Here is a 288,358-nt window from a genome sequence, read left to right on the forward strand (position 1 = left end):
ATGTTTTCTGATTTGTGGATACTAATCCATGATGGGGGAGGAGGCATGGGATGAATGGAGAGGAACTTCGGATTGGGCAAAGAGGAGGGAGGAGTAGAGAAGGGGAGTGGGTGTAGGAAAGAGGGTGGAATGGGATGGACATCGTTCCCCTAGACACATGTATGAGTGCAGGAATTGTGTCACTCTATTTGTGTACAGCCAGAGAAGTGAAAAATTGTGCCCCACTTGTGTACAGTGAATCAAAGCACATTCTGCTGTCATATATAATTAACAAGAACAAATTAAAAATATTCTAAGTAAACAGAAGTCAAAATTTTAAATCAGTCACATTAATTTTACCATTTTTTTGTTATTGCATATACTTGAGTTAAGTTCACATATAAAAATGTTTCACCCATAGAGCTAATTTTACTGATAAAATGAGACTGTTCATATTTCATAGCTCATACATCCAGAGCAGAGGACACATGAACCAAACTGACTGTAGTGGTTTTGTTTCTGTTTTTAAATGCCCACAATCTGCCCTCACTCTCTACCTTCCTTCTTAGTGGCGAGTGAGGAAGGAAAGGAAGGAGAGAGGCTTGGATGGCCTGACTCTCTCCTGTGGACATCATCAGTCTCATCTAAGAGGTCAGGGGCTAACTGAGGCAGTGACGTGGGCAGGAAAGACTAGATCGGGCTCTTCAGTCCGTGGTGTTTCTGGAACCAGAAGCCTGTTTTTCAAAGTGTAGGCTGCTGGACTGACGGCAACCTGCCTGTACGTGCTACACTCTCACTGGGCTCCCGTGCATTGGGCACTGTACCTGTGACCCCATCGGGCCTTGAGAATGCTTTGGGAAGCGTGGGCTGTCTGGAGCTCACTGCATGTGTCTGTCCTCATCAAGCACGAGCTCCCTTCTCCAGAGCACTTCACCTGCAAAACACAAGTTCAAGGATGAAACTACTAAGAATGTCAAGAAGGCTACAGCAGGCAATGAACCAGGCCTGAGCCCCCGTGGGTGTGGGAGCCAAGCAGAAACATCCCTGGGAGTCCACTGCCGAGAGCCCTGGGGTTGCTCCTCCTCCTCTGTCCACTTTCAATGAGGAAAGTGGTTGTAAGTTGCAGGAAGGAGAGAAGGGTCAGAGGACCTATATCCCTTGTCTTTTGAGATTTCCCAGAAGCAGACATTTCATTTTAATATTCCAATTGCTTATTTCATTTTAATATTCCCACTGATAGTTCCAGTTGCTTTTGATAAAAACCTTGTCTGATTACCTTCCAAGATGAGTTGCAAGATTTTAAGTTCTATTACGATCCAAATGTTTCCATTCATAAGCAGGAGATAGTCTGTCCTTTCTCCAGCATCATTCAGAGATCTCCTTTAAGTAATCAAACCATCCCTCTGTTCCCTTGAAGGCAGATCTCTTACCTCTATTCTGTAGAACAGATAGAACTTTAAAAGGATGAGAAACCAAAGATCCCACCATGGCAAACGGCTTCCTCTCAAGTCCTGGCCCCTGTTCTCTCTCTGTCCTGGCTCTCTTAATTCAGCTTTACTTTTGGAGGTTACTTTCTTGAAAACAGAGATAGAAAGACAGAATCCATATACTATTGTGAAAAGTGCGACTTTCTAAAATAACTAGCATATCTGAGCTCTAAGATCTGTTTATTTCAAAGAATACTGTGTGGCTTCAGAAAGTTATTTTAATCTTAGGATATAAATTTCTTCATTTTAACTTGAAGCACTATCCATTAAAACTATTCATTTTTAATGTGTGGTCTCTGGCCTTGTTGTTCAGAGACCTGGTAATATCAAATCACATTTAATTTTAAAATTTTATTATTCACATTAGTTATACAGGAAAATATCACTAGAAATACTAAGGAGTGGCCACTGCTCCTAGGGGAGCAGGTATAGAGAGAGATGGGTACACATGTCAGTATTCAGACCTTGCACATATCATCTCAAGTCATGGCAACTCAGTCTACTGGATTCTCCCCTTTATTTAATACAGTCTTGAGTGTCTTGCCTCGGGACACCCCAATGTCAGGGACCTGGGTTGGGTTGCAAACCCGTGCTCTGCATTTCTCCTGATCTCAACCTCTGGCCTTCTCTATAGGAGACCAGAAACAAGAAAGCTCGGGGTCTTCTTGTTTTGTCTCAGTTGGAAGGTTCATGTTGGGCTACTCAAATTTTTTGCTGCTCTATATACATACATGTCCATAATGACATGGAAGTGCATTGAGTATTGATTTTTGTGTGACCAATACTTTTTAGCAAGTAAACAAATTTGCAAATATAGAGTATGTGATTTATAAGGATTAACTACATTGATTTTTAAAACAAATATGGGGCAATTTACATAATCACAGTATTATATCACATGCCAATAACAATAAACATCACCATCTGAATTTCAGTTCCAATGCCAGGATATTTTTAACTTCTTGAAAAAGTGTAGTTGATTATAAGGTGTCAGCTCATGGGCTCTTTCAACCTTTCTCTCTGGTCTTCTTAATGTATGCTTGTGTGTGCCCGTGTGTCTAAAATGTGCCAGGAATACATTTCTCAGCACCCAGGTGCCTTCTGGAGTTGAATGTCAGACAGACTAGAATGCATCTGTTTGGTGCATGCTGTTGTCATGGCTGGGTCGTCCCCAGTGGTGACTTCCATGGAGGGAAGGTATGTGGAACCGACAGTGGCCCATAGGAGTCCTAAACTGGTGCTAAGGGGGACAAGGTGGAACAAGAAATGCTCCCATGCAGGATGAGTAGGAGTTAACTGAGGACAACGTTTGGGAGAAAGAAGGCTCTGAGCAGTGGAATCCAGATGCACAGACCTTCTGGTGATGTGAGCCTCACCTGAGAAGGAGGGAAACGAGGCCGAGGGTCAGGTTGTGCAGAGCCATGGAGAGACAGGGTGTGTTCTCAGCAGAGGACAGCAGGGTTTTTGAAAAGGTCTATCAGTATACTGTGTGAATAAGTGACCAAAGGGAGCAGGAATGGGTGTGGACAAATCACTGGGCAGGTGGTGGTGGTGGATTCAATCAAGAACAGACTGGAGCAGATGGAGATCAAGCAGACCTGGTACATATAACTGAAGTGTACGTAATTTTATTATATTCTCATTTGCATGAGTCTTAAGGATGTTCCAAACGAGGAAATCCTTGTAGATGAGAACTTACATATGTTAGATTAAAAATTCTTTTTTATTTTAAAGCAATGGAGAGATAACCAAAGATATGAATGATGGTGGTTATTGCCATCAGGCACAATCTCCTTAATGTCAGAGCATATATTTGGCCAGATGTGGTATTGACCCATTAAGGGGGAAGGGTCTATAGAAGTAATGTAATATAGCTGATCCCAAGCAAGGTCAATTTTTAAATTTCTAAAATGAGAATTTTATGTGTGTCACATATGTATGTGTTTTAATGTTCCATCTCTTATATGCCATCTATCAGAATTGAAGTGAGAGACAGTCAATTATTAATAACATGCCATACCAGGGAGACAAGGAATTGGCACTTTAGGTGTTGGTAGGCATTATGATTTCTCACTGTTGAAGAATGGCTTTTAAATGGTAACAATTTTAGTGTTAGGTTTCTCTCCAGCTGGTTCAGCATTATTTTCCTTCAGGTATCCTCAGTCTGCTTGGCATGAGACCACCATGGGACCCTCCACAGTTGTCAGACATTAATGCTTCCTGTGTTTCCTCAGCAGGAGCCTCACCCACCTGGAGAGGACCATGGCAGCCACGTGGCTTCCCCGACTGTGCAGGCCCGTGCTTTCCCTTCAAGGCCTGAACACAGCCCCTGATTCTCACAGGGTGGCTCAGCTAATTGTTATTTACAGGCTGGATTTTTTTTCAAACCACCATAGCATCATTTTCTGTTGAGAATGGACATTCAGGAGGATGTCTCCTCCACCGTGAAGACAAAGTGTACTTCAGCCCAGCACATCTAGCAGATATCCTCTTCCCAGGCACAGAAAAAACATGGCAAGTTACCGGATCCAGCTGGTTCCTAAATCATTGTGAAATTCTCCTTGTCTGCTCCCCAAAGATGTAAATTGGTCCATAAAGAGAACAGCAGGTAACATAACTATAAATAAAGGCCACAGAAAAATGCATATTGCAGGAAGATAAAAAAGACTGTTTTTTGAACAAAGTAGGCAAATGAAGACCCCTTTATGAATTTGCTATTAGATAGATGGTTTAATATTCAATCTGTCAGGAAGTATTTATCTTTTTTCTTCTTTTACTCTCAATCCTACATGGTTTTGTTTTCTAACTTGCTTGATCCTTATTTTGACTTTGCCAAAGAGTCTGCAGTGATGGACTAGGTGGATACCTATGCTAGGCAGAGATTTTTTTAACTGATTCCTGAAGTTCTGGTTTCTGGTTCAACATGCGAAGACCCTAGAAATCATCACTCCTGACCTCACAACTAGACAGAAGTCAAAACAGACTAAGAATCAACAAACAACTCTTCTTAGATTCCTTATATAGTTGATTCACAGAACAAATGCCTTTGTGGATGGTACCTGGCCTCATAGCCTACAGGGAGCCCCAAAACCTGGTGAGCAGTCCATCTGGAATTCCTGTGCACTGGACCCGAGAAGGCTCTTTCCTCAGAACACCACAGTTTCCCTTTATTCCTAGGGGACCCACCAGACTCTCCCCAAGAAGAGCTAAGAAAAATCTCCTCTGCTTCCAGCAGGGTCAGGTGCACGGGTGTGAGGTAGGAGGGTGCAGAAGTAGTAATTTTGAAATAATGCAAGAGTTCTCCATTCTCCTTAAAAATTCTGTATTGAAGGGATTGTTCAAGAGACCAACAGAGTTGACAAAAGCCATCTGGCAAATGGAGAGCACCAGCTCTTCTAGCCCCAAGTTCAGTAAAGACTGGGACCCAATGGTCAGGCCCTTCTCCTTCCCCACTCTCTCCTGCACAAGAACAGGGGATTACAGGTAGTGGCACTGTAACCTTCAGGGACAATAAGGTAAGCAGAAATGTCATTAGAGAAAATTTTAGCCCCTAACATAATAATGACAACAAATAGTAGGCACAGCCTGACTCATCACAATATAAAGGCTGTGAAACTAGGTCTGCTTACTCAGCCCATCGTCCTGGCTTTAGAAAAACGCAGAGCTCCATCTTAAGGGACAAGGCTACCTCAGAAACCACATTGGATATGGCAAAGACATTGGAATTACCAAAAACCAGATTAATATGTGAGAACGCTAATGAGGAGGGCAGAGATGAGCATGGCAGCACAGGGGCCGGACCGCTAAGGGAAAATCTAAAGGAAGGGCCAGGTATCCGACACCGTAACAGAAATGGGGAACATGTGCAACGGATCCTCAGTAGGCTGGACATGACCCAGCATCAGTGAACTTGAAGACCTGGGGACAGAAACTTGTAAACTGGAGATGCACAGGGGAAAAATGAAAAGGGAGAGGATATCCTAGAACCACAGGGCGATCATAAAAGCAGTTTCTTTCTTAGTTGTACTCCTGAGTGTCATCCATGTGGAGCCCAGGCAGGATGGCGCTAGGACCCCTTCCAGTGGCTGCTGCCCTGCCGCTTCCTACTGCTGCCCACGATTTTTCATATCATTGCTTTTTGTGAAGGTGTTCACGTCGTGTGTTGAAGGAGATGACAAATGCAATAATCCTTGTAATAAAGGAGGCCATGTTATGAGTATCTGAATTTATCGTCTATATCTTAAATGTTTTATTTCAAACAACTGTTTCATATTTCTAGTATTAGATAATTGCTTTATTTAATATTTTATGAGGCTAGCTGATGGCTCTGAAAGTGAACTGATCTCTCTAAAGTTTCAAAACAGCATTAACCTGATTGTTTCCCCGCCCAGCATTGAAGATTCATTCTCCATTTGTTCTCTTTTTGTGAAAAAAAAAATCCTCTTAGAAATTTTTTTCCTTCTGTTTTCTGAATTATGTGTATTTCTTCTGGGGACAACTTTGCTTATTGGTTTTCTCATCAATTATTTGTCATCCATTCACCTTAAACATCTGTTGATCTCTGATTTACCGTGCATATTCATGAACAAGACAGGACAAGTGACCAGGAGATGGTATGCAGGAGCAGGACTGGTGGGGCAGGGCTTGCACCTTGTAGCCTGCAGCACAAGCACCTCCTCATCACAAGATGGTTTGTTGGGTTTCTGTATAGAGGGGGGCTCCAGCGTATCCCCTGGGATAAAAAGGTAGGAATTGGAAGTGCAGTGAGAAGTCCCACCCTGGCTTTGTGTGGCGTCCCCCCATTTATACCCACCTGGCTATATTTATTCCCGAGCTCTACAGGTGGCCAGGCTCTCTGGGAAAACAACTCCCCATTTGCCTGTTCCCTTCTTTGTTCATATTCTACATTATTTTTGTTATTTCTGTATTTTTACCTCTTACCCCCACTCCTACATTGTCCATCTGACTTTCCAGAAATGGGTGCAAACCTCACATTTTTGCATGCCCCTCATCTCTTCTTACTTAGCCTTTGCATCCTTGGCCTTCTCTTGGGGCTTTAGCAGGTGAGGGAGAAGGGCTTGCTCAGTCTATCCTGTGTCCCATCACAAAGTGGAGCTCAGATGTCACTGAAATGTAGCTGAAATGTACCAAATGTAGCTGAAAGCTAGCAGTACAATTTAGTTTATAAAATATCTCTACTTTCACAACATAATTTCTTTTTCTTATAAACAGATAATTTTTTTGCTCATTTTTATATAAAGGAATTAACAGGTTAATGAATGGATGAAATGTAAGAAAGGACTCAAATCCATAATTTCTAATTCTGAATTCTGTGCTTTTTTTTCCTATTTTATGATGCTTAATTTTCCAATCAAAACAAAGAGATTAAAAAAATGTATGCTATTATTTCCTTGAACCCCTAGAAGGGATAATAAACAATGGTTGGTTGGATGAAATTAAATTCAAATCTTTATTATCGATTCTTCATGACTAAGTAATCAGAGAATAACTCATGAAGATTGCTATACTAGAAGATGTTGGACTGTAAGGATTTTTCAGTGCAGGTCTGTTAAGGAGGAGAAGGGGAGAAAAAGAGAAGTCAACAAATTAGGGGAAACTCCTAGATGGACACTTAGCATCACCCACTGTGGGGAGTTTTGCAGGATCTTGTAAATCTGGTACCATAATGTGGTGTGCATTTATTCTGTTCTCCCAGATAGTATAAGGCAACTCCACACATTCTCTCAAAGTTGATCTTCAGGGGAATAACAGAAGCCTAAAAAATACTTCGGCTTGGGGATGTATGAAGATCATTAGTTGATCGATGGACCTGAAATTAATCATTCACTTTTGAAATAAGAGGAACAGAAATAGGGGATAGATAAGACATTTGAACATTTATAGGGCAAATTTTCACAATGTACTGAGAATAGATAATAGATACAGAGAGAACGTAAATATCAAAATTTGACAAGTATATCTGTCAGCTATTTAAAAGGTATTACAGAAAAATATGGAGAAAATAAATCGCTATAGAGCCAGTTTTAATGAAATAGAAAAAAAAGGCTCTGGACTTAGCATCCAAAGGCACATATTTGATTTCCTGGGTTCCTGTTAGCTAAATTATTTGATTCTAAATAAATCACTTATCTTCTCTGAGTTTGATACCCACTGTGTAGTAAAACAGAAGCTATAGTGCCCTCTTATTATGATTGTGCATGGAAGAATTTTTTAAAACATTTAGCATGCTATGTTCCATTTGCACAAGCAGACTGTAAGTAAAGCTATCCTACCTATTCTATACTGACTACATGCCTGACTTCACAACTATTGGCTTGTAATCAAACCATAAAACTGTTGACCCAACTATTTGGATTCTGCTGGCATTGTTTAGTTATGATAACAGGAATTTATGATTAGCACCTGGTTTCCTTGGAGCCTTGGAGTGGGAAGAATTCAGTAATTAGGACTCTTGGCACAGAATGTATCTATGTGATCCGTTCACCATGGAGATCCTTAGCACAAGTCTACTGTGGGTATCCTGGTACTAAGGTCTTCTGCAGAGGCTTTGGGGACAGATGGAAGTGTCTCTGTGTAACCTGGCCCAGTTGTGAAAGCACCAGCTGCCCCTGCAGTCTCTGGAAACTTCTTGAAGCATAGCTCTGTTTTGGTGCTGTTCACTGCTTTTTGTCTCTACTATAGGAGATCTGGGAGTGCAAATCAGAGTCTTGTGTCCTTTGGGCACTCCCAGCATTTAAACTGGTTAGTGTGTAATTAACACAGCACCTGATAGGTTTTTGATTTTAAAAATGGTATGTTGGTCATATTTACAGTATAATTTTCAGTGTCTTTTTGAGTGTACATGGAGATTGCATATTAAGCAGGAAAAAAGCAGAATATTTCTAATAAAATATGTAAAGAAAAAAATTCTTAAATGAAATAGTGTATTTTGCAACAATTTCCAGTGTTCTTTAATTTATGATCTTGTTTGAAGTGTTTCATGAAGTAATAAATTAAATTAATAGACTCTGATCATATTAAAGGACACAAAGTGATCTCGTTATCCTATCACAGGTGACTGGTGCCCCATAGCATCAAGGCATGTGTAGGTTTCTGGGGCACTAATCATAACTGGTCAGTTGGTGTCCCTGTTACTGTGGAGCCTATTTTAGCAAATGAGACTGACATTGAACAAATAAAAAATAAACTTATTAAAATGAAGTAAGTTAATTAGTGTTCTGAAAGGAAATAATGATGGACAGGAGGATGAAAGAGTGTTTTACTGTCCACATGAAAAGTGAGAAGAGTTGGCAAAGAAAAGTGGGAGGAGCACATTCTAGGCAGGAAAATTAGCATATGCAAAAATCATGTTAAAAATCTGTGATCTGGAAGAGTGTAGAACGTCCTAGAACTGCTACAAGTCCCATGTGGGAGGTGGTCAGTGGGCAAGCAGAGGGATGGGCCAGGGGGTGCAGGATTCAAGATAATTTTAAATGAAAAGGATATACAGAAATAGATTCTAAACTGAATGGTGAAAATATACGATGCATCCTTTTAAAAATTCATTTTTGCTTTTATAAATAAAGTGGATGGTGGATTTGGTTGTGTGAAACAGAAAGCTAGGACATAAGTAGGAGACTCTTTCAAATAATGCAGAGGACTAATACAGTGGCTGGGATCCCAATGGGATCAATGTGGACGAAAATATGCAAGTGCATTTGAAGAGTATTTTGTAGGTTAAATACTGAAAATTTGGAATTGGTTTTGATAAGGGAGACGACAGAGTGTAAGTCATGAGTGAAATGCAGGAGAGAAATAAAAGATTAAATCATGCAAATTTGAGGTTCCTGGCATGCTGCCTTATAGAGAAGTCAAATATTTAGCTCATGCACACGTTGAGCTCTCAAAGAACAGTAGATAGTAAATATGGGCAAAATTTCTTAGCCAGAAACTATTGAATGAAAAATGGATGTAGTGTATAAAAAAGGCACTTTTCACAACCTTTGAATGTTAATAGAGAAAACTTTTGGGAAAATGAGGGGTTCTGTCATGTGGAGCTCTGTGGTCTTCAGAAAATATGAAGCTCTTCACTGCCAACCTGGGCAGTGTGCACAAATTTAAATTGAGCCAGATCCTCCAACACAAACCTACCAACACTTCTCACTAAGATAGAATGGGAAAGCTTTATCCTGAGTGGTGTCACAGGCAGATAAGGAAGGTGTGAGAAGTGGTAGAGACCCCACATACATTTCTCTTGGTACATCTAGTTCTTTAAGACAGACCCACCACTTCCTCTTGCCCTCCACTAAAAGAAGGGATTAAAACTCAAGACAGTCATTCTGCTCCAGAACCATTCATTTGTGGCTTATTTTCTTGTGCAGTTATTTATTTATTTTTAATCATTAAGTTTTGATATAAAATCAGAATCAAAAAGACATTATAAAAACTTTTCTTAACAGGAAAATGAATACCTAAGTAGACAAAAATGTAAGAGCTCACCGGGGAGAAAGCACATTTCCACTGGTAATTTCAAAATTTAAACATTATCAAGGAAGCTACTGGAGTAAATGGAAGTCTCTTATTTTTAAAATATCTGTATTTTTCTCACCCTTCCCAACTCATGAACATTAACAAGAAGACCAAATATAACCCCTTGTATTTCTATACTTTACATCATGCTAATTTTAGAATAGTTATATTTCTAGCACCAGTGACTGATAGTGAATTCAGAACAAATATAAATTGCTAGTCTTCCTAACATTTGGGGAAGTAACCCCAGCACTCCACCATCACTCCTGCACATTCTCTGGTGGAAACAACTACGTGAGTGTTGAAGGAAACAGGTCCTATTGCTGATGGAAGCAGCTGTTGTGCAGTTATCTGACCTTCGACTTTCTGATACTTTGGTTCCAGTACTTCTTGGTCTTAGCTGTGTTTGTGGATCCACCTGGCCACCTGGGTTGCACCCTCACACTTAGGTCCTGGGCAGAGCTGTGCCACCCTGTCCCTCTGGTCTGGCTCTGTCTGCTGCCTGGTCACATGTGGCCTTCCTTCCCTTCTTCACGTCACTCCCACCTAGAGCAGGGTTGGACTCCCACAGTGCTGAGACAGGCTCAGCCAAGTGAGGGTGGACAGGGCTACTGCTCAGGGAAACCCCTCGGGCTTCTACTTGTGCTTCCCACATGGGAAACCTTCCCTTTCAAGCCCGACTTCACGCACATGCTCACATAGTTCAAGTCATAACATTCCCTACTCCTGACTTTTTGTTTTCTCAGTTTCTGAAACTAGCATAAGGATGCTATAATGCACCATATGCATATCATTACCCTCGCTGTAGGTGTCTATTGATAGCATGCATTCTTCCACGATTCTAGAATGGAATAGAAATATTGTGGTTAGCATTATAATCTACTTGTAACCGAATATTGTAAAAAGATTTTACACTATTCATCTGCAGATTAATGTTTCCTGTGTTTGAAAAGGCATGTTACCCAGCAGCAGATGAAGGGTATAAAATGTTTAATTAAAGTCAGTCAGACTCACTGGCAGAAAATGACCTCACCTTCAACTCAACAGGGTGACCCAGAGCAGCTATTGTTTCATCTTAAAGGAATTCCATGAAGAATAGTATTTCTCAGTTCAACTCAGAAAGCGTTTATCGAGTGCTTATTACATGGACGTTTGTTTGTTTGTTTGTTTGCTCTGCCTGGGGAGTTTTCAGCACGGTAACACAGAATTACGTCTACCAGAGACTCAGGAGCAGGTGGCCAGACAGAGCATGCACAGCTGGGGTGGACGTCACTGCGGGAAGTGCCTCAGGTCCAGAGTGGTACTGAGGGTGGGACGGGTGGGTTGTGAGCACCTGTGCACTCAGGTGATCCAACGTAGATGGGATGTGAGGAAGGACTTCCACCTCATAGTGGACGCAGCTGAGCAAGGCAGTCTGCTTGGTTTGGGCGTGTCGGTGTTGAGTGCTCGGCTGGTCTTGGATCACTCCCAAACCTCTTCCTCTTCCTTCCTCTTCCTAAGGAATGACAACTCTGCTGAGGAATCTTCCCAATCAGAAAGCTCACCCATCCCCGGACGCCTCTCTCATTGAGGATTGTTCCTCTGCCACGCTTCTGTCACCACGCTCTGTCAAGTTTATCTTCGTGTTTCTCCACGTGTCCCTTTCTTTCCAACCTCTCCCTCCGACGGGTCTGATTCCTCCTGCCTGTGACTTAAAGCAGCCTCTTCAGCAACCTCTATTTCTAGCGTGATTATCTTTTACATTTGAGCCAGATGAGCCTTGAATTGCAACTCTAACTGTGCCATTGTCCTGCTTAAATCCTCAAATTTACATGTAAGGCTCCGTTTCAAGAGCAGAAGTCTGCTAGACAAAGCCCGATGTGATTTGGCCCAGCTGCTCAACTGCAGGGCTTTCGGGGTTTGGTTTGGTGTTTGCTCTCTGGAGTTCAGCGCTGCTCAGCTCTCAGACCCTTCTCTTGCTCTTTTCCTGTCTTTCTCTTATATGCACCTACACACAAACACACGTGCCCTTTGTATTTGTGAGACTCTTTATTCGGACACAATTATTTCCCCCATTGCACTCAGCTGACTCTCTTAACATTTTAAGACTGATTTTTTTCTTCTTGACAGCACCATCTATGGCTGGTGGGAACACTTATTTGACCTCCAAAATCCATGTCCAACTTACACGCTCCTCTTATTATGATTGTTTCTTTGTTTTTCACTGGGCTGCTAGGATCCACTTGAGAGCAGTGTCCTATCCAGATCTATTTTTGATCCATAGTGTTTCATGCAGTATCTGCACAAAGTAAATACAAAGCTTCTTACAGACTGGTAAGAGAATAAAAAAACAAAGGTGGACATCTATTGCTTTGTTGGCCCCAGATTCTTCCCTGGGGATTCAACCTCACCTGAGGCATACGGTCTTGGTGGAGCTGCCAGTCACAGCCCTTCATTGTCCTGGTAGAGCTCTGTGTGTGCAATCTGGGCCACTTCACACAGGAGTTGTCCAGTGGACGCTGCATAACCACGCCTCAGGATGTGGTGGAGAATGTTTTGATGTAATCATTACATTAATACTTGAGTGATGTGGTGTCATGAGGGAGTCTCAGAGGAACACAGCTAGCTACCCAGAGTGGGAGCTGCCTGCCCGCTGCCCCCTGCCCCAGCGCCATTCACCACTTCGTCATAGTGGCCGTGCCTCAGTTCATAACTGAGTCTTTCCCACTGCTTCAGACCTGACCCCCTGTGGGCCTGAGCTGACGCGCCCTTCTGTCCTCCAGGTCACCCTGGTGATGTGAGAGGAGGTCTCCTGGGGAGCTTCCCAGAGATTTCATGCCCTTTAAAGGAGGATGTGGGAAGAAAAAGTCCTGTATCACAGGGTGTATGATTTCCCCTCTCTATGTTCCTCCTAGAGAGGTGGCAGTCACCCTGAGAGGAGGTCTGTGTCCTTACACTAGGCCACATAGTCAGAATGGCACAGGGAAGAGTCACGAAGTCACACCATTGATGCTTCCGGTAGGTTGTTGAACCAGCCACCCTGGGCCACCAACCCTAGGGTGAGCGATGTCGGGGAGTCGCCTGCTGCTCACCATGGACAAGATCGGCTTTGATGCAGTTTGCAGCCATAGTGTTTCAATTGCTGTTCATGGTATGAAATTACTTAAAGTAGGGAAGTTGAAACATTTAATTGGGGATTTAACTTTTTTCATTGACAGCTGGAATCACAAATCAAACTATCCAAATATTTTGGTAGTCTTACATTTTCTCAACATCCAAACTAATTAGAAGTTAAATAAAAATGGAACTAATAATAAGTATGAAAGGGCAGAATGTGAAGTACAGAGAGCTGAACTGAGGAGCCAGCGATGAATGTGTATTGCACTAAGAATGGATAGAAGATTCAACTAAATACTTGCTTATAAACTAAACTTCTCACAGAATATCCACTTTGAGTATACTGTATACTCTATAATCTCTCTAAAATACGTGTTCTTAAAAAGAGATATCATAAACACTCAAAAGCAGTAGGACTAAGGAAATATAATTTTCTAAAGACCAATTACTGATTTGTCATTTATTATAAAATAAATAAAAATATGTAATAAATACGATGATGTAATAAATATTTCCAAATAATAAACATTTCCATTCATCTCTTTTTATTATATCACATTATTTGGCATGACATTGTGAATTATTATGATGAACTGAAAAGCTGAGTCTTTACTCACCAAAACACAAGAGTTCATTTTGGAAGAAATAATCATTTCGTTAGTTATTTATTTGGTGACTTTTTTCTTTTAAAGAATGCAATCAGTGCAATGAACTTCCTCTTAGAAGTGCCTGCATAGTGTCTCAGAGATTTTGATAAGTTGTTGTGTGGTTCTCATTTACCACTAAGTATTTTTTAATTTTATTCCTGATTTCTTCTACTATCCACTCATCATTCAATAGCATACTACTTAGTCTCCAGGTGGTACAATGGCTTCTACTTTTTATTTTGTCATTGATTTCTAATTGTATTCCATTATGATCTGATAGAACACAAGGTATTATATTTGTTTTATTGTATTTGCTAAGACTTACTTGATGGTCTAAGATATGGTCCTTGATGGATGAAATATTCTATATATACCTGTTAAGTTTAAATTATTAATTGTGTTTATTAGTTCTATAGTTTTTGTTTGGAGGCTCTATCTAGTGATGAGAGAATTACACCTCAAGCCCTAGAAAAAGAAGAACAAATCAACACTAGAAGCAGTAGAAGACAGGAAATAATTAAAATCAGAGCTAAAATCAATGAAATTGAAAACACAAAATCAATTCAAAGACTAGAAAAAGAAAAAGTTGGTTATTTGAAAAAAATAAATAAAATTGATTAACAGTCAAGCTAACAAAGAAAAAGAGAGAAAAACTTAAATCACTAAAATTTGTAATGAAAAAGGAACTATTATCACAGACACTATTGAAATATAGACAATAATCAGAAATTACTTTGAAAATCTAAAACTCCAATAAAATAGAAAATCATGTAGATATTAACAGATTTCTAGAGACATATGAGATATACAAATTGAAACAGGGGGACACAGAAAATTTAAAAAGATCAACACTAAGGAATGAAATTGAAGACAAAATAAAAAGCCTACCAACAAAGAAAAGCCCAGGACGAGATGGATTCTCAGCTGAGTTCTAGAGACTTTCAAAGAAGAATTTACTCGAATTTACTCTAATACTCCTCAAATTATTCTATGAAATAGAAAAGGAAGGAACCTTCCTTTTCATTCTCTGAAGTATCACCTGATACCAAAACTAGACAAAGACACATCAAGGAAAGAAAATTCTAGACCAACATCTTTAATGAACATAGATGGAAAATTGCATACAAAAACATGTTAAAACGACAGTGCACCATAATCAAGTGGGGTTTATTCCAGGGGTGAAAATTTGGTTCGAAATACAGAAATCAATAACTGTAATTCATCCCATCAATAGATTTAAAGACAAGGACCACATGATTACTCATTAGATGCAAAAAAAAAAAGCATTCAACAAAACACATCACCCATTCATGCTCAAAACACTAGAAAACTAGGGATATTAAGAATATTAAGGATATTTAGCTTTATATGCTAAATTCAAGGCCAACATCATTCTAAATAGACAAAAATTGAAAGCATTTCCTCTAAAAATTGGAACAAGACAGGCAGGGATTCCCTCTTTCACCACTTCTATTCAACATAGTCTTTGAAACCCTAGCCACAGAAATGAGAAGAAATTAAAGGGATACGAATAGGAAAAGAAAAGCTCAAACTATCCCTATTTGCCAACAAAATGACTCTATATTTAGAATACCCCCAAAACTCCACTAAAGTTTGAACTAATAAACGAATTCAGCAAAGTAGCAGGATATAAAATTAACACTCATAAATCATTTGTGTTCCTGTATATCAATGGTGAATCTGCTGAAATCAGAAACACTATCCCATTCACAATAACATAAATAAATAAATAAATTAATTAATTAATTAAATAAAGTTCATTATGGGCGATATTGTAGAAGACTGAAGGAGGAAGACAGGGCCCTGTACCCATATAAATAAATCAAGCAATTAAAATTATCCCAGATAATGAGCGTGATCAGACTCCAGTTTTAATACATTAGACTCAGCCCTGAGCTCACCTTCACTTGCACACAGCCAGGAGGGGGTTATTTTTTCAATATAACTCAAATTTCGATTAATTAATTAATGAAGCTGCAGAATTCTAGTTTATATTTCTCCAGTCTTGAAGTGACCTTTAGGACAAGATTCCTGCTTAGCCTATCCCATGCTTTCCCCCCAAAATCAGCCCAGTTAGTCAACAATTAGCAGTTCACTTGAGATTAGTCACTGATACACATGAAAGTAATTACTGAAGGAATGCATTTCAGTCAAAAAATTAGGAGTTCAATTATGAACATACTGGGATTGATATAGTTGTGAAACACAAGAAGAAAAACATTACAGCTAAACGTATAGAGAAAGTTCTCTGAACCCTGTTGCCCAGTTCTTAATTCCGCAAGTTTCTAGTTCCATTTTCCTTCAGCCCCACAATAAAATGTATTTAAGTAAAGTTTAGACCTTGCTTTCAAGATCATTGTTTTAAAATTGTTGAATCATAATCAATTGGAATCTAATCTTAAAATTTAACCATGCACATTTCTTCAGACAATTTCAATTGGTATGTCTAATACCTGGTAAATATTGGTGAATGAATGGAATTTAAAGCTTGAATGAATGAAAGAATAAATAAATGTATGAAATGAAATAATATCACTGACATACACATGCTCATAGTGGATGCTAAATATGTACACGTGTATGTGCTGAGTTATGTTTACGTACATATTTTAGTACGTATTAATAAATAAGAAATGAAGGTTCCTCTTTCCTTTTAAATATGTTATGAGTTGAACTATAGAATCTTCCCTCAGGACCAAGAGTTAGTATCACTACCTTATTTACATCCAGAGAAAGAATGGCAAGGGTTGATAGCCTGAAGATATCAGCAACCCTAATGGCAAATTGCACAAGGTAAGCTCCTAACTCAATTAATCTTTTTCAGCCACCATAATTGATGAGTTCATGCATAAATTATACTGCTTTTTCTTTTGAAGTCATCTTGCCAACACTAAAGGCCATGGAATGAGAGAAGTGTGAGGGGCTTCTCTAAGTTCCAGTGCTTCTGAGCTGATTTCCTTCCTCTCTAGGTAGACCTGTCCTTCCTTGGAACTTCTTGTTAGTTGCACTGTGACCCTGGGTGTCTGACCTCGGCTGCTCTAATAGTTGTTAATGGAAACTTCCCCTCATGCAAAGACAAAATGGATTTTTGGCAGCTGTGAGAGATTATGAAGAGTAAGACTGATCTGAGTTGGAATAAGAAGAAAAGAAGCCTCTGTACCTTCAACCACTCAGCTGGTTTTCATTATTCCTCAAACCCACATTTATTACACAGAGGGTAGCCAAGAGACAGACAGCAATAGGCCCCTGAACTCAGAAGGAGAAGGCTAGTACTTGATAAATTCTACTTTTCATCCTGACTTGAGTTCCAATGACTCTTAAATCTGTTAGAATTAAATGGCGTCTATCTGGAAGTCAACCCAGGAAAAACCCTGCTTTTGACTTTATCAGATTGCTTGTCTCTTATTTCTGTCCTGAGTATAATGAAACCTTAGTCCTTCCAACTCATTAAAAGAAATGAGTGGTTCTGTAAACCCCTAAAGTTATATAAATAAAACTCATCTAAAATTATTTTTATGATATGCTTTATATATTTATGTTTAATATGGTCCTGTCTGATATCCTGAGAATGTACAGTGTGTCTAAACAAAGAGAGAGGCTACACGCACCATGCTGGCATGCACAGCTTTGTGAGTCAGTTTTCGTAAGTGGGGACTCTCGTGCTAGAATTTCTAGGATCGTTTGTTTTATTTGCAGTGCCTTTGTTTGTTTTAAATGTTTAAACTATGTTTTAATGCTAGTGAGAGAAATCAAATGCTGGTTCTTGTGATATAAGCTTTTTCTAAAAGCACTAATGTGACTATAAGTCCATTATGGACAATATTTTAGAGGACTGAAGGAAGAGGACAGGGGCCTTTTTCCTCATATAAAAAAAATCAAGCAATTAAAATTTCCCAAATAATGATAATAGATATGCACACTCTAATACCATGTTGAGTTTAGCAATTTCACATGAAGATTAAATCATACAAATATACCCACAGTCAGGGTGTATTTGAGACTAGAGTCTAATATAACTATAGTGATAGGTGTCTTCACATGAGTTATTTGGGTTCAGAGAAAGAGTGGGAGTTTCAGACATGACATACTTGGAGAAACTTCTGTTTACTTTGAGAGATCAGCAAGAGAAAAGAAAGGACACAGAGTAGGAGAAGGCTATTTATGTAGAAAGCCATTTAATTCAATCCAGTTCAGTGGATTTTAAATACACATCTTTTTAAACATTGTGTGCCAGGCACTTTATTGCATAAATATTGAGGCAGATAATAGGACATGACCCCTGTCTTCAAGGAGCTGATAAAGTATGGAAAAGGTAGAAGTACACAGATGGTTTTGCACCACTGAGAATTCAGAAGTGAGTCAGTGGTTAAACTTCTAGAACTGACCGTTTATTTTGTTAAAACATGGGCAGCTGTTCCCTTGACCTGAAGGTAAGATGCGTGGGTGTAGAGAATGGTCCTTTCATCATCACTGCTCCCCATTATTGCTACCAACTCGGACTTGTTTATTTTCTCGAGAATTGTATTTGCATAGGGAAGTCAAGGCAGGACCATGTATACTATTCCCCCTGCCTCCTGTTTTTACAAAAAAAAAAAAAAATGTAGCATACTGTACACTTCTTCTGCATTTTGGTTGCTTGAATTTACAAAAGATGCTAAAGATGTTCCCAAACCAAGCATAGAGAGCTTCTGGGTTTTTCTTTGTGCCTGGAGTTTTTCCAGCTCCACCTCATGGCACTGTGTGGCTACGTCATGGTGTGTTCCATCACTACTGAGGTTCGCTTAGGGCAAATGTGCTGGGAGGCATGGACTCACGACCCCTCCTCGCACACACCTGGCATGATGACATATTTGAAAACAGCAAAGCAAATGTCATACATAGTGCAAATGTTAATAGATTTGTCCACTGATATTTTGTTTTTCTCCTCAGCTCATATCAGACTGTGCTTCCCAGACCCTCGAGTGAGCTCTAGAGCCTTCTTGCTTTCTCCTGAGGAAAAGGAGCAATACCCTGAGCTATTGCTTCTCACACAGACAAAAACTTCCAGATTGCCTTACATGGAGGTTTACCAAAGCACATGCCTACAGAAACAGTCTTGCCAATACTGTCCATTGATTTTCTCGTTGCTTTTGCCAATCAGGTAGATATTTTTAAAATGGGATCAGTGGAGTTTTAATTTTTACTTTACTCATGATGAACAAAATTAAATATTTGTTCGGGAATTTAAAGCCATTCATGTCCTTTTATGTGAACTGTCTCTTCTTTCATCCATTCAACAGCTTCTTTTAACACCTTGTAACAGCCATAATTCTAGGCGGTATGGAAACTGGACATAAACTGAACAAATAAAAATTATCCATAATGAAATTTGCCATTTTTGAAGGTACAGAATAAAAAGACGCTGATTAACCACACGCGAGTATCTGAGGCAGGATTAGTGTCATGGGGAATAATGAATTAGGACAGAGCTGGGTGGCTAAGAAGGATGAAGGTGGTTTGCAGTTATAAAATTAGAATCAGGGAGCATGGGACAGAAGTGAAAGGTGAGCCATGTGGGTATTGGAAACAGCAAATACAAAGATCTTGTTGCAGAGTACACTTGCTAAAGAAGCAACAAAGAACAGTATGTCAGAGAAAAAATAAATGAAATTCAAAAGGGCTGGGCATGTAGCTCAATAGTAAAGCCCCCTGGGTTCAATCCCCAGTACCAAAAACAAAATAAAATAATGAATAATAAGATAAAACTTAAAAAAGGGAACAAAATAGAAGTGAGAAGAAAGATAAAAAGCGGTTTTGAATATTGCAAAACCTTTAGGCTTCAGTGCTTAGGATTTTACAGAGATGATTAATGGGAAGACTAGCATGAGGTGATTTGTGTTTTAAAAGGAGCCTCCTCACCACTATGTTCATGTTCTTTGAATAATTGTTGCTGTGACTTTATAGAAAATATTTCTTGCAAACTTTTAACATGTATGTGTATTTTAGGAAAGTCTACTTTATACCACATGAGTGGCATGTGTTTTTCCCACTATTATTCTTTCTGGATTTTCTTAGTATTTCTATGTTGTTTGTGTCATTGTGGTGCACGAGTTATTTTGTAATGCAATAAATATAAAAATTATCTTTTCTGATTTCTAGATTTTAGTTAGAAATATATTCTGCTCTCCAAAGTTACAAAATAGTCTCCCCTTGATTCGTTCTTGTATTTCCTTTTTGAGATATAAATCTTTGATTCTTTTCAAATTCATCCTTGGAAGGTATGGATCAAAGTACTTTTTGTTTTTTTAACAGATGGTTTTCCAATTATCCTATCACAATTTTTATGGAACAGGTAAATGCTTTTCTCACGTATTTTGAAGATTCCTTTCATCGTGGGCCAAAGTCCCCGAACTTTTTATTCTGTTCCATTGGTTTGTCTGCTTACTCCCGCTGTCACTTAAGGTCATCTCAATGAGTAAACTTTACAGCGTGTTCTAGCAGCTGGTAGGTCACTCCTCTTGGATTGTTTCTTAAGTTTTAATTTTTCTATATAAACATTAGAATTACTTTAGTTACAGAAAAATCACATGTTGATGAATTTATTAGAATCATACTGAATTTATAATGTACATCAGGAAGATTTATGCCATTCTGATAGTGAATATTCTATCCAAAATTAGAGTCATTGTCTGTCTACGTCTGCTTTTGGGAAGTCCAAATAGTTTCCAAGTTTTTGTTATAAATTTTCCCCTTCTGGTTAAATTTTATGTAGATGTTATTTATTGTGTGGCATTTATAAATAAGTTCTCTATTTCATTATATCTTTTAATTCATGGTTGCTTCAATATATAAAGCTTGTTAATTTATAACAAGTGTGCAAAATCATTTTTTATTGTTTTCAATTTTGACATTTTATTATTATTTATTATTTTGGGATTTTCCACAGATATGAAGCTACATCCTCTAAAAATACTGACAGTGTATCTCTTCTTTTCCCACTTTATGATGGTCATTTTATTGCCCTGTCTAATTTCCTTGATTGGATCACAGCACCGTGTTTAGTAAATAGAAGATGATCATGGTCTTATACCTTGTATTTTTAAAAAATGTGTCTATTAGTCCCCTTGAGGCTAATGCTAGTGTTTAGTTTTTTATGTGAGAATACATTTCAGTTCTCCCAGAAATACATATAAGAGTAGAAATATTCATTATTCCATTAGCTGTAATTTTTTGAGGAACATGAAACTGTCTTCTTGCCTTAGAATCTGCTTTGCCTGGTATCATTGGACTCCCTGGTCCCCTTGTGGAATCTTTCTCCAACTTGTACTTTCACCCTATCTGTGTCTTTGAACCTAAAATGCATCTCATTTAGGCAGCATATATTTGGGTCGTATTTTTAAATCATTTCATCATTTCTGCTTTTGAATGGAATGTTTAATCTCCTTTATTTAATAAATTAATGATAGCTTTGGATTAATATCCAAAGTCACGTGTAGTGAGTGATTTAACCACCTGTTTTCTGCATTTCTACTTTTTATTCATCTATTCTTTCATTACTGCCACTTTTTGTGAGAATAGATAACAGATGATTCTCTACTTTAATTGCCTTTTTGTTTCTCCCACTCTGCTTTTTAAATTACTGTTTGGTGGTTCACCTGGAGATTATAATGGCATCTTAGATAAATCTAGTTCTACACTAAATACTACACAAAACATTGCCCATTATGTATGTGTGGGTGGGTGGGTGTGTGTCTCCAATCCTTCTGTCATATTTGCCACATTGTTACACAAAATAAATTTTTATGTTACATAAGTGAAAAAATTATGGATATTGTCTCTGATGAAAACCAGTCTTACTGGGTTGATAGAGAAAGACTTTAACTCAGGTATTTAAGTATTTTCTAAGAAATAAAGGAAAGGAAATCATGCCTAAAGATCTACAGGAAGGTATGAGAGCAGTATTTCATCATATAGAGACTATTAATAAAGATTTAGGAATGATAATCAAAATGAAATAGTCTCTGATGTTGAAAAGCATAACTCAAAGTGAAAAATTCATTAGTGTGGATCAAAAACAGATTTTAAGAAACAAAAGAAGCCATAAAAAATGTGAAGACAAGTCAATAAAGAATATCCAGGGACTGGGATTGTACTCAGCGGTAGAGCGCTTGCCTAGCACACGCGGGGCCCTGGGTTCGATCCTCAGCACCACATAAAAATAAATAAATAAAACAAAGGTGTTGTGTCCGACTACAACTAAAAAATAAATATTAAAAAAAGAATATCCAATCTGAGGAACAAAAAGAAAAAAGAAAAACAAACACAACGTCAGAGCCTGATGGGACATGGTCAGATATGTCACTGTACATGAAATGGGGGTGGCAGGAGACAATAAAACAATAGGCCAAAATTTTTCAAAAAAAGATAAAAATTTTCAAGAATTTGCTGAGAATTATTGATATATACATCAGAAATGCTCAAGAATGATAAAAAATTTCATTCACAATTACAAAATAACAAAACTTTTGAAGGACAGATAAAATAAGAATGTTGAAATCATCAATAGAAAAAAATCATTATATACAAAAGAACCTTAACAAGATTAACAGCTCATTTTAAATAATAAACCATTGGGACAGAAAGCAGTGGAAAGATATGTTCAAAGTACTGAAAAAGAAAGCCTATTAACCAACAATCCTGTATTCAATGAAACTAAACTTCAAAATGATGGTGAAATGAAGACATAAACAAAAACTGAGACATCTATGTTTAGCAGATATTCTCTGCAAAAAAAACTAAAGTAAAGGCTGTCTGTATTTTTGATATGAAGAGATAATAACACAAATCCAAATTGAAACATAAATAAGGTTGGTAAAATGAATAGTTAAATATAAAAGACAGTATTAATGTACATTTTCTATCACTACTATTTTTCACCTGTATTATTTAAAAGAAAACTGCACAAAGCAATAATTAGAAATCTGCTGATGGACACAATGTGGAAGGGCCATGGAAGACTCCCCTTCTAGGTGACTGGTGTTCTTATTGGCATTGTTGCAGGCCTGCGTTTCCCTAGATAACAGATAGTTTGCTGGGGAATGTAACGTATCTGTCCACTTAAGCCAGGCAGGCTGCAGGTAAATTGCTTCTTGGAAAAGAAAGCATGTGGGGGTCAGCTCTGTGGGCCCATTTTATAGAATTATTCCTTAACCTCATGTTCGCACTCCTCATGTCTGTCTGTCCTGTATCAATAAGATCTGTTGTTACTTTGGTTCGATTTTGTTCCGTTCTCACTATATTTTTGGTAATTTTCTTGGGTTAAATCTGTGACCTGTGTGTATTTTGCCACATGTGGTGAGTTTGCTTAGGGCCTCTTAAAGATGGAACAGATATTTCCTCATGTGCCTTAGACCAGTGGATCTCCAACCTTTGTGGAGAGAGCTTGGTGGGCCTGTGGCCTGGACTCAGGACACAACTCTGCCTAGGACTTGACTTCCTGCTTCCCTGAGCTACCATCAGGCAGAGGTAAAAGCTTAGGGCCCTTTTACCATTCCTCTCATCATGCCTGAAGCCCTTGCAGATTCTTAGGAATATATTGAGCTTTTCAAAACCACCTACTGTCAATTTTTTTCCTCTCTCTTTTTTTTTTTAAACCAATGTTCTTAGGAAAAAAAGGCTTTTTTTTTTTTTTTTTCCCCAATGGAAAACCTCTGAATCCAAAAAATAAAGACAAGCAGGTTTCCGGTGGAGCTTCCAGAGAGGTCGAACAATGTCAGTTTTCTGCATTCTGCATTTGTGGGATGTTTGTCCTGCACTGACTCTGGGCAGCAATGGGGCTGCGGTCTTTCTCCTCCCTGAGGCCAGAGAACCATGGAGAGAGGATGGGCACGGTACAGGGGAAAGGCTCTCAAGTTCAGCCTTGCCAAAGGTCATCTGCTGTTCCTTTTTTTATGAATTTTTCTAGATGGTTGGAAACCCTTTCTTTCATTAATTGAGTCATGCTTTTTCATATTTTTTCTAATTTCCAACAAAACTGTTTTTTTTTTTCCTATCCACAATTTTTTTTTCTTTAGTTACCAGATGGACTCATTCCATTCTTTGATGTATATGTTTCTGATACTTTGGAAATATTGTGATTTTGTTTCCTGTTTGCTTTTTAAATTGTGACTATATCATGCCCTTGGTTCAATATTTATTAGTCTGCTGCATTCTTTCTTCCTTTAATCTTTTTCCCCATTACCACATTTTAGGCAAAGGTAATAAATATACTTCACATTTTCATCACAGAACGAGATATAATAATATGTATTATTATTTATCTAACTTATTCCTTTTCCACACATAATCTTTGTTATTGGTGTGTTACACTATTATTATAGATTGATTTTGCATTGTCTTCTGTGACTCATCCCGGTAATTATAGTCTTGATTCTATTATTAATTTTATTCAAAACTCACAACCAGCATTTTCCTTTAATTTCCCATCATTCTTTTGAAAGCTGCATTTTCCTATACTCTTTCCCTTCAATTGAAGGAAACAGTTCCTGACATCCTGCGTGTCCAAAATTGCTTTTAGATTTGATACTTAAAGCATTTGTCTTGATTAAATTTGGTCTCATATTTGATCTCTTTGAATAATTTAAACATGTTTATTAATTGTTTTCAGGAATTTTATATTGCTGCAGAGAAATTTGAGATCATCATCACTTCACTTTATTTTCCTATTAGTAAGTTATTTTTAGACTGCCTAACCAGAGAGCCATTTCTTTATCTTGATATTCTGTGACTTTGTTAATGTTCTTCCTAATGTAGGCAATAATGGAATGATTTTTATGGTATATACCCATTTTGGGTATAGACTCATTCTTTTACTTTGGGAATATTTTCCATGATTACACAATCACATATTTGTTCTGCAACATTATTTTGATTTTCCTTTTAAACATTTCAATTGTATATATGCTGGAACATCTTTGGTTGCCTTTAATATATTTTTTTATGTTTGATTTCATTTATTTTTCTTAATTTTATTTTCTGTCTTCTTTGTTTTCTACATTGTCTCTTCATTTTGTATCACTTCCAATTTCATTTATTTCATTTAAACAAGTCTGAGTTTATCTGCATCATGTTTCGTCACATTGTCTAATCTCTTCATTATTTCCTTGAATGTTTCTATTTTTGTTCTATAATTTTCCTCCTACTCTATTTTAATGCATTTAATTTTTTCATTAGTGTTTTTTATTTTATCATAATTTTTTCTTGTTTCCTTTTTTGCTATGCTTTTAAAAAACAATTCTTATTAAAAGCATGTTTCAGAATCTTTGGACCAACTATTTTAAGTTATTCCTACTGTGGGGGAGTGTTCATGCTAGTGTTTTAAGATGATCCTGTTTGTTCTTAGCTATAACAAAGTCAGGCTCCTTTCTGCTAAGAGTGCTGTGGGAATGATTGTCTTTTTGCTTTGTTCCATTTTTCATTTGTTCAGTTTACTGTGTGCATTTTGTTTTTATTTGTCTGTTTTGTTTTCTCTCACTGGTACCTCTGATGCTCCTGTTTCTCTGAAACTTAGACCAGGGTTTCCTGTCCTAACCCGTTTGTCTCAGCTTCCTGCCTTTTGCTTCTCAGGCTACCCAAGCAATTTCAAATACATCTTTCACACTGACCACCGCCTCTGTTAGGACCGGTTTTCCTCCACTTACATTTCTCCCTGGATGATGTGTGCATGAGTGTACTTGCTGTTATAGCAGATTTTCTAGTTTGCTAAAAATAGGTAGAGTATTTGTCTTCCACTCCTATCTGGATTGTTTCTGTGAAGAGAGATGAAGCTCCTTCGTGTAACAGACCTTTTATAGCTTGAGTCTCCAGTTGGCATCTGCTTCAACGCTTTATGAACATAGAGGAAGCTGGCGCTCCAGGGCTTGCAGTTCTGTTTTCCTTGAATAAACAAAAATCAGGGATTCTTTCTCAGAGGTTCACGTACAACACTCGTAGTATTTCAAGAGAGCCAGCAACAGTATTTCAAGGCATGAGGTCTTCATTTATTTCAATGCTAACTACATATCATTTTCAAAACACTGGCCTTGCCTACCAAACCTGGGGACTCCATCACCAGCTTACAGTTCATTTGAAATCATAACATGATTAAAATAATGATGAGTAAGTTTAATTTTAAAAACTATGTCTAGAAATAAAAATCAGATTGAGTGGGGACCTGATCAACCAGTTCATACTCTTTCCTGGTCACCTCGTGCTACACTCTAGATCACCACCTCCACGGATGACAACAGAATCCATCTAATTAACATGGATTGCCAAATGATCTCATAAAGGTCATGAGCCTGTTGATCCATTAATTAATTCATTAGCTGTTTGTTATTTATCATGTATTATTTGTAATTACCTAATTGTGTACTTCCCATTGTATACTGCCAATTAAGATTCTCGTGATTCTGCCCTTGAACATAAAATTTCTTGGAAAGGGATATACTTGAGAAATAATTGAAAATATAAAATGCATTAATAAAATAAAAGTTTCATGACAGTATATAAACTTTTCTTCTTTTAAACTTTTTTTAAGAGGGGAGAGAGAGAGAGAGAGAGAGAGAGAGAGAGAGAGAGAGAGAGAGAGAGAGAGAATTTTTAATATTTATTTTTTAGTTCTCGGCGGACACAACATCTTTGTTGGTATGTGGTGCTGAGGATCGAACCTGGGCCACATGCATGCCAGGCGAGCGCGCTACCGCTTGAGCCACATCCCCAGCCCTCTTCTTTTAAACTTTGTTCTTATATATAAAGGAAAGGATAAAATTTCAATTTTATGTTTAAAGACTATTTTCTTTTTTGGAATAACAGTTATAGAGTACTGAAGTATTCAAAAATAAGTTAATCAAAGTAACTAGTAATTTTACCAACCAGAAGATTTGATAATGGATAGTTTCATATTATTTTTGTGATTTTGTAACTCCTTCAATATTTCCTATACAATGTATTTATAAGTTCAATAACATGGCTAATTTTTCCAAATACTATTTTAGGAAACTTTTATATTTGGGTTAAATTTATAGGTATATTATTCAAACAAATGCCAACTTAATATAAATTCAATTCATTATTATTTAATTGTAGTTCAGTCTGCAAAATCTGTTTTTTTTAAATTAGGAAAATATCTACCAAAATATCAAAAATGTGTTGTTTTAAAATCACATTTATTCTACTGTCAAAAACTCACTTTTAAATTAAATTCATTATGTTAGTGATATGCTTTATGACAATAAAAATGACTACAGTTTGTTGACTGTTTTAGCTTGAGCCAAGCATTATACAAAACAGTAAGTACAAATTTTTCTCATTTAAATTCCTGATGAAGACCCAGATAGAGTGGTGCATGCCTGTGATCCAGCAGCTCAGGAGGCAGAGGCAGGAGATCACAAGTTCAAAGCCAGCCTCAGCAACTTAGTGAGGACCTAAGCAACTTAGTGAGATCCTGTCTCTAAATTTAAAAAAAGGAAAAAAAATTAAAAAAAAAAAAAGGCTGGAGATATGGCTCAGTGAGTAAGCACCACTGAGTTCAATCCCTGGCACCACCAACAACAAAAAATCTGATGAAGTAGGAAATGCTATGTAACCCATTCATAGGAGAGAACATGGTATTATTAGGTGCCCAGGTGGCATAATTTAGAAATAGGTGGAGTCAACACTTCAACCTGTGTCGGATCCACAACCTGCACACGTACAGTCACTATACCTAGCTTCCCACGTGAATTAGCCCCGTTTAGCACCTCTGAAAGGACATCCCACTTGATCATTGAATACTGGGGACGGAGGGTGGCTATGCCAAGTACAACACTCCGCCATCTCCCCTGGTGTCCTGCCTTAGAACACACCCATGCCCAAACATGCCCCTCCTTCTGTGGGACAGTGGAAATACCAGTGTTTCTCATCATTGGCTCTTGGTGGTGTTGTTTTTTTCACCCTGGTGTAGCTGTGTAAAGAGCTTCGACTTTTGTCTCTGCAACAAGTTTGAGAGTCTCTTAAGTATGAGTTAAACAGCTTAGTGGCTCAATCCAAGTATTCTGAATTGTTTAGTGAAGAGGCACTTCAAGTTAAAGTCAAAGCAGAATCAGATTCTCTTTAAGCATATCTCTCTTTCCATATCACGACCTGGAAGATAAAATCAGATTTCTCATTAGCATATTTTTTCCCAACATCTGAAAGAGAAGTTAGGATCAAATAAATGCAAAATAACTGTATCTTTCATATGGAAAAGGAACCTGTTTTAAAGACAAGAGGCTACAAATACCATATTTATTTTTTTCATTTTGAACTAAAATGTATTTAATATATAAAGATAAGGCATATTTATAATAATATTCTATAATCCAATGGAAGTCATTTTCAACAATATTCTTTAAGACTGTTCCCATAATAGTGTATACTTGTTTTACTTTTTACTCATTCTACATTCTCCACACCCTAGTCCCTGAAGAAGAAAAAAACTATTTGTATAAATATAATAATAAAAAATCACCCAAAGAGCTATTGTACTTTACATAATTGTGAGCAGTATTTCCTTCTAGAAATCCTTACTCAGCCCTTAGATGATGTCAGATGCCATATTTCGCACTGGAGATATCACAGTGAACATGAGACAGCAGAGCCCTGCTCCCATGGAGCCTGCATCTGCCTCAGGACATCCACCAACTATCACAAGTGGTTTATGAATCAGTTCTCATGTGGCCTAGGAAGGAGTGGTCACAATAAGCAATCTTGGGGGGAAATTGACTTCCAAGTAAGCAGGGAAAGAGTCATCTGTGCAGGGTTCTGCAGGGAAGGGCTGGAGGGGGTTGGCAGGGACAGGGACCCGGACCCAAGAAGGAGTGAGTGGCAGCAGGCTGCTGCTGGACACAGATCCAGAGGCTACTGCACAGCGTTTGGGGAGCGTTAGAGAGGGGCCACACGCTTCAGGCTAGATGTTGGACCACGTTCTTAGAGAATCAAGAAGCCGTTGAAAGACTTCAAGTGATGTGTGCAGGAGGGTGGAAGGGCAGCTGTGGTCAGAAGTGCATTTCATAATCACCTGCTCTGTGAAGGAGGAATAGCAGCAGGACAAGAGTGGACGTGGGGGCGCCTGCAGTGCTCCTGGTGAAGGATGGAGTGTTGGTTTCTGGAGGGAGTGGACAGATAGACACACTCAAGGAGGGTTAGCAGGCCTGCTGTAGTATCAGGGGTCAGAGTGGTGAGGAAGGGGAGGCTGGAGAACAGCCCTGGACCACTGTGGCTGAAGGTCATGGGAACAGCATGACCTTCCCGAATGACCACTGTCTTCTGTTCTCCTTTGAGTAGCATCTGAACCTTAACTGCAGCGGAGCTCTCTGGATCTGGGCTTTGCTTTTGTGTTTTCCTAGGAGAGAAGTAACAAGCCTCTGATTTTTCAGAAGCCAGGCTTACAACAGCAGGCATTTTGTCCAAGAAGGGAAAGAGAATTGTTTGAAGTAAAGGGAAAGACTGTATGGTTACACTCCATGTGACAGGACGGAGGGCAGATGGCCTTTAGGACAGCTAGACACCTGGGTTCTGCTCCCAGGAGCGTCCTAGGAAAGCAGCTGCCCCACCTCCAATGAAGCAATGCCTTAACCTTGAAGAGTAACCAGTCAAAAAGCTTCAGGTGGGTAATCCTGGCAAAGAGGAGCTAGGTGCCAGGGACAGCAGAATCTACCTCCAGACAGCCACGGATTTTGGAAAGTCAGCAGTTACAAGGTGTCCACAATGGAATGAAGTCCCCCGGCCTTCCCCCAACCTAAGGTTCTCACGTCTTTGCAAGAGAGGGCCAAGGGCTCTGTCCTCCACAGTGGCTTAAAATCCATTCCCCACCAGACATGGTAAGTGTATACTCAGCCAGATTTGATTCGATGTTAAAAAAAAATCTGCAATTCAAATGTCATGCAACAAGTATTTATTGGCTACCACAGAGGGGCAGTTAATGAGTCTGTTTCTACTTAGTAATGAGTTCTTTTGTAATTGGGCTTACTAGGAAGTCAGTTTCCAGCGACATGTGGAGTATAAAATCCATTCCCCTGTGACACTGTGAGGTCTGAGCAGCTGACACATGACAAAACACAAAGCTCCACTGGCATTTGTTGATAAACCAAATCAATGATGAAAAGTTTTCAGGAACAGAGCGCAAGTCTTAATTTCAGGAGACAGTGCATTGAGCAAATAGAAAAAGTTGCTATGAACATACAGCTACCTGGGAAAAGATAGACTGCAAAGAGTACTGGAGAAAAACGTCTTACAGTATTCTTTAGGAAATTATTGTTCTTTAGAATTTGAACAAATGTGTTTTAAGATACTGTGAAATTACTCTCAGTAAGTTAAAACAAATGTCGCTTAGAAATTTACCTGACTTCAGTAATTTAAGGAAACTTGGCCTGAACCCCTCAAGTCACAGACTAGGCATGGCTAAAACTCCTCCCCTCATTATTTGTGATCCCTGGCTTCACTTCTCTGGCTCTGCTCTGTGTCTCCATGAGTTATTCAGAGATCAAATAAGGACCCACTTGGAAGCCAAACTTTTGATCTTCCTCACTTTCTTAAGGAGTCTAATCTCACCACACCTGTCATGTGTGTATAATTTCTATGAAAATATGAAGGACTTGGAAGGAAATTGCACTTAGAACTCAGGCCTATCGATCACTTTCAGTGCTTATACTTGAACTTCAACACCCATCTCAGTAGTCCAGCTTCCCATGTGCAACTTCCCCAGATAAGGAGATCAGCCAGGGAAGTGGGGTACACTCTCTCCTGTCCATCATCATTGCTCAAGGTAATGGAATTTGAAGGGCTGTTTTGTTTTGGTCATCTCCTATTAGAATTCAGGCAAATAAAAATATGTCTTCTATCAGTAGTAATTGTATTGAAACAAGCAAGTGTGTCAATGGGTAAGTATGTAACAGACTGCAGCAAGGCCATTAAGATAGGCAGAAACAGCAGGAGAAAGAAAAGTTGAGAGCAGTTCAGAAGAGACTTTCAGCTAAATTACACCATTGGTTTCAGTACTCACTAGGAAAGAAAAGTTCACCAAAACATTCTGCATAATAGTTAAATTTTATTGCACCCATTCAAGATATCCATTTAGCCTTTTAAATTATTGGTGTTCTATATATTTCATAATATCATAGAATAATATTTAATAAAATTTAAAGCACAAGTTATTTTAATGAATAAACATTTATCTGTTTATCAAAGTAAGTTTTTTTGCAGAAAATTTTTTCAAAGAAGAACAAATTATGTACTGTCTTGCATGTATTCAAAAACTCTCGTTATCTTGATGTTTTCGAGTTCCACTTGTATTTTCTACGTGTTTTTGTCCATAAGTGTATTCTGGTTCTGTTTTGAATGCTGTGCTTATACTGTTCAAGAATGTGGAAGACGTCTAGCATTCTGTAATACACGCTGAGCATTTAATTTTATTAATTATTTAGGACCATAAAGACACAGTGACGATGAACATTCCACCATGAGAACATAGCACTTCAAAGGATGGGTGAGCTTCAGATGCGCCATTGACACTATTTCTATTTTCCCATTCACACTTGTTGTGAGACCCAGCTGTGAACAAGTCCTTGCGGTCAACACTGTGTCCTCAAGGCGGGCCTGTACAAGTGGATGCCAGGCTCAGAATCAATGGAATTTTAAGAGCCTTGAATTGCACTTCAGATACCCGCGCTGAATTTATTGTAATAATTTCCATTACAGCTGCATTCACTTTTAATGGCGTGTAGTTACTCCACCCCAGAATTCCAGCATGTTTCCATTCCATACTTGCCTTGTGACATTCAAGCTAATAATTTATGTGCGTTTTGATTTTACCTTTATTTGTTTGTTAGCAAAAAAGAAAGAAAGAAAAAAAAAGAGGCTCCCTGTTTATTTGCATCGCTTCCAGCTCCCACTTCCACCAGCTGCACCTGCCTGTGCTCTGTCCTAGACAGGCCACCTTCTATTGCTGTGGAGGCTCATCCGAGGGCTTGAGGAAGTAGGTTAGAGTACTAAGTGCCAGCACCCTCTCCTATGAAAAGTTTAAAAATCAGTAGTGGCTTTAAGCCTTATTTTATTTTATCCTCATTTGTTAACTTTTGTAAATATTTTTTTCTTCTCAGATGCATTCATTTGAGAGCATTAATAATTTCTTAAGATTGAACTTCCTTGGATTCCCAGCATACACACTTCTTGTTTGTTCTATTGGACTGAATCCCCTTCTGAGTTACAAGTGAGTGTTTTATCAAACCAATTTATACCAATACGTAAATAAGGACTTATATTTCTTGTTCTGCATCAAAGCTTTGCTTCAGAGTGTGCTAACATGGTCAAGAGGAGCTAGCAAGATTAAAATGCCTGTGTTAGGGAACTGTTTAGTGGAAAAAATACTGCTGGATCTGAACTGCTCCAATGAGTTTCCTTAGCATAGGATCTAAGAATTAGTAAAATTATTTTATGTCATTTGTTCCTTTTTAATTTTGCCTGAATTGATACAGATGTTTATTCAAGACATGTTTATTGAATATTGTTTGCTAAATCTCCATTCTTAAGTAGGAAAAATTCCATCTTGTATTTTCTCCTTAATTATCACATTGCCCCTATAACCTGTTTACCTTAAGAAAACATTCTTGTGCTGATTATCCTTAAGAATAGAACCCCCTCCCCCCCCCCCCGCCATGGTGGGGCCGGCCTCTCGCCCCAGTAGGCCCCCTCAGGAGAGCCCCCTCATCCTGCCTCATAGTCTTGCTCCTTTCCCTGGTGAGCGTGAGCACAGGAAGATCAGTCACCTCCTATTCTTTGCCTCATACACTTCTGCTTAATTTTAGTCTCTTTGACTCTTGAAAGAATTTAAAGACATTAGATTGCACCATTCCTGACAATTCAGGATGCAAGAAAGTGTGTATTGGGGAGAGAGGCTTCTCTTTATTTAGGAGATACATGTCTTATTTTAATATGATTTTGAAAAGAAACAGAGAGTTAAATACAATACCAAAGTCATCATTTATGTCTGACATTTCTATAGATGCATGTGTGTGTGTGTAGGTGTGTGTGTGTGTGAACATTTTTACGAGTTTTCCAAGCTGTTGTGGAAGGCAAGAGAGAGGTAAGGGACAGGGAGCGGGCAGTGTGTGGGACTGGGGCCTGGGCTCTTCCCTGGGTGTGGGAGCTCCAAGGGTCTCACTGCTACGCTCATTCCTCAAGTTCTTCTCCTGAAATTTCTTATACTTTACATTCAGAGAAACCAATAAAAATAGTGGGTTTCTTTCAAGAACATTCCATTTTCTTCTGCAGGGGTTCCCATCTGGAAAATCAGAAGAGATTAAATGTTCTTTCTTTGAATTTAAAATCAACCACCTGCAAGGGTGTTGTGGTTTATTAACTTAACAACTTTAACTTGGAATGGAAATCAGGGTTGGTGCTACTTAAAACCATAACATGTCATTTAATATTAACATCCTAGATGAAAGAAGGAACAAGGCTTGTCATCAGAGCAAATGCCCGTTTATTGAGGAACAGCTCTGCATATTTATAGAGCCAGGGGTGGTTTAACAGTTGGCATGGGGTGCTTTTTGATTGGAGCGTAAGGATCAGGTGAACCAGCAGGGCTAGTCTGATTGGTGGGTAGGATCAGGTGAGTCAGCAGGGCTCTGATTGGTGGTTAAGGATCATGTGAGCCAGCAGGGCTCTGATTGGTGGGTAAGGATCATGTGAGCCAGCAGGGCTCACCATTGGACGGCTCTTCTTGGGGGATGGGGAAGTTAGTCTTTGCAGCTGGGGTGACTCCCAACACTAGTTATAAATCTGAAAATATAAATCTAGAAATGGCATTTAAAAAATCTATCAGGAAATCATTTCAAGTGGAAAATTAAAGTTCCAAAATTATTACTTGTTACTAGGATCCTGAATCTTGATTTCTCCCTAAAAGTTTTTCCTTTGATACAGTTATTTGGCATCATGAAATAAGCTTTTTTTAAATTGATTCTTCAAGATTTCATCATAAATGACAATATTTTCTTTTATTATTAGACATTTGAAATCCAATTATTATCTAAACCTAAATTTTAAAGATGGGTTTTCTTCACACTGAAATTATTTTGCCTTGGAATCATGACTCTGGGATTGTTTCATGATAACTTGGAATCAGGGAGTCCGTTTTTCTACGTGTCAGGACTTACTCTTCATATGTGGCCTTATTCATATATATTTTCCATTTTTTTACTTTATGTTGTGAATATTCAAAAAATTTAATTTTATAAACTCACAAAGCAGCAATATATATGTATATATATGCTAGTTCATGAATTCCTAAACATTTCTTATTATTTATTAGTTGGGTCACATTTAGATAACCATAGAACACAGTGGAATTGTCTTACATGGGTCACGGTGTAACTCACATGGAGTTCATCTTGTAGGGGCTCCTTCTCATTGGGTGGGTAAAGGACATATAGCCAAGACTCTGTGGCTGATTTGTGGGTCCCCAGAACCTAATCAGGACCACCTTTTCACAGGCTTCTCCTGTGTCATTCGGGAACCTCTCAGATGTCTCTTTACAGAGAGGTGCAGGTCGACTTGAGCACAGTGCTGTGATCATCTGAAGGACTTTCAGCCATCAGAATTGTTCTCTCCCCGTTCCTGCTAGATCAGTTCTAGAGTGCTAGAGAGATGTGGATATAAACAGTTTTTCAGTAAAACACACACACAAAATGAAGTTTTGTTGTTATTGTTGTTTCCATTGAGTGTTCTGGAGCGACAGGGGTGAGGACTGACTCACTGTGCTCTTCAAGGCTGATAGATTTGAGATAGGAAGGAAGAGGACCTTTTTATTGGAAAGCCAAAAAGTATAACTGCAGATATTTTCTCTTTTTCACTCCTAGAATACCATGCTTAAAGTAATGTCTGACGTAATGGTATCTTTTTAAAAATATTTGCTGAAAAATAAAGGAACGAATCAAAGAAGTCAAGGCAACTTGTGATCCTACTGTATTGATTTGAAATTAAGGTGACCTTGGTTGAAGTTAATATATATCCTTATTTTATAAACCAACAAGTAAATTTTTAAAATCTGTCTATTAAATTAGATATCATATTTTGTCCTAATTCAGAAATTCTATGCTTTATATATCAATATATGCAGTGTAGTATACTATACAATACATATGTACATGCACATTCACATGCAGAGTTCTGAACATTTACTTATTCATGTTGTCATCAACTCTCTCTTGTTTACATACAAAAGAACTGATATTTTCCATATTTTCATCTGTTGTTTCCATCTCTCTTTTCTTGAACATCATTTCAATGTTCCATATTCTAATCCCAATAGTTGTGTCTGGAGTCTGTTTATCTGTCATTGTTCTTGTTGCTGTCTCTTTATTTCCATTCACTCCTTGCCCCTTGGCCTATCTAGATATTGTTGGTTGTATCCCAGATGCTGTATATAGAAGTGGAGGCTCCTGAAAATGACAATGAACATAAGATTCTAAATACATTTTTTTGAAACCTGTAAAAAAAAAAAGAAAGAAATTATAGATAAAATATCTTGAACATGTGCAAGACACTTCACAGTTCTCACAGGAAGTGGTATTCTGAAGGCTCTCTTCTCTGAACCATGCACGTCTCTGGTTTCTCCCATGGTGCCGTCCTCGGCACCTGCAGTCCCCTGGAGACTGCTGTCCTGTTATCTCCATTAATTTCTTCCAAGTCTCTGACACTCAGTCTGCAATTTGATAATAATCCAATCCTGTCACATTCTGGTTTCTTCTTGGGAGTTGTTATCAGAAGCTTTTCAAACCAAAGCATGGCTTCGCAGTCCGGGGCATGCCTTAAGTAACTGTTTATGTCATGCGGAGGGCTTGCCCTCACTGCGTAACGCCTCCAGGAAAACCTCCAAATTGCTCCATGAGGTTATCTTTTAAGGGATGGAGTTCATGAGACCTCAGGCAATGCCAGCTACTCAGAACTCTGCCAGGCCAACAGCAATTTTCAGATGCAGGCCATTCTGAATAAAGTATGAAACCAGGTGTGTCTGAGAGTCAGTGAAGTACAGCAGTAGGCCTTTGGCACTCGCTGCTTCATGTAGAAAGCAGTGACTTGTACGGTCATCAGCCGTGAGTGACACTGCCAGACACCCAGGGCACTGTTCACAGGAGGAGCAGAAGAGACCTGCCCTCTGTTAGCACTTGGGTGGCACTCCAGAGGCCCGTGGGGAGCAGAGTGCGGGCTCTGAAGGAGACGGAAGTCTGCGATTCCCGTGGTGGCCCTAACCCAGGGGTTTCATGCTTTGTTTGAGTGACAGTTAAGCTCTGGGGTCTTTCAGGGAAGGACACGTTGGAGGATTAGACCATTTTATTAAACTCAGTTAATTTTTATTGTAACTCCATATTTGTTTACCATAGCCGTGTGGCATCAAGTTTTGATAAATTGCATTTCTTTGGTAATAATTTACTATATTTTCTACCACACTTAAGATGATTTATATCTTATTTCCTTCGCCAGACAGGAACTAGATATCTGTTTTCAGATCATTTTGTTTCACTATTAACAATATGTGAAGTAGTGATATGAGAAATTTGAGGAAAATTCATTTTGTTGGATCTTGAAATGTTGTAACTCTTAACTAGATTGTGTAGCATATTATAAAAATCATAGGCACCCTAAGTAATTCCTGTGAAGAAACACTGTTTTGATGAACTTCTTCCCACGGGGAGGCAATGGCAGCCTCATGGGCGAGTCACAAGGTAACTGCAGCATGAGTCAGAGGTGAGTCCCTGGGAGTTGAACATAGAACCTGCTCCCATCCCAAGGACAAGAGCCAGTGTATCTGGAAGGAGGACAAGACTGACGCCTAAAAGCACATCTGGTCAGGGTCCGTTTATAGTCGACTCTTTCCCTCTGCTTTGGTGGCTGTTTGTTGTTGTTGTTTATTTGTTCTGTTTTTCATCCGACCTAGAAATCACCCATGAACTAAGGAGGTGTTTCACTTGGGATCATCGAGGCTTGTTGAGTTCAACTGAAAGAAACCCAAATTAAATTAGTGTAAGCGTCAAAAGACCATTGAAAGCCCACAGTAGGCAACGGGATGATCTTGCGCAGCTTTGAGATCTAGGGAGAGAGAAATTTCTGCCAGCTTCTCTCTTGGTCTGTCCCTCTCTTACCCCTTCTTCTCTCTCCCCTCCCCTCCTCTCCCCTCCCCTCCTCTCCCCTCCCCTCCTCTCCCCTCCCCTCCTCCCCTGCTCTCCCTTCCCCTCCTGCCCTTCCCTCCCTTCTCCCCTCCCTCCTCCCCTCCCCTCCCTTCTCCCCTCCCCTCCTCCCCCTCCCCTTCCCTTCCCTCCCCTTCTCTCCCCTCCCCTCCTCCCCTTCCCTCCCTTCTCCTCTCCCCTCCTCTCCCCTCCCCTCCTCCCCTTCCTTCCTTCTCCCCTTCACTCCTCTTCTTTCCTCTCCTCTCCTCCTTGGCCTTTCTTCCTTCTTCCCCATCTCTCCCTCTTCTTCCTCTCCTTCCTCTCCCTTCTCCTGTCTTCATCTGCCTTTGACTTTGCCAAGATGAGCTTTTCCTCTTTGGGCCAAGTAGGGGACGGGTGGGTCACCCTGACTGTGACTCCTGAAGAAGGGCCCTTTCCCCTGGGAAATGGTACTCAGTCGTCAGGGTCCAGGTACAGGCCTTCCTTTACGAAGCCCTGTGCAGGGGATCCTAGGTGTCACACACCCTCCTGGTGGTCGGGCTCAGTGATCTAGGGGCGTGGGGAGACAAGCATGTGGAGCAGCCCAAAGCAGCAGCCATCTTGGCACGGAGGGGGCATCTGCAGGACGTACTGAGGACAACAATGGAGTCAACTGCCAAAAATAAGAAGTACGTCCACCGGGTTTAGCTGGCATAATCCCACGAAGCATGTTGAGATGCCAAAGGCAAGTTTCAGTTCCCCTCTCCTTTCTCTCCTGGACCTTGTCTGAATTCTTCGGCTCAATGTGGAGCGGGTGGTGCATGCTGTGGTATTGGGGCACTCTATCCCTGAGCTACATCCCTGGAGCTTTTTAAGATTTTTTTTTTAATTTTGAGACGGGGTCTTGCCAAGTTGATGAGGGTCTTAGCTCAGGCTGGCCTTGAACTTGTCATCCTACTGCGTCACACTCACCAGGGACTGGGCTTACAGGCGTATGCGACCAAGCCTGCTCCTGAGCTTCTTTTCGTGGAGTTCCTCACTTGCAGGACACATTCTCCACTACTTTACCTGGCCCCTTCTGCCCGGCTTTCTCTACACTGAGCACTGTGTGTCCGCGGTGTTCCTCGGCATTTCTTCCTATATTCTCTGCCGTATTCCTTAGTGGAAATACCTTGCCTGGTGTTCTAGATGAAAACAAAGACTATCACCCTGAGAAAACATGGCACTGTGGGCAGGATTGCACTGCCTACATTGGCTAATAATAGAACCTCTGAGTTTCCCCGCAGTGTTCTCTAACTCCCATGCTAGCAGTTAAATGCAAATCTGCTTGTTCACACAGTGTAGGAGGTCAGCACATTTAGACCTAGCATGATCTTCCATGCTCCTTTAACTTTTTTAGGTTTTTGTTTTCTCATTAATTCAGTCTTTTCTTTTATCTCCTTAATTCAAACTCTCTCCACCTTCTTAAAAGCACAGCTTACTATATTAAATTATATTCATGGCTACAATTTTATTTAGTTCTCAGGTCACAAAGTGGAATACATTTTTTATTTCATAAATGTCTTTCTCAAAAGATTATTTTTTAGTGTAAAGTGTGCATACTACAAAATTTTTGGAAAAGCAAGTATCATATTATAGTGGAAATCGTGCTGTACAGACACCAAAATTACAGAACTATTATTTATTAGTATCCCATCAAATTAAGAAATCCTAACACTGGAGACATGGCAGGAAATAAAGGAAGAAAATGAGCAGATTCAATTTAAAAAATTAAGAATAACATGACATTTGCTAGGAAAAGAGGTTATTTCCCTGATAATGATAAGGATTCAATAGTGTAATTATAAACACATGCATGCAGTGATGTTAAAAATCATGGAAAATGATCTGAAGAATTTGAATAAAAGGAGGAAGAACTCTGGAAGCCTTGAAGGTTTAGTTTAAGGATATTAATAATGATGCTTGTGGACATTTGACTTCCTTTAGAGAAGAGGGATTATAAGTTTCATCCATTCAGTACTTTCCTCAACACCTTTGCCACATGCCCAGCACCATCTTAGGCTACAAACAGGAGCAGAGGGCATCGGGATTCCATTATAACAGCCTAAGCCCCATCATCAGGGAGATGTCTCTTAGTCTAACAAATAAACACGCACTTGCAATGGTGAACAGGTGTTGAAGTCGCACAAGGCACACACCAGCTGAGAACTGAGGAGGTTGTTGGTGTTGGGGAAAGAGAAGAGGAATTAGGCCAGATGGCGTCCTAATCATTTAATCACCAACTTCAAACATGCTCCTTTCTTTTGAGCCAAGCGTCCACTTCTATGGCTGGTCAAGAGTTGATTTTTCTTTACTACTGTTAGGTTTGCAGATGTCCTCCTACATAGTCAAGTGGAGGTGTGGGTGTCCTGGCAGGAAACATCTTAGCCTTGCTCTTGGAACAGGTGCTCTGAGCCTTCAGTAATAGTTAAGTGAGATTGACAGGAGAAACATTGTTCCCAGGCCCTTTGATGTATAAGAATGTGGTGCACAGAAAAATACAAATAACACACACTCACTCTCTCTCTCTCTCTCTCTCTCTCTCTCTCTCTCTCTCTCTCTCTCTCTCTCTCTCTTCTCTCTCTCTCTCTCTCTCTCCTTTTCCATGAACAGAAGTTGCATTTACTTCTTGATCTCTCTCTCTCTCTCTCTCTCTTTCTCTCTCTCTCTCTCTCTCTCTCTCTCCCCTTTTCCATGAACAGAAGTTGCATTTACTTCTTGAATTAGATACAAAGAAAATGTAGTGACATGGTTTAAAATTGGTCTTTTCTTTTCTTTCTTTCTTTTCTTTTTTTTTTTTTTTTTTAGTATTTAGTTTCTTTGGTACTGGAAATTAAACCCAGGGTCCCTTTATCTCCCTCTCCAGTCCTTTTATCTTTCTTATTTTAAGATAGGATCTTGGTAAACTGCCCAGGATTATCTTGAACTTCTTGTGATCCTCCTGCCTCAGCCTCCCAAGTAGCTGGGTGTGCAGGGGTGTACCACCACACTCAACTTGTTTCTGATTTTCATGTGGAAAGAAAGATGAACACAAGTATTTCTTCCCCATTTTCTTTCTTAAAAGCACCAAAAAAGAAAATAGTAACTATCAAATACATGGAAACATATCCAATGAAGAGACAATTCAAAGAGAACACGTTTATGTCAGTACATCTTCTTAAGCACAAGGAGGTCTCAAATGTTCTATCAAATAAATTCATTGTTTGAAACCATAACCTAGACAGAGGTGTCGGTTGTGGAAGTGTCCCTGGGTGTCACAACATGGAACAGCAGGTGTGAAGAGACTACGACTGTGGGGAAGTCAGGCCAGCGGAAACCAGGTGGGCTGGGGGAAATATTAGAGGGGACCACGTTCTGAGCCACTGATGATGGACAGTTGAAGGGAGCAGATACTTCTGTGTCACCCATGCCCATCCATCCCACTCACAGGCACACTTACACACACACCCAATCCTGGGCTTTACTGACTTGTAAAATAGACTCCAAGGAAGGGGATCCTGGTGACGCAGCTCACTGGAATGACGCAGGGGAGAGAAGACTGCAAACAGCAGACACCGAAGTACTCATGTGACGGGTATCTGACAAAGGGCCCTGAACTAGCTAGGATACATAAATAACTGATAACTCAACAACAGGAATAAAGCTGCCTCGTGACAAAACCAGTTTCAGACTCTTCACAAAGGACGTTGTTTCACATAGAACACTAAGTACATAGAAAGGTGTTTAATTTCATTAGTCATCAGAGAACTTAGAATTATAGGAAAATCCTTTACAACTCCTCAGACTGACTGTGATGAAAAGACTGGCCAGGTTGTGTATCACCAGTCTGGGAGTGAGGGAACAAACATCTCGGGAAGCTCAAAACCATAGTCATTCTGAAACTTTCTCTGCAGACATAAACATGTCAATCCCCAATTATCAACTAATTTCAATCATATTGAGGAACATTTTACTGGTGCATGTAATTATACATAACAGTGGGATGTGCTGTTCCATATTCTCACATGCAGACAATGTACTCAGGTCAGTTTCATTCCCAGGACCTCCATGTTCCCTCCCGCTGGTCGGTGGGGTTTACCTACATCTGTGTATGCACAAAGGTGTTTGAGGATAAATGTGATTTTACATTCCTTCAGAAGGTTTGCTCCAATACTGACCATATGTGGCATTGCTGGGCTTCTCCTTACTTACCAAAGAGAAACAAAAACGTGTCTGAAAGTGATTTGCACAAGGATATTCATGAATGCTGTATTCTTAATAACCAAACCCAGAACCACATCCTGCACCTTCATTTTGTTATATTCATATGATGGACTATTACTCATCAATAAAAAAGTAATGGGATCCTCAAATGTGGATCAACATATATTAGTGAGTAAAAGAAGACACAACACACAAGGGAATATCTATTGTTGATTACATTTATATACGTTTGTAGGAAAGGCAAAAATAATTTATGATGAGGAAAATGAGAAGTGGCTTCCACAGGGTTAAGGTGAGGGTGCTCATCAACTGAGTCAATTAATGAATAAATTTCTGGAATGTTGGGATGGATTTATTCTTGATAATAATTTGTGTTTCGCAGGTGTAGACACTTGTCAAAATGAATTTAAAGGTAAACTTAGATTTGTGCATGGGACTGCACAAGTAAATTTTATTTTGAAACAATGTATTTAATTCTAATTTAATCATATTATATGTGAAATTGATTACTTTTACAATTTACTTCAAAATATTATAAGATGAACCAATAGTTGGATAAGAGGGTTTAGAATTGGATAAAGTGTTCACAAGCAAATATAGTACAATGTTAACTGACAGTTTAAGAGGTGGGATATTGGTATTTTAAGTGCAATTCTTTTAATTTTTTTCTATTTGAAAACATTCATGGTAGAATATTCAAAATGTGAGACAAAGCACAAATTTTAATATATCCAATAATTATCCATTTCATTAAACATTGCTTGCAGATCCAAGAGAGGATGATAAAGGACCAAATGATATCTATTTTGTAAGGCAGAAATAAAATTTCTATTATTTTTAGAAAGATGATTATATCCTTGGAAGAATCAAACAGGATGTAGAGATAATTTATGAGAATTGATACATGAATTTAATAAAGTTGCTTTATCCAGTAAAACTACAAAATTCAATAAGATTTTTATAAATCACTGTAGAAAATGACAAAGAAAATATATAATACCTAGAGAAAATGTATCAAAATGATACAGTCTTCCATAAAACATTACTCATAGAAATTAAATACTTAACATAAAAGTAGGTCTGGTTTTTTTTTGAAATGGAAATGAAAGGAATTAACTCACCCAAGTTAATCTATAGATTCAGAGTAATCTCAATCAAAATCACAGCATATTTATTACTGAAAATCAATGAGCTGACCGTAAAATAATAATTTTAAGTAAAATAATTTTAAATAATAATTTTAAATAAAAAATAATATGGAAATGCCAAAGACTAGGGTTTTCTACAGCAATTTTCCCGATAAAAAAAAACTGGAAAACTTCAAACTACTATATATTAAGATTAATTTTAAAGGTGTAATAATTAAATCATTAAAATAAAGCACAATGTTGACCTTTTGATCAATGGTCAAGAACAGAATATAACTTTCATAAACATTCCTACTTGTATGGGACTCGTGATAATGTTGCGATCATAAGAAAGTGGATCAAAAATAGTCTTTTCAACAAAGCTGCAAGCTTCTACGAGAAAAAATAAATCTTGAAGTCTATATTGCAACATAAACACTCCAAAAAAGTCAGATGGATTGTACCTCTAAATAAAAAAGGTGAAACAATGTCTATTGATTAAAAACCATTTCTTTGGCTTTAGGGATTATGAACCTTTTTAAACAGAATAACCCCCCCCCCCAAAAAAAAACCCCACTATTAGCAATTATAACAAAATGATTGATACATCTATTTGATAATACTAAGAATTTGTGTTTCTCAAAAGAGACCTTTAAGAAGTTAAGATTCAGAGTCATGGACATAACTGGTGATAGTTATAATCAGAAAAAATCCTCTTAACTAAAATTATGTAATTAATTCTTACACTGAGAGAGAAAGAGAGAGAGAGAGAAGGAAAATTATGGGAAAAAAAAAACAAAATACTCATCTGTCCTTAATTAATTTGAATGTGTGGAAGAAATGGATGGTTTTCTCAAAAACATAAGGGATAATTTTATCTTACCACACAATATAAACTTGCATTTTAGTCTCTGAAAATTGTGAAATAGAGAAAATCAATTGAGAAAATTGGTGGCAGAAAACAGCGGTTGGTTTTTCTACTTTCTGGGTCACCTAAGCAAGCGTTTGGCTCCAGTTAACTTACTCATGAGCCTTTCTTCAGCTTTCATTACACAAAATACTCCCTAAGGAGTTAGGGAGGTGATCAGCACATTTACAGGCCCTTCCCTTCCCAGTAGAGCACTCCAGCAGGGCTGACCCCTCCAGCCAGCTCCCTGCTGAGGGCGGGTGGACAGGAGCAAGTGAGAGGGAGATGTGCAGTTCCCTTGAGGTGAGAGTGAGGGGGCAGCATGGGCTTTGGTGGCTGGGAGACAGGGTGTGTGAGAGGAGGCAGACAAAGACTCACAGAGACAGTGCTCTGTGGCCAGGTGGGCTCAGCCTGGAGCCCGGGAGCCATGCTGAAGGGACAGTTGATGTCATTATGCAGAAAATGACATTAATACGCAGCTTTACATTCAGAGAAGACACTTTTGGTTTCAGTGTAATTTAGTAGGAGAGTCTGTACATCTCCAGTTTCTTTACCTAATAATGAAAAAGAAAATATACCCTCCCTCAGCAAATGCCTCCTGTTCAGATCTATGCCTGGTCATGTGAGGATTTTTAAATTGACCCAGTTTGTATTCACTTCCACCATTTTAATGGTTTCCAAGGAAAGAAGACAGTGTGTGTGCTATTTGGATTCAGACATATTTGTATTCCATGTATTAGCTGACAGTTTATTTTTAACTTTCCATATTTTGAAAACAATTGAGTTAATTATAATAAAATCACTACTGCTGAAAAATAAAGTTGTACCTTAAAATAAAGTTGTAATTTCTGTATGCAAAATTTCAAAAAACATAACATAGTTCATGCACATGTAATCCTAGGACTTCTGTGTCACACATCTTCACAGTTCCAATCCCTAGTGCATTGTCTGATGGAAAGTAGGCTTTCAACAGATGTCTAGTGAGTAAATAAAGATGTATGGTAGCATCATTTTGAAAAAGTTTGGAGAACTCTTTATATCACTATGTATGCTCTTTAAATTGATTTTTGTTTGTTTTTGTACCAGGGATTGAACCCAGTAGTACTTAATGACTGAGCCACATCCCCATCCCTTTTTATTTTTTATTTTGAGACAGGGTCTTGCTAAGTTGCTGAGGCTAGGTTTGAACTCATAATTCTCATGCCTCAGCCTCCTGAGCTGCTGGGATTATCGGTGTGTATAATTAATTCTTATAGAGTGAGAAGTTCTGAAGCGTCTCAGCTAGATGTAATTCCAATAATGTGCCTCACTTATATTCAGTCAATTCTAAATGTAGAGAAACTCACATAACTGGTTTTACAAAAGATATTTCCAATGAAGGGAATCTAGGGGATTATGCAAACAAGATTTTCCACTACATTGAGTCAGGAGAAGCTTAAAATTAAACTTTCTGTCCAAGAAGAGTAATGTCACTGAGGACTTGGCTTTGCAAATCCATTAAGTCACCTTAGAAAAGGCACAGCTTCTGGGGATTCCAGAACTGTGCTCAGCAATCTGTACCATGGATGATACTACAGCACTGTTTACACCAAGTTGTTCTCCTCCACTCCCAGGAATATGCTCGAAAGAATTTATTATAAAACTGAATACTGTCTTCACTGGAACACGAGCCCTTGCACCAGCTCCCGCGGAGTGTGTTCTCCTCAATTCTTCACGGAAGTTAATTCTTTAGCATACTGTTACCATATTGGGATTAAGAAAAATGAGAACTGAAATGGTGGGGTTTCTTAGCAACAATTATAGTGTCTTTGATTATAGAAAATTGCAATTTGTGCCATTCTTCTTTGTTTTTTAATGATGAGAAGAAGTACGGTTCCTGGGTTACAGGAAGTTAGCATGCTATGTGACATTTTAAATCATGTCACTTGAATTATGAGCATTCCGTTCCATGAAACAGAACTGACTGTTCTAGCTATATATTCTGCAGAGATTCTATGTAAATGATTTGACGGATCATGTAAGATGAACCCGTAATAACACTGATGATATTTGAAATTGATTCTAAAATATTGTAAGTTGGTAAATGTTTTAAATTCTCACCAGTGATATTTGCCTCTGTCTGTGTGAAACATCTTTCATGTACTGTATTATATGTATGTAGCTTATTGTAAAAGTTACTTTATGTGGTTAAATTCTTAAAGCTTCAATTAATGATCATTTTTTTTAAAGTGAAAATTTATTTTCTGAAAGTTCTATTTCTGGCTTTTCAGCGTCATATCCGTATGACCTAAATTTCAGGCCACTATGTTTATTTGGCAAAAAACGAACTTGTTATTCGTCGTGTACTCATAATAGAGGTTCACAATTTCATTAAGTTCAACTTATCATGAGATATTTTTGTTCAGGACCTTGGTAAAGTTTATATATTTGCTGCAAAGAAAAAGTCAATCTTTTCATTTAGGTCCAGGTCACCCTCTCCCCACAACAAGACCATCGGCAGGAAAAATATGCTATAATGACAAAGATCACACCTTGCATACAGTAAGAATGAATGGAAAACGAAACTATGTTTGATTGTGACTAAAGACTTACATAGATTAAAAAAACTGCAGGTTAATGAAACAATTATTCAGCAATTTAAAGAACATTTCTTATTTCTTAGTATTTTCAGTTAAAGTGCACATGTATTCTCTAGTTATTTAATGTTATCCAAGGAACGCAACTAACTGCCAAAATCTCTTATACTGGGCCAAAGATAAGAAATACAGACGTATGTGGTATGCCTACCTATTATATTCCTTATTAAATCCCTCCTTCATTGCTAATGCTAATGTCAATCATATGAAGACTTAAACGGAAATATGTGTTTATACCTAAAAAATCTATTTATACTTCATATAAATTACATACTATTACAAACCAAGGGAAGTCAATGTAGCTGAGGTAATCTATGAAGCCTTCTTGGAAGAAATAGAGTGACCACAATGAAGAAAAGCCTAGTATTTATAGATATGTACATATAATTTATTCTTCATAGTGACTAAATGATACTATTACCCCTGTTGTATAGGTAGGGACAGGAGTCACAGAGAGATTAAGAAATTTCCCCAAATTACACAGTTGGTAACTGTTGGACCTGAAATATTAGACCCAATCTCTAGAGTTCTAACTCCTACCATATCACCTCTCGTATAGGGAAGTTTTGAGTAAGAAAAGCTATAAGCTTTATATTGCAATCCACCACAGTGCAGTCCAGGAGACGAAGCCTTTCAGCAATCTACTTTTCCTAATGAACGGCTGGGCTGTGTGTGTGTGTGTGGGTGCTGGGTTTAGAAACTATACCCAAGACTTAAGGATAATAGTGTCCTTTTATAGAGATTATCACAAAATATTTTGTTGAGTTTTTATTGGCTAATATAAAATAGTATCATGGAATTCCTCTTATTATTATATAATTATTTAAATAAAGCTGTTTCTTTACAAGAAGCCTGGTTGCATTCATAAAGTTGAGAATTTATTTATTATATTTTACTCCAAGTGGAAGAATCTGTTTTCAAAATTACATTGCATCAATACAAACTGTTTCCTTCATTCTAATACAAAATATTGTTTTATAAAAATTGTTCTGATAGAAATAATACTTTTGCTACTATAAACTCTAAAATATTTTTATTAATACTTTAAATTTTTAAATTTTGCAATATTAAAATTTTGCAAAACAGGGAAGTACAGATGAAAAATGTGAAAACTTCTTTTTTTAACCAGTCAGGTAATAAATATTGGTAAGTGCCAAAAGTGCATTTCTCATCTTTATCATTTAAAAAAATTAATCTGTCAAAGTAGCTTTCTGGCAAAGAAATCTGAGGGATAATACTATGACAAATGAAAACATGGGCATATGATTTAAATGCTAGAGTGACGGGCGTAGCAGAATAGCAGCCACCCTTCCTGGGTATCTGCTTCTCAGCGTCCGTCATCTTGGTAGCTGAGTCTCGTCGTTTGCTAAGTGCCCTCTTCTGAATCAAACACCACAGTAACACATCAATAAATAATGCAGGTCCTCCTCCTTTCTTTCTCCCTCAAACCATGGTGCTACCAGACGAGTATGGAGCAGTCTGTAGTAAAGGGTTGGATTTCACAAGTTGCTCCCTTTGCTGAGTAGCCCTTCCTCTGCCCTCACAGGTCAGCAAGTCACCTGAGCTTGGAAAGCCTTCAATTTTCCTATACGTAAAGTAGGGCTGTAAATGTAGGTTTCAGGACTTTTGAGGCATTAAATTTAATATTTGTAAAGATTGTATCAACTATTTATTTTTAATATGTAACAACTTGTGATCATGATTGCAGCCTGAATATAAAATCTAACAGCAAATGTACCAGGGTGAAAAATGCAGCAATGAGAGTCCAGAAATACGACTCAGATAAAGGAGGACTGATGAATCTTACAGTTTATAATGTAACCTCATTTATAATGTAACCTCATGATGAAAGTAACTTAATTTAAATGCATTGTGGCCACTGGGGACAAGAAAAATAAATCCATCCTCCTCAGCCCAACCGTTGATTCTCACTCCTTCAGTCTCACCGCGTCCCTCCTGGACCAGCCGACAGGTGTCCAGCAGCAGTTCAGACCACTTCGCAGAGTCACCCTCTTGATCACATATAGGGCCCTGGGAGCTTCCAAAATGTTAACCCAGGGTTAGAGCAGGTGGCTTCAAAGCATCGAGTGCAGGAGTAGGGGGACACTAGTGTCTAAAGGAGTCACCAGCCTCCAAGTGTCCACGGTGGGAAACTGGCCTTAGAACACGTCTGTGGCCCTGCAAAGTATGATTTCATGAACAAACAATCTAAACAGGACTTTTGGAACTTACAGGAGAAGCTAATAATGGTCTTTACTATTGAATTTCAAACCCGGTATGAAATTCTCAGATCTCAGCACATCCCATGCCCAACCCTGGCTGATTAGGGAGCCTTGGTTGTTATTTTATTTCTTGGACAATTCTCTACTGTCCTGTCTTAACAGAACTAACTACTTCAGCAGAGGGTCCAGTGTTTTTCTTCCACATATTTTTTTCTATAGAACTAATGACCTCATTTTGACAACACAGCCTTAAGGTTTAAACTTCCATATTTTCTGAACAGTTTTAACCAGAATGGATGTCCTTCTGCATACAAAGAACAAGTGGAGGTCACCAGTTAATTGGGAAATCACTTAAAATTGATTCCTTGGTAATTGAAAAAGACAGTACAAATGAGGGTGATTCCAGATGTGGTCTAATGTTCTGATCCTGCAATTTATTTCACCTCAAAATTAAGAAAGACTCAGAATGGGGAGCAGAGTCATAGGAAGACCTTGAGTATGGAATCGTTGTTCCTAGTGATGTATTCATGTCCATGACCTTGGTACCAAAGACCAGGGCAAGTTATCCTTGGTCTCCTTCACTATTATGGGTATATGGTTTCAGAAACCTGTCCTTTTCCCTCTCTAGCATGAAAAAATTAGACTTAACTCTAGATTATTTTCTGTATTTTCATTTCTTTATGAAAAATTTTTGGTTTAATATTTCATTAACTTTTTTCACACCAGTGTAACTTGGTCTTAAACATAATATATCATCTCTACTTCTTTTTCTTAGCAAAGAGATTTTGATATAATCACCTAACTGTGAAATGTCCTTATATCACTCAGGCCACTGGAAATATCCTTGATAGAAATGCATAAAACCAGCCTAAGCAATTTAGTGAGGCACTAAGCAACTCAGCGAGACTCTTGTCTCTAAATAAAAATACAAAAAAACCTACTTTCATAGTTATACTTGTTTATGTTAAGAAAACATTCCTGAATCACCAGCCAGTTTACGAAGTTTAAAGTAAAATGAAAAAGAAAATTATCAGTTGTAAATATGTATTTGTAAAGTCACTTCTTTAACATAAGAGGAAAGAATACATTTTTGGAGGACTTTTTAAAGTAGTGACAATTAGCCAAGGATTTTTTTTAATTTTATTTTTTAATTTGTTCTAATTAGTTATACACAACAATAGAATGCATTTTGACACATTGTACACAAATGGAGCACAACTTCTCCTTCCTCTGGTACAACATTGTTTAGTTACATGGTAGTGTAATCATACATGTATATGGGGCAATAATATCCATCTCATTCCACCATCTTTTCCATCCCTTCACCCCTCCCCTCTCTTCACTCCCCTCTACACTATCCATATTTCCTTGATTCTTCTCCACAGCCCCCCATTATGGATTACCATCCTGTTATTAGAGAAAACATTCAGCCTTTGGTTTTATAAGACTGACTTATTTTGGTTATTATCTTATTTTCCACTCCATCCATTTACCTGCAAATTCCATAATTTCACTTTTCTTTAAGGCTGAGTAATATTCCATTTTGTATATGTACTAATCTTTCTTTATCCATCCATCTATGGTTAGTTATCCATCTACTTAGGTTAGTTCCATAGTTGAGCTATTGTGAATTGAGCTGCTATTCTGAATTGATGTGGTTGAATCACTGTACTATGCTGATTTTAAGTCCTTTGGGTATAGACCAAGGGGTGGAATAGCTGGGTCAACTGGTGATTGGAATTTCCATATTGCTTTCAGAATGGTTGCACCAATCTTCAGTGCCGCCAGCAATGTATAGATGTGCATTTCCCCCCCACATTCTCACTGACACTTACTGTTGCTTGTATTCTTGATAATTGCCATTCTGAATGGAGTGAGATTAAATCTTAGAGTAGTTTTGATTTGTGTTTCTCTAATTGCTAGAGATGACGAACATTTTTTTTATATGTTAATCAATTGTATTTTTCCTTCTGTGAAGTGTCTGTTCAGTTCCTGTGCCCGTTTATTGATTGAGATATTTGTTCTTACTGTGTTAAGTTTTGTTTTCTTTTGTTTAGTTTAGTTTTGTTTTGTTTGGTACTGGGCATTGAACTCAGGGGCACAGAACTGCTGAGCCATCCTATTTTTTATTTTATTTAGAGACAGGGTCTCCCTTAGTGGCTTTTGCTGAGACTGGCTTTGAACTCACGATCATCTTGCCTCAGCCTGCCAAGCCGCTGGCATTGGTGTTAAGTGTTTTGAGTTCTTTATATATCCTGGAGATGAGTGCTCTATCTTAGGTTCATGTGGTAAAGATTTTCTCCCATTCAGTAGGCTGTCTCTTCTTGTTATTGAGTGTTTCCTTTGCTGAGAAGAAGCTTTTTAGTTTGAATCCATCCCATTTATTGATTCTTGATTTTACTTCTTGGACTTTAGGAGTCTGGTTAAGGAAGTAATTTTTAAAACTTTTTTTTTGTTCTTGAATCACCAGTTTTTTAAAAAAAAAAAATTGAAATGCATAATGCATTTCAATTCATTGTACACAAATGGAGTGCAACATTTCAATTCTCCAGTTCTACGCATTTAGAGATGCACCATTTGTGCCATCCTACATGTAACTAGGGTAATGATGTCCATCTCATTCCATCATCTTTCCTGTCCTTATAATCCCTCCCCACCCTCCCTTTGCCCAATCCAAAATTCCTCCATTCTTCTCGTGCTGCCCCAATCCATTATAAATCAGCATCCACTAATCAGAGAAAACATCAGCCTTTAGTATTTTGGGATTGTCCCTTTAATGAACCCCACTTGATAAGGGTGCAGTATCTCTTTACTATGTTTTTGCATGTGATTTGCCAGAATTTTATTGAGAATTTTTGTATCATTCTTCATCATGGACATTGATCTCTTTTCTTTCCTTGATGTATCTTTGTCTGGTATTGGTATCAGGGTGATGCTAGCCTCATAGAATGAGTTTGGAAGGGTTATCTACTTTTCTATTTCATAGAATAATTTGAGGAGTACTGGTGTTAGTTCTTTGAAGGTCTTGGAGAACTCAGCTGGGAATCCGTCTGGTCCTGGGCTTTTCTTTGTTACTAGGCCTTTGATGGTGTCTCCTGTTTCATGACTTGAAATTGATGTGTTTAAATGGTGTGTCCTCCTGATTCAGTGTGGGTAGGTCATATGTCTCTAGAAATTTGTTAATGTCTTTGAGATTTTCTGTTTTATTGGAGTATAAATTCTCAGAATAGTTTCTAATTATCTTCCATATTCCAGTAGTGACCGCCGTGATATTTGCTTTTTCATCATGAATTTTAGAAATTTGTGTTTTCTCTCTCTTTCTCTTCATTAGTGTAACTAGGCATTTATAAAGTTTATTTGTTTTTTGCAAAAACTAACTTCTTGTTTTGTCAATTTTTTAAATTCCTTCCTGTGTTTAAATTCCATTGATTTCAGCTCTGATTTTAATTATTTCCTATCTTCTACTGCTTTTGGTGTTGATTTGTTTTTCTTTTTCTAGGGCTTTAGGTCACTCATTTTTTGAGTTTTTATTCTTTTAATGAATGAGCTCAATGCAATTAATTTTCCTCTTAACACTGCCTTTGGTGTTCTCATTTACCTCTAAGTATTTTTTATTTCCTCCCTGATTTATTTTGCTTTCAATCCATCATTCAGCAGCATATTATTTATTCTCCATGTGTTGAAGTAGCTTCTATTTTTTATTTTATCATTGATTTCTAGTTTCATTTCTTTATGATCTGATAAAATGCAGGGTAGTATTTCTATTTTTTTGTATTTGCTATAGTTACTTTGTGGCATATCACACAGTTTATTTTAGAGAAGGATATATGTGCTGCTGAGGAGAAAGTGTATTCACTGGGTGATGGATGAAATATGTTCATTTAGTCTAAATTATTGATTGTGTTATTTAATTCTGTAGTTTCTTATTTAGTTTTTATTTGGAAGATCTATCCAGTGGTGAGAGAGGTGTGTTAAAGTCACCCAGTTTTATTGTGTTGATTCTTGAAATTGATAAGAGTTTGTTTAAATACGTAGATAGATGCTCCATTGTTTGGGGGATATGTATTTATAAGTGTTATGTCCTGTTGATATATGATTCCCTTAAGCTGTATGAATGTCCTTCTTTATTCCTCCCGACTAACGTTGGGTTGAACTCCACTTTATCTGATATGAGGAGGGACACCCCTGCTTGTTGACACACTCCATGTGCATGACATGGTTTTCCCCAACCTTTCACCTTCAGCCTGTGGTCATCTTTTCCAGGGAGGTGACTCTCTTGAAGACAGCATATGGTTGGGTCTTTTTTTTAATCCAAACTGCCTTCCGGTCTATGACTTTTGATTGATGAGGTTAGGCCATTAACATTCAGTGTTATTGTTGAGATATGAGTCCTATTCTTGGTCATTTTGTTATATTTTTGCATTTTAGTTTGACTTAGTTTCTCCTTTCATTGAATTTCCCTTTAGGTTAGTTCCTCCTTTGCTGGTTGTCATTTTTTTCCCTATTTTCTCCTCATGGAATATTTTGCAGAAAATGTTCTATAGTGCAGGCTTTCTAGCTGTGAGTTCTGTTAACTTTTGCTTATCATTGAAGGTTTTTATTTCGTCTTCAAGTCTGAAGCTTAGTTTTTCTGAGTGTAGAATTCTCGGTTGGCATCCATCTTCTTTCAGAGCTTGGTGTCTGTTGTTCCAGGATCTCCTGGCTTTGAGGGCTTGGGTTGAGAAATCAGCTGAGATCTGAATTGGTTTCCTCCATATGTAATTTGACTTTTTTCTCTTGCAGCCTTTAATATCTATCCTTATTCTGTATGTTAGTCATTCTCATTATAATGTACCTTTGTGAGGTTCTGCTGAAGTTTTGTATATTTGGGGTCCCATAAGCCTCTTGTAGTTGATTTTTCATTTCCTTATTTAGGTTTAGGAAATTTTGTGATAATATGTCATTGAAAAGATTGTGCATTCCCTTGGATTGTATTTCCATGTTTTTGTCTATTCTGATAAATCTTAAATTTCATTTTTTCATGTTATCCCATATTTCTTAGAAGTTCTGTTCATGGTTTCTTACCATCTTCTATTTTGTCTTCATTGTCTGATGTTTTGTCCTTCAAGTGGTCTGCTCTGTTGGTGATACTTTCTATTGAATTTTTTAATTTTAATTTGATTTACTGTTTCCTTCATTTTAAGGATTTTTGCTTGATTTCTTTTTATAATCTCTGTCTCTTTATTGAAGTGATCTTTCACTTTCTGTATTTTTCTCTCCAACACCATCCTTTATTTCAAAGATCTGTCTATATGCCTTCTAAACTCCTTCTCTGACATTTCTTCTACTATGTTGTCTATGGATTCTATTGTTGAAACATCTTGGTTTGCTTGAGGTACTTTGTTCCCTTGTTTTTTCGTGTTGTTTTTGCGTCTTCCCATCTAGTGGTAAGGATCTAGGCATCACAGTTTCTAACTTGTAGTCTTACAGTGTCCCGAGGGCTTTCAGTATGTCACCTTTAAGGGGGGTGACCAATAATAACACTAACAAATTCAAACAATATACAACCTGAAACAAATAGCTCCTATTAAGGTGTCTACAGTTTTGTCACAATAAACAGAAGTGATCTGTTCATTTGTTGTCTACAATATAAACAGTAACTTTGCTAAAAGGGTTTACCATTTCAAATGATGGACAAAGAGGGAACAGAAGTAGGGTAAGATGTTTATGAGGGAGAAGGCGAAAAGATAGAGGTAAATAACTTGTAGTAAGAGTGAAGGAGGAATTAATAGAAGTTAGCTGTTAGCATGAGAAAAGTGAGAAAAAGGATCCAAGGAGACAGGTAGGTGAAAGAAAAATACATTCAGATTTTTAAAAAACCAAAAATGCAAGAATACACAACAAAACTGTAGTATACTATTCAGACATCCCATCCCTTAATAAAATTTTTGGATTCAAAGATGGTAGAGACGTGAGAGAGAGAGAGAGAGAGAGAGAGAGAGAGAGAGAGAGAAATTAAGGAAAGTCTCAATGGAAGATTGAACAGTTGCCCTCTTGGCTTTCAAAAACGTTCTCAGCTTCCCCTCTCTGCAGACAGGTGGGTTGTCTGAAGTTTGATGATAGCTCCAGTGAGGTGGGTGCCAGACAGGTGGGGTAAGCAGCCGCTGGCGAATGCTCTCATACCCTCTTCCAGTCGTCCAGTTCATTGTAGCTGGCCCTTTCTGTCCCCGGGCACTTGAGGACTCCCTAAGATGGGGAGAGCCCAGTTTTCTCCAGTTTCTCCACCTGTGCTCCCCTGGGAAACTGCCTCTCATTTCTGCTTTCCACAGGCTTGCTGGACCCAGACTGGCCAACGCCAACCCAGCTGCCATCTGACACTGGGCTTCAGCTACCCAGACCCTGCCTTGCTGTAGTCCCAAGATCTCAATGCCATTCCAACTTGAGGAGAGACCACCAGGGATGGGCTCACACAAAGGAGTAACCCTGCAAAGAGGCAGCCAGGTGGTGGCCACTAGCACACGCAGCAGGAAAACCTCAGGTGTAACCAGACCTGCAGGTACCCCAATAATATATCTCCAGAACCTGGCCTGTGTCCCCAGACTGAGGCAGCTGTGCCCCAAGATGGTGGGAGTGGCAGCGGCAAACCTGCAGGTCCCTGGGCCTTGGACTCCGAGGCCCTGGCCAGTGTCCCAAGATGGTGGCGGCTGTGTGTCACGAAACTTACAGGTATTCTGCCAATGGACTTCCAAGTAGCAATGGGTAGCGGGCACCCTGCAGGCCATCTGTTGGCAAATGGAGGGCAATCAGCAGGTGGACATCCAGTGGCCAGCATGGGCAGGCAAAAGGCGGGCAAACAGACCACTGGTGGGCGGTGTGTGGTGAGTGATTCGTGTTAGTGCAGAAGTCCTGTGTCTGAGTCTAGCACAGCTTCAAGGCAAAGCACTGTGTTGAAATGATTCACACAAAAATATCCCACCTTCATCTCACATCTGTGCTTTCAATCAGGAGAGACTTCCTGGCCTTCAGGGTGTTCTGGGTGGCACAGAAACCTGCACAGCAGCCAAGGAGGAATCCTAGAAAGGAACTCACAGAGTGGCGGGCTCCAGAGGAAAAAACCGGTCAGAATGTGGCCATGGGTATTTTTTAATGATGGGCAGATACTGCCAGTTACCATCCCATAGCCATTTTCCCTTTGGGAGAAAAAAAAAATTTAAGTTGTCTTCTTATTGTTTTTATTTTTAAATTTTATTTTTAATATATTTATGTTGCTGCATTATGATCATACATACTAGTGGGGTTTGTGCTTCTCTTCTCCTACTTGCACACAGGTCACCCACACAATCGGGTCCGTTTTGTTCCCTAGCGCCTCCCCCTCCCTCCCTGCCTGGTCCCTTCCTGCCCCACGGCTCCCCCTGGAGGAGGGAGTTGTAGCTGCACTTGCAGTCCCACAGCACACAGGGGGTAGGGTTTCAGGGCAGCCGTGGGCTGACTGGCAGGCAGTGGATGCACACTGGAGTGGCCTGGGTGGAGGGGGTTCTCTCAGGGAAAACCTGTCACCCCTCTTCCTCCTCTGTGCTGGTCAACCTGGGGCCACTCCTGATGGTCCTGGCTAATGTGACTTTCTTAATCATTGTTAAGAAAGGACACCTCCTACTGTCCATTTAAACAAACCTCTCAGTGTTGAAAAGGTGAGCATCCTTGGGCCACCACGGGATGGCTGGGCAGGACGACTCTCATTAGAAGACCCTCAGGCCCACCGTGACTCCATGGGGCAGAGCCCTTTCCCCCTGGACTTTCACGTTGCACAAAAATGGATTCATATCTTGATCTAGGATCTACAAATGAACATATGGCCTAAGACCAACGTGAGCACACTGCAGGTGAATGTTTTAAGACCTCCTTACACACCAGAGCCACCTTCTCTGGGAGGAAAGGGCAGAAGTGGAATAGGAACTGAGATTGTCCAAACAGTTTCCAGCATCATCAGATATTCTTAAGGCCTGGTAAGCTCACATTTTAAATGCATTCGAATGACCTTTATTTAGGGAAACGATGTTGTTTCATTAACATGTTTATTTTTCTATTGGAGGCAAATGAGAAAGGACAGCTCACAAGTGGCCCCTGTTTCACACTGCGCTTCTCCTGCCATTCTTTACCTGTACCACCCACCTCAGAGTTAGACCTCTATTTTAAAACCTTTAGTCCATACCAAGAAACCACTGTGTATGTAGTCCTCTAACAGAGAATAAGTGCATGACGGAGAAAGACCTACAGCTTCATCTTTTTGTGAACTCTATACCTTGACATCAAAAGTGATCTCAAGATTTTTTTAAAACATACAAGGGAATTTCAATGAATAACAGTTATGGTTGTGGATATTGATATTTTGCTACAGTACTACATAGTGTTATTATTATTTTCAGTAACATAATAGCAAGCTTGTGGTTCAAGGTAAACACTCCTTAGTCCAGATTCTATCAACTGTATAAAACTACAAGTGTCAATAATTCATGTATTTTGTGTGAGTTTTATCATCAGTGGGTGTTTCTTCTAACTCGGTCTCTAAGCGTGACTCTCTGTCAGAGTCAAACCATGATGTCCCCTCCCTGAATTGCCCACAGACAGGAGAACAGTAGAGAGGAAGTCAGAGGCACAGCTATTCCTGCTTATTCCTGCTTATTCCCTGCATATTGTCTACATTTCTAGGTGTTGCTGACTGACTGTGAGAGAACTGTTCTTGAGGATCTACAGCCATTGACAGTTTTTTTGTTTGTTTGCTTGCATGTTTTGTTTTTGTTTTTAAGAAAATGTAGTCAGTATAATCCACTAGACAGCAAAATCCATCACAGGCACCTATAGGGTCAGCTTCAGCTCACAGATGTGCTGGTGGCCATGAATCACGGAGTTAGTGTGGACACCCAACACCCACAGTCCCTTAGCACCTCTTTACTCGTGATCCTGGAGTTGTGTCGAGTGGACTTTGTTTGTCATCTCCTCCAACCACTCCCCACTGAGCGTGCTTTATGACCTCTCTGCACACCTACTGGACACTATATTTGAGGCCTTCCTTCCAAGGCTTATTTCTAACCTCATGATGTGTCCTTCCACCTATTTTCAAATCAATCTCTGCTCCAGGAAATTTGTCCACTCACTTTTGGGGGGCAGGCATTCCATGTTAATCCTTTATTCAAGTTATTTCCCCACTTCAAAGAGCAATGTGTTTTGCTATTAATCTAGGCTCAATCTATTCGTTAAGAGCTTCCTTCTTTAGACCATTTTTATTTTACTCAACAACTGCAGATATTATTATTTGTGCCACTCATTCTTTCATTCATTACAGACTAGGCCTTCTTTCAGCTTCTGGGGAACAAGAACACTTATTCACCTTTTCTTCAGGGAACTTTCTTTCTAGTGCTGAGCCAAAAAGTCTTACCTAAAGAGTTTGTCATCAGATTTTATAAAATGTCCACAAATGTAGATGAAATGTGTCCAGTATATGATCACAGAAAGCAATAACATGTATTGGAGTTATGCATCGTCGTGGGGCTCATTCTGCAAATTCCATACTTGTGATTCAGTCTAGTTTGGTCCCAGGCCCCATTCCCTCCACTCTTTCCTCCCCCCTTTCTCCTTCCTCTGTTAATATTCCTTTCATTTGCTTATTTGTTTTTGACTTGGGCTTTATACATATACATAAGCTTCACTGTGGCACACCTACACTTGCACATGGTGGGATTTTTGTTAACTTTTATGCATTTACTCCCTAGTTTCTCCTTCATCTTGAACTCCTATTCCATTGATCTTCCCTATATCTTTTTGATATCGCATCCTCTTCCTCCGTTTCTCCCCTTATTTTAGTCTAGTTTCTACATAGAACCCTTGATTTTGTGTTTCTGGCTTATTTCACTTAGCATGATGTACTCCAGTTATCTCTATACCAGGAAATGCCATGATTTCTTTTTTTTATGGCTGAGTAAAACTCCATTGTGTATATATATATATATATATACTACATTTCCTTAATCCATTCATGTATTGACAGGCACATGGGCAGGTTCCACAACTTGTCCATTGTGAATTGTGCTGCTGTAAATACTGATGTAGCTATTTCACTATAGCATGCTTATTTTAGTTCTTTTGGATAGATACCAAGAAGTGGGCTATATGGGTTCCAATGTGGGTCATAGTGGAGTATAGGGTGGCTCCATTCCTAGTGTTTTGAGGAGTCTCCATACTGCTTTCCAAAGTGGTTATATTAATTTGTAGTCTTACCAACAATGTATGAGTGTACCTATTTCCCCACATCCTCCCCAGCACTTATATGACTTATATTCTTGATAATTACTATTAGAGTGAGATGAAATCTTAGTGTAGGTTTGATTTGCATTTCCCTGATTGATGGAGCTGTTGAATATTTTTCATATGCTTTTTGGCCATTCATCTTTCTTCTTTGGAGAAATGTCAGTTTAGTTCTTTTCTCCACTTACTCATTGGTTCATTTGTTTTTCGACTTCTTTATATATTCTGGATATTAATTCTCTGTAAAAAGAGTACTTGGAAAATTTTTTTCTTCCATTCAGTAGACTGAGTCTTCACACTCAAGACTCTGTCTTCCTTTTCTGTACAGAATCTTTTTAATCGGATGTCCTCTCCTTTACCAAGTCTTGGCCTTACTTCTTGAGCTTTTGAGGTCTTGTTAAGGAAGTCAGTGTCTGCACCAGTAAGTTGGAGTATTGACCCTGTGTGTGTTTCTATAAGTTGCAACATCTATGAACTAATTCCTAATAAGTGTTTGATCCACTTTGATTTTACTTTTGTGTAGGGCGAGTGATAGGGACCTAGTTTCATTATTCAGTAAATGGTATTCAGTTTTCTCAGCACCATTTGTTATAAAAGGCTATCTTTTTCCTAAAATATGATTTTGGCACTTTTTTTTCAAATATCAGATGACCACAACTATGTGCATTTGTCTATGTGTTTTTTATTTTGTTACGTTGGTCTTCATGTCTGTTTCGATGCCAACACCATGCTATTCTTGATACAATAGCTCTGTAGTAAAATTTGAGATCAGGTATTATGGTGCCTCCAGCATTGCCTTCTTGCTCAATATTGCTTTGGCTATTCAAGATCTTTTAGTCTATTTTAATTCTAATTTGTTATATATGATAGCAGAATGCATTAGAATTCACATTACACATATAGAGCACACTTTTTCATATCTCTGGTTGTATGTAAAGTATATTCACACCATTCATGTCTTCATACATGTACTTAGGGTAATGATGTCCCTCTCATTCTCCCATTTTTTCTACCCCCCATGTACCCTCCCTACCCTCCCACCTCTTTGCCCTATCTAGACTTTATCTAATCCCCCCATTGACTCCCTCCCAATTCCACTATGAATCAGCCTCCTTATATCAGAGAAAATATTCAGCATTTGGTTTTTTGGGATTGGCTAACTTCACTTAGCATTATATTCTCCAACTCCATCCATTTACCTGCAAATCACATGATTTTATTCTCTTTTATTGCTGAGTAATATTCCAATGTATGTGTATGCATATGTGTGTGTATGTATGTCTATACATATATACATACGTACATGTATCCCATTTTCTTTATCCATTAATCTACTGAAGGGCATCTAGGTTCCACAGTTTAGTTATTGTGAATTATGTTGCTATAAACATTGATGTGGCTGTGTCCCTCTAGTATGCTGTTTTTAAGTCTTTGGGGTATAGACCGAGGAGTGGGAAACCTGAGTCAAATAGTGGTTCCATTTCACATTTTCCAAAGAATCTCCATACTTCTTTCCATATTGGCTGTACCATTCTGCAGTCCCACCAGCAATGTACGAGTGTGCCTTTTCCCCTACATCCTCGCCAACACTTATTGTTGTTTCTGTTCTTAATAGCTGCCATTCTGAAATCTTAGAGTAGTTTTGATTTGCATTTCTCTAATTGCTATAGATGTTGAACATTTTTTTTTATATAATTACAATTATATTAGACAAAGGTGTCAAAAATCACCCTGGAGAAAAGACAGCCTCTTCAATAAATGGTGCTGAGAAACCTGGAAATCCATATGCAACAAAATGAAATTAAACCCCTATTTCTCTCCGTGCACAATACTCAACTCAAAGTGGATCAAAGACCTAGGAATTAAAGGAGAGACTCTCTATCTAATAATAGAAAAAGTAGGCCCAAATCTTCATCATGTCAGATTAGGCCCCAACTTCCTTAATAAGACTCCTATAGCACAAGAATTAAAATTAAGAATCAATAAATGGGATGGATCCAAACTAAATAGCTTCTCCTCAGCAAAAGAAATGATCAGTGAGGTGAATAGAGAGCCTACATCTTGGGAGCAAATTTTTACCATTCGCATGCTGCAGTCTGGCTGGGCACAAAATAATGGAGCCACCACAAAAGCCTTGTAGATTCCAACAGCAACTCTATTCCCGAACTCTCACGGGCACTCTACACGCACGTTCTGGGAAAATACACACCCTCCCCGGGCTCTGCATACCAAATACCCTCTAAATCGCACAAGAACTCCACGGGAACTCAAGGAGCCGGGCACCTGAGGCACCAGGATACGCCCTATTCCCAGCAGGATCCACCCTAAACCCGGAGCCGCCCTAATCCCTGAGCAAGGTCACCTTTCATGCAATGTCACTGCAAATGACCTGGGTCCAAGGCAAGCTCATTTCCACACTGGAGAGTCCTCCCTCTAAGCAACATTGGGTAGGCTGACAAGGAAATTGCCATGCGTCATTCCTACTTGGCTATGGCTCTCAGCATTTGCACATCAGATAGAGCACTAATCTCTAGGGTATATAAAGAACTCAAAAAGCTGAACACTAAAAGAACAAATAGCTCAATCAATAAATGGGCCAAGGACCTGAACAAGACACCTCTCAGAGGATGATACAGATCTTTTACTCTTATAATTTTTGAATTTTAGAATTGTTTTTTCCCTAGTTCAGTGAAGAATCAATCTTTCTTTCTTTCTTTCCTTCCTTCCTTCCTTCCTTCCTTCCTTCCTTCCTTCCTTCCTTCCTTCCTTCCTTCCTTCCTTTCTTTCTTTCTTTCTTTTTTTCTTTACTATTAAACCTGCACAGAACTTTTTGGGGGGTTGCATTTAAGCTATGTAGTACTTTGGGTACTATGACAACTTTGACAATATTAATTCTGCCCATCCGAGAACACGGAACATCATTCCACCTTCTAAGTTCTTTTTCAGTTCTTTAATGTCTTCCTTCAGTGTTCTATGATCTTCATTGTAGAGATCTTTTACCTCCTTTTCTGAGCAGAATCACTTTTGGAGCATAAGAATGTGATTGACTTATGAATGATGATCTTATATCCTGCTACTTTGCTGAATTCATTTATCGGCTCTATACATCTTCTAGTGGAGTTTTTTGTGTCTTCTAGATGTAGGATCATGTCATCAGCAAACAGATTGTTTGACTTCTTCTATTCCTTTTTCTTTTATCCCTTTAATTTTCTTCCTTTGCCTGAGTGCTGTAGCTAGAGTTTCAATAACTTTATTGAGTAGAAGTGGGGAGAGTGGACAGCCTTGTCTTGTTCCTGATTTTAGAGGAAACGGTTTCAGATTTTCTTCATTCAGTTTGATGTTGGCTTCGGTTTGTCATATATAGCTTTTGTAATGCTGAGTTTCACCAGCATTTTAACATGACTGGTGGATGGGTTTTATCAAAGACCTTTTCTGCACTATTGAGATGATGATATGATTCTTTCCCTCAATTCTATGTGGTGGTGAATTGCATTTATTGACTTATGTATGTTGAAACAACCTTACATTCCTGGAATCAAACCCATTTGATCCTTGGGTATTATCTTCTTGATGTTTTTAGAATGCATTTTGAAAATATTTTATTAAGAATTTTTACATCTATGTTTATCAGGGATATTGATCTATGGTTTTCTTTCCTAGATATTTCATTGTCTGGTTTTGGTGTCAGGTTTAGACAGGCTACATAGAAAATACTTGAAATTGTTCTCTCCCTTGTAGTTTCATGGACTAATTTGAGAGACTCTTGTTAATTCTTCTTTAAAGGTCTGGTAGAACACAGCTGAGAATCCATCTGGTACTGGGCTTTTTTGTTGTTGGAAGGATTTTAATTACTGCTTCAATTTCATTACCTAATATTTGTCTGTTTAGATTTTCTATGTCTTCCTGGTTCAATTTGGGCAGGTCATGTGTGTCTGGAAATTTATTAGTATCTTCTAAATTTTCCAGTTTATTGGAGTGTATATTCTTAAAAATGATTTCTAGTGGTCCTCTTGATTTCAGATGTATCTGTGATAATACTCTTTTTTATATCTAATTTTGTTTAATTGGGTCTTTTCTTTCTTTTGGTTACATTGGCTAAGCATTTATCATTGCTATTTATCTTTAAAGAATCAACTCTTTTTTTGCTTTGAACTTTTGTGTGTGTTTTTAAAAAATTCTCAATTTAATTAATTTCAGTTCTGATCTTAATTATTTCCTATTTTCTACTGATTTTGGAATTAGTTTGTTCTTTCTCTTCTAAGGTCTTGAGGTGGAGCGTAGCTTTTTAAAAAAATTTCTCTAATTTTTGTAATGTAGGCACTCAGGGCTATAAATGTTCCTCTTAAAATTACTTTCATCCTGTCCCAGAGACTTTGATAGGTTGCATCTCTGTTCTCATTTGTTTCTAAGAATTTCTTAATGTCTTTTCTGATTTCTTCTATGATTCATTTTTATTTTTAAAAAGTGTTATTCAATCTCCATGTGTTTCTGTGGTTTCTGTTGTTTTTCTTGCTATCAATTTCTAGTGTATTTTCATTATGATCTGATAGGATGCACAGAATTATATTAATTATTTTGTATTTTCTAAGACTTATATTGTGATCTGTTTTGGAAAATATTTAATGAGCTGATGAGAAGAATATAAATTCAGCTGTTTGGGGTGAAATATTCTGTAGAAATATATTAGGTCTATTTCATTTATAGTATTACCTAGGTCAGAAATATTTTTAGTTATTGTGTATTTTGATGACCTGTCTATTGCTGATAAGGGTATGTTGAATTACCCCATGTTATTATATTGGGGTCAATCTGGTATTTATTGTTAAGAAGTATTTTTTAATATAATTAGGTGCATTGACATTTGACCACATATATTTACTATCACTATATCTTCTTATTGTCTTGTTCCCTTTGTCAGCATGTAGTGGCCTTCCTTGTCTCTTCTAATTAATTTTTGCTTGAAATCTGCTTTGTCCCATATAAGAATAGCTACCCTGTTTGTTTTTGGACTCCATTTGTATAGAATATTTTCCATTCCTTTACTTTCAGCTTGTGGATGTCTGCCTACAAAATGAGTCTGTTGCAAGCAGCCTATAGTTAGACTTGTTTTCTAATCCATTTTGCTAAAATAAGGCAGAAACTTTTATGGACTAACAATTTCTTTAAATGAAGACAAGGAATTATTATTGGAAATAAGATGTTCTTTTAGTTTTAAAGGTCAGAGATACTTCATTTAAATTGTTAAAATGGAAACTCAGGGCTAAGAAATAATTGAGAATCACCTTTTTAGAGGATGCAGGATCTGGGATATTTAACTGTTTTTGGGTGCATATGTCTCTGTGTTTTCTGTTCCATTGGTTTTCAGTTCTATTTTTGTGTCAATACCATGTCACTTTTGTTACTGTACTCTGAAGTATAATTTAATATCTGGTGCTATGATGCTTCCTGCTTCACTTTTCTCACTAAGGATTGTTTTGGTTATTCTGGGATTTTATTTTCCAAATGAACTTCATGACTGTTTTTTTAAAAAAAAATTGTTTGAAGAATATCACTCACTGTAGTTTTAATGGGAATTGCATTCAATCTATGTAGTGCTTTTGGTAGTATGGCCTTTTTGACAATATTAATTCTGCATATCCAAGAACATGGAAGGTCGTTCATTTTCTAAGGTCTTCTTCAATTTCTTTCTTTAGTGTTCTGTGGTTTTCACTGGAGAGGTCCTTTACTCTTTCATTAGATTGATTCCCAAGTATTTTTATTTTTTTTAGGCTATTGTGAATTGGATAGTTTTTCTGATTTATCTTTCAGCTGATTCATCCTTGGCCTATAGGAACATAATTAATTTATGGGTATTAATTTTATATTCTGCTGCTTTGCTGAATTTTATGAATCCAAAGCTTTGTGGTGAAGGTTTTTGGGTCTTCTACATATCGAACCATGTTGTGGGCAAATAGGAATAGTTTGAGCTTTTCTTTTCCTATTCATATCCCTTAATTTCTTTCGTCTAATTACTCTGGTTAGGGTTTCAAGGATTATGTTGAATAGAAGTAGTGAAAGAGGGCATCCCTGTTTTGTTCCAGTTTTTAGAGGGAATGCTTCCAATTTTCACCAGGCACTTTTGTACATTCCTTGTAGGAGAACAAATTGGCATATTTCCTCTTGAAAAGTGTCTGGCATGTTCTATTAAGCTAAACATAGTCATAGCATAAAAAAGAAACCCCACCAATGAACAAATGGTAACAGAAATACATACACATAAGAAAGCCAGACACATATGGAAAAATATATCTCAAGTAGTAATTTGATAGCTGAAACTAGTAGCTTTCCAGATAGTAACTCTAACAGAATGGGAAACAGGGAATATTTGCAAAATATTAATACTACACAGGGATGAATATGAACTTATAACAACTACATTTCATGGTGTAGATGAACATCATTAGTCATAAAATTTGAGAGAAAGAAGTCAGGCACTGAAGAATTCATATGGATGGTTGCAGTTATATCAATTCCAAAGCAAGCACATTACCTACTAGAAGCCATGATGGCAGTCAGCTTTGAAGGAATGAGCCTGTGGTTGGGAGGCAGCACAAGTGAAGCTTATGCTATGCCATCAGTATTTTGCTTTTTGACCTGGTTTTGGTTGTAAAAGTGCTAACTTTGTGATAATTCACTGAGCTGTGCATTAATAATTTGTGTACTGTTCTCTGTATGATTAACACTGCACCAATAAGTGGTAAGAAACAAACATGCAAGCACTATAATTTTGATTGATCTCATTGTAAACTCAAGTCTCTGAACTTTATGTAGGCTGTTAATTCTGCCAGTCAGACTTTGTTTCCCCTTTGATTAGGGTGAGAGAAACATGGTTTTCATTCTGATTTTGCATCTTGAAATGTCTTAATTCTGGTAAAGTAAAACAACAACGTGTTTTCTTGAAAATATGGAGTTTGGCATGAAGGATACACTAAGAGGCAAATCTTTAGAATTCACAGTATTGGGTTTGCAATAGGATTTCATTTGGGGACAAACTGAATTATTAAAAAGCCATTTTTCAATGGTATTGACAGGATTTAACATACCTTGTGGCCTCATCTTAAAGTATTTTGGGATAAAATTCTTAATGTTCTATGCAAACTCAACTTCAATGTAAGTCCTTCTCTTCATCCTTTCTCCTCTTTTGGGGTAATCCCAGGATTTATGCAAGTTTCTTTGTTTATCTTCAGATTAGTTTGCAGAGACCCAATAGTTTATTAGAATTTCTGAAACAGAGTCTCTAAGTTACCCTCAGGTTGACCAATTTTATGTGTCCTCTTATTCATTCATTTCCACATGTTAAACTTGGTTCTTCCATTTAATGAAAGTCGGCTTTTTCACCATAATTTTTTGAGAGATCCCTGACAGGAGTTGTCTATGACACTATTTTGGTTATATAATCAGTACTAGATCTTTTTTTTCTGACCAGATATCTGAGTTTTTATTTTTAAAGATCATATACAAAAACAATTTAAGTTAGATTTGTAAAGAAAAAAAAGGAAAAGAAAGAAAAGAAAAAGGCTGGCAGAATTCAAGGCAGTGCCTATTGTTGGATCCTGGAACTGAAAGAGAGGGCACTGGTGGGAAAATAGAGTGAATCCTGTGCTTCGGTTGCTTGAATTGCACCAGCACTGATCCTTACTTTGGACAAATGTGCCGTGGTTGGGTAAGACACCAGCACTGGGAAAGCCTGGGTGAAGGGTGTTTGGGGGTACAAGAATACTCTGTGTCAGAGGCAAATGGGGCTCTGAAGCACCAAGCCTCAGTCCTGTGTCCTGACAGAAGAAAATTTAGACTCAGACACAAAAAAAAGACAAGCAAGAAAATTTTATTAAAATGGAAAGTAAGGCTCAAGTACAAAGCGTTCTCACAGGAGGAAGACTATGGGACCTCTCTGTGCCCAACACTACAAAGGAAACCTAATACTAATTCCAAATCTGTTACCACTTTATGCTTGCCGTGAGAACGGGGGCCCATCTTCTGTAGTCCTCACCAGTCTGATGTTTGACTCCCCCCTCAGGTTGGGTGTGGGGGTTTTAACCCCACAGGGTCCTTTCCAGAATTGTCATGGGGACCATAGCTTTCAAGGGGGGGGGGTCATCTACAAGTGAGTCCTCTGTTAAAGCAGGTGCCGGAGTCAGTGCCCAGGTAGACCTCATCTTAGTGCACCTGTGCTACTGAAAGGCTTTCCTTCTGAACTACATTGAGAATCAATCCAGTGGCCATAAACCCTATTCCTCAATGATCCCAAGGGACCCTGTCAGGAGTTATCCCCATTGAACTTTCCTTCTTAATATATTTCTTAATTGACTCCCCTTCTTTCCATCTGTTTATTCTCAGAGTTAGCACACCTGTTGTTTTCCTAGGAGTTTCTCCATTATTCATGAGTCTTAAAGGCAATTTAAAGAAACCCTGTGACCCTGCTAGTTATCAGTTCGCATGATACTGGTCATTACTAACTACTGTCTAACACTGTGTTATTTAAATAAATCAATTCCAAAATAGAGAGTTAAAAATGTGGTGAATCAAGCTTCCTGTACTTTTCCAAGACAACTCTTAAGGAGGCTTTTTAAACTAAACAGAAACAAAACTAGAAAGAAAAATGTTACTAGCAGAAGTAGAATGATTTTTGTCTGTATGTTTGCTTTTTCTCTATTTTTCCCTTGTTCTACAATAAGCATGCAACATTTATTAAATAAAAGCACAAGCATTAGCATGTGTAAATGCATAAACACATACATCTGAAAATTCTTGTAGCTTGTGAGATTTCTCACTGAATTAATATTTCTGAGCCAGTGCTTTGTTTTCAGAACAGAGGAAATTGGCACAGTGTTCTTTAGCTCTTCCTGGCTCAAACTGCCAGCCACTTACTCCAGGCTGAGTTTCTGACTCTTTCTCAACCAAGTGTTTCTATGGCTGATAAACATCCAGTTTTAACAATCCACAGACGCCTATGATAGTGATGGTACACACAGAGAATGCCGAGAGTTGGGTTTTATTAGGACAAGCACTGATTTTTTTATTTGTTTTAATTAGTTACACATGACAGTACAATGACCTTGACATATCATACATTTGAATCAGATGGGATATAATTGGTCATTATTCTGAGTGTACAGGTTGCAGAATCACATCGGTCATGCAGTCACATATATGCACACAGCAATAATAATGTCTGTTTCATTCTACTGTCCTTCCTTTCTCCCCATCCAAGGATTGATTTTTAAGCTATAAATATAAACATAAACTTAATGAAGTAGAATCTCATATTAACCTATTAACAATAGCCATTCTCTAAAGAAGACTCTTAAAATTGGAGAGTTTAGCTACCTGTGGCTTTCTCTATCAGGAATGTAAGCCCACAAAATGACCCACAGCCTTAGGCTCACAAACCTCATCCACCTCATCAGTGTAATTAAGAAATGAAATATTTAAATGTAAGCCTTTAAAATTTTGTTGCTGAGAATAATGATGGCGATTATGTAGAGTCTCTGGAAACATTCCGCTATTGGAAGCTAGTTTTTACCAAGAATATGCAAGAGTTTATTCTGAGATGCAAGAATTTGTGTTTCTTTGAGGAGTAGATTATTCAAGCAAGCTTTTCAAAGTCAGTTCAGAAATTCTGCAGAGGAATATATGCATTTATTATTCTCTTACAGAAAAAGATTCTTAGAAAATAGCTGAGGAATCTATATTCTTAAGTCTGCGACTCAAGGCCAACTTTCAAAAAATATAACAATCCTGCTCTTGATGCGCATCAAGGGAAGCGGCCTACTCTCCACCCTGCAGGAAGCCATTTCTTCTTGGGGAGAGTACTCCCTGGGCCGGGCCATGCGCTTGGACAAAGCCCCTTGCGTGTTTTCACTTTCTGCCTTCTAAAACTTTGCTTCTCTGCCTGAAGGATGGCGCTGGGGGGGATTCAGTTACGTGTGGCTGCCAGGCACATCAGCACCATGCCCGTCACCCGGGACCTCTGATGAAGATCAGTCCTCCAGGGGAGAGTTCTCCTCATTTGATTTTGCTTCGTGTCCACACAGATCTGCAGGCTTTTGTTTCTGGCATTTCTGGCAATCCCTCTCCAAAGATAAGTTCCTTTTAAGTCATGGAAATGAAGAAATTCAAACTTTGTTTTGGAAATTAGATTAGGAAAGAAGAAACAACTAGAATCTAATTTGCCCTTTGTTTTAATAGCTAGTGTAGAGCAGGAGCGTGCCCTCCTTTGAAGTAGGTAGGCTGAGCAAATTGAAGGTTGGATCCTGAAGGCGGAGGGTCGACCTCCTTCTCTGGCTGGGCTCAGAGCTGTCTGCGGGCCCCAGAGCACTCTGCTTGGTTGGTCTCCTTTACTCACCATGTCGAGAGACCCATCGTCTCTGAGGGGACGCGTAACCTATGCCACAGCTAGCAGAACACAACCTTGCAAAGCTGAAGTGCTGCATGTGGTTTTATGGTCATGTCTAATAAAGATTTGATTTTCCAGCAGAAACTTTTGATCAAGTCTTTACTTGGAGTGACCCACTGCACTCTACCAAAGGACATATCTGCTCAGATTACTCCTTTCCCACCTTGATAGAGCTGGGAAGGCCAGTTTAGCTCTTGCCATTTGATCTACAGTTTTTCTGTACAGAGTTCTTGAAATTCTCCAACAAACTATGTGAATGCCCCAGATTTTGAAGCAAATGGATTAAGTAAAATAATAAATGTAAAAACATACTGTTAACAGAAGGTTCCCATCTATTACAATAGCCTATTACATAAAATCAAGTTTATTGGATCAAATAGGAACAAATCAAAGAAGAACCAGCAAGCTTGACCAGGCTGGTGTTAGAGGAGGTCAGTGTCAATGTCATAAGAGCATGGCTTCAATCGCTGTCACTGAAGATAGTCACACAATCGAAGAGGGCCGAGTTTATAAGGTAGTTTGGAAGGTAACCAAAGAGTGATATTTTCAAAGCTGTTCTCAGGTTAGTGGACAGCTTCACAATGTATCCTACCAAAGGCACATTTAGCTGCTCTATAAAGAAACAGCACTCAGATGTCACACAAGTGAAACCTCAGGTACCATGTGTTGGACGGACACACCTTGTAGCTCAGAGGCTGTGACTGATGGATGTTCTATCAAGTGTCTGATGTGGTACGTCAAAGCCTTTGGGGTCTCTTGTCTCCAGGGACCTTTCTTTTCTTTTTTCTCTCCTTCAGTGTAAATGTATTCAATGACCTTCCTTTTGGATTGCTAGCCATTCTATATCTTTTTGAGTTACTAATTTCAGACCTTATGTACTTGATTCCTAGAATGCCCATTCAACATTTTTATAGTTTTTTAAAAATATTTTCTGTTGAGACTTTGTTTTTCCTTTTATTTTGTCCATTTCTTCTCCTTATTTCCTAGGTGTGTAAGTCATGACACATTTTGAAGTCCTACTGTCCGTTTCTTCTTCTATTTTCCTGCGCATTTCCTGTATTTCCCACATATATTAGTTCTAGTGAATTTTTAAACCCCAATATTTAGATCAGTTGTAGATCCAAAGTTAGAGATTAGAATGTTACCATATTCTGTATGAATAAAGAATATTAGTTGCAAATAAAGAAACTTGTGCTCAAAGAATCATTAAATTGATGTCTGTCCCCAGTCCTCCAGTCACTGAAAGTGGACTTCTCTTAACATTCTGATGTGTGTGTGTGTGTGTGTGTAACTTGCAGCTGGAATAAACATTTTTTTGTTGTTCAGGAAAAACTCAAGGATCTGAACAGTAACTCATTTTCAACATCTGAATTCTATGCTTCAGATTTCCAGTGCTCACATTCATAAATACATGCAAATGAAATATTTCCCTTTAAAAAAATGTGCCCTTCTACCCTAAACATAAGTGTTTTACATGATCATTTCCTTATACCTACCAAGCATTCCTGTTAAGGCATATTGATATTGATAAATCGACATTTCCATGAATTTTCTTTCTAAGTCTGATTCTCTTCCTGATTTTCCTATTTTAGCATCTTCTCAAATTCCCATGTGCAGTATTTTTTAATGAATTTTAACATTTCCTTTGAAGGAAACCCTACCACCACTGAGTCTTACTGATTTCACAACATCAATGTCTGCACCTTCTTTGTATTTTACTTAACACTGACTACACTTTAAATTAGACAACTGGCATAGTCACCTTACTCTTACTGCCTCTGTTTTTTACTTTCTTTTAATTAAAACTATCTATTTCTGAGAAACAAGTCTTTCTGAAATATAACTCTGATCATGCCATCTCATTATTCACAAATGATTCACATTTTCCGTATTTTTGTGAAGTCCAAACTCTTAAGAAAGCTGTGATTTACAAGGCATCTTCCTGGTTCCCAGCTCTGTTACATATTCCCAACACCCTCAGAAGGCATAGTTATGGATCATTTATTGACTCACAACTTGCCCAGAGTCACAGGGTCCAGAAACTCTACTACTCAGCCTCGTGTTTCAGACCGCAAATGTCTGTTTTTATTTTCCTTTTCATGGTCACTATTCTTCTGACACATTCTTCTTTGCTTTGCCCTCATGAGATCATAACAAATTAGATAATATCGCTTACATTCTACAGATGAAATAGAGAACTCAGCAGTTAATATGTGTTCCAACATAACAAAGAAAACTGGCAAGACTAGCATTTACAGCCTTCTGGCCTTTTCCTATACAAATGGAGCTTATTAAGAAATACTGCAGGTAAAATATTTTTTTAAATTAGTTGTAATAAATCCCTAAACTTTGTTAACACAGTGAAAGGGATTTTGACACTGATGATCCATGCTTTTAGAAGTAAACATAAATGCAAATTTAGAGCAGATACCAAAATTACTATGCATTTGGAATCAGTTTTCCAAAGATATTAAGCCTTGCAGATTATTAAAATTTTGAATTATGAAGACTAACCTATTAATTACATTCAACATAATTTAATTTATCTTAAGTGAGTAAAATGGTCCCTTAAATAAAAAATGGGCTATTTTGAATTTGCCTGTAAAAATTCTCTCTCTTTAGAAAGTCTTCTAATGCTTTCATTTCAGCCAGAGATAATGAGAACATTTTTTTTCTTTAAAATCTGAGTTGAATAAAATTAATAACAGGTATTTCAATGTATTTAATAGCAAATTTCTTTATTATATTAATATTTTCAATATTTCATTGTAATTAGTATCATATTACACTTGAGATTATTAAGTACATAATGTTAGGACCTGTAATGGTCTGGGGAATGGTGACTGGTGCTAGGCAGAAGCTAGAATGGACCTGTATTAAACAAGGATTCTATGGTAAGTTTTCATTAAGGACAGAGGTATCAATCTTTTAAAAGTGTATTTAAAATATTTCCCATCTCACGTTGTGTTCTGAACACAAACAAAGCAGAAAATCATTGCACTACAGACATGTATCATTAGTTTAAAAGAGTGTGGTCTTGCACATGACGAAATGGAACTAGAAATTAATAACAGAGCTGGAAACTACCCAAAGTATTTGGAGATTAAACAATATGATTACCAATAAGTCATCGATTAAAGACAATGTCTCAAGAGAAATGAAATAAGTATTTTGAACCAAGTGAAAGGGAAAATACAGTGTAAAAATACTGTGGGATACAACAACACCAATGATTAGAAGTGAATTTATATAATCAATGCAGATAATAATTAAAAAAACCCTAAGATCTGAAAATCTAACCTTCCCCTAAGAAACCATAAAAGAAGTTAAAGCAAGTGGAAGACACAGTAAAAAATTAAACCTCACATCATTGAAATTAAAAAGAGAAAATGAATAGAGAAATTCAATAAAGTCAAAAGGTAGGAATAGAAAAATTGACATTCACACACACACAATAGGAGCGTAGACACCGATCTTAAATTTTTTTACTCAAAATGGATACTAGGCCCATTGTAAAACACAAAACCATGAAACCTCTAAAAACAGGAGAGAGTCAAGGTGATCTTGGATTTGGTGATGAATTTCTGGAGAATATTTAAAAGCCCTGCCTATGGGTAAAATTAATAAATTGGACATTATTAAATTTTAACTTTTTTTCTTCTGTAAAAGACACTGTTTATGAAATAAAAAAATAAGCCACAGTCTGGGAGAAAATATGTGCAATATGTGTATCTTATAAAATCTGTATCTAAAATACACAAGGACCTCAGCACAACAATGAAAACAATAAACGATTTTAAAATGTGCAAACAAACAAACAATTAAAAGGTGCAAAAGAGCCAGGCCCAATGGCACACTCCTCTAATCCCAGCAGCTCAGGAGGCTGACACAGGAGGCCGTGAGTTCAAAGCCAGCCTCAGCAATGGCAAGACACTAAGGAACTCAGTGAGACCCTGTCCCTAAATAAAATACAAAACAGGACTGAGGATGTGGCTCCGGGGTCAAGTGCTCCTGAGTTCAATTCATACCGACACTTTTCTGAAGAAGATAGATGGGGAAGCAAACTTTAGGAAAATCTGCCCAACATCACTTGGTTTTAAACTGCTGAAAATTGAAGCAGGAGCTACACTGCATGGCCATTAGCACTGCTTGAACCTCAGCATGGACACCACCCTGGGATGGGCAGGGGAGCTGCAGGAGCTCTTCTTGTTAGGGAAGGCCCAAGGGCACAGCCACTCCAGGAGACATTTTGTCCACTCTATCCCTATAGCAGGTGTCACGAGCACCACATGGGGCAGCTCTAACTGCTGCCCACAGGACAGCACATGTGTTCCAGGCCTACGGATTCTCCCCCACCCCACAGTACTGTGTGTTAGATCCACAAATCAGCGAAAGCATCCGACCTTTGGATTTTTGGCATTGCCTTATTTTGCTTAGCATAATCCAGCTCTATGCATTTACCAGCAAAAGTCATAAAGTCACTTTTAACATTTTAATTAAAAATAATAGCAATAGAGAACAAAACTGTGTTGTGAAATAGTGTAGTGCATTTTGGAAACGAGAACCTGTGAAATGTTAGGGCAAGTGTACCTGAGCATACAGTAAAATATTGGAAGTTTTGTGAGCCATGCAATGGAACTTTATCTTATCAATTTTAATGCAGAATTGAATTTTAAGGAAATCAGATAGACAACTTTACCAACGATATGTAGAGTTAATTTAGGGAGATTCATGGCCTCAGTATAAGATAATGTTAATTGAGATCAGTTTGGTCGCAAGTTGAACAAACCAAATTTGAATAATTTAAGCAAAAAATTCTTGCCCTTATAACCATCCTTTATGGAAAGTCGTATTAAGACAGGGTCATAGGAGAGCGAACTGAGAGACTGTAATGCATCTCTGTTGCTATTCTCTGCATGCAGGTTTCAGTTCCTCTCATTGCACACCATCTTTGCTAAAAGGTAGGAATCGAGGTGAACAACAGTGTCTAAACCAGTATCTCCATAGCTCAGCCATCAGGAGAGAGCTCAAGTTAAGTTGGAAAGTCAAAAGGAAAGAATTTGACCTGGTTCTATGGCCACCCTGCAAGGGACTCATTGTGGTGGTCAAGGATGTAACACGTGTGGTGGGTTTGGACTGGGTCAGTTTTTATTTTCTCATCCAATTACCGTGGCCAAACAAGCTTACACAGACAGCAGCCACCAAAGGAACCTCAAGGTGTAGTGGTTAAGAGGAGAGATGGGAGCACAGCTCCCAGAGATGGGAGTGGTCGCTGTGCTGTGCCATGAACAAGGCACTAGATCGGATGAAAGCCCAATCACACAACAGTTTCAACAGCAGTAAATGCCATCACTGTCCGGAGGACGTGCTGAGAACCTCAACAGTGGCCACAGTCGATGTGGGAAAGTGTTAAAAAGCAAAATCAATGAGACAGGAAAGATAATAGGATGTGAGAGGTGCTCAGAAATGAAGTTCAGGAAATAGCTTTTGTTTCCAGCTGGGGTGACAGATTAATGGCAATGTCATTCAGACTACAGAAACAAATGTACAAGATCCTGCTTTGGGTAGAATTGGAGCATTCCAGGACTAGATATGTATCCAGAAGGAATTCTGGCAATGTGAAATAGGAGACATGCACTCTGTCCCTTTATGTTTTTGGGGTCTCACATAGAGAACAACATGAATTTTCTAGGTGGGCAGACTTTATTTTCCATTGTTTTACTACATGAAAGCTTTCTCTCTCTCTCTCTCTCTCTCTCTCTCTCTCTCTCTCTCTTCCTAATTGTTTTATTCTGCTTTGAGAAGAATATATATAAAGTACCCATCAAAGTCTCCAACATGGCCTTAGAGGTACAAGTACAATAGAGACAAACGGAACTGTGAAATCATTGGCCCCAAGAATAGAGAAAAGGACACAGGGTGAAGTTCAGTACTTTGCTTTCTATTTTGAGGACACTGGGTTTTTTTATGTATTTGTTTTCATTCTAAATATAATGAAAATCTTTAACGAAGATCAGAAAATGGCCAGGCAGGTGCTGCCCGCTCAGCAGACAGGGAGGCCGAGGGAGGAAGACTGTAACATCCAGGACAATCGGGCAAGTTAGCCGACCTTGACTCAAAACAAGGATGTAGCTCACATTAATGACAACGCCATTTACTACACGAAAGCATCTCTCTCTTAAAAAAACAAAGTGGAGTGTCTAAAGTGTCTCTAAAGGTAGAGTGTCTCTGAGTTTGATCCGCAGGATGGATGGATGGATGGATGGATGGATGGATATATAGATAATAGAAATGGTAAGAGGTAATAAAAACATAGGACAGAGATTGAGAACCTTTTTTCTATTAAAAGCCAGACAGGAAATAGTTTTTACAAACCATTCAGTCTCTGTCATAGCCACTCAGCTCTGCTCACAGAAGGAAAACAGCCACACGCAACACATAAATGGGCATGAGTGTGTTCCCCAAACACTGTATTTACAAGTACTCGAGGCTGAGGACCACAGGTTGCCCACACCCAATAAAAGGTGAAGATAAAGGGTGGCATGTGGTCTTATATTTCTTGTAGATAAACACAGAAACGTGGAGTTCAGCAAGCTGCCAAAGAACATGGCACTATTTAAATATTGTCGTAGACATCATGTAACATCCTGTCTGATGAACTGAGAATGTGCCGAATACTTTTCCTTAATCCCTACAATATCACTGTTCAAAACTACAGATAAATACTGTACTATCTTGTTTAAAGAATAGAACACGAGTTTCTGAATGTTAAGTTAATCATGGAAAGTAAAATATCAGATCTCTTGTAACATTCTGTGTACTTTTCCGACATTCGTGCCTGAGGATATGAAAACCATGGGAATTGAACACTTCATTTGGTATTTGTCTAAAAGTTATTTTAAGCCTAGCTTTTATTATTTCTTTCAGGAATATAATATTTCTTTCAGGAAGGATCTTTGTCACACAAGTCTTTTAACAATTCTGTAACTGATGTTCCATCAGAGTTTCCCTTATGCATCTCAGAAGTGCCAGGAGTTTGGGGTGGAAATACTAAATCACATCCCTGACATTCCTAGTACAGGCTGAGCGGAAGGCCTTGCTCCACTGGACATTGGCAAAACATGTGTAGAAAAATGAGTTCTTAGATGTTCCATTCCAGATGAAGCTGTATCAAAACTCTACACTTGCAAAGCTTCAGGGAGCAGCCAAAATCAGAGCGAGCCCACCTTGCAGAAAGAGAAGTGAAATGAAAACTACCACAGCAGCTCCTGGCCCTGGTATTGGCCTCACAATAGTTTCAGCAGCTCTTGCTCAGCATTTGGAATATTCCATAACATGATTCTCTCTTTCTTTCTCTCTTCCTTCATGGCTTGGTTCTTGTCTTCTGGTAATTCCCCTGCACCTCTTCTCTTCATGCACAGATTGTGCAAGACAGCTGACCCACACATACTCTAAGACCTCGAGTGAATTTCTTATAACCTGTGAATTGAGTTCCCATCTCTCTATGGGACCAGTGAATTATGATCTGAAGAGTTTTAGAGAGTCATTGAGAATACTGTATTATAAAATATGAAAGTCACAAGGACGATCACTGTCACTGTGCTGGTTCCCCAAGGCTTTTGTTTGTTCAGAGAATCTCCTCCAAGCCCTGCTTTCTGTCTTTTCATGGTGTCCCTTTATATAAAAAACTGGAAGTCAGGATATTTTACTTGGTCCGGTGACGTCATTAGGGTTGTCCACCAGCATTGGTTAGTTTGCCAGGAGTTTCCCCTCATGCTGAGAGATCAGTTGTGTCCCCTGCCCTGGACAGCTGTGTGTAATAACAAGATTCCTTGCTTACATTAAGGAAACTCACCACGCTGTCTACCTGTGTCTGCTGTCATTACTGCTAGTGTCATGGCAATGGTTAATGCAGATGTGATGCTGTAAATGTCCCCAAATACTTGCACATCAGCCCATGAGCAGGTATTAGGCCTTTCATACAGCTGTGGCATCCCGGGCTTGGCATCTTTGCTGGACACCCTGAAACCCTGCTGGGTGACATGAGAAACTAGTGGGCAAGCTGATAGAAAGAGATGCATTGAGTTAATGGTGGGGCAGTTTCTAAAGAGCACAGGAAGTGCTTGGGAACTTTGATCTTCTGCCCCACAGGTAGAGTCTGGAAATTCCCATCCCCATTCTCAGAGAGAAACAGCCAGACAGAGTGGACTTCAGAACAGGAAGTCATGAGGGAAGAGAGAGATGTCACATAATGATAAGCAGATAATTTTTCCAAAAGAGCCTTTTGGAAAAATACCTTCAACAAGTATTCAGATAACCCCACAACATCAAAATACATGCGGTAAAACTGAAGGACTGCCCGGAGAAGCCGAGAAACCCACTATTACATTTGGGGACTTCAAGACAGCTTCGTCAGTACCTGCAAGAATCAGATGGGCCACAGTTTAATCCAGAGGCAACATCAACTGGATCCTATATTTAAAGAATACCTCTCTGAACAACAGCAATATATATATACATATGTTTTCACATGGACCATTCATCAAAACACCTCATTCTGGACTAACAAACGCAAGAGTACAGCAATCTCGATGAGGAGGCCTGCAGACCACAATGAGATTGAACTGGCTATTGACAACAGATTACAAATATCTAGAAATTAGACATCTTCTTTCTAAGTAATGTGTGAATCAAGAAAAAAGTTCAAAAGGAATTAAAAGTATTTTTAACAGAATGAACATGAAATACGTCTTCTAACTCAGGGGAAAACAGCAATACAATGCTAAAGGGAGATTACTGAATACATACATGAGAAATGAAGAGAGTGTCAAAATCTCTTCCCTGCAGGAATCTAGAGAAAAAGGAAAATGTAGGCCTAAAATAAGCAGAAGGAAACAATAAAATTAGAGCAGTAATTGAGGACATTGAAAACAGGAAACCAGAGAAAATCAAGGTAAGTAAAAGATCAGTAAAACTGACCAATTTCTATACAGATAAACAAAGGGGAAAAATAAAAATAAAATATAAACAAAAGTAACATCAGAATTAAAAGAGGACAATAACTACTGATTTCATAAACCTCTAGAGGATAATAAAAGAATATACAAAGCACCCCATGCCTAGAAACTAAATAGGTAAAATGAACTAATTTTGTAGAACATGATCTATCAAAACTCTAACAAGAAGTAGATGCTGAGTATTGTAGTCTCTTTTAAAGACCATCAATGTAATTTCCTTCCAAAGTTGAAAACACCAAGCCCAACTAGTGAATTCTGATCAACACTTAAGGAAGAAATTACACCAATTCCATACAGTCACTTCCAGAAAATAGACACAAAGGAAATACTGCCTAACTCACTCTACAAGGTCAATAGTTCCCCAATGCCAAAAGATAATGCAAAGATAATGCAAAAACAAAAAACATAGATAAATGTGTCTTGGAAACATAGGTGTAGATATCCTTAACAGAATATTGGCAAAGTGACTTCAATAATGTATAAATCAGTGAAATTTATCCCTGGCATGTTAAACCTAGTCCAGCATTTAAGTCAGTTAATGAGATCCATTGTGTCAAGAGGCTATAGAATAAACCACATGATCACAACGAAAGATGCAAAAATACCAACACCTCGTCATGATACAAACTCTCAGGAAAACTGGGTGTCCAGGGGAACTTCCTCACTGAGCAAGGGACATCTGAGAAGGCCCAGCAGGAGCGGGAGCAGCATCATGCCTGGTGGGGGAGCAAGGGAAGAATTCCCATGACACCGCCCTCGCTGTCACTCAACATCAGGAGGGAGGGCCTCGCCAAAGCAGCCATGGTGAGAAGGAACTGGAGTATTGAGGTGCAGAGGAAGGAGTAGGACGCCTCTCTCCGCAGAGGCCGTGACTGTTAGTGCAAGATCCCCCAAAACAACTGGCCAGAAAACTCTGGTAACTAGTGAGCTATTTAGCAAGGTTGAGGGCTGCAGGCTGAACACATACAGGAGTCAATTGCTTTCTCAAATGCCACAAATAAATAATGTAAATATGAAATTAAAGATAGCACGATTGACATTGATACCAAAGCCAATGAAAAAATTAGGTGTAAATTTGACAAAGATGTACAATATCTCCATGAGTAAAATTACAAAAGTGTGGTGAAAGAAATCAAAGATTCTAAACAAATGGAGAAGTCGTCAATGTTTGTGGACAGGAAGGCTCATTTTTTAGCTGTCAGCTCTTCTCAGTTTATCTATAGATTCAACAAAATCCCAATCAGAATTCAAGTAAGTAATTCTGCGGATATGGTCAAATGGATTCTAGCATTCCTGTTAAAAGGGAAAGACCCAGAATAGTCACCAGGTTCTAAAGAAGAGCAAAGACCGTGGCCCACTTCATCAGACACTCTTAAGCTATGTACTTAAGATATTGGGATATTGGTGAAGAAAAAAATAAAACAATGAAAATGAAAGTCTTAAGCCAAAGTCTAAGTGACTGTGGAACTGTCAAGGAGTTTTAGAGACACACATCAGGGGTGTGACTCACAGAGGAACAAAATGGTGCATTCGATTTTATTAAAATCTAGAATTCATGTTCTTAAAAGACTCTGCTAAGAGAATGAGTAGCTGGGAGAAAATATTTGCAAAACATGTGTGTGGTAAAGGCCCTGTATCCAAACTAACCAGCACTTTTGAGTTCCACATTTACTGAAGATATCTTAACTTTGTCTTCTATAAGAGATCAACAGAAATATTTCTTTTAGCACTCTCTGTGTAAAATCAATTGTTTCATTCATTTTTCATGGTGTTTTTATAACATCCCTGAGAAAACATTCATAGGGGTTGTTTAAAGTGTTTAGCTGCAGCCACATAAACCCACCTAATCAAGTTTTTCTGTCATTAGTATTTTGCATAAAATATGGAGAATGTATGCTTGATAGAGACACAGACTTTCCTTGCTTTGTTCACTGCTGTTCTCTCAGTATACAGAGCATGAGCTAACAGTATTTGTTGAATAAATATCCATTAATAGATTCTATGTTTTTATGTTTCCTCTTTCTGTAAACTCTATATTTTTGAGCAACTCCCAAACAAACACAGTCCTGTAGAAAGGTCAATTTTGTATTCTCATTGAAGCTTTAATTTCTTATGCAGACTAAAAATTGAAGCCATTTCTCTTTAGCACTTGTCAATTGAAAAGACCAAATCAAAACGGAGCTGACATATTTGTTAACAGATCACAAGGCAAACTGGAATTAATCAAACCCTTCCAAAATCGTATTGATTTACACTTTAACACATGTTCAGTCTTACTTTGGTTGAAAAGTGTCAAAAGAGAATCTACTTGAAAAAAATCAAAGATCAGGATTTTATAATTCCACATACAACAAAACACATGTGCTGGCTAAAAGGTTCCATTTTATGTCCTCACTTTGACCCAGGATCATGCTGAAAGTGATAGAAAGAAGCAGGTCAATCAGTGTCTCCTTTGATAGTTACCTACTGGGTTCTCTAATTTTGCTAAATCACTTTGAGAGAAAAATATTTGCAAACACAAATTACTGACTGTGAAAGTTGCTTTCTTTTGCCTTTTACAAAATTGGCATCAAGCTCAATAGGTTGAAGATTGGTAAGGGGATACCAGATAGTGGAGAAGCCAGAGGAGCTCTAGAAGGTGAGACTAGACTCCACCGTAATTACTTCCCAAGTGCTCATAATACTTCCAAGTGCTGTACAAAGTCCCTTAGCAGAGGATCCTCAGAGCTCAGTAAGTTCAACAGAGCAGATTTCATTTACCCCATGTGACAAATGTGGAGACTTGGGAATGTTCACTGATGGGCCTAACATGGTCGTGGAAAGTGGCTAGGCCAGCATTAGAACCCATCTCTTGATTTCTAAGAATGAGAATATTCACCACTGAAGCTCATTAAACCTGAAATTTTATATTATTATTATTTTATGTAAAATCATCTTATTTAAGATGAACACCCTTATTCCTTCTCAAGCAGAATTCACTGAAATGGCCATATGTATTTGGATAACGGTAACAATAAGACTAATAGTAATAAGATTAGCATTTATGAGACCAGGGGCAGGATTAAGCATTTGATGAGATTATGTTCTGTAATTTTCTCAATATCCTCCTTAAGTTATCCCTATTTCACTGATGAAGAGAGTGGAACTCAGGGATTATAAGTGACATTAAGGAAGGTCCAGAGAGCTTTATCAAGTGGACCTGGGATTTGAAGTCAGACCAAGGCTAAGTCTTAGCTGCCAATTCATTCCATCTTCGGAATTTCACTTTTAACTCCCTAACTCCTTCTGGTCATAACTTCATATCTGTGACATGCTTGTGATTTCAAGTCATATTTACTAAGAACTTTCAGTTTTGAAGAAGAAAAATGTACATAATGTAATTCGCAAACTGCAAATATGAAACCAATGTCAGGTACTATAGGAGCTAAAATGCAGCTTTTGAGATATTTGCTGTTAATTCGTTTGTTTCCCGGCTTGCTCTGAAGGTGGTTGCTCTACCAAACTGGTAAGCCGGAAGAGACGCAGGGGCTCTGTGAATTCCAGGGTTTCTGTCCCCAGCCAGCCATCTTGAGTGTGGCTGACCACTGGGGGGAACAGAGGTTGTGAGGTCATGAGGTGAATCCATCATCACCAACTGAAGGAACCCTAGTAACAGGTGCTGTAGTGACAGTGGGATGTTAGCTTTAGATTTCTCTATGAAAGATAGCACATTATCCATTGTTTGATATCTTCCTTTGTTCTTATTGAATACCCTAAATTTTAGGAATTAGGCATAGTGTTCTGTGAAGTGTGAAAATCTTCATCAGGGTCTTTTTCCCACAAATCCCATTAAAAGGACCTACAGATTCAAGTTAAATATGGTTAACTGTCATCAGCTTCTAACTGTAGAACTAGAGTCCTCGGTAAAATTAGACAGTGGAACAAATCACACGAGGCACTTGCTCTCTGGCTCTGAATCTACGTTGACAGGGTGACTTACATTTGTTTTATGCTTTGAGAAAAATGCTGCCCTATTTGCATTTGTTTCTATTTTCTCTTCTCCGGCTTGAATTCAAAAGCGTACCTTGCAATAATATGACAAAAATGAAAACTGATATCATAAAATCACTCTTTTTTTTTTCATAAAAATGTTGACTACAGCTGACACTGAGGATCTAAAACAAACAACACGTGAAGGCCAGTCCACATAGAGCTACTCGTCTTATCTTTTTGTCATCATATATTAACCCATTTTGTTTTCTCTTTTTTCCCCCAAGTTTGATATTTGTTACCTGTGGCTACACACATGTTGGTGATCAGCTAATTTGTGCCTTATGTTGTACATAGAATTTAGCGGCTGTCAGTAATTACTGTGGTAGCCAAACTAGAGATTTTTCACTTCTCTCCGAAAAACTAACCATGTGTTCTTCTTTAAAGCAATGTGGTTTCATTTTATGAATTTTCTGCAAGAAAAATAAAAAGAAACTCAGAGCTGTGAAATTTAGTGTTATATTCATGAAAAATTATCTGATGGCAAGTTAAATCTTAAAGAGAAAGAATAGGATTCTTAAAAGCTTGGTTTCAGCAGTAGATATGTGTGCAGAGAAGAGCATTTTAGTGTCTGAAGGGCTCATCTCCTTGTCCTATTTAACAACTGCACATTCATTTTGGCTGAAAGGAATGCCATCTAAGACTCCCCTTGGTTTCTTACTTCCAATTTTTACTTATAGGTACAATTAGTATTTTCAGGCTCATTTAAAATTTAAAAATCTATAAAGAGAGCTCATAGAAGCTCGTTCTTTCCATTGAACACATGAATATTTCCAACACACAGTAAAAAATAAATATTATCCTGATGATCAATTGAATGAAGATATTTTCAAGAAAATATACATCCATTTCTCAACGCCAATATGCTTGCTTTCATACACATTAACTAATTTAATTATTTGATATAAATTAACGAAGTGCAATGTTTTTTCTCTGAACTATGTGGAGGCAAATTTCTGCCTGTGTGGAATGGAGAGTGTAATGTACATAAAGGACATTTCATTAAAATGATTTTCATTTGAGTGATTTATAGTCACATGTCAATATTTTGGATTATCTCTTATTACTAAATTCAAAATCCTACATCTTCTAACTTCCTTTCGAATTGAATTCTTAATTTCCTCCTCTAATTCTATTTCTTCTTTTCCTTTCCATTTCTGGCCTCCATCTAAGGCAACCTATATTTCCAATGTAGACAAAACTTCAGTGTTCTGCAATTAGAGATATTGATATTGTCTTATGCCACGTGCCCTCAATATTCATAGAGATTTTGTCCTCTAGTGATAGTATTTGCATCTTCTGTCAGGTTGAGGAGAGGCTAAGCTGCTATGACAAAGAAAGTGCAGAACACTGTGCTCAGATCTGGGAGGAAGGACCTTCCTGTGTAACAGGCAGTCTGGGCAGTCCCTCCACTGGAATGGTTCTGCAATCGCCACCACCAGATTCCCAATCTGCTCTGGCCACTGCTGCTCCCTGGCAGGGAGGGGAACAGAGCAGCCCAGGAGGAGCAGCTATGTCTTAGAGCGATGCCACCAAAGTTACTCCCAAGCTTCCTGACATTGTCAACCTGGTCATGCACACACACCTGCCTGGAAGCCAGGGTGGGAAGTGTAGCCGGCACTGGGTCACCACAGCCCATCAGAGAGAAGGGTTTATGCTACAGCTAAGTCTGTACCCACTAAGAACAACCATCATGTTCTTCAGAGTTAGGAGAAATGAACACTTAATTGTTTAAAACGCCCCACTACTCAATTTGGTACTATGTAATATGTAGGAAGAATATCAGTAAGTAAAATCACTTTCCTTTAGAATTGTTTCCATGGTGAGAAGAAGAAATTAAAGCCTAACCCCGCTCCTTGTTTCTGTTAAAATACAAGCCGTCTGGTGTGCTCCAAAGTGAGAATGGTATTATTGCAACATCAGTTTTTAATAGGTTTCCCAATGAAATAGCTTTTAATTCACAGGCAGCCTGGAAAGAATTAAGACCCACTAGTTTTAAGTTCTGAACGCCAATCAACTAGAGATGTAAGATCTATCATCAAATTTCACTTGGAGAAATACAGCATTTAAACATGGCTTTATTGATACCATGAAAATTATATTATCAATAATCTTGCAATCTTGAGCAAGGGTTCTAACAAACTTAAAACTGATATCCACATAAAACAAAAATTGCCACAGATTAACCACTGGCTAATTTTTCCACAAAAGGAGATGAAATACATAAAAACCACACACAAAAAAAAAATTCTTGCCTTTTTAAAGTGTTATCATAACCTTTTGAATTTTTTGCTCATAATTATATCTTAATTATGTGCTAGACTTTTTCCCAAATGTACTCATATATCAAATGTAAATGTTTAAATACTTTATGACATAAATTCACTGTTACATTCGCATTACATTTTCATTCACTTAGTTGTTTTTAATCCATCACTAATACCAGCATTCACACACACAGAAAATGTAGGGCTGCATAACTGTGTTAATGGAGTTTATACCTGTTCACTTGCAACATGGTGAGGGGTTGTAAAGTTTGTAATTGGCTCTAATAATGATGAAGAGAGAGGCAGAACACTTCAGTAAAAATATTTTTTCCACCAGGTGGAGTGACACTTGCCTTAATCCCAGCTACCCAGGAGTCTGAGGCAGGAGGATCACAAGTTTGAGGCCAGTCTGAACAATTGGAAACTGTTTTAAAGTAAAATTAAAAATTAACTGTGAATGTAGCTGAGTGACAGAGTGCCCTTTTCTTTGGTTCCCAGGATGTGTGGGGGGGATCCCCAAATACCTGTCTTTCTGAAATTCTGAAGTGCCATATATGTCTCAAATTCACAAATAATGACCAAAATAGAACAAAACAAAAAAGAGTCCTCTCTGATAAGCAAATGCTCAGTTACCTTTGATCTGGGCAGGCAGCACAGCAAACTGTCATTCTTCTAAGAAACCTTCTGTCGCTCTCTTGAGGGCAGACTCGGGGTTCCCTCTGCACCTCTCCTGCAGTCTCTGTGTGGTCTCCTCACTGCCGCCGCTGGTGTCTGTGGCCTCCTGTGTCCTCCAGCGGCTGTGGGCAGGGTGAGCTTACTGACAGCAGCTCCTCCACAGCACTGGCCGGGCACCTGGGGAGCACTTAATAACATGCTGGACTTCAGGGCATGGACGGAAGCGGTCACCTACGGACACGCAAATGAAGATGTGAGGCTCAAGACCCCTCTCTGGGGACTTTTTTGTGACTCTAGGAACATATTTAATCATGAGAATAATAATGCTGACAACTTTCTGTGCATTTCCTCTTGGCTGGCACTGTTTTAAAGGATTTTATAAGTAGCAGCTTATTGACTCAGTCCTTTGAGTTGATGAACTATCACATGAGTCGTGCATGTGGCTGGAGCTATGGGGCATGAAGCAGCTGGCTTTCCACTCCTGGTAAGAACAGACTCGGGGCCTCTGCCTCACTGCTCCTGGCCACCAGTTCAGAGTGTAGTCTCACTCGAGCAGACTAGTCCTTCTCTTGCTCTCTCTTTTCCCCAAGATGTATAAGGACAAAGAGTTTTTGATTGATTACCAACTGAATTTCAGGAAAATATCTGAGAGAGGCACATGATACAAATCTATTTCCAAGGTTACAGTTTTTTCACCAAAATTGGCGTGTGTTCCTGTCTCATCAAGGGACATTCTACATGACAGGTGGGTTTTGTCATAGATTTTAAATATACTACATAATAGCATTATATAAAATATATAATTATATATGTGTACATAGAGTTAACAAATATGATTTCATAGTCGACTTTATTTTAATATTCCAAACCAAGAATTTCTAAGAGAAAATTCATTTCAAGTTCCAACAATCTGGCCATAGATTGTTAGAATTTTTTTGTAAGAACCCTCCAATGCACAACTGAGTCCAGCCAAGTCATGACCTGGGGTTACACCCTTTTGCCCATTTATTGGTATCATCTAATTCTGCAAGTAATTTTACCTTCATCTGAAAGGAACACTTATGCAGATCTGGAGAGAAATACAGAACCGGGCCTGGTAGGGCTATGCGTGGGAGCAGCCCACATTTTTGAGAGGCCTGTTCAGTGAGCATGCAGTGCAATTGCGGCTACTTAGAATTATGCAGGGCATGATCTACCTGGGAGGGGTCTTGCACCTGACTGGCCCTTATCTGTACTTTGATGGTGAAGGTCAAGTGAGTCTAGATTGCAGATGGTATGAAACCCCAGGGCTGGATGCCCGTTGCTTGCTTTATTGCTGCATCAGACAATGCTTCTTTTCACCTGGGTTGCTTTTCTGAGTAAACTCAAGTTCAGGTGCAGGGCAGCAAAATTGCCAATTCATCCAGGAATCACCATGAGACAATGTCCTCAGTGATTACAGAATTCAGTGCTTCAGTCCTGATGGGGGAGCCGGGGCAGGGAGCTGCCGTATCCCTTCAGAATAGAAGGAGCGCAAGAGTAAGGCAGTGCAGTGAGGGCAGAGGGCATGTCCACGTTTCAGATCATTTCCTCTGACACTGGAGAGAGGGAGGCCAAGGAGAGGGAGACCCAGAGGCTGAAGAGAGGGAGACCCTAATTGCCAATGAGGCTTCAATGCATTTGTCTGAGAGAAGGACATAATCATCAGAATAAGGATGTTGGGCAACTGAAAATGATTTCCAAACATCTGAACCATAAGTCTTTGGAAAACACTGAGCAGCTAAATTTAAGAAAGAGTACCAAATTGAGACTTTGATTTAATGACTCTTTGGGGGAGAACTTAAGACAAAACATGTTGCATTTTGAATGGAAAATTAAAATTAGAGATTGGAAATAGAGATGGAAAGAAATTCCCCATGCTCCAGGTGGAGTCTGGGGAGGGTGGATAAATGGCAAACTTGAGTTTGGAAAGGAACGAGGGCTGCTCAGGGAGGCAGGCCCCGGGGACACCTTCCCTGTGCAGTGCAGTGCAGTGCCACAGCCAAGGCTAGGGGCCACCTGCAAAGAGAGCATGTGGGCACTTCATCCTCCGTCCCAGATCCCCTGGGAGAATTCTACCCAAACAGCAAAGGCAGCATCTATTAGTGTGGCAGGAGCACCACGAAGCCACCAAGGCCGGGGAAGACCCTGACAACCCCGATTAAAGCATTTCTTTTTATTCCTGGAGTGGAAGTGAAAGGTCTGGTCCCTGTGTTCAGTCACTCCCACCATCACTACGGCCTTCCCGGGAGGTAAAGTTGACAGGCAGGAAAGATGTTCATGTTACGTCAAGCGTACGAGCAAAGTTCTGTCATGGAAGATTTCTAAGAATGTGAACTCATATTTCAGTTAACTTCACGCTAATTTTTGATTTCATGTGAAGATTCATGTCTCTGCTCAGATTCTTTTTTTTTTTTTCTATGTAGGGAGCCGAAACTACCAAAAGGAGGGAGCTACTTGGAGGGGGTGACAGAGACCAATGGAGTATCCAAGTCAAGTTCTTGGATGAAGGCGGGTCGTACACATAGAAGAGAATCTACGATATTTACGAGAGAGATCCAACGTACTCATGTAGAACCCTGCTGGGGGGTATTGAGCATCTGACCTGACGTGGGTGCGAGCCCTCTTAACACCATGTGCCTTCATACAGGACTCCAGAACAATTCGTAGCTTTCCATTAGGGACTGTTCCTTCCAGTAAAATGAACTAGAGATAGACCCTTAAAAAGTCTAAAACCAAACTTAATGACATCTTCCAGAGAATCAGGGGTTGGAGGTTGAGTCTCATCAATAAAGGAGTCTTAGAAGACAGTCCTTCCACAGAGGTATCATCTTAACACAGTACACATGAAGACTTCAATACATCAAGGTTACCTGTTAGTAACTGCACAGAGTTAGAGACAAAAAGTCAGAAGTTTGCAGTAGGAAGTGCCACAAAATTGAAACTAATAATCAAAGAAGGAAACTTTTGTGAAACTGATAATAAAATATAATACTTCCACCACAATACTAAGAATTGTACAAAAATCTCCTTCATTACACAGATATCCAAGTGATACGAACAACCAAAATAAGAAAAAAAAGGATTCATGTGGACCTGAGAAGATTTCTTTCTCTTTCCAATATTGATAAATTTGTGAATACTACAGTTTCCATTTTCTATTATGCCAGATCACCTATTATATGAATGCATAATTTAAAACTAAGTCAGAATGTGCCTACTTTATTTTTTGTAGCTAAAGTCAGTCTTTGATGAATTTTAACTAGAGCAGTAAAGCAGTTTAGTCCTTATTTAAATCTCTATGAGCCAACTCTTAGAAAACTACTTCCAATTAACCCTAAGCCTTCTTTTAAAAGCCTGTTTGTTGGTAGACAGAAGGAAGGCTGAAATCCATGTATGACAGAACTGTAAATATTTCTATTCAGAAAATGAAATCAAGGCTCAACTCTTTTTGAGGAGAACAAGCCAACTTTGAGAGAAGTTGGAATTTTGCACGGCCTACTTATCACTGGTTCCCTAAATGACCGGGGTTGAACAGAAACAGCCTTTTCATGTGGCTTCTCTGATTAAAGCAAGGTCTCCTGGTTGGCAATGTATCATCTGCAATTTCAAAGTTTAAGTGGAAGCTGGGCTTGCTTTTCCTTGAAAAGATCCCCTTCCTCTTTATGCACGGTCTATCTGGGTAGCTGGCACACAGATATAAAATGCTGGGCAGTAATCAGGAGCACGCTGGTGCTCATGGCAGGCATCAGGAGAGTGACTGCCAGGTCTTTGAACTACAAAAATAAATAGAGAATAGAAGTGCATTGTATCGGCCAAGCCCCAGGCTCAGTCATCTGTCTTGGAGCATGCTCTGGTGAGAGTGTTTAACTTGGACCTCCTCCATCACATGTGGTAGCTGCGAGAGGGAAAGGGAGAGGAAGAGAACAATGTTAGGTGGTATATTTAATAGCATGTTGGCTTAACAATTCTCAGGAAACCGGTCCTTCTATTTCTCTCTTAGCAGCCAGAGTTTACCCCCTTTGTCGAAGTTTTGAATGAGCGGATGTGTGCTTCAGAAAATGTGGTTCTGCCCGTCCACACTCTCCCATTGTTTTCTATTAGATTCCAACAGCAAGCACACAGATTCCCCAGAACACGGCCGCTCGCTCACGTGACAGTGTCGTTGTGTATTTGGTTTCACCAGCAGCCTTGATGCCCCGGAGCTCACGGCCCTCTTTCTCTCTCAACCTGAGCTTGGAATTTGTGGTAACTGGCTGTTTGTTGTTTTTGGCTAAACTGTCCTCTGGTCTCTCCTTTCAAGGCCCATATACCGCAAACTATGACAACCGTAGGCTCCCTCTGCCCTCCCTAAGTTTTCTTCTGTAGGAAAGGAAAGCCCTGGCTCAGCCACACAGTGCCCATAATAGAAACTTGATTAAAAAGAATACCTGTGGCCGCAGAGGAGTGGGTGCTGTTAAAGGCCGGCACGTCCTCAGCTGCTGCACATTAGGAGAAATTGTGCTTGTTTTCACAGCTGAATTATCTTGCTTTCTATATTATGAGGGAAGTATTCAGAAAATCAAATACAAGCTTTCCAAAGGATAAGTCAGGAAAAAATAAATAAAATTTTTAAAAAGCCGAGCTTTTCAGGGAAGTTTCCGTCGCTAGCTCTCCCCCTAGATCATGCAACACCCATTTTGTGGGCCTCATGAAGAGCAAGAGCTAAATATGTCAAGGCTTTCTGCAGAAACGCATTCATTCACTGTTGCCAAAGGAGGGGAAGCTGTCGGATTTGCCCAGACAGATGGGAAGATAAATTTGTGAGCAGAAAATCATACAAAAATACCAAGTTTAAAGGACCATGTGTCAGAGGTAAGAGATTTTTAATGTTACATTCCTTTTGCTTTTTTCCCTGCTATTCCTTTTCCTCCAGATGAACAATCATGTGAAATAGATGAGGTGTGTTGTACCTAGCAGACATTTTGGGGGAAGATAGTTGACCCTGATTACATTTGCCACAATTTGCACAAGACATAACATTTCAGGGCATCCTGAGCCTTTCTTTAATAAATTCTTTGGGAAAACACACATTACAAACTTCATTCTATCTGTTTTAAAATCAATGTGTTGCCAGACTGATCACCATCAAAATATGAATCATTTATTAATTCATTCAGTCAACAGAAATGCTCTACTGAGTCCCAGGTTCTTTCCCTAGGCCTCACACAAGTAGGGATCACAAAATAATGTTCCAGAAATCTTGAAATTATACTTGGATTAGATTGTGAGAAGTCCTGATTATAGTAAGCAACTAGAAATCATTTCATTAATATACACTGCAATTAAGTTTACCAAAAATGGAATCATGGCTTTAAATTTTACTCTATAATTAAATGAGTGAATAAGGAAGAGCCATCATAATAACCTGAAGAAAGTTTGGATTGTTAATAAAAATACAATTGAAGAAAATCAAGTGTCAACATTTTTTAATTCAATCGAGATTATATATTTTTGTGGTTTCCTCAATTTTTAAATTCAAAATTTTGTTCAGAAACTTAATCCATCAACATAATAATCACTAAAAATTCTTGATGTACATACCTGCTAGTAGGAGCCTTATTCAAAACATCATTATTCAAAGTCTAATTCTCCATAGGAACAATTAAATATATGGGGAATTACATTTTGGAATATCAAAATGGCTTATTGTACTATTAAATAACTAAAACCTTGAATGTAAGTATGCATTTCTCATGAGAGTTATTCAATAACCCATGAGGTTGATATTTTAACAGTGGGCTTAACTTTTAAGCATTTTTGCTTGTTGCTAAAAGTCAACCTTAGTAGAACCACAGATTATGTTAGCATTTTAAAAGTATAATAAGTCAAAGATTGCACAAAAGAAACCTGCAGCACCATTTACCATTATGAGGCTGTCCTCTTTGCACCTTGAAGATGCTATCATGGCTCAGAAGAGCTACAGTTGTACTGTAGTGTGCACAAGATCACCCAAGCAAAGGAGGCACACTCAGAGCTCCTGCTGAATAGAGGGACTTTTTAAATATTCATATTGAACTTTCAGATCATATTACTGTAAAACAGAGTGTACAATTTGCTATTATAATGCATGCTTTTCATAAATTCCTATCATTAATTTTGGTTTCTAACATGCAGAGTGAAGTTCTCTTACTTTACACATTCAGCATTTTCTTCTAATCTGCACACTAGATTCAGAACTCAGTTTTCCCTTCTCCCAAAGGGTGTAGACCCCTTGCCATCATCGTTGAAACTGTGCTGGATAAGAGAATGTCAATGGGTGTAACAAAGGTGACATCGTGCCCGCATATCGGTCTTCCAAAATGAGGAGATAGTACCTTAGGATCCTAATGGACATTCCCAAAGCAAAAATGATTCCAGAAACATTTATTTGAGAGGCTTAACAGACTGATTAAATTGTCCAGGGACACACACTAGATCAACGTCCTCAGAAGTCTCATATTTCCCCCCTTTATAATGTGCTTAGACTTCAACTGCTAGAGTTAAAGCTTCCACATGCCCATTGAGAATGTGGGGGGACTCTGCTGGATCGCAGTCACTCAGACCTACTTCAACTCGTTCCCCTTAAAGAAGGGAGAAAGTTCAGAAGGTTGATTCTCCAAATCAATGAAACAATGTTTTCTACTCTTAAATTTTCTTTTTAATTTTCTCCATTGCAGAAATTGAACAACTGGTCAATGGCTTACTTTAAAAAAATATGATAGGACTTATTCTGGTCTAAAGATTCTGCAAGTGAATGATTTGGAGTTTTGAGCAGAAACAGTGTCTTATTAGACAAGGCATTCTGGCCTAAGGAAAGATTGCTGAAATTTCAATAGACAAAAGAGATCCCTGGGCATTCTCTCTGTGCAGAGCTGGGCTGGCCCCTTTGATTGATTTTCTATAGACTGAGTAATTTTACAATCTTCTTTTGACAGAGGTCAACTTCCATATTAACTTCTAATGGGGGTGCAGTTTCTGCCTTGTAGACAAACAACCCTAAGCACATGGTTTATTGCTTATGGTTTAATGTTCAGTATATTAAAACTGAACATTAACCAGCATTGTTTTGGACCAACCATCTTCCCTTATGAATACTTTGTTCATCATATATTCTTTGAATTAGTTTTAATAACGGTCACTAATTAACTAATGCATTAAGTACAATCTTTGAGAGATATCCGTTCACTTTATATTTTTCTCAGAGTTACAATTTCATCATTTTCAAAAATTATATTTCAATACTGGTAAGAAGATGAAAAATTACTTAGTTGTGAGAATCCTCAAGAGCTCAAAGGAGAAAATTACATTTCTAATCTATTGTGCTAGTAATGCACTCTCCCAGATTTTTACAATATTAAAAGTTGATTTCGTTGTCCATAGGCACAGTAATCAATTGCAGAATCTTTTATTTATCTTATAAAATTAAACTAAGTATTAAATATTTACTGACCATCATTCTTGGGGATGTTACTCCTTTAACAACCCATGCATTGTTGAGATAATATTATGAGATTGCTCTGGGACTCAAATCTGCCAAAAATTGGTTCCAGTTGGATTTAAAATGTGTAATTTTATTTTAAAGACACACACACACACACACACACACACACACACACACACACACACACTCACAGAGTTGTTTTGGATGTAAGGTGTCTCCCAAAAGCTCACGTGTGAGACAAAGCAAGAAGTTTCAGAGGAGAAATGATTGAGCTGTGAGTTTAACCTAATCCTTGAATGAATCCCCTAATACAGATTAGCTAAGTGGTAACTGAAGGCAGGTGGGGTGTGGCTGGAGGAGGTGAGAGTTGTGGGGAGTGGCTTGGGGTATAACTGAAGGCAGGTGGGGTGTGGCTGGAGGAGGTGAGAGTTGTGGGGAGTGGCTTGGGGTATAACTGAAGGCAGGTGGGGTGTGGCTGGAGGAGGTGAGAGTTGGGGGCTGACTGGGGTGTAACTGAAGGCAGGTGGGGTGTGGCTGGAGGAGGTGAGAGTTGGGGACTGACTGGGGTATAACTGAAGGCAGGTGGGGTGTGGCTGGAGGAGGTGAGAGTTGGGGGCTGACTGGGGTGTAACTGAAGGCAGGTGGGGTGTGGCTGGAGGAGGTGAGAGTTGGGGGCTGACTGGGGTGTAACTGAAGGCAGGTGGGGTGTGGCTGGAGGAGGTGAGAGTTGGGGGCTGACTGGGGTGTAACTGAAGGCAGGTGGGGTGTGGCTGGAGGAGGTGGGTGTTGGGGGCTGACTGGGGTATAACTGAGGCAGGTGGGGTGTGGCTGGAGGAGGTGAGAGTTGGGGACTGGCTTGGGGTATAACTGAGGCAGGTGGGGTGTGGCTGGAGGAGGTGAGAGTTGGGGACTGGCTTGGGGTATAACTGAGGCAGGTGGGGTGTGGCTGCAGGAGGTGGGAGCTGGGGGCTAGCCTGGGGAATTTGTATCTGCCAAGTGCAGTCTCTGTTTCTGTCTGCTTCCTTCTCTTCAGCCATGATGTTAGCCTCACCTCCGCCCCAAGGAATGGAAACTGCGAGCCCCTGAGTGAAACTTTTCTCCTCCACAATTGTGCTGGTCAGGTAATGTAGCCACAGCAGCGAAAACCTGGCTAAGACACACACAGAGGCATATTGGATCTTGGTTGTAAGGATGGTTTTCTTTTTTGCTTGGACATAACGAGGAGACAGAATGGCAGGGAATGAGCTGGGATCAGTCCCTTCCTGCTGCTGCGTGAACATCTGGCTTCTGGTGGCCTCCCTTCATCTCACTCCTCCATGAGGCCCAGGAGAGGAAGACTTTCCTCACTGCTCAGGGCCTGTTATCTGCCTAGTATCAAGTGTTGACACCTGTGGCAATGTGACCTGGTCTAGTGACAATACTGGCCTGAGTGTCCCTCTGTAGTGTTATAGATAAAGCTTAGGTGTTCATGTTCACCAGTAAGCGGACAGGTGCGGGACTTCTGTGTGTGTGATGAAAAATGATTCAATCAGAAACAAGGGGCCCTTGAGCGAATCACTGTCCACGCAGAGTACTTCATGAAATGAGAAACTGACGTGCAGGAGGCCTGGGCACACGCAGCCTGCAGGCTTGCACACACCCAGGACCACCAGTGTTCCACGGCAGGTACCAGGACAGGGCAGGGCAAGTTCCTAGGTTTCTGTCTGTGTTTTATGGCTCGCGCGCGTGTGTGTGTGTGTGTGTGTGTGTGTGTGTGTGTGAGAGAGAGAGAGAGAGAGAGAGAGAGAATACTCATCTCCTAGTGATTCTGTGAAGCTATTGTGTTCAGCATAAAAACTTTTTTGAGACATGAAGGGAAAAAAATGCCAAACCTGAGATGAAACCTCAGCTGTAGGAACTGAAATCACAACTGGTTCTGAATCACAAATCGGGCCTTCAAAAATATTCCACAAACTGAACCAGTTTAAACTAGTAGCCTCCAGTTCCTGGCATACATGAATCACGTAGCTCTAAGTCCCATAAAACAAGGAGGGAGTTTAGGTTTCAAAAGAGTGACATGCTGAGTGACATGTTTCTCTCTCATGATGTGAGCTTCATTGTCAGGCCTTTCCTTCTAGTTACGTGATGCTGAAAAGGTAAATGCCTGGCGTAGTGTGCAGAGCAGTGGTGTGCAGAAATGTGAGGTGTGTGTTTCCTTTCTTCTCCTTTCTGATAAAGCTTATCTGACAACTACAGGAGTTCCTTATACATTTTCCAGATTTCATTTTCAATATTATTATCGTTACATTTTCAAGCCTAATTCTGTGTAACAATTTTATAAAGAATGGGGGTTCATTCAACTCTCTTTTCCATTTCCCTGCTAAGTCTAATTCTAGCAATCCCATAAGAACATATTCAGTCTTCCCTTTCAAGGGCCTTATTCCCACGGTAAAGATTACCTGTCCTGGAGTTGCTTTTGAACCATTAAATATAACTGATTTGCCTGAAGGGACCATACATCTCTGCCCATCTGTGCCGTGAATGCAAGGGTTGTTTATGTAAATGGTGTGCATATGGACAACTCACAGTACACCCTTCCCCCACACCAATAAAACTCAGAAGGTTGCATGCAGCAAATCCTTAAGCTGAGTGAACACCCAGCCAGTCTCAAACCACTGGATCCTCATGGCTTCTGCTCCAATGCGTACATGAGACTGTCCCCCCAACACAGCCCTGGTTTTCTGTGAACTTCTGTCTGTCGTGATCCCCAGTGAGGTAGGAGCACAGTCTGAGCTACCTAACCTCCAACATGTAATCTGGTACTCATTTGTAAATCCCTGGGCACTTAATATCTAGGGAACAATAAAACATAGGCCTTTCACATCGCCCCCTATTAAATATTCCCTTTAATCATTTTGACACCTTATATACATTTCTCCTGTGTAATGAATTTTAATTGATTTTCTCAGTCTTAGAGCACATTCATATTTTGCATCTAGAGAACAATAAAAAGGATAAATTATTTACAAAAATCCACAGAGTCATTCAATTATTTTAAACCTGGGACCACATGCTCTCATTCTTAATTAGTTACTGAAGAAAAATGCATTTCTACCTAGCCAATCTGTGTTATCCAAAAAGGAGATAAAACTAATTTTTAATCTCACTCTAGTACCTTGCTAAGAAAAATGAAACATTGTAATGAAATTTATGGAATAATATTTAGTGTTATTTTGGTTATTTTCTTAAATGAGCCTTGATATCATACATATTATAGTTTTTCTACAATGTCAATTATGCCTATATAAATGGGATGGATTTTATCAATTGCTTTGTCCTGCAGACAGTGAAAGGAAAGAAAAAATCATGCATGTGTTATTAGAATAACTAGATTCTTATGGTTTTATTATGTGTTTATTTTATTTCCCTTTTTTTGTTAGACTAGTCCCAGTGCATTTACCGGATAATTTAAAGTGCTCTTAAGGAAGGATCCAAGGAGGTATGACTTTGAGAAGGTCATCAGATGCTGAAGTGCTGTCCTTGGTCTTCCTGCTGCAGACTCACTCACCACACCCAAACCACACGCCCTGCTAGAGGACAGGCCATCAGCTCCTCTTGGCTCCCTGGGCTGCGCTTAAACCTCTCTCTGCTGCTCATATGGAAATGTCAGCCCCTGAGGTCCGGGTCCCTTCCAGTCTCTCCACACTAGGCTGCTACCTTCTGGACCCAGGACCAGTCCTAGCTGCAGGGCTCCTCCCCTACAGACAAACCTGCCAAGAATGCAGCTGCACTTCTCAGTTTTCCTGTAGGAAGTAGATTGGGGGTTAGCTCTTCTGCCAGGGGCTTCAGTTCTGGGCTGTGACGGCCACGCTAACCCGAGGTCCAGTTCCTCCCTTGTAAACTGAGGCCCAATCCCTGGGATGCTGGGTGAGCACATCCTGTGCTCACCTCAGAATCTGCAGGAGGACCAAGCCTCTGCGCTTTCTGAGCCTCAGGTAATGCTGATGCAGACGTACTTGCAAGGCCACAATCTGAAGATACCGCCAGAGATATTATTCGTCCCTTTCACAGATCGGGGAGCTGCAGAGCCAGCATTTTTCCCGACTGGTAATAAACACAGAAAATCTGACTCCAACATTTATACTTTCAGAGACTTACCTGAACTGATGGAATTTTCTTTCCTCGAGTTTCACACTTCTATTTAAAACTATAGCTTTTTCCAAAGGAAGCAGCCTTCTGAGCATTCATGCATTGTTACCTGCCTGAATCAATATATTCGCTTAGAATTGTGACTGAATCAAAATTTGATAGACTGAACTGGTCAATTGTTGAGCAGCGTAAAGGTTTGTTGAAATTATGGCCAAGGTGGCAAGAGGGAAGGGGTATGGACAGTTGGGACTGAACTCAATGCCATAATTTTGATGAACATGAATTAAGCAGCACAGGTGTACATGTGCCCCCCCCCCACAATGGAAAGAAAGCATGAGGTTGCCACAGGGAGAATGAGTTCAAAAATATTAATTACCTACCACTCAGGAAACTTTACAAATCACATTTCTTCTTATTCCCCAAGTTTTATTGACTAGCGGACACATTTTGCCATTCCAGCACTATGAACTATAGAGTTCTGCTCTCTGGATCCCCCAACAGTTCATATTCCTTCAGATCTTTGAAAGGATAAACTCAAGAGTATTTTAACCACAAAGATGAATATTTTCAGTAAAGCTTATCTTAAAATATAAAAACAATCATAATTTTAGGAATGAAAAATGCACTTATTCAGGTCCAGGCTTAGTTTTCTGTTGTTGGTTTAGGGGTAAACAAGCTAAGGGAACCAGTCCTCCATGCCTGCTTATGGAAGGCAGGGGCCACAGGATTCTCCTGAGTGTGTAATGACCTTTTCTGAGGCAAAAGAAATTGATTTGGTCATAATCAGTCACATACAGTATATCATTGTATTTTCTTTTGTATTTCTGAACTTAAAGTGAACTTAATTTTATGATACAATTATACTTCAATGAGGAACAATTATGGAAATATAAAATGCCAACCATTTACACCTTAACACACACACACACACACACACACACACACACACATTTGCAAAGATATAACAAAGGATCATTTTTATTTTATAAAGTGAGTTGTTGGCAGTTTGAGTTTAATAATTATTTTTGCACTAATAAAATAAGCACTTCTTAAAGTCATTTTAACTTTTCTTAAAAAATACATGGGTACATTCTATAAAACAGTTTTCTATATAATGTTGCTTCTCTTGACTACTAGCACTTGTAATACTTTTATTGATTTAACACAAATTTAGTCTGAGTACAACTTGATCCATTTTTCTCTAAACCTTGAGTACATAATCTGAGACCATGAATTGGGTTTAGCAAGAACATTTGGAGAAATTAAAAAGCACACTTCTTCTCTCTTACTTGCTTGTGCTGCCAAAATATGTGATTGCTTGGCCAACTGTTTGCAAAATGGATTTATCCATTTGTGATGTCATTCTTGAGGCCACTGAAGTACATGCAGTTCTTACTCTGAGCCTTGTGCAGGAAAATGTCAATATGGATACATTAATTTGTTGATCATTTGGTAGTATCATTTTTAATTGAGTAATAATTGATTTCAAATTGCAACTTGCTAGGACACATTACATTTTAGACTTTTTAGTTTTATCCTATTTATTCTCTGTCATTGCTCTTGGTTTTATGGGTTTTTTCTGAGTTACTTGGGGGGAGGAGTCTTTTCCCTTTCTTGCTTTCTTCTGGCACTCTTCCATTCCTATTTAAAACTTTGTAGCTGTGGCCCCCAGAGTGGTCTCAGACTGTGTACATTGCCTTCCAGATGATAATCTGGTTAAAAGTTAAAGTGGTTTTATGTATGGTGAGATTCTAACAATGTTTATAATCATGCATTTTATTGTATTGTAAATGTTCTCTTAGCATTTTGCAATTTTTTAAGATTAGACATTCTCTGCATAAAATTGGATTAGATTTAAATGTAAACTGTATTCTATCAGATCAAAGAAAGGAATGGAATACATGATAAGGTTTCCATCTGGAGAAAGCTGAGCAGGGACTGCAAGTGATTTGTGAGCAGTCTGTGCGCCACCAGACAGGCACTTCCAGAGGCTGCGTCCCCACACCCCATGCTCCTGGGTCCCTGCTCTCCGCACAGCTCCTCCAGGCTCTCAGCAATTTGAGGGCACTTTCTTGTGAGTCAGCATTTGACTTAATCTGGTTAAGCTCATATACCCATTCCAGGGTCAAACTTTCTTTATGACAAAGGGCGGTATCTTAGCCCCTCCTCAGAAACCCCCTCCTCGCCTGGCTCACTGCTCCCCAGATCCCATTGTTGTGAGTCAAGTTAGCTGTTGTATTTGTTATTTCTGTGTTTGAGCTTTAACTTTCCTGACCATGGCATTCAACAGCACACTTCATATCCCTCTGCAGAAATTGCTTCAGTTCCCGCTGCTCAGGGTCTGCATGACATCATCACGACTCTGAGGACAACATTCAAACCTGGGCCGGGTAGAATATCATTTTTCTTTCCTTGAGGAATTTATCGTTTTCCCTAGAGATACCAATTGTCTTTTTTTGTTTGCCTCATTTTCCACACATTGATTCTAATTTTCTCTGAGTTTTCCTCCAGAAATAAAACATTTTTCTAAATACCAATGTGCTACAGAAGTCATGGCTTAGCAATCCATCTCCCTGTGACCTCCAACACTCTGAGTTAAATTCCTTACTCTCTATATCTTCCTTCATAATCGTAAGTCTCCTCCTTCCCTCTCTCTTGCTTGTTCAAGTGCTATAGCTTTTACTAGCTAATTATTTAAGTTACCTTTAAGTCTATCCACCAGTAGCATCTAGACTAAATGCATTGAGGTAAATAATTTTTCAAAATTTTTCATGTTGTAACATCCATAATCTCATTTTGGTTCTTTTAGATGCAGAGTACTAGGTTGGCTAAAGGTCCTTCCCTTGTTTTAGGGCATGCCTGTGTTGTTCTCCAAGTTTGAATATCATTTGTGTTTCTTCATACAAATCCTTCTTAGCTTTCTTCTCTGAAAATCTCCTGGTGGTTCCATTCCAAGGTTTCTGAGGAATCTCCATACTGCTTTTCATAATGGTTGCACCAATTTGCATTATCACCAGCAATGTATGAGTGTGCCTTTTTGCCCATATCCTCGCCAACTTAGCATAGTTATTGAATTTACACTCATATAAACTAAAAGGAAGTTCATGAAAGTATATTTTTATAAATTGTTATGCTAGGGGTTGAATCGGATTCTATGTATATAGAAAGAAAATTGTAAAGACAGACTTCATAGATAGGACTCTGATAATTGCCAACATTTATTCACTAAGATGATATTGTTTATTTTTGAGAAATCTTTGGAACTGTTCATGAATATAAGTATAAAAACTGTAGCAAAAGGGGATGAAGGGAGAAAAGGGAGGCTGAGGAAGGTAGAGGGTGGGTGGACACTGTCAGTGCCCCACATGCACATGTACGGAGGAAATGCCACAGTGAAACCCACTAACTCACACAATTAATACGTGCCAATAAAAGTTAACAAGGCAACAATGAAATATTCATTATAATTCTACAGCAAGGAAAGAAAAAAAAAGTAAGAAAATGTAAGGATGCCCAGGAAATATGTTATGTGTTTAGGTAACCTATTTCTACAGATTGAAGTTATATTACTGTGGAATTTCTTAAATGCAGATTTGCGCTTCAACTCCATTTATAAATCTTATTATTTTCTAAATATAGACACTAGCCTGACTGATGTTTTTCAATCGTAGGGTTAATCAGCAAGAGTATATTTTCCCAAAAAGTAGTAAAAATAATTTTCAGATATTTGGGTAATAAAGAAATCAATAAAAACAAATTTTGTTAACTGAGCAATAATCTATAATAAGTATTTTGAAGTAAAAATGAAAATCTAAATATAGTACATTAAATACAAATATTTTGGGGTCTTGATATTAAAAATGCAAAAATGAAGATACAAAGAACACAAAAGATTCTTGCACATTAATACTCCACATTTATTTGCACAAAGAAATGTGTGTGTTTTGCTATTTAAATCTCAGCTTCTCTTATTTTTCTATCTTTTATATATTTTACATTGATAGTGTTTTGAAATGACCTCAACAACAAGAATATAACCAGGATAATTTCAGTTTCCATAAATGTGAGCATCAAAATAACAAAATTTCATATGAGCATCCACATTTACACAAATTGCGTCACCCGACATATTTCATCCAATATGCTTTGCTTGGTTTATGGTCTCTAGGAGTTTATGCACAGATATTGTCAATTTGGGTTACAAAATTGAGTTTAAGTACTCTAAACATAAATTATAAGACTCAAATTCCTTCATGAAGAGTCTCCATGTCATGTTTGTATAGAGGTCATGAAACTTTCAGCCTATTAAAACTTTTTAAATGTATGTAATGAAGACTGAAGATAAAAAGTTATTCAGTCTCTATTAAAATATGTCTTTAATTAACAGAATTGTTTTAATTACACCAATGTCATGGGATAGTTTATTGGAGAATAGATACAATTTAAAGCACATGCTAAAGTAACTAATGCCTAAGTGTAGGCTAGCTGCTATTGCATATCTGATATCAGTGAATCATTTATTTCTACCTCTAAAAACAAACTTTCAACCTGTGGCCATTTTCTCATTTTCCATAAAACACAACTGTCCAAAGTTGTATGCAATTTGAGTTTCCAAGAAAGATCTTTGTAGAGAGGGAGGATGGACAGGCATAATGGTCTCACAGCCCATGGTGCTGGTTTCATATAAATATTACCTTGTACATGTATTTACCAAAATGGTAGCATGTGCTGGAGGTGCTGATAAGGGACCACATGAAATCGGGGTAACCATGGTCTACGTTTCACGGTTCGTGTCTGCCTCCCGCTGATTCAGTGGACTGTGCTCCAGTTTGTTTTCTGCCAGCCTTTCCTCTTAATCCATAGTATGGCAATATGTAATTTTGCATTACTGTTGTCTCCTGAGCAGCTTGTATTTTAGATCAAAGGAAAAAAAATCTACTCAAAATGTGTTACCAAATACGTGCTTTAATAGCAAAAGAAGGAGTGGTGAAGCCTTCACAGAAAAGCTCAAATTCTCCTTTTATGTGAAGAAGGATTTCGGCTGAATCTTACAGAATAACTATTAAATGTTGAAAATGCAATTTTCCTACAAGTTCCAATTGCTAAATAGTATGCTGTATTAGCAATTTTCAAGACTAAACTGAGTAAATACCTGTAGATTTGTACAAAAACTAATAGAGCTTTTAAACAACCCTCAAGTATTCTATTTCTATCTATTCATTAAAGTTATTTTTAGCAATAATGTAAGAAATAGATGCATAGTTTATTATTGTGTTAGTGAAATGTACTTTTTATTATACCAATATACTATCTGTAACACAAATAAAAGAATGGCATCACTGACTGAAAGATAAAATAGAACATAAATTCAGAAAGTTTCTTGCATTTTTTACTTCGATGTTTCTACTTATGGTCTTGTTGATTTGATCAAAATATGGAATATCTACATCTATTAAAATTTATGGAATCATTTAACTTTGCCCTAACACAAATACAGATTCTATTTGCTTTCTTCATTGGATGCCCCATAAACCGTTGCTGTCTATTGAAATGAGACTAGACGAAGAACAGTTAACATGTGCCTGCTGTCCTTGCCTATCCTGGGTACCTACGTTTTTTAGCTTTTGTTCTTTATTTGGTATATCATTTTAAACTTTCCAATTTAAACTACCTAAAATAATTTCTGGCTACAATAAGGCTCTACTCTAACCATAGGTTATATGCAAAATATTGAACAACTCTGTGACCTGGGAGCAGAGCACTCTGTCCAGATGGAGACAAACTAGTTCTACAACCACTAAGGCATTTTCAGTGTGAGGTTGCTGAGAATCAGACTTAACTCATGAGATTGAACAACTGTGAAAGAGATGAAGACATTGACGTTTTATCAGAAAGAAACTGAGAAAACAAAAAAACCCTATTTTATTTGTACATTTTGATATTTACTTTTGCAAAGTGGATCTCTTCATATTTTCAGCATCTACTAGGATGCGACTCAAAGTCCCTTTTAAGCTTCTTAGAATCTTCCTGATGTGAGTCAAGCAGCCTACAGAAGGAAGAGAGCTAAGGCTGCCACCAGAGCAGACCCCTGCCGGTTCCCCACCCTGCCATCTGCAGAGACCCACACCCACCGAGCAGCCTTGCAGCCAGGGGTGCTGGCCCAGCCCCTGCGGGGCCTGCCATGCTCCAGTGCCTGAGTCAGACTTTCCCTCTCTGGGCTCTAATTCCTTCAATGTTGCCTCAAGTATGTTTCCAATATCTGTCTGGATAGAAAAGTGCTGAAAGTTGCAGCAGTTTGATTCTGACGTTTGTCACACAGGGAGTGGAAACGGCTGAGGTGGCTGCAGCTCCCTGGGGAAGCCTGGCCCAGCTCCTTCCTGGACCTCCACCTGGACACTGCCATCTCCGGAGGCCCAGGCCCTGGAGGCCAGCGCCGCCGCAGCCAGCAGCCGGGACCTGGGCCTGGGCCTGGGCCTGGCTGAGCAGCAGAGACCTCCCCCATCCAGGAGCCCGCCTGTGCCCTGTGAAGTCCCCTAGTGGGTCAGGGCAGGCGGCCTGTGCCTGTGAAATCCCCTAGTGGGTCAGGGCAGGCGGCCTGTGCCCTGTGAAGTCCCCTAGTGGGACAGGACGGGCGGCCTGTGCCCTGTGAAGTCCCCTAGTGGGTCAGGGCAGGCGGCCTGTGCCCTGTGAAGTCCCGTAGTGGGACAGGACGGGCGGCAGGTGCCCTCTGAAGTCCCGTAGTGGGACAGGACAGGCGGCTTAGAGGCCGGCTTGCTCCCCGGAGGGAGCCCAAGTGGCTGACCAGCGGGAAACAGAAATCACCTCTCTTATCAGGTTCCCTCCATTGTCACACAAACCCTTCTTAGCGGGTTTGGCATTAAACTGCAGCCCATCAAGTGGAGTGTGCAGGGAAATCTCCTGTGGACTGTTATCCATGCAGCAAGAGGGGCGTCACATCTCTGCAGTAACTATCAGTCCAACACAGCCTTTATTCAAATACCCTCATTGCTCAGGAGAGTGGCTGGGCCAGCAACCCAGCTCCTTGGAAGGTGAAGGCAGGAGGATCTTATGTTCAAGGCCAGCCTGGTCAACGCAGCACGGCTCTGACTCAAAACAACCAACTAAACCATTTTATTTTTATTTGTGTATGACAGCAGAATGCATTACAATTCTTCCAACTAAACTATATATTCACGAACACATATATGTGTATATATAAAATAATATCCGGTAATCACAACAATAGCAATGCTTTTATTAAAATGTAATGCATTTCAAAGTTAAATGTTTAAATTACCAGAATGATTTTGGAAACTTGTATAACATTGAATCAGAGAAATAGATTTTAATAATTTCTGCCAATTGGATGAAGTCTGAAATGAGAGAGTGATATTAGGATGATAGTTCCTTAATTTGAAAAAAAAAAAAACCCACAAAATTTTCCAAAGCATGAAACTAATTTTAAATAAAATTCTAGGAAATTATACAAATATCTGAACTTTCTATAACATCACTTAGTTTATCTGATTAAATCTAGATAATTGAGATTTCCTAAGAACAATGAATCATGAGAGTAAATACATCACTGGTGATTATCTAGGGTTTGGATGTGAGGTGTCCCACAGAAGGTCACGTGTGAGGCGATGCAGGAATGTCTGGAGAACAATGGAGTCATAGTCTTAACCTAATCAGTGAATTGCTCCTTGGTGGGATTAACTGAGTGGTGCCTGGGGGCAGATGGGGTGTGGCTGGAGGAGATGGGCACTGGGCATGGCGTGGGGTAGATATTTGCATCTGGCAAGTGGAGACCACTCTCTTTGCTTCCTGGTCCTCCTGGGAGCCACTTCCCTCCACCACACTCTTCTGCCGTGACATTCTGCCTCACCTTGAGCCCCGAGGAATGGAGCCAGCTGTCTATGAACTGAGACCTCTGAAACTGTGAGCCCTTAAGTAAGCTTTTTCTCCTCCATAATTGTCCTGGTCAGGCCTTTTAGTCATAGCAACAAAAGAGCCGACTAAAACAACCTCCATGCACTCCTGCAAAGTTTCTACTCATTGACCACAAAAACGAAACTACCATGTGTCCTAGTAGTAGCTGTTGAGAATAAAAATAAGGCTTACCACTAAGCCAAATGAGGTGTAGAATTTTACAGATCAAAATTCTCTAAAGACCATCATGGGACCTGGAAACTTCTATTCTCAAGAAACCATAACCACCTTCTACTTAGGAGTGAGATCCGGCAAACTTGTCTTTTGTGCCTGGCTTATTTCCCTTGACATGATGATCTCCAGTTCCATCCATTTTGTTGAAAATGACAGGATTTCATTCTTTTCTGTATTTTTTATTTGTTTTAATTAGTTACACATGACAGTACAATGATCTTGACATATCATACATTTGAATCAGATGGAGTATAATTTCTCATTTTTCTGAGTGTGTAGGTTGCAGAATCACATTGGTCATAAAGTCACATATATACCCACAGCAATAATAATGCCTGTTTTATTCTGCTGTCCTTCCTTTCCCCTTCCCCTCCCCTCCCCTCCCCTCCCATCACTCCTCTCTACCCAATCTGATGTGACACACTTCTTTTTTTTTTTCTTTTTCCTCACATCATCATACCTGTATTCTGTATAACAATGTAGCTCATTAGCACTCCAGGGCACATGCATACCCCCCACCCCTCTCCTCTAACCCCCCCACCCCTCCCCCAGCTCTGTCCATCCTCAGCACGTGGACACTCTGGTTGTCTCCTCCTCTGGCTTTCATCAACCCCGTGGCAGCAAACAGGAGTGCTGAGACTCCTCCTCACCTGGATTCTGTCCCCTTTACGTCCCAAGCTGCCCCATTAATATGTACAGTTTTATGCCTCATGTTTAAAGGTAAATTTAATTAACAAAAGTTAATGATTATTAGAGCTGATGTGGTCATTTTAAACTAACCTGCCTAAATCTTAGAGATTTCTCAGGCTGCGGAAACTTGAACGATGTTTCCAGCTTGATGCTGAAGGCTTGCCATGATTTCTCCCCTCAGAAATTGCATTTCTCAGACCTGTTCCTCTGCTATCCATTTTACTCCAGTCTGGAATGTATTTTGTATTTCCCACTTAGTATTTGTTTACTGTGTATCTTCCATACATATGCCACCTTCAATTCCAAATGCCACCTTTCATATTAATCTCTAGCCAATCTCTCAAAGGAACAACTCTGAATTAGAAAAATAATGGTTTTAGTTCATGTTTCATAACTCTTACAGTGTTTTAATTGAAACTATAAATACATTTCTTTCTAAATAGACTAAACGTCTGAGGTCCATGATTATCTTTTTATAAAACATTATAATATTTTTATTAGCAATCACATATTCAATACCACACAACATACACATTGTCTTTGCTGCATCCTCATGATTCTGAGCCACCAGAATTCTGTCATCATCTAAAACCAAACCCCGTAGCTGTTAACACTCTCTGTTATTCCTTTTCCAATACTCCTACTCTTAGGAAACCGCCAGTCTACTTTCCATCTCTTTAGGTTTGCCTATTCTGCTCATTTTTTCAGTAAATGGAATCATACTTTGAATGGTCTCTTGTGACTGGCTTCTTTGTTTCAGCATGATATTTTCAAGGTTTATTCACTTTTTAGTTTTCAATTCCTTGTTGTTGTTTTTCTATTGTGGTCCGTTGTGTGGATATACAGCATTTTATTTTTGCATTCTTCAGTTGCTGCACACTTGGTTCATTTATTCTTTTGGAGTTCTATTACAAATAATGTTGCTATGAACATCTGTGTGCATGCTTTTCTACGGATACGTATTTCCTGTTCTCTTCATTGTGCACCTAACCGAGGAATTGCTGTATCACATTGTAACTCTAGGTGTGCACCTTGCAGGAAATGCCAGTCCAAAATGGTTGTACCAATTTGCATTCCCAATACTAATGTGGGAAGGCGCCCAATTCTCCACATATATTCCCTAACACATATTTCTTTATTCTAACCACTCTAGTAGTGTACATTGTCACATTATGATTTTGATTTACATTTCCCTGATAGCTATTAACATTGAGCATTTGTCCAGGTGTTAATTAACAATTTGTATATCTTCTGTGAAGAAATATCTTTGTAAATATTCTGCCTATCTTTGTTAGTTTTCTTATTTTAGAATCATGTTCTTTATATGTTCTTAGTTTAAGATTCTTATCAGATACATGACATAAATACTTTCTTACATTCTATGCACTCTGATAGCACTGTCAAGTTGATATCCTTGATAGCAAAAAAGCTTCTAATTTTGGTGAAGTTTAATCTTTCCTTGATTTTAATTAATTAATTTGTTTGCTTATTTGTTTTGCGCACTTGTACTTTTACTTTGGTGTGTAAGAAGGCATCATCTAACCCCTAAGTTATAAAGATGTATGTCTATATTTTCTTCTAATAGTTCTAGAACTTTAGCTCTCACATTTGAATCCTTAATACATTTTGAGTTAGTATTATAGATGGTATGAGAAAAGGTTTCAAATTTACTCTTCTGCATGTATATACATAATTCTCTTAGTTATAAAAACCAATATAGTCTTGTACTGTCATAAGGATAGACATCCAGATTGGTAGAATGAAGCTGATAATCCAGAAATCAGTCTTTCCATTTGTAATCAAATGATTTTCAACAAGGATGCAAATATTGATGTGGGAAAGAATGAACAGTGTTTGCAACATGTGGTGCTAGGACTGCTGATACTACACAAAAACTATTGATTTCATTAATATTTCTATTGTTTACTTTCCACTTCATTAATTCCACTTTAATAATATTGCTCTTCTTCTATTTGCTTGTTTTAGGTTAATTTGCTTTTATTTTTTCTGATACCTTAAGGTAGAAAGTCATATTATATTGGAGATATTTCTTTTTTCATATAGACAATGACAGTTACTAATTTTTGTTAATGCAGTGCTTTAATAGCATCTGTATTCTGCGATTTATGTCCATTATCTAAAAGTAATTTTTAATTTTTTTTGCATATTTTTCACTAATTTTTTTAGGGGTTACTTATTTTCAACCTATTTGTAAATTTCTTGGATTTCTTTCTGTTATAATTTTCATTTCAATGTGTTCTAGTCAAAATCTTTGTATCAGTTCAGTACTTTAAATTTTATTGAAACTTCTTTTATGACCTCATATAGACTATCCTAAAGAATATTCCATGTTGAGGAAAATTTGTACTCTACTCTTGTTGGGTAGAAACTTATATAGATTTCTCTTACGTCTATTTGGCTTATGTGTTTTTCAAGCCTTCTACCTCTGAGTTTTTACTAGTTTTTATTTCCCTTATTTAGAATGAAGCATTTAACTCTATAACTCTTATTTGGATTTTCTTTACTTCCTTGAATTTTATTGGTATTTGTGTTATATAGTAGGCTCTAATGATAAGTCCATATAAATTTATATTTGTTGTATTTTCCTGAAATATTATTGTATTTATTATAGTAAAATTTCCTTTTATCACTGAAAATATTTTGGTTTAAAGCTTATTTTACTGATAGCTTTACATGGAATATTTATTTATTTATTTAGGTACTAGAGATTGAACTCAGGGGCACTCAACCACTGAGCCACATCCCCAGCCCTATTTTGTATTTAGTTTAGAGTCGGGATCTCATGAGTTGCTTAGTGCCTCGCTTTTGCTGAGGCTGGCTTTGAACTCATGATCTTTCTGCCTCAGACTCTGGAGACACTGGGATTACAGGAGTGCGCCACTGCACCCGACCAGTATAACTTATTTTTGTTTAGTATTTGTACATTATATCTTTTCTCATCATTTTAGTTTCATATTTTGAATCTAAATGTGGGTAATTTTGTTGTGAATTTCTAGTCTGTGAAGAGTCAAAACCATCAGGCATTGTTCGAGTTACTAGTAATAAAAATGTACGTCTTTTAAAGAAGATGACAAAAGAAATGAAGAAAATAATATACTTGTTGAATTTTCACAATAATATCATTCACAATTTTTTCATTCTCATTTTTACGTGTTTGACATAGCATCTGGTCTAATTCCTTACTCAAATACAGTGTTGCCCCCACCCATATTTTGTGTGCTTGCATTGAAAGACACATACATATTTCTATATATTTATTTTTGTATACTATAGGCTCAACAATACAATTATATTTGTTTGTTTTCTATTATCACAATCCTCTCTCTAACAATCTAATTATATACATGTTAGTCTATAAATAAATTAAAATAACTAAGGAGAGTAAGTGTGCATTTATAATGTATAACCATATCATTCTCTCAATTGGCACTCTTTCAATACTTGTGTAAATACAAATTATTTTCTGTGGCTTTTGGCCATGAAAAGGTTTTAATATTTCTTATAATATAGGTTGGCTGGCAACAAAGTTTTTATCTGGGAATGTCTAGTTTTTCATTTTTAGTGATAGCTCTATTGGACACATGGTTCTTGGTTGACAGCTTTCTTAATTTCTTTAAATATGCTATCCCACTCTCTCGTGGCTTCCATGAACTCAGGTGACAAATCAGTTGTTAATTCTGTAGTGATTTCTAGTCTGTGATGAGCCATTTTCCTCTTACCATTCAAAGATTTTCTCTTTGTTCTTTCTTTCACCATCTTACTATGCTGTTTCTGAGACACACTGGCCTTAATACTGTTGGAGTTCCTTAGTTGGTGTCTTAATAACACTTGAGATGTTTTCCACCCATTGTTGTCCAGCTAGTTCTCTGTCCCTTTCTGTCTCTCCTCTACTCTGGTGCTCCAATGTGTGTGTTGATGGTCCACTGTCATTTGAAGCTTTGTTCATTTTTTCTCTTTATTCTTCATATTTCACAGTCTTTATGGACCTAACTCTAAGCTCATTAGTTATTTCTCTGCCAGTTCAAGCCTATCATGCATCCCTCTATTGAAAATTTTATTATAATTATTATAATATTCAATTTCAGAATTTCTATTTCATTATTTTTTAATAATCCATGTCTCTTTTTATATGAATTAAATATCAATTTTGTGATATTTGCTGTGACATTGACATCAAAGCTTCCTTTTACTTCTTTCCACATGTTTCTTTTATTTCTTTGAACATATATTTATAAAGCTTGATTTACTAGTTCTCCTGTGAATTCCAAATTTTTGGCCCTCTAAAAGGAAATTTTTGTTGCTCACATTCTTCACCATATGTCTCAGACTTTTTTTTCTTCATATTTTATAATTTTTGAAAATTATTAATAATAAGCAAGTTTTAAAAACTGACCTTCCTTCTCCAGGGCTCATCATCATTGTTCATTTGCTTGCTTGCTTATTTCTGCACAGACTCTGCTAACACACTTTAGTGACATCCATTTCACTGTTGTGTGGTATCTCTGATGTCACTCTTCAGTATCCTTAGGTCACTTACTTCTCTTGGGATTTCTGCTTTCACTGGTATCAATTTAACAGTTAGGCTATGCAAACTGTGAGCTGATTGTTCTAATATTTTTGATTCTGCTACAACATAAAATTACTCTTCTCTAATCCAACTAAGTCTGGGACCCTTTGAGGAGTGGACTTGAGGTCAGTCTTCAGGTTCGATCTGACTCCAGGAAGGCGCTTCTTGATTCTCTCTTTCTAGGTTCTCTCTGTTGGCCTGGCAGGCGTGGGATTTAGTCTGTTGCTTTCGTAATGCTCTCAGCCTCCTGTCAATTGCTTGCCACCCCGTCTCCATTGTTTTGGGAATCACCTGAGGCTTTAGTTTCTCCACAATCTGTTCTAAACACATTCATTTCCTTTGGGGAGAGAGTTAGCCGACTTTGTTCTTATGGTCTGTTCTTAGCCTTTGGGAGAGTCACTCTTTTGATCTGGGAGCAAGGACAGCGGTCTGATTCTCCCAGAGAGTCCCCTACTCTGTAGGCAGTTGCCTTTGCTTTTCCCACCTTGCCACTCCTTGCTGAGAACCTGTGCCCTACAACTACTGGGCAGGAATGGCCAGGGTCCAGAATCCTCCACCTTCTTCTCCTGGATAAACCTTGTGGGTGTGGGCTGAGTCCATGGAAGGACAGACAGGAGGAGGAAGCTCCTTACCATTCAGTTGCAGTCACCTAGTAATCTGGGCTCTGCTTGGAGCTAGGGAATGAACAAGTGCTGGTGGCCCACTCCAGCACTTGGCCAGTTGCTGTAGGCAGAAGCAGCCCCATATTCTTGCTCACGCCCCAGTGGAGATGCTGTGGGACCTAGCTGGAGAGCCGGATAAGAGAAAGTAGATCGTGGCTCAGGTGTGAACAACTGTCATTGTTCTATCCAAAATGTGGTTGACTTTCTTTAATAAATATTTCCTTGGTCTCTAAATGTCCTTAGTGCATTATTCATAGAACTTATGTTTTCTTTCATTTTTTTTTAACCAGTTTTGTCATTTTATTGAGTAGTTCGTTTGTGGATTTCCTCATGCCTGCCTTCTGGACATGGTTCTACATGCGTATCTTTTAATCCTAAAGTGTCCCCGCATAACTAGTACTCACAAAATGGACAGCTTTTACAAGTATTTCTTAAAAACTCCCCACAAGAAACCAATGTAAAGCCAATGTCAGAAAATGTTGGTTGCCGATGTGTTTAGGTTCGATTTTTCATAGTTCACATTTAGTCCTCCTCTATGGACGTCTGGGTAATCCACTTTTAAAACAGCACATCTGTCCCTTAAACTCATTTATGTTGTTCGGATGATAGTCAATAGGGTATTTTTACAAATTGGACGCATCATCTCAACCACCCCATGTTCTAAAATTCTCCTGATTTATTATTCTGTCCAATGTGTTCAGGCTACTGGTAAGGAATTTGTTACTGTGTATAGGTCGTGATAGCATTAGCTACTTTAATAGAGAAAACCCCAAATCTTAATGACTTCTATGTTAAGTCATTTATATGTTTTCTCATTTTTATAAATGTCAAACTTGTGAATTTGAAGACCTCCTTTTCCTAAAGTATTTTAGGTGTTCAACTTTAAAAAAAATTCAAAAAAAAATTACCATCAGAGGTGAAATGATGTAAGAGTGAGTTTGCAGCTTTCTTGACCCAGATTTGGGAGTTGTGCCTGTGTCCTTCCCATGTAAATTTTTTTACGAAATTTATATACGAAAATATATACAGGTTATGTTGTTAAATGAAGAGCAGTAAAGTGCTGAACCAGGTAGACTTATGAATGTCATTAGTATAATAAAGAAGACAAAGATATATATGAATAAATTTCCTTGCATTTACATGTATCAGTGATATTAGCAATAAGGTTTTTAAATACATAGTAACATATGACAATTTTAAATACAAAAATATTTTAAATCAGTAGAAAGTCTGTATTTTGAAATTTTTGTGGTTGTGACAACTTACTAGTCCTATGAAGGACTAAATATTGGAAATAATTAAGAAAGGATAAAATCAAAACATAAGATTTTTGATACTTTTTTTTTTCATTTACAATATGTTAGAGAAAGGAGGGTCTTGGACAGTATGACCAAGATTTCTAGAATCTACTCCAGGAAAGACTAAAGCATTGGATTATAGACCATTTTAAAAATGGTTAAATAGGCCATAATCAAAATTAAAATACAGACCTAGACCCAGGAACATAGCCTCGATCCATATCATACTAATACAACAAGAGATACTTGGAATACAGAAAGGAACAAGAAGAAAAATAGGTTAAAGGAATGCACATAAGTTCACAGTAGAATAAGCTAAATACCTTTTAAATATATGGAAAAATGTGTTCCATCTTACCATTAATAAGATTAATAAATTAGATCCACGGAGAATTGTAATTCCTCCACTATCAGATGGGCAAACAACTCAAAAGCTTCCTAATAGGTTCTTTTAGGAGCTGTTGGAAAATGGACATCTAAATACACTGCAGATGGGAAGGCAGTGTTACACAGGCACTATGGAGGAGCTTGTTAACATGTAAGAGTAAGAAGTTTCTAAGTTTTTATCCGAAAATATATACAGGTTATGTTGTTAAATGAAGAACAGTAAAGTGCTGAACCAGGTAGACTTATGAATGTCGTTTGTATAGTAAAGAAGACAAAACTATACATGTATAAATTTCCTTGCATTTATCTAAAAATTACTTTATTAGCATGCAAAATCTCAGAAACACAGTTTATCCTTGGAAAATGGGAAGATAGGTTATGAATGAGAACAAGACGTGTTAGTATTAAATGTGATTTTATTTTTTTGATTGTTGGCCATATAAATTTATTATTTATTTATAAAAGTATAATAGCATTCTGTTTTCTGATAATAAGTTCTGAAAAGATAATAATGGCTTTGGTTTAAGTTTTATAAAAAAATAGATGTTACCATACTTTGTTGATGTAATAAATTATTGACATAATATATTAAAGGGTCTATGAAAAATAATTTTATACACTATCAAAAATAAATGCAAATACCTTTGGACCAGGAAGTTTTACATCTTTGAATTTATCTTATAAATGGACTGGCTCATGTGCAAAACCATTTGTGTATAGGGACAAAATATAGAAAGCAACGTAAATGTTCTTTGATTGGAGCCAGTATAATTGGTGCATTCTTAAGTAGAATTTCATGTAACCACTAAAATAATGTTTCTCTGCATGATTTCCAGCACATGTATTCAAGAGAAAACAAGTACGATATAGAGTAGTTTGTGAAGTTTACTAACATTTGTGTAAAATTATAGATACAAGGGAACAAGAGAAAGCCAGGAATGAGAGACCAGTAAGTGAGAAATGAAAGAGGGAGCGGAGGCAGAGACCCACAGGAGAGTTGACTGTCAGAGCTGACAAAGGCCTTCTCTCTGTAGGAGAGAGAGGCTAAGCAGGCCTGGGTTCCGGGAGTTTTATGGGACAGGCTCAGGAATCAGAGGGGAGGTCCTAATGCAGGTGCTTAGGGGTTGGGTGGATGTGAGGGAGTGGTGAGTCTTTCTCAGAAAGGACCTTGAGGGGAAAGGGAAACTTTTTCCTTAAAAATGGCAGCTGTCACTTAAGATGGCCACCCAGATGCGAAGCAAGGAACTTACACAAATAGATCTATGTGCATAGATCATCTCTAGAAAAATCCATGAAAGGACTGCCACAGTCCAGGTGTCTCTCCTCTCTGAAACTTGTGTGAGACTGAATCCCCAAAGCACGACATGAGTGGTATTTGGGGACAGGGCTTTGAAGAGAAGCAGGAGATAATTAGAGTCGGATGAGCTCATGAAGGTGGGGCTCCTGACAATCGTGGTTTTATGAGAAAAGGAGGAAACTCCAGTGAGCCAGCCGGCTTCACCTTGCCAGGGCAGAGAGTGCTCCAGGTGGTGTGGTTACCTTTTTCTAGATTTTAGAAATCTGCCACCCTCTCCTGATGAGGTGAGATGTTCATTGTTGGCTTATTCAGATGTTTGTATGTAAAGAGACCTTCCTTCTATACCTAATTTGTTCCGTGTTTTTGTCGTGAAGTAATTGTGAATTTTATCCCATGTACCTTCTGCAACTGTTGAGATGATGATGTAGGATTTTGTCCTTCATGCTGTTGATGTGGCATATCGTGTTTATTGATGTGCATATGTGGAATAATCTTGTATCCCTTGGATTTAGTCTCAATATATAGGAAAGTATGATTTTTTTTAAAGTTGCACAGTGATTAAGCAGCACTCACATGATGAACAATGTGCTCAAGTACCCATCCATGGGACAGCCATAAAGAAATGAATGAAATGATGTGTGCTTAATTTTGATTTATATCATATTTGGCCATTATGTATTTTATCAGTTGAAATTATTGTATTACAGAACATATGTACCCAGATGAATTTTCATTGATTTGAGGTAAAATATAAATATCAATGCTTTATGACATACTTAAATAAAAAGCCAAAAAAAGCCCTGCCTAAGAATCCAGATAATTCACAATTGTACCCAAGTGTTGTAATGTTGTTTTTCTTCTCCAAAGCTTTCTGAGCAACCTGAACTTCAGTCTATGGAGCAGAAACTAACTGCCCAAAGAGAAGCCCAGGATACTCATACTCAATGATTTCCATAAAATAAACAAATTGTATGTATAAATCTAACTCTTCTGCTCACTATTGTTTTGTAGTAAATTACCCTTATACCACAGCCTTTTAAAACAGCTCTGATAACTGGATAAATATTGGATCTCTGGAAGTGTGATCTGATTAAAAAATACTTTTTTCTTCTACATATATCTGGAAAAGATATAAAAACTAAACTAAATTGAGTTTTTCATCAGACAGGAAGTTAGGAACTCAAAGCTGTTGTAAAAGAATATTGAACCTTATTTGAAGTTAAAAAAAATTTAATTGACACAGATTACTTGATGTTACTATTGTAGTCTTTCTGTACCCACTCAAAACTGCTCTGAAAGTTAACCAAATCTGATGGATAATATCGTTAATATTTTGTTAACTGTATAAGGATAAATTTGAAAAAAAGAATCTACATTTGAGGTCATGTTTTTCAACTTAGCAATTTTATTTCCTGGAATGTCTAAAAAGCCAGCAATTACAATGGGGAAATCCACATATATAATACATTCATCACAGCATTGTTAAAATTTCAAAACTAAATTCCACCAAATGTTGGAGTGTTGGTTATGCTCAAAGATATACCAAAAGGTTTTCTTGATTTAATATTGTCCAACTGGTTTTACCAGGAAACATGTTAATCAAAAAGCAGAGAATGGGATGAAGAGTCCCACTTTTTAACATTTTAAACTGATAGAACACCTTAAAATGATGAAGCTATCCAGAAGTTAAAAAAGGGATAGGAATTACAGATTTGGTTTTAGCAATTGAATCATTTTAATTAGTTGAGATAGTGCAATATTAGGGAAGGCATAAAATAGATCTTTCTCAAAAAAATATCTATTTAAAAAAAACAGATACCTGTTTAGTTATTGCAGTTACACACACACACATACACACACACACACACACACACACACACACACACACAACAAAGCGGATTTTCCTGCAAGGAAAAGAAGCTGACAAAGGTGGTTCCTGGCCCTGGGTGCCCCGGGAGCATGGCAGCGCTGGAGCCCTGGAGTCACCGTGTCCACTTGGTGGCATGACGTTATCTTAATGTGTTCTGCACTTGGTGATTAAATCCGGGCGGCCGCTGCCCTCGAGCTAGCCTGTCTTAATCATTAGATGGCGTTCAGCCTTAATGAAAACGTCTCCCCAGTAGACAGAGGAGCATAAACAATTTATCATGGTTCCCTCTGGTCAAACATAAACATTCTCTGAATTGGACATGGGGTTTTGCCACGGCTTAGTGGAATTTACTATACGGCAAAAGTTGTGCAATTTTAAAGTGGTCTAATTTGTTTTGTGGCACAGTAGAAGTATTTATTTTGGATGGAGAGTGTGTTCAGGAAAAGATAAAAAAGGCTGACCGAGGGGAATTGGATGTTTGCAGCTTCGTCCAGCCCATCTTTATTGTGAAGTATTAACTTAGACTCTTCTCTTTGTTTTAGAGTTTTATTTAAATGATAGAAAGGGGAAAAAACTTTAAAGTAAACTGATTTTATTCCTAAATATATAGGAATAAAATTAAAAAGAATCCATTAACCCCTGGAATGTTCAGTTCAATTTCTACCTTAGTTTGGTGCTCATACTTCCAGGTACCTTTCTTATTAATATGTGTTCCTATGTTCCCTGTTGTTATTTAGAAGAAAATAGAATAGACATCTACATATTCTTAATCTTATCTTTTTATTTTAATTTGTTCTTTTTAGTCATACATTACATTAGAATCCATATTGATATACAAATATGGACGACATCATGTAATCTCGGAATATATACATGATGTTGAGATCCTCTGTGGAGTATTCATATATGTACTTAGGAAAGTTATGCCAGATTCATTCCACTCCACTGTCTTTTCTATTCCTATCCTGACTCCATTCCCTTCACTCTCCTTTGTCTAACCCATTGAACTTCTACTTTTTCCTCCTTCCCCTTTTGGGAGTTAATATTCACATATCAGAACAGGCTTATTTCACTTAGCATGATAGTCCCCAGATCCATCCATTTACCAGAAAATGTCATAAAGTTATTCTTCTTTATGGCTGAGCAGTATTCCATTGTGTATACGTACCACAATTTCTTTATCTGTTCATCTGTTGATGGGCAGCTAGGTTGGTTCCATAGCTTAGCTGTTGTGACTTGTACTGCTATAAACGTCACGTCGATGTGGCTGGGGTCATTTCACAACATCCAGTGTATTCCCCTCTTACTTCTTCATGGTTGTCACTGTGTTCACTTCTATGGCTTTGCCAGGTTTTAGCTAGTCACTAAGAGATGGAAAAGTGAGTGTGTCCACTGCTGTTTGCTTCCCAGCAACCCTGCTGTATACATCTGTCCCATGAGGAAGTTTCTGCAAAATAACATCCTGTGCACAATTAAAGCACGGACAGATATTCCCCAGAAAAGCTGTTGCTGAATTTTGTTCTCATCAGTAGCATGAGTGGTTGCTCCTCCCCTCCTCCTCAAATAATGTTGGAAAATTTAAATGAGTTTTCTGACTGATGGATGAAAATGATATCAGTGAATTTGATAATTCTATAATCCTGGAAAAGAAGTACGTCAATGATATCATCATGATAATAAAATAATAATACTCCAGATGATATTTAATTTTAATCACCCAAATTTATATATGTACATATATAAACAATCTGTATAGTTAGATATTGTTTCTATTCTAGCAACAAATATTAGTAAAACTAGCCATTTTCAAGCATAACATAAAATTTTGGTGACTATCAGATGATTTGAAGTAATGATAAAATGAGAAAACAATTAAAAGAGTATTTAAGTCTGAACTATTTACATATTTTAATTTGAATTTCTCGGTGGACATGTTCGGTCATATTGAATACTTGTGACTGAAGACTCCTCCAAGGACAGGCATAGGTTGAAATAACGTGGATCATCCTGCCCTTGTTGTTTTCTGCAGTATAGACAGGCGCAAGTAAAAATTGGTGGCACCACGACATACACAGGGCCTGCAGTGACTTGTTTTTCAACTAAATTCAGTTATTATTTTCCTCAATTTTGAATTCTTTGGCTTCAATTTAACCAACACCCCATCTCTCAAGCCAATATTATATTCTGGCAGGCATTAAAATCTGTGAATGGAATGGTAAACAAACTTTAATTATCTATTTATTTACCAAGCATTTTCCTTCTTTTTTCTGTCTTCAACCGTATTTTATTCCAAAACAGAATAATAACACGAGTTTTATTTCAAAATTCCCATCTGGAGAAATTTCTAACAAAAATCAAATCTTTTGTTCAAATTTAGTTATACTTGAAAAATAAGTCCATGTTTAAGAGTAATGCAGCTGAAATGGTTATTGAAATTATGGAAAATGATTTTGCATAACAAATAGAGACTAGGGAAGCAATATTTTAATGAATTTAAGTGCAAAATAAACAGAAACAGGCACAGTTTATTTCCCTGTTTTTCCAATATTGTTTTGTTTTAAATCAAGAGAGCAGTATTCAGCAAAATATGTTTTAGTTTCTGTTGAATGTGGAAAATCAGGGCCCTTATTCTGTGCATCTTTCAGCATTCTCCAGAACAAGTCTGTCCTGTGCTTTGCTTTCTAAAGGAAGCGACTCTGTGCTTCACTCCCTCCCTCCCTTCTTCCAGTCCCAAGGATTACCTATCTGGCAGATTGGAGTTTCCCTCTCTCTTTCTCTCTAACACACACACACACACACACACACACACACACACACACACACACACAGACTGTGGGGCAGACACTCCCTGGAAAGTAGCCCCAAGCAGTTTTATCTTAAGCATCATATCATTAATCATTAGGCTAAAACAACCTGGGTCATCAAAAATAAGTAATATGAAAGTATTGTATGCTTTTAGAAAGCTCTTAAAAGTACAGTTTCTGGCTTGTATTTCCTATCTTGCTAAAAATATTGTTGGAAGCTGCATTTGTATTTTTTTTTGATTCTCAAGATTTTCTGCTTTCTAAAATCTTGATTTGTTTTGTTCTTTGCTTTTATTAGGTGGGAACTGGGTTTGAATTACTCCCTTTATACTTTTCACAGCTCCGGACTGACTGGAGCGTTGGAGAATGGCCGTAGGGAACAGTGCGCACACTGTCTGTTTCTTCGGATGCTCTCAGGGACTCACCCTGCTTGGGGAAGGGAAGGCCAGGCTACTCTTCTGCTCCCAAATAGGACAGATTACTGACAGGGGACAGAGCAGCAGAAAAGCCATTCTTTTCTCAAAAATTGTCTATGCCATTAACACTTCCTTGGATAATAATGTAAAATTACCTGTAGTAGGATCAACATAACCGTGGCCTTTTGAATTCAACACAAAGTGATACTGTTGCAGTGGGCAAAAGGTGAGACTTAGGCAGTCCAGGGGGAGGAACAAAGAATGTCCACACCATGCTTCTGCCCTTTTCAATGCTTTATTCACTCAAATCACTCAGTACAATTCCCCTCTAGAGGTTCTTAATCAATAAAATGACGATGCTAATGCTAGGTACTGCAATAGACATAATCAATCCACAGCAAACAATTCTAGATTAATTCTCAGCACTGCAGACGCACTCAGTCACGACAGGCTAAGGACAGACATTCCCTCTGCAGGCTAAGCTCAAGTGCCAGATCAGAAGTCTCAGCCTTGGGCTCTGCGTCCAGCAGATGCCCACTCACTCAGACCGTGGTGACCAGGTCAGGAACCAAGGCAGGCTTCTCCAGGGTGGAGCTGACGGCTGGCTGAGGAGAGGTCACAGGGAGAAGTTTCGGCTCTCACCAGGGTCAAGATGTGGCTGTGGAGTTTTGAGAGCCGTGAGAACAAAACAGAGGACCAGGCAGATGGGAAGAGTTGGATGCCAGTCCAGGTCCTCACCAGGCTCTCAGGCTTGTGTGCATCAGTGTGGGCTGGCTGAATGTCTGTTCATCTGCTCCATCATTTATACTAACTTCGGGGGCTTCTGACCACCCTTTCAGTCCCGATCAGCTGCCACTGGGTATCTCAGTGATGTCATTTGCCCTGGGGTTAAAGCATCTGGTCTGGTGGTCCCCACTGATTGTCTTACCTTTCCCCCTTATTGGGGTGAGGGCCACAGGACAGAGACTTCACTCTGAGCTTGTCAGGGTGGGGACAAGTGACCATAGGTGCCTGAGGGCCACCCTGGAGGGCTCCATAGGTGTGCCTGGTGAGACTGCAGGTGTCAAACTGGAGATTTAAAATGGAATTGCCTAGGCTCAGGCCTGAGGCCATCCTTACAGTTACTAAAATTCTGAGGCCTTTCACTAATGTAGCACATGGAGTAAATAGTTGTTCTTTCAATATTTCTGGACTTTTAACTATAAGCAAAAATTTTAATCATAATTTGGCATGCAACAAAATAATATTTTCTGATAAAAAATTTCGATTAACATCTGGCCTTTAAAAAAAATCAGTTTTCTTCCAGTTTGTTTTCTACATGTCAACAGAAAGGATAAAGGAAAAAAATGAGAAGAAAGCATTTTGCCTTTAATTCAATGAAGGATGATAACAATTAGAGCCCAAATCCTGGGATGATATAATAACTGATAAAACCTACGAATAGATTCTAATTTAAGTCTCTTCCACTATTCCATTTTAAGAGGCCATTTGCTTTTAATCCAGCCAGCGCTGCCCATGGTCCACTGTGCACTCAGAGCCCAGCCAGGCGTTCAATCTGAGCACACACTTGCTTCTGCCTGTGGGCCTTCCAACGTAAGCACAGCTGCGTCTTCATATCTGAGCAGCCTCCCTCCCTGAAATGCACAGCGGTCAGAAGCATCCAATTTTTCCAAGGTAAAGCTTGAAAGATTGGCCTTCTGAGAAGCCACAGGAATTGCTTCTCCAGTCTCAGAGGAATCACCAGCCCTGTGTTCCGTATCAGGAAGGACTTCATCTCTGACGACTTATCAAAAGCCTTCCACCAAGACAGATGAATGGAGCGGGGCTGATCGCAGGCTTCGCCATGGGCTGCTCAGCTGGGTACAAAGGGTACACCTTCCTGGGAAGAGTCCAGCACTAAATCTCACAGTCAGGGCACCCAGGGCTCCTCTCCACCAAGATGTGAAATTCAGAATGCTAGGTGACCTCCTATACAATTGCCAGGGCCATAAAGAAAACCATGAGTGCTTAGAAGTTATTAAGAGCATTATATTCTAACAGAGCTGTATTTTATCAAGATCCATTAAACCATTGGTTTAAACTACACATTATTCTAACTAGAAATCATGGAGTTGTACTAATAAGATTCTTGCTGGGAAGGAACCACGGATGGGACCCAGAGGGGCTTATCCACGGAGCGCTTCACAGCCTTGTTCATTTTTTTGACACAGGGTCTCACTATGGCCTCAGTAAATTGCTGGAGTTAGCTTTGAACTTGCCATCTGCCTGCTTTAGTCTCCAGAGCTGCTGGGATTACAGGTGTGCATCATCATGCCCAGCTTAAAGAAGATTCTGTTAAGGACATTACTCTGGTCTTTCAGTGCCCAAAGAAGGATACATATTTTAACAAATATCATTTTTCATTTTCCCCCTCTATTATTTCTCAAATCCTCCTATCTTTAGCATTCTAAGAGTAAACAATGTATACTCCCATTTGAAAAAAATCACTGTGTATACATATTTAAAAACATGTGTATATAAGTATTCTTATATATCATGTTCACATATTATAAACATATGCCATATAGAGACATATATATATTATAATCTGTGTCTGTCTCCATTTTTACAGTGCCACTGGTCCATAACCCCAGTGCTGCACCCCTCCTGCTTTGGCTGGTTTCAGTTAGATAACTAGGAGACGTTATTCTCTGAAAGGTTTTGATTTCACCAACTAGTGAATTAAAAACTCACCCAAGCTCCTCTTTTCCCTTTTCATTTTACTACCTGCTCTTCTCCAACTGCCTCGGCAGGTAGAGTCTCGGGAACCCCCCCCCATTCACCAAGTAGCAATCTAATCACAAATACACACTGTCGGAAAATGTTACTACCTGTCTTTGCTAGTAGTGACATTTTTATAGCCCTTAATATTATTGTGTGACTATAAATGACTGTTTAAAAATCGACTTTGAGGTCGTGGGGAGATTTTATTGTATCTTTTTTTCTTTTTTTTAACGGCAGATGCTCTTCCCCTCAAGTCAGGGGGAAAAATCCCTGGCTTGTAACTGAAGCATTTGGGCAAGGTTCTTTATGGCATTTTAAAAACTACGTTTGCTTGAGAAAATAGCATCATGTGACAGGACCGTAGCAATCATAACACCTCAGGTTCCAGAAAACACTCTGGGTGGTTCAGATGACTCCAAATCCTTCAGAGAACTTTCCTGCAGGAGAAATTCCCCGCAGTGCACTAATTTCTATGTAGAGCTCACAGAAACCCTGTCTCTAAAGCAACTGGCTTGCACTTTATTAGCCTGCAAGGCAGAATAACAGACACATGCCCTGACATTTCACAAAGCCATCTTTCATGATTTTCTTTTTAGCCCTTTCACTGTGTAAGAGTAAAAGAAATTGAAGTTAAAGTGTAAAAGACAGGGTATTGTAAAGTTTCTAAGCTGCAAAGCCTGAGTTAAAATGTAAAGGACCAGGTATTGTTAAGTTCCTATGCTACACCCAAAACCTGAAATTCCTGTAGCTGTTAGGACAATTCCCGGGACTGCCCAGTAGATATTCCCCCTGACCATTTAGTTATTAAATAACCCGGACCCTGTGCAGCTTGGCACGTAGGCATTCAGGGCCCAAACCAATCAGTTTGAATGTATCCCCCTCTTTAGGAGTGACCTATCACCCCCACCTGACCTGTTCCCGCCAATGAATGGACTAATCGTGTTTGAGAGTTGTTGTTCAATTTTCCCGCGCCTCATGATGATTTGCTCTGATGTATGTAAAGCCCCGCCCTCCCCAAAAAGTGTACTTAAGCACTGCTCAACCCCTGCCCAGGGCTCTGGGCTGCTCTCCCTTCTTGAGTGAGCCTGGAGCTCCAGCACGCTGGATTGGATCCTCAATAGATCCCCTTTTGCTGTTACATGAGTTGGTCTCTTGGTGGTCTCTTCCTCCGACGTTCGCCAGACCCTTACAAATGTAAGTCTTGTTTTTGTAGAAAAACACTGGTACCAAAGATGACGATTTCAATTATTTCTAAAGAATCATTTACTTCTTCTTAATATCTAGTCTTAAAAAATGTCATGATATAATTTTAACAATTGTTAAAGGTATTTTTTCCTTTCTATCTGAGTCTACAAAATGTTGTTGGAGTGTTCATTCCTTTTTGTATCTACTACCCAAGGCCCTAAGTGAAAATTAATTCTGGTTTCTTCACATTATTCGTTATGGAGAAGGGACACGTTAGACTTGGCAATGTTTTCTAAGATTCTATATGGTAACATTAATATCTGACATTTATCGTGAATGTATTTCTGAAAAATAAGATGTGTACTCATGTTCCACTTTTCTTTGACATGGATTGCCGGGTATGAAGAGAAGGGCTGCCCTGGGTGGTTGTGACTGTTCAGCTCCGGAGATGATCAAGTGACATGACACACCCTCCCGCCTCTTTCCGGCCTGCAGATGGATTTTAAGGCTGGCACCACGGCTCCTCCATGGAGCACTGTCCTCCCTCAGATATGTCGGCTTAGGGTGCACAAACAATCCAAAGGAGGTTTACTAAAGAGGGAAAGTAAATTCAGAACCTGGGCACAGGTAAGTTTACCAGGGACTCCCTATCTGAAGGGAGCTGAGCTCTTAGCCACAGACCCACTTGTCTCTCTGGCTTCTGTGGGCTCCCAGGCGGGGACTTGCTCCCCCCGCCTGTCGGGTGGTGTTGAGACAGCTAGGCCACCTCCAGGCCGCAGTCCCAGGAGACTCCACCGCATGCTGCCTTGTCTCCTCTAGCTCTTGGTTGCTCTGCTGTGGGGAAAGTAAAGACACAGTGTCCCCCGTAGGAAGCCACTCCTCTCCCTTCAGACTCACTTGCAATAACTTCCCAGACGTTGTCCTTGTTGGCATTGAAGGAGTCTCTTTTAGAATAATGACTCTCCATCCCCAGTAATTTGTCTTTATCCTGTTTCCTTTCTTTAAATAAGAAGAAAACAATTACCAGGAATATGTGAGGAGGTTCTGGGGTCAGAGGCAAATACTTGCCTGGTTTCAGTGGCTCTCAAACACACCAGAAGCAGTGGCATTATTTCCTGGAAACTTGTTAGAAATGCAAATCCTTGGCCCTGCCTGGGATCTGATCGTAAACTCAGAGAGTGTCCTCAGCAGCCCGGTGTGAACGGCGACCTCCAGGGAGCCTCGTACCTGCTCAAATTTAAGTCATTCTGCTGTACTATAAGTCAGTCATGGTGCACTTTATACCAATATGCATTTGAATTTTTGCTAGATTTTCCACTGGATCATTGCATTGGTCTGAATGTCCACGTCCCTCAGATTCCCACACTGGAAGCTAATAATGAGTGTCAGAGTATTTGGGGGGAAGCAATTGTGTCTTGAAGGCTCCATCTTCATAAATGGGGCTGTTGTCCATATAAAGGACATTGAAGGGACCCTAGCCCCTTGTGCCGTGAGTGGGTGCAGCCACCTTTGAATCACAGAAGGACTTCACCAGGCACCCCTGGGCCATATGGATCAGGGTGTCCCAGTCTCCAGAGCAGCAAGCAATACAGTTCTGATGTTCTAAGTTCCCCGGGTGAAAATAAGTTTGTTATAATAGTACAAATAGACTAAGACAGCCATTATTCTGCTACCTAAGTCTGAAGTAGGTTCTCCAACAGAACGCTTATGTGGTATTATGGACTGGAACCAAACCAACCCTGCCCCACTTCTAGCCGTGCAGCTGCAGAGGGAAGGTGTCCTCGTACCCTTCTGAGAGGTACCTGCATAGGGCCACGCTGCACCAGGTTTCTTATAGTTTTGAAACCGGTGCCCTGGGTGGAACTTCTAGGAAACCAAAATGTCAAGTCTGAAATGTGCCTCAGGTCGGCTCAACTGCATAATTAGCATAAAAACCAAAACGATAAAAGCATGTTTTTTTTCCAATCACTAATATCTAGTATTCGGGTCTATTTTAAATAAGGGGAAGAAGCCACTTTTGAGCTTTATTTATGATATCAGGTAAGAAATAATTCACCCTGACCGTCTGTTCACTATCTCAACTGTAAGCATTTCCCTCACTGACTTTTTTAATTTAAAAAAATTGCACAAAAATGTGGCATTATTCTGTAGCAAACTTGTTTCTTTACTTTGCCGGTACGTATAGGTCCACATTTAAAACTGCTGTAGTAGAGGAGACTTTTTCAGATGATATCAAGTAGATTTTTAAAAGACAAGTAGCATATTTCCCCTAGATTGTGATAATGTCAAATGTTCTGGTTAAATTAATTTTACTCATGCTAATTAATATCCTAGGGACGTAGACCTACAGAACCTAATATATATTTAGGTTACAACTGCTTTTTCAATTCGATTGATGTGTTTTCGGTGAATGTCCAGGCTCCCCAGACCATGTGGCTTATTCATGCCTTTTGCCACTAGGGGCTGAACCTAGGGGTGTTTTCCCACTGAGACACATCCCCAGCCCTTTTATTTCTTACTTTGAGACAGAGTCTCCCTAAATTGTTCCGACTGACCTTGAACTTGAGATCCTCTTGCCTCAGCCTTCTGAATTGCTAGGACTATAAGCATGTGCCACCGGGACTTAGTGTCTTATGTTTTCTGTAAACCTCCATTCTTTACTTTAAATGCTTTATTTGTTTTATCATAATTTTTGGTTTAATATGCATGAACAATATTTCTTGGACATGTACTTCAAATCCATTCTTCTTATATACATGAGATAATATTAATTATCTAATAATAAAAGGAGTTGACTAAGTTTAAAACCAAATACATTAGCCAAAATTTTATTTAGATTCAAATAAATCAAAAGAAGCATTTCAAATAAAATCCCAAGTAACACTGAAGTAGTAATTGTACCTGGAAATATTTGTTCCCCAGCCATGAAGACTACTGGGAGGAACATCAGGAACTGCACACCAAATGGCATTATGTACAAATGTCTTAATTTTCTACACAAGGAAAGTTCACCGTCCAGTTGCATAAATGAAGACTATCTAAAAGGAAAGTGTGTCAAAGAAATTGGCCTGGTCCTTGAATCACAGATCTTAGGTAATAAATGGAAATTTTAGGATTATTCATGCATCAACTAATTCCAACATAAGATTCTAAATATTAATTCATTTAGCAAACATTTATTGAAATTCTACAAAATATATGGTTTTCTACCTGCTACAGTGAGAAAGATGGAAATTGGGTATCTGCTTTGAAGATGTTATGGTTTAATTGGTGCACAGAAGTGTGTCGGTGTGGTTGTGACCATCATTTCTTGCCTTTACTGCAGAGAATATTCCAGAAAACATGTCAATTTTGCTTCCACAATGACATAGACAAGACAATACATCAATCTCCTACTATTATGGATAGAATTGTGTCCTAAAATTTATATGTAAAAGTCCTAACTCCTACATGTGACCTCATTTGGAAACAGATGCTGCCCATATGAAGGTTAACATGAATTCATACTGGAGAAGGGTGGTGTGTGTCTTAGATGATTTGGGCTGCGACAGCAACACATTCTAGACAAGGTAACTTACAACTACCAACATATATTGCTCAGAGCACCAGAGGCTGGAAAGTCTATTATCAATGCACCAGCTGACTTGATTTCTGATTTGGGTTCTTCATAGAGGTCTTCATAGGGCAGAAGCCTCTCATAAAAGGGGACTAATCCCATTCATGAGTATAACAAGCTCCTACAGGTCCAGCCTCCTAATGCCATCATATTGGGGATTAAGTTCTCACATATGGATTTTAACGGAACACCAACATTCAGACCAGAGAAGACCTTTAATAAGATATGACTGCTCTCATTATTAAAAAGCACAATTTAGCTGGGTGTGGTGGTGCATGCCTGTAATCCTAGCAGCTCAGGAAGCTGAGGCCCTGGGATCACAAGTTCAAAACCAGCCTCAACATCTTAGTGAGACCCTGTCTCAAAGTAAAAATGTTTAAAAAAGGCTGGGGATGTGGCTTAGTAGCGAAGTGCCCTTGAGTCCAATCCTAGCACACACACACACACACACACACACACACACACACACACACACAAAATGCAAAATTTAGAAACAGGGAAGCACACAAAGACAGTGCCATGTGGAAATGTACACAGATTGGGGGGTGCATCTGCAAGCCAAGGAGACCGAAGGCTGCCAGAAACCACCTTCAGCTGGGAGGAGGCAGGGCCCGCTTCTTTCTCACAGTTCTCAGAATGAAATAGTTCTGCCAACGCCATCATCTAGGGTTCTTGGTGTCAGTTATCCAAATTATGCAAATGCATTATCCAAACATGGTGAGTGTTTCCCAAAGCTGTCAGGTTTCCACACACATAAAAAAAATTGGACACAATTTACATGTATGTAAGAATGTGCGTCTGTTTGTCCATGCCTTAATTTCTAATTTTTCTCCAGAGATGGAGAATGTGTTTCAGGAATTTGGGGTTTATCTCCTTTGGGGGATTGCCATTAATTAGTTCTAGGCACATTTGTTGTCAACATTTTTCTGAACTTGGATAGGTAAAATGGGAAATAGTAATGGGAAAAGCAAGTTATCATTTTAATTAATACTTTGGAAACTTCAAAGTGTAGCATGTGCATACTCACATGTCTGCAAAGGCCTGCTTCCATAGGGAGATTCACGTACTTTGGAAAGCTGAGAACTGTGCACTCCAGACCCAGCCTGAAGGGCTTCCAGGCAGAATTCAGGTGGGCACACTTTTACATCACCTCCCCAGTAACACAGCACATTCCGTCACACTAGAAGGGCACATCTGTAAATGACAGCTTACTTAAGATGTCATGCCCATCTTGGTTAGGAGTAGGTGGAGTAGGCCATAAGTTTGGAATAACTGCATGAATTTGGTATAATAAGCTTATAGTTTTACTGAATATATGCCATCTGTATCAGTGAACTCTCCAATATGAAGAAAAAAATTCTAACAAATAAATGAAAAAATAGTAGGCCAAACTAAAGTGATACATTTGCTATTCTACTTGGTGTAATGCTACCAGAGACAATAAAATAATGGAATCAAGATTTCATGGAATTCTGCATTGAATTATTAGTTCGCTACTCCTTTATCTGAAACTGAAATGGAGTTTTAGTATACCGTATTTTCCTTTTCTCAAGAAGGATTTTCATTACATTGCACAATTTTACATGGTGGTTGCTAAAACTCAAGAACAAGGCAACAAATAATGGCAAAACACTTTCCAATTAACAATGCTAGAGTCACTGTAAGTGTGAAAAGACTTTTCCGTGTAACCAACTCCTAAGAGACCACAGAGGCTGAAATATAAAATGATTTCCAAACATTTAAAGAAAAAAAATGAAAGGATAGTTTCTTCTCATAAAACTGAGTTGGATGAAGCTCTTTTGGCAAATTCTTGGTCTGACATTGCATCTTAGAAGGAATGATCATACAGGGCAACTTTTATTCTCTTTCAGGGAGAAAACTGTACTAAGTTCTCTAAAATGTTGATTCCCTCCTTCATGACTGTTCTTACTGATAAAGACACTCTTCTAAGTGTTCAGGGAATGTTTAATGTGCTTTTTCAGTTGGTACTGTATACGTAGGAAACAATCCAAAAGAGCTGACTTTGAAATTTTCGTCTTCTTTCTGGGGCAATGAATACCAGCCGCAGTTGTCATTTGTTCTGGTGGAAAACACAGCATTAGCTTGCATGGCAGCAGATCTAATGACTCTACTTTCTCATGGAAAAAGAAACCCAACTTTGGGAAAAACTTCATGTTCTTAACAATAATTTAAATCACAGCTTTAAAAATTCTACCACACATTCTCTGAATTCAGTATTTCACTTAGAATATCTCAGGGGGACTTATTTATTTTTTTAAAATGATAATGTAGTACATATGTAACTCCTACACTGATCATTCCTAGCCACAAGTATCTGATAGGTTCATTAAATAGTATCAAAATAGCGCTATCTACATTATAATGATACAACTTTTAACCTACTCCTTGTTGCTGATATGAATATTAATTAATTGAAATATTTTGGTTCTAAAATTATGGCAGTCTTGAAGATGCTGTGTCTCACTGTGCCAGAGTTTTACTTGGAGATCTATTTAATACAGCACTTCAATTAGCATTTGTCTGTACAAAGCATATCTGGGAAACTGCTCTAATGAATAGTCTAAAACTTTCCATTTTCATGCATAATCATATGGAAATTTTATAAATAGATTTTATTAACTGAAATCCTGAGACATGTGCATATGCACATTCATATGTACACATTTCCACACTCAAAATACCACACATGAAAACTATTGTACAAGTCAAGTTCCAGATTTAAAAGTTATTATTAGATGTCAAGAATCGTGGGGCGTCAGAGATCTCATGCTAATTGCAAGTGAATTAGTTTCAGGGATGCTGGTAGAAAGCTCCCTAAGACTCCCGGGTGGAGACAAAAGAAATGCACTGTGACAGGGTTCAGTACTGAACCTGTGGAATGTCTGCTACGGTGACGGGTGTAGGTAGAAACGGTGACAATCTGGGTGGGCGGTGTACCTTTGAGCAACAGTTGTTTCCTTTCAACTGTCCCAGAACTGGCCCTGGCTCTGAGTGTCTAAGTAAGTGGACTGGATGGTTTCAAAGGCAGCCGACGTTTGTCTCCATAGTTACTGATTCCAAAAGGGAGTCTGTTCAGCCTGTCCGTCTGCAGTTTTCAAAGTGACAATGAAACACCTATGTCATTGGCAGCAAACCCAGAGTCACCGAGGTATAACAAGGGTTGTCAAGGGAACCGCCTGAGCTTTGAAGGGAACTTTGAGAATGACCTCGAATTCTGTGCACAGACAAAGTGACCGCGTCTGAGGTGATTCCAAGGCAGGATAGCCTCACGGGTCCATCAGTGACCCAAACTCAGCACTGATGAAATCCAGGGCCCCCGAGAGCCAGAAACTTTGCTCTAGTTGGCAAAGAAGAAGATTATTGCCATGTTTTCGTATAGTGGCAAGGTGCTCCTGGGCTTAGACGGGTTATATTTTTGAATCTTTTGTTTCCCAAGCTTCTCAGGCTTTGCTAGTTTCTGAGTGCACATAGTTCTGCTCCATGATGGGAATGTCAGACAGCAGAGAACAAGGCTCTCCTGCTCTCAGCGTTGACTGGAACCTAGGTGCAGTCAAAAGGAGCTTTCAAAAGGAGTAGAGGCGGGAGTCCTGGCAGGAAGACGGTAAGCTCAAACCCTAAGGAATCCCTCTAGGTGGGGAGATTGTCACCCTTTTCTCCAGACTGGAGTCAGGAAGACTGTCAGTGACAGAGACTCGTGACTCCAAGGTGTTAAAAGTTCACTCCTCACTGAATGGATCCTCCTTCGTTCATTGGTCAGCCACTCTGGATGAGCAAGAGGAGGGCAATAATGAACCACGCCCCTCTCCAATGCCCAAAGGCTCCAATGGGTGCTAATACTTTTTGGCCAGATAGTTGCCCAACGAAATGACTGAATTTTATAGAAAAGCCTGTGTATCTGCTTACGTAATCCCCAGAAACTTTCTTAGTGAACAGACACCTAGAGTTTATCAGTGTTTATCTGTCATCTTTTCTGACAGGGTTGTTGCAACATCTTGTAACCAACCATTTATGACTGTGGCTTCTGACTTGCCAAGAATATTCAGAAGACGATTGACAACATCAAGTCCCGACTGACTGCTTCGGGCATCGTGTCATGTGTGTACACTTTCAGGTAGAAGCAGCACCCTCCCATCCTGTCACACTGACTGGGGGCAAAGGGCTGGGGACACCTCTTTGGTTTTCTAGTTCACTCAGGCAGGGAACTGCATTGAAGGGAAAGAACCTGGAGCTAAGGTGCCCCATTCATGCCTGTCCTTTGTTCTGGAGGGACACTTAATCCAAGGTTGTTCCTTTTATAGATATTCCTGAAAAGATAATCCAGAGCAAAGTACTGTCCGTGCCTCTTGTCACAAGATGTGCAGAGATGGGAGCACCCTTCAAAGGTTCCCAGCATGGGCGCCTGGATCCCTGATGAGTCCAGCATCTGGGATCAGGACGATGATTCTGGCCGTCCTGCTTGTGCCCCTTAACTGCATGAATTCAGTCCTCACAAACTTGACCGTGAACTCCTCGCCCCTCAGGAGGCGACCCACATACAAGTTGACCCAGGAAGAAACTACTTGAAGTAGATGTAACCAGATGAGTTGAAGTATCTCTTTAGGCTTTATTCTTTAAAAATCTCCTATTATTTTTTGTTTTTTAAAAATTTTCCATTGATACCCAACTCTTTACCGGCATGTCAGTTCTTTATGAATAAATTTCATTGTATTTTATTTTCCAATTGGCCTCATGTATTTTATTTAGCTTCATATTTATCTGCCTCCTCTGGATCAGACACAGGAAAGACTCTGCATCTTGCATGCTCCATTTCTGTCCTACACCGCTTGATTCAGGGCGAGGCCCTCAGGACACACTTGGTAAATGTTATTTTCAACTCACTCCAGTTCAGCTTATGGTCTTCTGATGGAAGGAAGAAGCAAATGGTTTATTTTAAGAATACTTTAAAATTTTATTGTTTTTCTCATTTATCTTTGTGTGTGCATACTCTCAGTTGATCATTTCCCCATGACATAAAACTAAACTCTTCAGAAAAATACATGCTTTTTAAATATCAATTTTAATTTTCTTAGCATCTCTGTTTATAATGAATAAAGCATTTTCTTATTGTTCACAGATGTTAAACTCAGATTTCCATATTTGCGTTTGGTTGCACAACATCTTCTGAGAAAATACTGTAAAATGAAAAGTGAGAAAATTTTTTTTTCTATTTTGAATAGTCTTTTCTTATATAATAAGTGTTTTGAATAATCATTTGCTATGAATCACTTTGGCTAACATCTTCCATACTTATAATGTCTAATTCAGCAACTTGGTATTAAAAAAAATCTTTAAACGATCACCTTCTTTACACATTTAAATATCATGATGCTGTGTCCTCATCCTGCTCGTTGGGAAATTATTCTATATGTAATTTTTTTTTCATGGAAGGTAAAATCAGAAGTATTTTTTGTTGCAAGGTTGTTTTCCATTCACCCACCCAACCCAGTATTTGGGTGATTAACATGTAATTGATAAATAATAGATTACAGGAGTTCAAGAGTGAGCTGAGCTAAGTGCACCATGACTTTTTAAAGTTTAGTCTGGTGAAAGAGTTACCCTTCAGCCAAATAATCCAACAAGCTAAATACAATATTATTATAATAGTTGCCACAAAAGGAAGATCCATGGTACTATGAAGGTGCAGAAGAGAGAGGTGTCAGGAAAGATTTTTCCCAAGAAATAATGGCTGGCTATTAAAAAAAAAGAAGAAGAAGTTAACCATGTGAAAGAAGGAAAGAGAAACATTGTGCACAGGGTAAACAGACTGCAAAATGTAGTTGAAAGGAGAACCATGAGTATAAGAATCCCTGATCATCGTGTGAGACACGGCTGCAGGAGGTGGAGACGACTTGGCCCAAGGTCAAGCTGGAGAACGGGAACCCAGTCCTTCCTCCTCCACATCATTGCACTATGCATAAAACCCAGGCCATCTGGGGCAGGGACTCCGTGAGAGTCATGCCCTGAGACTGTCACCCATGGATGATGTCTCTGGTTCCTTTGGGAATTCTACGAATCCATCAGCCTGAATCATCAGGTGCTGGTCTGGGGATGGAGCTCCTGGATTAGAAGACGTGGCTCTCTTGGAAAAGCCACTCATTCATCACGATAGTTCACCTTCCAGCATTCACTTCTAAAGTGCTTCTCTAAACACTGAACTCCTATGATGGCAAAAAATGGGCCCTCCCATGCCTAATAAGCTCCCTGACTTTTAAAAGACTTTCCTTGTGCTATGAGAGTTCAGATCTCCAGCAGTGGTGAACAGTCTCCCTGGCCATCGCCTCCTGAGCACCAGGAGGACTCCAAGGTGGCATCTTTGTTATGACAGTCGGCCTCGCACTCCGCTTGGTGTCACCAACAGGTTCTTGTATTGGTCTGTCTTGGCAGGAAGCAGTCTGAGCCAGGACTTCTGGTCAGGTTAAGGGATTTATAGACCCCCTACTCTCCCATTCTAACTTACACTCAATGGAGAACTCGTCCCATGTTCTTTGGGGTACATACAATTAGAAAGTATTTAAAATGTCCATTCTAGAAGGAACTAGCATGAATTCTGGAAATCCAGAGGCTAACAGATTGGTAGGATTTAGGGATGATACTGGCTTGGTTTAGGGGGACTGCAGTTGATATTGTAAGAAATAGAGAGGTTCAAAGCATTAAGTGACCATTAAGATAAATAGCATGGGTCCAACAGGACAGATAAGCAAAAATAGACTACCCAAAACTGGTCCTTGATTTCTAACATACGTAATCCTGTTTTTCTGGGAGGCTCTCCCCCCTCCCACAGTATAAGTCACTTAACAGTGTCACTTTTGAAACACTGACTGTGCGATAGGGGTGATATCCCAGGTGGTCCCCTGGTCTACTGTCTGCTTCGGATCAGGCCTGTGTTTTTTTAGGAACTTAATGGCCAGACAACTTAATATCCTTACGGTCTTCTAGATGAATTTGTCATAATAAGACTTTTCTAAGTCTTTGGCATGAAGTGCAAGTCACGTTCAAGCAACCCGCTTTCACAAGACCTAGCATTTCAGAGGTTTCGACTTCATAAAATCAAATGTGTGGTCAGTCCTGAGGGCTACTGAGTCGACAAGCTATTCAACAACACACAGAGTGATTTCTCCAAGGTCACCTGGCAGATTCAAAATGATTGGCCCCCAAGGTGTCCTTGACTCTGGGCTCTTCTCTGTCTCTGCCTCAGCCCCACAGCGTCCTTTGGGTCTAGAGGTATGGACATCTTGGCTCTCAAGGTCTATGAGAGATTCTCCTGGTTTTATCATTTACTTAGCTTATGGAGTAAACATGCTTCTTCACAGAGTAGTGGGATCAGAGATGGGGAAAGAGTTACTACAGACTCCCTCTCTGTCCTTCTTGAATACTTCAGCACCTGTGAATCGAAGGGTAAGTTGCTGCTAGGGTGATAATCAGAGGTAATACCCTGTTCAACCAGCTCTCAACATTTTCAAGTCCTGAGGGAATTGCCTGCCCCTCAGTATTGCAGATCAGCATGATCAGCCTCCTTGAATACCAGATAATTAGACAGCTTTGTTTTGGGTTTTGTACTCTGGTTATCATTTCTGGGACAGGAAGAAAATTACTTGTACGGCGATGTAATATGTTATCAATAAAATATTTGACTTTTCAAGAATATTACTTTATACTTCTTCATTTTGACCCTGGTCTAAACATTCTCCCTATACATTTAATGTACTAGATATGAATCCTTATCATTAAATGGGTCCTTGTAAATGTGTAATATCTATATTAACTCACGAATTATTAAGTAGGAACATCCTATTTCTATATTAAGATTTGCTCACATTATTGTATCTGCATCTAGATTTATTCTACTAATGGTTGTATCAAATTTTTTACTGTGTATTCACAACATTTGATTTATCTATCCTTTTTTTAAAAATTTCAGTACAGGAGATTGAACCCAGGGTTACTCTACCATTAAGCTATATTCCTAGCCCTTTTTATTACCGCAGTCCAGCTGTAGCAAAATAACCAGGGGGTGACGAGGAACTTGTGTAGATTGATACAGCAGGAGTGGGAGCCGTTTATTGTAGGACAGGAGGGGTATATATACATCCCACACAGCTTATCTTAATTAACATAAACTAGATACAGCAGTCAACCCATAAGGAATCTCCACACTTAATGGCTCACTGGCGTTACTTCACAAACCACTCCCTCTGGCAAAATGCCAGGCGCCATCTTGACTTGTTTACAGACCCTAACATTTTATTTTTTTTATTTTGAAACAGGTTCTTACTAAATTTCCAAGACTGATCTTGAGCTTGTGATCCTCCTGCCTCAGCCTCCCCAGTAGCTGGGATTACAGGTGTTCCCCACTGTGCCCAGCTTCTCTCTCTATTAGATTTAACATTCCTACCATACAGTATGCTGAACCCAACACATGGATATTCATCCCCTGATGGAATGATGTGTGAGTTGTCCTGGGTTATGTACATGAAAGGAGTGCTAGGTTGCTGTGCTGGTCATATGGGGTGTGTGTGTGTGTGTGTGTGTGTGTGTGTGTGTGTGTGTGTGTGTGATGTGTGTACATATGTGTGTCAACAGAGGTTGGATTTTCCAAGTTCTGTAAGATTGCTCTCTAGGAAGTCTGTTGTCCCAAGAAATGTAAATACAGCAGAAATTTTGTTTTTTCCACAACTCTTGACAATGCTCAATCTTAATTTTTATAGACTTGGAGGATGATTGAAATATCCCATTGTTTATGATTCCCAGTGCATTTGTACATCTCTCATATATTTGTTACCCTTTTTGGATATTGTCTTATATAAATTATTTGTTCATCTTTTGCCTGTATTTCCAAGGATTGCTTATTTCTTTTGATTACAATAATTTCTTATAAAACATATTAGCTGTCCTCAGATTTGAAGAGTTGTAAGAACTATCTTTTAATCTGTCTGGTGAATCTTAATATATAAATATGCACATTAAAGAATTGTACTTGTTTACATTAATTTTTAAATTTTGAGGTAATTGTAAACTTAGATGTAGAATTAAGGAGCTGTACAGAGTGATATGCTTTCCTCTACAGGTAACATCTTACAAAAATATGCTGCAAAATCACCAGCAAGTTATTGACATGGCAACAGTAAGATGTATAATAATCCCATAATCAGATGAATGCCTGTGATTGTCCTACAGAGCCACACTCATCCCTGCTCTCTCAGATCCTCAACACTGGGCTGTTTTCTTTCCTATAATGTTGTCATTTGGGGTATGTTATATAAATGCAAACCTAACAGTGCATAACCTTGTAGGGATTCTATGTAATGATCAGGAAATTCATGCAAGTTTTTGCAAGTATCAATAGTTTGCTTGCATTTATTGCTGAGTTGTATTCCATGGTATGGAGTACGGTGATTTATTTTGCCTTTACCCACTGAAGGACAACCAAAGTCATTCCTGTTGGGTAATTATAAGTTGTGATGAGCATTCATGCCCAAGTTTTTATATAAACATTAATTTTTATTTCTTTAGGACAAATGATCTAAAATGTAGTTGTTGATACATTAGATACAAGTTTAGTTTTATAAGAAACTAGCTAAATGCTTTCCAGGGTGACTTTCATTTTACATTCTATCTTCAATGTAGATACATCTTGTCTACATTCCTGACATTGTATGGTATTGGCATTGTTTCTTACTTTTAATTTTAGCTATTTTTGTAGGTAAGCAGCAATATCTCACCATGCCTTCTGCATTTCCCAAATGGCTAATTATGTGGAAGATTTTTTCATGTACTTTTTAACACTTGTATATCCTACTTGGTGAAATATATGAACCTTTTGCCCATTTTGTAAATGCATTAGTTGCTATATTTACTCTTGGAATTTGAAAGCATTTTGTATATTCTTCATATATGTCAATTGTCCAAGATGAGGCTTGCAATACTTTCTCACCATCAGTAGCCTGTCTTGTCATGCTCTTTAACAAGGTCCTTGATAAAGCAAAAAATTTTTTATCTTTTTCTATTTTTATTTTATGGATTATGTTATTTGCCTGGGAATAGAGCAAAAGATCACTAGTTTTTACTAGTTTTCATTTTAGCATCTTACATTTAGATCTGGATCCACTTAAGTTACTTTTACATAAAGGCAATGTTTTCAGCCAGGATTTCTTTTTCCCCCCATGGATGCCCAACTTTCCGAGCACTCCTTAAGCTGAAGAGGCTCTCCTTCCTCCTCTGGACTGCTCTTGCTCCTTTACCAAACGCCAGCAGGCTCATTCGCGTGCGTCTGCTCTTGGATTCCCTATTCTGCTTTGATGACCTTCATGTCCATCCTTCGACCTCTGCATCTCGTTGGCTGTGCGGAGGTAGCTGGCCTTGCTATCAGGTAGGGCGAATCTCTCCATTTTATTTTTTAAGAGTTTGAAGTATTCTATGATTTCCACATTTCCATACAAATTTTAAGAGTAACCTTGCCTATGTCAACAAAAAAGCCTGCTGGAATTTGGAAGGACTCACAGTCAGTCTTTATTAAACCAATTTAGGATAAGAGACCCCTGAACTGGTTGAGTCTTTCAGTATCTTTCTCTGGTTAGTTTTTCTTGATTTATTTTATCACCATGCTTTATGATTTTATCATATATACTCTGTAGGTGTTAAATGTATAACTAAATATGTCACATTCTTTGGAGTCATTATGGAAGACATTTTTATTTTGGGTTTCCACGTTATCGTTGTTTGCATGTAGAAATGTGGGTTATATGTTTTGGTATCCTACAAAATTGTTAAACTGCTTGATTGGTTACAGGAGATATTTCTATATATTCTTGGGTGCATACAGAACCCTCTATAATTGTGGACTACTTCATATCATGTTTCCAGTCTGTTTTCTTTATTTTTCCCCTACCTTTTTGCAGCAGCTAGAACTTCTAATGCTATATTGGTTAAGAGTGGTGAGAGCAGCTGTCCTTACCTTATTCAAGATCTTGATCTCTCACCATATAACTCTGGCTACCAGGACTTTTACACTCTGTCAACTTTAGCTGGTGACTCTTATTCTCAGTGGGGTAAGTTTTCAACATTGATAAGTATTGGATTATGTCAAATATTCATTCAAGTAATATAATGAGATCAGTTTTGTTCATTAGCCTATTGATTACTTTTATTAATTTTTTCAAAGATTTGCAGACTTGGGAAAAACCCCACTGAATCATAGCCTGTAGCTATTTTTACACAATACCAAGATTTCTTGCTTATGTGCTGTCATGTGCTTTTGTTACTAAGTTCATTAGCTGCATTGGTCTGTAGTTGTTTGTGTTTTTCTTGATCCTATTTTGTATGGCTTTTGTATCTGACCTCAAAAACTGAGTTGGGGAGTACTCCCTCTTCTGTTTTTTCTGGAAGATATTTTATAAAAATGTTTTTAATTCTCTTTTTAAATATTTGACTATGCCATTTTTTTTAAAAAAAAAAAAGATAATCGATTCCATCTTTTCTTTTCCATCTTTTTAATCTTCTTATACACTTTTACAGATTTTATTTCAGAAATCTTTTTCAATGGGTGTTTCAAAAGGAGATTCTTAAAAGCTTTATTTTAACATTTAGGCTTTTAACACACTATCATTCCTAGTCTGTGTGTTGTATTAGAAAACACTTTACTTCTATGTTTTCTTCAGAGTGAGGCATTTTACCCAATCCCTCTTAAGTGTTCTATCCCTTCATCAATAATGTGTCTTTCCATATTGGAATTGTTCTGTCCCCACATAAATCTGGGTCTGTTAGTTGATCTAGCTTTCTATTTATATAGCTGAGTTTTCTGTAAAATACATTTCCTTCTTCATAAATAATAGGCCAATTCCCCCTCTGTCTTTTTTTCTTTTAATATCAAGAATTGAATCCAGAGGCCCTTAACCACTGAGCCACATCCCAGCCTTTATATATATATATATACACACACATACAGAGAGAGAGAGAAAGGGTCTTGCTGAGTTGCTTAGAGCCTCATTAAGTTGCTGAGGCTGGTTTTGAATTCCTGATCCTCCTGCCTCAGCCTCTGGAGCAGCTGGGATTACAGGGGTGGGCCCCCTCGCCTGGCCTCTATGCCCTTTTTGAACTGTGTTTTAAGTAAATATTGAAAGTTATTCTTTTATTTAAATTTGAAATTTCATGTCTTTCTGAAATTCTCAAATGAAAATTTTGTTGGTTCTGTATTTAATAGATAGTTTAACTCTGTAATAATTGAAATATTTATAATATCGCCCCATCCATTAATGTTTTGTGTGTTTCTGATCATTCAAATCTTCAATTTCCTTTCAGAAAGTTTTAAAATTATCTGAAAAAAATCTCCTGTAATCAAGATTTGCCTCTTTTCTCATATTTATTTATCAATAAATAATTAATTTGTTTAGCCTATTTAAAAAATGCAAGTAAGCAAATGTTGATTGTTTTCTTATGAGGGTTATTGATCCAACCTTTAAGACTATCAATGATTCCTTTTACATTTAGTATAAGCTGAAATGGGTAATACTTGCTTATTATTTTAGAAGTATTTTCTAGAAGGAAGGTGATTTTATGGGAAGTGATCAAGGGTGGAGAGGATGGGGATTTATTTCATGCAGAGATCCCTGTGGACAGGTCATTTCCTATGAGCCACAGGTGTATACCATGGGAGCCACCTGTGCGTGCCTGGGGCCTTCACCTCTGTTCCACGTTAAGCACCAGCCTGAGCGTCTCCATGTTATGTGCTGACTGGGACAGCTTTGGTTTGGTCTAGGATCCATTTCTTCTCCCATATTTGCTGTGTGAACACATAAAGTATTGTTTATCAACTCAGTTAAGGATTAAGTTGTGGAAAGAAATGTGAAGTTGAGCTTGCGACAGGCAGTTTGTGGCCAGTGCTAAGGCGGCCCTCACTGAGATTCAGGTTCGCTGCAGCAGGCAGGCCAGCCTGCAAGGTGCCCTCACCCGACCTTCTTTACCCTTGGTGTGCCTCTTGAATGTGTGCTCCCTTGTTACATCAGTCCCCTGCAGCTCTCTGGACATCCAAGCTACCTTCTCTTCCATAACATAACTGCTCATTGTCTCTTTCCACTTCCTGTCTGCATCCTAAGGCCCTCTCTCAGGGAGGCTTCCTCCCTTTGTTACCTAGGTGATCATCGACCGCGCCCCCCCATCCTGCTTACAGACCCTGTGCTCCTTGATGCCTTGGTCTGTGGTTCATTACCGTGGAGCACACGCGGCCTCCCTCAGCAGATGCCACATGAAGGCAGAGGTGCCATTTCCTCCCCTCCCTACATTTGCAACACACAGAATGGTTCAGAGTACCTAAGAGACACTCAATAAATGATAGCCACTTTTCAATAGCATCAAAATATTTATTTATACAATTTTTTATATTCATGCTAATGTGCAATAAATTTGGTATAAATGAATATTTTTGAAACTTTAATGAGACTATTTATAATGATAAATGTCAAGAAGAGATAAATTGAAGTTCGTGTTGCACCTAGGTTTTTATTTTTCCAAGTATATCTTTATGTGTAGCTATGGTTCATTCTAGAAATAGGTGCTTGTTTTTAGTTTTACTTCCCATTAGATGATGTAGTATAATTATGTCCCTTTAAGCACACAGGTGAGTACTGAAAAAATAAATTTCTTCTGCAAGAATTCCTGTCTTCCTCTTAGTTAGTTTTATTTCACCCCAAAATAAGAACCATAATTTTGGGGGAAAAATTCTAGGATACTTCTGCAAAAAAAATATATGAAGTGAGAAGTGTAATAGCTAATAAGCAAATATGACTGTGTTTCTAGAAGACACATTTTCTTATTATAATAAGTTTAAAATTAAGGCCAATTATTTTTTTTTTGATAAATGTAGTTTGGTGATTTGGGGGAACCTGAGGGTAAATATATTGTTGGTTTCTCTCTATCCAAGAGAACTTTTCTCTTTACAGACACACATCAGTCAGTTCAGGGCACTTTCCCTGCCATCACCACATACCTGCAGGTAGCCTAAGCCTTGGCCTGTTGCCTGTGCTGATGGGGGTGGCCAAGCCTCCCTTTCCTTTACTCATCATCCGCCTTCTATGCAGATATAATTTTTAGATTCTGCTTGTGTATGCATTGGGGTCAGATTTGTCTGAGTATTTTTCTCTTTTTCTATAGTTGTGCTCATATTTTATCTTTCTAAGGTTTAGTCTTGTTGTACCTTTCATAAGAGCTTATTAAAAGTAGCAGTCAGAAACTCCTTTAAAGAGGATCCAAATTCCGCTATGTTTTGTCACCTTGAGGATTGGAATAGGCTCCAATTTGATTTCAGTGTGGTTGGTTGTAGTCATTAATTGCTAAGCTTTTTTCTTTGCTCTCAACCATCCTTCTACAGAAGGATTTCCTGGGGCTGGAAGTTGGTAAGCTGCAACCTGCTGTCACTGAGATTCCTATCAGGCTGCACTGAGAGAATGAGCAGAGAGTGGCTTGGAGGGGACAAGGCAGTGTCCCCTTCTCAGGGCCCGCTTTGGCTTGCTGTCCCACGGGATGGCGGAGCTTTGCTTCTCCCAGGTAGCAATGGGGGTTCAGTTCAGCTGCTGTGACCTGGAGTTTTCCCAGGACTTTCCCTGTGACCTCAATGACAGAGGCAGCAGTCACGCAGCATCCGTTCCATCAGAGTTCCAGCTCTTGGAGCGCCTCTTCCAAGCTCCGATGCAGACCAGCCACCAAACAGCATCCCTGGAAGGAATTTAGCTCAGCAAGACCAAGGACCTGCTTCAAGAGTTAGCATTTCTGGTGGGTCGAGGTGGTGCATGCATATAATCCAATGGCTCTGGAGGCTGAGGCACAAGGATCTGAGGTTCAAAGCCAGCCACAGCAATTTAGTGAGGTTTTCAGCTACTTAGTGAGACCCAGCCTCAGAATAAACAAATAAAGAGGTTTGGGGGTGCGGCTTGGTGGTTAAGTGCTGCTGGTTCAATTCCTGACACCAAAACAAAAAGGAGGAGTTCTGACTCTCAGCATCCTCCCTTTGTTCTTCAGACTCTAGGGATGGTATCTGCTTCCCACAGTGGCTTTCAACATGATAGCTTAGTTTCTCTTTCATTACGTTCTAATATTCCAATGACCAGTTCCCCATTTCTTACATTAAGTTATGTTTTTTAAAGAGAATTGTGTGGTTTGTATCTCTTAACCAGACTATGAAAGATACAAGGGCAGTTTTGTGTCTCCCCTTCCACCTCCTTTAGGAGTTTTTTAATATCTCTTTTAATATTAGCAAATATCAAGAATTTTTAAAGACAAGGACAGATTAAAAAACAGAAGAAAGTTATTGTTTCATTTTCTACTCCATGGGATTATATGTGAACTTCATTGGGTTTTAGTCTAGAGAGGTTATATTTATTTAAAAGTTATAGGCTCTTATAAGTATCTCCTTTACCATTTATTGAGTTTGTTCTAAATTGATAATAATCACAAATAATGAAATCCATATATTTTCATAGTAGATATTAGAATTTATTATTTTGTTCTATTTTACAATAGAAACATTTCCCCATGGTTTTCTTCTTCTACAACTATGTCAAATTAGAACTAGTATCTCATTTGTGAATATCCACTCTGGAGGAAGAAGATGGAAAGAAAATTAGGTGGGGTATGTGTGTGTAAGCGTCCCAGATAAGTTGCCTTTGGAACAAACTGGTTTTAATAAAGAAATGAGTTCTGAAATTAGGTTATGCTTTGTTTTAGATCAAACTTCATGAGAATACATTTTCCAGTGTTGACCCAAAGGGCTTAATTAAAGTCAGAAACACGCAAACAAAGAAAAAAATTTGTTTGACACAACATTCTGTAATCAAGTGATTAACATCTTTAAAGGAATCTGAAAGCTTACTCTAGGCCAGCACAAAAGAGTGAAGTTCAAAATGTCCCCAGCTTTTCTCCACTAGTGCTCAGCCTTCTGTTGTTTCAAAAGTAGCAACTCAATTTCAGTACTACTTCTTAGGGTTAATGCACTAGTTATTTCCAGCAAGTAGCCACTTACAGGATGACCTCCAGGTAGCGATGATAGTTTATCTGCTTATAAAGAAAATGTCTAATATGTTAAAAAAATCATATAATCGCAAAATGTTTTCATTTATGAAATGATTCTCTTCACCAATTTATTTAGGATTGCTCTTCACCAATTCTGGTGGAAAGATACTTGTGTTTAGGAAAACTTCCCTCAATAAAAAGCTATAAATTGGATTACTCTGTGAATTAACTGTATTTTTCTAAGTGACACTTCAATAAGCACCGATTAGGAAAAATAAAAATATGTCCACCTTTTAAGAACTTTTTATTTAATTTCCAGGAAGTAAACATATGTAGTCTGCATTGACCCAGTATCTAAAATACACAGCAAAGAACTCAGTAGGAAATATGATTCCTTCAGGATAAGAAGCAGACACATGGCTTTGTCAATTCATTTACTGGATGATGGTCAGAACAAGTGAGTTTTCACTGCGATGGGGTCAAGTGGGCACGAGTACATAGTCTTTGGACCAGAGTTTTCTTCCTTCCATGTTATATTCCCTAATTTTATTTATTTAGGACATATTTCAATTAATAGAGTAGAAATCAGATAAAAACAGAATTTGTAAAGCATATTGGGAAACAAGGGAAGTCTTCTGAAATCATGTTGTAACATGCTATTTAAACATCCCACGAAGGATACAGCAATTGAAGTTATCAGAGGAGGTGTTGGTTAGGATTGTACGTACAATAGGCCACACTGGAATTACTGATGCTCTAGGAGCAGGAGAAATGGCGCTGGAGAAGAATGGAGATGAGTATGATGTGGAGCACAAGACCTCAGGGAACACTAGCATCTGCAAGGTGACCTGGGAAGTCAATGAGAGATGATGGGCAGGGACACTGACGGAGGTGGGCGGAGACAGACGATGCTAACTGGTAAGAGAGTTGTAGGAAGGAACTGCAGAGTGTTAAGGGACAAACAGGCAGATTTCCAAGAAAATCCAGAATTATTTATTTAATAATTTAAAGCTTTCTCAGCATCCTTTGCTGAAATCATGTGAGAAGTTGTACAGTATGTGATACAATTAAATAAACAGAACAAGTTAAGAGAATTGAGAATTAAACACTTTTAGAAAATGAAAATAGATCTCAAACAAAAAACATGTGTAGATAATGCAAGAACATTGTGTTCCGAATGACCTAAAGGAGCATATTGAATGTCTGCCTTAAGATTTTCCCTTAGAACAAACACACCCTCCACTGAAGATTGAGACCCAGGGCAGTCCTGAACAGAATGCAGTTACAGTGGTCTCGGTCCCTGGCAGACTGTTCCGGTCCCCTCTGCTCACTGTCTGAACTGCTGGAATCTGGAAGCATTAGGAGGACAGATACAGGGACCCACACGGAGGGTGGTGCTCACAATGTCTGATCTGCACTATCCCAGAGCACTGCAATCCTGGGTGATTGCAAAATTCTCTTGTGTTTTCATCTTGGAATTGGTTATAGAGACGGTGGATAAAAGCATTAAGAGAACTCTGATTTTTATCTCCCTAAAGAAATGTTAAACAGATTTGGTAGAAAAACACACTAAAACTAATGCTTGCTAATATGGCTATAAAGCTGTGCCTGGGATCCAACCCCATGCTGAAATTAAACAATTGTATTTGCTGGCTAACCTCATTTTAAATAATAGTTTTTCTTCCCTAAGGGAGGCATATATGAAATGTAATCATCTTTTCATTTTGAGGTTGCAGGTTTTATGTCTTAGGAATCCCTAGTATAATATTTTAGAATCTGTATCCAAGAGAGCTAGTTGAAATCTTCTGATTCATGATACCTTCCCCTCTCTTCTTGACTTCCTATCAATGTAGTTCAAATGTAGTTTTAGTAACGATTCCCTTTTGCCATTCATTGAAAGGAATTTCTGCTCTAAAGTGAGTAGTAACTTTAAAAAGAACATCAAATTGTTCATCTATTTTATGACAACCCAAATTTAAATTTTGGATACTCTTTCCAAACATTCTATTTAGGGATGTTTTGCCGTCACATTTCTGTGCTTCTTTGTGGTACTGCTTGAGCCACATGAGCTTTGCTTTACAGCTTTTACCACGCGAGTGTTTTTTCTTGACTTGTTTTTCACGGCCACTGGAATAATTTAAACACCATGGGCTGTGAGCTATTCCTGTTTGTGTCTTCAGGAGCTCTCCCAAGCCCCTGTAGACATGGAAGGAAAAGTAAGTGTAGAAATAAGTTGTGGTTGGAGATACAGCTCTCATTTTAAAAAGAAATCATTGTAAATAACATTTGCTTTTGGCAAAATGTAGTTCTAGTAATGTATACAGTTTTACATAGCCCATCAAAGACTAAAACCAAATGCACGCAAAGTGACTAGCATTTTCCTTAGAGAAGTTCAACTGTTCCATTCACATTCTTGCTGGAGAAGCTGTTCCTTAGTTGGAAAGACTGTACTTGTTAATTACAAAAACACTCCTTGGAAGGCTACGAGGACAGCAATGTTACAATCAACTCCATCATCAGATAAACTTCAGAAACCTCGGCAGTAAACCAGATGGGGAATGGACCAACAAATCAAGACTTGCCCATCAAGCGGAGAGCCCCACGGCTCAGGCCCACAGCATCCAAATGCAGATCTCTTGGGATGGGTGAATGGCATCCAAGTTCTGGCCGGCTCAGATTCCCCACGGGTGGGAAAGGTGAGAGCTCTCTTCCTCCGGGTGGTAGGGAAATGGGAGAAGGTGCTCTGCAGTGCTGCCTCACGCCCATCTATGTCTTTGTTCAGTACAGGGAGCGTGCTTTCTTCACAATGACCAGTCCCTGTCCTACTGGGCCTAACATGTAAAAAATAAATAAACAGCAATTCCATTTTTCCTTCTTGTTTTACCACATAGAAACTGGGAAATCCACTAAAAAAAAATATTGTTTTTTGTTAACCTTGAAATACCACTACCCTATCTACATTTTGTATAGTTGAATTTTTGGACCTTACTTATGAGGTTATGACAAAGTTTCATGGTTTATATGATTTAAAATAAATTCCAAGCATACCATGCTTATTTCATGGTAAACTACATTTTCATTTACAATTCTGTCTTTGTAAATTACAAAAATTTCATATCATATTCAATGTCTTAAAAGTAAACCATGCTATGATTGAAATAACCTTTAACAAATTGAAAATTAAACAAGTGTTTCCACCAGAAACAAGTGTTGGTCAGCTCGAGTGTACCCAAATATAATTTTGGTTTCCTGAAACAAATATTTAATTAAAAAATATTTTTCAGAGTGTATGTGGTAATATAGTAATTAACATATGACATCTCTTTCATAACAAAGACTTCTTTTTCAATATATATTATATTACTAAAAGAGAAAAAATAAGAAAACATAATTTGAGAACTTTTAAAAATAAATTTCAGGGGTATTAAATCCATGTATCAGCACTGAAGACCGAAATCCTTACTCTTAATTCTATCCCTGAAGATATTTTAACGGATAACACACTAACTGGCACCTAAGAATTATACACCTGGATTTTTTCCCCTAAATTAACAAAAAGCTTTCCTTTACTCATTTATTACACATTAGCCCACATTTAAAAGTAGTTGTTCCAAGTCTTGACTACACTCAGACTTCTAGTATATCTAAGATAACACTAATTGGTATGATAGAACAACATTATGACATTATCCAAGTACTGGATGGGAAATGTATTGTATAGGTTTGCAGCATAACTTCTCTTAAGATGTCAAATGGATTTCATGCCTCTTTTCTTTATTTTATGTAATGTGAATTTGAAATAATTCACTATTTTAGAAACTCTTTTAAATAAATTGACAAGTTTTGTTTGAGATTTCATTTTATATATGCAATAAAAGTAAAGCACAAGAGAAAAACCTAACCTAGGAGTATGTTCTGTTTATGCCAGTCCAAAAGATTCCTTCATAAGCAAGGGACCCGTGTAGAATTAGCTACTGACTAAGCAGAAACTTCAACAGAGGGCACATCTTTAAGGTATTTAGGGGAATGCATTTTGACTGGATTTGGAATGTTTTTCTGGGCAGTCATTACAGGTAAGCACGTCAAAGCCCTCTTTCTTGTGGAAGTTAATTTATATTTCTCTTCAAAAAACATCTTTATAGTTGAACACAACTTTATGGAAGCTCATGGCTATTGTTTAGTCATTTATCTTTCCATAGAAAATGCCTTGCTTCAGCAGCATTGCATTTTTTTTTAAAGAGTTGTGTTCCTTTCCAATAAGATTCAGTGACTTAAAAACATCATGAGTTCTCTCTCAAATCGGAGACGTCTTGAATCGAGCCTCTTGGTCTTCCACACATCTTTTAGTCTGCTTTCTGGGTCCTCCTATTTGGTCCAACACTAAATGCTCAATTAACTCTAAATGTTGTCACACCCTTGCCTTTCCCGCATCCCCCAACTCTCACCCCTCTCCCATGCTCTGAGTGGTAACTCCTTTCTGATGCTCTTGCATCTAATCCCGTGATTGACATCTACCTGACATGTTTCCATTTACCACCCTCCAGATTCACTGCTTTCATTTCAGAAAAACACACCAGAACCCCTCACAGCATTCGTGCACTTACTCTGGTTATAAAAAAGAGGGAGGAGGGTGTTGTTTTAATCATCTTATTCACGGCTGCAACTAAAAGGTCCAAGTTCGTTTGGGAATTACAGTTTCAGAGGCCCCGGTCCCCGGACAGCTGGCTCCACTCCTCGGGGCTCAAGGTGAAGTGGAACATCAGGGCAGAAGAGTGTGGTGGAGGGAAGTGGCTCAGAGGAGGACCAGGAAGCAGAGAGAGATTCCACGAGCCAAATACTAAGTACATACCCCAAAGGCTCACCCCCAGGGACCCACCTCCTCAGCCACAGCCCACCACCCAGTTACCACTCAGTCAGTCCCTATCAGGGGATTCATTCCCGGACTGAGTTACGAACCCCCGTCATTTCTCCTCTGAACCTTCTTTCACTGCCTCACGCAGGACAGTTTGGAGGACACGTCACACCCAAACGGTAACACGCATCTTCCGACAGGTGTTTCTCACTGCACACATGCAATCCACCAGAAAATGCTCAGTTCTACCTTCAATACGTCTCTAGAATCTGACCTCTTTCTGCCCGCCCAACATGAGTGACAGATAGGTAGAGCCATTGCAGGAACCAGGAGGAGGAAGGCTTGCCTCCTGTGGCAGGAGCCTCCAGGATCTGCCTCGGGGACAGTGAGACCCTCCCCAGGTCAGGTGATATCCAGTGGGGAGACAGACTCTGCACAGGGCCTCTCCTCTCCCTGTGGGGAGCTCTGACATAGGCATGATGGGGGTTCTTATATAGAATAATGAGTGACAAGACACAGAACGCCCCTTTAAATCTTCTCTGAATTATCCAAATTTTAATTGCTAAGACTGTGTGTATTTAAGGATTCCTCAGAGCCTGGCCCACCAGTGCTGCGTGGCAGGATGCTGACTGTGTGGCAGGGTCCCGCCGCATTCTGCTATTGGGAAAATTCAGCTCATTTTCACCACTGGTAGAAATGCCAGGGCCACCACCAATCTGTGAAAATTCCACAAGACAAAGCAGTACAAAAACACAGAAATAAGTCATGCGACTGTTCTGCAAAGGGGTTACTGGTTTGCAGAGTTACTCAAGTGCCTTCATTTGCATCACTACTTTGAAGTTTAGCCTAAAATTATACAGTGTGTGGGTTGTCTGTTATTTGTTCTGTAAGTTTTATTTTTGCAAAAATTATTGTAACAAAAACCTGATGGACTTAGACTTCTGAGAATGAACTCTCAACAGAGCAGCTGGCCATTTTCGTCTTGTATGGAAGTCTAACTTGTTTCCTCGGCTGTTTCCTCTGACAGCAGACATGCCTGCCCAGCTACAATGTCATTCCAGGAGAAAAACCCAACTCCATCTAAAATGGGAGAACATTATAAAAAATTTGTTTGAGCGTTAAGCATTTTCTAAATTTGAATTTCAAGTGTTAAAATGTACAGATAGAGACAAAAACAGAATCATAATCACTTGTGTGAGTTTTTAAAAAATATTCCATGGAAATCCCCTTATGTGCATGATTTTATCCTTACTTTCCTCCTTTAATTGTGAAGTAATAAATTATTTAGAAAAGGCAAACGAAGTATTTGTTAAATAAACGAAGAATTTATTTTATTGTTTTCCCCAGTTGCAGATATGAGCAATGTACATTGCAATTATAGTATCAAAACATTTTTACAGTCAAGGTTCTTCTAGTTGTCTGCTATACAATGCATTGCTTTGTCGGTGACATGTAGAATTTTATTTTTTCTGTAAATGATTCCTAAGTATACTTAGTATTTTTACTCTTGAGTTTAATATCATTGGTGGAGCCTGGAAGAGAGAGAGAGTGAAGAAGAAGATGAGTTTCTTAAGTTTATCTCTCTGAACTTCCTTTTTTTTGTACTGCCAACATTTTGATTAACTCATTTATAATTACATAAAGACTCCTTTGAGCTATCTATATACTTCAAGGCTATTCTTTCTTTGTGGGTAAAAATTTTAGCAAGTATACCCTAAAGAGAAGACACAAATGCAGGATTCAGAAAACATGGGTTCCAGAAAATCAGGATTTTAATTTAGGGATAGAAGCTTCCCTAAGGACCCAGGGTTACTCCCCAATCCCACTTCCCAATCAAGGAAGAACATTCTTTCTGTTGTCTTTCCTTCCCCATCTACACCCCAGACTGATGGATTCCCTCTGTAGGCAGTTCCCCCTCCCAGGAGAAAAATTAAGTTCAGCATATGTACCTCCAGCAGTGTCCCAGTGACATATTTGTCTTATCATAAAATTTTCAATGGCTTATTTCCATTCCAAGTTGGGCAATTCAGATGTTTGGGTTTCTAGAAAAGCAGTTTTCCTTATTAATGACTTCAGTTTCTTTTGTTAACTAGATACTTTGTCATTTGTAAAATGGTATCTTGGAAACTACTGCAGGGAGAGAATGGTTTACTCTTCATATATACAAGGCATAAATCAGAACTAATGATTGTTTTAAACCACTTAAGGAAATGTATCACAGAAAGAAGAAAAAAAATGCCCAGTTTCAAATGTTGTACAGTTAAAAAATGTGCTCTTGGCTTGCACTGGGGTGGTGGGCTAGGAAAGTTTAGAAACACTTCTGATTAAGTCCAGTGCAAGGATGATTGTCTTCTGACAGCCCCCCCTAAAGCGGAGACTGGGACAATGCACAGTGGGCCTCTGCCAAGCTGCGGGGTCATCCTCCAGGGCTCTGCCCGCTTCCAGGGCACTTGGTTTTCCTGGCACTGAGCGAAGGGTGGAAGACGTCTTGGTATTTAATACCCTTCCACGTGGCCTTTCAGATGCTGTGCCTCATCCCAGTGGTGTCAAATAATCTTCCCAAACCTATTTTCTAGATAATTTAAGAGACTGGCTCAAGATTCAGTTCTCGTCTTCTCCAAGCTCCCCTTCAGTGTGGCCATACAGGGTCCACCCTGACCAAGGGCAGCCTTCCTACAGGGCTCCCTCTTAGACTCCAGGCCTGGAGGAGCCCATGCCCCCTGGGTCAGGAATTTCTCTTATGCACGTTGCCCACCTGTCCCCTTGGCCTGTGCCAGTCGCCCTCCCCTTTCTTCCATACGTGGTCAATATCTCCGTATTTCTGGTTGTCTTTGGTAATGGGTCCAATTGTGTATATTTAAGAATCATCCCTTTTAGCCCTTAGTAGCATGCCATAAGTTCTCTTGGGCCCTCTGAACCTTTTCTCTTGTCTTCTTGCTTGTGAGGACAGGAAGTTGTGAGCCTCGGCAGACGGTGTCCTCTGCCACCTACACTGGCTGTTTCCACCACCGAGTCTCTGCTGCCTGCAGACACATCACCTGCATTCCACTTCACTTCTCCTCCCATATTGAAAACAAACACCAGCACTGTGTCCCCCCACTGAGAGGCCAAGCTCTAGCAGGTGGGACATTTTCAATGTGTTCACAGGAGAATTTGAAGTCCTGCCCCATGGTGAGTGCAGTGGAGATGTGCTCAGGGAGGACAGATTTGCTTTGTCCTCTTTGACCTTCCTTCCATACATGCATGTTGGAGGGGAGAAGGTCTGGACTGAAGAAGGCTATGAAAAGTCAAATAGTCAAGTGCATCCTGGAAAACTCTTGCATTTCCTTGGTTCTTAGGACTATCCACCAAAGCTCAAAGCAGAGGAGTAAAAGGGTCAATAACAATTTGATCTTGTAATGGAATCTGGCCCACTGAAAAATAATATTTTAAATAATACTGTCCCAGCGATGTCGAATAATCGTTCCAAACCTATTTTCCTGGGTGATCCCATGCATCCAGTAGGAAATGCAGTTTCTAGCTTATTTGCAAAAACTTGAGAATAGTTTACAAAGCAAACCAACAGAAATCTTAGGCAGAGATCTAGACAATATACTTCACAAAAGTTAACTAAGAGTACTAAAAAAGCAATAGACTAAGTGAAACTCAAAGTTGTAGAACAATAGCATTCTTTATTTTTTAAAACAATTAATCTCTCTTAGCTTTGAAATTGTTTAGAAATCATATTGAGAGAAAATATGTGGTCCTTGGAAAGATTGGCCCTGATCTAATCCAATGCGAGTTTTCTTCCAATCTATGTTCATTATTTTGGTTAAAATTATTTTAAAAACTCAATTTATTATTCAAAGTAAAAAATAATCCCTAATGCAGATTTAATCATTTTATGAGTTAAAGATCATGTGCAGTGGGACTAAGACTGTTGAGGAAGGCCGTCTATTCAAGTGGCCCTGTTGAAGTCCTGCCAGCCAGCCCACTAGCTTGCTTTATCAGGACGTAAGGGTTTTGTGTTAGGTTCTGAAATCGGAGCCTGACATAAGTGTTCTGTGTCAGACCAGTTAATATATAGCCTGCTGTATGCACTTCATAGCAGCCTGGCTTCTCAGAATGCCAAGAGTACTGGGTCTATCCTACAGCGTATTAAATGTTAATATTATGGCCAAAATTGGTAGTTAAATCTAGTTCTGATCTGTAGTTTCTTGGCTGAAACATGAAAGTAGCAGACTGCATTGTCTCAGAGAGCATTTTAAGGGTTTTTTCTTTTCTTTCCACTCCCCCTCCCCGAATGGTCATTGCATTTGGAAAGGGCTTATTCTTCCAGTGCATTTAAGATCCATGTAATATCGCCCTCTGCTTAAAAAAAAAAAAATAATTATCGGTATTTTGTCTAATGAGCCAATTGTTTATGGTTGGTGATTTTATAAAACTACTGTGTGATCTTTATTTACTGGTTTGAAACACACTGTGTGGGTGGGCAACATAATACTTGAGGCCGCTGCTGTGCCAGCTGGCCACCTCGGGGTCTCCTGGTGGGTGTTCAGCTTCCTTCAGTTGCCACATGACAAGAAACAGGCCTTTGACCCTTGCAGCACTTTGCTTGTAAAAGCGAGCCAGGCTGTAAAAACCAGGGTGATTTCATCAAGGGTAGGAACTCCAGGGATGCGTTCCATGCTGTGGGTGACTTACCCAGCACAGTCAGCAGGGCCCTGCCTTGACAGAGTCGGAGGCTTGGAGAAACGCTGGAAAATACCGGAAGCCGGTCACGGCTATTAGAAGTTTTCTTTAGACATTACAGCTAGAAAGTTATCATCATCCATTTGCCATCATTAGTCTCCTTCAGATTTAAAAGAGAACTTCATTACTAAGCTCATCTCAGAGTCTGGAGTTATGAGAATACACAGGATTCCTGCATGAAGGTGTAGCTTACTGAGTGTCCAGGGCCAGGTCAAACTCTTACAGTCCCGGTCTGGGCTTTATTCTCTGATTTTCTGCACCATATTTCCAAGCAATGACAGTCTGTGCCTCCTGAACATTGAAGTGGGATTGTGCTGTTGGAAGACTGAGGCTCTAAGAACTGATTCTTCTGTTTTCACGGGACTGCACCCGCAGGTTCATAAAGGGAAGAAGAAAAGCAGTTAGGGAGAGAAGATGACGATACTGGATTATTCATTGGGGATTAATAGCCATATTATAAAATTGTACATATCTCCCCAAAACACCAGGAAAAGGGAAATACACTACTGACTTTCTGGGAAATTAAAAACATATATAAGAAATTCTTTTTTGCCTCAAAGATCTGTCTAGAGACTTTAAAATACCATTTTGGTTTACATGTGGGATCTCATGCTGACAAAATGGGACACACTTTCATGAGAGAAGAGTCTACGTGGGCGCCTAGCACTGAGCTGAATCTCCCCAGAGGGCAGGCTGTGCTTGTCAGGGTTGAGTATCTATGGTTTTATTTGATGGCTAGAAATTAAATTTTCCACATTTTTTATATCAGTTCAAGAAATTTAAAAGAAAATTTTGAAGTTTCAGCTTTTTAAAAATGTAACTTCCTAGAATAGTGAGGGTCTCTTTATTGGCAAACCAACAAAACCCCAAGCAATAAACATTTGCTTGATTTTGCCATATTAGAACACTGGCATATTTCCAGGTGTTTTTTCCAAGAATCATTTCCTCATTACACTCTGAAGGTTAAATTCATGACACCCCTACATTTAGCTCATAGTCAATTTTCAGGAAGCTTATTGAGTCTGGGTGACTTTGTGACTTAGGCTAATCATCATAGACTTAGTAGACCTGTTAGATTTAAAAGATACATTGAGAATCTCATCAAAGGATAACAGGTTTTTGTTGTACTAAAAGGGTCAAGTTTCTAAACTGCAAAGCCTGGGTTAAATTCCTGTAGCTATTAGGACAATACCCGAACTGCCCAGTAAATATTCCTCCTGATCTTCTGGTTGTTTAATAACTTAGGACCCTGTGTAGCCTGGCAAGTAGGCATTCAAGGCCCAAAAACAATCAGTTTAAATGTAACCCCCTCCTTAGGAATGACCTATCACTCCAGCCAGCCCTGTTCCCGCCAATGAATGTACCAATCAAGTCTAAGAATTGTTGTTTGATTTTCCCGCGGTGTATGGTGATTTGTTAAAGGAGACTATGATGTGTATAAAGCCCCCGCCCTCCCCCAAAAGTGTACTTAAGCATTGTTCAACCCCTGCTCTGGGCTCTGGGCTGCTCTCTTCCTGAGTGAGCCTGGAGCCTCAGCGCACTGAATCAGGATCCTCAATAAAAATCCCCTTATGCTTATTGCATGAAGCCAGTCTCTTGTGGTCTCTTCCTCCGACGTTTCGCCGGTCCCTTACAGTACCAAATAACAACACCAATAAATCTATAAACTTTTTATATTCTTGAATCAATACATTGTCTTTGCTTGTTTGTTTGATTTGGCTTCAGTTCGCTATATACAATATGAAAAGCACTAAGGGAAGTCAGTGGTCTTTTGCTTTATTTCCTAAACTAATCACACTTTATTCACATCATGCATGACAGGCCACTCCTTATATTTCCAGTAAAACTTAGGAACAAGACTGTTTTAAATGCCTTCCACATCAATCTGTAATCTGTGCCTGCTTGACCCATTTTGGTTGTTCTGTATGTCACCACTCCTGGTCCCCTTCAGAGCTCCAGTAAGATTGAGAGGCTCCCTGCCTGATGTAGATCATGCCCAGGTGAGTGAGAAGGTGCTCACCTAAGCAGGCCAGCCAGTATTCTGAATACCTTGTACCTGACCCTGTGATAGGCTAAGGGGACTTGCACCCATAGTATAAAATTGCATATATCTTCCTAAAACATCACCTTTATTCTCATATTAGGTCATTTTTTTTTTCTGTAAAATAAATGTTGCCATATTTTTGTTTTGAATGTTATTTATGGGTTTCTTTAAGGAGAGAGCCATATTACTGATGAAAGGAATAAAAAAAAAAAACTCAAAGGCATAATGTACTCACGAGGCATTTACTGCTAATGAATCAGAGAAATTGTGATTCAACCTAGAGGAGTTAGGCACTAAGGAATCAAACTGTCAGGTAAACTTCAAATGATAACTCAGGAGCTTGTTGAAATCCTTGCCCATCTACAGATGTGAATGAGAGAAGGGACCTTTGGGGAAGACAGTCTTGGACCAAAGCCAGGGTGGGGCCCAGACAGGTAAAAGCCATAATAGTTTAAAGTGACCAGTCAGATAAGTGGTCATAAAGTGACCAGTCAAGCAAGTCTGCGCTGCACTCAGAGTTGAGGGTCTAGGGAAAAAGAGCTGACCCCAGAGCTGTCCCTTGGGGAGAAAAAGGTCTGTAAGGGGAAAGGAAAGCACTAAACAGACAAGCAGAAAATCTAAAACCAAACCCCAAGAAACAACGACGAAATGGAGTTTTAGAAACAGCCAAATGCAATGATGTTTAGACACTGGAAGGGGCTAGGGAGAAAGCAAAAGCACCATAGAGAAAACTTTTCTATCTCCAGTCACTTAAATTCCTTCCCTGGAAACTCGCTTGTCATTACCAAAGCCGCGTAGACACCACGGAGCAACCAGTGGCAGACGGCAGCTGAGCTGATGATTTTATATTAAAAAACACTCATTCTCTTCTTATTTAGGACTAGTCAAGAACTTTTAAAACATCTTGCCTAATAAAAGGAGTGTCACCACTCTCAGTGACTATCATGGCCATACCTGGAACAGCAGCGATAGACACTTGTCATAGAAGATGAAGGTCTGATGAGAAACAGGACATTTACAGGGTCCCGAGGAAGTTCCCCCCAGTACACCTACTGACTATGAAGAAGGACAGGCACATCGCAGGAACCTCATCACCAGGGGATTAATGTAACATCACTAGTAAGGAGACACGTGAGCACCACATACCCCTGAGGTATGCTTCAGGGGAAATCACAACCGATTCTATGATTTTCCATCAGAATGCACCATCTGAATACCTCCATGAGGAAACAGCAGAACACGGAAGCATTCTGTAACCTTTGTAAATGTCAAGGGCATAAGAGACAAAGACCAAAGACCTGTTCAAACTAAAGAGAACCAACAGTGAAATGCAGTGCATAATACTAAACCAGGTGGGATACCGGAGGAGGCAAGGGGCATCTATGGATACACTGTCACAATTCAAAGATGAGCTACAGGTTGAGTGACTTTCTTGGATTCTGTGGTGATTTTTTGACATCTACTACTGAACTGTGGTTAAGCAAGAGAATTCTTGTTTTTAAGAAAAATTATTGACGAGAGAGAAGGCCATCATGTTGCAACTTATTTTCAAATGATTCAGAAAATTTCATATATATGCACATATACATGTATACAAAAGGAGATACCTATGTGTGTATGTATACATATATACATACAATGTTCTGTAGCATTTATAAATAAATACACACACACACACATAAATTGTGTTTGTATATATATGGCAATCTTATATTTGGCAAATCTGGGAGGTAAAATGTGTAAAGTACTTTTTCTAGTGTTTCTCTGGTGTATAATTATTTCAAACTATGTTAAGAAAATAAAATCAAAGTCTCAAAAAACCTTTGCTAGTCTGAAGACTTCAGTGAATTCTGAGAGCTGCATACTCCAGATCCCTTACAGCCATGGCAACCTGCCCTGAGTGGCTGATTTGTTCCCAACCAATCGTAGCACTTGCGTCAGTCATACCTCACATCATTTTGTCAGTGACACATGCTTTTGTTTCTACAAGATTTCATTCCCGTTATTGGTTTTATTAGAAACTCCTTAGGCGCAAAATAGTTTGGCCTCATCCAGAAGAGCACACTTACCAAACATCTTCTGAGCCCCTTCATCTGGAGTCTCACAATGTGCACTGTGCCAACCGAGCAGAAACGAAGACAGGAGTTCTGCTGTGTCTGTGAATAATGTGTCTCTCAAGGATGTCACAGGAAACAAAGTTTTCTTCAATTTTAACAAAATTTAATAATACTTCAAAGAACTTCCACTGAAGTCAAGTGGTTTGTAACAAAATGCTGGGACTCCAGGTGAACATCACTGGACCCATCCTCTGGCCATGTCTGATTACCAGGAGGTGGATAACAAGTCAGCACTCAACAAATCAGCTGGCGAAGGAGCAGGCAGATCTTTAGAGAAATTCAGCTCAGCTTACCCTGGAAGCTCTGGAGCTGAAGTTTCTTTTAGAGTCAAGGGCTGAGACTGCCCCAGGATAAGCCTAATAAAGTCGGGAGAAACAGACAGTGTGAGGCATCCAGTGGAGACTCAGGAAGGAGAGGGGCTCGGTGCTCCCCTGAGACCAAGGCCAGGGAGCACATGCAGAGCAGGTGCCCGGCATCCTAAACGTCGAATCCTAGTTCCATGTCACCAAAGGCACACACCTTGCTGTGAAGTTCTTCCTGTCTCCTTGAACATGCTATGTTTGGGTGACCTTGGGGTTTTGTTTAGAAACAACAAACACTTAACTAATATCTCCTACTCCTGTTGCTCAAAGCCAATTCCTGAAGGAGTAAGCAACTCAAGAACAAGTTAAGATAAAGTCAGACAAAATGAGAGTAGGTTCCCAAGACTTTTGCATGTATATAAATAACATTAATTAGAATATAAAGCAAAGGGTTAGAATATTTCGGTTCTAGTCCTAATAGCTAATAGCTTTCAATTATATAAAAACAAAAACACAAATGCTTATCTCTTCTATAAATTGAAGAAAATTTTTGTTCATATTACTAAGATATGGGAACCAATTGTAAAATAAAATTGACACTGTTTTGAATTGCATGTCATGTTCTAGAGCTAATATGTAATTGCTAACAGTAGAGTCAAATTTTATATGTGACTGAAGGTTAAACTTAGGGAAAAATTCTCAAACTATCACATTTGTACCAAAGTTAAAAAATGGAAGCCTGATGGAACAGAAGGTCAAAGTCATCCAGAGTATAGTAAGATAAGACTGGTGTAGAATGTGATCCCGTCTCCTTTTCACCTACAGAGTAGCCCAAATGCCAGTGTTGACTTTCTCTAACCTGTTGGAGCATGTGAAGGATAATGAAACTACATTATTACTTTCTCATCTTTGACTCCTCCAAAAATATTGGTAGAATTTGGAAAAATAAAAACAATATCTTCTTAGTACAACTCCAGCAATCTAGAATTGATAAATATTGTAACTCTGATTGTTTATCTTTAAGAGTCTCAGATTAAATCATAATTCTGCAACTTGAATGTCTGAATGGAGTTGGAAGGTCACTGGCTCAAAGAAAGCCATGTGTGTGTTTTCTGAGGATTAAATGACTTTTTATGTAATTCAGAAAATAAACATGCAATATGTGGAGTTCTTTCTACCTGGAATCCTAAGTCTTCAAGTCACTCTTCTCTGGAGTATCAGTGTCTATATCATAGCATGTGACTGTTGCATAATTTATTGTGTTATTGAAGGATGAGTTTTTGACAAGTAACATAAGTCCATCTTTAGCCAGAGCACATGGAACGGACATGCACACATCTGTATGGACAGTGATGCACATTTACATGCATAGCTTCCTGCAGTTACTGTGCTTGGAGTATCACTGTTTTGCTGATAGAAGGTGACTGTTATGGATTGAATCATGAAAGTCCCCCAAAAGTCACATGCCAAAGGCTTGGTCCCAAGCTTGTGCTGCTGCTAGGCTCCTTTAGGGGGTGAGGCCTAGTGGGAAGAAGCTAGGGGCGTGCCCTTCCCCTGGAGAGGACAGTAGAGACCCTGCCCTCCCTTGCTTTCAGGCTAGCTTGAGGGAGGCCCATGCTGTCTGCCACGATGTGCTGCAGAAACCTTTTTCCTTTAAGTTTATTCATCTCTGGAAAAAAAAAGAAAGAAAGAAACTCTAGCAGAGCTGCTGAAAGCCTCTTCTCAGATCCACAGTTGAAAACCTTGGGAAGGCCAGGGATGGGCCTGCCTTAGCTGAACCTTTATGGTTCGGTCCATGATTTTTTAACTCAGAAACTTAGATTTTTGAATTCATAGGGAGGGTTGCTGTTTTCAGGTAAAAGAAGAAGGAGGGATGATATTTGCTGAGAAAGATACAGATGCCTGATTAAGAGTGACACCTGAAATATTTAACAGCTGGCAATTTGTGGGTGCCAATCAATCAGAACAGAAGCCCATTGAAAACCTACTGGAGCAAATTCTAGAAGCTTCCTGCTGTGCATGCTCACTTATTGCAGGCTACCCCCTCCCTTCTTCATATTTTATTAAAATCTCAACTTCTCACCAAGTTCCTCTTTGACCACCCTTATCTCCATAGTAACATGCTCTTAATTATCTTATTAAAAATATTACTATATGTTTGCCCCAAGAATGCAATCTCCATGGGAGCAAAGATGCTGTTTATAAAGCTGCATCTCAAGACTCTACAATACCCATTTTAGACATTCAAGAAGTACTAAATGAGTGAATTGTGTCCTTTGTTTAGAATATCGTTGACATTGTCTTCTATTATTACTGGTGGAGTCTCACAAGAAGATGGCACCATGCACATGGCTTTGTTCATGAAGTATTGGGTGTTAGGAAGACAGCTGAATTCCACAGAAAGCTGAAAATAAGGGTATCACATACTAAGCCCTTTACTTCATGTGGGGAAATTTATTTTGGTAAGTTATAAAAACGTGTTCAATGGGATCATATTTTAAGTTTAGATACACACATAAGTATTTTTTAAATATTTTCACTCAAATTGGTCTTTCAGTCTGGATACTAGAACTATAGTCCATTAAACAGGAATCTTCATTGTACATAGGACAAAACCATCTTCATATTTGTCTTTGGATCTCTTTTAAAAGTTCTTGTGGTGGAAACTACTGGGGCAAATTTGAATGTTTTCGAGGTATCTGCAGTTCCTTGGACAGAATGGTCGGTGGGAAACCCGGTTCCTGGGGGCTATTGTGTACTGGCCCTGCTGTCTCTCTAGCATTCCATAGCTCGCTTCAGGGACCATGGGTGCCAGCCTGTCCCACTTCAAGCCAACATGGCACACGGCGGGGAAATGAATTGGTTGGTAGTTTTTACTAACTCCTTCTCTAATCTCTTTTATTCTGGAGGGCTCTTTTAGTCTTTGAGGGAGAAAATTTTAAATAAACTTTTTAGAAAGTAATTTGTAGGGCGGAGAAAAACTATAATTCTGAAATTGTTCATATTTCTGTGCTACACCATCCAAGGAGATCCATGACCAATGTCTAGTTGGCAGCAATTGATGTCTGTAAATACCAAGGCTCAGAACTTATTTGGTCTCTTTTCAGAATATTTTAGTCTCCTTTGGAATTAAAGAAAATTCTAACACTAATTTGGAAATGTACAAGAATGACTAGGAGAATTCTAAAACAATAGTTAAAGGGAAAAATCTTAAAAGGGGGTGATAAAATAATAGATTGTAAGAGATATTAAATGTTACAAGGCTAAAACAATTAAAATTATTTGGTTATGGTATAGAAATAGAAAGAGTGATGGAACAGAAACCAAAAGTTGGTCCAAATAAAAGGGTAAGATAAATAAAATAATATGTGCTAAAAGAGGTACAGTAATGACATGGGATAGGAATAACTATGAAAATCATAGGAAATAAATGAACTTGGCCAGTCAACACATTCCTGACATAAGAATTTTTTAAATATTGAAATTTTAAGTGTAAGTAAAGACTATATAGCAGGAAATAGTGTAAATTTACATCCTTTTATCACCACAGAAAGGAGGACCTTGCTAAAGTCGATGCCCAGAAATTAAAAGAAAAACAGAAAAGATTGATAAGTGATTAAATAAATATTTTAATTTTTTTCATGCATGATCTTAAGCTTATTAAAAAAAGAAAGAAAAAACCTGAAAAAATTCAAACCCAAGGCTGAGGAAAACTAATTCATCATACCATGAACTTAATATAAAATGAGCAAAAGCTTGACTAAACCTCCCCCTAGAAAAGGAAAAGGAAATACTGGCTTTGGAATTAATGAATAGAGCCGTCCTCATGAAATTTTTAAAAATGGTGAATTAATACCATAGTGAGAAAATTCTGCATATCAATTTTTCAAAACAAACTTAATACTGTGTTTTGGGGGTAGGTAAACAAACACTGTGAGATCTAATTTTTGGACACATCAATAGTGTGTTTTTCTTAGAAGGTATTTTGAAAATATCAAACTTATAAAGGTATATACATTTTGGCCAAGACATATGAATTGTAGAATGTATTTTATAAAAGTACTTGTGTGCACAATTATACATACATGTGAATGTGAGAGTATTTATTATAGCATTGATCGATTACCAAAGTGCAGAGCACCCAAAACAAAATTGGTATCAACTGACACCTGCTATTTTAAAATATAAAGTATTAATTGACTTTGCTGTGTTATCATCATTATTACTAGCAGTCCTGGGCATGGAACTCAGTGTCACTCATGCCAGGGCAGTGCTCTACCACTGAGCTACAGCCCCAGCCCACCTTTGCTAATTTTGACCATGAGTTCTGTAGTTATTTTGTAGATACCTTGGAGCTCTTTTGTAGATGTCTGTGCCTAGAGTCAATGTACCCTTATCTTCCTAATCCTGATGCTTTTAATTTTATTTTTTATACTCCTTTAGTTTTCTTTTAATATTACTCTGTTTCATTTATTTTATTTTTTGGCTAAAACTTCTAAGCAATGTTAAATAAAAGCAGGCAGTGCAGCTAATCATGGTTTTCTCTCAAATTAAAGGGAGAATAATTAATTTTGTTTGATATCCCCTATTGGATTAAAGCTATCCTTAGGCATCATGAGGAATGCCTACTATATTCATAATTTACTGACAGTTTGCTCTGTATGGAGGTCAAATTGCTTCTATTAAAATGATATAATACCTGGGGTTTGATCTTTATTTTGTTAAGGTGATAGAACACATGATACATTTTCAAATGTTAAAGCAGTTTTGTATTGCTGTGATAAACCCCATTTCCACATGATAGATTTATTCCATTTTATGTCTTGCTGAATTTGATTTATTAAAATGTTTGGTTGAGAATATTTTGTGTATATGCTCATTAGAGCTATTTTTCTATTCCATGATTTTCATTTTTAAGTGTTTATCAGGATTTGACATTAGAATTTTATTCAACTCATAAGTATATGTTACAAAGTGTTATTATTTATATGCTTGATAAAATTCACTAGTAGATCATATAGGTCAAAATATCTCTTTAAAAAAGTTGTTTTTCTTTTTTTTTAGCATTTGTAATTTCTTCCATGGATACTGGGCTGTCTAGGTTTTTTATTTTACCTTGTGTCTGTTTAATGAGTTGAATTATGTTTACCACAGAATTTCCCATATTTCACTTAAGTTGTCAAATTCATTGGCATACAATTCTTCATGAAGTTTCCTCACTGTCTCAATGTCTGCAGTGTCCATGGTGGTAACCCTTTGTGTTTTTCTTATAATTCAATTTGTATTCATTCTCTTACTCACTATCATTCCTGACAATGATTCCTATTTTGAAAAAAATTTTTGAGAAACCAATCCTTGACTTTGTTAATTTTCTCTCTTGTTTGTTTTTATTTCATTGACATCTCTTCATTTCTTCCTTGTTTTCATTCTTCTCAATTACATTATGTGGAAAACATATTTTTTTTCTTGTTTCCTAAACAGAAATCTTAGAAATATGACTTTAAACTATTTTCTTTTCTAAAATTTTCTACTGGCTTCCTAGGCCCACCAGGACAACGTGCTGTAGACAGGTGGCTGCAGCAGCAGAACAACATGGCCACACAGTTCCCGAGGCTGCAAGTCCCCCAGCAGGTCCTGGCAGCTCCCAGGGGATCCCTTCCCTGACTCTGGATCCTTCCAGGCCTGTCCACCTTCTAGTTCCCGTCACCGCCTCTGCCTTCACAGGCTACTTCTCCCTGTGCCTCTCTGCATTTCCTGTAAGGGCTCCACTCACACCGAATTACAGGCCACCCTTCACCTGGGAGGCTAAGCAGCTCTTTAAGAAGAGCAAATTTTCATCTTGTAGGAGTAAATATTTGTTAATTAAAGAAGAAATGTTTAAAAATGACGTGCCCCTCCCCCACCCTGGGGAGGGCGGGAAGAGAAAGTAATGTAGTACTCACAAAGAGATAACGGATTTCGGTTTAGAATTTATAAACAAAATGTGGCACTATTGATTGCATGAGGGACACTCTCTGTGTTTTTGAATAGTGGTTCCTGACATTCAGACATCACAATAGGATACCTAGACAGTGATGCTACCATAGTCACTTTACAGATGAGGGAATTAAAAATCAGTAATGTGGATAATCTTGCTAAAATTTAGTCCAGCAACTTATGACTCAGATATCTTCATTGCAGTTTAAGCAGTGAAAGCGTTTGCTGTTATTTGCATTAATTAGTCATGCAAATTATAAATTCAATAATTCAATTGATTAGGTAAATGAGTTAAAATAAGACTTCCCATCAATTTTATTTTATTTTGCTAGTCAACACATCTCTTTTAAAGGAAGAAAAATTATGAGTCCAAAGTTTGGTTATCTCCAAGGAATGAAATTCTGAGTGATTCAGTTTTTGTTTTAAAATATTGAATACCCTCTCCTAATATTTCTTAAAATGAAAATGTCTTATGTATGCTTTTAAAGAAAATGTAAAATAAGAATTGACATTTCTAGTATCAGCAGATTAGAGACTGTCAATTCTGGATGTCATTAAGTTTTTCTACACATAGATTTCATTGGTCACAACATATTTCACAACTAACTTTGCGATCATATCATATAATTGGGTTTTGCTGTCCATATATTCATGTCCAAGTAATTGAATGATCTTCTGTGATCAGAGCATGTAAATCAATAACTCAATAACAAATACTTATGCCATTATTATGTTGAAATCATGGTTGGAATTATGTGTCCAAAATCGTAAGTTAATTACAGACCATTTCCTATATTAAGGTTGCATTGATTGGAGATCCAAAAACTATTTGAGATGAAAGCTCAATAGAAAATGGATTTCAAAAACTTGAATTCAACAACAACATCAATAAGAAAAAAAGAGAATTTGAGATATTTAAGACTGTGGAAATTCTTTGCAGTGTATAAACCAACTTGATACTGATGAAAACCAAAATAGGATTTCATTTCATAACTGCAGACATACATCTTTGTTACTGGAAAGTGGTGTTGGATGAAAGATTAAGTAGGTATATATTCCCTTGGGATCTTGTCACAAAGCTGGTATTTCTTTCTAGACCCCCCACACTATGTAAAGATACAGATTTAATAAACAAACCATTTCTGATCTCAGCAAGGAACTTAGCAGGGATTTTGAAAGTCAAACACACGGGAGCCATGCTCGACTGTGGTGGTAAAAGTAACATCTGCCTGAGAGTCTGAAATAACAGCCTTTTCAAATCATTTTTAAAGCCACAGTAGGAGATGTGACAGCCATAAGCCATATCTCACCCAGACCAAAGGCAGGAAAGCTGGGCAAAGTCAACTGCACTCAGAGACCCAAGTAATTCCTACCATTACAGGGAAATAAATTTACTTAAAGATCCTGTTTATCTCTTTCTCACTAAGCTTTTTTTTTGGGGGGGGGGTATCCTTTCTAGTCTTTATTAATGAATGTAAACCTTCTTTAAAGGAACAAAGCATTGTATATCACTACTGATAAAACATTGACTTCACACCATTCAATTTCATTAATGATTCATTTCAAAGTCAGATTTCATTTCTAATTCAGTACTTACATTTAGGATCTATGGAATTTCAAGTAACATGTCCTAATTAGTGCTGACCAGAATAATAAGGACCTAAACAAGACTGTCACGATGGAATAACCAACACAAATCTGAAAACCAAGGAGAAACTAGAGCCCAAAGCACATAAATTCTTTGAGATCCATTTAAACGGGCCGCATCTTCTCTGCACAGCAAAGAAAGGCTTCTGAAGATCACATGCATTTATTTCTACCTGATTGCTCGTGTTGCATGTCTCACTGGATCAATATGTTGTAAAAAAGCTAAGGACAGGAATTAGACCCACAAGAAGAGAATAGGAGTAGGCAGCCTCCTTTAGGTGTCACTAGTCATCCCTCCTGTTTCCGCACATGGGTCAGGTGCTCAGATCTCCATAAAGTATGCAGGGCGCCACTTTGTAGTAGCGACATCACTGGAGATCAGTGAAGGAGGAAGACGTTCAGCCGTGGAAAGGGCAGCAGAGGAGACAGTGCCCTCCCCGGACGAGTAAACTGGAGTCCATGTCCACGTTCCCTTTATGTTACTTCCTCTTTGGATACTTAAAAATAACTCAGGCCCTCCCTATGGGATCTCATTAACACTCTGTAATAAAAACCACTATGTGATGACATTCAGCAAATAGCAAAACTTGTTTCTTGTGAAAAAACACGATGGGATCACAGTGAGAACACAATTAAAATCATGTTTGACCATTTTCTGATAAATGACAATTTCTCTGAAAATTCTTTATGCAATGATCAACAAATCTGAGAAAAATAAAAAGTTAAGCAACAATAATAGCACAACTAAATTCCACCAAAAACAGTAAAGAATTTTTACAAGAAATTATCTTGTTATATTTTCTCTGTTAACTGCATAATCACAGCAGATCTAAATCTTCCACCTATCTAAATACAATGCCCTTAGTTAATTTGTATTTATTGAGTTTTGATTTGGTGCAAGCTACTTTCTGAATATTATGGTGGTTTATTAAAAATTGTTACTTTGGACTGAAGGTCAACCTAGGCTCAGCAACAGAAACAGTAAGAGATGGTTAGAATCCTTATGAGCCCACAGGCAGTCACATTTTTGCCATGTCATGATTTATGCACTAAAAGTAAAATATCTCAATTTATTTTAATATAGAATATTTTGATATGAGAATTTCTAAAAGATTGACACAAGATCAATGCAAATGTATCTTATAATTTATTATCTTATGCATAGTTTTTATGACTAGATAGATAAATGGACTAGATCAATTAATTGGTTGACATTAGGTAATAAATCTAGGTAATAAATTTGTCTTAGGGAAAAATCAACTGAAATTAACAACAAAAACAACAAACAACTACAAAGAATACTATAAAATTTCTGCTCCTATGAACTCTTAAGTCAGGAAACCTGGCTTTGTCGTCATGCTTAAACCTCCTTTTAAAGATTGCAATATTTTATAAGCCATGGTTGTTTTAAAAATTGCCAATTAGATAAAAATATAAAGAACATCTGGAATTTGCAAATCATGATTTGGTGATTATACTCTGGTCACTTCAAAAATCAGTTAAGAACTCACACAGAAAATTTATTTCAAAGATTTTTTTCTCTTGAATAGAAAACATTAACATAAAACAAGAGTTATTCTTCTTCCTAGAACTATGAAAACTTTTAAAGTTGTTTGAAGCCTATCAAACTGTCTGAGAATGCAGAAGCTGTAACATGATATTGGGCAACTTACAACCATGGCCAGTGATGTAAGATTTGCATCAGATGTCTCTGCATTTATATAGAATGCAAACAGACACATACCCTCCTCTCATTCCTCTTTTCCTCACCTGTACCTGGAAGGTCTACAGGTCTGGAGGATGGGTTGGTTTCTAACACAAGCAGACCTATCTCTGGATTCATTGTTATTTCCATTCCATTACACAGTTCTCCAACAATGTGTTTGTGTTATGAAATGCCAAGAAGAGTATCAACAGATTCAGAATCAGTAACTGAGAAAAAAAAATGAAAGATGTAAGAAGTACTCCTGAACAACTTCTAAGTAACTACTAGCATCGTCACCTGTACAACAGACATCTATAAAAACTCACAAAGAACAGTACTTGGCACCAATTCAATGAACAATCCTTTTAAGACAGCGAGTAGGTATCTTTTTTTTTGTTGCTATGTTGAGTGTTATGTTCTTATTTTACCTTACATTTTAATTTTGATTTTAAACTTCCTTTGAAAATTGCCACTTACAGTTGCTTCTTAGGATATGTAGCTCTTCATATAATCATTTCCATGTGAAAATATGTATAAAACTAAAAGACCTGAAATTTATGAACTTTTCTTTTCCACTAGAGTTTGTTGAAAAATCATAATTGGAGACTGAATAGCCAACCATAGTAGGCAATACACACACACCCAAAACTTTCAACATGGTCCACAGCAAAAACATTGATTTGTGATCTCATCTACCACATGACACATCATGACAAGCTCTTACAATTCACTTGGAAAACTAGAGAGGTCTCTGTTTAATGTTTTCAAATATTCAAATGATATGTCTTAGATTTTAGTCACATAAAGGCACACATAACCACGTCTTTTAATAAAATATTTAACTTGTACTCATAGTTTATCTAGAGTGTTTTAAACATAAAACGCAATCTTGAACATCTTATTGTCTTTTGCCCCTCTTTTTTTATTATTGATTTTTTAAAAAAATAAATGACAGCAGAATGCATTACAATTCTTATTACACATATACAGCACAAATTTTCATACATATCCAGCAGAGTGCATTACATATACAGCATACATATATAGCATACATATACAGCAGAATGCATTACAATTCTTATTACACATATACAGCACAACATAAAGTATGTTGACACCAATTTGTGTCTTCATAGATGTACTTTGGATAATGATGTCTGTCACGATAATTCCACCACCCTTGCTAAACCCCTGCACCCTACTTTTCCTTCCCACTCCTCTGCCATATCTAGAGTATGTCTATTTGTGCTCCCCCTCCCTACCCACTATGAGTCAGCCTCCTAGTATCAGAGAAAACATTTGGCATTTGTTTTTGGGGGGGATTGGCTAATTTCATTTAGCATTATCTTCTCCAATGCCATCTATTTACCTGCAAATGCCATGATTTTATTCTCTTTTATTGCTGAGTAAAATTCCATTGTGTGTATATGCCACATTTTTCTTATCCATTCATCCACTAAAGGGCATCTAGGTTGGCTCTACTGTTTAGCTATTGTGAATTGTACTGTTATAAACATTGATGTGGTTGTGTCCCTGTAGTATGTTTTTTAAAGTCCTTTGGGTATAGACTGAGGAGAGAGATAGCTGGGTCAAATGGTGGTTCCATTCCCAGATTTCCAAGGAATCTCCATACTGCTTTCCATAATGGCTATACAAATTTGCATTCCCACCAGGAATGTATGAGTGTACCTTTTTCCCCACATCCTCTCCAACACTTATTGTTGATTGTCTTCATAATAGTTGGCATTCTAACTGGAGTGAGATGATAGAGTAGTTTTGATTTGCATTTTTCTAGTTGCTAGAGATGATGAGCATTTTTTCATATATTTGTTGATTGATTGTATATCCTCTTCTGAGAAGTGTCTGTTCAGGTCCCTGGCTCATTTATTGATTGGGTTATTTGTTTTTTTGGTGTTTAATTTTTTGAGTTCTTTATATACCCTAGAGATTAGTGCTCTATCTGATTGTGAGGGGTAAAGATTTGCTCCCAAGATGTAGGCTCTCTATTCACCTCACAGATTGTTTCTTTTGCTGGGAATAAATTTTCAGTTTGACTCCATCCCATTTATTGATTCTTGGTTTTATTTCTTGCGCTATGAGTCTTATTAAGGAAGCTGGGCCTAATTCCACATGATGGAGATTAGGGCCTAATTTTTCTTCTATTAGACACAGGGTCTCTGGTTTAATTCCTAGGTCCTTGATCCATGTTGAGTTGAGTTTTGTGCATGGTGAGAGATAGGGGTTTAATTTTTGTTGCATATGGATTTCCAGTTTTCCCAGCACCATTTGTTGAAGGTGCTATCTTTTCTCCAGTAGTTGTTTTTGGCACCTTTATCTAATATAATTGTAGTTTTGTGGGTTTGTCTCTGTGTCCTCTATTCTGTACCATTGGTCTACCAGTCTGTTTTGGTGCCCATACCATGCTGTTTTTGTTACTATTGCTTATTTTCAAAACACCATTTTATAACTCATGCTAGACCTTGCCTTGAAATATACTTGGAAATGACATAAAAATAAAGAAGGCACTATTTATTTCCAATACAGTAATAGTAACTTTGTCTAAACACATTAAGGATGCAGGAAAACCTGGGAAATTCTTAACATGAGCACATAACTGCCAAGTGAACAAAATGCTTGGTATTTTAAATTAAATTGAATTTTTACCAATAACATATGAAAAATATGAAACTCTTATGTAATTCTCATAACTCTGATATAGAACTCCATATGGAATAATTTTCAGACACTTAAATAAGAAGGTGAAAACACAGTTAATAGAAAGGTATTTTTTAAATTAATTTTTTAATTTTTGCTGATAAAGTAGTAAAATTATAATATGTAGAAATTATAAAATGAATTGATTAAGAAAATTTAATATTTGTCAATAATCCCTAAAATTACAGATGTCTTTTGGTATCATATTGATATATTTGTTGCCAAGCTTTTTTCCTTTTAATAAATTCCTCATTCTACACCTGAGTCTTTTTAATCCGTGTTCACTGAGGGACATTTATAATAGTCTCACTCTTTCTTGACTTGGTCACCATGAGATAGAAAGGACAAGTGAACCACAGATGGATGGGGGCGAGGTTGGAAGGAAAGCAGGCTGGGAACCCATGGGTTAGTGCATTTGGAATCAGAAAGGGGATTTGGGAACCAGATTATCCATCTGAACCTGTAAGTAGTCACAACTTGGGAATGCAGAAGCCAAAGGGAATGGCCCCTGCCTTCCCGTGATGCACTAAGGGTGAGCTGGACTTTCAAAGGCGATGCAGAGCAGGTCCCTAGGACGAGGAGAGGAAAAAACTTGCACTTCGCTGCCTCAACTTTCCTCCCCAATCCATTGCTCATCCCCACTCTCCTCTTCAAACATTTGTAGCTCTATTAAAATCACCTCCATTCAGAGAAGAGTAATAACCAAAAATGAAAAAAAATAAAGATTTCATGAGGTGTAAAGAGCAAAAGGAGGTGGGATAAAACACAACAAACAAAAGCAACACAGCAGGTGGCACATTGCAACTGGAAAAATTGTGCTTGGAAGTTTTCAGAAGAAGCATAATGACAGAGCTGTACATGCATCATTTAAAAAAGAAGTCAAAAATGACACATGATTAATAAAAGAAGGGATAATTACTCTTACCAAAGGGGAATAGAAAGTGAGTGAACAGAGGTTGGAGACAATGTGTGGTAAAATTAAATCATTTCAGAAATTAATGCCACAATAGAGGAGAAAATAGAGTAGATTCTGCTGAAATGTGAACCAGGGACTAGGGGAGAGAAGCCATGCCACGTTAAATATAATAGGAAATAAAAAGAAATGCCCAAGATGAGGGAAGTAAGTGTCAGGGGAGTTTCAGTCTACACAATTGGAATTTCTTCATCAAAGATCAGAGTTAAGGAAAATTCTTGAAAGCATGATTTTCTTAAAGAATGGGGGACAGTGTACAATGGACTCGGAAAACTCACTGTTGTTTCAGGCCACACCTGCACTTGGTGGACACTGTGGACCTCAGGCCAACAGCAAGACCTCCAGGCAATCCAAAGAGGAGTCTAGGAGCAGGAAATGGGCTGACTTACAGACGCCCCCAGCATCTTTCCCAGACGGGAAACAGTGGGACTATGCTCCTAAAGTTACAGCAACAAGAAAGGTGATCTAAGGATCCCAAGTTCTCATGAAACAAACCCAGAGACAAGTTAGTCTTGAAAAAAATATTAAATAAGCAAAGTTTTAGGCAGAAATACTCAGCCAATGGAGAGATGAATTGAAGGGAAGACCTCAGGAATGGAGAAGCGGATTTTAAAATAAAGTGGTGAGCACTGAATCCCACTAATTAAACCAAGAATAAACAATGGAGGAATTATAAAAAGAACCTGGACATGTTACAAACCCAACAAGGTAAATTTAGAAGACAGACCAAGAAAGTAGGTTGAAATACAGCCTTCAGGTTTCCTTCTTTTGCACAGTGAAAAGTTATTATTTATTACCTAACATGAATAAATTTGGAAATATAAATTTTAAGCATGTTATTTATAATTTTGAAGAATAGGAAATGTATTCTGTATTCCTTCTAAAGCCAAATGCTAAAAAATTTAGATAAACAGCCCTTGTAGACAGAAAGCAAATAAATATCAATAATAAAACATGAAATGCAACATAAATTAGAAATAATACTATATATAATATTACTTTTTAAAAGAAAACTTTACATCTCTCAAAATTTATAGGTGGAAAGATGTGTGATAAATGTGAAATAGTTAAAATGCTAATTGTATCAGGTTGGTGTATAGTGGGCATTGAATGTAAAAGTTTTAAAACTTTTTGTATATTTGAAAGTTTTCAAGGTAGAATGCTAACAAACTCTACTTCACCAATTAACCAGAAATAAAATGTAGCTGGATGAAGTGTGTAGATGTTGGAGGAAAATATAGATGTCTAGAGGAAACAATGAAGGATTGTTAAATAATATTTGTCATGCATGGCTTGAAGAATTGCTATTTCAATTAAGAAAAAATAGCTTATATATTATCTAATTTTTCAAAAGGGAACTATCAAAACATGACAAACTACTAATACTATAATTATATAATTTTATCTTATTAATCAATGAGGAAAAAAGACTAACAACTCAGTCACATCATCAAAAGTTACAAACAATTAATTTAGGAGTACCTAAAATGTATAGAAACAGAGAAATGCTCAATCTCACTTAAAAGTAGAGAATCACAAATTAAATCCAATTGGAGGCTGTATTTTCCCTCCCTGTTGAGTAAAGGTAGAAAGTGTGCTGCTGCCTCTTTTGGACCACAGCAGGAGCCACAGACACCCTCACTGGTTGACAGAGTGTGAATGGTTGCGTAGACTTTGGCAGGAAATTTGTCAGGATGTGTTAAACATAAACTTCTATAAGCTCTTTCACCCAGAAATCCCACTTTTAGAAGTTGACACTAGAAAAATATTACACAGATTTCCAAAGATAGGCAAAGACATCTATCATAGCACTGTTTACAATAGCCCAGTCTTAGAATAACTTAATTTTCCATCAATAGGAAATATGTTAAATATCTTATATCTAAACACATTACAGTGAGAAAATGACCCAAGCCTAATGTGGTAATATCTGTAAGTGATATTATAAAGGAAAAATAAAGCACTGAACAGAACAATGATAATGAAAAAATTATGACTCTATTTTTGGGAGATGGAAGCAGTTAGATTCTAGAATATTCATAAAATATTCATGGGGAAATGCAAAAGTAACATTATGAATGTTTTAGGCATATGAGAGGCATGAAATTTTACTTGATTTTTTACCATGTGCACTTGAGTTGGATAATGTAATGTAATTTTATAGAGCTCAGATACTTTTGTTAAACAGTTGATTATGGTCAGTAGCATTTGTCAATATTAAATGATTTGTGCACACAGGGTTTTGAAATCATTAAAATGATGATAATTGTGCCAGAGGATGAGAGAGTGTGTAGGAATCAGCAGCAGTTCTGGAAGTGGGAATGCAGAAACGAAACCGGGTTTTAAAAAATGACAACCAAGACAAGTTGTGTGAGGATGTCAATATGGTGCCGATGCAAGTAATATGATGCTCTTGCTGGTGCAGACAGTAAGGCAACTGTCTCAATTTGTGATTCTCTTGCGATGGGTGTATTTTCAGATAGTCAATTTTAATCATATCTGAGGCCGGCACAGTGTGGTCTGATTTTGAGTATTTGATTATAGAGATCAAACATTTTTAGCCCAAAGTCTTCCGACCTGATATGCTGGCTAATAGGAAACCCTGGACGGCATAGTGTTCATTCCAACTCTGAAAGCAGTTAATCATTTACCTAATTTTATTGTAAGGGTCATGTTGCTCCCAACTAAGGTCTTCTCATTGGCTCCGTGACTTACCCATACCCACCACGGTAAATATGACCATCTGGCAAGTCTAATAAGTGTTGAGAATAAGTGTGAAAAGTATATTTTTAAGTCTTATTCATTCATGCATTCATCCTTCCACCCATTCCATCCATGGACCCTGTATCATTAAATGACATCCCTAGTCCCTTTTATTTTTTGAGACAGGAGATTGTTACATTGCTAAGGCTGGCCTTGAACGTGTGATTCTCTTGCATCAGTCTTTAAAGTCTCTGAGATCACAGACGTGTGCTCACCTGGTGTGAGCTTCCACATGAGAGAGAAATCGCTCAGTCAGTTATGATCTGGATCTGGAAGGTCCTGGAAGGCTCATGAACTGAAGGCACGGTCCCAATGTAGCAAGACTCAGGGGAGGGGCTCCTAGGCAATGATCTGACTTATATGGGAAATTTTAAAAAGCTTAACTTAAAAAAGAATAGAAGGGTCATTACCAGGGTCTGGTCAGGAGGATCAGGGAAAAAGGGGAGATGGTGATCGGAGTACACTTACACGTGCAGTGTGAATAAGTTGTGGAGACCTAATGTGCAACATAGAGACTGCTACATAGTTAATTATAATGTATTTTTGAAATTTGCCGAGAGAAAGTCTTAAGTATACACATTGCACACACAAAAATACAACTCGCAATATATCACTTAGCTTGATTGCGGCAATCCTTCTCAGTGTATATGTAGATTGATGCATTTCATTTTATACTTTGTATATAATTTTTATTTGCCAAGTGTACTTCAATAAGGCTGAAAAAAAATGGATATACACCTGAGAGGTAAACCAATTAATTATTAGGCCAAGGAGGATGGATACTAGGGATTCAGGTTTAATTCTTATAATAGAATAACATGTTGGCATGATATTGGCATGATAGCAAAATATCACCTATATTTTTATCCAAGAAATAATGGAATATCCTCTAATAAAGTGTATATCATTTCTGACACTGAATTTAATTCAGGATATTTTGTGTGAGGTGGATGGGACCACTCTGAGTAATGTCTCTGTTAAGAGGCACAGGTTTTATTGAAGTGTTTGGTGTTTTCATGAACAGCTGATCATTTGCTGTTCTAGAAGGCAGCTGCCCTTCCCCTGTAGGGTAAAACTTTACTCTGCCTGGCTAAATTCCTTAGCATGCAGTAAATAATCCTACTTGTATGATTTATTATTTATAGCCTCTATCTCCACAGGAATTTCACATCTATCCAGAATACTTTGGATGCATCTTGTTTACATCATGATATCTGCATTCATTAATTTTTATAATTTCAGGTATAGACGACTCATATTTAGTACAATGCTACCTCTCATGGATTTGGTCTAGTTTTCTATATATTTGCATGCTAGATTAATCGATTATCTTCAATTGTTTACCAAATACCATGGTAGAATCCCTAACAGCCTTTGCGTCTCCAGAGGTGGCCAATCTTCTGGATGTCACAGGCATCTCTGGTGCACAGAAGCCCAGTCTCCTCAGACTGCACAATGGGCAGCCCGTTGGAGGAAGGCCTAGGAGAAGTGCTCACAGGGTGGTGGTGGTGGGTTTTTTTCTTTTTCTTTTTCTTTTTTTCCAAGGTCTCTGCAAGATTTCTTCCAGTGACGGACTGACCAGGAAATCAGCAGTTGGCGTTATTTCATAATGGCACCTCATTTGGATTGCCTTTTAACAAACCATTAGTGTAAATTACCTTCCGCGAGCTCCACAGCTTACTGATGATGGGATGCAGTGGACTGTGAAGCAAGAATTGCTAGTGGTCTCTTTTTCCTAATAGAACTTTTTGTTACTGTTTTCATTTCAACAGCATCTTGGAAAATAGTCCATTTAAACAAGCAGTAAATAATGCAAGATGAATGACATTTCAGCATGCAAAACACAGCTATGCAGCAGAAGAATTTAGACAATGCCATGTGCTCTAATTTAAACAGGCTGGATTTTGTTGAGGAGCCCTGACATAAAGCAAATACTGGAGACGGGGAGCAGAAGGCTGGCGAGGGGGAGGCACCTCTTCCCTTTAACGGCAATGATAAATAAGAAAAGTGTGAGAATACCTGTGGGCAGTCCTTTTCGCCAATGACGGACAGAGTTAAACATCTGCCTTGAACTATTACAACCAACTGTGACGGTCCAAGAGACAGCTGGAACAGCTCCATGACCCTTGTAAGAATTGTGGCAAAGAAAGACTGCTTAAAGAAGATGCCAGGCTATTTTTCATAGAATTTAGAGAAAATGGCCAGCATTTTTATATTATTGGAATTAATAATCTCAAATAAACAAAATAAAGGACAAATAAAAGATCTGAGGAAATTTAAAGAAAAATGTGCCACAATCATCCTCATAATTGAGCTGACGAGATAGCAATTGCTCAGAGGAGATAAGGAACTGGCAGTTCAGGCAAATCTACAGAAGCAGTGAGTAATACAATTTGTTTGTTAAATTTGCAAACCCAAAACTGCTATATTATCTGTAATCCATGTTACATTAAACTCAGAGACACCATCAATGACTTAATATCCAAGACTCTGATGAGGACCAAGGTTCAAACTTACAATGACAACTGAGCAGGGTGCCAAAGGCCTATGATTCCAGCAACCAGGGAAGCTTGGGCAGGAGAATTGCCAGTTTGAGGCCAACCTTAGCAATTTAGCAGGGCCCTTAGCATCTTAGCAAGACCCTGTCTCAGAATTTTAAAAAGGGCAAGTAACATAGTGCAGTAGTAAAGCACAGTGCCCTGGTTCAATCTCCAGTAGCAAACAAAGAACTTACAATGAAAAACTCAAGTTTATGTAGGTAGGAAACTACCCTGTCCAGTTGTAGTCATTAGCTACATGTGCCTACCAAGCTTTTGGAATGTGGCTAGTACAAATTGAGATGTGCTATTGTGAAAAGTTTATACTAAATTTCAAAGAATGAAAATGTTTTCAATTATTTGCAATTTATTTTATATTGAATTACACAAATTAAGATGGAGTAATTACGATTAATTTTTCTCTTTTTCCTTCTATTCCATATGGTGTCTAGAAAATTTTAAATCCCACATTTAATTTACCTAATATTTCTATTAACAGTGCTGGACTAGAAAATTCTTTATGTGACTGGTAGACACCCTTCTTATAGAAGCTAAGTTTTTTAATGGTTTTTATTGGGAAATGGGAGTTACATAATTCAAATATTAACTAGGTTCAGGTTAATTGAATGTCTCTTCCACTACTAGGGACGTGCTTGACATATTGACCAAGGGTGTGAGCTTGCTGGTTAGGTGACTCTTTCTAGGAATGCTGAATATACACTGCCAGGTTTTATCCCAATAACCATGCTCTCTCTGCTTCTGAGTCCATCACTTTCTTCTGCTGATTCTTTTTTTCCTTCAATATCTCTGTCACGGTATCTGGTGCCCATGGGTACAGATAGTGACTTTCAGGCAGGTAACTAAAGAAAGGAAGAGGCCTGTCTGGAGACCACCATGACTAGAGTGTTTGTAGCACTAGGATTAGAATGGCAACCACCAAGAATGCAAAAACAGTAAATGCTGGTGAGGATGCGGGGAGAAGGAACTCTTACTCATTGTTGGTGGGAATGTAAATTAGGACAGTCACTGTGGAAAACAGTTTGGACATTCCTTAAAAGACTAGGAATGGAACCACCATTTGATCCAGGCTTATCACTCTCTGATACATACCTGAAAGAATTAAAGTCATCATACTGTGGTAACACACACACACCACCCATGTGGATAGCAGCACACTTCACGTTAGCCAACTGGAAGCAGCTTCCAACAGATGAATGGATAAAGAAAATGTACTACATATACACAATGCAGTTTTACTCAATCACAAAGAAGAACAAAATTATGTTATTTGCAGGGAAAAAACCTTCTAGAACTGGAGAACATCATGTTGTGTGAAAAAATATCAAATTTAGACAGTCAAGGGTCTTGCGTAAATCAACTTTGTGTTACTGTGACCAAGCTACGTGGCAGGAACATCTTAGAGAAGGAAAGGTTTATGTTGACTCGAGGTTTCAGATGTCTGTTTGTGGCCTGGTGAAACTCCACGCTCTGTTCCTGTGGCAGAGCAGAATGTCCTGGAGGAAGGGGAGGCAGAGGAAACCTGGGATCATGGTCATGAGGAAGGCAGAGAGAAGAGACAGTGAGCCCAAGCACATGGGGAGAGACAGAGGACAAGTTCCTTCCTGGGCACGTGCTCAGGGACCTCCTTCCTCCAACCAGAACCACCTCCCAGTAGCTCATGCTCCTTCATGTCACAGTCATTGTCTAGGAGTCCCTGCCCTGAGTCTTGCTGCTTTGGGACCATGCTTTCAGGGACATTCCAGATCCAAACCAAACAGGTGGCATGTTTTCTCTCATATGTGAAAGCTAGAGAAAAAAGGGGGAAAAAAAGGAAAAATAGGGATCTCACAAATGGACAAGTAAGGTGGAGAAAAGGAATCAGAGGAAGAGAGGAGAGGAGGTGTGGGGAGCTACGGGGAATGAAGTTGACCAAACCTTGTGATTTTTCATGTATAAATATGTCACAATTTAAGCTACTGTTCTGTATGATCATTATGCACTAAAAGTTTCTGGGGAAAAAAACCACTGGTGCCACTGTATAGCTGCTGGACCTGTTGAATAAATAGAAAGTGGACGATGTGTGAGTATTGACAAAGCACTGACAGTTCTCTAATAGAAGAAAATATGTATTAGTTAATTCTCCAAGACCTCTCCTACTCATGGGATCCATTCTTTGCCCTTCTCTAAGTGCACACTAGAAGGCTGACCTATACAGATTCCAACACTTCATCCAAATAGGTGGTACTGGAAAAGGAAGGCTGATGGAGAGAGGTCTTGGTTGAAGTATTTATCTCTAGCATTCATAATCCTCCTCTCTCCAAGGAAGAAGGCTCTAACAACGCCCATGGTCCTCACTGGACAGCCTGCTCGGATTACTACAACTTTGAAGTAGAATGAACGTGCACAGCAATCTACCTGGCAAACCGCTGGCTAAGGTTCCAAATGGATCAATTAAATACTTTTATTTCTTTTCACATTTCACTTTCAATGGTATCCTTACTTGGTGACAAATTATATGGTCACCCTTATCATCTCATTATAGTCAGACTTTCTACAACTCCATGTTTGGTTGGTTTAGAGCTTGCTGTACTGGGGATTGAACCCAGGGGTGCTCTACAACTGAGCTGAATCTTCACACTTTTTATGTTTTTATTGTGAGACAGAGTCTCCTTAACTTGCTTAAGCTGGCCTTGAACATGTGATCCTCCTACCTTAGCCTCCCAAGTAGCTGGGATTACAGGTGTGCACCACTGTACACTAGATATGAGCTTGGAACTTTTAACATATTGAGGTGTGCTCTTTTAGAATCTACTTTGAGATGTTATTGTGTTTTAGAGGCTCAGAATATTATACAAGGTTAGGAATTGAAAAGTATATTTGCATTTATTCAAGCTCAGAAACATCCTAAAATTTCCATATTCAATTATGAATTATTGAAAAGGTTCATAGGGCTGGGGACGTTGCTCAAGCGGTAGCGCGCTCGCCTGGCATGCGCAGGGCACTGGGTCCGATTCTCAGCACCACATTAAAAAAAAAAAAAGATGTGTTCACCAAAAACTAAAAAATAAATATTAAAAATCTCTCTCTCTCTCTCTCTCTCTCTCTCTCTCTCTCTCTCTCTCTCTCTCTCAAAAAAGATTCATAAACACCATTTCTATTTTTCTACTGTCACTCTTCTATCGAGATCCAATAATAATTAAAACAGTCAATTTTTATTTTAGTCTTCTAGCACAATCACACTTCCCATAACTCTCTAGAATAAACCTTAGAATTAGTTACTAAATTCATTCTAACAATTTGGTGGTGACCAAAGTAACTTATGTCATAAATCCTGGACTTTCTCAATGTGTCTTTGAAAAAGTTGAATACATTTTAGTTTTCAAAGTATTCATTAATATCAAATGAAAAGCAATACTTTCACTCTCCTGTTTATTAGCTTTGTAAACTTATACAATTTATCTAAATGTTCTTGCCTCAATTCCTTCCCTTTTAAAGTGTAATCATAACACTTGCCTCAGAGTTGTTCCAAAAATAAGGAAAGTCAGTGTTTTCAAATCATGTAGAATAGCACTTGGTACATAATAAATTTTATATATATATATATATATATATATATATATATATGCTAATCTTTGGGAAATTTCCTCCAAAATACTTTTTGTTGTTCAAAAAACTGCTTCATTCAACATCTGAGGAATCTGATTCTTCAAAAGTTTTTCCTGCACCAGTTCATCCAACAACTCCACCAAAACCCATTGCATTAAAAAGAGATCTATTTTCTTTTTCAAGAAACAATTTAATCTGTACTAACCCAATGGAGACAAGAAGTGTATATTAAATTACTTAAAAATTATACATAATAAAGGTTTGGTTTTGTTTTCAGGAAAAGAGCTTCCAATATTTGTTTCAATTTTTGTTCATTTACTTAAGTAGTTAATTTTTAAAGGAGACAAAAAAATTTCCAAAGTAAGGCAAAAAAAAAAAAAAAAGATGACACCTTCTATAGCTAAGATTATGTGGGTCTTAAATAAAAATCTTGAAAAGCAAAGCAACTTTGAGGATCTGAACCATTTTTAATTACCCATAAAATCAAACTTTAGATTTATTTTCCTTTTTTGGAAAGTGAAAAGCTAAGACAGAATTTCATATGCTTGAGGGTAAATCTTTCCACAGGTTCTGCATTCTGAAACAATTCTTGCTCATAACTTACCTTCACACATGAACCTTCATTACCAACCTAGACAAAATCAATTCCGTTCCTTGGCTGATACTCTAGTATAAGTTAGTTATGAATTCACTTCACAATTCCTACAGAGTAATTGTTATATCACTTAAACATTCTTCTATGCAAACCACTAAAGGTTTTAGATGCTGTGCTAATTTAAATTAAAATTTGAAGTATAAAAATCCTAAAGTCATGGAGTCAAAGCCAAGTTTACTTCCCCCCCATTTGATAGTAGATGAACTTGCTGTTGTTCTGGAGACAGATTCTCAATTAGGTCGCGCCAGAGTGGCTTGAATGGGCGCCATTGATTTCATCCTGTCAAGAATCTTGGATGAAAATCAATTGTGACTTTGATTTCAGATCAACAAGTCGAGCAATTACTCAACAGACAGTGTGTAATCCAGGTATTTTAATTCACTTTGTGATTGTTTTTCAAAGAATCCCCGAAAATAGCAGTTCCCATCTTTCTTTAGCATGAATTTATCCACTTTCTGCATTCCATTTATGAAAATTAACAAGAAGTGCCTTTTTACATATCTGTACATCTAGACCCCACCATTCTGGAATGTCCTCTGGACATCATTAAAACCAGATGTTTCCAAATGTCATCAGGCATGTAGCGAAATGATTTAAAAATGAGAATTTTTTTCCAGACTGTTTCTGTTCAGACAAGAATGCCAGGTTCCGTTGGTTTTGGAGTACACTTTTATTTCTAATAGCATGAAGTTGGTTCATGATTCAAAATATAGATTTTTTTCTTCAGTCTCAAGCATAGTACAACATTGCCTAAAATTGTTTTAAAAAGTAGCACAGGTTTTATCTAATACATGTTATGACTACATAAAATATTATTTGGTGTTTGATTTTTGTTTATATGAATTAGAATTTCATCTTGATTTATACATCCAAGGATTTGACCAAGAAAAAAAATGGCATATGGTAACTCCTAGGAATGAAGACCTGTTCCTTTCCCTGCCTGTTATGTCATAGAGATAATGTAGCTTGACCACTGTCATGTGTCTGAAAGGAACTTGGTAAGACTACTCTCTACTTACGTGTTAAACCTTATCTTACTCAGTGGAATTTTATAGATTTCCTCTGTTGGCCTAGCAAAGGAAGCAACTAGTTTTGAGTTCTTTTCTCATTGTTTTGCATGTACTCTCAGGTGATTACTGGGTTTCTTTTGTAAAATGTTTTCCTTAGTGTGCTCTGGTTGTACTTAATCGTGGGGTTCATTTTGACATAATCGTACACACAGAAAATATTCTTAGCTTGACTTCAGTGTCAGGTACTTCTCTCTCCCTCCTGTTCTCCCTCCCCTGTTTCCCTTTCTCTACTCTTCTGATCTCCCTTCTATTTTTATGGGTTCCCCCACCCCTGTATTCCCCCCCCCATTATTTTGGTCTAGCTTCCACATATGGGAGAAAGCATTTGACCCGTGACTTTCTGGGTCTGGCTTATTTCAGTAGCATGATGTTCTCCAGTTCCATCATTTACCAGCAAATGCCATGATTTTATTCTTCCTTACGGCTGAGTAAAACTTCATTGTTGTAAATATGCCACGTTTTCTTTTTCAAACCACATGTAGCTATGGATCACTAGAATAGAACGATGTATAAAATAGAGGAATAAAAGATTGCAAAATGTTTGGAAATGACTAACAGTCTTAGGTGCCATTCATTCTTTTTATAGCAAATTCAAGATGACTTATTCTAAATGTTTGACTATTTCTACCCCTTACAGGAAAAAATAAACACTATCCTTTCAAGGTGTAAGGATATCAATCTAAATAAACAATGAAAAATAAAATTAATTATTACTCCAAAATAATTAGCCTGCATTTATTATTTGTAATGTATTGAATTATTAAAACACTTATTATTTCACATTTCTTTTTTAATCTATAAGTAGTTCCATTGAGGGAAAAAAATCCTAAATTACTATTCTTGGTTTTTCAAAGTTCAGTTTTAATAATATTAATAAAGGAAAAAAATAGCTGAAAAGTTCAGATTGGAATATTTATTTGAAATATCTTGAGAATTACCTTAAAACCCAAGCAACCCATTATCACTATAGAAAACAGATAAATATATATATATTATTCAAATGAAATTATAAAAAATGTTTTATTTTACAACCCAGAAATTATCATTTTCTAATTGATTATCTATAGATATATCTATCATTTATAAATGTAGATATGTATGAAAGCCATGTAAATTTTCATTTTAAAAATTTGATATCTGATTTTTTTTTGGTTGATATATTGAACACAAATACAAATAAATCATTTTCTGTATGCATTTAAGGAAACTACATGCAGTTCAGGTAAAAATGAATAGTTCTGAAAACTGCTTCAAGATTATCATTGCAGTGATGATTTTATTTTATTTAGATTCCCCTATATGATTATTTTTATATTCTAAGAATAAAAGCTCACGTGAATGGAGTTTGTATTTGGAAAATGAGATAGGTAAAACTGTTTGTTTTGCCTCTTCTACTAAAATATTTTATAAATTTTGTACACTCAGTAAATATCTCATACTTCTGTAGTACATTTTTTAGTTTCTGTTTGTACAACTTCTAAATTAGTCATTATATGCAAAATGTAATAAGCAACTATTGTTTTGAGAAGACTATATGGAAGAATGGTAATCTTCCCATGCTCCTCAGTGACTGGAGTGTGCTTATCCAATGTACAATGACTCAAAGGATGACATCACCAGCAGTAACTACACCAATAGGATCCTATTCAAAATTTACTAGACACACTGAAAATTAAGACTTTTTAATATGAAAGAGTATATATTCTCATCCTGAGTTTCAAACAGAGTGAAATCAAACTACAATACAAATTCACTTTTAAAAGGTAGGTTTTTAACTTGACATAAAGATGAAAGAAGACAATCAATGGCGTATCGTGCTTTTCAGAAGAAGGTTGTTGACTTATTTTTGGGCAGCCTGCCCAAGGAGGGATTTTTACCATACTATTTTCCATAATTGGACAAACAGTGCACTTTCTATACAGTTCACATAAATAACTGAACACTATCCAACAGAGAAGGGCACTGTTAAACAATTGTCTTGGTCCGTTACTGAGGCTGATCAGAAAGCCGCCCACTGGGTGTATATAACAACAGAAATTTCTGGCTCAGTGGAGGGAAGAAATCCAGGATCAAGGTGCCTTCAGTTTCCGGGTCCGGTGAGGGGTCTGGTGTCTCCTTCTAAGAAGGCACTGTGTTGTAGGTCCTGCAGGGGGACAGACCTTGCATCCTTCCTAGGTGGAAAGAATGGAAGGCTCCATCCAGCTTTTATAAGGTCACAAGGATGAGTCCCTTATGACTTCATTATTTACTTATTAACAGGCCACCTCTTAACACCAGGACACTGGTCCCCAAGGTTCCCCACGTGGATTTTGAAGGGGACACATTTAAACCATAACAACCATTGCTTACATTTGTCAGACCCTGTTGACAGAAAAAAAAAATTGAATTTTTGGTCATCAGACTTATGCACCAGATTAAGTATGAGAGTGTAGACACATTTGCAAACAGGCTGCAACCATTACCCATGAAAACCACTGGAAAACGGGCTGTTTTTCTCTTGGAATAGACACCTATGTGGAGAACTTTCAGGCAGTCCCATTTAGAAAAATCAAGCAGACTTTCTAATCCTCATGATGATGGTGAGGGCCCACAGCAGGCTGGACTAGAAGGTCAGATTGCCCACCGGGACAGTGGTTGAAGAACGGAATGAGTAGTTAGTCTTCAGGTTGACAGTGTCCTCTGGAGTGTTGAGGCTTCCGTGGTAAAAGAGCAATGCTCAGAAATGGTGGAGAGGGAGCTAATGGTTCTCCAAAAGAAAAGGCATGAAGAACGCTATCATCCTTCTCAACCGATGGTTTAGGGTATAATGTGATTCTTTATTATTTAAGGGAAAAGACACAAATTATTGTTTTTCCTCCCATTTCCTCTAATTTTAACATTTCAGTGTGAAATTATTAGAGTTTTCAACAGCATCTCCATCATCCTGGGAAAGTGGAAAAAAGTAGTATGCATTTGGAGGAAAGAACTTCCAATACAGTTGAACAGACTTTTCATGATGAAGTCAAATATTTTCTCGAGAGGAAAATCATCTGCTTTTTCCTTTCTATTTCCCAGCACTGGTGGATTGTTTACAGCATAAGCTGATTTGGCACATGTCTCTTTTGAGGGAGTATTGAGTGGACTTATTTTGATATTGACTACAACATTGCTTCATTTTACATGCTTGAATTATATAATTCCTGGCAGAGAAATAACACATTAGGCTTTCACATTTGCTTTACTTAAGACTCAGTATCAGAAGTGGGTTAGTATCTCCTGGATAACTAAGAATAAAAGGTTTTCCTATGTTTAATTAAAACCTGTCAAACACGTCTCAAAGAAGAATGTAATTTTCTATGGAACTGGCAAATTAATATGCTGGTTTATGTTTTAAAATCTAGGGAATGTATTAGTTGCAGAACTTTGCATGTTTATGTAAATAATCTCTTTTTAACATATTTCAGAAAATTTGGAAGAAATAATTTGTTTTTTAAAAAATATAATAGAATTTTTAAGTTACAGACTGCAGTAGATTGGAATGCCTGTTTTATTTTTGCTAATGGCATTAGTTAAATACACAGTGCTGCTTATTTCATGTCGTTAGGTATCTTTTGGTAGGCTGTATAATATAAAAATGTTCAGTTGAGTTCTTTGATTACATTGTGATTTGGAAGAACATAATAGAGGATATTTTAGTAAAACATTTAAAGAAAAGTGTCTCTTGTTCAAACATTGCAAATACAATTTCATTGATGTTGGCCCTGATTTTAATTATTTTCTGTTTTCTACTGCTTTTGGTGTTGATTTGTTCTTTTTTTTCTAGGGTGTTGGGATGTAATGTTAAATTATTTATTTGAAGACTTTCTATTCTTTTAATGAAATATGATGTCTAAATTTTGTAATAGGTTAGAAAAGATAGTAAGGATTATAAATTTTGAATCAGTAAATTACTGACTTGGTTATAAATTATTGACTGCTGATATAGCTGCAATTAATTTTTAATGACTTTTAATCAAAAGTTTAGAAAATCATGTGCTAAGACATTTTATGTGGATAGATCTTAGAATTCAAATCTACTCCAGTGGGGATTTATTATAAACTTAAGGTACAGGATTGATTGGAAACATTTAAATCACTGTATTTTTAGTATTTGTGGTAAAAGCTGCAAGTGCCTTATTAAGGTAAGCGTGGAAATTTGCTGGCTCAGGTATGTGAGCGCTCAGGTGCACTGGGGATTGAATCCGGCAGTGCTCAATCACTGAGCTACAGACCCTTTTTATTTTGAACAGGGTCTCACTAAGCTGCCCAATCTGCACTTTTTTTCTTTTTGTATTGGGGATTGAACCAGGGCCCCTTAACCACTGAGCCACATTCCCAGCCCTTTTTAGTGTTCACCCACCTTTAATTGTGGGACAGGCGTCAGCCTCCTAGGATGCAGAGATGAACAGGTGTGTGTAACCACACTTGGCTCCAGTTTGTACTTGAACTTGCGATCCTCCTGCTTCAGCCTCCTCAGTAGCAGGACCCACAGTTCAGCTGGCCTGGGTCTGACCTGTCGCGTCCTTTGACATTACGTGTGGTGTATGTGTGCTTCATTAGAGTTGCTCACATTCCTTTGAGACCACAGGACTCTGTAGGCCAGCCCTCTTCCATATGTTTTTTTTTCACTTTCTGATGCCTTCTTCTCGTGATTTGTGAAGTTGGCAGAGGCCTTGTGTACTGTTCATAACTGTTTAGAAATGTATTGATAGGTACACAGGGTGCTTAGCTCTCTATCTTTTCACACAATTTTCTCTCATCACTCGTGTTAATTTTAATGCTATGAAGATGAGCGATGTCAGTTAATCTAGGGCCTGGATGAAATTTTCCAAACATACAGATAGAGCTCTTCGTTGGCCATCTGAATTTATTTTAGTATATTTTAGATAAATATGCAAAGGAATAAAGAAACTACCATATTCCATGGAAGCGAAGGTGTTCAGATTGAAGAAAGAAAGAAGCGCTGTCAAAAATGAACCGTATCTTGCCCATTTGAACCCATGAGGTTTTTGTGAAGTTCCTTGGGCAGAGAGACAAGGCAAGAGGGGGGTGAGGAGGCCAGCATGGGTGGGCCCACTGTTTCTGCTGCCAGTGCTAATGACCAGTCCCAGACCACTGAGTCACGCTGATGAATGTGATTTTCAAAAAAATATTTTAACAACGGGTAAAGGGTAAAGTTCATCTCTGCAATGGGCTGTCTTAAGAAGTACATTATGAATTAATCGATTCGCTGATAATTTTGTTCGACGTGTCAAAGCTGTTTTCTTGGCAGAACGAGCAGTAATATGTTCAACCAAGTTCTGATCCGTTTATTTTACCTGAGTTTGAGAACACAATGTAAACAGATGCTGGTCCTGGTTAGTCTGATCCCCTGGTAACTTTGAAACTGAGATAAATATGCAGGCGCTGATTAGTTAGTTGTGAGCGATTCACAATCTCCACTCGGATGCTGATAAACTCGGGGAAACAAATATGAACAGATTCGGAATTTTAAATGATGGAGAGAAAGAAGACAAAGGTGGATGTGCAGCTGTACTTTGGGAAAACAGGAAACATCAACAGTGTCCTTTATAGCATTGCCACCAAGGGGAAGAGAAGCCGCACCACCCAGCACGGCGCGCCTTGCTCCTGCCCTGGTCTGGTCTTCTTAATCTCGTCTCTCTTCTTTGTTTCCCACGGCTTCTTTGTTTTTAGAGTAGTAACAGTTAATTATCAAATATTTTCAGGCATTTTTTAGTTTCTTAGCAGCGTATTCCCCTCTCGTGGTGGAGAAGAGGCTACTGAGGCATGATCAAAAAAATTCAGAAAGTGTGAATGAGAGAAAGCAAAAAAAAGTTTTGAAAAATGGTGCCACACTATGTGTTGACTCTTTTACAAGGATGTTTACCAGAGATTCCCCTAGAGGATCCTGCTAGCCTAGAGGAAGCCTTACTAAATTCTTGCAATAAAGAGTGTCATGTTCTAACTTGCATCAGGCTGGGGACTGTTCATTCATGGAGGCTGCTCACCTCCTTCTTTCCTCCCCCTCCTCCTTTTCCTTCTCTTTTTCCCCCCTCTTCCTCCACCCCCTCCTCTGGAGTATGGATGCTGGGAATTGAACCCAGTGACACTCTACCCCTGAGTTATGTCCCCAGCCCTTTTTTATTTATTTATTTATTTTGAGAGAGTTTCACTAAATTGCTAAATCTGGGCTCAAACTTACAATCCTCCTTCCTCAGCCTCCTGGGTAGCCCAGATGACAGGTGTGCGCCATTCCTGGTCTTGTTCCTACTTCTAAATTGTGGAAGATATTGAGTGACACAATTCTTAATTCCAACACACATGTATTAAATGAAAACAACATGCCCCATACATGTTGCTGTGGATACTGCAGTGTGGTAGTGAATTAAATCAATCCTTCCCTCAGAATACAATCTCATTCTGGAGACATAAAAATATTTTTTTTTAAAAAATGTGATATTATATTCAGAAGTATTATCTCTCATGAAGAAAAATTTAAAAGCAACAAAGACAGAACGTGATTACTCCAATGCATAGAGAAAGCAGGGTCAACTCACTGAAGAGGTGATACTTGAGTGTAGATATTAACCAAATGGAATCCATCAGGACCTGTAAGAGTATGATGGCCAGACTCTGCCCTAGAGGTCACAATACCAAGGTGACTGTCTTGGTGAAGGCCTCTGAGAAGGCGAAGGGCCTAAGTGATCCGTCTTGATGAAATCCAAGGAATCTCTGACAGCATTAGCAAGCTCCTCAGGAGACTGACCTTCACCTGCTCCAGCCTCTAGACAATCAGTCTCCTAGAATTGGTCCATGTTCGCATCACTGCATGCGCAGAGGTCTTCCAGCAGCACTGAAGAGAGGTTTGCTCAGTAAGAAGCTTGTGAACATGGACAGCAAGTCCCTAGTGCGTTGTTCACTCCCTGGATTCCCCTGCGTATCCACTGAATCCATGCCTGGCAAATATCTGCTCCCACTGGTTATTGGCATGTTGCTATGGACAGAGTAGGACAGTGTTTCTCTGATATTAGCGTCTGACCTTAGCTGAGACACAGATTCTGATTCAGTAGGTGTAAAATGGGACTCAAGACTCTACATTTCCAACGACCCACCAGATGACAGCCATGCTGAGAGTCCAGGGACCACTCTTCTCGTACCAGGATTCTAGGAGGCACGGAGCAGAGGGGATGGAGAGTTCAGAAATGAAGAGTCAGGTGTGTGACAGGAACCACTCCCATAACCAGTTCTGGACAAATCCAATAGGAGAGTGGAGCCCAGAGCTAGAAAAGGTGAGACCAATACTAGCTTTCAGGGGCCACCCAGGGAGAGATGTAGAAGGTAGATAGAGGAAGAGTTCTCCCTCCAGGCAAGCCAGCAAGGACGGCCTAAATCACTGGGATCTGTAGGATCTAAGGGAAATCAACATTCTAATACCCTGACTCTGTGGTGTAAAAGAAAAAAAACCTATAACGAGACAGAAAAAAGCATACATTAACATAACTGGCAAAAGTGCATGTGCAGGGCTGGGATGTGGCTCGAGCGGTAGCGCACTCACCTGGCATGCGTGCAGCCCGGGTTCGATCCTCAGCACCACATACCAATAAAGATGTTGTGTCTGCCGAAAACTAAAAAATAAATATTAAAAAAAAATTCTCCCTCTCTCTCTCTCTCTCTCTCTCTCTCTCTCTCTCTCTCTCTCTCTCTTAAAAAAAGTGCGTGTGCAAAACTCTATATTCAAAATGAGTGTGGACTGCTTTTGGACTTCTTTATTGATGGAGAGTAATGCCTCTGCCGGACCAAGAGTCTACAAGGACCGTCAGAGCATGTTGATCAGATGAAGATTTAAAAAAAACTCTACCACAGGAGTTTTGATTTGGGTTTTCAATATTCCAGTAGTGATAGGATTGTGTTGCCTACAACTCATCTCTGATTTGTAGAGAACTCAGAGATCACTTCAAAGGGAATGGAATACAGAGCCACTGCTGCCTCTCTTAAGTCTCTGAGTGTCAACTGTCTTGGTCATTCCATCTGAGATGGGGTAGTTCTGGTCCCTGAGCTGGGTGTGTGTGTGTGTGTGTGTGTGTGTGTGTGTGTGTGGAGGGCACTTTCTGTTCTACTTACATGGCTTTTTAATCATAATTGTGGAAACAATCTGAGAGTTCTGTCTACAAAAACATATGTCCATCCAGTGGTCGCTCAGGAACTAGAAATTCGCCAGTCGCCATGGCTGCAGCCTCCTCTACACCTGACCACCACATGATCCTGCTCTAACGAGGAGGAGCTGTCTGATGGTGTCTTGGCTCCCCGGCCTCAGTGTCACTTGAGACTGTGTCTTAAAACGTGTGCCTTTTAGGTCAGGGCGAAAACACCCAGGTAAACGTGGAGAGCCATTTGGAGAAAGGACCGGGCAAATGTTCACGTCATATTCCTGTGGTGGCCTCCAGAGCTCTTCCCACGCTCATGGCCCCTTCAACCAAAGGCTGCAAGATGTGAGCTGCTGGGCAGGTCTGCCGAGTGGGTGAGGGTGGTGACGGTCCTCTCCCGCGGCTGATCTCTCTCTTCTGCTGTCCACACGTTAATCACTTTGGTAAGTAGTCAGCAACAACAGCACTGACTGTCACACAGAGCTTTACCAATATTGTGAGTGTGGTCAGAAATCCTAGGAGATCAAGGGTCCCTAATCCCCATGCTTAACATGACATCCATGAAACCTTGCCTCTTGTCATTGACTGCTGCCTTGTGGGTCCTAATTTTTCAAAATCATAATCTTTTTATTGATAAAAGGAAATCCAGATCAATTATAGTGACTGCTGCCATGAATTTGGGTCTGCAGTGGACAGCTGCCACTGAGCTTCTCAGTCGCCTCCTGACCACTTCCTGCACATCTTAGGGAAGGGAAGCATAAACAGCTGTTCGTTACCTAGCCTTATGTAATTAATCCATCCCAAAATGCTTCTGAACCTTCCGTCATCTTCCTCCATGTTTGCCAAGCTGTTTCTGGGTAGGTATCTTGTCAGCTCAGAGTTGTCTATGAAGTGAAAGAAGTATGTCCTTGTGTGAATCAGGAGTAAATCCAGGCATCCTGGGCCTGATGGTGTATACTGATCATGGAGGGTTCCACCAAGTCAGTGAACTCTCCCCTCTCAGACCAGACCAGAACGTCTGTCTGTACCCAGCTGGGTGACATTTCACAGCCATGTAAGCCTTCCCAGTTTCCGCCAGTACCTGTGAGGAGGGGACAACAACTCGTGCATAGATAATCACTTCTTACCCCAAATAGGGTAACTCTTCCTTTCTTAGCTCATGAAGAAAGGAGGAGAGAGAGAAGGATAGATCCTCATGATGGCAGATATCATCTCGCCATAGATCTGCTAAGGATGAATCTTTTGTATAATATTTTAGACATTTTCTCCACTAGCAAAGGACAAGGAGAATCTTGGCATAAAGATGTTTAAACTCTTCCATTCACATGGAGCTTCCTAGTTCTCAGGATCTCTGTCATTACATGGCCCCTCAATTAAAATGCTCATAATACTAACTCTCTTCCAGGTGTTGGAGGCAATAGGTGAGGTAGAACTTTCTGAAGGATTGATATGGAGTAAACAGTCTTCAGATGTTAGTTATTACCAATCACTAACAGCGCTGTTATTCTCTAAACTCTTTCAAATGAAACACGAACGAGCCTTCCCTTGGCTTGCAGATGGCTGTTTAACGAGCATTGTTCTTTTGTCCTCAAGCATATTATAAAGCCTTGAGTACAGAGGCCAGAGTTTATACCCCAGTTTCCATCATAGCTAAGTGAGAAGAAAGTGCTGAAAAATCACCAATCGGCTGCATAAAGGTCAGTCCTGAGAAGTGGCCAGGGAACCGTTCACAGAGGTGAGGTGGATGAGCTAGTTACATACAATCACTGAACGACCAGAGTAGAAAGTGACAGGTCCTTACAAGGAAATCAACCAACGCGTTCCAGTTTTGGTTTTAACATCATAGTTGACCTTTTAATAGAGTCAAAGGGTAACAAACATGTTTAATGCCCCTGGCTTTAAAAAAAAATGCAAAATATTTGATCCCTTCTGAGTAGCAATCCATTAATTTCTTTTTCCTGTGACATATTTTATAAGAAATCAAAATGTGAAGACGGACCATTGAGAAGACTGACCAGAAGCAAGTTAGGGAAAATGAGCCAGGGAAGGAGGGCTGAGTTATCCATGCAGATTTTAGACCTCGCACCACCTGCTCCAGCTAAAGCGTGGAGGATGCGATTCACCTGCTTTGAAGTATCCCAAAGGCATCATGGCTGCAGTCCAAACGTGCTTGGATTTCTGTTATTGTAAACTTTGTTTCCCAAAATCAACAAAGACAAGGAAATGACGTTTCAAAAAGATATGAATATTTTAAAATCACAAAGGTGAATGCATTGTGACCCTGGGTATGTGAGCAAATCTAACAAATAACCACATTTATAGGTCTATTTTATCATGGAGTCTTCAGACATATTGGCAAAAACGTGATTTGCTAAAAGAAGAAACTAGACATTTTTTCTACAAAACATTTCAATTATTAAATTAAATATTTAAAAATCCAGTATAGAAGAGTACATTTGTACTTACCTACCACATATTGACAATTTATTATGTTCCCAGAGTTTAACAAATGTTTATACTTTGAGTTATTTAATTTATGACATAGGTACTATCATCCTTATTTCAAAGACAGGGAGTAAGGTTCAGAGAGGTTGAATGATGTCTGTTCATTTCTCCAGATGTCATTTGCTAGTACCTGGATTTAACCCAAAATTTGTCTGAAGTCAAGCAATAGACTATTAATCTTCAAGATGCACAAAATTCCAGACACATCAGTAATGGTCCCTGTGAATTTAAGCAGTTTATTGAATGCCATTTTTAAAAATTCGTTTGTTGCCTTGGTTTGTTGATTTTTGTACCTGATCCTATGAAGACAATATGACCAGGCTGAGACTCTGGAGCCACAGGACCCTTGTATCTGTTTCACTACACATGCTCTTCCCTGGAATCTTGAAATCCTCTATGCCTCAGTTTCCTCATTGCTAAGATGAAGATAATAATTCACTGGGTTATAAGATTCTATGGGGATTACACATTTTAATATTTTCAAAATAATTTTTTAGGAAAAAATGAAGCTTTTCTAAAAGGGACCTGGGAATCATTTAGAGATAGGTGCATCCATTCCTAGTTGATGTCTCATGTCATTAAGATGTACCCTAACCCTCTCTTCCCTTTTTTTGTTTTTACAAAGTTCATTCTTGAAGCATAAGAACTCTAGAAGCATAAGCTCTTGCTTTTGAAAAAAAAAACGCAAGTAATAGTGCCTATTTTCATTTGTTTCACAGTATTATGGAGAGAAAAAAATGCATCAGTGGCTGAAAATGTGCCACTCTCCCATATAATGGAAAAGCTCTTATGAACTTAAGATAAGTTTACATGGTTGCTTACACAATGGCAAGCACCATAAATTTGATCAGGCATGCATTTACAGATGTGTATGCAGGTACTAAATTAAGAATGCTCAATATTGCTCTTGGGGGAAAAAAGATGTTTTGCAAACTTATAAAATGAGGGGCCTTTGAGTAAGTCAAGCTGAGTAACATACAAATTCATTTCTGGCTTTGGACAATAAATTTTAAAACTAAATTATACCTGTAAAATTTCTGATACAAATCCAGAACTGAAGATAGTAAAAGGTGGAGACATTTCTGTATAAGTCATCGAATGCTTCCATTTTCTTTCTCAAAAGTTCTTAGGATCTTTTATTGCTTACACATATTCAAGATCTTATTTACACATGTGAGTTGTGTAGACTCCTCTGCCCACACATCATTTCATCCACCTCCTGGGTTGTGGGAAAGGGGCACATGGCACAGAGTGGAAAATGATTTCCTTAACAAGAACCATAGGCTGTTTAACGGCAGGCACGTAGGCACCAGCTCACTGTCTGTGGTGGTTCACATAAACCAGGGTGCAAGCAGATAATATATGTTTGTATTTCCCCAAAGGAAATCATTTTAATTCATGACCATCTGTCTGAAAGGTAAGAACACTTCCATTTTAGACATATACACTTAATCTGTGTTTGTTTTCAAATTTATGAGTGTATAGGTACAGTCTAATCAACCTGAAATCCAGAATGCTAGGCATGGTCAGAGATGGGAGAGCAGAGTGGGGAGAGTTAAACTGGAGACGGCCTAATTCGGGACTTCCTCTACCTGGTCCTGGGTGTCTGTGACCACCAACAGAGTTTCCTCCGCTGGAGCAGTCTGGCCTCGCTGTGTCTGGTGTGCATTTAGCTGACCTGCGAGTTCTGGTAAAGAGATTGATCTGCTCACCGGCAGGGAGACTGCCAGATTCAACATACGATGGTTTAAGTACACAGCACCCCCATGTCGCCAGCGGTAGGCTATTTGATTTCTTTTCCTTTTAGTCTTTTTTTTTTTTTTGAGGAGTTTCCAAGAATATTGATTACCCACATTGAAAATTTGTTCTCCTCACTGAGAATTTTATTGCTTCCCACATACTAGTGTTTATGTAGGTTCGATGGAGATTTTTCTAATAAATAAGTACAGTGGAGCTGAAGGTTTAAATGACAGCAAATAGCTCAATCAGCTGTAGTTTTCAATTGTGGGCATGCTTGCTTAATAAAAATAAGCCTAAGCCTAATACTCTATTTATTTATGTACTTTGGAAGAGGTCTAGGCAGAGTGAGGAAATGAACATCGTGGGACACATAGTATGTGGCAGACAGTGTTTGTCTGACTTTCCAAATTCACTTTTAAATTCATTTGCTCTACAATCTTATCAGATGAAAAAACATTGTGAGGGTTTGGGCGTTTTTTACTAATGATCTGAATGTTGTCAAAATCCATGTGCATATTTTTTGCTTTGTCTGTTTTTTTTGGTGGTAAGTATTTTATTTGTAAAGCATTTCAGATTCACAGACCCTGGGTAAAGACAATGGAGTGATCCCCTGCAGCCCACACCCTGGTCTCCTGCTCACATGTGGTTGCGTAGTAACAGCTCAGGAATCAACACTGTCATGTCGTTACTAATTAAACTCCATACTTCATTCGGATTCCTTAGTGTTTACCTAGTATCTTTTTTGGTTTCAGAATCTTCTGGAAGACACAATACATTTAGCCACTAGCTCTCTTAGGCTGCCCTGGGCTGAGCATTTCCGTGACTCTGGGTTCCTGATGGCCTGATAGTTTGGAGCAAGCTCAATCACTGGAGATTTTTGATGCTTTCCTCATGATTAGATTGAGGTTTGGGATTTGGGGACAGAGGCCTCCAGGATAAAGTGCCTTCTTCAGTGCATCATGTCAAGTGCACCCAGTATCCACAGGACTTGCCATGCCTGGTGGCCTCATGGTCAGCTGGCTGAGGCAGGGTCCACAGTTACTACTCTTTACTGCTCTTTTTGTGCTGTTCTCAGGAGGAGAAATTCATCGCACAGCCCACATTTAAGGAACGGGATTTGGGGCGGGGGTGCGCACCGTCTTTTACCTCTTACAGAGTGTGATGTTAATTTTGTGGGTCAGCTGGGCTGAGCCACGACGACCAGATACTTGGACCCTGGATTCAAGCTGCAATTTGTCCCTGGGACTCCAGTCTGCCAGGCTGTGGTGCAGGGTTTGGATTTGCCAAGCCTCCAAAATCACAGGAGCTGGCTGCTCAAAATCCCCCCACCTCATCTTTGTCTCTGTCTCCTACATACCCCACACATCTCTGACTAATGAAAAGGTGCTTCACTGACTAATGATAGAGGGCACTTTTTACGTAAGTTGTGTGAAATTCTTCAAAGAAAATTTGTCGCCTCCATTATTATTAACTCATGCAAACGTGTCTAGGTCGTTTGGACTCTGGGTGTTCATCTTATATTTTCAGTTACGACCTAAAGGTGATTTATTTTCTTGTTCAGGTTGTTCCAGCTTTGGCCATCAGGAGCTCAAGTGTCTTCTTCAGTTGTTTCCAGTATCACTTTAACACACACCTGTGTGTGTGTGTGTGTGTGTGTGTGTGTGTGCGCGTGTGTGCTTCCTTACTCTCTATTACTCAGATTCATTTATATATTCCTTGCCCAGATACCAGAATCACATTTAAAACCAACACACTGACTAGACTCTGAGAGAGGAAAAGGATCTTACATTTTTTGCTAGCCTAAAACATGTGGAATTTGAATCCTTATTAATGGCTGAGGGAGCCCCAAAGTGTACTCGGAACCGTCCCTTAATCCTGAGTGCAGTTGTTTGTGAGTGGATTCCAGGGGACAGTGCACTAGGTACGAAGGATGATGCAAAGGATGGGTGTAAGACTTCTGTCATATACTTTACAATTCCACACGGAAAGCCAAGAAGACTGGCTCGTATTTACTAGTCAAAGTTTCACCAAGTTATGCTCCCTGAAGTTGGTCCCCACCTATTCCTGAGTACCACGCAACCGTAGGATCAACAGCCCTGGAAATCCTGCTGGGTACTGGAGTTGGGCCTGGCCCATGGCTTGGACATTTCAGACACTCACATGACAGCAGTCATCACTGGAATGGACCGATCTGATCTCCGGGCAGCAGTGTCCACACTGAGGGAGTGGAACAAGCTCGGGCAGCGTCATCTGAGAAAGAAAGTGAAAGGCATAGGGCACAGTGGACAGCCTCGGGTTTGGAAGGCGGTGTCAGAAGGCCGAGATGAAACACAAGGTCACCCCAGTAGTGCAGAGTGGGAGGGGACTGCGCAGGCTGAGCTCCGCTGCAGCTGGATGCGAGATTTGGATCCAGAGTGACCTTCAGGGTGGGGACAACCGTCCAGCAATGCCATGTGGGGGCTGGAGACCTGAGGCTGTCGGACCTCTGCTTCCCTAGGAGCCGAGGGAGATGGCAGGTGAGAGCCCCAGGGACAAAGGGCAGCTGCCTCCCCAGGGTGGGCTGCGGCGTGACAACTGGTATGGGCCTCCATTGCCCAGCCTCCATCCCTTGTCCTCGGATTTCGGTTATTGATTGAACCTCAGAAGGCTGGCTTTTGTGGAAGGCGGAGGAGCAGTGAGGACCCCGTGAACCAGGTGAGCCTGCAGTTTCTTTCCAAAGCAGTGCCACTTCTGAGAGTTAAAGGAGCACTCCCTGTTGGTAGCTTTAGGCAGAGACAGCCAAAGTGACAGGGAGGTTGTCCCTCTATGTTTAGATGACTTTTGGAAAATCAGAGGAAGATAAACGATAGCTCTTTTCAGTTCTTCTAAAAGAACAAGGGATAGGAAGAGAATCTCCACCTGGATCAGCCTCCAGCCTCTGCACTCCTGGACCACAAGGAAGCACCTGGTGAAGACACGTGGAGACCAGTAAAGTCAGGGCCTTGACCTTGCCGCCGGCAAGCAGAGGACATCAGTACCATGCACCAGGGCTGTCAGGACCACTGCCACACCTGCAGTCCTACAATAAACGGTTCCCGCGCCTGCTGTGTCGATCTTCACAAGTTCCTCCTCACTCGCGCCCCCACCCCGCCCCCCGTTATTTTACTGCAGCCAGACTGTGTGTGGGGGGGTCCTTATTAATGGCTGAGGGAACCCAACAGTGTGCTCAAAACCATCCCTTAATCATGAGTGCCAAACACTTTGAGGCCAGAAACCATCTGATGAAGAATTTCCCCAAAGTCTGCATCATTTCAAACCCCAGGTCCTTCCAACCAACTACCCAGGAAAGAAAGAATGGGTGGGTGTTAACTGAACTGAGATATGTGTGATTTGGCACCGTGATTCAACAGGAGACGCAGAAGGTCCTTGACTTCCTCTTCAAGGACACCGTGGATACAGCTGGTATGTAACATGTGCTTAGTATGAATGCATGAGTATGTGCACACATAACTGTCATATCTGTAGGCGTGTGACTCGAGCTGTGTATCCATTTTAAACACTTTTCTCCCCAGTTTATTTCACTTAGAGACTCAAACAGTTCAGGCACACAAATATAACTTGCTAAGAATCAAGCTCTACATTTACTTTTACAAAGAGAATAATATCAAGTTACCTTTAGCATAAATCATAAATGAGGCTTTGGAATTATCTCATAATGAAATCAGCTTTTATATTTCTGAATTCCCAACAAATAATTTTTAAAACACATTACTAATACCAAAGATTTTTCGATATTTCTACAAGAATTTAATGTAATGTGTATATTATGAAAATTTTTAAATTGCTCTTATAAATAAAGAAATAAGAAACACTGCACCAGTGCCATTTTCCCAAAGGTTAGAATTGTCTTCTGGGCCCATACCCAAATCTACAGGCTCACAAGATCTCTTTGTAAGACTCTACATCAATCCAGCTTGACAGGATACCAGTGAGAAAAATAACACAGCTAAGTAAAGCTGATGAGAAATTAACTTCTTACAACCAACCCAGACAGGCTTCAGGATCTAAAAATAATTTATTTTCTATTATTGCTTAGAATTATTATAGTGACTAAATTCAGTCCAAAGACTCTGCAAAAGAGGTAAATATTGCCTTTCCCACTTTGGTTCGGAAGACAGTGGTCCTCAAGCCTGGGGGCAAACTGCAATCCTCTGGGAAAGGTTGAGAGTGGCTCCAGTCCTGGGCAGGCCCTGGCCAGAACGTCCAGAGTCTTCTGGAGCGGGGGTCTGCGCTGACTTTTTTCTGTTTTTGTTTGGTCTGGTTTTTTGAGACTCTTAGGGCTGAGGGCACTGAAGTGGTGAGGGTAAGAGCTGATGCTCTGTGCAAGTGCTTCTCATTCTTACAAGCTCAGTTCACTTCCTCCCGGGAAGCCTTGTCTGCCATCTGTACACACCAGCTCCCAGCACTCGATATGGATGACCTTAATGATGTGTTTAATTGCCTGTCTCTAGCTTAACTGGCAGTGTATTTCTTGAAGGCAAGAGACTTTGTTCTTCTTCTCTCTGAATCTACTGCCTGTGGAACGTGACACAAACTCACCCCCTATTTGGAAGAAATGCCTGCAGGAGAGAACGGCATGCAGTTGTGCGTCCGTCCCTCCCTTCAGAGCTGATGCTGGTCACTGGTGATAATCCAGGAGTATTTATTCCACAATGGCTTCCTGACCAATGTAATGCGACCAGAAAACGGAACACAATGGGGAATAAATAATGAATAAAAGAAATGGGATTCATTAGGAGAAACCTACTTAGCAAATGAGATCTTTAAACTACTTGTTCTCAGCAGTTATTCTGTAACGACTTTTCATAGTTTAAAAGATAGAATTTCTCTGTACCAATGATGATACTATTTCTACTCTTAGACAAAAAAAAAATACAGTGGGCAAGATCTCCCTGAATAAAATATGAAACTGTGTGTCAGGTGTTGGAAAGTGGAGCCCCATGAGGTGAGATGATGGTATAGAGAGTAGATATATCTGTTTCCTCGTGATTCTGGATCAACACAATGAGAACTTTTAATTTCTAAAAATAGAATGAGAAAATTACTAAATATAACTTCTATCACTCTTTTCCCTTCTGCTTATCCCCATATATTTCCCTGGGGAATGATCGTCTACAAGTGCCTGTCTTCTTGGTGAATGAGAAAAAGAGTGGAAAGGGGTATTCTCATATTTGTTTAAACCTAAGCTCTGAAAATTATTGCTGGAATCAGTTTTAAAAAAAAATCCCATTAAATCTTGGAACACTGAGATGGTCAACCTGCCTCTAGCTGCCCTGTTAACAGCTTTAAGCTCAACACATTCAAATGCTCAGTTTATTCTTTCCTTTATTACCTCTTTTCTTAGATGAACATAAATATAAGAGAGGAAGGCTAGCAGCACACATTTTGCTTCAGAACAAAGGCAACCCTTGACCAAAAGGAATTGCATTTCATTTAGGAATCTGCATTACTTACCTTGGCTTTACTACAACTAAGTCAATATTGAACATGTTATTTGTCTTTAAATTTGAGAGAAAATGTAATGTTTGCTTATTGAATGTATCAACAAGTGTGGGAATATTATTCAGTAAACATCTGGCCTAGCCATAAAATAAGCATCTGTCTTATGTTACTATTCAGAATATTTGATGAAGTTAAGCCAAGTCCACGAGGTCAGATGTTTCCCTCTGTGATCTTCTGGTTCTCACCTGATTTCTGGAGGTGGAGTATAAATCAGTTGGGATCAGACTCCATCCCCTCCCTCATCTTCTCCTCTCACTGGGTTTTGGACTGTGGAACATGGAATATGGCAACAATACTGAAAATGGAGATGGCAGATGAGTGGAACATCACATGAATTCCTGCCAACAGTAAGATCTAATCTCAATTTTGCTCGTCTACCTTGAATGAAACTCTCTTCTAAAAGCTCACAGTATGTGGAACCGTCCGTGTCTTCCCATTGTTGAAGTAAAGCAAATAACATAATAAATTATTTCATCTCCAAGGTACCCCGTCTAGTTTATAGGTCATAATGTCACTTACTCCTTCCCACGGCACTGTCTCGGAGTGTGTGTTATCATATGCACCGCTAGTGACACTTTATTCTCCGGTTTTCCTGTGCTCACGTTTGTACTAAAAATGTGATGCAAGAATTAAATTGTTACCTCTTTGATTAGATATTATTAAAAAACAGGATATCAGGATCAGGGTTTCCTCTGCTTCCGTTTACCACACCCGAGCAAGCAAACGCCTCCAATACTGTCCTAAACCCAGTCCCCCCCCCCCCCCGTTTCCTTTGTCCTATGCAGCTTCCATCTCACCCCAATGCACACCTTTGCAACTGCTCTCCCTCTCCCTTTCTAACATTTATCATCCTTTGTTCTTAGTGCTAAACTCAGGGTATAGATACTCCATAGCATGGGGTTCCTTGTCCAGTGTCTGTCTTTCTAGCAGAAGGGAAGGGAGCTATCAGTGAGATGAGTCTTCCCACTTATCTGCATATGGAGTATTCCTGGGCCAGGTACCATGGAAGCACCTTACCTAGAGTTTGTTATGATGCTATTTTAGTTAGCATGGTTTTTAATGATGAAAAATTGACTTTGAGGGAATTAGATGTGGTCCAACTCATACTGCCAATAAATGAAAGGCTTAGGATTTGAATTTGAGGCTTTTTCTCTTAAAGCATCTCCCTTCACCATGCTTACATACTGGTTCCTAAATTAAAGGGTGTGAACATGAATAAAACAAACAATTAAAACATGTAGAACATACGAATAAATCATGCACATCTGCTCAAGTGGCCCAGATGTCCCCAAGTCTGGCATGATACAGGTCACATCTTTATTTCAGAGCGGAGGTCTTCACTGCCGTCTTGTACCACCCTCCTTGTTCTTTTCTAAGTGGGAATGCTCCTGCACTCACTGTGGGGTCCCTATGTGCTGGGCGTTGGGCAGGAGGGTGTGGCTCCTGCAGCCCCAGGGCAGAGCAGACATCTGGCCCTGGCTGGGCCTGCCCTTGCTCCTCCACTCCTGGGTGGCTCGTGGTGAGATTTTAATTAACTCACTGGAGAGGGAGAGTCTCACCCAGACTTTCCCTTCAGACCACAGGCTTTCCCAGGCATTTGGTCATTGGAACCCTGGGTTGTTGGAGAAACATCATGAGGAGCAGTGTGATGACAGGAGGGCTTTTGGTTAGATGTGCTGGACGAATGTCATCTAGCACCAGCGCAGGGGCCCCATGTTTAGAACACATTTACCTTTTTCTGAACCACAGGGACTCCTGTGTCCACCTGCTCCACTGACCTCGAAGTGTGATATCCACTGACCCTTGACCTCTCCCCTCTGTGTGCCCACACGATTATCAGTTAATATGCAGATTAGATGTAGCTGTCAGCTTTTCACATAAAGAATGCAAAAGAAGTCTATTCACCAAGAAAGCCCAACCTTGCCACAGCGGTGGGGGTACCAGGGGTCATAATCTCCATCCTTCCACCCAACCTTGTGCCAACCAGCATGCTCTCACCTTCTCTAACCAGTGCAGCCCCTGGTCAGGGTGTGGCTCTTCCAGAGCAGAAACTCTTCAGTCTTCCTTCCTTGGGGTGCCAGGGAGAGCTCCCTCCCCCAGGACACGCCTGGCCTGGCTCCTCCCTGGCCGACTCGGCTGAGGCTGCTCTCCTCTGCACTCTGCAGGCTGCATTTCTCTCCGTTCTCAGAACATCTGGATGTCTAGGACAAGGATGTTCAACATCGGCACAGTTACGATCAGCGTCTTCCCGGCTCTCTAAGATGTCGACCACCAGACACTTTCTCAGATGCCCCTTTTTGATAAATGTTATTTCAGGAGTTTTATGTTGGCTTTCTTGGCTTTTGATTTTGTTTTGTTTGTTTTGCTGTTTTGTTGCTTTTTTTTTTTTTTTTGGTTTTTGGTTTTTGGTTTTGGGCCCAATACAACTTCAGTCCACGCAATACACGCTAAAAACAAACAAAGAAACAGATAAATAAATAACTTTCTCAACTTATTTTCATACACGCCTATTATAAGTACAAGGATAGAATCACGGGAGGGATCAGCATATGTGAGCCACAGCATGAGGCAGGAGGAGAGGGGGCCTGGGAGGAAGGGGAGAAGGAAGCAAAAGAAAAGAAAGAAAGAATTCTAAGCTCCAGGCTCTTAAACTTGGGGTCTGTGGGGTGAGGGAAAGGTACAGACTTCTCCCAGCTACAGATTAAATAGAATCACTTGAGAAAATTTCTCCCAGAACAAAAGATCTGCAAGGAGTTCCTAAGATTTTAAATAAAAGTTCTCAATATCCACGAGACAAAGTTCCAGTTTTGTGAACAGCGTCAACTTCCAAATAATTGGTGTCTGTGCCTATCCTGCCAGCGGTGCACAGGGGTGTGCTCCCTCACGGCTGAAGCAGATTGAACCAGCCCAGAAAGTGCACCTTCAGTTTCCGGGACAACGTTAAAACCCAAATATTTTTCCAATAAGGAGCTAAACTCTTCAAGACCAAGAACTGCTGTAAAGTCCCGAGGTCACACAACTCCCCTACAGGGAAAGAGCTGAAATCTCCGCTGTTTGACCTGAATGGCTGAGGTGTGCCCCTAGGCCTCTTTTACGTGTGCCCAAAGAGTCTTCTAGCTGATCCAGGTAAAAACTGTTCTGTTTTTAAAACCATGCGAGCATGCATGCTGAGGAAAGTTAAATAGGTGCAGCACCCATTCCCAGAAAACAAGTCTCTTGTCAACAGATCCCACAGAAGGCACGGTGCCCGGCGATGGTCATGCGATTTATCAATAGCCGACTCCTTACCCCTACTGGGCCTTCAAGGTCCCTCCTGTGGTAGTATGCAGAAATCCTCCGTTCCCTTTTAACCACCGAGTTACACTTTCTTGTATGGGGACATTACATTTAACTCATCTGTTGATGACCTACCGAGTTGTTTCTGCTTTTTGACTATTTTAAGAGCCCTGTTGTGAGCATTCTTGCACCAGCTTTAGTGTGGACACCCCGTATCTCTGGGGTATGTGCCTAGGAGTGGAATTGCTGGATCACTGGGATCTTTAGTTGTAACCATTTGAGATCGTGCCAGGCTGTTTTCCGAGGTGGTGGTCCCACTTCCCCTGTGCGCAGCTGCTCCACCAGGCTCCAGGGAGTCCACACCCTCACCTCCACTTTTTGTAGCCGGTTTTTCCTTAGAACCAGCCTCGTTGGTGGGAAATGGGCTCTCATAGCTTTGAGTTGCATTTCCTTCATTGTGAATCTATTTTGAGCATATTTTCATATTACTATTAGCCATTTGTGAAATTTCCAAGAGTTGCCTCTTCAGATCTTTAGTTCATTTTAATTTTAACATGATTTTATTTTGAGTTATAACAGTTCCTTATATATTCTATATACAAATCCTTGATCAGACATATTTGCATTTTTTTCTCTAATTCCATGAGTTATCTTTCCACTTTCATAATGGGGTTTTTGAAGATCAAAGGATTTTAATTTGGATAGCATCCAGTTTAACCATTTTTTTCCTTTGGTTACTCGTAATTTTGGTGTCATATTTAAAAAACCATTGGCTAATTGAAAGTTAGCAGACACATGTCTGTTTTCTTCTGAGAGTTTTATAGCTTTAGTTCTTATGTTTGGGTCTTTGATGGATTTTGAATTAATCTTTGTTTATGGTATGAGATTGGAGTCCAAATTCATTCCTTTACATATGGATATACAGTTGTTCCCACATTATTTATTTGAAAAGAATTCTCTCCTCGTGAATTGATTCTTATTAGAATCCTTATTGAACATCAGTTGCCAGTGAGAGTTTATTTTTGAACTACCAATTTTATTTTCTTGTTCTATACAACTATCCTTATGGTAGCATCACAAAATTTTGATCATTATAGCATTGTAGCAAATTTTGAAATTGAGAAACATAAGTATGCAAAGTTTGCTTTCCTTTTGTCAAAGTCCTTTGGGCTATACCAGGTCCCTTGAATCTTCACATGCCTTTTGAATTGGGTTGCTGCTATCTGCAAAGCCAGCTGATGAATCCTTCGGTGTTGCAACTTGGGAGTGTGCAGCCCCACGCACTGCACACTCACCCAGGGACACCGGTGGTTTTAGCAGAGATGGTTTTACTGCTTCCTTCTCTGGTCTCTTGGTGAATCTCTTTTCCATCTGATACCCCACCAGCTGCACTAATTTCCAGTTGGTTGTTCTGCTCCTTTTGACAATGTACTGAATGGAGCATCAGTTCTTCTCCAGTCTGATCTGATTTAATCTGGGTGGCTGGTCACAGGTAGTTTTTGAGGTCAGTCTTTGAAGTTTATTCTGACTCCAGAGGGTTCTGCTCAGCTGTTCTTGGTTCTCTTTGGTAAGAACCTCCTTATGGTTAGGTTATTACCTCAGGGCGCTTCCATCTTCCTCTGCATGGCTCCCATACTTCCTATTACTTTGGAGAGCACCATTAGGGTTTCAACTTCCCCACACTGTTGTAAGGAAAGTCATTTCTTTTGGAGAGAATGTTGGAATGTGGTGATCTACAGCCCATCTCTGAATCACTGCTCCTGAGCTAAAGGTTGGGACAATGGCACACTTAATTCAGCTTGTTCTTAATTAAGAGGAGCTATTGTTTTTGAGAACACCCATCGTGTTGAACTTCCCATTCTCTTTTTCCAATGTAATAAGTTCCCTAGAGAAGGCTTTGTGCTTGCTTTCTTTATGAATTGATTCTCTGCGCTCGGCCAAAATCTCTGGTCCAGTGTTTGGGGCAAGAGTGGGGTAGTAGCCTTGGTCTTCTCTGCTTCTTCTCCTGGCTGTGCCGCTCCCCCCTGTGAGTGAGCTGGAACATGGAGAACAAGGTGGCAGTTATTATTGGCACAGCATGCCAATAATAACTGCCACCTTGTTCTGACAGTAGGGACGTGGTGCACCATGTTAGGAGTGCGTTGTATGACATTGGGCTCCTGAAAGCTGTGTATAGTTCACTGGCAGGCATGTAACATATGTTTTGGCCTGTTATGCACAACAAGATGGATCATCTGTGGTATTTTGGGGATTTACAAATCTTAAAATGTGCCACAAAAGAGGAAACCCACTCTGTCTTAAGATGTTGTGTGAAGAACATGACGCCCTACACTGATGCATCCCTATGAATCTTAAGAGATGATTACCTAAGAGAAGGCATATTAGGTATTAAAGGTAGAGAAAAGAGAGAAGGCTTGATGCATTACCTTTCCCAATGTCTTTTGAGTCATTATAGGAGATAAAAAATTGCCGTTGATTTAGCCAATGATGTATATATGTAAATCATTTACAATTTTGATAAAGGAGAAGGAATAGCACTCTCAACATGTCTCTGGTGAGAGGAAACATCATGGCTATGATGACTGAGATAGGCATGAAAGAAGAGGAGGAAAGGATTAGAGGAAATGCAGGAGGGGAGGTTCCATCGAGGTAGGGACAGGCCTCTGAGGACGTGCCAAGCAATCCCAACCTGACCAGAAAGACTCAACAACAACAAACTAGTGAAAGATTACAGGCAAAGGAGGGCAATGAGATTTAGTTTGACAGTGTGGTTCTGGCAGAAATGCAGAGAATATACTCACAATCTACCAAGAGAGTTGATTCAGGTGGATCAGCTGAAGGTAAGAGCATGGAGGAGAGAGAGGGTTGTAGCTGGGTCTTTGAAGGATGCATGAGAGGAGAAGAGATGTTCCACAGTAAATGCAATGGGGCTTTTGACAGTTAGAACGATGGAGTGGACCTTCAGTGATGTCAAGAATGATGTCTTTGCTTTGTTCTTGCAGGAACCACTGATGCTATTCACTAAGAAAGAAGATCTCAGAATCTCCGAAGGCGACCACACAGGGGAATGGAAACAGTAGGAAAGGCAGAAGGAAAGTCAAAAGGTTGCTGTACCAGATTGCCCAAGTAAAAACCAACAAACCTGCTGCAGAGGGCAGCCAGGGAAGGCTGGGTCACCCTGGTTCACGGTACCAAGAGACTAAATTAAAACAGTTTTCAAGTCTATTTTGGGGGATTTCATTGGTTACATTAAATAATGTTGTTTCCATGGAATAATGGAGAAAAATTAGGATGCCTTGATAATTCTAATTCTTGAAGCTTGTGGAGATTTGGAATCAGAAAAGTTAAATTTTTTATTTTGGCTGAATTCTAGAATTTCTAAACTCAAGAATTCATCTTAAGAACAATAGATGTTTTTTCTAATGTTGTCTGAGAAACAAAAAGGAAATGTGAGGCCAAACCAACTAAATATATATCACATCATCAAAAACATACACACCATCTAAAATTTATCCCAAATATTTTAATAAGAAGCAACAGAAATATGCAGTACGTCCTCTCCCTAAATATGATCATAACACACGCTTCTGTATGTTAAGAGTGCCGGGAGGGTAATATTATTCTAATTCTGGCCATTTGTGAAGGATTTTATGTGATTATTTATTGCATGATCAGATGAAAACGTGACTCTGTCATGGAGGCTGGTGTCTGGAGCTGAGCATGGCCTGTGTGGTAGGAGTCAGACACCTCCTGAGACAGCCTGAACCTGGTCCTGCCTGAAATCTGAACCCCGGCAGCAACCGAATGGAAACATGGTTTCAATAAAAGGACAGGATTTTTCTACTGTTAGAGTAGGACTCAAACGCCCTATAAAACCAGTGGACTATGATGACTTTTCTACTGTTTTTGAGTGTTCTATCAAATGAAAATGATTATCTTTGTAGAGTATAAAAAGGTTAGGGATTTCCCAAATGAAGAGGAGTCACAGACCCGAGGGAAAGTTTGCAGGCAGCTGCTGCATTCAGCAAATTGTGGGTGGTCAGCTGGGACCTTTCTGTGTCACACATCAAGGAGGAAAATTATTTGTGTTGATTTACCAATCGGTGTGCCTGACTCCAGCTAATCTCTAATCAAAACTTCTAGGTGTCTTTCTTATGATGTCATCTCACATTTTGTACATTGACCCAAACTTACCCAATGGAAATTTTGCATTGCTGAATTCTTTGTGTGACTATAGTCTCTTCTGGATTAATTTTTATACAGTGCTTTAAAAAATGCTACACAATCACAATCCTTTACATTTAAGCATGGATAGCAACAGACTTTCTCTTTGAAACACTTTATTATATAATAATTCATTCCTTAAAAACATATTCGATAAAAACTACATGAATATAAAATTAGAAAATATTTGAGAAACAGTCAAAATAAATGATTTGACAATTTGACCTTACAATTTTAAACCCCATTTGACCAGTATAAGCTCTATGACAGAGCATCTCTCTGTTAGTTTTCTTGTATACAAAATCTGCATAATAATTACAACAATAATATGAATATTGTGAAAAACAAGTTTGTTGATAGTTGAAAGAGAATAATCCACTCTATGTAGTAAATATGCAATACATATTGGTTGATGTATAAATGTGATATATATATATATTTTTCTTAGATATTCAAATATTTTGGTTCCTTGAATTGAAAGATTTCAAATAGTGAGCATTGAGGTAAGGTGTATGTGTGTGTGTGTGTGTGTGTGTGTGTGTGTGTATGTGTGTGCGCGCGCACGCGCACACGCGTGCATGTCTGTGTGTATATACTCATAAATACATATGGATGTGGAATAAGATTATTTTCATTGCATCCAATTTGTGTAAAGGCTCAACACTGAAGATAATACATAATAAGTAAGGAGAAACTCTAAACGAGAGTTTCCCAAAGGTGCCCAGGAGGTCTGAACCTAGAATTTGTAGCCCTATATAAAGTAAACTTCTTTATAAAGTCCTTCTTATATAATATAAAAAATTTATATTGAAAATATACCCCAAAATGAATGGGCCCATGTGAAGGATTTTGATTCATCCATGGTGATTTGATACCATGGGTGAAGATGTCCTTAAATATTTGTCTCGTGACACTGCCTTGTCACAGTGAACGGCAGCGTCCAGTGCTCCCAGCAGCTGTCATTGTGGATGATCCCCACAAATGCAGGTGTGAACCAGAGTGTGCAGGAAGGCAGGAGTCCTGATTTGCCTTCTGGTTATCAGGACCTGATAGGACAAATGCAGAAAAGCGAATCTTCCAACTCCGACTTCTCTGGAAACAGTCATCATTACATTCTTGAAATGTGCTTTCTTTTCGTGTTCCTTCTCTACAAGGCCTAGGGGACGAAGTCCACCTAATGTGAGGGTATGTCCACCTCCAATGGAAACACGGGGGGACGGAACTCAGATGTGCCTGTTGGTAAAGCAGCAGTCTTAAAAGAGTTCAGGAGAGAAGGGACTGCCTGTCACAAGAGCTAGGAGAGGCTGGAGTGACTGTCTCCCTGGGTGTCCAGGTCTGGGAATTTACAAGACACCAGGGAGACAGTCACTCCCTGGGTCTGGGAATTTGATGCCTGGCACCACCCAGCTGCCCATGGTGCTGAGGACTGGAGTCAGCTCCTGGTCAGAGCATGGGAGGAGGGAGCGTGGCCCAGGCCTCACCTGACACCAGGCCAAAGGTCATCAATGGATCCACGGTGGCCCAGGGTCCTGAATTCTTCTTGAGTCTGATATGACTTAGAGTCACCTAAAATTCATATGTAATGTCAGAGGGAAAATAGAGAATCCTGAGGTCGGCATTTGCAGAGACTAGCATGGGTAGGAGGGCCCTGTCCAAATGGCGCTTCTGGCTCCACTCAGTCTCAAGGAATTGAGGAACCTAGAATAGATTAAGGAAGACAACACAAAGCACAGTCCTCCTCCTCAACCCTCCCCCGAGCCCTGCGCAGAGTCCCATGTTTGTGGTTTGGATATTGAGTATCTCCCTAAAAGCCCATGTGGGAAGCATATGTGATGCGGCCATGTTCAGAGGTGAGGTGATTAGGTTGTGAGAGTGATCATCTGAATAGACACCTGGGTGGTAACTGTGGGCAGGTGAGCATGGCTGGAGGAAGCAGGTCTCTGGGAGGTGCCTGGCTCCTTCAGTCTCTCTGATGCCCAGCTGCGATGAGCTGAGTAGGCCCTGCACCGCGGCATTTCACCGTGATGGTTTCCTCGCCTCAGGCCCAGAGAGATGGACTTACCAATCATGACCCTCGGAAACCATGAACCAAAATAAGCTTTTCCTCCTCTGAGTTGTTGCAGGCAGTATTTTGGTCACAGCAATGCAAAGCTGACGAACATACCCATCCAGCATTTCAGCAACAGAACAAGAGATCTGCTGAGAAAAAATTCACTGAGAAATTTGAGAAGAGTAAAACTCCCGAGAAAAGAGATTTTGCTTCCCTCCACCCGTAGCCAAATAAAGGTGGTGCTAAGATTAGGAAATAATGAGGAGGTGCCCTACAAGAAGAAAGCCCAAAGTCTCACCCCCAATGAACTCCTGAGGGGACTGTGGTGCACAACCATTCCTGAGAACTACTAGGAAGGAGAAGGTGGCCATGACTTCCAGGTTCAAATGCTGTCTTCTTCCAACTAATCCTCCAAAGGAAGGAGGTGCTCATGATGCCAATAAAAATCTCTCCAATCTGAACATGTGAGTCTTGTCACTTCCCCTTCTCTGATTCATGTGTTCCCAGGTGGCTTCTGACTCCACTTGGCTTCTGTGTCTCTTAAGAGGCTACAACTGATTTAATGAAAATCTTCAATCCAAACAGAGTTAACATGTTGAGGTTATTACCAGGAAAAGAGAAAGAAAAGGAGGAAAGGGGGGAAAAGGGAGGGAGGGAGGGAAGTGAAAATAAGGAAGGAAAAAAGAAAAGATGGAAGGAAGGGAGGTTGGGAGTTTGTGGAGTTGATAATGTGCGTACGAAAGTTCTTTCTGCATCTCCTCATCTGTCCTTTGTTAAATGACTATAGCCTAACAAGCAGCACTTTTCACTACAAAAGCATCCTTGCACATATTTTTAACAAAGTTTACAGCTTAATTCTCAGTTTTTAGTGGTCAGAACTGTATCAGAGCCTAACCAAATGACTGGCAAGGTACCCAACAGTCTGATTGAACACCTAGGAGTCATCTTTGGGGTGGACTGGGCAGGTGTAAAGCAATTAGAGGCACCTCTATTTCTTGCAAAAAAATCTGGTAAACACCTCCTTCTCGTTCTGTCACTCTTGCTGGGTAATGACGATGAAGATGGTAAAATAGAAAATGAATGGCCTTTCTTTAGAATTAGAAAACCTTCCTGAATTGTTGTTGTTGTAAGGCTTAATCTAACCAGGGTCCTTAGCAATTCAAACCGAAGCTTTATTATCATCGTGGAGAAGCAGGTGAAGGAGGGAGGTAAGAACCTGGTGAGGAAGTGCTCAGGGTTTCCACAAATCAATCCAGGTCTGCTTCGTGCACGTCTCTTTGTCTTTCAGAAATGAGAAGGTCACGTGTGCTCTTTCTCCAGATCTGCCCAAACGAGAATCATTTCCAACAAGCTTCAACGGTAACTGTTATGGCTTCACTTTTTTTTTTTTTTCCTGGTTTGCTCAGAATGAGAGAGGACAGAATCCCTGGCTGATGAAACCCAATGATCATTAATCTAAGCTGATTCAACCAGATTTAGGAGTTCTTACTCAACTCATCAGTGTATAAAAGCTGAGACTGTTGGCAACAGATTACTATTTTTTTCTTTACTAAATGGTTATCATCATGTTTCAATGAAATTTCTTGAACATACTTATCTGCTTACATGTGAAGTTGCTAAAACTGAAGGTTGAGAGTTTTCCAAACCATTTCTCAAGACTAGAATTATTCCCAATGTGACAAAAATCAGTGTGCTTATGATTATCTAAACAGACCAAATTGCACAATTATTTTTTACAATCCCACAATTCTAATTTCTTTCTACCCTTGTCTTCTCAACCCTAGTTGGAAAAAAAGGGAAGAAAAATGAGCAACGTAATTTCTTCTTTTTCCATTTAAAAAATAGAAGACAAATATAAAGAAAAGTAATTGAATAAGTGCACGACATAGTTGGTACCTTAGATAGCTTTAGGAAGTGTATGCACACAGCTCTTGGTCTATTCGAACACCGACAGAGTGTAGAGCATGCGCCTGGAAATACTGTCAGCACCAGAGACTCCCCACAATTCATGAAAACCCTGCCATTGTAAAATTTACACTACAGGGAGCAGAGACAAAAATTACTTGTAAGCAAAAAATATTTCAGATAAAGATCCTTAGCAAAGCAAAAATAAACCAGAATAATGCAGGAAGCGTGTGTGTCAGTGTGGCGGGGAGTCAGAGGGTGTGGAGAGGCTTTCCCATGGTCCCAGATGGTCATGAGAATAACATCAATGTGAGAATTGATCACCCATTAACTTGACATTGATCATTTTTATCTGAAATCAAATCAAATGTCCCCATGAGTAAAAAGCAAAGATCATTTGTAAAATAAGGCAAGATCTTTCAATTCACCTGTATGTTTGGGTATCAGTATGCACATTGTTAAATATATTCAACAGATCACTAATATAATTTGAAAAAGTATTGAAACAAAATATTGTAATGTTTCTTTTTTTCTTTGAACCACTCTTTATCATTAGTGTTGCCAAAATTATGGATTGGAGACAAAGCCTCATGAGTTATATGCTTGTATTTTAAAGATGGTTTATACATCCAAAAGGATTGGAAAATAAAATTTTGGGGAGAAATATGAAATGTGTAGAAGGCTGAATGTCCTGATTACATGAAAATATTAATACTCTCTTAGGTCAGAAATATTAGTCTCATTAGAAGGATACTCTGAAGACTGAATTTTAAATATTATTAATTATTAATACTTATCTCAGGACAGATCTCACCTGTCACATGTCATATGTGACCTGATCATATCTACAGATTTGTAATTCTTCCAGCAAAATCACCCATTTTATTAATTTTTTGAAATAAAATGGACATTTCCATCGTTTTAACTGGGCTTCGTATCTCCAGTATTGCTGTTTCTAACTCATCTTCTACACAGCCCCTTTACTGATCTATCAAAAAATACACATGTATTATTAAAAATTATAATGATATAAAGTGAATGCTTAAAAGAGTTTAGCGGCCCCTATTAACTGATCAATGACGCTGAGCTCTTGTTCATGTGCCTGCTTGGCATTTATCTCTCTTATTTTCTGAATCCTTTTTCAGGTTTTTGATGATGATGATGATGATGATGATGATGGTGGTGGTGGTGATAATGATGATGATGATGGTGATGCTGTTGATTGGGTACCAGGGTTTGAACCCAGGGGTGCTTAACCACTAAGTCACATATCCAGGGTCTTGCTAAGTTGCATAGGGCCTCTTACTGAGGATGGCTTTGAACTTGTGATCCTTCTGCTTCAGTCTCCTGAGCCACTGAAATTGGTTGTGTTTTTATTATTGAATTATAGCAGTTGTTTATCTACTGTAGACACGAATGAATACTTTGTTCCATGAATTTTAGGTATGTTCTTTCTATATGTAATTTCTTTCATGGATTCTCCAAATCAAGAAAGAAAGAAAAAGGAAAGATTTTTGTATATTCCACAACTAAGAATATTGTATAATCCAAGGCTAAGAAGATACTCTATTATGTTGTACAATTTTATATTTTGGCATGGGCCACCTAAATATAACTTCTACCTATCTTGTGAGGTTTAGGATGAAGTTCAGTGGTTTTTTTCCCACCTTGAATGCAAGGTCTTCCTGCACCATATACTAGAAAAACTTTCCATATTACTCTTGCATTATTTTGGTGCCATCACTGAACGTGAATGAGCCACATAACTATGGACAAACACTGAACTGTGTTCTGTCCCACTAACCTATTTGTCTACCTTGATGCCCCACAAGATTCTCAATCCTGGTTTCTATAGGTGCGTACAAAGACTTAATTTCAGATGGTATCATATGTCTGGGTTTTTTCTGTGTCTATTCCAGGCCCTTTGGCATTATACATCCATTTTATAATTAGTTTTATATTATCTATAAAAATGCTGAAATTTTTACTTGGGTTGTATTGAATTTATTGATTTTTAAGAATTATTAACTTAAAAATAATGATCTCTCTGTCCCATCACCCTGGTATATATATAGTTGTTTTAAAAAAATTTTTCAGTGTGATTTGTTGAACTTTATTTCATTAATTATGATAGGATGTACATTTAATATCATTCAATTCAAAACATCTTTTTAAATTTTTTTAAGAGAGACGGGAGAGAGAGAGAGAGAGAGAGAGAGAGAGAGAGAGAGAGAGAGAGAATTTTAGTATTTATTTTTTTAGTTTTCGGTGGACACAAGATCTTTGTTTGTATGTGGTGCTGAGGATCGAACCTGGGCCACATGCGTGCCAGGTGAGCGCACTACCACTTGAGCCATATCCCCAGCCCCTCAAAACATCTTTGATAAATTTCCTTTTCAATTTCTTCTTTTGACCTCTGGGTTATATACAAATGAATTATTGGTCAACAAATAGATGGGCATTTTTCAGCTACCTTTTTGGTGTTACATTCAGTATGCAATTATCTTTGTATAGTTTTTACATGTATATATTATTAAATTTATCTTGTGTCAAATTTTTAAAAATATATTTTTTAGTCGTAGATCGACTGACATGATACCTTTATTTAATTTATTTATTTATTTTTATGTGGTGCTGAAGATTGAACCCAGTGCCTCACATGTGCAATGCAAGCACTCTACCACTAAGCCCCAGCCCCAGCATATGTGTCTGATCTTTTAAATACAACTATACCTGACATATATATTCAAGAAATATAAATACCAATTCTGACTTATAAAGTCATCAGATTAAGGTATTTAGTCCTAGAAATGATACTGAAAAACCAAAATGTTTCATACTTACTTACTTGGACTCCTTAGAGGTTATAAGAGTATTTTAGAAAATTTCCAGTCCATGATTGTTAGAGTCTGTAAACAAGTCAGGATGGCGCCTGGCATTTTGCCAGAGGGAGTGGTTTGTGAAGTAACGCCAGCGAGCTATTAAGTGTGGAGATTCCTTATTGGTTGACTGCTGTATCTAGTTTATGTTAATTAGATAAGCTGTGTGGAATGTATAAATACCCCTCCTGTCCTACAATAAACGGCTCCCACTCCTGCTGTATCAATGTTCACAAGTTGCTCATCACCCCTCAGTTAGTTTGCTGCAGCCAGACTGCGGTACATGATCTTCATATACTATGTGAAAAAATTGATATGCAAGCTTCACGTTAAGCAAAATCCACACACAGAAAGGCAAGGATTACACATTTTCTCTCATGTGTAGAAGCTACCAGAAAAAAAGTTTCATGAACATAGAAAGGAGACAACTAGTGTAGATTGGGGGGGGGGGTGAAGGGAGGGGCTGGGGAGTAATACTGACCCAATTATCTGGTAGACATGTACAAATGAGCCACAATTAATAGAACCCACTTCTGTGTAATTATCTGGCACTGATAAATTAATTCCAAAAAGAAATTGATATCCAAGATCTGTCCATAGAATCAATTTGTCCAGTGCATCTTTTATTTACAACTTCCATGATCTCCAGTGGCCAAACGTGTAAACAAAGAAGTGAATTTCTATGTGGCACGCGCTCATGACTTTTTAATTCTTCCACCAAGTGCTCATCCAATAGACTTTGGTGAAACTTTCCTACAGATTTATCTTCTAGATTGCATCAGAGACTGAATAAGAGTTTGGCAGTCCTGGAACATCTTGAGGGGAGGCCGGCAGAGTTGGAACTAGACCCTTCAGGAGCAGCCTGGGGAGGCGGAGGGAACAGGATTAAACTGACCATCCTTTGCAGTGGAAAAACAAAATGCACATGCCAAAAGGTGATATTCCATGAGTAAAGACGTATGTGTACCACAATAGTTTTAAAAGTAACCTCAAGAAAACGGAAATATTGACAAGGATATTTCTGGAAAAAGAAGCTCTATTTCAGAGAGAGACCTTTCAGAGAGAGACCTTTCATTTATGGTATAAACTGTATTTTCTCATGTATGTATACTACTTCTTACAGTTTAAAAAAAATGCTTGGTATTATTCATACAATTATAGATTTATATTTTAATGTCACAAACAACCAGAATATAACTGGAATGAAAATTATTGGAGAGTTGGATTTTGTTTGATTTCTTGTGGAGTGGACTAATTCTCTTTTTCTTGTTCTGGGGATTGAACCCAGGGCCTCACATGTTAGGCAAGTGCTCTGCTTAGGCCCTGAGCTCCATCACCAACCCTGGACTGAATTTCTATTGTCATTCTTTCAATGTAGTACAGCAGATGTGACTGCCTCAAGCTGCGAGGGTAGGAGAACAGAGTCCACTCTTACTGATTAGGTCAGTCTGCTATCTAATGCTCTCTTTCACCAAAACTAGATGCCTCTTCCTTAATTTATCCCGTGTACAATTCAAATGCAGATATGCAGATGAGAAAAATGATCAACTGAAGAAGATGGCAATCTACATAAATAGAATAAAGTAGAAATAAAAGAAAATGATAACCACAAAACAGACTATCACCAATCAAAGGTGAATAAATCCATGGTTTGCATTTGAGAACTTGGATATCAGGCACTGTATAGAGATTCTACTGTTATGGGTTATCTTGGAAAATTTGCAAAGTTTTAGGAAGAAAAATACTATTAGATTTTAAGTATTCTTTGGCAGACCAAGATGGGTCTAATCATATTAATATGGACATCTTTGGTTTTCAGCAGATGCATTTTAGTTGACTATTTTAATTTTACAACACCCATTGGTCATCAGATAACCTCACAGAGCACAGAGGATATTAAGGAAAAGGAACCCACAGATGAAAAAAATAGAACTTGATCAGTCCATTTAAAAAATCTTACAACATCCTAACGTCACCACACCAGGGACCAGATTTCCCACATAAACTCTTGGGAGACACTCCCAAATCATACCCAAGCTGAAGCAAACTATCAGAAACAATAGGTTAGAGCTGTTCACTGCTAAATCCATTTAGGCAAGTTTACAAATGGAATTAATCACTAAACTGTGACAGTAAAAAATGCACCAGTAATTATTTGTTCTGATGGAACAAACTACCCTGAGAAAAACAGGGCACTTAGAGTGTGTCCCATCAAACCCTGAAGGCCATCTTAGAAAATTCTACTGTTTCATTTTTTCCCATGAGGAAGAAAATGGAATTTAAAAATGTGTGAACTAAGTTGTTGAAGACATATAATTTTGGAGACACTGAGAAAAACTAACTATGTAAGTTTAGAATAATATCGTCACCATGGTCACTCACAAAAGATAGTATAGATTAACATTATGTCCCACAATGCTCTAAATCTTACTATTTTCCTGGTACGGCTCAATCTCTCAAAGAAGAGTCTATTCCATAATTAATCACTACTCTTATAAGTCAGGCCATGCTTATATCACCAAATTAAAAACAAAAGTAAAACCACACTAGAAACACATAGAGGGACATCTTTAATTTTTAATATTTAATTGTGTCAGTATAAGTAGTTATATATATGGCCTATAATTCCAGTGGCTCTGGAGGCTAAGGCAGGAGGATTGCAAGTTCAAAGCCAACCTCAGCAACTTAGCAAGGCTCTAAGCAACTCAGTGAGACCCTCTCTCTAAATAAAATATATAAAAAGGCTGGGGATGTGCCTCAATGGTTAAACACCCCTGGGTTCAATCCCCTGTATCCAAAAAATTATAAAATATAAATAAATATATAAATTTATAAATAAATATATATATAAATATATATAGATATAATATTTATTTCCAATCTCAGTGGCTTTAGCTTTATGAATACTATTTGCATTTAAACTAGTTGTTCAAGAATTCACTGAACAAATGTTTCTCCAATGCCTGTCATGTGCCAGGCAAACTGTTGGACTCTGGGAAGTTCATTACAAAATTCATTATAAAAAAACTCATTAAAAAACGAAAAATCATTCCCACTCCCAAAGAAACTCAGTCATTTTCTCCCCTAACACATCTTCTCTTATTCTTTAGCTCCCTTGCCAAATACCCTGTAGAGATCCCTCTAAGAACAGTAGAATTCTGCCAGGAAATGTTTAAAATTGTGTCTTTCCAACACTAATGGGCTACTTCGATTTGTCTTTCTCTGTGTATTATGACAGTCATTTGCCTATCTGAAGGCAAAGTCACTGCCAATTTATCTTCTCTTCCAAGAGTACGAGAGTAAGCAAGTAAAGAAGTAAGTGTGTTTGGGGACCTTGTGCAGAACCTTAGTTTCTTTCTTTCTGTTTTTCCCTTTGTCAATCATCTTCAGCATTCAAAATAAAGTCAGAAACATAGTTTAATGAACTACATACTTACCTTAAAGAAAAATAAAATTATTCATATTTCAAATATATTTCAGTTATTCTTTTTTTATTGGTTATTCACAACATTACAAAGCTCTTGACATATCGTATTTCATACATTAGATTGAAGTGGGTTATGAACTCCCAATTTTTACCCCAAATGCAGATTGCAGAATCACCTTGGTTACACATCCACAATTTTACATAATGCCCTATTAGTAACTGTTGATTCTGCTACCTTTCCTATCCTCTACTATCCCCCCCTCCTCTCCCCTCCCATCTTCTCTCTCTACCCCATCTACTGTAATTCATTTCTCTCCTTGTTTATTTTCCCATTCCCCTCACAACCTCTTTTATGTAATTTTGTATAGCAGTGAGGGTCTCCCTTCATTTCCATGCAATTTCCCTTTTCTCTCCCTTTCCCTCCCATCTCATGTCTCTGTTTAACGTTAATCTTTTCTTCCTGCTCTTCCTCCCTGCTCTGTTCATAGTTGCTCTCATTATATCAAAGAAGACATTTATTCTTAATGATCCTGTTACATTTGCTATTGATAGTAAGGCTTAATTATGTATTTATTTTGCATAATTTTCAAAAAATAGAGTTTTACACATGTTGAAGAGTTAAATCATTGAATCCACCTCCAATATTCCCATTTCTTTAAATCACATAGAGGAAAGCTGAACTGAACCTACACAAATAACAAACAGATTTCATTTACCATATAAATAAGCAGAGTTCTAAACTCCACGCTACGTAGAGCAGATGTCAGATGATTGGCGCAATTATCTCATCCTTGTTCCACACTTGCTGGATGATAATGCTGAAAAAAAAACCAAAACCAGGTATCGTCATGTCCATTTTACACATTAGGAAACTGAAGCTCCTCAAAGTTTAGTAATCAGGTTTTCTTTTATCACACTGCTGGGTGGTTTTAGAATCAATTTTGAACCTTAATGTGACTTCCTGTCCAAGGTATTCCATTTTTTCCCCTCACTACTCTGTGCAACCTTGTAGAAAGTGAAGTTTTCTTTTTAAGACATAAAATTGTTATTTTGAGTGCATGATTCAGAAGTCATACCATTCAAACAAGTTCTGCAAATACCTTTGGAATGTTGGTGCCAGTCACCCTGTGCTGCTCCCCAGAGCCCAGAGAGCTGGCTGACATCAGGTCAGCCGTGAGGCGCCCATCCCTGCAGCTCCGCGGTGAAGGAGTTGTGGACCCCTAGGGAGCCACACAGCTACCTGCTGTGTGGGGGTGATGACACCCTAGGCTCAGAAGCCTCCTGGCCAGGTACTCTGAAAGCGACCTCAACCCCTCTGTGGTTTCAGGAGGAGTCTGCCCGGGCTGGTGTGTGGCACTTCAGGGCCAAGTTTTCAAGGGAAAGCTATTTGATTCTCGAAGGTGATGATTATGTCAGTTGTTTCTGGCAGGGAGAAGGCTCTAGCCACTAGCAAGGGGAGGGTGGTAGGAAATTGTCACCCGAGAGAAGAGGTCAAGATGCAAGGACTGGGACAACCCTCAGAGGTTTTTTGGAAAATGCAGGATTTGGATGCACAACGGAAGAGTTAGGTAGTCGTTTCTTAGGAATCCTAGGAGCTGTGCTCTGACCTCGAGATTGCTTAGTGGAATAACGTGCTGTGGACAGCACCTGAAGAGGCCTCTCTTTCTCACCAAACGTGCCATCCTGAGAACTGAAAAGGCAATTCTGGTGATTCTCAGGCATCTGGGGGCGTCTCTGGCCTCAGGAGACACACCAGGTGGATCTGTTCCCTGGCCCCATTTGAGGCTTTCCAGGGAGATGTATCTATGCAACATGTTCTATCACATAGTCAAGTCACTATCATTAGGTCCTCCTGAACCTGGCAGGCAGAAGCCAGCAAGGCCCAGAAACTTCATGCTGACAACACGTGGCCTGTCTCCGAGTCATCTGAAGGAAAAGAGGTGATTATTTTGAAGGCATTGTATGAGTGCTTGCTGATGAACAATGTAAAGTTCTGGGGAGCTATTTTAAGAATTGTGAAGTTGACCTGGAAGATAGAAGAAATTACAGGGGGGGAGCTGCCGTGGGAAACCTCTTGGGAATATATTGAAACTGGAAATATGCAAAAAGTTGTAAGAATGACAACAAATTTTACTTGGAGATAGAATTATGCAGAAAGCAAGGAAAAGGCGGAGCATCCGGAGATGCATTAAACTGCATAATTATGATATTGATTTTGAGACAATACCTGTGACTGGCCTGTTAAGGCAGAAAAAAATCAGCCATAGAATTGAGAGTGATTAAATTAATTGAAGTGATGTTTATTGATTTACAAAGCTCCGTGAGTAAGAATATTGGGTTTTGTTCAAAACAGAGACAAAAACTGTTAAGTTTGGAAGAAAAATGATGAGAATGGCGGGTAGTTGTTCCAGAGTTCCCAAAAATCAATCCAAAGAAAGGAAATTACCACCATTAGAGTTGCTTTGTCTCCTGGAATCCTCCCCTGGAATGTACCAAAATTTTACCTGGCATCAGTCTAATTTGGAGGATTACACTTGAGTTAAGACTTCTGGCTATTCCGAAGCCTCCTTCAGTATGGTCTTCTGAGACGCCCCTTGGCAAAAATTCATCAGACTCTAGTTTCTGAAAGCAAAGTTTTTCTGAGTGTACATGCAATAAAATCTGTTGTGGACACTAAATATTTCTGCCTTTTAACAAATGAGTGATGGCTATATTAATCAAGCTACAGCAGTCAACTTAATGGTCAGATAATTAAAGTTTATGTATGTGCAAGGGTGGGATTAAGGGAATGCAGCAGAATTCCCTCTGAATGTTTTTCTTGGAGCAACTTCATAGATTCTGGAGACATTAGTGGGAGGCATGATAGGACCACCAGCTCTGCCATGTAAAGCCAGAGTTGTTTACTTTTAGAGAGACGATGTAGTCTTAAGTCTAGGGAGGTGATTAGAAATTCCATTGCTGGTGCCTCACAGTAGTGTATCATTTGAAGCACGACTGAAATCGTCAGATGGATTTTTTTTAGATAGTAGTGACCACCATAGTTAACGATTGACAAGCCTTTTGGTCAGACAGCATCAGAGCTTCTTCATGGGAGAAGAATTCCCCACGTTATGTATTTGGGTAGGAAGCAAGAAGTGCCTTTTCACTGTGGAAGTTCAGAGCAACATCTCACTGTGTCGTCAGGGCTGGAGGGTCTGAGGAAAGATCTTGCTCCTTTGACCTCACAGCTCCTTGTAGTGACTTTCCCTGGCCCTTTGCCTGTGCTCTTCCTCCATGTCAAAACACGCCACCCAGTGCCTGCACCTCTCATTACACCAGCTCTTCCAGTGCACCTCTCACAGAGACCCAGGAGAGTCTGGTGGGTCCACCCAGATAATCCAGGAAAACCTCCTCATCTTGAAATCCTGACCCCAGTCTCACCTTCTGAGGTCCTGTTACCCTATGATAACATTCTTAGCTTTGGGGATTAGAATGTGGACATTTGGGAGACAATTCCAACTACCACAAATGGGATCTCCTGCTTAGCAACAAAAAATTCTTTAATCAGCAATCATCCTTTGGGTTTGAAAACAACCAAAATACAGTGGGAATTAGGCAAAGTACACTCTTGAAAATGAACTAAATACAACATGAACGTATTCGTAGGTACTGGCCAGATTGAATAGGATGACGTACATTTTTCCTGAGGCTGTATGTACTTAAAAGTGGACACCACGTGCTGCCTATGTTTCTGCAATTCCATTGCTAAAACATACAAGAAAAAACAATGCAAAATATCTTCAAGGCAAAATGTGTTCGTGGCAGAGATTTGAAACGTTCATGGTTGAGAGAGTCCAGGCATTTGGGCATGAGGGTTTATGCCACCCCTAGTATCAAGAGAGTCATCATTACCAGGACATTCACTGGCTTGAAGGAAGAACCCGGGAGATCTCCTCAAGTTACAGAGGTCAAGGAGCGTTTACCCATCACTCTGCTAAGGTTTTTGGAACGGTTTTTGGAACGTTATTTAGCTTTAGTCAGCTGGTCTTTTTTTTTTTTTCTTAATTGAGCATACAAAACATGAAAATCATTTGATCTTGTTTCGAACGTCAGCATTTTGGTAATATTCCCAAAAAACCTGAGTGCATGTACTTCATCTGTTTGGGAAGAGTAGGATGTACATCTGGAAATGGGACTTCCCAACAAATTCCACAGTCAGCAAATCAGACAAAATTTATAGAAGGCCAAAATTGAACTTGGACATCCTTTGTTTTGGCAATGGGTACAGAACCCAGTAATTAAAATATTCAGGAATTTTCCAGGTTGCAAGATACATGCATACTTCTGGATATCTCTGCCCTTTAAGAGTGGTTTTGCCAGTTTCTTCAGTTTCCCTCTGGCCTTCAACTCCTCAGTGGTACTTAAGGAGATGAAAGTCCTCCTAACTTGACTCCATGAACACGAGTCTTGCTTCCCTGTCAGGGCTCACAGCTCACCCCCATGTCATTTCCATGGGCTTGGCCAGCATTCATTGAGAATTATTTGTCAGATCCTTTCACACAAAGAGAACATGGAGGGAAAGGACCAGAAAAAGGGATTTTCACCTTTTTCTCATGCTTACTCTGGGAGGACCTACTCAGAGTCCCTCCACACCATTTACACTGCTGTTTCCTCCTCCCGTATTCTTCTAGCCAAGCTATTAAATTTAAATTTTGTTAATTGAATAGGTTTATAGTGTGACTTAAAATGTTAATCGTGGGGCACAACCTGGGCTAGATCCAGGTTTTTAACAGTTTTTGAAACAGATCCAATTTGAAGATGTTAAAATGTAATACAGTACAAAATTACACACAGAGCTGAGTACAGCCTTCCCAAGGCCACTGTGCCAGGGAAGGGCACGGATGATCCGTTTCAGCGACTTCAGAGTAAACCCGCCCGGGACCCCTTAATTTGATTGTTTTTTAACCTAGGGAGGCAGAAAGATTTGGGGGGCAAGAAAATTTCTGGATCTAAAAATAATTCAGTGAAATTTTGTCAGACCAATTAGAGCAAGGTGAATGTATGAATATCTGTTAAAACTCTTTTAAAATTTTAATCCTACCTAGGGAGATTACATTGGCATTGGAACCCCCCAAAAAAGAGTTTTCAGGGTTTAAAAACAGATTAGCAGTTAAAAAAAAAGAAGAAAAGAAAAGAAAAAAATATGAGAATTAACCACAGTTCCAAGTTTGTAATATCTATAAGGAAACTAGATAGGAGAGCTTTGGTACCCAGTGAAAGACATAGAAAAATCAAGAACTTCAAGTTTGTAATTCTCACTTTCAATATTTGAGATTTAATTGTGAACCAAGAAGGGACATCTAGGAAAAATATCAACTGGGAAGGAAGTTGAAATGTCTGCTAGACAGAGTGGGACTAAGAAAGTGGCAGTTTTCTACATGAGTTTGTAAATACATATTTCCCCAAATACTGCTTATGAGTAAGCAAAGGCAAAACAAATGCATACAGTATTATTTATTTTGTTGTTACACATTTACTTTTATTTTGTTAATACATTATTTTCCTTTCAGTTCATTGAAATTTGGGAAACACTGTTTAGACTTACACAATAGTTACTAATCTTAGGTCGTCTTCGTATTTATAGACCACTATTATCAGAGCTCTTTCAAAAATAGCCAGTGTTCTGAATCTCCATATATATTTTTCTTAATGACCAATATGGTTTTATTTAAAAATATAATTTTCATTAAATAATCGTTTTATTCTTGATAAATGCTAAGTAATATAATTGTAAAATTATAAATTATAAATTATAAATTTAAATTATAAATTAACAGTGATTATGCTTAAAAAAGTAAAAAAAAAAATTCCTCTCCATGTTTTGTGTCTGTTCCCTTATATTATAAAATGGACATACCACTAGAAACCAAGCAACTTCCTGTTTGATGAAACATTAAAGATGATTCAAATATGAAATAGAAATTTAAATTAAAATATTCTCTATTTATAATGTATGGAGAACTCATTTAAATATTGATGTATAACATTCTTCGACAGCTTAAAGTATTTTTAACTCTGCACTCCATGATTATGACTCAAAAATATAAAATATAAAGTTCCAAAGAGGGGCTAATTAATTTTTAAAATCTGTGCCAAGAGTGAATTATACAACATTTAAGGTATCATGAATACCACTAGCTATTATAGACAAATGTTTGTGAATGTTGATGGAAAGGGATATGCAGCTAAGCAAATTATCTGCAGATAGGAAAATTCTGAATAGAAAAGGTGATTTCTCCTATGTGTGAGATTCTACCGAGAGGGCAACAGGAGTAGCTTGAAGGTGATAAAGAATGAACTTAGTAACGTGCAATATCACACGCATCTGGACATTTAAAACATAATTATGAATCTAAAATTACCCTATTAAGAGATAAAGGTAAGAAACAAATGCTTCAATAGTGTAAAATTCAAGTTAGGTTAAGAAGTGTCACCGATCACAAAATGAAGTAGGGCAGCACGGACCAGAACATCAGCCTTTATTCAGGCTGTATTCTGACAAGAAAAAATTGTAATTTTATTCCAATTAGTTCAGAACGTTCTGTCAGTGATTCGGAAGAACAAGCCATAGCCATGTATGGGAGTATAGAGTAGTGGATGCATGTGGGTTCTGGAGTCAGCATTTCTGGGATGAAATTATCTGGTAGTTTAAGTTATTTAGATGTTTTAGATTCAATTTCGAAAATTCAGTTGGTACTATAAAATAAAAATGTAAATGATCCCCAGCTCATTATTATTATACATTTTATTCAGCTACTGTTTTAATATATTTAGAATAGCACCTAACATATAGTAATTTCTTGATCAAAGTTAGCCATTTTTGTAGAAACCTGTTGTTGAATGTTCTATCTTTTATGAAATTAGTGGCATCCACATTTGGGACATAAATATTTATTATTGTTATATCTTCTTCTTGGATTGTTCTCTTTACCAATAGGAAGTAATCTAATCTGTCTCTTCTAGTTAACTTTTGTGTAAAATCTGCTTTTTCCCATCTGAGAGTAGCTACTCCTGATTGTTTTGGGGCTCCATTCACATGGTATTACAATTTAAATTCTTTCACTTTCAGCCTGTCACAGTACTTTCTTATAAGGTGCAGCTCTTCAAATAACATATAATTGGATCTTGTTTTTTTTTAATCCATTCTGCTAGCTTATGTCCTTATTTTGAGAGTTGAGTCTACTTACATTCAATGTTATTATACAAACATGTTGATTAATTCCTGCCATTTTGATTTATTTATCATGTTTAATTTAGTCCTGTTTCTCATTTGCTTAGCAACTCTTCAAATGATATTTATTCTTTTGTGAACTCTGAGGGTGGTTTTTATTTATTCTGAGTATCATATTTCTTTAAGTAAATTCTGTAGTACCAGTTTAGTAGTTAGGAATTCTTTCATGTTCTGCTTATCTGGAAGGATTTTATTTCATCTTCAATTTTGTATTATTTTGTTGAATATAGCAGTCTTGGTTGATAGTTATTTTTTTTTTCTTTCAGTACTTGGAACACATCATTCCTAGCTCTCATGGCTTTTAGAGTTTGTGCTGAGAAATCAGAAGTGATTTTGTTTGGCTTGCCTCTAAATTTGACCTGATATTTTTATCTTGAGGCTTTTAAAATTCTAGCCTTGTTTCTTTATGTTAGACATTTTAATTTTAACATGTTGTAGAGAGGTTTTTATTTTTTCTTATCTATCTGGGGTTCTGAATGATTCATGTATCTGGAAGTGCATCTCATTCTGAAGGTTGCAAAAATTTTCTGTTATTATTTCTCTGGAGAGTTTATCCATTCTATTAGTCCTCATATCATAGCCCTCTTCAATTCCAATTACTCTTAAATTTGGACTCTTTGTGTTGTTCCAGAGTTCTTTGTACATTTTAATCATGGTTACTTTTTTTTTCTTAATACTCTCTGAATGTTCAAGGCTGGCCACTCTGTCTTTCAGCTCTGAGATTCTGTCTTTGGCATGTTCTAATCTACAGTGATATAGAGAGGTCTTCTACTGCACATTTAATTTGATTTAATGTGTCTTTCATTTCCAAGATTTGTTTGGTTCTTTTTCAATATTCCTATCGCCTTACTTAATTTCTCATTCATATTCTTTAGTAACTTCTTTAATTAATTTAGTTGTTTTTCTGTGTTCTTTTGAAATTCATTGATCATTTTTATATGATATTTTTAAATTCCTTATGATATTTCATCACTTCACCATTTGGAGGGTCATTTGCTGTTGAATCATTATCTTCAGAGGTGTTGTGTTAGCTTGCCTTTTGGGGATGTGTGAACTGGGGATTGAACTCAGGAGTACTTGACCACTGAGCTACATCCCCAGCCCTATTTTGTATTTTATTTAGAGATAAGTTCTCACTGAGTTGCTTAGTGCCTCACTTTTGCTGAGACTGGCTTTGATCTCATGATCCACCTGCCTCAGTCTCCTGAGACTTTTCATATTTTTTGCATTCATCTCTTTAGTTTTATACATCTGTTGGAAGGGATTTCTCTTCCACCCTATATGGATTCAGATTCCCTCATAGATGCGGTGTCTGTAGACTTCATTATTTCTGTTTTTGCTATAGCAATGAATGTCCATAGGGGAACATTTGACATTAATTTTTTTGTGGAGCAAGGTGTACTGTCCTTTGGTTGAGTTTAGTTCAGCAGCAGATTTTCTACCCTGTGAACTTGTAGTGTCCCTGTAGGTTCCCAGCACTTCACAGAGTAGGGGAAACAATAACAATCTAAGTGGACAATGTATACCATTAAACTAAATGCTTGGTTCCTATTATGACATCTAAAATGTTAATTGCCAAAAAAAAAAAAAAAAACCAAACAGAAATGGTGGGATCAGCAATTGGCACCAGCAAAAACAGTAAGAAACCATGAACTGTAGCTGGCAAATAATATGTGTTAACTATGATAGCCATAACAATAATAATTACAGTATCATTAATGGTGGGTCAGGAGTTATATAAGCCAATCAGTCCTAATATATAGTAAAAATACAGTTAATTAGAGGAAATAAAATGTGATAGAAAGGTAGAAAACAGTTTGTGACTTCCAAAGGGGAACAGAGAGAATGCAGAAGAAATGTACATGTGATGGTTATAAGGAAGGAGGAGAAAAAATAGAAGTAACAAAGTAAAGAGAGAACAATAAAATTTGGCTGTTAGCAGAAGAAAAAAGAGAAAGAGAAACAAGCAAATGAAAAATAACCCAAAACCAAACCAAAATAGATTAATCAAAAACCTTAACCCTCAAAAGACAAGGCAAAGAAAACTAACTATATTTTAAAATTGCTACAGATGAGAAAAAAAGAAACAAATATGTATACATGTACATGAACCGATCAGCACAGCAAAAGCACACATAAAAACAAAAACAAAAGAAAAATGGTAAGAAAAAGAAAAGATTCTTAATACAAAATTAAGGAGTCATTTTCACTGGGGTAGTCAGTATAGATGATCACTGTCCATGTCCACCTTTCTGATTCTCCTTGAGCTGGGTACTGAGGATGAGAGCAAGGGCTGAGGGTTGTTGAACCCTTCCTCTTTTGGTGTTGCTCACCAAGCTGCCAGGTGGAGTTCAAAAATTCTCAGCTTGCCCTCACACCAGTATGAGGCAGGATGGGATGGGAAGTACTATCAGCTGGAGTTTGGTCCACAGAGACCAGATTGATGCATTCCTAGAGTGGGGCTCTTGCAGAGTTCTACAAGGGGATTCCCAATAGGTGGGAACCTCAAGATGGCTGGGCCTCAGCTCTCCATGACAGTTGGGAAATACTGGGCAGGCTTCATGCACCAGTGTCCAGTACAGCCCTGGATCAGGGAAGGGTGGCTGCTGTTCTGATCTCAGGATTTTACATACTAAATCTGTGTGTTGCGTTTCTCTGCATTCACCCTCCCTCTGTGCGGAACCAGTTGCTGTTGCTGTTAGTGCTACTGACTGAGCTCCAATGTAGTCTTTCTTTGTTTCATATACCCCAAATTCTAGGTCTCTAAGACACTCTGATTGTCCAATATTGAGTTTTGGTAAAATATCTCTTTCACCCACCTCACAGAGAAGCAGTATTCCTGCTGCTTGAATCCCAAGTCATGAAGCTCTGATGAATTCAGCCTCCCCCTAGCCCGCCATCTTGAATCTCTCCTTGTAGCCTGCTAAATTGCTAATTTAACAAACTTGGAGTAATACCATCTCAAACCTCTTGAAAATAATGCCAAATCTTAAACTTCTTTCATAATTTCTGGCCCAGTTTTTGGTGAAGAGGAAAATAAGTTTTAGTTTATTAACAAAATTAAACTTCATGAAGTATATTATTGCTGCCTAATTGCATCTGTCAATTTTTAACTTTGTCAGTAATTCACACTTTCTGCTATAATATATATAAGTAGTGTGGTATACATACTAACCAGATATGAATAGCAAATATTTTTGTTATGAAATAGTATTTTTCACAGTATGATCAATGAATTATTGAGGTAAACTTTGTGGAATTTATAAAGAAAGGTGTTACCAAGTGGAAATAAGCATCAGAATTAATCACTTTCAGTTATGGCAGAAATTCTGTGGTGTGTTCTTAATGACTGGTGCCATTCTGGCTAGGATGAAAAAATGAGCAGGGAACAGTTGGCGTCAAACTCCAAAAAAAATAAGCCCGCCAGAAAATAAAGAATGTCAGTCATTAAAATGGAACAAAAATGGAGAAAAATAAATAGTACCAAGACTAAGAGGAGATCGGAAAATATCTTAGCCAATTAAAGTCTCCATGGAGACAGCAGGTCTCAGGAAAATTGTAGGTTTTGACTTGGAAAGATTATGGTAGAGACCATAGGTGACTGTCATTTTTTAAAAAAGCATATATTGAAATATAAGACACTCCTGATTTTGATAAATTAGTAAATTTTCCATCTAATATCATCCAAATAGCTACACTGACACGGGAATAGCTGTATTAACATGGGAAGTACAGTAATTGCAGTCTTCTGGTAGGACCAGTCCCACAGGTTCCTCTTAGGAACATGGATATGGAAATGTACAGAATTATGCTGCACTTATAAGTAAACTTCTCTTTATAATGTCATGTGACTAAGTAGTAAATTCTTAGGCATTTGCTCTCTTATTTATCAATCACATACATTGGTAAATATTTCATTCATTCCTTATTAAAGTCACACGACTATTACTCAATACTTTATTCATGTTTTTGTTTAATTATTTTTGAATCAACAGGTAAGTGTGTCATGTTTTGGTATGGGTACATATTATGTAAGGATCAACTCAAGATATTTAAGTTATAAATCATCTTAAATATCCATGATTTCTTTGTGTTGAGAACTTTCAAAATCCCCTATTGTGATGCAAACTATCAACCATGTTTGGAAAGAAAAGCATCCTGGCAATCACCTTCCTAACAGAGAATGTCATTTGAAGAAGGAAATTTGGAAACAGGCTTCTACAAGGCCTGAGGATTGCCATCATTCTTCATCTCTCCCACCATTTTAATTAAAGTTGACAAAGAAAAACCTTAGCTTGCTATATTATTAGCAAAAAAAAAAAAAGTCAATTCATGGATTATGAGTGTAAATGGCTATAAGCAGTTAATAATGTAACATCTGGATTTAATGAAGAAATTCAGAGCCAAAAACACTTGGTGAAAGTTTAAATGAGGTCATTCATCTGTTTGTGAACAAAGATTTCCCGTTCTTAGTCCCAAATGCAAAAGTAAGCAATGTTTGATGAAGATCTTACCTCAAAACTATGTTGATCAGTTAAACCACCATGATTTTCTGTCGCCCAATTAAAAAAGTGGACAAAGGACAAGATTAAATCTTCAGTAGTTAACATAAAAGTGCCTGAATCTAGAGTGCTTTTAATTTACAACACAAATTATTTGTAGCTATTAAAGGTCATAATCTTGAATTTTATTGCTAGATACTAATACTTAAAAATTTGAAATGTTTTAATTATACAAAATTTCAGAGTGGTTAATTATACAAAATTTTCAGATCTCTTCTGGCCAATAAGCATCTTTTAGAGATATAAATTTAATTAAAATTATAGTGAAAAAATGACCAATTTCAGCTTTTAAGAGTAAAATTAGCTGGCAATTATAAAGAAACAAACTAAGAAATGTTCCCATTCTGCAGTAAGCTGTTTGCACACGAATATTCCTGGTTCATATTTTCTTAGAGACACATTTCTTTATACCCAGAGCTATAGCTTGGGCTATTACTTGGCTCTGTGTGCTACAGAATGTCAGCCAGTAGCCCCATTTGAAATATCACTCATGGAAAGCAGGAATCATTGCAAATGCTGAATTAGGGTAACTTGTGACAATTTAGCTGGCACAGGTGGTGAAGGGCAACTGGGACACTGACTTTCTCCTGGTAGAGAGCAAGGCACAGCTGCATTTGACTGCAGCTCCCTGGCCTTCTGCTAAGACTGACTCACTGGATGCTACCACTTCCATAGGTCTTTCAACAATTTCTTGTAAATCAAGATAACTAAACTTTGCATCATTTAGCTGTCAGGAATGTCCGCCAAAAGAGAAAAAGCAAAGCAAAATAAAATCAGATTGGTCCAAAGAAGACAAAATAGTATGATTGAGAAACTACTGGTTTTCTGTTGCCATTTTGTGTTCTCAGTGGAATTTCTAATATATTATGATTTTAAAGCCATAGAAATGTAAAGGGCTGGAGAAATGTGAATTAAATGACTTCCAGAACTGTCAGTTTCTAGTGTTCAGCGGTTACCAAGGTACTGTCACAGTCAAACTCACTAAAGAAAGTAAAAAAAAAAAAAAAAACCACAACCTCAGTAGTGCTAGATTTGCCACCACTTTTCATTAAAATTGTTTTTAACTCTTAACACTCTCTAACAGTCAAATTTTAATTTATTTATTTTGGAAGCCAGCCATGAATCATTTAAAGTGGCCTTTAAATGGACTCCAGTGTAACTGTTGAATGGTTTACGATGTAAAAGTAGTCAGTTGGGTAGGATTTTTTTCTATTAATTTAGGGCTGTCTGCTAATTATAGTCTATATGAAGCGACATAATGAAACCTACCAATAGTTCAGAATCACTAGCATTTTAAAACCTGCTTACCTTTAACTCTAAGATTACAAAAACCTGTAGCTCTCAAATCTGAGCCAATTCTTTACCTCAACGTCAGGCTCCCTGCAAACACAGGGTGTGCATGCTCAGTTCACGGCCAGTGCAGACTGACTGCCAGGAACACCAAGACAAAGAAGCTCTAAACCTTTCTAGTCATTTTGTTTTCCAAAATTTAGAGCCTTCTCTAGTTTATCTCATTTTAAATTATGCTTGCCTTAATTCTGCAACCTGAATTAACTGAAATAGTAAACATTTAACAATATTTTTCATGTGCTTATTTGAGAAATATGGCATATTTGAATAAAAACCCATGAGTCACGCTAATGAGGAACAGAATGGTGAGCAAGGGCAGGGAGAACACGGCCCGGGACCTCGGCATCATGAAAATAAGCTGCTTCATGGGATCATTCCCAGGCAAAGTGCAGCAAAGCTTGATGGGAATTTTATGACTACCTTGAAGTCACTATTCCATGACTTTGAGAACCTCAAGACATCTGTTCTTCAAGTAAGTTGTCAGCTTCTGTCAACTTATCATTTCCCTCTCTATATGTTAATTTAAGACTAGAAACTTGGGTTGAACCTACTATGTCTTTAAAGTTAGTGAGGAATTAGAGGTAAAATTGCTTAACTAAAAGCACACACCATTTTCTACTTTTTCAAACACATCATTTCTGTTCCAGAATGAAAGTTTGCTCCCACGATTCCCAACCATGATTCCCAACCACGATTCTCATAGGACACACGATCGTGTTGAACACTGGTTCAAAACCCCTTAACCATGAATGCGGTTATGATAGGAGTGGCTGTATGGAGCATATAAAAATTCTAGAAAGAGGAACAATGCTGTTTTCTTTCATATTTCTTATTTCCTCAGCTGTTTCTTGTCAGCAGTGAACTTTAGAGACAGCACTCATGTCCTATTTGTTATTTTGTGGCAAGGCTTGAATATTAAAACAGTTTGCTTATAAATATCAATGCAACAGGAATTTCATTAGTGTGTACAGTTATACAAACCATAGGAGGCCCTTGGAGGCTATAAAGAGGGTATAAAACACAGATCTGCTCTCGAGAAGTTCAGAGTACTTCCTAAGAAGATGGAGCATGCAAGTGTGGGCACAGACCCCTGCGTACGTGGCCTTCCTGCAGCCTCCACAGGACGACGCAATGCCAAGACAGAGCACCAGACCATTCGTCCACTTACCATGTGAACACTGACACAGGGGGAGATCTATGTGGCATGTATGAGTTGAATATTTTTTTAAAAAAATTAATGAGCAGACAACAGTAACTTTTCTCTTACAAATTAAAAATCATTTCATTTTAGAGGAGACCAGAGACGTGAAACGGACAAATGGAGCCACCCCAGGAGAATGGCCTTCCAGTGATTAGAAAATCTCTGGGAGACAAACTGGAGAGAGGCACCTAAGAAGTCAGTGGGCAGCTCTGTGCAGTGGTGCCCCCTGAGCTAGCCTACCTTAGCCTATCAGCTGCATCTCTTCTAAGTCACCACCAGCTTCCCAGTGTTTGCCCGAAGGCTGGCCGCTCCAGAGCAGCCAATCCCACTCAGCAGACCAGGTCACAGCTCAGGCCCGGCCAGCCTTTACTGGCGTGTCCTGGAGAGTGTTCATTCCCACAGGTCTCCACTTCCTCAACAAAAAGTATAATAGAATTATTTTTAAATGACTTTTGTTAGAAAAGCTAATGTATATGAAATACTAAATTCAGTTCTTGGAATATAATGGGAATTTTAACTCAAATCTATATTTTAGAATAATGTTAATGACTGTAAAATCTCTGCGGAAGCCTGAAATGATACTGAAGAAAGGCTAGACTAATGAAGTATGTGGACAGCTCCAAGATGTGAAATCACTATGCAAGGGAAAGATAGAGGTGTGTTATAGATTCACTTACTTTCCCAGTGTATTCCAGAAAATAATTTCAGTTCATCTATATGAAAATCAATTATGCCTGCTCAAATTAATATGCAATGATCTGACACTAGTTGTCTGCTCCTTAGACTATTTTAGAGACTTTTGGTACCCGGGTTACTTTTGGTCTGAGAAGCACATGCTCGCTACCCAGGAGGCCCCCCAGGTGTTTCCTTCTGTATCAGCTCGTGGTAAATTGTAACTCAGGACTAAATTTCCGGGTTCCCCAATGAAGTGAAACAAAATTGCATATGTAGGAGATGCCAGGGAAGACATTAATTTGAAAGACAATTTCTAAATTTTTCCTTGATTTCCCAGGGTACAGCCTTCTGTCCATCACTTTTTGAACTCTCATAGTATTGGGAGAAAGTGCCCCATAGTGTCTCTTACTTCTGCACCTCCTAGGAATGAAGACACTAATGGTTTTTGTTTTGAACTATTTCAAGGATGTTTGCATGGTAAGCAGTTTAGGAAAACAGAAATAGTCTCCCCTTTGTTCAGCAAAGGAGCAAGCAGGTTGGAGTTGCTTTGCAAGAGATTCGGTCCTCAGAGCCCATTGTTCATCTCCATATGGGCTGTGTGCCACAGGCGCTGCTGTTACCTAGTCCTCCTCATGTCACCTCATGGTTACTCAGGCTCAAGGGACTGTGCAAAAAAAATGTCCATACACGGATGCTGGCACTGTTATCCACAGTGACCTTTCTGTCTCCCTCTCAGAGGTTGCCTGTCTTCCGCCTGCCTGGATGAGAGAGCATGTCCGACTTGCAGAGATAACATGTAATCTCCGGCTCTTTAAAGTTCCCCACCTTCTCTTTATTGTAATACTTTTTCTTATAAAAGCAGTAGTTCCTGAGAAATTCAATCCAGTTGTGTTTATTTACAAATTTTGACTGATTCTTCAACTCCGTTGAAGTCATGTGTCTTAAGAATGAAATATAATGTCTTATACATGTTTAATAAGGCACTCACATCAATTTTGGATTAAGAAAGTATTTTTATTAATTCATTTTGATTAAAAATTAAATACTGAAAATTCATACAAATTCTCTCTCTAGTACATATGCAAAGGAATTTTTGCCACCAGTAGTTAAGGCAAAAACTTAAACTCTAAGCTGAAGATGGTTTCACAGTTTGTCCTACCACAAAAAGAAAACGTAGTTATTAGATCTCTTTATATTTTCATATTATTTTCTTCCATCTAAAATATTTTAAAGTGTATTTTTGGATGGTATTAAGTCCATCCATAATGTTTGTGATCATCATCTCCATATATTTCTGGAACTTTTTTTAATCTTGCAAACCAAAGTATATGCCCATTGACCAATACCACCCTATTTCCTTTGAACCCCAGCAAAAGCCCTGGCAACCACCTTTTTACTTTCTGAAACTATGTTTTTGGCAATTCTTAGTAACTCACATACAATTTATGCTTGGTGGTTGGAGTATTTCATGTCCCATTATACACTCAGGGTTCATCAGAGTTGGAGCATGTGTCTTTTTAGGACACTGATTATCTACTGTGTGCCATACCACATTTTGCTTATTTATTCATCTGTCAACAGAGACTAATGTTTCTTCCACATTTTAGGTGTTGGGAATAATGCTGTTGGAAATAATAATAATATGGACAGGAGTACCTACAAATGCTGTTGGAATAATACTGTTGGGAATAATAATAATATGGACAGGAGTACATACAAATGTATATTTTAAATTTTATTTTCAGTTATTTAAGTATACACACAGACAAGGTATTGCTGGACCACATGATAATTTTATTTTTAATTTTCTGAAGGACTGCCATAGTGCTTTCCATAAGAGTTGCTATTATTTTATAATTTGAAGTTTAAGAGATTTTTCTATGGATTCTCAATATTAATCCCTTTCATGTATATAACTGCAAATATTTTTTTTATATTCTGTGTGTCATCTTCTTACTGTGACAATGATATCTTTTGGTGCATATGTATGTTTAAATTATCATGAAGTCTAATTTGTCTATTGTTTTTTATTATTGCATATGTCTTTGGTGATGTATCCAAGAAATCACTTCCAAATTCTACATGGTGAAGCTTCTGACTCATTTTATTTTAGGCATTTTATACTTCTAGGCATTAGGTTGGGGTCTTTGATGCATTTTGAGTTCCTTTTGTATATGGTTATATATATGTAAGGGTCAAATGTCATTCTTTCCCAGGTGAATGTTCAGCTTCCCAAGACCAGTTGTTAAAAACACTCCTTTTCCCCACTGGGGTTCTTGAACTTTTTGTTGAAAATCACTTGACTATTCACATACAGGTCTCCCTATTCTATTCCATTGGTCAATGTATCTGTTTTCCACCAATACTAAACTTTTTTGATTACTTCAGCTTTGTAGTAAGTTTTGAGGTAAGAAAGTATAAGTTTTGGGGGTATGTTCTATTTATAAAAATTGTTTTGACTCCCTTGAGAATATGTAAATATATATATATATATATTTTTATATATGAAATATATATTTATATTTATATATAATATGTAGATATTATATATATATATATATATATATATATATATTTTAGAATGGACTTTTTTTAGTTCTGGGGAAAAAAAGTCTTTGGAATTTTGATTGGGATTGCATTTAATCTGTAGATAACTTTGTATAATATTGAGATCATGATACTACTGTCTTCCAAACTGTGAACATGTGCTATGTTCTTCCTTTTATATATTTATATTGGAACTTCTTTCATCAATTTTTTAGTTATTTTTTTAATAGTACAAAGCTTTCACCTCCTTAATTAATTCCCAGATAATTTGTTCTTTTAGATGAATTTCAAATAAAAAATTTTTAAAAATTCTTGTTGGATTATTCATCATTAGGTTCTAAGAATGCTAATGATTTTTGTTTGTTGATTTTGCATCCTGTTGTATTGATTAATTTGCTGATTCTAATATTTTTGTGGAATTATGAAGGTTTTCCACTTATTAGATTATATCATACATGCTTGGAAGTACTTTGTTTCTCTTTTCAATTTGGATGTTTTTAATTTATCTTTCTTGCCTGGTTGCTCTGTCTGGAACTTCCAGAATGATTTTGAATATAATTGTGAAAGTGGGCACCCTCGTTTGCTACTTATGTTATAGGAAAGGCTTTAAATATTTTGCCATCAAGTATGATACTTTCCTTGGGTTTTTCATGTAGGCTTTTTATTATTTTAAAGTAATTTCCTTTGAACTTTGCTGAATAATTTTATCATAAAAGGTATTGAATTTTGCAAAATATTTTTCTGTTTCACTGGAGAAGACCATGTTTTTCCTTCATTGTGTTACTGCAGTGTAGTTCATTGATTGATTTTTCTTATGTTTAACCATTCTTGTATTAAAAGAATAAATCGCATTTATAATAAAAATCATGGTGTGTAATGTGTCCAATATGGTGCTGAATTTGGTTTGCTAATATTTTGTTGAGGACTTTTGAATCCAAAAGGGATATTGGTCTTGTTTACCTTTCTTATAGTATCTCTATCTGGCTTTTTAATCATTTTTTATCATATTCTTTTATCAGAGAAATGTCTACTTCATGGGATGAATTTCTTCCTTTCCAGCTTCTTGGAAAACCTTAAGAAGAGCTTGGTTATGTCTCCTCTAAATGTCCAATAGAATTTACCAGGGAAACAAACAAGTTTTCGGCTTATTGAGTTACTTTTGGTTACTGCTTCAATCTCCTTACTAGTTATGTCTATTCAGATTTTATGTTTCTCAGGATTTCATCTTGGCAGGTGTCATGCCCACAGTCGAGTTCTGCCAGGGCAGTGGGGTGGTTGAGGAAAGACAAAGTGCCCAGGACAGCAGGAGATCATGTTCAGGCAGGAGGATCACATCACAGCCAGTTCCAGCAACTTAGTGCAGCCCTAAGCAATCCAGTGAGACCCTGCCTCAAAATAAAATACTAAAAGGCTCTGGGGATGCGGCTCAGTGGTTTAGTGCTCCTGGGTTCAATCCCAGTACCACAACAGAAGAAAAGAAAAGATGCCTTCTCATTTCTTCTGATTTGCTAACAATGTCCTAGATTTCACTTCTGCTTTTAGATTTGAGTCTTCCCTCTTTTTTTCTTTCTTAGTCAATTCAGGTAAAGTGTTGTCAACTTTGTTTATCTTTTAGAAGAACCAACTTTTGGTTTAATTGATTTTGTATTATTTTTTTAGTCTGTATTTTTTAGTCTGTATCTTCTGATCTTTATTATTTCCTTCGTTTTGCTAGCTTTAAGTTTAGCTATTTCTTTTTTGAGTTCATTGCTTTGTAAAGAGGCTGATAGTTTAAATATTTCTATCTTCCGGTGTAATCATTCCCCACTGAGTGCTGGCTTCTCTGGGTCCCCTAGGGCTCATCACTTGTGTTTTGATTTTCATTCACCTCTAAGTACTCATTGCTCTGTGGCTGTTTTTCTGTTTGATGCATGCATGGTTTGAGAGTTGTTTGAAATGTTTAAGACTGTGTTGGTTAAGAGCATTCTGTCTAAAGAGTGCCTTGTTTAATTTCTATTGATCTCTGAACTTTCCAGTGTTGTGTAACGTGCTCTCTAACACGGTCCCGCATGTTTGTCTGGGCATTAGAACTTGGTTAGCTATGTTTGGTCCTCTATTTCATTAGTTACCTTCCGTCACTATTATCACAGAACTATTTTTCCTTCCCATTCTATTAGGTTTTGCTTTTAGGTAGTTGGATGGTGTCATTCTGGGTGTGAATGTTCATTATATCTTCTTGCTATGTGAGTCTTTTATTAATATATCATAAATGTGCTTCTTTGTATTTTGTAACTCTTATTTTTAATTTGATGTAATTTAAAGGCAATTTTGTCTAAGATCAGTGTAGTGATACCTGCTCTCCTTTGGTTACTGTTTGCATAGAATATCTTTCCCACTTTTTTCCTTCCATTTCCTGTGTGCTTGGATCTGAAGTGATTCTCTTGTAGAAGCATATAGTTGGATCATGTGTCCTTGTCCTTTTTGCCAATCTCTGAATTTTAATTGGAGAGTTTAATCCATTGTCATTTAAATAAGTTAAATTAATTATTGATAAGGAAAGATGTGTGACATTTTATCATTCTTTTATATATACCTTTTGGCCTTTTCTCCATCCTGTTGTGAATTACTATGATCATTGGTGTTTAGTTGATATTTTGGTAGCGAAATGTTTAAACTCCTTTCTCACTTTCTATTATATGTAAACTCTATCTATTTTCTCTGGGGTTACCATGTGGTGGGGCTTATATTTAGCATCTTAAAGTTTTCTTTCTGATTTGAATGTATAGTATCTTATATTCAATAATAAAAAAACCCTGTTCCTCTTTTACTCTGGTCCCATTTCTTTTGTTTGAAGATGGCACAAAACTACATCTTTATACATTAAGTGCCTAGTGAGTGCCCCAAATTATAAGCCAAAAAATCTTGTAGAAAGCAAAATGTGGGCTTGTGAACCAAAGTTGCAGTTATGCTAGCTTTTAGACTAATGATTTTTAATGGCGTAGTTTGTAATTATGTAAAAGATAGAGTGGAGTTACAGCCTATTGTTGCGACAACTCCAGCTTTAGTAACTGAGAGTGTTTACCTCCACTGTGACCACTGCTTCTTCAAGTGGCTTGGAGTTACTGTGTAGCATAGCTTCTTGTCCCCCAGTGGGACTCTGGAAACTTTCACCCACAGCCAGTGTCGAGGGAACATATCCCCTCAGCTTTTGTTTAATTTGAAAATGTCTTTATTAGCACCCTCTTTTGAAGGACAGCTTTTACTGATGCAGTATTCTTTGTGGATGGCTTTATTTTTTTCTTTTAGCATGTTGAATATGTCAGCTCACTGTAACCATCTGTCTCCTCATGTCTCTGATGCAATACCCACTGAGAATATTACTGCGAATCTCCTGTATGTGATGAGCTGCTCCTTCATCTCTCTGTGTCTTGGTTTTTGAAAGTTTGGTTATCATGTGTCTGAATGTGAGTCTCTTTGAATTCAAATTTCCATGGTCATTTAAATAATTTAAATTAATTATTGATAAGGAAAGATGTCTGACATTTTTTCATTCTTTTTTTAGATTTGCTGATTCTTTTTTTCTGCCTGCATATAGCTATATTTGAATCCCTCTAGTGCTTTTTATTTTCTTTCTTTCTTTCTTCTTTCTTTCTCTCTCTCTCTCTCTGTTTCTTTCCTTCCTTCCTTCTTTCTTTCCTTCCTTCCTTCCTTCCTTCCTTCCTTCCTTCCTTCCTTTCTTTCTTCTTTCTTTCTTTTTACAGCAGATTGAACCCAGGGTCATCTGTCTACTGAGCTACATCCCCAGTCCTTTTTTTAAATTTTGAGACAGTGTCTTGCTGGGTTGCTGAAGACAACCTGGAATTTGTAATCTCCCTGCTTCAGCCTCCTGAATAACTGGGATCACAGGTGTGGCCACTGTACATGGCCCCTTAGTGTATTTTTTATTTCAGATATTGTACTTTTCAGTTCCAGAACTACTCTTTGGTTTTTTGTTTAATTTTTTAAAAAATTTTTTAATGTTTTTTTTCTCTTTACTAACATTCCCATTTTGTTCACATATCATTTTCTTCATGTCATGTTCTTGCCTTTCTCTATATCATACTTTTTTTTTTTACATCTTTAAGGCAGTTGAGTTTAAATTCTTTGTCTAGTAGATCTGCCATGAAGTATTTTTAGGAACTCTTTCTGCTGAGTTATTTTTAAATTTTCTTTGGGAATAATTTTCTGATTTTTTGTGTATTTTTAAATTTTGTTGAAAACTAGACATTTGAGTCTAATAATGGGATAAATCTGAAATTCAGATTCTCATCATTTCCTAGGATTTGCTATTTTTTTTTGGTTATATTTTATTGGAAGCTTTCTTGTGGTTAATAAATAGCCTGAGGTGTGAACTTAGTCTTCTTGGATCTTTTCTGAGTCTTTGCCTGAGTATGTGTGATTAGATTCTGATTTTCCCTTATGTTCCCTTGCTTTTGAATGTCTTAAATTTTATTGCCTGGTTCCAAAAGGGGGGAAAAGAGAAATATAGAAGGAGGAACACTAGCCCCGTAAGTCCCATGAAAGTCACTTTTAGTTGAGAGCTAGGGGCTTGCAGCAGGGGGGAGTGTTACAGTAGGAGGGTTGCCTGCCTTTTTGCCTGCAACTCAGCACCAGAACAGCAGTCAGAGATCATACCACAGATCCCAAACATTTGCAAAACCCTGTCTTTTTGTCCACTCTGGGTCTCTTCATCTACTTGAAAACAACTGCAGGAACCCATGCATGGACAGCTGCTGTATGTCAAGGAGAGGTGAGTGAGTAGCTGCTATTGTGTTTCAAGGTGAAGTTGATGAAATTAATCACAATGTACCCTCCTCACCTTCCCCTGGAAGTTTCTAGACTTAAGTGGATTTTGGAGTTCCAAAACAGTTCTTTCAAAACTGTGCAATTGCTGCCTAGAGAGGAAGATACATTCCAGAGGCTTCTCCTCTGCCATCTTCTCGGGATCCTCTTTGTAGCGGGTATAATTTGTTGACTTGGTTTTTCAGAGTCTCACCAAATTAAACTGCTCTCAGAGTATTTTTTCAAAGTTTCTTTGTAGAGAAAATTCAGATTCTAGGATAACAGGTTACATGTTAGGATTATACAGACTTAAGCATCATCTCCTTTATGGTCTTCTCACCCTTAGGAATTCACGTTGCACCCTCCTCTGAAATATGTTTTTCACAAATGACTACTTTATCCCATAGATTCTTGCTTAAGAACTTATAGTGGTAAGATTTACTATAAAATCAGATTGATTTCTCCTGAATATGAAAGCATTTATCTTATTCAGTTCTTTAATTTTTACTAAACGTTTTTTAAAATATTTTTTTAGCTGTAGATGGACACAACACCTTTATTTTATTTTATTTATTTTATGTGGTGCTGAGGATCGAACCCCGGGCCTCACACGTGCTAGGCAAGTGCTCTACCACTGAGCCACAATCTCAGACCATAATTCTTACTAAACGTGGAGCCCTATCATTTACAAATTCCTGATTTTTGCATCCCCTGTTGCTGATGTCACTTTATAGAAATCTTCTCTTAGTGGCGCTGACCCAGAGTTAGCCGACTTCATGTGGATCATTCTGGCTCATGAGTTTTGGTGTCACAAAATTCATCTCTTTCTTATTTAACTTTCTAATTTAACCTTCAATTAGAATACATTTTTTCTTTTCAAAATACAGTAGTTTTGTTTTCTCATATCCTGTAACTTTTCTTTTTATCCTTTATGTTGTAAACGTAAGGCTTACTACATATTAATATTTCACATATTTAGATTAAAAGCAAGAATTGAAACATTTGAATAGGACAAATTCCAAAGTTTTGAGCAATGATACATTCATTGAAGCATTTTAAATTGTAAATTTCAAAATGAAAAACAAACAACATCCTTTTAGAAACACACATGTACATACACACACACACACACACACACACACACACACACACTCACATGCATACACACATTTGGCCTGATAAATAAATTTATCTGACATGCTATTTGACCAGATCATAGTAAGTTTATTCTTGGCTGTCCTCCAGGGACAGTGGGTAGTTCTTAATAGATGGAGTATAAATTTTTGGCTCTCAAAATTTTATCTTGTAAAATTGATAAAAATAACATATTTTCTACTGCCAATTCAAAAATGAAATACAATCCAACACAGTGGTATAAGCTGTCCCAAATGTCAGAACTTTGAATGAATGACATTACATAGAATATTAATACCACATAAACGGTGACAAACTTTCAAACATTCAAAAACACCCAGCTTCTTACATGAGAAACTAATGCTGGTGACAGTGATCACCTAACATGGCCAATCTTTGACGTCTTTCTCCTGTGACGGGTGATTCAGAGGGCGATAGCTAACTCACTCTGTGAACATCTGGAATTGGAAAATAGCCTAAGCTGAGTCTTATTATGTTTCAGTTCTAAAGGTGAAGGAGAAATATTACAGGTCACACTAACACATAGATCACTTCTGATGCTTTGTCATATCAACAGTACTTCGAGTTCTTGACCATATTGTATGTTTATACTGAGATTATCATAACATGAGGTCAACATAACAGGACGATATAAAGTATTTTCATTGATCAAGAAACTTACTTTATTTGAATTCTACCAGTCTCCTATCAGATATATCTAGCAAAATACAAGCAAATATCATGGATTATAGGTTTTGCTACCAGAGAGAGAGTCATGTGTGTACCTTTAGTAATACAAACATATTGGGTGCGTGTCGTTTGTATAATCATATGTGCCTTCACACAGCCATCATTTTCAAATTTCCTAAGACCCCCTTGCTCAGTTAAAGTTTATACAGTGCAATATTCACAAAATAATTTAAAATGTGAAATGTTTATCACCGAATGTTATGTGGATTGAGAAGGGGAATGATGAAATTTATCTGGATTTTTCTCTCTATTCATCAGTGAAATAGAAATCAAGGTAAGGAGCTGAGATGGAGGATAAATAAGCAGTTTGTCCCCAAAGCTCATGTATGAGACAATGCAAGAAAGTTTAGAGGTGAAGTGATGGGGTTATGAGAACATTAACCCAATCAGTGCATTAGCCCCTGACAGGGATTAACTGGGAGGTGCCTACAGGCAGTTAGGGTGTGGCTGGAGGAGGTGCGTACCTGGGGGCAGTCTTTGACTGTGGATTTTGTCTCTGGCAGGTGGAGTCTCTCTGTGCTTGCTGGTTCCATATCCTGACCTGCTTTCCTCTGTCACTCTTTCACCTTGATGCTGTACCTCACCTTGTGCCCTGGGGGATGGAGATGCCTTCTATAACCTGAGTCCTCTGAAATCACCAGCCCCCAAATAAACTTTTCCTCCTTTAATTGTTCTTCTCAGGTTCTGGTTACCGCAGTGAAAAGACTGACTCAAACCGTCAAGGCCACCTGAAACCAAGACAAGTCAGGATTACCTTTCACTCCTCTTTAGAAATGCTAAGTTGCCTAGGTAAACACACAGAAGTAGAGCATTTTGAATCAGACTAAAAATTTGTATTTAGTCATAAGAATATTTTGAACTGAAAAAGGGCTGGTAAGAGTGTAAAAATATATGCAATTGAATTAGCCATGGGATTTAATATGAATCAAGAGGAGAGTGTTTTAGTCAGCTACTTCACTGCTGTCATCCAAAGACCTGGTAAGAACAGTCAGAGGAAGAAAAGTTTTATTGGGGGGCTCACAGTTTCAGAGGTCTCAGTCCCCAGAGAGCTCTGGGCCCTCGAGGTGAGGCAGGCATCATGGCAGAGCGTGTGACGAGGAAAGCAGCTCAGGACATGAAAATCAGGGGGCAGAAGCGACTCTTGCTTGCCAGAGGCAAAATATAAATCCCAAAGGCACACCCTCGGGACCTGCTTCCCTGGCACCCTTACCTGCCACAGTTACCACCCAGGTAACCCCCATCAAGAGACAAGTGCACTGATTGGGTTAAAACTCTCCTAAGCCAATCACTTCCCCTCTCAGCTTCCAGCATTGTCTCACCCGTGAGCTTTGGGGGACACTGTATCCAAACCACAGCAGGCAGTAACCATGACCAATGGGTGAGAAGCCCAAGGTCCCTGTGAAACTGGGAGGGTGGCTACTCTAGTGACTGAGCTGGAACTACAGAATCTGCAGGCAGAGTGGGGTGACGGACATGGTGGCCAAGAGAATGCTCCTCTTGGCAAGGATGGATTCTTGACTTTGTGAGTAGTGGCTGGGGGAATTTGGAAGTTGGAATCACTGGAAGAAAGAGAATGACTGAAAAGGTAAGGTGCTTCAGGAGAACGTGGCCATGGATTTTGAAATAACCAGTAATCACAAAAGAGCGTGTTTGTGCAGAGGTGCCTGAGTCAGGAGAACTGTATAAGACTCTGGAAGGAGAGAAGAGCAGGACGGCTGAGCAGGTCTGTCCAGAGAGTCAGTGCAAGGGGATGGAGGAAGAGGCAGAGGACGACACTTGGAAAACAGCAACAGCAAGGAAGAAATGTGGAACAGAAAGCAGAAACCCCTGAAAAGACAGGGGAACATTGTCTAAGGGAAGGGCCGGGTTTCAGGCAGAGCAGTGGAGAAGAATGTGCAAGCCAAAGACCAGGACCTCCAGAGGTGGCTGACCAGGGCAGCGAGTCCCCAGAGGGCCCGGTGGAAGGTATCTGGAAGAGAAGGCTGAGGCTGGGTATAGGAGAGGAGCTGTGCGGAGTACCAGGGATGTGGGCTGGGAGCCGGGCTCTGGGCGGTCAGAGATGGAGGCAAGGCTGGATTCAGACAGTCAGTCCTACACTTAGGGAAATTCCGTTCTTTGCAATTAAGCTTTTAAGAATAGCTCTCTGGGTAAGGGCGTACCTCACAAGACTCCCATGTGACTTATTAAGGACTGACATGAGCGTTTTGTTGCACATTTGTTGTTAGTTGGCCAAGATGAATAGCTTGTATATAGCATATACATAATGCCTCAATATTTGGAATATAACTCCTCAAGTACCTTTGAATGGGCAAATAATCTGGAGAAATTTATTAACCTCACTATATAAGCAGTAAAGCATGTATTCCCTTTACTTTCCTTAATTAGGTTTGTGTGAGATTTTGATATATGTGCTAGGAAAAGAGATTGATGGTTTGTAAACCACTATGGATGTACTACTTATTGGATTATTTTGCTATTCCAAACATATTTCTCAAATAGACATAACCTGATGTTTTTCTATAAAACCTTAACTAAAAACACCTTGATGGTTTGAGCAGCTACTTGGACTTTGTACCAGTGACAGCTGGAATAGCTTTTTGTTCCTAATTCATCCTCCTCCTGGTTTTCAAAATTATTATTATTTCTGTTCAGTTGTAGCACTGTAACAGGAAGACATTAATTGGTGAACAAGTCACCACAAGTGTTTTCTAATTATATTTTTTATGTGTGTGTGTGTGTGTGTGTGTGTGTGAGAGAGAGAGAGAGAGAGAGAGAGAGAGAGAGAGAGAGAGAGAGAGAGATTGCCTGATACAAATAATGTTTTTTTCCTATATTTCTGATTTTTTGTGTTTGTACACGTGTGCTACTAGGGATTGGACCTAGGGGTACTCTACCACTGAGCCCCATCCCCAGCTCTTTCTATCTATTTATTTTGAGACAAGGTCTTGCTAAGTTGTTGAGCCTTACCTTGAACTTGTGATCCTCCTGCCTCAGCCTCCTGAGTCACTGGGAACAGGCATGCACCACCATGCCCAGTTGATATTTTTGATTTTTTAACTACAGATTTTCTCAATCTACCACCAAAAATGCCTAAAAAGTTGTGAAAGGGTAGTATTTACTTTTTTTTCTGATAAGTTTTGAGTGAGCTTTCACTCTTAGAGAAACATTTTGATAGGCACTGGGAGGGCTGGGAGATGTCTGTCTGCTCTTCCTGACATTTAGCACATTGAAGTCCATCAGAGACGCAGGAAGTAAACCATGAAGCAGTTACTAATCAATAAATATGAATTGTTCATACTGGTGATTTAACAGTGAATATGGTCAGATGGGAGGAGCTCAGCATAGGCTGTGCTCCTACAATATAATTATTAAAGTGAAACTGAGTAGACTTGCATAAGGAAAAGAAAGGTAAAGTCATTCAAGCTGATGAATTCCCCCAGAACTGGTCATTTCTTGAGATGCATTCATCAAACAGGATGGAAAGCTACACAGCAATGTGTGTCTATAGTACTTTCTATAACTTCAATGTGCCAGTTATAGCAGAATGCCATCAATGCCATTGTTTGTGTTTAAATTAAAGATCTAAAAATTTTGAACAACTCCAAGATTAGAACTTTGCCTAATTGATGACTATATTCCAATATTTTAAAGTAACTGATCAAGTTGACATTATTTGGTTTATCATATTTTTAATACTATTCACATACAAACTGTTCAAAAGTTACAGGAAAGTGTACTGTACCATGCACCCTTCATTCTACTAGTCATTTATTTCTCCTCTCTAGAGACAGATGAGCATTTTCTTGGGTGTCCTTCAGAAACAATCTATGCTTTTTTCTGAGAGCAATGCACATATTTGTTAATTTCCTCTTCTTTTTTTTACTTCTAAAATAAATATTATTGAATTTGTTCCATGTCATGAAGAAGCTTCTTGATTTTCTTTTTAGATGCATGCTATTGTCTTACTTAGATGTACAACGTTTTTTAACTAATCAGCTGCTGGTGGATATTTAGGGTGGCATCAATCTAGTAAAAATCTCAACCAATATACATGGATATACTTCAGTTTTCAGTGATGTAAGGAGAACTCTGGGATATAAAAAAAATATCCACACATGTAAGTAGTTGCCGATTGCACACCAGAAATGCAGGAGCCTACTAGTTTCTTAGCTAATAATATCATCAAATTTTCGGTCTTTGATAATTTGATAAGTGATAGTTCACTACTGTTGATAGTTTCCTTTCACTTATTTTGAGAGAAACTGAGCATCCCATTATATCTTTAAGAGATATTTATATTTTCTGCAATGTCTAATCAGTATCTTTTGGGACTATTAATGTCAGTGCATTTTTGATTGACATGTAAAAATTATTAATAGAGTAGGATAACTGCCCAGGTTCCTGAAATACAAATTGTCAGTGTTTTTCACTTTTGCTGCTTGATTTTGTTTATGGTTCCTTTGTCAAAGGTCCTGTTTAATGGCAATATGTTTAAGATCTCTGGATTTTCTTGTGTGGTTTTTAAAAATAATTCCTCAAATGCAATTCCACACTATGATTTTACAAGTTCCATAATTTCTAGAGGCTTTGTAATTTCCTTGGTCATTTATAATATAAGAAACTTTCATTTGTATTTGGATCTTTTGTTAATTATTCATTACACTCCAGCTTCAAATCAATCTGTCTTGTCTACTTTACGATACAAGAGCTGCACCGTGTAAATGTGTCTCCTGGGTTGGCTGGCCGTCATGCTAGGCTCCCTCACAGAGGGGCTGGGGACAATGCAGGGCGTGGCAGAGGCCAAGGTAGAGGCCTGCTTCCCTCTCCTGGCTGGTCTGTGCTTCCTGATGCACCAAGAGCCGGTGACACTCTGAAAGGTATGGTTCACATCTCCCTGCAATGTTTTAAGCCCCCTTCCTGGGTGCCATTAAAGTGGCTGCCTTGCCATCAAGCTGTGCAGCAGCCAGTGGTCCCTGTGGAGAAGCGACAGAGGACCACTGAAGTGGCGGAAGCACAGGCCGCTGGCCCTGGCTGCCCTGCAGAGCCTGCCACACGGAAGGGCAGCAGCAGGCCTGAGAGGTGAGCCAGTGCCAAGTGGAACCAAGCACGCTGACCCGTCACCCTTGGGGGCCAGGCCTCGGCACTGGGCAGAGGCCTGCTGCAGAAGCCATTGCACACAGCGCTGCAGCCCGAACCTGCAAACATAGACCTCAACCTCCCTCTTCCTGGAGTGGGGCAAACATGGAAGTAAGGCAAACTGAATGGGAATCAGGAGTATCCAAGAGTGTCAGTACTTTCCCAGACTCTAATTAGCATGAGTTTGGGCCAATCCCATGCCCCAGGTGCTCTACAACCCCTAGACTAGCCTAGTTATAAGGAGAAACCTGCCATGTGTTCCCCTCCTGCACTGCAGAAGTTCTATTCCGGTTTATACTCTTCAGTAAATCCTGCTCTATAACTCACATCCTGTAGTGTGGATTCCATTCTTTGCACACACAAAATAAGACCCAGAAAGAAGAAGAAGTTGAAGATGAGCTGCTGGGGTCAGCTGAACACAGAGGGCATGGCCTGCCACCAAGAGCCGCAACCCTTCTCTACTGCAGAGGCCAGCAACTCAGTGCAGACCCCACGGCCAGCAGAAGCAGAGAAGCCAACTTCATCTCAAAACTCTGCTTTCACCATTCTCAGAGATGAGCTCTGGCCCTTTCGCACCTCTAGAGATTTTCTTTGCCCTTCAGAAGTGAAGTCCTAACACCAGTGCTGGTCTGCCTACATCTGTGGTGAGCCTTCCAGCCACCAGGTGAGGCTGTCGAGGGCGTCCTGCTGCCCACCTGCAGCAGGGCTGGAACCTGGGCCCCAGCACACAGCTCTGCCCCCAGCGTGGCCAGGTTCTCTGCCCCTAGCAGGCTGCACATTCCTGCCAAAAGCCTGCTCTCTCCAAGGGCGTCCGGCTGCCAGCCCACCAGGGCCGGATCTCTTCTAGGTCTCACTCCTTCCTGGTGCATCTCCCTCAGCCCTGCGGCTCCTTGTTTCCTGGTTTTGGGGTTTGGGGTTTTTTAATTCCGTATCCCTGTCTAATCTTATCCTCTTTAGTCGCTGGTCGCTTTGTACTTGGTAACATTTGTTGTTGATTTTCCCTATTTAAATGAGGGGTGCCTTTCTCTTGATACTGACTGATTCACATTTGTCAATGAAATTTCATTTTTTTTTAAATTGAGGAGTTTATTCATGAGCTGGTAGGACTTTTACTTATAAAGTTTTTCTTTTTCACAAACATTTTCTGGCTGTGTTTGTTTACTTATTTATTTAATTTTTAAAAAATATTTTGTTTCAGTTGTAGTTGGACACAACACCTTTATTTTTATTTGGTGCTGAGGATCGAACTCAGTACCCCGTATCTGCTAGGTGAGCGCTCCACCGCTGAGCCACAACCCCAGCCCCAAATAACTATTTTTTTTAAAACCCCTTACCTGATTATTTTATTGCAATTAATTAAATTTATAGATTGTAAATGTATAGATGTTTAAAAAAAATGATACAAGAAAGCAACTTGCTTACTTATTTATTTTTTTCTTTTTTATATATAAATGAAGTTCTTTTCAGATTTGCTAAATGATTTGATACTTCTAATATTTTCATTTTCTTTTAGATACCACAAATGATGTCATTTTGCCATTAAAACTTTGCACTTTCCTACTTATATTTTTTCTCTAATCAAACACTTCAATTTTCTATGATGAACACTTTTCACATATTCATCTACTTCATTAGGCACCAAGCTTCTCTTGAAGTTGTCCACAACCATTTACACTGACATACATGGATCAATCTTAGATCAATCTTAGGTGCTCCGGAACTTGTTTTATTGACGTCTGTGCAAAGTGCTTTCATGATTCCAACTCCTCCTAACTTCCAAGTGCCAAGAGCCTTCTCAAAGCTTATGCTTCTTTGCCTCGTCCTCTTACCTGTGCTAGTGGAAATCAGCAGCACAGGTGCTCCTTCTCTTCTAGTTTTGATTTCTATGATACCCATGGGCCCGAGATCAGCTCTGGTCTGAAAATATGACATGGACAAAAATCAAGAATCCTTCAGTTCTCAACCGTGTGCCCTTTTTCAGTAACAAGATACAGTCTGCTGCCTTCCTGCCTCATCCTGCCTGGGATGTGGCTCATCTCTGTGTTCATGCCCCACACTGTAACGTACCTGTGCACTGGTCACACGGGACACACCCTCTTATCATGGTATCACAGTGCATGCTCAAGTAATCCTTGTTCCACGCAGCGGTGGCCCCTAAGCAGATGGGTAGGATGCTGGCAATTCAGCTAGGCCAAGGAGAAGCCTCAGGAGAAAAGGTGAAGATTCTGGGCTGAAGGAGAGAGAATCGTGTCTGCCTGTGTTGCTAGGGCCTACGGTGAGAATGAATCTTCTGTATGTGGAAAGGGAGAAAAAGAAATTTGTGCTAGTTTTGCTATCTCTCCCCAAACTTTTGAAAGTCATGACCACAGTGTGTGAAAAGTGTTTACCTGAGTGTGACAGGATTAAATATAGGGTTCAGTGCCACCTCTGGTTTCGGACAACCTTTCCAGGGTGTCCTGGAACTGCCGTAGTCTCTCCTGAAACTCTTCTCTCCTTTGGTATTAATAACTCCCCACACTTTCTCTTATTTATTTTCCTCACATCACGTAGACCCGTTCTCATCAGCTTTTGTTAATCTTTCTTACCTTTTCCCACTTTTTTGTTATTTCTTATAGTTTCTCATAGTTTTTGCTAATTTTCTCATTTATTTTGTAATCTTAGATGCTTCCTGGTTGATTTTATTAGCTCTATCACTTCATTTCCTGGTATAACTAAATGGCCTTTTTAGCTATGTATGTAATTGCTTACATTTATTGAGTACCTACTGTGTGCCAGGCCCTATGTTGTGGGGTTTACCTCTATTATCTCATTCGAGACTCACAAAACACTTGTAAGTTAGGTGCTTTTATTAATTCCATTCTGCAAGTGAGGAACCTATAAACTTTATATAAGTTGACTAGAGAGATGGAGTTGAAGTTCAAATACACACCATCTGGCTCTAGAACCTGAGCACTTAATGACTTTCCTGTTCTGCCTCTTAGTGTTCTTTTGGGCTCAAGAAAACTTGATAAGAAATGATGTAAGTTCATCCAACGCCAAACAACCAAATGGAATATGCAAATGGGGATTTTATTTTAAAACTCCTCCACTTACTATTATATATTTACAGAGGTTAATAAAAGTATTGCTACTCCTCCCCAGGCTGAAAAGATGACATCTCTGCCTCAAAGCCAGTCCCCACAGGGCACATGAGGCCCCTCCCCTTCTCTGCCATCTCACCTGACTGTTGCTGGGATCCCATTGAAACTTCCCAAGGACCACACAGCTGGCTTTTTAAATATTCTCTCCACCTACATTTTCTCTCATATCCAGCTCACTAGCCAGACCATGCACATATATTGTCATATTCTTGTCTTATTGTAGAGCTCCCCCACCCTTAGTCCTGGAGCTACGTGGGTTAAATTCTAAGCTCTTTAAGACAATGAGCAAACCTATTTTTCATATGCCTCAATATGAATTTTCCAAGTCACCTCCACTCCCATCTTTCTATGTACAATGTTGAATTTAGAATTTTTTCTTAACAAGCCATAGACAGCCATTTGCCCTGGTGTTACTGTACAAGTTGGGTTTTTGCCTAGAATTACTCCCTCTTTTTTTCGCATGTGGCGTTCCATTAATTTTTTTTCTCCATCTAATTGATTGCTTAAATCTCTGATTATGTCATAAATGCAACCATTTATTTTAGAGTTTATTATGCCCATATGATCTTGTGAAACAAAATGTTCACAGACATGAATAGATATTTCATGGACTTTTGTTCATTAGAAGAGGAAATCCCTATAAATTCATATTGCCTATCTGAAAAAGAAAACCACTACTAGGATTTGTAATTATACAATCCTACAATATTTTCTTTAAAAGGCACTGTTATTTGGGCTTTCTCATTTTTCTTTTCTTTTAATGAAGAGATTCATCAATTTAATTGATCTTTTCAAGAATCAGCTTCTGCTTTTGTTATCATACTCTATTGTTTACTTGTTTATATAACTTCACTGAATTCTGCTCTATTCATTATTTCCTTTTTTTCTGCTAATATTGTATTTATATTGTTCTTCATTCATTAGTTTCCTAAGATGAAAGCTCAGGTTATTGGTTGTACACGTTTTATTTTATGTATTCATTCAATGCTGTAAATTTCAATTGTGACACTGCTTTTGCTTTTATGTCACAAATTTTTATGAGTTGTATTTTCATTTTCATTTACTAAAAAACATTTCTTGAATGGGAATTCATCATTGAAATATATTTGCTTTAAATTGTGCCTCTTAATTTCCTAACATTTAAAAAAATTAGCTATTTTTCTGTTATTGAGTTTTAATTTAATTTCATTATGATCTGCAAACATAATCCACATAATTTCCATCCTTTTAAACTTGTTAATGTGTCTGTTATAGCCTAGAATGTGTTTTATCCTGGAGAATATTCCCTGTAAATTTGAGAAGAATGCAAATTCCAGTATGATTGGATAAAATGTTCTGTATCTCCAATTGTATCCGATTGATTGACAATGCTGTTTAGATTATCTATGCCTGTAACTGACAGAGAGATGTTGAGGTCTTCAACTATAATAATAGATTTATCTGTTTATTTTTGAATTTCTTTTAATTTTTGAGTCAAAATTGAATTTCATGTCATAATTTGATTAATTTGATGTACACCATTTTTTTTTTTTTTGGTAATGGGGCTTGAACCCAGGAGTGCTTGACACTGAGCCACATTCCCAGCCCTTTTAATTTTATTTTTGTTTGAGACAGGCTCTCACTATGTTGCCCAGGCTGGTCTCAGCCTCCGGGATTACAGGATGTGCCACCTGCTTGTTGGTGACAACCCTTTCCACATGCATACACATGCAGAAACATTATCTCAAATTTTTTACTATTTCATAATTTTTCTTGCTAAGAAGTTTGCATCTTCTGAAATTAATTCAGAGACTGTTTTCTTTTAATTAGGGATAGTGTTGTTTGTCTTTCTCCATCTCTTTTCTTTAAACCTGTACCTTTATATTGAAGAGGGTTTCTTGCAAGTAATATTTAGATAGGTCATGTTTTTTTTCATTATCCACTCTGACGCTCTATCTTCTAATTAGTGTATTTAAATCACTAATAACTAAAGTGACCATTGACATTGTTGGATTAGCATCTGTAATTGCTTCTACTTTTTGCCTTTGTTCTTTGTTTCCTGGTTATTTTTCTGCATTTATCAGCCTTGACTGGTTTTAATTGAACATTTTATATAATTACATTTTTTTTCTCTCCAGTCATCGTCTGTCAATTGAACTTTATTGAATTTTAAGTGGTTCTCCTGGAGTTTGCAACATATCTTTACAAAAACAGAAGTATTATTGTGACAAGGCTCATTAAATGTATTTAAGAGTTTTCAACATTTTTCACTGGAATTCTTGCTTGCAATCATAAAAGTTGACTATAGATTAACACTTGCCATAAAATGTTTTACATACATAGAATCTTGTAATTTTAAGCTAGTAATTGTATGAAAAACTGCCTAGGTCTCATTTTAATAAAGCTGAACGTATACTCAGGCATGGATGAATGTGCTATGGACTCTACATAAGACTGAGTTTTGAAATTTTAAGGAGTTTCATTAATGTCTTTGCTCCCAAATCAGAAGCTGTTTCATAGAAAAACCACAAATTTACTAAACTCCTAAGAAAGTCAGGTTTGTGAATGGAGCCCACTATATAACTGAAGATCTAGGAAAAGCTCAGGATGATTATTTTCTCTCTTACTTAGTAAGTAGGTTCTCGTTCTATAACTCTAGATCCTCAACAATCGATTTATCTTAGGTCAATTTGTTCTGAAGACTTGCATTCATTGTGCCTGCTCAGCACGTGGTCTTATTATGGATGTGTGTACTTGATTGGGCGAATAAACGAGAGGGAGTGCATATTTTGGAGTCTGTTTAGGATGGTGAGGAACTCAAGGTCTTCATCAGCTTGAGCTGTCCTGTTCAGTGCTGGCCTTTAAAACTAGAGGGACACCAGAAGCTTATTATGAAAACAGGTCCGAAGGGCAGAGCTCAGGAGGTCAGCATGACTGGCATTGTGAGGAGGACAGTTGTTCCTGCTGGGAGCAGTCCTGCACACTGCCCAGTGGTCAGCAGCAGCCCTGAGCTCCACCTGCAGACAGCAGCAAGACCTTTGCCCTGCTCTGGCAGCGGTCAGTGTTAACAGACACTGTCAAGTGTCTCCTGGTGCAAAGTCACAAATCCCACTTTCAAAGAAGAAGGAACGTTACGTGCCCAGCATGTCATTTGCCCTCCTATTTATTCTTGAGTTTAGCCCCCACCTTAGGCTTTTCGGATAATAAAAAACTAAAAAAAAAAAAAAAAAAAAAAAGACAAGCAAAAAATTTTGTAGGGCGTCTGAGCACAAGTAGTATCCCGTGCAAGTGTGGCGAGTCTGTCTGATGACGGCAGAGGGAAGCTTCAGAACTGGAAATCAGAACCCAACTTGCCCAGCGAGGGGGGTGAGAGGCAGTGGAAGCGGCTGCTGTGGCCCCAGGATGGTGAAGATGCCCAGGCAAAGACTCAGGGTGCCCCAATATGGCGGCCATCCTGCAAGATACACGAGGCAGCCCTTCAGCTCAAACCTTCCTGTGAAGCCCAGCAGTGATCAGAAGAGACAGCCGGCCGTTTAAAAATTGAAGCACCACTAATATTCCAAAATCCATGCTTTGCACCATTGCTTCAAATTGTTCTTAGTGTCAAACAAGTCTACCGAGACTGGACGCAAGATGAGTCCAGCCAACTGGCTTCTCAGCTCACCTCAGTTTCTTTCCATGTGCAAACTCATCTCCATCCTCTGAATGTGCACACTCTTCTTTCTGCCATCTGGCCTCCTTCAACTTCCTTCTCTCTCTCTTGCCCAGCCAACTACACCCCAGCCACATACACATCACAAACAAGTGCAAAATGGCATCTCTCCAAAGAGGCAGACATTGAGTCATTAAAACCATTGTGTCATGGTTTAGTAGATCATGGTCATAATAAACAATTCTTATCAAAAATTTATAGTAAACACTGGAAAATACTTAATAAAGTAACCTGAAAAAAGAAGGTAGATCCTAACGATCCATAATGGAGCTCTTTGTTTATGGATTTGAGGTATGTTATTCTGCTTCTTGTTATTATTACATGCACAAAGTCGACAAGAAGTTGGTTTTCTTCCTTCTTTCTGATTGGTGATTATTAGTATTTTTTCTTAACAGAGGAGAGTCTCACATGAAATATGATACTGTACTAAAACATTTTATAGTAAAAGGAACATTCCAAATGGCCCTTCTAAAAATTTTAGTTTTCTATATTACCTCAGACTTTAAAACAGACTAGTGAAACTTAAGAAACTGTTAAGCAACAGCTTGAAAATCCACAGGAGAAAGATAAATTAGATGATGAAAATACATTTAAGTTGATTTCAGACTCTGGGCTGAATTGGCGCTCACGCTCCCAGTAAAACAGCTTCAGTTTATCTAGCGAGTGTGTCAGTGGCTTCTCCCTGGATTGTTGGAGTGAGTAGGGGAAAGGGGGCAAAGATAAAAACAAAGGGACCTTTAAGAAGTCTCTCTTCTGTTTTTCACATTGCTGATCCAAAAATAATAACATTCACTTCAAGTTTAATAAATGTGCTTATTAATTCTTCTCTATTAAAGCTAGATAGAAAAAGCATTGAATCAGATTTTTCCCTCTAGGGAAGAAGAATCTTAAATTTTATGCTTACATGAAACCCTGATAGAATTTTAGTTGTGCATGGGAACAAAGCCTTTTGATATAATTTTTCAGTCAATGCAGGAGCCCCTTTTACTGTGTGCTGGTAAAATAATCTCTGAATCTGAAGTTAAACAGCTCTAGTCACAGAAATTTCTAAAGTACTTTTTAAGTATCGATATTTAAGGTATACAACATGATGATTTGGTATATATAATAAAATGATTATTTCAAACAATATATCCACCATCTCACATCATTACCTCTTTTTTTGAGGAGCTAAAAGTACCTGAAATCTGCTCTCTTATCAAATTTCCAGTCCACAATGAAGTGTTGTTAACTACAGTCTGCATGCTGTAGAGCTGCAGGGGAGATACTTTGGGGGACACAATCTGCTTCAAATCTTGACCAAACTCAGTCACATGTGAGGTCATGGTAACTTAAAAAAGGTCTCAGCTTCCATCCCAGCCCATGACTACCAGGGGACGTCACAGTTCTGGGAAGATGAGGACGTTATTTGTCCACAAGTTGCTATGAGCTGGCAGCCAAAAGAACAATGCCCTCATGGCAGAAATGCAGTCACTTTGGACATGTGCAAGGGGAGTGCCCATGGAGGTCAGGTGACCATTGTGTGCAGGTTCAGCAGCAATGGACTGAAGGTGGCCAGTCAGCTGGGTTGGGTTTATGAGGAAACATACACTATAATGTGTGTGCTGTATCCTGAGAAACCCAAGAAGCTTGAAAACGCCAGATTTCAGCTGCATGCGATGCAAACTGTGGGAGGATACTGTACTCATTATTAATGAAATCTATAAATTTTACACTCAATTTTTGGCCTCAAAATGTTTTAATAATTCACTTCTACATGTAAAAATTTCATACAAAAATCACTGGAATGCATATATTCATTATTTTCAAAGGAAATACATCTATTGTTTTACATGTACATACATTACAAAATATACAAATAGAAAAATATGACATAAAGATGAATTATAAATTTTATTTAGTTTTCTCAAATATTAATGTTTACTAATATGTCTAAAAGTCATACTAATAGTAGCTTTTGGTTACCATTAGCCTCCATCTCACAGCACAAAATATCTTTACGTAAAGCTCACCATCAACAATAAAGGATATAAACCCATATTTCATATGGTCTTCTTCTTCTTCTTCTTTTTTTTTAAGAAAAGCTTAGTTCTCTTTTTTAATTTATTAGTTCTTTTTAGTTATATGTGATGGCAGAATCCATTCTGTTATAATTATACAAGCATGGAACATATCTTCTGAATACTCTCTGATGTTTTTGCCCAGTCTTACTGATTGGATTAAGTCATTACTGTTTCCATCTACTTAAGAGGAGATGGCTACATATCCTTCACAAAGGACAGATGTAATTATTTTGTTTGGTTGGTACTTAAGATCCTATCCAGGGGCAATTTACCACTGAGCAACATCCCCAATCCTTTATATTTCTTATTTTGAGACAGGGTCTTGCTAAGTTGCCCAGGCTGGCCTGAACTTGCCATGTCCTGCCTCAGCCTCCCGAGTTGCTGAGTTTACAAGCATGCACCATTGCACCTGGCATAGAAATATATAAATATGACGAGTTCTTATTGTTTGATGTTTCCTTCATTCTGTTATTATCCCAATTGTGGTTTCTTTGCATAAAATTGTGTCTCTCACTTTTCTATTGAGTGATGGTGTTTTAATCAAAACTAGATTAAATGATTAATAAATAAACACACCTTGGCTGTGTAATCTGCAAAATGGTGAAGTGAGCTGAAAGTAACTAAATACCTGATGTTGACCTAATTCCTCATTTTGAGACACTCTTTTTCTTGCCTTGGTGTACCTCATCTAATTCACAGGGCAACTGAAGTCAGATAAATGGACACGGAAAGCATGCAGCTGTCAATCTAGACGTTGAATATGTGAAGGTGGAACCTGGCTCTTATTTTTTATAAATCAATATAAATATCATTATAGTGTCTTCACAACTTATAAACATCTTGGTCATGTATCCAAACATGAACTAGAGGAGAGGCATAATTGAACTTCTATTTGAGGAAGATGTTTCTTATTAGAGTACAAAAAATTTTGAAGCTGGAGGAAGGGACCATTGCACATAGAAAACAGAAAGAACCTGAGTTAGGTCAGCCACTGGAGGGACTGGGAAGTAGAGCAGAATTCTGGGGAGAGTAAACAGAGGGTCCAAATGGCCTCAGTGACGAAAGTCGAGGTCACAGGAGAGGTCTAGGATGGGTTCTCGTGGCACCACTTTGGACAGAAGGATGCTGATGGTGTTCAGGGAGATGAGAAACAGGAAAAGGATACACAGTCTTAATAAAGTCCCAGGTGCCTGTGAGAGGCAGAGGTGGAGATGTCCAGTTGTCTGCTGGGCACACAGTGGAAACTCCAGGTCTGGAGTACGGAGGTGGACATCACCCTCACAGGGTAGTGACTAAGTCAAGGCTGAAGGGCTCGGGTTTTTAGAACAGCAGCTTTCTGTCTTCAGAGGCCTGTGCTGGTTTTAACCTCTGGACCCCTCTTCCTAACTGTCCAGTGTGTCTGTCACATTAAACGTGCTGTTTCTCAGCCTCTGAAAAATGAGTTTGAAGGCTCATACAGATCCCCAAGGAAGAAATGAAGGTTCAGTACAATCCCGATGCACTTCGTATCTTAAGAAAGGAGGCATTTTCGAAGGAAACTACCAAGTGACTGGAAGTCTCAATTTAAAGGAAGTGGTGGGTTGAGGGGAGAAGGAGAGAGTTTTAAGGTTGCTGACTTTAGTTGTGTCACAAGTTGAATGCACACACACTCACACTTGCTCTCACATGTTTACACACACAGCTATGTGTGTGGATTCAACTTTTGACGTATGGCATTTACGTGAATTCGGGTGTGGGTTTGCAGCATTAAAGAAGTCTATAAATCCAGCGTAGGCAGGGGATAATTGATGGAGTAAGATGGACTCTATCGGGGCTGGGGATTTCAGGAAAATGAAGAAGGGCTGGAGTAATTGCTGAGGGGAATGGGAAATAGGCCAGATAAGAAAAATGTAATAGGATTGCCAAGCCATTGTGGTTACTTCTGTGTTTGGATACCATAAATTTGCTCTGGTACTAATCCTGGAGATCATCTGCTTTTTCTTGTGGTGCACAATATCATGGGCGTGGAGTCTGAAGCAGGGGAGGCAGGGTTGCAATGATCTGGTGCTTCTCGAAAGGTACCGAGGAGGAGTACATCAGGATCAGTGGGGCGCGGCTTGCTAACTGAGCATGCCTGCAAACGGACTAGGAAGACGTATTTTGCATTAATGTACTTGTGAGTGCTGACTGCATGGTTAAGGAGAAACACTGGAAGAAGGCTGCTAATGACCGCGTGGCACAGAGCTGGTAAAAGAAAAGAAGCAGAATGAGTGGAATTAGACAACAATTTATTACAGAGCTTATGGTAATAAAAGTATTGAATTAGATACAAATGGATCTTCAACATTACAGAATACAATGGGAAACCAGATGTTTTGAGATGACAGGGATGTAGACCATGGATGTGCCATCTTGAACAATCATATTGATCTCCCTCTTCCTTATCCTAATGTGTATATTACCGAGGTTAGAATTAAAAGAATCCATGTGTGTAAAATACGTAGAATCAACTGGTACATAGGGATTCCTGTATAGATGCTAGCTCTGATTATTGCTGAATCTCAACTTGACCTGTTTTTTTTTTTTTTTTTTTTGTAGACATACGACATAATATAATGAGTAAAAAGTGAATGGGAAGTGTAGATTTAAAAATAACTAAAATCTAAACATAATGTTCTGCCCAGATCAGTGTTTCTTAAAAACTCAAATTGCGGGCTCAGGGGCCTGTAGATGTGGCTCAAGTGGTAGTGTGCTCACCTGGCATGCGCGAGGCCCTGGGTTCCATCCTCAGCACCACATAAAAATAAATAAATAAATAAAATAAAGGCGTTTTGTCCAACTACACCTAAAAAATAAATAAATAAATATTAAAAATTACATTGTAATCAACTTGTAAAATTGATTAGTGTCATATATGTCTCAGAAGTTGTTGACTCTATATACTTTCGCCCTGTATTAAGCCAGAGCCTGCAAATTCAGTTCTGGGTAGCAATCCCATCTTGGTTTAATGTGAGATTTCGCAAGCCATGGTTCTCCTTCAGTGCTTTGCCCTTTAGCATAAATCCCAGTCATGCAGTCTAAAAGAATCGTTTTCTGAATGAAAGGGATTTTCTATGTGGAGATTGTTAGAAGGCAAAGAAATCATCACTAAAATCTATCCCAGAAAATGAGATGCACGAGGTGTGACCATCCACTCCCTGTACTCCCACTTCTATTCAAATATAACTCCCATGTTCTCAGTTCCTATAGCTATCCATACTTGGAATTCAAATTTACCAACCTACATAATCATTGTTCTCTGTGTTTGTTCTCAAATGATCTTGATGATGAGTTTTGGTAGTTTTACTGAAGCACAAACTCAACATTTGGGCCTTTCTTCTATTCCTTTCTTTGTAAATTTGTGCCAAGTGTTAAGTATATTTTTTGTTTGTTTGTTTGTTTTTGGTTTTGGGTACCAGAGATTGAGTGAAGGAGAGCTTTACCACTGAGCCACATCCACAGTCTGTTTTATATTTTATGTAGAGACAGAGCCTCGCTAAGTTGCTGGTGCTGGATTTGAACTCCCAATCCTTCTTCCTCAGCCTCCTGAGCCACCAGGATTACAGGCATGCTCCACCGCGCCTGGCTCTTAAATATATTCTTGGATATTAACAAGAATGGGATGCTTATGCAACTACTTAGATAAATGCAGGTAAGGTTACATCCTTTTGCTTTTAGAACTGTGGTGAACAGGACAGCAGGGAGACCTCCCAGAGGGACAGTGTTTCACAGGGATTCACAGCCAGGGCTGATGGGACAGTCCTGTGATTCATCAGTGCTCCTTTGACTCAGACTGAGTTACTTCTCTTCCCAATCCACTCTTTTTCATCTTTCCAATGATCTTTTCTGGTTCAGAGAACTGTAGCCCTATGACATTTAAACAATATTGTTTTAGGCTTCAACTGACCAAGAAAAACTTGAGTCTGTTATTCTGTCCTTGTTTATTTCAATAACAAAACTTTAATGTTTTCTTTTTACAAACTACCCTCTTTCTGGATCTTTTTTTACCATAAAGTTTGGTTGATTCCTGTGACAGCTCCACGCAGACCTGGGCCCCTCTGGTTGAACGTGGGTGGCTCTGGGCACATGATACTTGTTCATTCACCTGGGTCACTGAGCCCAGGTCACAGGCATGTACACACACAGGACAATGACTGAGTCACCAGTAGAACCCCAGGCTCTGACCTATGGTCACATTGCAATTAGCCAACATCCTGATTTTCATTAAGTAATAACGCCTGACTCATAAAAATAAGGGTTAAAAAGATGTGAAATGTCTTTCAAGGAATGATTTTTTTTTACTCTATTTTCCTAGTATTTTTTAAAAAATATTAGTTTAATAGATAATAAAAAGCAAGAACTCTAAATGGTTAAAATAACAGAGATGTTATTCTGCCTAGACATGGAGTCTCTTGAGCATGTGGCACCAGTGGCGTGCCCAGGAGAAACCTGAGTGCTAGCAGGGCCGCCCGTGGTGCTGTGGGGGTAGCACAGAGAACCACGCCTTTATTTGCAAAGGCCGGAGCCTTGGCTCAGCTCTCCTGGGTGCTCTGAGTCCAGCCTGCCACACAGTTCTGCACACACACATTAGTTGATTTAATTGCCACAAGACAGTCGACTGATTTATTACCTTTACTTACAGATTAGAAAAGAACCAAACTCATATTTAAGAAATATACCATGATCAATGGCTAATAAGAGGCCCCAGTGGAATTTAATAATATTCAGTCCCCTTACTCTTTGTTAAATTACAAAAGTAATCATTGTAATTAAAGTATTAAGCGAAATGAAAGGTATACAAACAACAACCCTTGCACCAGCTTGCGTTTCACACACACATACCCGTTTGTGTACATATGTGTATATACAGATGTGTAAATTGATACATACAAATATGCACACATGTAATTTTCTTTCAGCAGACTAGCAGCATACATATTATTCTAAAATTTGTTTTAGTATTCCATTGTTTTAATGAAATATTATTTCCCAGGATATGCCATATACAATTTAACCATTTTCATAGGAATTGCCACAAATATATCAATATTTCAAATTCTGTGCATGTGTGTTTCAGAAAAGCTATCAAGACACAAAAATTCCTCCTCAAAATTATTTTATCATTATTATTAATTTTGGTAAGTGTTTACAAGTAGTTCAGTCACCTCCTCACTGGTAAGAGAGGGAAGTTTTCAAGTGTGTCTGCTCATAACTTTGTTCCTCCTCTGAGTTTCTAATGTGTATATGCCTCGCTTTGTCAATTAGAATGATGTTTTTTTTGATTAAGTATTTTACTATTAGTATTTTATTAAGTATTGTAACATACTACAAAAATATCTTCCTAACATACTTTTTCACCTTAATTCATTTGCAATTTGGAGGTTTATTCTTTTTTTAATAGGCACATTATTTTTTATTCTTTATCCTTTTTGTGCCTTGTATCTTGCTTAAGAATACAAAATCCGTCTTAGAATAGCATTTTAAATTATATTTGGTATTAATATAAAGTTGCTTCAAGTAATTATTAATTTATAAGATATAAACTTTAGATCTACTCTGATATGAATTAGAACTTTAAAGTTAAGATTTACACCAGGATTGACTTAGCCCCTCTTACATTCCATATTTCATAAGGAATTAGAATAGAGAACTTTAAAGTTTCCCAACAAAAGTTAAATGTCTAAAGAGGTAGAAATGCCAATTACCCTGATCTTATCATCATACATTATACAGATATATTGAATCATTATGCTGTATCTCCCATAGAAATATACAATTATTATATGTCAATAAAAGTGAATAAAAAGTAAAAGATTATACGTAATCCTATAGGTTCAGGTATGTTTCTGCACTTTGTCTTTGTTTCCACTGATCTGCTTATGTAACTCCATGTCTGAAACTAATGTTTTCCACGGGGAGGCTGCCAGCACCCTGTTAGGGGGTTCTTCTTCCTGCCAAGGAGGGTGGAAGCCACCTAAGAAATTAAAGTCTAGAATAATTAGTGAAGAGCAAAAGACAAAGTCAGAAAGATGTTTCCAAAAGTTGGAGCCCTGATAGGTCCAGTCCACACAGGAGCTGGAGCCATACAATTTAAAAATGGCTCCCGTGGTTTATTACATCAAAGTCAGGGATAAGGTTTTGGGGGGGAGTCTTGCTTCCTGACATATGGCAGTCAGCAGGTGATTGGCATCTTGGCAGCTCACACCCATCTCAGAGGGGCTGTGGGGCTATAGCAGGTCACCCTCTCTGGTGCTGGGACCAGGCAGAGCAGGATGGGGCTCACAGTGTGTCTGGGCAGTCTCAAACAGAGGAAATGTCCACTGCAAGTTCCCAGACACCAGATTCTCCTATTCACTAGGCTGTGATGCATGATATAGTCCACACAGCCCACGGGTGGCTCATTTTAGTGCCAATGTGTAAAGGATTTTTTTAAACATTAGGTAAAGTGGTCCCATGTGGCAGGTGAGTTGTCCCAGGGGCAGTATCTGTGTGCTTCTCCTTCCATTAATGGGGGAGCGGCTCTTCTCTCCCAATTTGTGGTGGTTTCCAATCTTGCTCTTGGAAGGCAATTGCCAGATTAAGAGCTCCAACTGGTTTGTGGGGCAAAGAGAAAGACTTGGAACATTGGGAAGTTAGGAAGAGAGAAGGAGAAGCTCAGAGATGTTCCAGATGGCCAAGGTGAACCCTGTAATTTAACGGGAATTTAAATTTGCAATTTTAATCTACAAATTTAAATTTAAACCTGTATTTTAACCTAAAAGGAGTTCTACTGGTGACTTTTAACAATATTTTATCTTCTCTTATAATATTATACAAAGGATTTGGGGTTTTTTTTTCTTTATCTTATGTTTCATGACCCCAGAGACTACAACTGATTTAATCACGAGAAATTATATGATGTTAACTAAATTCTTTTAACTGAAGAGGTGCAATTAAGAAAGTCTTTTCTAGATTAACATGAGTCTTATATTTAATTTGAAAATTATTAGCCAATATTGTTTTTAAAATTTTGTGAAGATGAGAATTTTATTATTCTTTATTGTTAATTTACTAATACACAATTAACCTAAAGACAAATGCTAATTAATAAGTGACTACCAATTTTGTTTTTATTTATTACCTGAGCCTTTTCTTTTAAAATCAATTCAAGAGGAGCAAATGGGTAGATTGTGGAATTTCCCATTTTTCAAATTTAAAAATTTATAATTGTGTTTTCTATTTTTTTAAGGTCTATCTTTGATTTATTTTGTCATTTAAACTATTTAGAATTAGTTTTACTTGTGATGAAGCAACAATATGATATATAATTGGATATTAGTAATTTAATACCCAAACTACAACTTTTAAAATCCCAGAAATTCATGTGGCAGGTTTACAGTTGACATATTATTAGTAAATAAATTTCTTCCTGTAGGCAATTTTATAACTTCATGTAATTAATCTGTAAACATGAGTTCACTAATATTACACACACACACACACACACACACAAATTAGTAACATATTTTGTCTTCTGAAAATAATTTTTATTATAATGTTTTCTAGGCATATAAGTGCAGATTAAACACATTTTTTTCCTTAAGCCACATTTAGTGTCCCCACTCCGCCCCCATATTAAGTCACTATCTCTTGTCTGGATATCATGTGTAAGTGCTTTCTGTAAATGGTCGAGTAGGCAGGGCACTGGCTGACAGCAATGTCCCTTCAGGCAACCCCAGATAAACCAGGCTGACTAACTCATAGTTTTAAAACTTTAAACATAATTACAGAACCTACAAATGTAGGCCAGAGTCTGCATGTGAAGCCTAAACAAGAGGACTGCCTGATAAAAGATTTACAAAGAAATTTTACTCACCCATCAGGACAGACAAAATGTCCAGGAAAGACATTAAAAAAAAAAAAAAATCACCCACCATACTAAGAAACAAAGAAACCAGAACAGACTTGAGGAAAGAAAATCTAGAAATAAATACATATTGGGATTTTGGAAAAGGTTTTTAAAGCAGCTATCATCAATTCAATGCAATTACAAAGTCTCTTAAATAAAATGCAAAAAAACAGAAAAACTCAGCAAAAATTGAAGTTTTTGAATAAGAACCAAAGGAAATTATAGAACTGAAAAATGTCAAAACACCAATTGAAGACCCAGTGGACGCACTTGAGAGCAGGGTGATGATGACACACTACAGAAGCAGAGAACCCAGGGACAAATAGAACTCACCAACACAAACAGTGCAGGGGACGGTAAAGGATGAGTGAAGAGTAGAATTAGCACCAGAAGAGGGTCAGAACCACCTTCATTCCAAAAGCAAAGCACGCACAAACAAAACAAAAACACCACTGCTCAAAAATTCTCATGAATTTAGATGCAAAAATCTTCAACAAAATATGAAGAAATGGAATCCAATTTTGTAAAAGAGTTCTGCTCCATCAAAAAGTAGGATGTTTTGACATTCCAATTTTACTGTAACCTACCACATAAACACACTGGAGAGGAGAATCATTTGGTCTCACTGGATCAGAAAAATAGTTGATAAGCCAGGCACGATGGCACATCCCAGAGGCTCAGGAGGCTGAGGTAGGAGGGTCATGAGTTCAAAGCCAGCCTCAGCAAAGGTGAGACCTGAGCAACTCAGTGAGACTCTGTCTGTAAATAAAATACAAAATAAGGCTGGGGATGTGGCTCAGTGGTCGAGTGCCCCAGAGTTCAATCTCTAGTACAAACACACACACACACACAAAAGAAAAACATTTGATAAAAAATCAAACACTCATACCTTAAAAAAAAAAAACAAAACGAAAAAACTTGTAGCAAGACAGTGATGTATTGGAATTGTGTTAACTTAATAAACAGCACTTAACATCACCACAACAAAGTCTACCTCACTTAACATCCTGCTGCAGGGAACAAGATGGGAGCGTTCCTCTAAGACAGGGGCAAGGCAAGGAGGTCAGTTCTCACAGCTTAACAGCAGGAGAAGCTCTGGTCATTTCTTCATTGTAAGAAAAAGGAATTAAAGGTATATATGTTGTAAAAAAGAAGAAATAAAACCATCTCTGTTTGCATTTTCAAGACTGTCTATGTAAAAACTCCCCCCAAATATACACAAAAATCAAAGTCCCTTTTTAAAACATTGCTTAATTACAATTCCTTCTTTTGTTGCTATTTCATATTGGAATCCGTCAAAACCTATTTAATATCTTGTTGACTTTTATGCTCATTCTTTGCCTTGTATTTAATTCATTGTGTTTCCAAAATATGTACTATGTTTAGCTATTAAAATGCATCTCCTTGCTAACTCATTTGTCAATAAAAATAGTTGACATACTGGAGATGTCCAGGACTATTCCTTATTTTTGATTAGGAGGGAGGAAAAGTGAGTCTCTTTCTATCTCTTCCTGTGTGTGTGTGTGTGTGTGTGTGTGTGTGAGAGAGAGTCTTTGAAGGCATGTAGAGAAAACTGTTTTAATTTGCAATTTTAAATGCCATTAGATGTATTAAGTATACAGTTGCAGAGAGTTTGCTTAAGACTTATGAAATAATATATATGAATTTTTTAAAACAACAGTGAGTTTTCGTGTATAGCTTTCTCAGTAAAATTCTACAAATTAAAAAAAATGGACATATACTTCCATTTGAGTGCTAAACACAGCAGCTGGATCTGTGGATTTTATTTAAATATTTATAGTTACTTGTGAATCTCTCACCAGTAAGTTTAGTGTCTTTCTCATGTTTGTAGTGACTTTACTTACAAACAATAATTCAATTAATGTTTCCATGTGCCATAATTCATGAAGAAAAATGTTCAATGAATATTTAAATAATATTTTAATGTAAAAAAGATTGCTATGATTTATAAGCAAATCGGAATTTTCTGAAACCTAATGTCTTAGTACCACTTCACCTGTAATTTATCAATTAATTGTTCTTTTTATCTTATTAAACTGCTAGATAAAAATGGTTGGCATGTGGAATATAGAGAAAATAGATAAACTTTAAAAACATAAATGATCTCCTAATATTTTATTCATGACATAAAAATAAACTGTCTTTTACTTGAATAGTTTGTTTTGATTAATAGTTTTTTAAATGGTAATATAAATTTTATCTTTAAACCCTAGTACTTAAATTCCCCATGTAGACATTCATTCATCTGGTATTTATTAATTTTGTAAGCACTTCCTGTATTTCAGATACACAAATTTTTTTAAACAGCTATTTTTTTGCCACAAATATTGCATGAAACATTTTTATAATAACCAAATATTTTTTATTTATCTAAAATTAAAACTTAACTGGACATTTGAAATTCTGCCTGGCAGATCTACTTTGTATTCTCGTACAACACGCCTCCTTGGGTTCCTTCCTAGGGTGATGTCTCTTTCTTTTCCAGTGTTTTTTCTCTCTCTATCTGACCACAGAGGCCTTGCAAACTTCCCCTCCTATTGCCACTCAATCACATCCAGGGCTCCCCAATAACATTGCTGCATGACTGTCCATAAGAATAGGATTCTCCCAGGATCTTGGGTCTTCATCTCTGAAGGCCACTGTGTCAAGTAAGACATATTAAATTTGCTATGTTTTCCTCTTGATAAGCTGACACTTGTTACAGGAGTGTCAGCCGTGAACTATGTGGGAGCTGAGAAAAAGATATTACTTTTTCTGCCCTGAAGCAAAATGATATATGATTCCTTGGATCTTTTGCTTTATTCAAATTTCTCACAGACTCCTAGTGCAAGATGATCACCGTTACATATTATCTCCAACTGGAAGCTGCAGGGTATGAGCTAATGTATTTTGAAACTTGTAAAAAGTCGTTTTCTACAAATTAGTTTTGTGTTTAATAATGATCATATTAATGATAGTTCTAACTTTACATATATCTGAGAAGAAGAACTATGATTATAACAATGTGTCTCAAACTATTTTTTCACCTCCCAAATCCTTAGTGGTCATTAGCCCATGAGTAGATTGGTATTTTATTTTATTTTTTTTAGTTTTATTGATTTTATTTTTTTTAAATGCATGGCAGTGGAATGCATTACAGTTCTTATTACACATAAAGATTACAATTTTTCATATCTTTGTATATAGAGTATGTTCATGCCAATTCATGCCTTTATACATGTACTTTTTTTCTTTGCATTACAATTCCTATTACACATACATACCACAATTTTTCATATCTGTTTATATATAAATTATGTTGACACCCAATTCGAGTCTTTTTACAAGTACTTTGGATAATGATGTCCATCACATTCCACCGCCCTTGCTAATCCCCTGCCCCCTCCCTTTCCCTCCCACCCCTCTTCCCTATCTAGAATTCATCTAATCCTCCCATGCTCCCCCTCTTAGATTGGCTATTTTAGATAAAGGGAAAAAAATAATGATACAAAACATAGCCAACTTTTTTCCTTATTAATTAGATGGATGATGTTGGCTTTATTTTAACAACATATTTTTACTCAGTTTAATAAAGGTAGATTTTAAAATAGGCAGATTTAAACATCTAGATATTTTGTTTATTACACTTACTTTCTTCTAAATTAAATAATTAAAAACAATTGTGTCAGAAATGATCCAATCCATAGTAGAACTATAGCTATACATAACATTGGACTGGAAACCCTCAGATATGAGCTGACATGTTAAAGTTCATAAATCAAAGACTTTTCTACATATTAATGATGGATTTTACAATGGTGATGTTAGTGGAAGCTAATATTTTAAACTCAGGTTACATGAGATATACACACACACATAGGACATATGGATATATATATATATATTTATATATATTAAATTAAATGATATATATTTTTAAATTTTTATATGTAAATTTAACCCTTTTCCATAACCCTCCAAACTGGGTATTATTTATATTTCAATCTGGAGAAAATAGGACTCAGAGAAGTTACAGGGCAACTTGGGCACCAGCCAGGGCTCTCATCCATAATGAGATGTGGTAATTTGCTGCTCCTCTGGAAGCTTTCAGAATATAAAAGAGAAATTGGAAATCAATACTCTATCAATTAACTAAGCATTACAATCATTCATTTTAAAACAGGGTGTGTGTAGTTTTTCCACCATATGGTCCTTGGAAAGGGCAAGTTCCTAATTAATATGAATTTTCATTTTGGTTTGTTCAGGTCAGGTCAGGATGTAAAGCTGTAAATTCTGCTGATGAAAACCAGGCTGAGAGAAGTCCTGGAGCTTCTCTGATGGCAAAAACCTCTCTATCCAGACTTCTCATCTTTATGCTTTCTTCACTCTACCTGATCTTATATTGACTAGGCTTCTAACAAAACTGTAAGCTGATAAGACAATTCTTTAATTGGACTTAATGGTCACAATAGTAGAATTCTCTGAATTATAACTTAAAACATAAAGCATTGTTTTAATTATAGGTGTATTTTTTGCTCCTATTATCTGATAATGTCTCATCTGTTCTCCTGCAGAAGGTTGACATGATTCAATGTCATCATAACCTTTGTATGTCCTGGGAATACCTTGAGTGGCTGACCTCATTGCCCATGGTCCATGAAATATTTCTGCCTCTATAGACACTGCTATTCCCACAATTTAATTTACTGGAAGCCCCCGAATGGTACAGTGTGGATAAATTAGAAAGAGAATTTCTTGGACTTTGAATTACAGCATGTTTTGCTATATGTGTTTCACCACCCTGACTCTGTGTTCTTAGAATGCACAGCATTCAGGAGAAAACCTGTAAGACAATATTCCCTACAACTGGAAACAGCGCATGTGCTTTTTTATTTTTTAACATGACCATACATCATAATCTCAGAACTGCCCTGTTTTTTATGTACATGTTGCAAGACATATATTCGAATTCACCCCCAGTGTAAGCTGATGTAACTGTACTGAAAGGGACTTTACATACCGACAACGTGGCGGGGCCGGGAGGGGGGCATTCTTATGTGTGATTGTTTAAGATTCTCTTATTGAATTAAACTTCAAATGAACCCAGGGTTCCTGGTAGAAGGCCATGCATCTGTACCTGCCTCCTCATCTTAACTTCCGTGCCAATTCAGTGATTCTAAGGTTGTGAAGACTCTGAGCATTTTCTAACAGGCCACCGAATCTCCTCCGTGTCAGGGAATTCAGTGCTCAGCGCTGCTGGGAGCCAGGTGACGAATGCAGACAGGACTTTATTTAAACAGATCAAGAGTTATGCGTTTAAGGGCAAGCCTCTGACCTCTACATGAGAAAATAGTGTTGAAAGTACCCTCCACGTTGACTTCTTTCTCTTTTTTTCTTTGTTTTTAGCCTATCACACTCAGCACAAGGATCAGTTCACCTCAACACACCACCAGCCTGCTAGGTGGGTGGTCCCGACAAGTACTAGCTGGAGCAAATACCTCCTAGCACCTTTTCATTTCCACAAAATAATTTTCCATGTGGATGCTGTATTTTTGTTGTGCAAAAAATATCATGAACAAAAATGCCTTAGAGTCTGAACACAGTAGATATGTTATTTGCATTGGCCACAAACTGCTTGAACAATATTGATTCTCAAATTGTTTTATTTACCTCTAGATCTGTCTTCAGAGCTGAGCATAATGTCTGGCACTAGGGAAAAATTAAATATTTATTGAGTGAATGTTGAACAAACTATTCTGTTTCCTTATATTTGAAAGTATTTAAAGAAGATTTTTTTTTTCTCTGTATCATGGGCAATTTTGTAATTAACTGTACTGTGACTTAGGACATTAGGGTTCTCACATAATATTCTGAGCAAAACAACTCAATGATGCACATTTGAAAAGTTACTGTTTGCTCCACTACCTGTGTGCTGATAAGTGAAAAAGAAAAGAATGATTGAAGTTATATCATCAACAAGGGTAAAGTTTGCTTTTATGTTTTCTTACCTTTAACTTTTAATTATTCATGTTAATAGAAGATGTAAGAAAAACATACTACTGAGAACAAATGGCAGCAATGATTCATATCACTCTTCAGAAAGCAGGAAAGTACACACAGGCATGCTAACACGCAAATGTTTAGACAATAATAACTGTACTTTGTGATTTACTAGCTTAAATCTACAGACTTTCCCTAAAACTCTCTAAAAAGGAAAATACTGAAATTTCTGGAGCTGAGCCCCTGGCAGGGAATGTGAATTAGATCATATTTCAACAATCAAGTAAACTGAGCAGACGGGGTGTCCCACGGCAGAGGCTGCTAGCTGCGGACCTGCTTCCTCTCCTCTGTCTGGCCGCCATATTTGCTTCCTCTCTCTTTGGACTAAAGAGACATGGGGCCAGGGTGGAGTGGCAAGTTATAGTTCCTGGAAAAATGTTTTAAAGATCTTCAGAGTTGGCATGCTCATTTTGTTTCTTTCTTCTTTTCCTTTGTCTTGTTTGGAATTTGAATGTGAAAACTGAGTGTCTAGAAGCAAGTTTAAAAGCATGAAGATGAGAACCAAAATATAAGAATAACAGAGCCAAGCCCTGGATAAGCCAGGAGTCCTGCTCCTTGGACCTCGACCCAGTGGGGGGCACTCACAGCCTCTGTCCCCTTTTTTTCCAGATCTATGCAAAGACTTTCTGAATTCAGTACCTAAGTGATATGTTTAGCTTACTTTAAATTCAGTATACACAAATTTAGCTCTTTATGTTTTCCTTTGTATCTCACCTAAACAAGCTTCTACTTCCAAATGGCGTCACAGTACACTACTGATGAATTTTCCTATTCAGTTTTGCAGGGCTACAGTTAACTGAGTTCTTTCTGTTTCTGAGATTCAGGGAGATTCATATAGCTCATAAAAAAAATTCAATACCTATTTTAAATGATTTCTCCATTCTGTTTTTCATTCCCATTTCTACATGGATCATTGTGATGACTCTGTATCTTGTTACTACAGGAGGAACACCCTTCATTTCTTCCATTTTTCATTCTTTGTTGCCTCCTTTCTGTTCCCCTCATTCTCTTCATTCCTTTCATTCATGGCCTCTAGTTTTGCTTAGTGCCTCCTTTTTTTAAAGTCTTAATCAATTAAAAATCCCAACCCCCACTCCCTAGTCAACACTCCTCTGCAGCTGCCTGTTATCTGCCTTATACGAGGAGTTCACAGCTCTAGTGCCACTTTACCTTTTTGTTTGGAATTAATTGATTTTGGAGGAAAGGAAAGAAAATGTAGAAGTTGACAAATTGCTTTGAGAATTTTGAAATTTTTTTAAAATTGGAAAAACAGTGTAGGACTGCTGTAACAGAGTAGCAGAAAACTGGTGGCTAAATTGGGGCTGGGATTGTGGCTCAGTGGCAGAGCACTTGACTAACACCTGTGAGGCCCTGGGTGTGATCCTCAGCACCACATTAAAAAAAAAAAGTTATTAAAAAACAAACCCAAGAGAAATGCATTGTCTTGTGGCTCTGGGAGATGAAGTTCTCTAATCAAGCTGTGAGCAGGGGCAGCTGTCTCCGAAGGCTGAAGCAAGCCTTCTTTGCCTCTCTTCCTTGCATTTCTTGATTGGCAGGCACATGGCTCCAGTCTCTGTCTCTGTCATCACATGGCCATCTTCTCTCTGTGCCTTTGTAGAAACGTCTCTCTTCTCATAAGGATGGCAGTCATAGTGTATGGGAGCCTACCTTAATTATCTCATTTTAGCTTCATTACATCTGCAAAAATCCTATTTGCAAATCAACTCACATTCACTGGTACTAGGATTAATATTTCAACATATTTTTTGAGGGGACAAAAAACCTGTAATATATGATGTGTTTATTCTTTTGGGGGAAAAAAAGATGTGAATTTATACTGCATTTAAATTTTACAGTTTACACTGAAATGTGTTAAAGGATGAGGAATTACTTTCCACTGAACAAAATGATCAAGGTATAAGAGCATTCTTGAATTTTCACATTTTCCCCTAAATGACCAAAAGCATTTTGATTCAATGGTTTTATCCCTCCTATTCTTCTGACAAGGTCTTAATAGTAAATGGACTAGTGAAAATCAATCTTGTATCTTTAAGAGCCCATTACAATTGGTACAGTCAGAAGTAGGCTGCTTCTGATTGGACTGGAGAATCTGGCCACCTTGCAAGGTGCTGCATCCATCCAGAGTAGAAGGTGCTGCATGCATCTCAGAGACCTAGGAAATGCTTTGAAACCCATGCAACTTCACCTCTGCCCTGGTGCACAAGCCATGCAACTGCTGCTAAACATGATAACTGAGCCACAACTTGAAATGAATTATGGCCATCTCTGTGCCTTCAACTACTTCTGGTTCAAGGGCAAGAACATTAAGAATGTGAGTAGTTGAGGGTAGTTACTTTTTCTAAGAGTCTGTGCAAGTAAACAGGCTTACTTTGATTGCTAAATGCTTAAGAAAAATACAATTGATCCCATTGAAAACTGTGGGTGGGCAAGTGTTGATTGATGTGAGCCTATTTCCAATTATTCTGGAAATGTATGAAGAAGAAAGACATTTCCTGGTTGGTTATAGCAAGAGCATAGAGGAACCCAGAAACTGATGTTAGAAGCATTTTAGGGGGTTGCTAAGAGCATTTTTGAAAGAATATTAAGCCTTTTGTATCAGGTATGTTGCTGATGGTGTCACAAGGGAAGGTTAGATTTTAGATATAAAGATAATAGAGATAATAACTGAAATTTGGGAATACAGGTAACTTTGGGCATTCAACTCAATCAATAAAGCCTTAGTTATTTGGTCTTTGGCCTAAAATAAAGGCCAAAGTTTATAAGGACAGACTAGCAAGAGCAACATAGTTTTATGGTAATAGGATTACTATTGAGTTCTAGAAAAGTAAAAGTAATGTCTCAGATTTAAGAAAGAAGGCACTAGTGGTGAGACCAAGCTTGTTAGTAGAGTTACCGATTGAAATCCAACATTTAAAATTAATCACAAGTTTAGGGACAGACTGTGACCACATTTTTGAGAAAAAACTAATGGTCCCAGTGTATTAGGATAAAGAGACTTCACCCCGACATTAGCTGTATGCTAAACTCTAGACTCTTTATGGTCCTCTAGGATTCAAGGTTTCCTAATTGATCGTGCTATGATTTTTTTCCTAATGCTGTTTTCAACCATCGTCCAAAGCATACCCCAAGTATTCTCCCTACATAAATAACTCCTTGTTATCAAAACGAACTGTGTCTTTTATTAGCTCCAAACTTAACACATTTCTCACATTGTTTCCCACACTGGAATGCTACCATCTTACATGCCCATTCCTAGCCTGCCTCATGGTAATTATCTTTTATTTTATTTTATTTTATTTGTAGTTGTAGCTGGACACAACATATTTATTTATTTATTTATTTATTTGTGGTGCTGAGATTCGAACCCAAGCCCTGTACGTGTGAAGGGAGTGCTCTACCATTGAGCCACAATCCCAGCCCCTATCTTTTAGTTTTATTGGTAACCATTTGGTACTATGCCTATTCATTTAACTCTTTTATGTATGGATTTTATTTTTCAGCTCAATTACAAATCCCCAGAGCTGTTCTTTGTGTGCCATTTTTTATGTTCTGAGATTTGAGTATTCTATCATTAGAGATAACTATTGATAATAATTAACATAGATATTTACAAAGAAAAAAACTAAAAACAGATATTAGAAAAATAAATAAAAGCTCCTGACAAATATAACTCTTTCCCCCTTTAATTATGATGTGTATAGACATCGTTGTGAGTTGAATTGTGTCTGTCCAAAACATGTATTCAAGACCTAGGCCCCAGTATGAATTGTGTCTGACCCAAACACATGAATTCAAGTCCAAGCCCCAGATTTTATGACTGCTGCCTAATTTGGAAATAGGGTTTTTGTAGGTGTGAGTGTAAGATGAGGTCGTATTGTATTAGGATTAGCCTTATAAAGGACATTTGAACAGAATTAGCCCAACACAGAGACAAACACTAATTGATACATCTACACACCAGAGAATGCCAAAGAGTGTAAGTAACCCAGACTCCAGAAGAGACAAAGAAGGATCCTTTCACAGGGCTTCAGAGGGAGCAGAGCCCTGCCCAACCTTGATTTCTAACAACTATCCATAACTTCGGGTCAATAAATTCCTATTGTTGAAGATACCAAATGTGTGGCACCTTGAGACAGCAGTCCTAGGAAACTACTGCAGACACAAACCCATTAACAAAGGGTTTCAGGCACCAGTGGTTGGAGAGAAGGAGGAAGCCCTCTGTTCTCTCAGACAGTGTAAAGCTAACGGCAATAGATAATGCGAAGCAGAACTTCAACTACAAGTCCTATGTACACATGTATGTGTGTAGGCACCGCATGTTTATGTACGTAAGTGCACACAGGTACACAGATATGAAATCTGAGTGGGTTTCCTAAACATTAGAGGACAAAATAGTCACTAATTGCCTCTACAAATGTAAATTTCCCAGCCAGACCCTATGATTTACCTCACCGCTTGGGGCGACAGGATAGATAACCACATATTTCCAACTATCCCAGGAAGTTTCTGCTACTGGTAGAAGATCCACAAACCACCAGAGATGAAGAACTCATATATAGGCACACCCAGGCTACTTAATTTACAAATTCAAGTAAAATTTATTGCATACACTATGAATGTGAAAACAATACAATTAATCAAGTATGACATTTATTTTCCTGGGATTTATACACGATGGAAAGTTGACGAGGAGGAGAAATTGGAAACTCAAGCTCAACTCCAGATAAGTAAAAATTCCAAATCTTTTTTGTTGGCTGGGAAAGTTCGTGTGCGAGTATCACTGTTGTTGTTCTGACTAATTACGGCTCTCAGTGGCAGTGGGAATGCTAGCCGTAAAATAGCAGAAGAGAGCTCTCCCCTCCCCTCGCCCTAGAACTGGGGGGCGGGGAATCATGGTAAAACTTAAGAAATGAAAAGAAAACATGCAAATCAGTTTGCTTCTTTTTCTGGCAAATATTATCAATTAGAAACATAACTGTCTTCATTTGTTTGTTCTTGTAGCATTTAGTAAAGTACCAATGATGTCAAAGTGATAAACTAACTCAGTCAGAAATACCATAGAAAACAAACTGTTTAAATTTGCTTTAATTCCACTCCATTCAAAAAAATGCATGACTCTCTTCCACCACATTTTATTTTTGTAAAAGCCTTGTTACATTTCCCAACTGAATTCCAGTGAGCCGGCCAACGTCTTCCTGATATGTAGTGTGTGTTTTGGAATTTGAAGCATGATGTCAGCAGTGGCTTGCTGTGGGGTTAGGGAAAATAAGTTATTTTAGATTAAGACTGTAATTAGATAAAAATCACTAAGAAAATAAGTGATTTGGTAATGTCAGCTAAACTCACAAAAGCTCATATTCATCTTCAAGTCAAAGGTTGTGTGTACAATGGCAAGCTCAGATGAAAAATGGAGTCAATTATTTAGATAATTCAAGTCTAAAATTGCGGCTATTTAGGAAGAGAATATTTAGTGAATGGGTTCATGATTTATGTAAATAAACTATCAACACTGACCAATTAACAACCTTCTCTTTGGCACTGGAAATATATGGTACCTTCTTAATGAATTTCATGGGACTTTCTATGAGAAATCTTCCATGTTAAATAAGAACCATAAAATACTTCGTAAATCAAGCAAAATAAAACTAAGTAACCTAGTGCATCCTTGTTTTGGTCCCTATTCATATAAAAATAGATAAGACCCAACATAGGTGGAATTATGTTGGATTCCAAATATCTGCATATTCTCTGTTTTGTTTTTGTCTTGAAAAGACTTCTCATTGCACTACGCATTTGTTACAGTAAGTTATAAAGCCTTTGATTTTGCCTACTAGTTTTTAAAAGCAACCTTAAAATAATAGAACTCAGGTAAAGCAGATATTACTATATTTTACTCATTTTTAAAAATTTTGGCTTCTTTTTTCCCCACTCATTAATTCCTTTCAAATTTGGTTTAGAGCTGATAAACACCATGTGACATTGCTCCTGAAATATACTGAAACATCAATCATCATACTCAGATATTTGCATTTTATTTATTAGCATTTAGCTACCAATGTGTTCACTAACATTATGTTTAAAATCCACTTTTGCATTCTCTTCATGATTTTCTAACTTTATTTATTTATTTATTTATTTTTGGTACGGGGGCTTGAATCCAGGGGTGCTTAACTGAGGAGCCCCAGCCACAGCTCTTTTTATATTTCATTTAGAGACAGGATCTCATTGACTTGTTTAGCACTCCGCTTTTGCTGAGGCTGGCTTTCAACTTGTAATCCTCCTGCCTCAGCCTCCCAAGCCTCTGGGATTACAGGTGTGGGTCACTGTGTGTGTGTGTGTGTGTGTGTGTGTGTGTATTTGCGTGTGCTCGTGCGCTCTCATGCACAACAGGAGATGCATACGCAACCCTGCAGACGTGCTGGGCCTAAGTGCCAGCTTCAGGTTGTGAGCCATTTAATTCTTTGTACACATTTCAGAGCTGCTGCTCACAAACTTGATTATGTAAGAAAGACCTTGGGTAGCTTAATGAAAAGCCAGAGTTTGGCAAAAGAAATCCACGTAAAAACTACAGTTTAAGACTATTTCAGGATTCCTAACACACTTGGTAGGTGGGAGTGTAAGACCAGATCATATTGCTTTCCAGCCTCAAAGACTTGCCCACCTTGCTGCCCTACCAGCTCCTCCTTCCCGACCCACTAGGCTCCTCCAAAAGGCTTTTATATTGATTCATTTTCTCAGACAAGTCCATCCTCTTCCTCAGCACACCCCCCTCTCTTTCTCTTTTCCTGAGATGCTGTCCCCTGATCCCCGCCTGGTGCCTGTGTCTGCCTTGGCCCTCACCCTCCAGGCTGCGTCCCTCTTCCTGCCCTTTCTGCACCCCTTCCTCGTCACAGGGCACTCCTGATCCTGACCTCTCCTGTGCTGCCCCCTGCCCCTTCTCCCCAGTCCCTCTCCTCCGCCTCTTTCTTTCTCGCTCTCCCTCTGCCCTCTTTTTCCCATCACCCCTTCCCTTCACGTCTTCTTCTTAGCATAGTCCAACTTTCTGCAAGTGATGAGAGGACGGCTAAAAGGAGCGGTTTCTGGGCTCTTTCCAAAGGGCCATCTGAGGGATGAGGACCTGCTGGTGGAGGGAAATCCACAGTTCCGCGTGTTGCGCTGCACTGCATCCTTCCCTTCCTGTTGTCTTCTGCTCCTTCCAGGACCTGTTAGTCGGAACAGCAGAGTGTTCACGGAGATTAAGTTAAATTTTTATTACTCTGCCATCAGGAAGTTTACTTCTTAGAAGCAGTGGGCAATAGATGCATTATTTACAGGTTATATAAATTTCAGTTTTATACAATGTTTAGAGCAGGTACTGTCCAAGTGCGTGCGTCCAGCATCACACAGGACTCTCAACAAGCCAGGCAGAGCAGATAATGTCCCCACAGACAGGCAGTGATGATGAACCACGGCTTAGGACCCAGGGCAGACCAGTACTCAGAGCTTAGCAAGCATCACAGGGCCAAGGGGTCTCCTCCCTGCCCACACCCCGAGTGTACCAAGCTGAGAGACCCCCAGAGCGCGCCCACCTGGACAGCTACATCCCACCGACACCTAACTCAGAGTTCAAACTTGGTAGAGTATTTTGCTCTAGGTGGGACGACCGCACCGCCAGACTGTTCTGGAGGTATTTTCTATATCTGAGGACGCTGTGCTCAGAGTGTATTTTATAAGAACTGTAAGTCACAACTGTGAGGAAGAATAGCCATGCCTGGGTTGTTGTCCCAGGTCCTCGTGCACTGGCCGCACACAGTAGCCTTGACAACTGTATGCAGGACGTCTCAGCCCTAATTGCCTTCTCCTTCCTTATGTGGCGACCAGGAACCATTCTGCCCAGGGGCCCAGGAGTCTGAGAGTACTAGGGATGGAGGGCTGTTCCTCACCCATGACTGACAGACCTGGGTGTAAATACCAAGCTCTGTACTTCTGTGGCACGTTGAATGGCAGGCTGCACATCTGGTCACCTGAGCTTACAAGGTCGCACTTTAGATGCCCCCATAGGAAGTAGAGGTCAATTTGTCAAGTGAGCGGTAGCATCAGAAATCTGGTTTTTCCCAGGTTCCCTAGGTGCTTTTCTTCCTTTCTTCCTGTTTTCTTGTCTTCTTGCCCACCTGTCTACCTTCCTTTTTTCCTCCCTTCCTTTCTTCCGCCATCCTTCTCTTTTTTTTCTTTCATTCAATTTCTGGAAAGAAATGCCTTTTCTGGAGCTACTGCTCTCCCAGGACCTCTGTGTGGGAGTGCGCGTGTATGTAATCACGAGAGGAGAGGAGTGACCCTTTAATTTTCAGTTGCGGATCTTCCCATCCTTAGTCCTAATTGTTTGTCCAGAAATGTGTTCACACCCGTGTAATGCATGTTTGTTCCATTGCACTCACTAGATGTGGAGACAACACAGGAGAGGAAAAAAATCACCTTTTACAAATATCCCAGCATTCTTTGAGAGCTTTCTTCATGTTTGTGCTGCCTGAAATCTGGTGTGATCTTAATGACTATAAAAGAGTTTTGATCATTCAAAGAATAAAAACATATGCATTAAATAAGCATAAAGGAAAATTATAAAAAGCAAATGCATAATGAAAAGCATCATGCTGCTCTGTTACCGCCTTAATAAGCACACACACACATGCAGGCATACGCACATATGCAGAGCCCTGGCTGTGCAGATTTACAGCTTCCCGATGGAGAACAGATGGAAACAAATGTCACTTTGGTATGAGTTTATATATTTTCAAATCTTATTTGCCCGGATTTTTAAGTCTTTCACTTATTTCTTATTCTTTGCCTTAATGATTGCCTGTTAAGATAAATGGATTAAGCAAATGCCATTTTGTGACTACCATGAAGTATGAAATGTGACTTTCTTCCAAAAGTTAATTGCTAAATTTGCTTCTCAAAGAAAACCAATCAAAAGCAGAATTCATCATTTACCTCCACATTTAGGTCTTCTTTCTTATTTTCCTAGTTCTGTTAACATTTTATTTGCTTGGTAAATTGTTCAAGTTCAAGCTCTCAGGGTAAATATCTTCTGAATATCAGATGCTGCCCTTCTTCTCCAATGCGGCACCTCTCACATCCACTTAGTCTCCGCCTGTGTTACTGACATCCTGCTCTTTAAGCGGTGCTCTGTTCACATACCACTCCAGTTAATTGGATTCCACACAATTTGATTCATTTGAGCATTCTAAAATGTTCAGTCCCACCGGCATGTACTGAGTGGCTAAAATATGTTAGGTCTCGCAGTGTCAGGGAAGAAGGGAAACAAGGACTCCAGAGTTTGTTCAGAGAAATAGAAAAAATATGTGCACATAGAATTAGAGGGAATGATGCAGAGGAGAGGACAGGGACAATTTCACAGGGACAATGATGTCTGAGGAATTTAAGGGGAAATTCTCCAAACAGATGAGGCACAAATGTACTGGAGAAAACACTCAAGACCCAGAGACATAAAACCAAAGATACGACGGACGGCCAGGTTCTTGACTGAACACTACGGGTCATTTTGCAGATTAACAGGTCTGCGGGTCCTCTTGGTGAGGATTACAGTAAAAATTGATTGTACGCTTGAACTTGCTAAGAGAGCAGGTCTTCAAGTGTTTTCATCACAAAAATAAAGCTGGTGAGGTGATGGATGTGTCAACTAATCAGTTTGTGACAATCATTTCACAACATAGGCATATCGAATCATCCTAACACATGCCTTAAATATAAATGGTTTTGTCAATTGTGTCTCCATAAAGCTGGAAAAAATTTTAAAAACATAAATGAATAATTAAATTAATGTCTTCCCTGCACCCACTTGATAAATCCAGAAAAGGACAGCACCTGGGCTCAGACTGCTCATTGTCATTCCATTTTTGTGCTCATTTTTTTCCTAATGATAGCAAGAGGACTGCCCTCCACCCTGTCCTTAACTGGGTAAGAAATAGATGATACTGATGCATGTTCTTTTGTATCTGATTAATGGAGCATTGGTCACTTGTCACTTCAGGCTGAGAGACATGTGGAAAATCTGAGCATTTAGCTTTTATAGACTGACGTAGAAGCATGCAAGGAGATAGAAGGTCACTGCATGGACCAACCAACCTTCAACCCAATCCCTGTAACCACCCATGTGCCCTCTGTACCACAATAAGTTTGTGGAGTCCATAATGTTGTAAAAATGAAATCTGCAATATCTATTCTTCTGTGTCTCTTTTTTCCCACTCAGAATAGTGATATTAACATTCATTTTTGTTGCATGTTTCAATAATTAATTCATTTTCATTGTTGGATATTATTTCACTGAGGCTACAACATGATTGTGCATGGAAATTTGGTTATTTCCAGTTTCGGGCATAAGATTACTCTGAGCATTTGCATGCAAATCTTTGCATGATGATGGTATGTAGGTTTTACCCCTTTAGTTTTCTAGCTATCAATCTGAGTAGAAACACTTCTAATAATTTCATGGTTTTTTTTTATTCTTGGTATCATCGTGAATAGAAACTTCTCAGTCATAATTCCTTCAGTGCAAGTTAGACCAGACTTTATTGTAATACCAATTCATAACATTTTCCTCATTTTGGGTAGTAGGAAAAATCCTTTCTTTTTCTCTAAGTTATTAATCAAAATATAGAAAAGACCCTAGCAAGATCTCTAGGCAAATAATTCTACAAATGTAATTTTTCAATCTTTCTCTCTTCAGAAAGATTGTTTAGCATTTGAGGAAAATTACAAAGCACAGTCATTAGTTCTACCCTGCCAGTCCGTCTGCTTTCCTATTAATATCTATAATTACATGGTAATGTCAGACCACCTCATCATCTTTCATGACATATGGTGTCCTAGACATTTGAGATCTCCTTCCCTTCACCTATCACAATTGTAAGAGTGTACTTTATGTGACTTTAAAAGTATGTTTATCGCCAAAATGTCTTTTCAGTTCATGACTGTGAGAATTGTTTTATTTGCTGCTGAATTCCTCACTGCCTAGCACAAAGAAGCATCCACAGAAGCTCAGTGTGCAATAAGTGAACAGCTCAGTAAAAGGAACAGAACTATCTGAATATTTTGTTAAAAATGTCTTTATGTAACCACTTCACACACCATAGCAAGTTTCTCTGGTAAAATCCATAGCCTCCCATGATGAAAGTATGTTTTCGATTCCTACCTCATCTTAAAGATTGTGTTCCATTAACTCTGTGTTGTGGTGTTTCTTGACCTTTAGGATTCAACATATCATAAACGTATCCCCTGTGTTCTTCATACCAAACCTTCCTCCAGACAGCAACTAGAATATTTTGCTGTTGATGGAAAATACAGGATAGACACCATGAGAAGGGAAATTTCTAGTGGAGAAATGAGACAAAATACAAAAGAGCCACATGACAAATAGTACCCTGGCCCTCTGCTGACCTCTGCTACCTTTCCCATGCATCACCACTGTGTCCTGTATAAAGGCAGCACAATCCAGCTGTCTCACAATGCTCAGGGAATGACAGACTGCATTGAATTTTCTTGTACAAACTACAGAACTGGAAACAGATTTGCTATCCTTACTTATGTATGGAACAGGTGGGAAGGGAAGGAACTAGTTTGGAAAGAAGGATTGCTGTTATCCTCTAGGCTGCACGTAAGAAGGACAAACAATTTATATTTCATTTTGAGGAAACACACAGTAAATGATTTATCATTGTTATAAAAATCATGAATTCATCAGGACCTATTTCTCCAAGTTGTTGGTTTATTTATTTATTTATTTTTCAATTTTACATGTAAAATATAAGTTATGTTTTCTGGCTTAAAAATTTCCCTAAAGACAATAAGAATATAGTTCAATCTCAACTATAGAGAAAGATTGAGAATATCTCATTTCACATATCATGAAAAAATTATTAAATGTTTAATGCTGTTCTTACCCAAATTAACACTGTATGTACATAAATGAGAAGCAATATGTGCAGTTATGTTTTATGACTGATTTATTGCTACTTTACATTAGACTACGTGTTTAATGTTTTCTTTACATCACAGACACGGTATGCAAACTTTGAAGTCTTTGATGTTTCAGTGCAATTTAAAGTGAAACCAATTCCCACTATGCATAATTTTGAAAACAAGGCCAAAAGCAAGTGTTCATTTATTTTTGTGAAAAGTCACTTTGGTGATTCTCTCAAATGAATGTTGCATGTAATAACTGAAACCCTGCCAATTAGGAGAGGCACAAACATTTACTTTCAACTAGAGATGGCTTTAGAAATTACCACTGGCTCATCTTAGTCTGCAAAATTGCTTCTTCACAGTATTCAAAATGATTATTTTGTAAGAAATATAATTATCTTGGGCTGGGGTTGTGGCTCAGTGGTACAGTGCTTGCCTAGCATGTATGAGGCATTGGTTTCAATCCTCAGAACCACATAAAACTAAATAAATAAAATAAAAAATATTGTGTCCATCTACAACTAAAAACATATTTAAAAATATGTTTATCTTCATGTTAATTATAACTTAAAACTGAGACATACAGCAGAAGTAGAAAGTTTTAAAGAATATTATTAAAAATATTAAATTGCCATAATTTGTAGGTAGGACAACTATGTGTTTATTTGATGACTTCTAGAAAACTGAAGAAGAAACATGAAAGTGTAGTTTTAGGCCAAAGAGAATATATTGCTGTATGTCCTAGGAACATTTGATTTTACAAGGTTATTAGAGAGTAGTCATATGTTATTAGGAGATACTGCTAACGTGCTTTAGTTAAAATCTACAGCAAAAAAACAATATTGTCCTCCTAAAATAGATTCTTTAGATCATAGTCTGTGCTTATTTGTAGGGATCAAAAACAACTGCATCTTCAATGAAGTTACTGTTAGACATAAATTATTTTCAAAGTAAACTAGGTAAAATTGTGCATCTCATTCATTTTATACCTTCTAAATTAATATATTAAAAGATTTTATTACTTAGTCCTTTCATTTATTGCTTCAATTGATTTTTCACATAGATATGTGCACTTTGGAAATAGAGCAATTTGTATGCAATTAAGGGGAAGTAGTTATAGAAAGGTTAATTGACATTTAAAATGATGAGGTCCAGATAATTGTATAAGCTCTGCTGTTCAGTTGAGTCAAATGTGCAATTGTAAATTTCCTAATAGTCACATTTTAAAAAGTAAAAGGAGCAGGTGAAATCATTTGCATACTTTTACTTTTCTATGACATGTCCAAAAGGTTGTCACTTAAACACATAGTCAATACAAAACTTAACATGACATTTTGGATTCCTCTTCCTTTACTCAGTTTTCAAGCTCTGATGCACATTTTACACCTGCATCTCATTTCAGGCCAATGACATTCAGGTGCCCAATAGCTACAGGTGGGTAGCCCTGCATTGAAAAGCAAGCAGCAAGGGTTTGGTTCAGACCCTTGGAAGTGCTGCCCTCTGCTCAGTGAGCTCCTCTTCCCCTTCAGTTCTCTATCTGTGCAGGTATCTTTGCTGTTTCCTGGTCCTTCCTTTCCACCCACAACCTCAGTCAGAAACTCTCACCTTCACCCAATTCCCGTCATTATCTTCCCCATTGGAGACCCTCTTCCCACTCTCCTTCCGTTTCATATCCTGATTCCCAAAAGACCTCCCTCATTTGTTTATCTGATCCCATGACTCCCTGGTTTCTGAGTTTGTTCCTCCCCACGTTTCCCAGTGTGGAGTCGAGCCATGTCTTACATAATTGTTCTGGGATGTTCCCTGGGTAGTTTTGAGAAGTCTGTCTGACTAGTGTTAGTCGTCCCTTATTCTCCAGGGTCACAGACTGGCTCTAAGTGCCATTATTCTCACCTGCCTGAATATCTTGTACCACATGTGGGTTTTGTGATAGCAGGTCTGGCCCCAGGAGGACTTACTACACAAAGGCATGTATTTGTTAACAAATTAACTATATTTTTAAAAATGTAATAATTTACTTCACTCACCAAAATTACTTTAATGAGTTTCTAATTAAAGAGCTGCTAAACGTATCCATGTTAGTTAACGAATTGCCTAATGTTTCCCCCAATAAAAATAAGAAATAACAGTCTGATTTCTTTTCCCCTGAAATGAATACAATGATATCATACTAGGAAAATTTGAATGACTCAAGTCTGAATTTCTTATTCTGTTTTCCATGGCTAATAACACAAGATTATGGACTAAGTTATAAAGCATGGAGGTTTGTTGGAGCTGACCTTTCTTGTTCAAGGACAAGTGACTGCGTCTGGTTTTGACCTCTTTTGCTGGGGGTCTTGGGGCAGTGCAGGTCAAAACCTAGCAAGAGAGGTGCATGTGGGAAATCTAACCCAACTGGCACTTTCAACAGACTGTCTCTGGAGATAACCTGCTAACCCATCAATCAACCAACTAGTCTATTCATTTGGTTGATTCTTTCATCAGCTCTAAAATGTCCCTCCTGTTCTCACCTCTTAATATCTCATCAAAGAGATGGAATTCCGTCCTGAGTTTCAGAGGGGACAAACCATATTGAAATCATAGCTCTGAACTTGATTGACTTCATATTTTGTGTTACATTTAAAGCATGACAATTCAACATAACCCAGAAAATGTGATTACTAGAAAAAAGTAAGAGAACTGTAACTTTTTAATAAATTACTATGTTTTATGAAGTTATTTTTTCTGTCCATCTTTTCACCGTACATTTTGAATTTCTATTGTTAGATGCATTTACATTTAGGATTGTTGGGACTTTTTCCCCTTAATTAATTAATTAATTTGTCCCAATTTGTTATACATGACAGCAGAATACATTTCAGTTCATAGTACACAAATGGAGTCCCATTTTTCATTCCTTTGGTTGTACACAAAGCAGAGTCACACCATTCATCAATCCCCAGCAGCTCCCTACACACACACAGAAAAAATGAAGAAGAAGAAGAAGGCCTCTTCTCAGAAAAATATTACTATTTTGTAGTGCAAAGTTCTTTTTGCTGTGCTAGGGATCAAACCCAGAATCTCATGCATGTTAGGAAAGTGCCGTTCCAAAGCTACCTTCCAGCTCTTTAAAGTGTTTTTGTGATGTATGATGTGGTTATCAATTCGCATCCTAAAACAGTAATATTTATCAGTCTGATATATATTTTATGTGATAAAAGGATTGCTGACTAGTTTTTTTTTCTTGGAAAAGTATACATATCTTGCATGCCAATTAGATTATTCTTTGGTAAAAATAAAATAATATTTATCATCTAACAGAAAAATGTGTTTTAAACACACTATTAGTTTTTCAGCTATGATCAAAGTTAAAATAAATAAATGTATCTCTGCAGGCATTAAACGGTATCTTCAAACTGCATACAAAACGAGGCCAACCTTAGGGATTTTTTTTTTTCAATGAAAAGACTCCAATAATAGGATAAAAATTGAAATGGATTTTTATATATATTTCCCGAGGCTTTTATTTGATAAGCCTTTATAAAGAATTTAGGAAGATGAAATAAAATGGCAAGATCAAAGCGCACACACATGCAGAAATGAATTTCCTGCTATAAAGCATGTACATTGGAATGGTGCAGCTAATGAACAGCTTTCTTCCTGAGAGTCCTTACATGGTTCCTACAGAAAAAAAGATATTGAACATTTGATTTGATGAATATAGTCCACTAATTCAAGCCTTTCATTTAAACTAGGCAAAGGATTTTAGATCTTCCCTGGAAAACTGCCTTAAAGATTTAGCCCTTTGCTTAGAATTGAGTGGACTTGTGCACACACCAGTGTCAGAAATCACGGAGGGTGTTGGCTTATTGTGCCTGAGGTCACCCCTGCACTCGGTCCCCTGATAATGCTCCCACAACACTGGCAGGTAAGTCCCTCAGATACACCCAGCACGTCATCTTAGGGGCTTGGATTTCTAAGAGTTCCCCCCTCCTCACCGCGGGGCTGTTTCTCACTCTCAGCTCTCAGCTTAACAAATGCTGCTCAAGAAAATCCTCCCTTTATCATCCAAAGGTTGATCTCCTCCTACCATTTCTGCTTTAGTGACCGATTTATTTCTTTTCATGGTTTGTAATGATTTGATTCTTTAACTTAATATTGAACATGAGTTCAATGGCTTTTACTTTCCTGAACACACGTTGTTCATATCAATGGGATTCAGCGTGACATTTCTGACCTGGCCTGTAGTGTACCTTCATGGTTTCTTTGTTTAGTTTCTCACTTGTTTGTTCTTCCTGATCTTTTGGCCTAAAATTATTCATTAATCATTTCATATTGGTGAATCGAATAGTGTCTGCCACAAAGTTAATGCCCAATAAATAATTTTTGTCTGATGAAAAATTGAGTAAATCACAATGTTAAGTTAATTTGATGCTAATCGCATAACTGCATATCAGCTGTTATGGTTTGGAATAAGTGGTGGCCTTCAAAACCTCACATGTGGGACGATGCAAGAATGTTCAGAGGTGAAATGATTAGTTTTTGAGCTATAGCCTAATTGGTGGTTTGACCCATGAATGGGTTAACTGGGCAGGAGCTGCAGGCAGGTGGGGTGTGGTCAGAAGAGGTCATCACTGGGGTTTTTCTTCTGTCCCTGGTGAGCAGAGCTCTGTCTCTGCTTCCTTAGTGCCAGGTGCTGGGCTGCTTTCTTCTGCCCTGCCCTCTGCCATGATGTCTTCCGCCTCATCTCAGGCCCTGAGCAAGAGCCAACTTGTCTTTAGGGAAGAGGAAAGCTTTGTGCACAAACTCATCATTTACCATACTTGATTGGATGATCTTTCTTGATACAAAGTCCAGATTTCTTTGGAAAACAGTGTCCTGTTACTGACAGGGAAGCAATGAACATATCTTACGCAGTTGTTCAAGCTTTTGCCTTGTGTAGCGAGCATCATGAGCAAAAACAGGAGCATCTCATTTCAGTTGAAAATGAAATTGGCACAAATCTGACTCCAATTTAGGGTTAGGGAAAAAAGGAAGTTCAAGTTTCACATTAAAGATTAAAGAGCTTTATCTCAGTTTCTTTTTAGTTGTTTAAAATATAGATATTTTTGGGTACTGGTGAGATAACTCAGGTATTTGAGCATAGAAACACACTACTACCAAAGTGAATGGCAAACCCTGTGAAGACATGATCGATACAGATGAATACACTGTAGCAGAGCTGTTCTTAGGTGTTGCATATATTTTTTTGGCTATATAAGAAATGGATTTGGGGCTGGGGTTGTGTCTCAGAGGTACAGCACTCACCTCCCACATGTGAGACCCTGGGTTTGAGCCTCAGCACCACATACAAAAATAAACAAGTGAAATAAAGATGGTGTGTCCAACTACAACTAAAAAATAAATATTAAAAAAAAAGAAATGGATTTTAAGCAGTTTACCGCTAGACAATTCATCAGCCTGTAAGATTTTAATGAAAAGGGGATAATGATTTTGTAACTGCTAGACTTCTTTTTGGTTTCCAATCATAATTTAGTGTGAAAACATTGTTGTAAATATCTAATGTGAAATTTGTCTTAGGCTATATGTTCATTCAGTTTGTTTATTTAGTAGTTCTGCTGTTCCAAATCATTTTTTTTCAATATTGCAAAGAGTATCCATTAAAATCAACTTACAACTTTTATTTAAATTAACTATATTAAACTATCTTTTGAGCATTAAATTTTGACTTAAGTCAATTATTTAGCCAAAATATATCATTTGCCTTAAGAATTTCTAAAATTTGTAACAGAGAAAAATAGTTTTGTTTTTTGTTTTAAATATATATGGAGAATAAGTGTCTTGGTTTTTACTGGAAAATTTACTTAAAATCCATTTTTTTTTCTGTTTTAAATCACATACCACATACCACACACCAATAGTATCTTTCACAATTAAAAATTAAAAATTTGTGATGTGGCATTTAGGCCTATTTTAATTAGAAAAAAACATTCAAAATTTTTTTTAAAAAAAGTATTTAAAACAAACTAAGAAAAGCAAAAATGAAATTTTCTTTTCCTGTAAGTATGAATTTCACTGAAGTTGATGTCCCTGCTAGGATGGTGAATCAGAAAAGTACAGTAACAGTTAAGATATCATAATCTACACAACTTATTGGCCATGCTAAAGTACGTAGGTATTATAATTTTATGCAAGGGCAAAATAATACTTGAATGGTTCCTCCAGGTAAAAGTAGTAAAGAAGGCTAACATTTATTTTAAGTTTCAATAATCTGTTTTTTTAAAAAAGAAAAGATTGTTAGAAATCATTTCACTTTAGCAAACAAAGTGGATGGCAAACCCTGTGAAGACATGATCCATACAGATGAATGCATTGTAGCAGAGCTCTTCTTAGGTGTTGCATATCTTTTTTGGCCATATAAAAATGGATTTTAAGCAGTTTACAGCTAGATAGTTCATCAGCCTGTAAGATTTTAATGAAAAAGGGATAATCTGGTGTCACAACATGAGGACTCCAGAGTCTCTTTCATCAATAGTAAATCTCTAAGTTAAATAAAAGCACATATGGCATTTTTGATCTATGAAATTAGAGAAAGAAATGCCAGGACACACAGGAATCATATTTGAAAGACAAGTATTGCCTAAGATTTCACAAGGAACAAAAATAAAAACAAAAGAGTCCAGACAGGAAACGGAGGGAGTGTCTGCAATGACTGAACTGTCTGCAGAGAAGTCTCCGGTTTTTCATTACCGCACACTCTCTGTCCGCCAGCACCGCCTCCCAGCCCTCACACAGCCCTCCCAAGGCACGGTGGGAAGCAGTTCCTCATCCCAACCTGAGCCTTTGAAAGGATACCCACGAATCTTTGAGCTCTGAAATAGAGAAGGTGTGTCACTTGTTGAATCAGGCTTGGCTTCATTTTTCAGAGACCAGACTTTTAAAAGTAGGCATAGGATAGTGGCGGTGGGATCATGAAATCCGACCACCATGACTCTGAGAGTAGTACTTGAGGAAGAACCTTCTGGCTAAACTAATACAATTCTGTTGTATGTAGTAAGCACTGATACATGGCATAATCTTAGAAGTTATTTTTACACCGATTATATTTCCTTTTTCTGGTAATTATTTCCTGAAAGTGCTACAACCTTGGAGCCCTTCCCTCAGCAAGGAAAGTTGTAGACTTACACACCCACTCCCTTCCGTTCCTGTGGCTTCACCTCTGTGACTATAAAAATGGCCTATTCCTAGTATTTTAGTTTAAATTATAGGCAGAATGGTAGACAAAACTTTTTTCTCAACCACATAGTTCATAAATGTTCTGAAATTGAAATCTCACCTTCCTCTAAATCTCCAAGTATTTGTCTATTTGGTTGACTTTAGTGACTGTCACCTCTGAGAGCTTGCGTCCATCACTGCTGATGATGTGGCTGACAGGATTCCAGAAGAATAGGAGCAAAGGATTGAGAAGTCCTTAGGAGAAAGAATAAAGGGAATGGAGGAAGGGAAAAAAAAAAAGGAGTGGGATCTTTGCCATGACCAGCTCCTTGCCCTTTAGGATCTCAACAACTCCTCCTCCTTTGATTTCAAATGCTGACCATTATCAGCACCCTGCTGAGTTGGTCACCTGGGCCTCAAGAGGTGTTCTGAACCCTGCATTACGTCTCGGGCTAGCAAATGAGGCCAAGCCCTGTGAGCATGCAGCTCATCATGACAGCATCTGTGTAATTCTGGAGATCAAATTTCATGATTATGTGTATGTATAAATGTATATACTTACTATCACAATCTGTTAGGATTAGCCCCAATAGTGCCAGGTCCTGTGCTACCAACATGCCCACAGGACAGGACTGGTGACTGTATCACATGATCATACCCTGTTCACTCTTAATGCTGGAATAATGAGAATATCCTAAACTCAGTAGACTTACCTACGCTGGGAAATAGAGGTGTATATTAAAAACTTTCAAGTAATAATAAAACAGCTCATTTTCAGCCATTTTATTTGGATGTAATTTACCTACCACCATAGGAATTCATCTGAGTGAATATGGAATTTAGTATATTAACAGTGGTCCAGCTTTCACCAAAATCTAATATGACAGCAGCTTCTTGGCCACACGAAGAATCCTCATATCTGTCAGCAGCCTCTGCCTATTCCTGAGCTGTTCAAATTTACAGGCAAGCACTAATGGATACCCTCTCTCCGCAGGGTTGGTTTCACATGAGTAGAATCACAATAGGTGCTCTTTGGGACTTGTGTCTTCTTCCACCGGGCATGCCCTTTGTGAGGCTTATCTGCTGACAGTATATCAGCATTACAACTCTTTTTATTGGTGATATTCCACATATACTGGTAATCCATGCATTTGGATGGATGGGCTGTCATGTATACCGCTAACTATCAGTAAATCTTGAAGAAAGAAATGACAGCACGTTGATAAATTTGTCATGTGTTGCTGACTGTACAGAAAAATCTTGTTTCAGTTGTTGTTAGTCCCTGTGGAAATTGTTACGAGGACATAAATGAAAGTTTTATTAA

The sequence above is a fragment of the Ictidomys tridecemlineatus genome, chromosome 9 (assembly GCF_052094955.1).
Source record: "Ictidomys tridecemlineatus isolate mIctTri1 chromosome 9, mIctTri1.hap1, whole genome shotgun sequence".
NCBI lineage: Eukaryota > Metazoa > Chordata > Mammalia > Rodentia > Sciuridae > Ictidomys > Ictidomys tridecemlineatus.